This window comes from Pipistrellus hanaki (assembly GCF_964339955.1).
Source record: "Pipistrellus hanaki genome assembly, chromosome: 8".
NCBI classification, from domain to species: Eukaryota; Metazoa; Chordata; class Mammalia; order Chiroptera; family Vespertilionidae; genus Pipistrellus; species Pipistrellus hanaki.
Window position 1 is genome coordinate 8,690,648 of NC_140510.1, and position 278,803 is coordinate 8,969,450.

At 44.6% G+C, this 278,803-nt stretch overlaps 1 protein-coding gene and 2 pseudogenes across 15 annotated transcripts; 1 reads left to right on the forward strand and 2 right to left on the reverse strand.

Annotated features, from left to right (window-relative positions):
• The first annotated feature begins 21,454 nt into the window (after positions 1–21,454).
• On the forward strand, positions 21,455–243,403 carry CLASP1 (cytoplasmic linker associated protein 1). Of its 13 annotated transcripts, XM_084892205.1 has the most exons (41): positions 21,455–21,605; positions 56,537–57,015; positions 97,225–97,303; positions 98,616–98,719; positions 99,519–99,610; positions 101,587–101,662; positions 107,493–107,590; positions 116,712–116,779; positions 127,242–127,394; positions 129,726–129,799; positions 131,919–132,011; positions 132,938–133,083; positions 134,238–134,373; positions 135,647–135,717; positions 137,699–137,758; positions 139,509–139,586; positions 141,450–141,617; positions 142,171–142,220; positions 143,109–143,279; positions 145,019–145,066; positions 145,510–145,533; positions 155,137–155,244; positions 157,287–157,313; positions 159,219–159,386; positions 165,014–165,121; positions 173,758–173,861; positions 175,784–175,807; positions 177,224–177,468; positions 179,266–179,329; positions 186,922–187,085; positions 189,900–189,978; positions 190,977–191,120; positions 198,276–198,419; positions 199,446–199,552; positions 208,143–208,293; positions 213,963–214,209; positions 217,066–217,256; positions 218,777–218,905; positions 236,280–236,486; positions 237,639–237,755; positions 240,994–243,403. In XM_084892205.1, exons 2-41 carry the CDS (start codon positions 56,821–56,823, stop codon positions 241,078–241,080), a joined length of 4,599 nt encoding a protein of 1,532 aa, XP_084748331.1. In that variant the 5' UTR covers positions 21,455–21,605; positions 56,537–56,820; the 3' UTR covers positions 241,081–243,403. The 13 variants fall into 13 exon arrangements, 12 of the variants coding, with proteins under 12 accessions (XP_084748331.1, XP_084748327.1, XP_084748336.1 ...); XR_014795731.1 differs by lacking the exons at positions 145,019–145,066; positions 145,510–145,533 and having other exon boundaries at positions 240,994–241,991; positions 242,022–243,403; XM_084892201.1 differs by lacking the exons at positions 145,019–145,066; positions 145,510–145,533.
• LOC311626863 (c-Myc-binding protein-like) lies at positions 60,696–61,663 on the reverse strand (annotated as a pseudogene). The gene has a single exon. The product of its transcript is annotated as a c-Myc-binding protein-like (transcript).
• Positions 91,452–94,207, reverse strand: LOC311626867 (small ribosomal subunit protein uS5-like; annotated as a pseudogene). The gene is made up of 2 exons: positions 94,099–94,207; positions 91,452–92,512 (listed from the first exon to the last, which is right to left on the reverse strand). The product of its transcript is annotated as a small ribosomal subunit protein uS5-like (transcript).
• Positions 243,404–278,803: the final 35,400 nt, after the last annotated feature.

Here is a 278,803-nt window from a genome sequence, read left to right on the forward strand (position 1 = left end):
ATGTCCTTGACCAGAATCGAACCTGGGACCCTTCAGACCCCAGGCTGACACTTTATCCACTGAGCCAAACTAGTTTTGGCTGGAATTATTTTCTTATCTTCATTTTCAGAGCAAATGTCTTTTTACTTCATTAGCAAAAATTAGAAACCTCTGTTGGTTGCTGCTGTCATACTTAGCAACACTGACTGACCACAGAGGTTCTGTGGGTAGGTATCCAAGGCTTGTGTCTCTCTTGGGACACATGTGAGGTATCTGAAGGGCCTGCAGGTCTCCACAGAGCACAGTTCCTGGGTGTGGGATGCTGATATCCATTTCTAGGATTCCAACTTCATCACTCAGCTACTGCCCTAATGGCCCATCCCATAACCTCTTTTAGGATTTTGTGCCCTGTGGTACGCATCCACTTGGGTGGGATCCTGGAGAGATAGTTCAAATACAGCTAGCTTCATTGTGTTCATTTGGTAGGCATGGGCTCACTTTCCACAGTAACTTACTAGAGAGGTACAATAATTCAGATAGTATATTAAGGCACAGGGGTATAAGAATAACCTGGTAGAACCATTAGAGAATCCAAAATATTTTCAAAAGTTGCATTACCTGTGTTTGGGAAAAGGGTGGTATTTTTCTTTTTCTTTTTCTTTTTTAATTTTTAATTTTATTGATTTTTTACAGAGAGGAAGGGAGAGGGAGAGAGAGTTAGAAACATCGATGAGAGAGAAACATTGACCAGCTGCCTCTTGCACACCCCCTACCAAGGATGTGCCCTCAACCAATGTACATGCCCTTGACTGGAATCGAACCTGGGACCTTTCAGTCTGTAGACGGACGCTCTACCACTGAGCCAAACCATTTTCGGCAGGGTGGTATTTTTCAAGACAATGTCTCAGGAAAAAAAAAAAAAGAAATAGTTTCCTACCTGACACAATACACAAAAGTAAATTTTAAGTTTGTAAAAGGACGAAAGGTGATAACAAATTAGAGCGAGAAAGCATTTTGAGATCTTTTCCCTCAGCATATGTTGTCTGTTTGGTTTAAATGAACTCTTAGGAAAATTGTCTACAGGCTCAGATGTTCTCAAGGCATGGAGGTAAGAAGTCTGGCAGAGTCTCACTGAGCTAAAGTCAAAGTGTCCTTCATTCTGGAAGCTCCGGGGGATAATTTGTTTCCTGAATTCCATGGCCCTGTTCCTCCATATTAAAGCAAGTAATGTCATCTGTCTGGTTCTCTGGCCACAACCTTGACAGGTTGCTTGGGCCACTTAGATAAGCCAGGATAACACCCCCATCTCAGGGTCTTTAACTTTGGTCACATCTGTGACATCCATTCTGCCATGTAAGGCACCATATTCACAGGTTCTGGGGATTAGGATGTGGACATCTTTGTCTCCCCGAAAACGCGGGCTCTGTGCTTTCTGCTCTGTCTGTGGTTCTCTAACCCAGGTAAGTGGGCCTCCATATTAATGTACTTTCACACTTTATACCCCTGCTGTCACCGTCACACAGCTGCATTTGACATGTCATTCCTTGGCCAGGCACTCAGCTCAGTCCGCAGGGGGTCCTTAGTCACCCCTTCTCATCCTGGTCTTGCCCAAGAACTTCGTGTTCTGGTCGGATGAGTTTCCTTGCCACAGCCCTCAGTCTGCTGTTCTGTCCTGCACATTCCCTACTCCACGCCTTTGTCTGGGTTGTTCCTGCCAAACCAGAACACTCTTCCCTGATTTTGCACATCCTCCCTGAGAAGTCCTGTGAGCCTGACCTCTTTCCTCACATGCAGAGTTATCTTAATTATCTAGTGCTGTGCTGAACTTCATGTGACTGTATTTGATATTTCCACCTAGACCAGTCACCCTAATTTGCCTGTTAAAAAGCATAGTCCTGGCCAAAACCGGTTTGGCTCAGTGGTAGAGCCTCGGTCTGTAAACTGAAAGGTCCCAGGTTCGATTCTGGTCAAGGGCATGTGCCTTGGTTGTGGGCACATCCCCGGTAGGGGGTGTGCAAGAGGCAGCTGGTCGATGTGTCTCTCTCATTGATGTTTCTAGCTCTCTATCTCTCTCCCTTCCTCCTCTCTGTAAAATATCAATAAAAAAAAAAAAAAAAAAAAAGGCAGAGTCCTGATCTTGACCCTCAGAGAGATTAAGAGAAGAAAAAGGGGGGAAAAATCCCCCAAAACTAGAGGAAAATATAGGAGAATATTTATGACTTTGGAGTGGGGAAAGATTTTCTTTAAAAGAAGAAGCAATTAGTATAAATAAAAATAGGAAAGATTGATAAATATGATCATAAAGACACCACTGTAAAAAAGTGAAGAACCAAGTTCTAGCCTGGGAGAAGATAGATATTGGCTTCATATGACTAATGAAGAATTTAGATACTGACTATAGAGACATTTCTAAAATTAAAACAAAAAGACAAGTGGTCTCTCTGAAAAGTGGCCCAGGCAGAAAAAAGATCCAATGCTAGTGAAGAGAGAGATACTCAGCCCACTCAGAAATGTGAAAGACGCAAAGTAACACTATAAGAAAATACTACTTTACACACTTCAAATTAGAAAAACGTTAATACAAACCTCTTAACATACAAGCCCTAATCTGTTTGGCTCAGTGAATAGAGTATCAGCCTGCAAACTGAAGGGTCCCAGGTTCGATTCTGGTCAAGGGCATGTACCTGGTTGCGGGCACATTCCTAATAGGGAGTGTGCAGGAGACAGCTTAATCAATGTTTCTCTCTCATCGATGTTTCTAACTTTCTATCCATCTCCCTTCCTCTCTGTATAAAACCAATAATATATATTTTTAAAAATACACATACAGCCAAAACCAGTTTGGCTCAGCGGTAGAGCGTCGATCTGCGGACTGAAAGGTCCCAGGTTCGATTTCAATCAAGGGCATGTACATTGGTTGCGGGCACATCCTTGGTAGGGGGTGTGCAAGAGGCAGCTGGTCGATGTGTCTCTCTCATCGATGTTTCTAGCTCTTTATCCCTCTCCCTCCTCTCTGTAAGAAAAATCAATAAAATATATTCAAAATAAAATAGAATAAAATAAAACTCTCTTCCTCTATCACTAAAATAAATAAAATTAAAAAAAAAATAAAAAATAAAAAATACACATACAGTGTTAGTGTTGGACACTCTCATATTCTGCTGGTAATTTTTGATATTTTTGTCAAGTTGAAGATATGTAAATACTAATACCTCATAAATTTCACTAGAGAAACTTGCAAACATGCATTAGAAGTGGGTTTTATAAAACTGTTTATATAGCAAGGTTGAAAAAATAGCAAACAAAACTAAACAAAATCCCTAGGAAATCACTTGATGTCCATTAATTGGAGATTAAAAAATGTTAGCACATATCCAATGACTATATAGGATAGCTCCAGTTAATTTGAGTTAGTACTCTAATGACATAGAGTACTAACTCTAATAACATAGAGTACTAACTCAAATTAACTGGAGCTATCCTATATAGTCATTGGATAAGTCTCAAAAACAGTATTGAGAAAAAAAAAAGCCAGTTGCAGAAAGATACAATAAAACTTACATAAATATAATATATATATAATAAATATGTACACAACATATAGCACAAATACTATGTATACATTGCATATAATATTCTATATAATAAAAGCCTAGGTAGTATCAAGCCCTCCCATGATGTCATCACAAGATGGCTGTGTGCACAGTGGAGGCAGGGCCTGGTGGCTGCTTCGCGTGGTGAGGCTTGGGGGTCTCATGGCTCTGCATGGCATGGAGGAGGCCTGTCCCAGTGTCTCTGCTGCCTTGTGCAGAGGAGGCAGATCCAGGCAGAGGAAGTAGGTTGTGGCAGGGGAGGGGAGTTGTGAATGATCAGGCTGGCAGGGGAGGGTTAGGGGGCAATCAGGCTGTCAGGGGAGTGGTTAGGGGGCAATCAGCTGTCAGGGGAGTGGTTAGGGGGTAATCAGGCTTTCAGGCAGAAGCAGTTAGGGGCAATCAGGCAGGCAGTCAGGCAGGTGAGCGGTTAGGGGGCAGTGGTTCCAGATTGTGAGAGGTATGTCCAACTGCCAGTTTAGATCCAATCCCTAAACCGGCAGTCGGACATCCTCCAAGGGGTCCCAGATTGGAGAGGGTGCAGGCCAGGTTGAGGGAACCCCCCCATGCACAAATTTTGTGCACTGGGCCTCTAGTATACAATAAAACTTAAAGTATACTAATGATACTAAACATCACTTACAAATAAATTTATATATAGGAAAAACATAAGAGGTATGGAAATATAAGTACCAAATTCAGGAGGGAGGGTAGGATAGGGGATCAGGTGGAGCTGCACAAGAGTTCATCAGTTCTATGCTTTTTTGTATTTTGAGATACTTCATTAAAAGCAAGCCAACAAAACCAAAATAGCTCCAGTGTTGTGGGATAGCTCCCAATTCAGTTTTCTGTAAAGTCTTTTATTCAGGTCTAATTTCAGCCTCTGCTTCCAAAAACATTGCCTGCTCTCAACCTGGTGACACAATTGGTTTTTAACTTTCATCTCATGACTAGGCACTCCTTTGTCTGGGGGAGACAAATACTTGCTCCCAGTTAGCAAGCCTGTACAGGAATTTCTTCCCAATTTATAACCAGTGTTCTCTTTTCAAATTTTTCCAACCTGCTTGACTAATTTTCAGAGAAAGGGCATTCATGAGCTGGACAAAGGATAATTTTGGGGGTATGGGTTGTCAAATTTGTTAGCCAGCTTTAAGGCTACTGCAATGGCGTCAGGGTTGCCTGGTTCTAGACTGGGTGCCTCCCTCATGCACTGGGACCAGGCTGGGGTTTAAACCTGAAGACCAGGCATCTAACCTGTGACACTTCAGTGCATAGGCCAATGCTCTAATCACTCAGGCACACCAGCCAAGGCTAGAGGCTCTTTTAAAAAAACTCCTAGGCTCTGAAATGTCGCTTTTCTATGATTTACATCAAACTGGTTTGATAAATACTGATCACAAATCTCTGGACAACTTTTAGGGGTGCTATTATTTTTTTAAGTCCAAGTTGAAAATACAAAGAGTAAAATTTACTCCACCCGTCATGATGCTAAATGTCCTGCTGCTCACGTAGGTGCAGACTGACATTGTCTTTGTAATTTATACCAGCAGTGGCCTGGCAAGTCCCTTAAAGTGGTTGGTAGTCTCTTTGTAATAACTTTTCTCTTACTTGTCCCTAAGAGGAATCTAATTTATGTTCTGAGGTAGGGTACAAATACTTTTTGTTTAAATTGAGATATTGTATTATCAATGGACAGAGAGGGCCTACTAATAAGGAATAATTTACATTAATCTATTAAATTCAGTTGGAATCAGAACAGTCAGCTTCTAGTCAAACCTGGAAGTTTCTAGAGTTGGGAACTACCAGTTGTAGTCAGGAATTGCAGCTTGAAACCAGCTAAGGTCAGTTTAACTCAAACAAATGTGTCTGAATTCAAAAGAAAGGAAATGGGCAAGTAGAATTTGAACATTACCGTGTAAATAGCAGGAGGGTGTGTAATTCTAGATGTCTCAGAATGCAGTGCAGCGTATGAGACGATGCAGAGAAATGCGGTGTGGCCAAGTTCATGAGAGAAGACACAGCTATATAGCTAAATCATGCATGAGCAAAGGCAAGTTTGGGGAATTAACAAAATACATTTGAGGATATTCATTTAAAGGCTGTGAACAGATTAATATCATGCATGCTGTGACTCACTAAAAATTAGATGAAGCAATAAGGAGAGCTAGGAAGCATGGCGCTAGACGATCTGAAAAGAGCAAAAAGAATTTGAGTTACTGTGAACAGCCGAAGGCCAGAGAATTTCGTCCAGGAATAGGAAACGCTGAGTAAACATGACTACCTGGGAAATGAGACAAATACAAATCTTATCATTTTAAAATATGCTGATTTATTAATGTATCATTTAACTTGTAATCTGCAAGCTGGCAGAGTAACAGCCTCCACCTCCATTCCAGTACTACATGATATAATTAATGTGGCAAAAACAGAAGAGGAGAAATGCAAGAGTGCAATTCTGGAGCAGCAGAGATTCTCATGCATGACAATCAGGCAGTACCCTTAGATTTATGAGGTATTTGGAATTATTTTATCCTTAATATGGTGAACAAACAGACCAGATCTGTTACCTTTCCTAAGGCAACAAAGTAGGACAGTTTCATTTACAGATTCTAATCTAGCTAATACATTCCTTTTCGACTTTGCTCTATGATTTTGAAGTGTGTGTATGTGATAATGGCCAAATTATGCCAATTTTTGTAAATATTATCTGTGAAATTCTAAAAGACCTCGTTAAAATGAAAGATTTAGAGTTGCTCAAAAGTATTAAAATAAACAAACCCTGCTCAAAGCCGATTCTAAAACATTATTCTAGTTCTGAGAGTCTAAATATGTCATAAAGACTTCAATGTTGTTGTTTTTTTTTTAAATATATTTTATTGATTTTTTTACAGAGAGGAAGAGAGAGGGATGGAGAGTTAGAAACATTGATGAGAGAGAATCATAGATCAGCTGCCTCTTGCACAACCCGACTGGGGATATGCCTGCAACCAAGGTATATGCCCTTGACCAGAATTGAACCTGGGACCTTTCAGTCCGCAGGCTGACGCTCCATCCATTGAATCAAACTAGTTTCAGTAAGACTTCAATGTTTCATTTGGTTCTGCTCAAGAAACATTCCCTGCACTCCTCAGCTTTTGACCACCCCACCTGCGGAGTGTCCCCTTTTAGGTTCCATCATTATACTGTTAGTCTAGTAATTTCTGCTTTCCTTCCTACATGGGCTATCCTGTGTGTGAGAACTGTACCCTTTCAGCTATGCATACTCAGGAGCAGGCCATGCTCTGGCAAAGAAGAGGTTATTAGATAACATATAAACGAAAGCAAATTGCCCCTCACTTGGTTTTCAATGTTTCCAAATGGCTCTCTGCATTTGGCTGGGCTCATCGGTCCACTGGCACAAGAGTCCGTCTGAGAGTTGGCAGGGACCAATGTTGCCTGAGACCTCGCTGGTGGCAGCTCTAAAGGAGGTCTCAGAATGAACACTCTATGTCTGGTTACCTACTTGTTGGCCATTGCCCTTTGACTTTTCTAGGTGAGGACTGCTCTTCTAAAAGCCTGAACAGGTCCAGATTATGAGACACTGGGCAACAGGGAATGTTTAAAGGGATATTTGATCATTTGCTTTGCATCAGAGCTGTCCACAGAACCACGTGGCTCTATCATGCTTCTTATGGTAAGAGCACCGACTTTCACTCTGCCATGGTTACTGACAAGTGGATTTTGTAGCATCAATTTCACTAGTTGTGACAACACTGGCAACTAGAACTATCCTCTCCATTGAAGTGACCTTAATGCTTCTGACTAGACTAAGTGACGTCTCTGGGATTCATAGTGAGTTGACAGCCACGAGGCACCCTGAATCTATCAGTTCTCTGGGAACTGCCACTGTAGTGTTTAAAGAGGGCGACCCTGGCAGCATAACACCTGCCAGATGAGAAAACTCATGAGAAGTACGCCAGACACCTGCGTGGTCCTTCAGTGGGTGATACTCACCACGTCAGCCAAATATTGAGAGAAATTGCACTCCAGGGCGTGGTTACAAACATGATCGAGCAAACGACTTGCTAATCTGTTTCCATCACATATAAAAGACACACCCTGCTTTGCCCACACATTTCTGTGACACATTACTTCTCTAGAAGAGACTGCCTGTTCCCCAAGTAGTGCAAAGCCATATTCCATGTGGACTATCACACAGATGTGGATATATGAATGGCTGAATTAAATTTCTATAGGCACACTTCTTATTTTAATTCTTATAAGAGTTTATTTGATTGGTTTGGCTCAGTGGATGGAGCATCGGCCTGCATACTGAGGGGTCCCAGGTTCGATTCCTGTCAAGGGCATGTGCCTTGGTTGTGGGCACATTCCCAGTAGGGGGTGTGCAGGAGGCAGCTCATTGATGTTTCTAACTCTCTGTCCCTCTCCCTTCCTCTCTGTAAAAAAAAGAAAGAAAAGAGTTTATTTGAGCCAAACTACAAATATAAAGTATTTTGGCTAGCCTAGACTGGAAGATACTGTTTAATTGAATCACAGGGGGAAAAATCCTCTTACCCAGAGTTTAGTGATTTTTGTTTGTAAGGGCATCCCATCAAATCCTTTAAAAATGACTTTTAGGGATAAAAGGGAGAGATCAACCAAAGGACTTGTTTGCATACATATGAGCCTAACTAGTGATCAAGGACAATAGGGGGGTGGGGGCATGAGTGAGGAGGGATGGAAGATGGGATTGGGGGGGTGAGGACAAATATGTGATACCTTAATCAATAAAGAAATTTAAAAAAATTTTAAAAATGACTTTTAAAAATTATAAAAAATATGATTGTAGAATAAAGTAAAGAATAATGCATAAGTTTAAAAATAACCAATAATCTTACCATCCTGAGATGGTCATTTGCTCATATTTTGATCTAGCAAGTTTTCTATGCCCAAGCTGCACTTCTTTTTTTTAATATATTTTATTGATTTTTTACAGAGAGGTAGAGAGAAGGATAGAGAGTTAGAAACATCAATGAGAGAGAAACATTGATCAGCTGCCTCCTGCACATCCCCTACTGGGGATGTGCTCACAACCAAGGTACATGCACTTGACCAGGACCGAACCTGGAACCTTTCAGTCCACAGGCCGACACTCTATCCACTGAGCCAAACTGGTTTCGGCTGCACTTCTTTTTTTAATATATGTATTTTTTATTTTTACAGAGAGGAAGGGAGAGGCATAGAGAGAAACATCGATGAGAGAGAAATATCGATGAACTGCCTTCTGCACAACCCCCACTGGGGATCGAGCCTGCAACCATGATACTTGACTGGAATTGAACCCAGGACCCTTCAGTCCATGGGCCAATGCTCTATCCACTGAGCCAAATCAGTTAGGTTTAAGCTGCACTTCTTATAGGAACTGATACCTAGAGGCCAGGCACCTATCAATCAGTTGCTGAGGAAAATATAATCAGAAAGCAGAGAAAAACAGGAAGAGCTGATGATATTAATAAAAATTGTCATCTTCAAAGTTGTAAGGTTAATAAAAAAGGCGTAAAATCCTAAAGCTTGCCTGCCTTTAGAAACCATTAGTGCAATATTTTACTCTCTGGGGAGGAGAGTAATTCCCTGAGCGAGAATGTGACCAGCTGAGAGCAGGCACAGCCAAGAATTAGAATTTAGGAGTCAAGGCTTTTGGCATAATCTCCCTGTTCTCACAATGCTTTTAACTTATTGGATTTAATAATTGATAAACTTGGCTTTAGAATGAACATTATTATATGATATGAGAAGAATAATATAATGCCCGCAGATCCTTTTTAACCCATCCAAGTCACAGTTGGTAGTTTAGTCAGAGAATGTTTGAATATCAAGAAACCTTATAGATCCTATGTAGTTTATGCCCCCATTCTATAGATAACAAAACTGAGGCCCAAAAGGAAAGATGATTTGCTAAAGATGCTCAGCTAGTTTGTGGTAGAGTTGGGAGTAGATCTCTTGACTCTAAGGTTCTAAATATAGTGTAAAATAAAGTGTTCATTATCATCAAAAGAGAACTTCCAAAAGATGCCATAAACTCTGGATAAATGAGTGTCCACTAACCCTGCCTTCTACTGAACTATTCCAGTTTTAATGAGGAGCTTAGGCAATGGTCATCAATGACTGTCACCTTCACAGAAAGAGACTGTGGGAATTAGGTGGCTCTGATGGATGTAGTTTTGCCAAAAATGCAAATGTGAATCAGAATAAAGCATACAGTACTATCAAGTATTTATGGGGATAGAAAAACATGTTAGAGACTCAGGAATATAATCAAAAAAGTCTGCAATGTGGGGAACTTATAGGACAAATAACTTGTTTTTTTTTTAGCAAAAAAATTTCAAGAAAACATGAGATTTGGGGTGGGGGAATTTACATATTAAAAGATCCCTAAGGCCAAAACCGGTTAGGTTCAGTGGATAGAGCATCAGTCTGCGGACTGAAAGGTCACAGGTTCGATTCTGGTCAAGGGCATGTACCTTGGTTGTGGGCACATCCCCAGTAGGGGGTGTGCAGGAGGCAGCTGATTGATGTTTCTTTCTCATTGATGTTTCTAACTCTATCTCTATCCCTTCCTCTAAGAAAAAAAAATCAATAAAATATATATTTTTAAAAAATCCCTAAGAATAAGAAAAAAAAAAAAAGATAAAAAGAAAAAGAAAAAAAATCCCTAAGAGAAAAATAAATCAAATGCAATATGTTGGCATTATTTGGATTTTGATTTGAGCAACCTGTAAAAATAATTATGAGACAGATATAAAAGAATCACAACTGAATGCCAACAAATTAGATGAAATGGATAAATTTTTAGAAAGACACAAACTATTACAACTGACTCAAGAATAGAAAATCTGAAAAGACCTATAATAAGAGACTGAATAAAAGAGCAGAGCAAAATAAAACAAAATTACCCACAAAGAAAAGCCAAAGCCCAGATGGCTTCACTGATGAACTCTACAAAACATTTAAAAAAGAGTGATTGCCAATAATTCATAAACTTAAAAAAAAAAATAGAAGAGGAAGGAATACTTCCTAACTCATTCTGCGTGACCACTATAAGCCAGATACCAAAAAACAAAGATATCACAAGAAAATTAGGGACCAATATCCCTTGTGAGTACAGATGCAAAAGCCTTCAACAATACACTAAGAAATAAAAATTCAGCTACATATAAAAAGAATATAACAATATGAACAAGAGGAATTTATCCCAGGAATGCAAGGCTGGTTTGATATCTGAAAAATCAGTGCAATACACTATATAAATAGAATAAATGACAAAAACCACATGATCATAAAAATAACATGGCAAATGGATTTGACAAAATCCAAATCTCTTTAAGGATAGGGATACAATACTGAACTAGCAATAAAAGAGAACATCTTCAATCTAGTAAAGGCCATATGTGAAAAATCCACAGCTGACATCATACTGAACGGTGAAAGACGGAAGTTTCCCCCCTAAGACAACAAAGTCCTTTCTTGCACTCTAGTCAATATTGCTCTGGAGGATCTTCATGGGAAAATTAAACAATAAAAGAAAAGAAAAAAAAAATCCAGATTGTAAAGGAAGAAGCGAAAAGAAACCCTATTTGCAGATAACATGATTTTGCATTGAGAATATGTTAAGTAATCCACTAAAAACGAAACAATGAGATCAGTAAGGTTTCTGAATACAAGATTAATATGTAAAATTTAATTGTATTTCTACGCACTTACAATGGACATTATAAAAATGAAATTCAGAAAAACAATTCCATTTACAATAGCATCAAAAAGAAAATATATAGGAATAGATTTAACAAATGAAGTACAGAACTTATACTATTTAAACTACAAAACATTGTTGAAAGTAATTAAAGATGATCTAAATGAATAGAAAGACATTCCATGCTCATGAATCTGAAGTTAATACTGTTTTAAGATGGTAGTACCCCCAAACTGATCTGCAGATTCCATGCAGTACTTATCAAAATTACAATTGTCCCCTTTCCCCTCCCCAGAAATATACAAACTGATTGGAAAATTCATATGGAAATTCAAGGAACCCCAAACAAGAAATACTGTAAAACAAAGTTTAAGGACCACACTTCCTGATTTTAAAACCTAACTAAAAAGCTACAGTAATAAAAACAGCGTGGTACTGGTATAAAAATATACATATGTATCAGTGGAGTAGAATTTAGAGTCCACAAAAAACCCATACATTTATGTTCAGCTGATTTTGGACACAAGTGCCAAGACAATTTAATGGAGAAAGAATAGGTTTTTGAAAAAATATTGGTAGAACAACTTTATAGCTACATGGAAAAGAATGAAGTTGGGCCTTGGCTGGTGTGGCTCCATTGGTTGGTGTCATTCTGTGTACCAAAAGGTTGCCAGTTCTATTCCTGGTTAGGACACGTGCATGAGATAGCTGGGTGATGTTTTGCTCTTACAACGATGTTTCTTTGTCTCACTATCTTTCTCTAAAAGTCAATAAAAAATAAAAAATAAAAATCATGAAGTTGGACTTCTACCTCATACCATATATAAAATGGACTCAAAATGGGTCAAAGACCTACATGTAAGGGCTAAAAGTATTTAGTAAAAAAAAAAAAACCCACAGCATTACACAATGGCTTCTTAGCTAAGATCCCAAAAATGCAATAACAAACAGAAAAAAATAAATAAATTGAATGTTTTAAAGGGCATCATCAAAAATGTGTAAAGAGCCTGGCCAGTGTTGCTCAGTGATTGAGCATTGACCTACGAACCAGGATGTCAGGGTTTGATTCCTGGTCAGGGAACATGCCTAGGTTGTGGGCTCAATTCCCAGTAGGAGGCATGCAGGAGATAGATCATCAATGATCTCATCATTGATGTTTCTCTCTCTCTCCTCCCTTCCTTTCTGTAATCAATAAAAAATATATTAATAAGAAAAAAAGTGAAAAGATAACCCGCTTGATAGAAGCAAATATTTGCAAATTACATATATTCTAAGGGATTTAAATCCAGGTTCCTATATAATAAAAGTGTAGTATGCGAATTGTACCCTTGACCAGGAATTCATCTGGGCGTTAACTAGGGCAGGGCCAGCTGGGGGAAGGGAGTTCCTGGCCAGCAGCTACTAGGGACCCTACCAGTGCATGAATTTCGGGCACTGGGCCTCTAGTATATAAATAACTTTTATAATGTAATAATCAAAAAGACAACACAATTAAAAATGGACAATGGATTGGAATAGACATTTATCTGATGAGATAGACAAGATGCTCAATAGTACATGAAAAGATGCTTGACATCATTTGTCATCAGAGAAATGCAAAACTATTATAATCATCACCCCCCCGCCCCCATCTATTTATTATATCTGTGTTAACACCACACATCCAGTAGGATAAGTATAAAAAAGATAGACAGGGACAAGTGTTAGTGAGGATGTGAAGAAACTGGAACCCTCATACCCTGCTGTTGGGAAAGTGACATGACACACTAGGAAAACCAGTCTGGCCATTCCTGGAAAGATTAAATATATAGCTATTATATAATCTAGAAACCCCCCTCCTATGTACATATGCTCAAGAAAACTAAAAACACGTCAACACAAAATTCAGGAGTCACTATGGCCAACCCCCCATACTGTTACCTCAGCAACCACCAGCAAGCAACTCCGCCCTGGCTGGTGTTTCTGCAACAGCCACTCCCTACCTCTTTGCTCTGCTTGCCCTGGTGTGGCACTGGTCAGGTAAGAGCCTGGCACCAGTGTCTAAGTGTTCATAGTTTTTATTTTTTAAATTTTGATTGATTTCAGAGAGGAAGGGAAAGAGAGAAACATTGATGAGAATCATTGATCAGCTGCTACCTGCATGCTCTGAGGATCAAGCCCAAAACCTGGGCATATGTCCTGACTGGGAATTGAACCATGACCTCCTGGTTTATAGGTCAGCACTCAACCACTGAGCCACGCTGGACAGTCATGTCCATAGTCTTAGAATATTCATAGCAGCATTATTCACAATAGCCAGAAAGTGATTTGGAACAACCCAATATGTATCAATCAATGAATGTATAAACAAAATGTAGTATATATACATTTACCCTAATGGAATTTTGACAATAAAAAGAAAATATTGTAACATGCTATAATACAAATGAATCTTGAAAACATGCTAAGTGAAATAAGCCAGTCATATGGTATATGATCCCATTTATATAAATGTCCAGAAAAGGCAAGTCCACACATAAAAAAAGAGATTAGTGGTTTCCTATGGCTGGTGGGTTGGGAAAATGGGTAGTGACTACTAATGGGCACAGAACTTCTTTGCGGGGTGATGCAAATGTTCTAAAGTAGATTGTGGTGATTACTGCACAACTCTGAATGTACTAAAGACTATTGAACTGTGTACTTTACATGGGAAAAGTATATGTGTCAGTTATATCTCAGTAAATATGGTAGCAAAAATGTATGAGACACAGGAAAATTTAAAGATTGACAGGGTAGATGATACTAGAAATTAAGTTGTATACTTTAAATGAGCTAATTGTATGGTATTTGAATGATATCTCAGTAAATCTGGTAGCAAAAATAAACAACTAGGGACATCTAACATGATATGATAGATGATTATTTTTTAGAATTATTTTTAGGTGAGATAGTGGTATTGAGGTTATATTTATAAAAATTTTTTAACTTAAAAATACTTATTTATCGATGACATAATTAAAACATTACTTTCTTGACCTTGAAGTGTGTGGGAGCCCTGTCCAGATGTTCAAGACCAGCTGGAGTGTGGGAGCCCTAGTCAGAGTAAGTGGATGTTCAAGGCCAATTTGCCATATGCAGATGCAAAAGCAAGGACACAGCAATCTTACTGTATACACTGCGCAGGTGTACCTTTCTATAAGCCAAACACTGATGCCACTCTTTGGCAGGAAACCTCTTTGTCTGAGTTGGTATAAAGATGTGTTGCTGACCAGCAGGTCGCTGGACGGCTTTATGTGACAGCTTTATTAGCGGCTGCTATGTGGGCTCCTGAATGCTACAGCTGCTTTATGGAGCTACTTTGAAGAACTGTTTTGTCTGACGGCTAATTGTTAGCGATGGTTACTTGATCTACAATAAAGTTCCTCCTATAGACCTACGGCTTCTCACATCTTCTAATACCCGGTGTACAAGGACCAGTGCTCCCACAAAGCATCACCCCACTTTATTGCTCCCCTACTCTTAAAACTAAATTCCTCCTCCAAATTACCTATCTTCCCTCTCTCTAGTTCTGTTTCCACCATTCTTTTCAAAGCCACTCCCACCAGGCTTTCCTCCTCACCACTCCAATGTGATAGCCAAAGGGCAATTACAGCCTCTTGGAAACTGACTTGGTTGCTCTTCCTGATTTCCTTTCATGGCTGCCTCCTATTTCAGTGGCTGCTCTGTCTCCTTTGGTTTCATTACCATCTTAATCCCTGAAATGCTGGGGTGCCCCAAGGATCCTCAGATAACTTTTATGTTTCCCAGATTTATAGATTCAGCTTGCACCTTTATTCTTAATTCGATTCATATATCTACCTTCTTGATATTTCTGCGTTAATAGGCATTTCAAAATTGACATCTCCAAAATTAATCTATTCCCATTCTTTCCCATTTTAGTAAATGGCAACTCCGTTCTTCAAGTGGCTCAGGCCAAAATCTTGGCATCCAACTCTTTTTCTCACACCCTACATGAATTAATTAACCAATCAAACCTTGCATACCATTTTATTTGGATATATCCAGACATCTCACCCCTCCAATGCACTTTGCCCAAGCCACCTACTAGTTTCTCACTTGGACTATAGCAGCCTCCTGTCCCCACCCCTGATCCCCTACAATCTATTCTCAAATAAAAGCTAAAGTGATTCCTTTATTTTTATTGCTTTTAGAGAGGAAGAGGGAAACATCAATGAGAGAGAACAACTGATTGGCTGCCTCCTGCACGCCCCCTACTGGGAATCAAACCCTTGACAGGAATCGAACCTGGGACCCTTCAGTTCTCAGGCCTGTGCTCTATCCACTGAGCAAAATCAGCTAGGGCCTAAAGTGATTCTTTTATTTATTTTTATTTTTTTAAATATATTTTATTGATTTTTTTTTTTTTTCAGAGAGGAAGGAAGAGGGATAGAGAGAAACATCGATGAGAGAGAAATATCAATCAGCTGCCTCCTGCACACCCCTATTAGGGATGTGCCTGCAACCAAGGTACATGCCCTTGACCGGAATCAAACCTGGGACTTTCAGTCCACAGGCCAACGCTCTATCCACTGAGCCAAACAGGTTTCAGCGATTCTTTTATTTTTTTTTAAAGTGATTTCTTTAAAAGGCTTCCTATCACAATGCCATAGTCCCTATACAACTTGGCATCTTGTTACCTATGCCCTCATTTCCTCCTTTTCCTCTCTCATGCTCTGCTTCTGTCACCCTGGCCTCTTTTCGTTTTTAGAATGTAGAAGACACCCTCCTGCCCCAATAATTTGTGCACTTTTCAATGCTCTTCTCCCTACTAGAGAATATTTCTTGTTCCCTCGCTCCCTTTGCTAAGTTTTCTTCTCAGTGAGCCTCCCTCCCCTCTTGCAGCACCTTTATTCTTAATCTGATTCATATATCTACCTTCTTTTTTTTAAAAAAAAATATATATTTTATTTATTTTTTACAGAGAGGAAGAGAGATAGAGTTAGAAATATCGATGAAAGAGAGTCATTGATCAGCTGCCTCTTGCACACCCCCTACTGGGGATGCGCCCGCAACCAAGGTACATGCCCTTGACCTGAATCGAACCCGGGACCTCTCAGTCTGAAGGCCGACGCTCTATCCTCTGAGCCAAACCAGTTTTGGCTATATCTACCTTCTTGAGGAAACACAAATCTTTCCTCAGAGTTCTCCTTTAGTGCCTTAGTGCTTCATTTTCCCCACAATACTTACCCTATCCGATATATTTTATTATTTTTCTAATTCTTATAAGAACAGAGATTTTTTTCCTGCCTTGGTGTTTGGCACACAATCTTTTTTAGTGTATGAATGCTGTTCATAGTGCACAGTTTAAATAGCACTAGCTTCATGGGAGTTTTCATGTACTCCTGAGAAAGAGGAGACTGACTGAACAGAAACATTGTCCACTGGTACCTATCTTTGTAAGGGAGCCAAAGCACAGAGAGGGAACTCTAGACATTCAGCCTTCAGTGCAGTCTTGGTACCAGTCAGCCATATATTAGATAAATAATTTCCCTTTCTGGCCCTCAATTTCCTCACCTGCCAAAAGGAAATTATTGCTTTAAATAATCTCTCAGGATTTTTGAGAATGTAAAATTAAAGATGAAGTGTTAACTAGAAAGTGGAGTCTTTATTTTTTTAAATATATTTTTAAATTGATTTTTTACAGAGAAAAAGGGAGAGGCATAGAATTAGGAACATTGATGAGAGAGAAATACTGATCAGCTGCCTCCTGCGTACTCCCTACTGGGGATGTGCCCACAATCAAGGTACATGCACTTGACCAGGATCGGACCTGGGATCTTTCAGTCCACAGGCCAGTGCTCTATCCACTGAGCCAAACCAGTTACGGCCTGGTGTCTTTTTAAAAAAATACATTTTATTGAGAGGAAAAGAGAGGGATAGAGAATTAGAAACATGAATGAGAAACATTGATCAGCTGCCTCCTGCACACCTCCTACCGGGAATGTGCCACCAACCAAGGTATATGCACTTGACCAGGATCGGACCTGGGATCTTTCAGTCCACAGGCCGATGCTCTATCCACTGAGTCAAACTGGTTAGGGCAGAACATTCACTCTTTTTTTTTTTTTTTAATGTATTTTATTGATTTTTTACAGAGAGAAAGGGAGAGAGATAGAGAGCTAGAACCGTCAATGAAAGAAAAACAATGACCAGCTGCCTCTTGCACACCCCCTACCGGGGATGTGCCCGCAACCAACGTACATGCCCTTGACCGGAATAGAACCTGGGACCTTTCAGTCCGCAGACCATCGCTCTACCGCTGAGCCAAACAGGTTTCGGCATAGAACATTCACTCTTGACACGTGAATACTTTCTTTCAATATTCTTATCCAAACTAGCGACTAGTCAGTGGAGCTGGGCTCCCATGGGAGTTTTGTTTCATAATTACTTGTGGGCATGTGGTCGGTTAGCCTCCGCTCAGCCCATCTGTAACCCCATAACTCAATTTTCCTACCTACAAAGTGTGGTAAATAACAATTGGCTCATGTTTATCTTGATGTTTAATGATATATCAATAATTTATCTAAAATAGTAGTCACTGTATGGCATACCTTAAATCCTCCATAAATGCTTTATATAAAGGGAATATGTATTAAGCTCCCACTGTCAAAAGTCACTTTCTAAAACAGTTTTTTCACTTTGTTATTATCCCAAGTGAAGAACCTGAAACTGTATAGATTTCTCCCCTTGGTTTCAAAATTTTCTCCATCCTATTGAGAGCAAAGAGTTATGCGCTGCCATGTTCATAGTAGCATTATTCACAACCAGAGGTCCAATGCACGAAGATTCGTGCAAGAATGGGCTTTCCTGCCTAAACTGGGTTGGCTCAGTGGATAGAGCATCGGCCTGTGGACTGAAGGGTTCCGGGTTCAATTCTGGTTAAGGGCATGTACCTTGGTTGTGGGCACATCCCCAGTGGGGGGCGTGCAGGAAGCAGCTGTTTGATGTTTCTAACTCTCTGTCCCTCTCCCTTCCTCTCTGTAAAAAACCAATGAAATATATCAAAAGAAAAAGAAAAAAAAGAATGGGCCTTCCTTCCCCTGGCTGCCACCACCGCCTTCGCTCCGGCCTGGGGTCGCCTTTCCGCCTTCCTATGCTGCCCAGAGGCCTAGAGCTACTGGGGTGATGCAGAACGCCTGTGTCTCCCCCAACCCCCCGCTTATGCAAACTAACCTGCCATCTTTGTTGGGTTAATATCCATACTCATGATTGGCCAGTGGGCGGTGAGACAGTATGGTCAATTTGCACATTTCTTTTATTAGTGTAGACTAGAGGCCTGGTGCACAAAATTCGTGCACAAGGGATGGTGTCCCTCAGCCCAGCCTGCACCCACTCCAATCTGGGACCCTTCGAGGGATGTCCCACTGCCCATTTAGGGCAGTCCGACTTCCCTCTCACAATCCAGGACTGCTGGCTCCCAACTGCTTGCCTGCCTGCCTTCCTGATTGCGCCTAACCATTTCTGCCTGCCAGCCTGATCACCCCCTAACCACTGCCCTGACAGCCTGATTCATGTCTGTTCCCTGCCAGCCTGTTTGCCCCCAACTTCCCACCTCTGCCAGCCTGGTCACCCCTAACTGCCCTCCCCTATTGGCCATCTTGTGGTGACCATTTTATTCCACAGGGGGGCAGCTATCTTGATCTTGTGTTGGAGTGCTGGTCAATCTGCATATTACTCTTTTAATTGGTAAGATAGAGAGCTGGTGCTCTGGTGGGGAGCCAGCTGGTTTGCCCTGAAGGGTGTCCTGGATCAGGGTGGGGGTCCTGCTGGGGTGTGGGGTGGCCTGGGTGTGGGGTCTGTAGTGGTTTGCAGACTGGTCATGCCCCCTGGCAACCCAAGCTGACGCCCTGGTATATGGGGTTTATTTATCTTTTATAATTGAAACTTTGTAGCCTGTAGCAAAGCCTTCTGTTTGCTCAGTGGCAGCATCTATTTATTTATTTATTTTTTAAACTATATTTTATTGATTTTTTACAGAGAGGAAGAGAGGGATAGTTAGAAACATCGATGAGAGAGAATCATCGATCAGCTGCCTCTTGTACACCCCCTACTGGGGATGTGCCCGCAACCACGTTACATGCCCTTGACCAGAATCGAACCTGGGACCCTTCAGTCTGCAGGTTGACACGCTATCCATTGAGCCAAACCGGTTTCGGCGGCAGCATCTATTTCTATTGGGGTTTATTCACCTTCTATAATTGAAACTTTGTAGTCTGGAGTGGAGGCCTAGGCAGACCAGGGCAGGTGGAAAGCTTGGCTTCCTCCATCAACAGGGGAAACCCTAGCCTACTCTTTCCAGCTCTGTGGCTGCCGCCATTTTTCTTGGGATTTATCTTCTATAATTGAAACTTTGTACCCTTGAGTGGAGACCTGGGCTTGCCAGGGTGTATGGAAAGCTTCGTTTCCTCCATTGCCGGGGAAACCCAAAGCTCCCTCCTGCTCTCTGTGGCTGTAGCCATCTTGGTTGGTGCTAATTTGCATACCCACTCTGATTGGTTTGTGGGCCTGGCAGAGAGATGGTTAATTTACATATTAATCTTTTATTGGATAGGATAGCTAAAAGGTGCAAGTAACCCAAGTGTAAACAATGGAATATCATTCAATCTTAAGAAGTAAGGAAATTCTGACACATGCTACAACATGAGTGAACACTAAAGATGTTATGTTAGGTGAAATAAGCCAGTCACAGACACACAAAAAAATGTTCGTAGTATTCCACTTACATGAGGCACATGAGTAGTCAAATTTATAGAGAGAAAGTAGGATAGTGGTCGCCAGGAGCTGAGGGAAAGAGGACTAAGTACAGAATTCACTTTATAAGCAAGAGTTAAGGGGATGTTGTATAATATTGTGTCCTTTACTGTACACTTAAAAATGGCTAACAGTAAATTTTATGCTGTTTATTTACACTTTGAAAGATTTAAATCCCCCATTTCATTCATCAAACCTTACTTTCCACTTGTCACATGTGCATTTTGCCTTTCAGTCGGCTCTCTTCATTTACCCCCAGTATTAACACCCACTGCCTGGGCCTTTGCCGCATGGTTTCTTCTCTGGAATGCTTTCATCAACTCTCCATTTTCAAAAGGTTGCTTGTGCTTTCGCCCTAAAGGTGTTACCTCTTCTAGATTTCAGGAATCAAATTCCCCATGTCATCCCTATTTCTATGGACCGCTCTTCTGCACCACAGAGGGGCCTGCACTGGATTTTACTGGCTTAGCTGTCTCTTCAGCCCTACATTTACGCGGGAATATCGAGGCATTCCCCTGCAGTTCTCCCTCGCCCTCTCCCCAAAGCAGACACTTTCCCCAACACGGGGTGTGGCACACAGGAGCCACCAGTGAGCATCCCATGCGCTGGGCTCCGCGATGAGCTGGCGGTGGAGCTGGCGGTGGAGCTGGCGATTCCCACGAGGCGGTGTGTATCCACAAAAAGCTTACAAAGCCAAGCTACCGGCGAGCGCAGGTCCCGCGCGGCCAAGCCCTAAGTGCAGCCTCCCAACCCGCGGCCTTCCCGGCCTCCGCAGCACTTCCCCGGAGAACCACCGGCGGGACGGAGGGCGGGCAGGGCACCGTGGAGGACACACTCGAACCAAAGGTCTTCGAGGCTCCCCCACAACAGGCTCCGCTCCAACAAGGTCAAAGAACCGCTAAAAAGCTGTGCTTCCGGCGCCAGGGTCGCCGCCCACTCCGGAAAGGAAGGAGAGGGACGCGGTACGGAAAGCCGCAGGGCGCGATCTCCTCATCCCGCGATCCCCTCATCCCGCGGCGGGCGGGACGCGTCGCCCAGAGGTGGGAAGCCGGCTCCTGCAGGACTGGACGCCGCCGGAGGAGGCTCCTCCTTCCCGGGCCCCGCCCGCCACTCGGCCTGCTCTCTGCTGCGTTGCCGCCTGGCCGCTTAGACCAACCCTCCTAGTCTAGCGCCACCTGCACCCGGACCACACAACTTCTCAGAGAACCTTCACCCTACGGGTCCCCGTCAGGGTCAACCGAAGCGCTCCGAGGGGCGCAAGCTCGCGGCATTCCAGCTCCTCACGTCCGGCACGGCCAGGCCTGCGCCTGCGCGGGGCGCGACCATAGAGAGGCAGCCGCCGCTCTGGCCTCGGCTTAGTCTCTATGGTCCAGCTGGGCCGGTGGCGGTAAGGAGAAAAAGGGAGAGCGCGGCGCGCAGGCGCTCTCGGCACTTTTTTTTTTTTTTTTTTTTTTTTTTTAATCCCCGCACCAAGCACTTAACCTCATTAGGGTGGAGGAGAAGGCGGCGGCGATCTGGTAAGGCAAGCGGCCACTCGAGCGAATAAAACGGCTGCAAGTCTGCGGTGAGGGCGCGGAGACTGAGACCCCGGCCGCCCCAGGCCCCCGGCCTCCCGCGGCGGAGGCGCCGGGACGGGGCGGGGGCGATGTCCAGCCCCGTCATCGGCTCCCGGGCGCGCTCTGGGGGGATGGGGCGGCCCTAGGTGGGAGCCGGCGTGGAGCGGGATGGGAGGGTTGTTTTTCCAGCCGTGGATCGCCGGTCCCAGGCTGCTTTGCAGAGGCTGGGGGAGGGGGCCGGCTGTGAGGTCAGCTCGCTTTGTGTGCCCCTTTCTCTTCTGTCCCGGACCCCACCCCTGGCCAGCCCAGCCCGGCCGAGGGAGAAGCCGGCGAACCCCCTTTCGCGTTTGGAGAGACCCCGGAATCGCAAGGGGAGGGGGCGAGGGGGAGAAACCCCCGACAGCCTGCCGGCGAGTGATGGGTGTGGAGGGAGGGAAGGGTGCGGGAGGCGGCGGGTCCCGGCCCGGCCAGACAAAAGCTGAGCTGGCGGCGCGGCGGGGCGCGGGCGCGGGGCGCGGGCGGCGGGGTCCCCGCGGTCCCGGGCCGCAGGGCGCTCCCGGCCGGGAGAGCGGACCGGTGCGGAGCGGAGCCCGTGCGCCGCCTTTGCTCGCCTTTGTTGTGCTTTGGAATCGGCAGAGGCGCTGGCGATGAGAGTGTGATCCTGCACCTCAGCCGGGCCGGTACAATGGAGCTCATCGAATTTGGCTTTCCATGTTCTGAGCCGCTCCGTGGGGTCTGGGGTTTTCTAGCTTCTAACTTATTACGTAATGTTTTAAAAACAATTATGTTTGTTTTTAAAATTAAAAGAAAAGTTAGGCGGAGCCTTGAAAGCATGTTTTGTTGCGTCTGGACCAGTGTCTCCGTCTTGGGGTTCGGCTCGTTCATTCCATAGTGACCGACCGCGGGCCCTGTGGCCCCGTAAACGCGATACTTGGGAGGTAGATGTGGCAGCGAGAGCTGCGGCCTCGCCGGTCCTCGGGAAGGCAGCGATGCAGAAGCGTCAGGAGGGAGACATAGTTGCATGCTGCCATGTGCCTTACACCGAATGCGGGTGCCCCAGTCTGGTACAAATTCCGGCTTTAAAAGTTGCCTCTGTGACTGTTACACTGAGCACTTGCTATGAAGACTCCAGGGCAGTGGGCTCCTTTTGCTCATCCAGGGAGTGGGAGAAGAGCAACATTGATGCATGCAGACATGTAAATAACGAAAATAACACCACCATGTCCCAGTGTCACTCCATGTTATTTACCTTCTCTTTGCTAAGAAAGATTTAAGTTTTGGTGTGCTGTTTGCGTCTTCATCTTTGTAAACTTAGGTAACTTTTTCTTTTTAGCGATTGTCACTCAGACCTTCCTTTCTGTAATTCATAGTTTGTTAGCTAACCTATAGCACCGTTTTAGACTTTTAAAGTTTCACTTTTTATTGCGTTTTCAGCCATAGCTTTACATTTTCTTAACTAAGTCAGAAATCCTTTGAAGAGACCGTTGGTGGTGGAGGTGTCAAAAACTGGATCACCATATAATCTAAGTGGCAAATAAAGAAAAGGCCTTTTGCTAAACTGACATTTTAGTGTTAGAACCGAAAACCCAGATCTCCTCGTGTGTCAGGATTTTGGCCACAGACTCAACTCCGTGTGAAAGGGATAAGCATTTTTTTGTACTAATAGGAAGCAGAAATGTAAGACTTGGCGTGCGCCTCTGGGAGAACCTCGGGCAGTTCAGATGGTGGGAGCTTGCTTTTTATAGAGCAAGATTTCAGATCCTTAAAATAGTCTGACAGGGATGTTGAGAATGATTGGCCAGAAGAACATTAAGCTTATTGTTCAAATGTGTTATATTTTGTTTACTGGTTTTGGATTGAGATAATTTGCTTCAGTCTTTTGTTAATTCTATTTCTTTAAATGCTTCAGTCTCATGATTTATAAGTTGGGTGAGGTAGTTTATTGGATCAGACACTTAAATTTGTCTTTGAGACTCTATATAGTATTAACAGTCTTCTACTTAAAGTCATAGTTTTTAGATTATTCCATAATACCTTTTGTTTTGTAGTACTATTAGCAAATATTATAACTAAGGGATTATAAATATTACACTTAGGACTGAGTTACTAGAACTCAGTTTATTTTAATAAATGCATTATTAAATTGTCATATTGAATAGTGGAAAAAGTAGACAATAGCAAAAAATAACAAATGTTTAAAAACAATCATCTAAAAGATTTACTAGAAAATAAGAGAAGGATCATTAGTCTTTTTTATAGAGAGGAGGAGAGGGATAGAGAGCTAGAAACATCGATGAGAGAGAAACATTGACCAGCTGCCTCTTGCACACCCCCTACCGGGGATGTGCCCGCAACCAAGGTACATGCCCTTGACCGGAATCGAACCTGGGACCTTTCAGTCCGCAGACCGACGCTCTACCACTGAGCCAAACCGGTTTCGGCAGATCATTAGTCTTAAACAAAAAGCTATATTAGAAGAAATCATTGCCCAGCCAGTGTGGTTCAGTGGCTGAGTGTCGACTGGGTTTCTGGCTCCATTCCTAGTTGGGGTTGTGCAGGAGGCAGCTGATCAATGATTCTTTCTCATCATTGATGTTTCTCTCTCTCTCTCTCTCTCTCTCTCTCTCTCTCTCTCTCGCTCGCGCGCGCTCTCTCTCTCTCTCTCTCTCTCTCTCTCTCTCTCTGAAATCAATAAAACTTTTTTTTTTTTTTTTTTTTAAAGAAGAAATCATTGATGAAATAGTTTTTGGTTTTTAAACTGTAATTTAAGAAATTCATCTAATGTTTTTTTTACCCAGTGCAATCAGGATAAAAAATGTATGTGTGTGACTAAATGATCTCTAACGGACTGATCGTTTTAGCACCAGAATTTAGTGATTGTTTTACCACCCAGGGCTACTCTTCTTCTTCTTCTTCTTCTTCTTCTTCTTCTTCTTCTTCTTCCTTCTTCCTTCTTCCTTCTTCCTTCTTCCTTCTTCCTTCTTCCTTCTTCCTTCTTCCTCTTCTTCTTCTTCTTCTTCTTCTTCTTCTTTTTTATTTTTATCTTTGATAACTAAAAGTTTACTCCTTGCCACTCTGATACAAATTTGTGCTGTTCATTGTTTTTAAAAGGGCTCTATATTTTTACACCATGCTTAATTATTATTTCCCTGTTCATTCTCTCTTGGCATTGCATTGGTCAGAATATAAATCAAAAACTGATAAAAGATTCCAGGGTCCATGTAGTAATTTTTGGTCAATTTTATTATGAAATTGTCAAACCTCTCTAGTTGTAGTACTTCCGGTCAGCCAGCTTACTCGTGGTTCTGGATGATAGCTGTTTTGTATTTTAGTTGTAATTTTGATATGGCTGCGGGAGGCAGCAAGTACAGGCCACCATCTTGGTTCTCCTCTCCTTCATGCTCAGACATTACTGCCAAATGGATTGCTTTCCTCCCCACACTCTGTGGCAGTCCTCAGATCCGAGGGCAGTCCCAGTCTGCGTCTCCTCATGGTTCCCTAAAGACCTAGTTCAAATGGCGGCTTGTCTTTCTCTACATTTTGTTGACTTTCTTCCTATCTCCAGCCTGGAAGTCTCTACTCCTTGCTGTTTCCTATTGGATGTATTCATTACCTTTCTCCTGGGAAGGTCACTCTTGTGCATTTACTCTTGTCTAGATCCTTGAGGGCCTGCGAGTTTGTAGAACACTTTGTGGTATCCTCTGTTGTTTACTCTTGGGACTTGTGTAACTGTAGAATGTTTGGAAGAATAAATCAACATATCATAACTTAGAATAATAGAATTTGAGCCTTGAAAAAGTTCTTAGAGGGCAACCCCCCGGTGAATATCCTCCTTTCTGCTTACTGCAGTCTGATCTTCGGCATGTGCCTTCTCATTTCCTAGGACAGTCATCAGGCCTTTCCTAAATTTGTTGATGAATTCCTCTTTATTGCCTTTCTTTAGTGAGGCACCAGGTACCATGAGGGTACAGTTGAAGACATACATGGTCCTCACTCTTCAGGGGCTCACAGTTTAGGGGCTTACAGATGAAATGGTATGAATTGATGCTGGTTATACTGGAAGTGTGTAAATCCTTCCTGGTTTAATGACTTCAGCATGCTTTCTCTAGACAACTCTGGTTTTGTTACCGTTTCCCCGAAAATAAGACAGTGTCTTATGTTAATTTTTTCTCCCAAAGTTGCGCTAGGTCTTATTTTTGGAGGATGTCTTATTTTCGGGGAAACAAAGTAGTATCCTTTATATGTGGTTAAAATAAAACCGTTTGTGGCCGAAACCGTTTGGCTCAGTGGTAGAGCGTCGTTCTGCAGGCTGAAAGGTCCCGTGTTCGATTCCGGTCAAGGGCATGTACCTTGGTTGAGGGCACATCCCCGGTAGGGGGTGTGCAAGAGGCAACTGGTCGATGTTTCTCTCTCATCGACATTTCTAGCTCTCTATCTCTCTCCCTTCCTCTCTGTAAAAAGTCAATAAAATATATTAAAAAAAAAAAGTTTGATGTGACTTGAGCAGCATCTATAACTGTTGTCTTAGGTTAGGAAACTGTATCAACGATTTCCAACTTCATTGTGCATTTGGCTCTGCCACTATATTAGCTCGTGACATTATGCCATGAGCTAGTAAATCATCTCTGTTTTGTTAATGTTTATCTATAGAATGAGGATGAAAGGAGGACGGTAGTAATAGTTGTGCTTATTTACAGGGTTGTTGAAAGGATTAAATGAGATAATATATGTAGGGTGCTGAGAATAGTGGCTAGCATACAATGAATGGATTAATTAATATACAACACATAGAGTTAATATTAATAATAATGTAGTAGTAGTAGCAGTAATCAAGTCACCAGACTCAGTGGGGAGCTTGTTAAAAAATAAATGGCGGGGGGGGGAGGGGGGCAATGGTATATGTACAAAGACAATAATTTAATAATAAAAAAAAATAAACAGCCAGACCTTATTTATTTACTAGAGGCCCAATGCACAAAATTTGTGCAAGAGTAGGCCCTCACAGCCCCGCTGCCTTGGCGCTCACAGCCGCCCCCTTGCAGCCCCGGCTTTGTCTGGAAGGTCGTGACAGTCTTCAGCTGTTTGGCGGTTTAGTCAGTTTGCATAGTATGCTTTTTAAAAAAAAATATATTTTATTGGTTTTCCACAGAGAGGAAGAGAGAGGGATAGAGAGTTAGAAACATCTATGAGAGAGAATCATCAATCAGCTGCCTCCTGTACCCCCCTACTGTGGACGTGCCCGCAACCAAGGTACTTGCCCTTGACCGGAACCAAACCCGGGACCCTTCAGTCCGCAGGCCGAGGCTCCATCCACTGAATCAAACTGGCTTCGGCTGCATATTACGCTTTTATTATAGATTCCTGTCCACCTAGAGATTTGGTCAGAAAGTCTGAATGGAGCCTGGGCAGCCACAGTTTTAACACTCCCCAGGTGCTTCTTAAAATCCCCCAGATTTGAGAATCCTGCACTCTATATTAATGTTGTCAGTGATTGCATTGGCTTTTACAAGTTTAAAAACTTGCCAGGTAATAGTGAATAGGTTTTCCTAAAAGATTCAAACAGAGCAGATAAAGTGAAATACATGGCCCTAGGTCCCAGGCCCCTTGGGAAGCATTATACACATATTACCAGTTTGGAACTTATTCTTCTAAACACTGATGCCCTTTTCTGTAGCTACGTATATATGAATATCTTCCTAATAATGGACAGATTTGATGGTAAAAGGTTTTTTCAAATAACTTACATTCATGATGTTATTTGCTTCCTTACAAGTCCTGGGACGTAGGTAGGGGAGATATTCTGTCATTTTACAGATGAGAAACCAAGACCTGCCAGGTAAATCCCAGTACGTGATGGAGCCAGAGGAGAACTGGGCCTTCTGTTTCTCAGCTTAATGTTCTCCTGTGCAGTCTCTTTGCTACATAATTTTGTTGGCTTATATTAAAGTTATAGTTGATGAAGTCTTCTGATCTTTTGCCATGGCTCAGTGGTAGAGCATCAGTCTGCCAAACCAGATCTCTCTCCTATGTTTTAGTTTGTTTATACTTGCTTTTAAAAAAATCTCCATTCAAGGTTTAGTAGTTACACATATCTGTTAAGATTTATCTTATTGTGGAAAAAAAAATCTAGAACTGGGCTGGCACATTTTGGTGAGGTTATCTTAATTCAGGATAGCTGAGGACAATGAATGTACTTTCAACCTGCTTCTGTAACTGTTGTTCATTTAACTTGCCAAGCAGGGTCAGTATAATTTATTTATAGTCTTATTACAATAATACGGAAAGTGCAGAGACCAGAGGAAGAAAACCCACATGAAACCATTCTAACACAGCTATTATTTGTTAGTGTAGCACCCTTTGAGGCTGTCCACCTGTCCATACTTAGTAGAAAGTAATTTTAGGTGTTGCATGTTTCAGGAATAGTTTCTGTGTAATGACACAGTATGCATCATTTTAATGCTTAATAGTCTTGTCATATTTAAATTGATATGGCATATTTTGGTAAACTGGGATCCTTGATATGCAAGTATCTTTTATTTTTTTGTATTACATATACTACAACAGTGACTATTTTTTGAATATAGTTTGTTTCTTTTAGGATAAATTCAAAGTGAGATTATTGAGTGACTTTTATGCACATTGCCTGACTCAAAAGTTGTACCAGTTAAGAATTTTCCTAGCTATCTAAAGACATACCAGTTTCACAAAATTTTTACCAACTTCTGGTAATATAATTTAAGTATATTTTTTGTTACTGTGAAGAGTGTAGAATGTACGTCATTTTTATTTTTCATGTCTTATCATGTATTTATTTTTAAAAAGAATAAGCAATAATGACAGACTTTTAAAAAAATATATATATTATTGATTTTTTATAGAGGAAGGGAGAGAGAGAGAGAGATAGAAACGTCAATGAGAGAGTAATATCGACCAGCTGCCTCCTGCACACCCCCCACTGGGGATGTGCCCGCAACCAAGGCACATGCCCTTGACCGGAATCGAACCCGGGACCTTTCAGTCCGCAGACTGATGCTCTACCACTGAGCCAAACCGGTTTCGGCAATAATGACAGACTTTTATATGAACCCACTATATGCGGTTTTTATTGGATATTCTGTGCGGGTGTTCTCTCTGTCTTGCATTCCATTCCTGTCCAGCTAGGTAGGTATGGAGGAAATGCACCTTTTGCTTTGGGTGGCAGACTGTGTATTTGTCAGTATCAGAATGTAATCTAACGTTTTTGTGGCCTACCTTCAAGTGTTTCTTTAAACAATTATGCTCAAGGCCCTACCTGAAATACAGGGTGGTGCAAAAGTAGGTTTACAGTTGTGAGTACGTGAAACACTCTTTTTGTATTAATTATTAATCACTAGAGGCCTAGTGCATGAAATTTGTGTGTGTGTGTGGAGGTTCGGGAAGAGGGTGTCCCCTGAGGTCAACCTGCACCCTCTCCAATCTGGGACCCCTGGGAGGGGGGGTGTCTGACTGCAGATTGGGCCTAAACCAGCAGTCATACATCCCTCTCACAATCTGGGACCGCTGACTAATTGCTCACCTGCCTGCCTGCCTGATCACCCCTAACTGCCCTCCCACCAGCCTGGTCACCCCCATCTGCCACTTCCCACCCCACTGGCCTGGTCGCCCCAAATGCCCCCTACCCCCACTGACTTGGTTGCCCCCAACTGCCTCCCTGAGGGCCTGGTCGTCCCATGCAGCCTGTTGTTCAGTCATTTGGTCGTCCCTCACTAACCCCCCTGCCAGCTTGATGGTTCAGTGTTCAGTCATCCATCCAGTTGTTTTAGTCATGATGGCCCCTGGCTTTTTATATATTAGGATTGTATTATTTTCCATATGAACAACTATAAACTTACTTTACCCCTATCCTGTATTTAGTAATCAGAATGTCTGGTGGTGGAGGTGAGGCAAGCGCTTTTTTAAGTTTCCCAGGTGATTCTGAGGTCATTAGAACTTGAGTGCTGCCTCAGACCTACCTTCTAGCTAATTTTTGCTCAGGTTCTTCAGTGTCTTGTGAGTAGAGGCAGACTGTATGAAGGGTTGCTCAGACGCGCTAACAGAGGCCTGTTGTATAGGAATGAATGGCAGAGTGGTGCCCTTCCTAATGTGGAGTGGCTGGTTCATTCTAGGAACAATGAGCCAGTCTTCCCAAGAGTAGCTGAACTGTATGAAAACAGCTCCTTCTCTGAAGTCTTCTCCTGAGGCTGGTGGCTGCTGTTTTATTGAAGTTCTCACAAGTCCTCTGCTGTTTAGTGTTAGGGTGGCGCATAGACCTATTACAACAGCAATGGCCACCGTAGACTGAACACCCAGCATTTGCTAGGCACTAGCCTGAGTGTTATAGGTACATTTAAACACACACACCCACACACACACACACACCCACACACACACACGTATATATACACTGAGTGGCCAGGTTATTATGATCTCTGAATGCATAATAATCTGGCCACTCAGTGTACTTCTCTTGAGTACCTCATTTATTTGATATCGTGCATCTGGTCAGTTTTCCCCTTTGCACTGGCTGATAGAAAGCTCAGGGCAATAGGTGGTTGATCTCCAGCAAAAGTCTAGAATACTTTTGTTACCCATTTGAGATACAAATAAACTTGAGTGGTCAGGCGAGTGCGTGTGTGTGTGTGTGTGTGTGTGTGTGTGTGTGTGCAGAGAGAGAGAGAGAGAGAGAGAGAGAGAGAGAATGATTGATTTCAGAGAGGAAGGGAGAGGGAGAGAGATAGAAACATCAATGAGGAGAGACAGTTATTGATGAGCTGCCTCCTGCACACCCCCTACTGGAGACTGAGCTCAATCCAGGTATGTGCTTTGACCAGGAATTGAACTGTGACCTTCTGGTTCATAGGTCGATGCTCAACCACTGAGTTGCACCAGCTGGCCTATAGATAGCCTATCTAATAAAATAGCAATATGCAAATTAACCATCAGTCCACTATACCCACAAGGGATTGGGCTTAAAGCATCAGTCATACATCCCTCTCACAATCCGGAAATGCTGGCTCTAACTGCTCACCTGCCTGCCTGCCTGATCGCCCCTAACTGCCTCTGCCTGTTGGCCTGATTGCCCCACCAACCAATCAGGAACAAGTATGCAAATTAACCCAATCAAGATGGCTGCGGTCCCAAAAGAGCAGGAGGCTTGGGTTTCCCCAGCAATGGAGGAAGCCAAGCTTCTTCAGCCCTGGTCTGCCTTGGCCTCCGCTACAAAGTTTCAATTATGGACAGTAAATAAATCCCAACAAAAATGGCGGCAGCCACAGAGCTGGAGAGAGCAGGAGGCTTGAGTTGCCACAGTGATGGAGGAAGCCAAGCTTCTGCAACCCTGGCCTAACTTGGCCTCCACTCAAGGCTACAAACTTTCAAATACAGAAGATAAATGAATCCTGGATACCAAGGCCTCCTCTTGGGTTGCTGGAGAGCGGGGCCAGTCTGCAAACCACCACAGGCCCCTTGCCCAGGCCGGTCTGTGCCCCAAGGGAACCCCCACCCTGATCCAGGACACTCTTCAGGGGAAACCAGCTGGCCCCCACCCTAGTACCGGGTCTCTAGTATTTAGCTAATTCTTCTAGCAACATTTAAAGGCAGATACTATTTTATTTTTTAACTAGAGGTCTGGTGCACTGGTGGGGTCTCTTGGCCTGGCCTGCACCCTCACATAATCTGGGACCCCTTGGGGAATGTCAGACTGCGGGTATCGGCCCAATCCCCGCAGGCCAGGCTGAGGGACCCCACCGGTGCATGGGCCTCTAGTATGCATATAAAATCTTTGGTTAATCTCTTCCAGCCCTCCCCCCTCCTCCCTTCCCTCTGAGATTCGTCAATCTGTTCCATATTTCAATGCCTGTGCACTGAGCACCTGCTCCCTGGTGGTCAGCACGCAGCACTGGTCAAACAGTAGAACGGTCGCTTAGGCTTTTACATGTATAGATGAAGGGAAGCTGAGGCTTAGAGAAGTTATCACACAGCAGCACAGTAGCAGAATTTGGCACTCAGACTCTTCAGTTTCCTTTTCATTTATTTTTGTTCTTTCCCACATGAAAGATCATTGGGCTGCCTTGGGAGAAAATGCTCCCAATATTTGTTGGGAAGAACATGGAGATGAATGTTTCTCACTAGGGTTTCCATAAGCGGTAGATCAGGTACCTACAGGCACTTTTAGACTTAAGTCCCTGATTTGAAATCTGCCTTTGGGCAGTCCAGATCACTATATAAGCTTTTTTTTTTTCTTTCTTTTTTTTTTTTTTTTTTTTTTTTTTTTTTTAACACATTGGGCAACAGTAGTTTTATTGCTGGCTTTATCCAGTGGCCAGATAAGTTTCAATTGAACTAATACAAAAAACGTTTTACAAAGTATCATACTTTAAAAAGATAGCTTGTAAGAACATGTAATAAATAACTTCAAAATGCAGTGGGTATTTAATTTCAAGGCTTGCCTTTAACATTTATGTAAAACACTGTGTAATATGAAAACACTAGAATGCTCATGATCCGCCCACAATGTGTTAATTTAAGATTTTATTGTAAAATATAACAATGTGCAATCTAAGCCACATTTAAGTATATAATTCAGTAGAATTAAGTACATCACCACAGTCTAAATCTTTTTCATCACTTCAAACAGAAATGTAACTGTTAAGCAATAAATCCCCATTTCCTCCTTAAGCCACTGGTAACTTCTAATCTGCTTTCTGTCTCTGAATTTGCTGATTCTAGATATTTAATATAAGTGGGATTATATAATATTTGTCCTTTTGCCACTGGTTAATTCCACTTAGCATATTTTCAAGGTTCATTCATATTGTAGCATATTTTAGAATGTTATTTCTTTTTTAAAAAATATATTTTATTGACTTATTACAGAGAGGAAGGGAGAGAGATAGAGAGTTAGAAACATCGATGTGAGAGTCATCGATCAATTGCCTCTTGCACGCCCCCTACTGGGGATGTGCCCGCAACCAAGGTACATGCCCTTGTCCGGAATCGAACCTGGGACCCTTCCATCCGCAGGCAGATGTTCTATCCACTGAGCAAAACCGGTTTCGGCAGAATGTTATTTTTTAAAAAAAAATATTTTTATTGATTTCAGAGAGGAAGAGAGAGAGAGAGGGAGAGAAAGAAACATCAATGATGAGAGAATCATTTTTTTTATTTTTTTATTTTTTTAAATTTAATTTTATTTATTATTATTTTTTAAATCAATCTTTATTCATATTATTACAAAGGTTCCTCATTTCTTCCCCCCTCCACCAGGTTCCCACTCCACCCTCCGCCCCCTTCCACTCCCCCATTGTCCTCATCCATAGGTGCACAGTTTATGTTCAGTCTCTTCCTCCCTCCCTTTCCCCGATAGTAAATCCCTTTTCAGATAGTAAATCAGTTACTTAGCATTTTCTCATATCAATAATACCTCCACATGCCCAAAGATACACTTCACACAAAAGACATTTCCAAATAGGTCAACCAACCTCATCCAGGCCCTGCACAAGGCACTCACAGATCAACACCCCAGCGCTATACTAACTCAACATATCCAGATCTAAGCCTTCATTACTTGATTCAGCAGACCCTCAAGTTCCCGCAAAAGTTTCCAGCCATGTCTGAGAGGCAGCCGTGCGGCAGGGGCAGGCGAGGAGCAAGCTGTTTCGGGCCTGGCTGCTCTGGGCCTGGCCTCTGTTGCTCTGGTTCGTTCCACAACCAGCTGCTCCAGGTCTGGCCACTGCCGCTCCTGACCTGGTTGCTCTGGGCTTGGCTGCTGCTGCTCCGGGCCTGGCCACACCCAACCCGGCTGCTATGGGCCCGGCTGCTCCGGGCCCGGCCGCTCCGGGCCTGGCCGCTCCCAGCCTGGCAGCTGTTGCTCCGTGCCTGGCCGCACCCGACCCGGCTGCTCTGGGCCCGGCTGCTCCGGGCCTGGCCGCTCCCAGCCTGGCAGCTGCTGCTCCGAGAGAGAATCTTTGATTGGCTGCCTCCTGCATGCTCCACACTGGGGATCTAGCCTGCAAACTGAGCATGTTCCTGACCAGGGATTGAACCTGTGACCTCCTGGTTCATAGGTTGATGTTCAAGCACTGAGCCACATCATCTGGGCAGAATGTTATTCCTTTTTAATTGCTGAATAATATTCCATTGTATAGATATACTACATTTTGTTAATCTATTCATTGATGGGTATTGGATTATTTCCAATTTTTTACTATTATGAACAATGCTACGATGTACATTTGTTTACAGATTTGTATTTGAGTCTGTTTTCAATTCTTTTGGGTACATACCTAGGGGTAGACTACCTGGGTTGACTGGTAATTGTTTAGCTTTTGAGAAGCCACCAAACTTTTCCCCAGTGGCTATATCATTTTACACTCCCAGAAGCAACATGTAGTTTCAGTTTCTTTATATCCTTGCCAATACTTGTTACTTTCTTTCTTCCTTTTGTCTTTTTTTTAAAGATGTATAGCCAACCTAGTAAGTGTGAAGTAGTATCTCATTGTGGTTTTGATTTATATTTTCGTAATGACTAAGTAGTTGAGCATCTTTTCACGTATTATTGGTCATTTGTATATTCTATTTAAAAATATGTATTTTTATTGATTTCAGAGATGATGGGAGAGGGAGACATAGAAACATCAATGATGAGATAGAATAATCTATTGGGTGCCTCCTGTGTGTGCCCTGACCAGGAATTGAACCGTGACCTCTTGGTTCATAGGTTGATGCTCAACCATTGAGCAATACTGGCTGGGTCATTTGTATATTCTTATTTGTAGAACTCTCTATTCAAGTTCTTTGCCCATTTTTAAATTGGATAGTGTGTCTTTTTGTTGTTGAGTTTTACAAACTCTTAAATATTCTGTATATTAAACCCTTGTCAGATACATGGTTTTCAAATACTTTTTTCAGTTGCTCTGTAGGTTGTCTTTTCACTTTCCTGGTAATGTCATTTGAGAAACAAAAACTTTTAATTTTGATGAAGTCTAATTAATTAGTCTGTTTTTTGTTGCGTCCTCTTTTGGTATCATATCTAAGAATCTGTTGCTAAATCCAGGGTCATAAAGATTTATTCCTATGTTTTCTTAGAGTTTTATAGTTTTAGCTCTTATATTTAGGTTATGAATCCATTTTGAGTTAATTTTTGTATATGGTGTGAGGTTGGGATCCAACTTACCATGTTGATTTCAGTTGTTGCAACACCATTTGTTGAAGACTGATAGAACTTTTTACTTACTTGTTTTCTGTATCACTCACTGGCGTTTATATTTTGCTTTGAGTTTTTTTTTTACTTTACTGCTTATCCTTCTCAACCGAACACTTCCTCTGTCCTGTTGTCTTTCTTTAAAGGAGGATACATGGATATTTTTTTATGTGCCCTTGACGGGAATCGAACTGAGACCCTCTGGTCCTCAGTCTGATGCTCTATCCACTGAGCCAAACTGGCTAGGGCCAATTTTATTTAAAAAAACCAAAAAAACCCAACACATTATTTTGAGTTTGTGCAATTAATGTATATAATTTTTCTAAAATTAAAAATGATTAGGAATTCTCCTTTTGCCTAGAAATCCCAAAAGTTAACCATTGAAGAAGTATCTGACTTTCTGTCTGGATCTGTATTGTCAGATTTTCCTTCATCGCACTCTGGTGGTTAGTGGGGTCTCATGTGTCCTAAGTGATTGCCCTTGGGAGTCAGTCCGCTTGTAATCTCTGGTACGGATGTCAGTGCAGGGAGGCTCAGCTTGAAGCTTGGCCCTGGTATTTCACTTTCCAGTAGGTTTTACTCCTAAGTAGGCATTTCCCAGTATTTCGTCATATAAACACTTTTATTGTATGAAATACTGCTTATTCATCCATTGCTTTCTTTAGTAGATCATTATTATTAATGGTGAAAACAAAGAATTATTCTATTATTTTATTTTTTAGTTCCAAGCAACGTAACAACATCAGAGAGTCAGAACAAATCCAGTATTTCATTTAGAAAGACCTAGACAATATTATTAATCCTCACATTTGGGAAAATGACAGAAGGACCTGAGTTAAAAATCTTGAAAGACTATAAAATACTGATTATTAATCTTGTAAGGAAAATGTTCTGCTTATTGCTGACTGAATTTATCTATTGGTAGTAATTGGCATGCTAAGTAGATTTCCTGTGGCCTGTGACTATGTTTTAAAAGTGAACATGTTGGGAAAAGCTTTTCATTACTTAGAAATTTACAAAGGAACCCTTGTTTGGGCAAAGAGGAACAGTATTTATTTATTTATTTATTTATTTTTAAAATATATTTTATTGATTTTGTACAGAGAGGAAGGGAGAGAGATAGAGAGTTGGAAACATCGATGAGAGAGAGTCATCGATCAGCTGCCTCCTGTACACCCCCTACTGGGGATGTGCCCGCAACCAAGGTACATGCCCTCGGCCGGAATCGAACCCGGGACCTTTCAGTCCCCAAGCCGATGCTCTATCCATTGAGCCAAACCGGTTTCGGCAGGAACAGTATTTAGATAAATTGTGTAGTGATGATTTTTTGGAAACATGAAGGAATGACCAAGTTCTGGAAGGTAAGGAACATTTCCTAACCATTTGATTGTATACCTCTTGGGGCGGAATGTGGGGAGTGGATGGGAGGCAGAAAGGCTGCACGTAAAGTGTTAATGAGAAATGGACCAAAACACAGAGAGCCTTTAAGAAAACTATTGCTATTTACCTACTTATTAAAGGCCCGGTGCATGAAAATTGTGCATGGGTGGGGTCCTTAGGATACCACGTGGTTCCCCATCTTTCCCCTTCTCCTTCCTTTGGTGTGGTGCCACCACCATGGTAGGTGGGCAGACATCCCTCTTACAATACAGGACTGCTGGCTCCCAACTGCTCCCCTGCCTGCCTTCCTGATTGCCCCTAATCGCTTCTGCCTGCCAGCCTGATCACCCCTTAACCACTCCCCTGCAAGCCTGATTGATACCTGTTTGCTCCCCTGCCAGCCTGTTTGCCCCTAACTGCCCTCCCCTGCAAGTCAGGTCACCCCTAACTGCCCTCCCCTGCAGGCCTGGATTCCTCCCAAACTGCCCTTGCCTGCAGGCCCAGTTGCCCACAACTTTCCACCTCTGCTGGCCTAGTCACCCCTAACTGCCCTCTCCTGCAGACTTTATTGCCCCCAACTGCCCTCCCTTGTAGACCTGGTTCTTCCCTGCTGGCCACCTTGTGGCAACCATCTGTGTCCACGTGGGGGCAGCAATCTTGTGTGTTGGAGTGATGGTCAATTTGCATATTACTCTTTTAGTAGATAGGATAGAGGCCTTGTGCATGGGTGGGGGCCAGCTGGTTTGCTCTGAAGGATGTCCTGGATCAGGGTGGGGATTCTCCTGGGCTTGGGATGGCCTGGGTGTGGGGCCTGTTGTCATTCGCAGGCCGGCCACACCCTCCAGCAACCCAAGTGGAGGCCCTGATATAATTGAAACTTTGTAGCATTGAGCAGAGCCAAGCCTCCTGCTTGCTCAGTGGCCTCAGCCATTTTTGTTGGGATTTATTTATCTTCTATAATTGAAACTTTGTAGCCTTGAGTGGAGGTCTGGGCTGGCCAGGGTGTGTGGAAAGCTTGGCTTCCTCCATTACTGAGGAAACCCAAGCCTTCTGCTTGCTCTGTAGCTGTAGCTATCTTGGTTGTATTAATTTGCATATGCGCTCCTGATTGGCTGATGGGTGTGGCCTGTGGGTGTAGCGGAGGTATGGTCAATTTGCATATTACTCTTTTATTAGATAGGATATTGTTGTCATGTAAATAAGAGCTATTCTAAAGTATATCCTGGGAAGTCAGAAGAGGGTTGGGTTCCTAATCTGGGGGTGGGCGAGAGATCTACCCCTTTCTATTTTGTCCTGAAGGATATGAGGCCCTGAACAGGTACACATGGCCATCATTGTATGGCCATGCTGGAGGCTGTTTGCTTTATATGTTGGCTAGGCATTTAGCTTGTGACCATGGGACCAGGAGCCTGACTCTTGGCCCTATTAATGCCTCGGTCTAATTGTGTGAAATGGCCCAGACAAGAGCCAGGAAAGCACTGCTTTTGCTGAGAGAAGGCTGTTGGAAAGTGACAACTAGCAGAGGACTGTAGGTCTTGGTAAATCAGAAATCATTTTTTTTTTTTTTTTAAAGATATTTAGGGGCCTTGGCTGGGTGGCTTAGTTGGAGCGTCGTCCCATACAGGAAAAGGTTGCTTGTTTGCTTCCTGGTCAGGACAAATACTTAAGTTTCGGGTTTGGTCCCTATTCGGCGTGTGTAGGGAGGCAACTGACCAATTGATGTTTCTCACATTCTCTCTCCTTCCCTCTCTCTGGACATGTCCTCAGGTGAGGAATGAAAAATAAAAGGATACCTAGGAATTTTCTTATGTCCCTTTTTATTATGAGCAAGTTTGAGTCTCTTGTAGTTGTATAGGAGGATTCTTTTAATCTTGTTTAAACTACTTAGGACAAGAATTGTTGGTTAAATGCATTAATTTTTTTAAAGATGTAAAATATTATTTTTGACCAGATAATCATACACATGACTTAAAATTGAAGTTTTCCTCCTATCTACCACTACCAGGTTCTCTTTTCTGTAGACTCCAATGTTATTAATTACATGTATGAAAAAACGCATATATGTACACATACCTATTTTTCCTCCCCTGCCCTGTTTTTGTACAGGTGTTAGCCTATTACAGACTACCCTGCATTTTCCTTTTTTCCCTTTTCCCCCTAATGTATCTTGGAAATCATTTTATGTAAGCATTTAAAGGCTCCTCATTTTTTTTTTTTTTTTTTTTCAACGAACAATATGGCTGAATAATTTGGCAATGTATGGCGTAGCATAATTTACTTAGCCCCTGAATGAGGAACATTTAGTTCTTTGTAGTCTTCTGGGTTTATAAACAACGCTACAAAGAATAATTCTATGATAATTTATTTTGCCCATAAGTTGGAAGTTTGGTTTGGAAGTTATATGCCTTTAAAAATTTTGAGAGATATTGCTAAATTATTCACCCTAGTGTGTTTTTAAATTAAAAAAAAAAGAAAACAAACATATTTGTATTGATTTCAGAGAGGAAGGGGGAGGGAGAGAGAAATATAAATGATGAGAATCACCAATCGGCTGTCTCTTGCACGTCCCCTACTGGGGATGAAGCCTGAAACCAGAGCACGTGCCTGACTGGGAATTGAGTTGATGCTTAACCACTGAGCACACTGGCCAGGCTGAGGTAATCTCCTTTGTCATTGCTCAGCTGGTTTCTAAGCTGTTCTCTGCCAGGCCACTCGTACTGCATTGGCAGGGTTGGAAGCCAAACCTAGGAAGATGTGATTTGTCAGTGAGTAAATGAATCCCCGAAGCCTCCTGTCAGGTCTCTTTCCTCAGCAGGCGCGGGGCTCCCTCATTGAGGGCTCCGTGACTGCAGGCTTCCCCAGTCCGTCTGACTGTGTCCTCAGTATGACTCTTGCTGGGAGCAAGGATTGGAAGCCGGGAAAATGATTTGGAGGGTGAGAGACCAAAACACGTGTACTCATGTCATCACACACCTCAGGCAGGGTTGCCATAACAATTGTTTCACTCGTTGCAGTCTTTCCTTACTCCCCGCTTACTAAGGAGTCATCATATCCATGTCTAAGGTAGTCAGGACAGCGCCTTGAGCTCATGTGGGAATAGATTGTTCACTTGTCTTTCTCCCCAGTGAACAGGAGCTCATTGAAGGCCATGCCTGGCAGGTTGGCTGCCACATTCGCTATTCAGTGAACTTAGGAGCCAGTTCATTGACAAGAGCCTGTTCCATCATGTGTATCTTTTCACTTTTCTTTGATTTTGGAATAACTTTAGATTCACAAGAAGTTATAAAAATAGTACAGAGAGTTTCTGTTTACCTTCTCTCTGTTTCCCCAGTGCTTATGTGCTACCCTTTTCTCTCTTTCTTTTTCTGGTTTTAATCCATTCCTTGTGTTACTTGTGCTACTGCATGTATGGTTCGTCCTCTTCCTTTGTTCCTTATGGGACACTTGCTTAACATGTGGTGCTGGGCCAGGTCCTAGGTATCCTCTCTATTCAGGCTCTTATTTAGGAACAGTAAGTAAGGTGGACTATTCCTAAATTACGTATCCATATCCATGTCCAAAATACTTAGAGACCCATGCGCATTGTTGGTGAGAAGCTGCAGCTATGATTTGGTGGAAATAGCCATGGGTTTGGAGTTGGAAGCCCAGTTCAAATCCTGATTCTGCTTCCTACTTGCTATGTGATCCTGGAAGTCACCTTGCTTCTGGATCTGTTCCTCTTGTGTAAAATGGGCATCTACCTAATCTACGTAATAAAAGAGTAACATGCTAATTGACTATCTTCTCAATGCACACCAGCCAATCAGGAGTGAGTACACAAATTAACCCAACAAAGATGGTGGGTTAATTTGCATACACAGGTGCCAGGGGCAGTGTGGGACACAGGCGTTCTGCACCACCCCAGCTCGGGGCCTCTGGGCCTGGCGGGAAGGTGGAAAGGCGGCTCTGGCCAGAGCAAAGGCAGTGCTGGCAGCCAGGGGAAGGAAGGCCCTTCACGCATCCGGTTTCTAGTGATGATAATCATCTTGCAGAGGCTTTGGTGGGGGGAGGTAAAAGTATCATTTGTATAATCCTTTAGTGAATTGGAAATTGTTTCAAATGTTACATAGCTATGCTTATTTTATTTATTTTTGCTGAGCTTAGTTTAAATTGTTAAAATGAAAGCCAAATTTTAAACTATTGCTGCTTTACTTCTTTATAGCTTGACTTAGCTTGACTTTTACTCAGTAACCTAGAAAAACTCTCTGCTTTTATATCCTAAGCTTTACACCTTCTGCCTTCACATTAAATAACCAGTACTTAATAGGGTTTTCTTTTTGTCAACTGGTAGTAACCTAGCTCCCTTGGGAAATTTGGGATGGTCATGTCAGCTGTTCTGCTATCAAGTGACATATCAAATGTTCTCCTCTCTTCTTATTCACCTAATCTGGGGATTTCATGTGCTAGAAACCTCTTAGAAAATCTTAGAGGATCTTTTCAGCTTACCTTTTAAACAGGTGTCACTCTTAGAAACCCAATTCTTAAAATGGTGCTAGAAACTAACATTTTTATTTTTTAAAAAGAGTTGATTTTTATATATAAATGAAATAAGTAGCAGCATAAAAAGTGGGGGAAACATGAAAAATTAAAGATTTAGTCAATTGACTAATTTTTAAAAATGTGGTCTAAATGCAGACACATGCTTTTATTTTCTATTTTTTAAAGCTATATAAATATATTTTTATTGATTTTAGAGAGGAAGGGAAAGGGAGAAAGATAGAAAATCAGTGATGAGAGTAGAATACACATTGTTCTCAAGTGCATGTGGGACATTCCCTAGGACAGATCATATTTATGCCATAAAACAGGACTCACTACATTAAAACATTTAAATGGGAATTATACGAAGTATGTTCTCTGACCACAATGGAATGAAATTAGATATCAACAACAGTGGGAAATTTGGGAATCTCATAAATATGTGGGAATTAGACAGTTGTTAATGTAAAAAAATCATTGAAACTTATAAAGAATTTTTGAGTTTATTTGAGCTACACTGTCCACATATGCCAGGAAGCAGAACCTCAATGAATTGAGATAATGCTCTAGAGCACATGTGTCAAACACAAGGCCCGCGGGCCAAATCCAGCCCGCCAGGCCTTGCAATGTGGCTCGCACCGCGCTGTCATCACTGCACTCCGCTGTCAGTTTATGACATTGTCAGTTTATGACTGTTCAGTAAACCATTCAGCCCGCGATTTAGGCTGGATTTTAGATTTTGGCCCCTTCTCTGATTGAGTTCGACACCCCTACAGTCTAGAGAATGGAGGTTACATTTCTATATTTATACATTGCAATCAAAGGAAAGGGACGTAGGTGAGTTACAAGAAATCCATTGGTGATTAAGGAGGTGGGATAAATCAAAGCTGAGAAACTTCTTGGTATAGGGAAAAAAGTAAAAGGATGGACATATGCTTCTTTTACAGAGATGGATAAGGGTAGCTTTACATAATAAGTTGATAATTAACTTGATAACAATAACAATGAGGGAATGTCCTGGAGCCATTTGTTGTGCCCTGAGGGGTCTGGAAAAAAGGAAGTTACAAGTTACCCAGACATCTCACAGATATGTTATCTTAGAGGCTAACAGACAAGTGGGCTCAGGAAAGATCTAAGTTGATATTTGTAGGGAAAATACTGGCCTAGGACAGTGGTTAGCAAACTGCGGCTCGAGAGCCATGTGTGGCTCTTTGGTCTCTTGAGTGTGGCTCTTTTACAAAATACCACATGCGAGAGATTGAAGTTTTCAGCTCTCAAAAGAAATTCCAATCGTACTGTTGATATTTGGCTCTGTTGACTAATGAGTTTGCCAACCACTGGCCTAGGACATGACTACCCAGTATAACTGTTTGTAGTTATATATTTAATTTTCAGACCATCTTTTGTGGTGACTTTAGGTCTCTGAGTTTGCAAGACTGCCATGCAGGCCTCTCCTAAGCTTGACAGGTCAGCGTGTGGTCCCTTTCGTCCACACAATATACTAAGTCATCAGAAGAAATCACAAGGAAAATTAGAAAATATTCTGAGGTGATTAAAAAAACATACAATAACCAACATACCATGTCTTAAAAGTAGCACAACATTGTGAATGTACTTAATGCCAACAAATTGTACACTTAGAAGTGGTTAAAATAGTAAGTTAAAGTATGTTTTACCACAATTAAAAGAAATCTGCCGCCCTGACCGGTGTGGCTCAGTGGATAGAACATCGGCCTGCGGACTGAAAGGTCCCAGGTTCTATTCCCGTCAAGGGCATGTACCTAGGTTGCGGGCACATCCCCAATAGGTGTGCAGGAGGCAGCTGATCGATGTTTCTCTCTCATGCATGTCTCTAACTCTTTATCACTCTCCCTTCCTCTCTGTAAGAAATCAATAAAATATATTTTAAAAAAGAAAAAAGAAAGCTGCCACTCATTCAGTGTTCAACAATAAATCTTTATTGAGTACCTATTGTATTTCACGCAGAAAAAAATATGCCATAACTTTAGGGTAATTAGTAAAAGCATTCTATGGAAATTTATAGGAGTAAACACCTATATTAAAAAAAGAGAAAGGTCTTAAATCAGTAACCATTTTCAGAAACTAGTAAGAGCAGAACAACTAGAGCAAAGGAACAAATGCACACACAGGAGGACCTGCTTCCCAGTTTATCCTCGAGGCTGTCCTTACTGCTTCCTGAACCAAACAGATGAGGGGGTGTTCTGGACTGGAATGCACGGTGTTCCCCTGGGCCGCAGGGCTTTTCCTGGGCTCTTTTCCCGTTGCAATCCAAGAAGGAAACCACAGAAGGAAGGTGGTATAGTGAAAGTGGAAATTGATTGAAGATCAACTACGGACTCCCACGTGGGAAGGGGGAAGTGTCCCTTTCCCTGCAGTTTATAAAGGCTGCAGATCTTTTGTGCCTTAATATCCCCTGATTGGTACTGTTCCCCTTTGATTTGGTCAGTGTAGAAACCTCGAACTTCACGTGGGACTTCACTGGGACTTGGGACTTGGAGGCCCTCCTCCCTCATTGTTATCCTATTCCCTTGGGGGTTTCTTCCTCCTCCCCTTTATTCTGTAAATGTGTTCCTTTTGCTACTCCTTTTCCCTTATCTTATGGAAATATAACTGTTGCCTCTCCCAATTCCCTTGTTTTAGGAATATAACTCTGTCTCCTCAACTCTCTTGTCTTACAGAAATGTAACTTTTTGCAGCTCAGTAGCCAGTGCTTTTTCCATGGATCCCCTTAATTAAAAAAATTCCCTAAACCTGCCCATTTCACCCTTAAAAATTTCTATTTCAAAGAGATATCACAAGCAAATTACAGACCAGTATCTTTTATGAATTTAATTGCAAAAAGTTCTCAACAGAATACTAGCAAATTAAATCTAGCATCATATCATGTTTATACACTGATCAAGTAGCATTTAGCCCAGGAATGCAATTGTTAATGTATAAAACCCATTGAAACCTGTAAAGAAATTTTGTGAGTATATTTGAACCAAATTGTTGACATATGCTGGGAAGCACAACCTTAATGAATTGAGATAATGCTCCAGAGAATGGCGGGTTACATCTGTATTTATACATTGCAATTAAAGGAAAGGGACGTAGGTGAGTTACATAAATTTATTGGTGATAAACTAGAGAGGTTGGTAAAAGCAAAGCAGGGAAACTCCTGGCATTGGATGAAAAGTAAAATGATAGACTCATACTTAGGTGGGTGTAGGAACAATATCCTTGATAATGAAGGTATCTGTGGTGTCTGTCCTAGTGCTCAGAACTTTAGGTTGTGCCCTAAGGGATCCAGAAAAGGAAGTTAAAATTACCTGGAGGTCTCAAAGGGTATGTTATTGTAGTTGCAAAAAGACATATATAGGCTCAGTTAAAGTAAAGGTTGACCTTGTCAGTGAAGATATCCACCATAACTGCTTTTAGTTAAAGTTTAATTTTAAATCATCCTTTGTTGTGACTTTAGGTTTCTGAGTTTGCAAGACTGCCATGCAGGCCTCCCCTGAGCTTGTCAGATTAGCATGTAGCCCCTTTTGTCCACACAAGCTTGGTTTATTATCTGAAAATTCACGTAGTACAACATATTAATAGAACAAAGGAAACCATATCATCTTTTCAATAGCCGTAAGAAAAGCATTTGACAAAAATCCAAATATCATTGCCCTAGCTAGTTTGGCTCAGTGGATAGAGCGTCGGCTTGTAAACTGAAGGTTCTCAGGTTTGATTCTGTCTGGGTTGTAGGTTTGATTCTCCAGCCCCAGTCAGGATGCAGGCAGGAGGCAAGCAATCAAACTGTTTCTCTCATATCGATGTTTCTCTTTGTCTCTCCCTCTCTCTTCCACTCTCTAAAAATCAATGGAAAAATATCCTTGGGTAGTGATTAAACAACAACAAAATCCAATATTATATGATAAACATACTCAACTAGGAATAGAAGGAAAATTTATCAGTGTGATACAGGCCATTGTGAAAACCCACAACTCAAGTCATACTTAGTGATAAAAGAATGCATACATTCTTCCCAAGATCAGGAACAAGACAAGGATTTTCTTAAAAAATTTATTGGGGTGACATTAGTGAACATGATCATATAGGTTTCAGGTGTGGGTTTCTATGTTACAAGATCTGAATCTTGTGCCATGCATGTGCCCACCACCCAAAGTCAAATCTTTTGTCATTATAGATTACAAAGGGATTTTTTTTGTCACTTCTATTTACATTATACTGGAGGTTCTAACTAGGGCAATTAGGCAAGAAAAAGAAAAGGCATCCAGATTGGAAAAGTAGAATAAAACAGTCTATTTGCAGATGACATGATGTTGTATAGAGAATATCCTTAGGACTCACTGTAAAACTATTACAACTAATAAATGAACTTATAGCAAGGTTGCAGGGTATAAAATCATTATACAGAAGTTAATTGTATTCTTTTGACTTGCAGTGAAAATAAAACTAAGAAAACAGTTCCAATTATAATAGAATAAAAAAGAATGAAAAACTTGGAATACAATTAAGACATATAAAACTGTAAAGTATCATTGAAGTAAATTAAGATCTAAGTAAATGGAAAGGCCTATGCTTATGGATTGGATGATCTAATATTATTAAGGTTGCAGTACTTTCTAAATTGATCTACAGATTCAACATACTCCTTATTAAAATTTCAGTTGCGTGCGCCCCCCCCCCCCCCCCCCCCCCCGCCTCAAAACTGGTAACTGTCCTTAAGATTCATATGGAAATACAAGGGACCTGGAATAACCAAAACAATCTTGAGAAAGAGAAACAGATTTGGAGGACTTCCATAACTTACTACAAAGTTATAGTAATCAAAACTGGTACTAGCATACGGATAGACATATGTATCAGAGGAGTAGAATGGAAGTCCTGAAATAAACCTTTACATTTATAGTCAATTGATTATTAACAAGAGTGCAAAGACATTTCAATGGGGGAAGAATTTTTGACAATGGGACAAGTGGATGTCCATATGCAAAAGAATGAATTTTGGTATCCCTAACACTGTTGTAGGGCATCCTCCTTCCCTCTCTCTATTGCCCTTTATGCTTGTCTACTTTTTATTTATTGGGCAGGAGAAGGGGTGAGGGCATGGGCAGAAGAATTTCCCCTATCCTGGCCTAATTTGGAGGATGGTCATAGTTACCATGCTCTGTTCCCCTTCCCGTGTCTTGGCGGGGGGAGGGGAGTGGTGGTAGACTTACTAAAGAGAAAAACTGAGGGGAAAAGAATGCATTTAGATGCTTTACACACACACACACACACACACACACACACACACACACAAAATAAAAAAATAAAAATTAACTCAGAATTAATCTTAGACCTAAATGAAAGATCAATTTTCATTTATATTTTTGGGAGAATTTTGATAAGTATTTATTTGACCCAAATGACAACATGTTGGAGAGCAAGATCTCAAATACTTTTAGACCTAGAGGTGAGGTCTGATACTACAAAACTCTTAGGAAAAAAAACAGGTGTAAATCTTCATGACCTTAAATTTGGTAATAGTTAATTTTTCTTTTTTAAAAATTTTTATTGATTATGGTATCACATAATTGTCCTCATCCCCCCATTCCCATCCCAAACCCCTCCCCACATATGCCCCCACCCCCCTGTTGTCCATGGCCACTAGCTAGGCCCATATGCGTGCACACAAGTCCTTTGGTTGATCTCTTCCCTTTACCCCCACCCTCCCCTACTTTCTCTCTGAGGTTTGAGAGTCTGATCAGTGCTTCTCTTTCTCTGGGTCTGTTTTTGTTCATCAGTTTATGTTGTTCATTATTTCCTCTAGATGTGTGAGATCATGTGATCCAAGAAATACCCTTGTAAGAACTGAAACTGAGACAAGCCATAATGGTTATGCTGAACTTTTATTTTTTATTGTGGTAAAATAGGCAATGATTTCCTAGTTATGACATCTAAAACAGAAGCTAAAAAAAAAAATTAGACTTCATCAAAATGTCAACATCAAGAAAATGAAAGCACACTCCACAGAATGAGAGAATGTTTACAAATCATACACCTGATAAAGGACTTTTATTTAGAATATATAAAAACTTTTAATCAACAATAAAAAGACAACTGGCTTACAAAATAAGCAAAGGATTTGATTAGGTATTTCTCTAAAGACTAGAGGCCTGGTGAGTGCATGGTGGGGGCGGAGGGTGCCCCTCAGCCTGGCCCGCACTCTTTCCAATCTGGGATCCCTCGGAGGATGTCTGACTGCTGGTTTAGGCCCAATCCCTAACCGCTCCCCTGCTGGCCTGATCGCACCCAACTGCCTTCCCCTGCCGGTCTGTCTGGTCACCCCCAACTGCCTTCCTCTGCCGATCTGGTCACCCCCAACTGCCCTCCCCTGTAGGCCTGGTCACTCCCAACTACCCTCCTCTGCAGGCCTGGTTGCCCCCAACTGCCCTCCCCTGCAGGCCTAGTCCCCTCCAACTGCCTTCCCTGCTGGCCCGATAGCCCCCAACTGCTCTTCCCTGCAGACCTGGTTCCCCTCAACTACCCTCCCCTCTAGGCCTGGTTGCCCTCAACTGCCTTCTGCAGGCCTGGTCCCCTCCAACTGCCATCCCCTATTGACCTGGTCCCCCCCAACTGCCCTCCTCTGCTGGCCATCTTGTGGTGGCCATCTTGTGATGATGTCACGGAGGCCATCTATCTTGTGATGACATTGTGTGAGGTGTCGTGTGATACCACCTAGGCTTTTATTATATAGAATGTCCAAATGACCCAAAAGTTCATGAAATGAAGCTCAGTATTCTTAGTCATAGGAAAAGCAAGTCAAAACTACAGGTGATGCCACTTCACATCCACTAGGATGGTGATAATAAAAAAGATGACCCTGGCCTGGCTGGTGTGGTTCAGTGCAGTGGTTGAGCATCGACCTATGAACCAGGAGGTCATGGTTTGATTCCTGGTCAGGACACATGCCTGGGTTGTGGGCTTGCTCTCCAGAAGTGTGCCATGTAGGAGGAGGGTGATCAATGATTCCCACTCATTGATGTTTCTCTCTCCCTTCCTCTCTGAAATCAGTAAAATTATATTAAAGTCATTCCACCTTTGAAATAACATTTAAAAAAAAGTAAAGGTGACCCTGGCCTGTGGAGCTCAATTAGCTGGGTGTCATCCAGTGTGCCAAAACATTGCTGGTTGAATTCCCAGTCAGGGCACATGCCTGGGTTGTGGGCTTCCGCCCCAGTGGGTGGCTTGTAGGAGGCAGCTGATTAATGTTCCACTCTCACATTGATGTTTCTCTCTCCCCCCCCCCCCCCCTTTCTAAAGGTCAATACAAAATACTAAAAAAGAAAAAGGATGGATAGTAAGTGTTGCTGAAGATGAAAATTGGAACCCTCATATATTGCTCGTTGTAATATAAAAATGGTGTAGCTCTTTTAGAAAACAGTTTGGCAGGTTTTCAGAAAGTTAAACATGGAGTTACCATATCCCATGCTGTAGTTAACATTCCTATTTGTATATCAAAAAAAGTTGAAAACACATTTGTGTGAAATTTGTTCAGGAATGTTCATAGCAGCGTTTGTCATAATAGTAAAAAAGTGCAAGCAGTCCAAATATCTGTCAGCAGACAAATGTATGACCAATATGTGGTGGTCTCTCATTCAGTCATATATATGCCTTACCTTTTAACGTAATACGATGAACCCTCTTTTATAACTTTTTTGACATTTATGTTGGTTTCTTGCCATAACTTCACTATAGTTAATTATTGTTTGCACTGGGTGAGTGATGGGGGAAGTAATCTCTTACATAAAAGGTCCGTGGTCCTCACGCCGTAATGCTGTCATGGCCAAAGGAGCAGCAGCTCTCGCAGTGTGTGGGGCAGGGCGAGAGCTGCTAGTGGCGGAGGGCGGGGCAGCAAGCTACCAGTGGTGGAGAGTTACCAGCGGCGGCGGAGGGCCGGGCAGTCAGCTACTACCGTGTTTCCCCGAAAATAAGACATCCTCCGAAAATAAGACATCCTCCGAAAATAAGACCTAGCGCATGGAAGGATAAGACATCCCCTGAAAATAAGACCTAGCGCAACTTTGGGAGAAAACAATATAAGACACTGTCTTATTTTCGGGGAAACAGGGTAGCAGCGGAGAGCTAGGAGCAGCGATGGAGAGGGTGGCCAGCTGAGGCAAGTGGAAGTGATTTTAGGCCTTCCTTCCCCTGGCTGCCAGCACCCAGGACCTGGGGGCCTTCGCTCTGGCTGCTGCCTTCAGCCTTCTGGCTTTGCTCTGGCCCTGAGCCGCTTTCCACCTTCACGCGCTGCCCAGAGGCCTGGAGTGGCCAGGGCGGGGTGGAATGCCTGCGTGCCACCTGCCGACATCTTTATTGCATCAATTTGCATATTCTCTCATTATTGGCTGTGGGCACCGCCATCATTTTTGTTGCGAAGTGACGGTCAATTTGCATATCCTGTCTTTATTAGATAGGATATTTGACTATGAGGGAATGTTTATTATAGCTGGGGCCAATAATACAAGAAAGGGCTTAGCATGGAAGCAACTGGAGAGCATAGGCTGGGCTGCCTTAGCTCTCTGGAAAGTCAGAGAAAAGGGGGCTTGGCGACAGGTTCAGGGGATTAGCCCTTGATGAGGTGCTCCCCTGGTTCCAAGTCCCGTGGGTCCCTTAGAGTTTAGGGGATGCATGCCTGTGGGGGAAGAAGGGGGGAAAGGGAATGGCGGGCCTGCTCAGCAGAGGGAGCCACATGCTGGGCCCTTGTCTGGAGGCTTATATTTCTCTCTTGCAGGCTGGAATCTTAGGGGAGATCTCGGGGGTGGGTTTCAGCAGAATATTCATCTGCTTTCTAGGAGTGCTCCTTCAGGGTCGTGGCCTCACCGATTGGTCACTGTCAAGGCAGGGGGTTATTAATCACTGCGGTTGGTCCTGGTGTCACCCGTTTGGAATGGAAATACAGCTGAGGCCTAGATGTTATCTCTAGGGAGGTGAACTTCATCCTGTGAATTGCTCTGCCAGTTTGCTCAGCTCTCTGTCTCAGTTTCCCTATTTCACTGTCCTTGCTCACTGGCCTTGCTCATTTCTCCCTCAGAGACTTCCATCCTAAAATCTTTTAGGGATGATGAGGGAGAATGGTTTTGTCTTCAGTAACTGCTTCCTGCTGACAAGGGCTGTGGTCCCTGCCTGATCTAAGGGGGAGAAGGGAATGTGGTCAGAGACGGAGCAGAGAGGTTGTTAGCTGATTCTTTCAAAGTAGGATAGGTTGGAATGGGGAAAGTAATTTTGACCTTGACTTTTCCCTTTACTGCAGAATATTCTTGGGCTCACTTGAACAATTACAGATTTCATGATCTTTCCAAGGTAAATAATTGTATTCCTAAACAATTGTTTTCCTGATTCTTTAATTCAAAGACGACTGGGACATAGCACTGTTGACTTTTGCTGCTGGATGTTGATTGTTGGGTCTTGTGTCTATTTAGTCTTTCTGCTCTGTGCCTGATTGGTAATTTCCAGACTTTTTGAGAATAAGCAAAACTTTTTTTAGTCTCCAGCATCACAGAGCTCTACATAGTGGAATTCCTAGTATCCATTAATTGAGAAAAGTTATCAAACTAAAAATAAGAATTTAGAAATGCTTTTTACATTACCTTTGCATTGAAAAACTCATAATTGCATATGCATGCATTTGAAAATATGGATATAAATACTTAGTTCACCGGTAATGCTATGAGTGTGTATGGAATAATTCTCAGACATCCTTTTAATAACTCTATTCTTTCCCCCAGGGGTGGGGATCAGAGATATTAGGCCTGGGTGTCATCATTTTATAGGCAGTTTTTAAATTGGTAGAGGTGAATTTTGATCATTTTTCGAATGAGCAAAGTAAGAAGATAAGAGGCATTGGCCTGAGCCCATCAGAGCTCTGGAAAGGGAGGTGGGTGGTTAAAGTTGAGTTGGTGCAGTGAGATGTAGCAGGAAGATGTGATTATTAGTTTTTAGAGAAATGGCACATTTTCCAGAAGGAAGGGGTGGTAGGTAGGCTTTGGAATGCTGCTGAGAAGTGGAATTAGTAAGGAAGTACAGAGTTAGTAAGGATTTGCCAGCATGGTGGTTCTGATAACTGCTCCCGTGGAGCAGTGGCGTGGGAAGTCTGTCTGTGGGGCTGCGGGGTGAACAGGAAGTGTGTCGCTGTGTGTGTTGGTGTAGACAGCGGTTTAAGGAAGCTGCACTGTTAAGGGTGCCTTTGATGAAAGGCACCTGGACTGAAGAGAGGTTCTTTTCAAGGTGGGAGATTTAGAGGAAGTTTATAAATTGCTAGGAATGAGCCAGTGGAGGAGAGGTTGCTGATGTTGGGGAGCAGACAAGAGAAAGAGAAAACGAGAGTGCTTTCCTATTATCACAAGGAGAGAGAGGCTGGTAGTTGTCCTGATAGGGTAATCCTGATATAGAAGATCTAAGCCTTACAGGGGTCCTCAAACTTTTTAAAGTGGGGGCCAGATCACGGTCCCTCAGAGAGCTGGAGGGCCGGACTATATGAACTACTAATTCCTACTGTAACACCTCGGCTGCGCTCACTGCCCAAAAAACCTGGCGGGCCGGATCAGACTCCTCTGCGGGCCGCATGTGGCCCGCGGGCCGTAGTTTGAAGACCCCTGAATTCTAAGCTGTCTGGTATTGCCTAGTTTATAACCTCGTAGGAGGTTAGAATATCAAGAGAGAGCTGCAGAGTGGGATAGATTGGTGCTTGAGAAGATGGGGAAATCATTTTGAAGGGCAAGCAAATTTACTAGAGAACTAGTTGGAATGTTGGGTGGTATTGAAGGTCTTTTGAAGTTTGAGATGTGCATATGTGTGTTTGTGTTCCCATGGTTGGCTGTTTTTTGCAGGCACGAGAAGGCAGCTGGTTGTGCCCAGTTCGTCCAAGGTTTGGCTTTGCTGGGCAGCTATTAGAGTACAGAGAAAGTTGAGGTTAGTTTCAGGCTATTAACACATGTTTAATCCAGACTAACAGGAAAGTGAAGTTGGGAAGGAGTTTATGAATTGAAGAGGTTGGGGCCATGTGCTTAAACAAAAGAGCTGGAAGGATGGGCAGTTGTGGTTGGAAAGTGGGAACTGAGAGACAAGGAGATGCTGCTGATGGCTGAGAGCAGACCGTGAAACACGGAAGGTCTGAGGAGGTGAATAGGCGGGGGTGTTGTCATCCACTTGGATGTTGAAGCCACTAAGGGAAGTCAGAGGAGATAGGGAGGTGGGCGGCTGCATATGTACCTGGTGAGAGAGAGCCAGGGATGTATCTGCCTGGCGGCATCTTAGTCATTCCTGGCTGGATTCCTTCAGGCAGCATTTTATATTCCTTTCTCTGCATCTCACAGCACTTCCACACCCATCTGGTTTAGGTCTTGTCCCAGTACTATTTATTGCAACTGCTTGCATTTCGGTCTCTTTCCAGGCAACCACCTCCTTTGGGATCTTGACCAAGTCTTACATTCTGTGGCTTCCAGTAGTTAGCATACGGTATACATGACTTGGCACAGAGTAAATGTTTGTTCACTGAGTGAGAGTGTGAGCTTGAAAGTAATTGGGGCCCTGGGCGGGAGGAGAAGGAGAGGGAAAGAACAGAAGTAACAGGTAGGATAAGAACAGAGACTTATTGCTGGCAGGGAAAGGCAGTGTTTAGGCCCGATCCCACCGGGCAGTTGGACAGCCCTCTCACAATCCAGGACTGCTGGCTCCCAACTGCTCACTTGCCTGCCTTCCTGATTGCCCCTAACTGCTTTTGCCGGCCAGCCTGATCACCCCTAACCATTCCCATGCCAGCCTGATTGATGTCTAACTGCCCCCCTTGCCAGCCTGTTTTCCCCCAACTTCTCTCCTCTGCCAGTCTGGTCACTCCTAACTGCCCTCCCCTGCAGGGTTGATCACCTTCAACTGCCCTCCCTTGCAGGCCTGGTCCCTCTCAACTGCCCTCCCTTGCAGGCCTGGTGCCTCCCAACTGCCCTCCCTTGCTTGCCTGATCACCCACAACTGCCCTCCCTTGCAGGCCTGGTCCCTTCCAATTGCCCTCCCCTGCTGGCCATCTTGTGGTGGCCATCTTGTGTCCATATAGGGGCAGGTTCTTTGATCACATGGGGGCAACTATCTTGATCTTGTGTGTTGGAATGATGGTCAATCTGCTTATTACTCTTTTATTAGATAGGATAGAGGCCTGGTGCATGGATGGGAGCCAGTTTGTTTGCCCTGAAGGGTACCCCGGATCAAGGTGGGGGTTCCCTTGGGGCATGGGGCGGCCTGGGCAAGGGGCCTGTGGTGGTTTGCAGGCCAGCCACGCCCCCCAGCGACCCAAGCGGAGGCCTTGGTATCTGGGATATATTTACCTTCTACAATATAAACTTTGTAGCCTGGAGTGAAGCCAAGCCTCCTGCTTGCTCCGCAATGGGAGCTGTTTCTGTTTGGATTTGTTTATCTTTTATAATTGAAACTTTGTAGCCTTGGGTGGAGGCTTAGGCCGGCAAGGGCAGGCGGAAAGCTTGGCTTCTTCCGTTGCCAGGGAAATGCCTCCCTCCTGCTCTCTGTGGCTGCAGCCATCTTGGTTGGGGTTAATTTGCAAACTCGCTCTGATTGGCTTGTAGATGTGGCTTGTGGAGTGGAATGATGGTTAATTTGCCTATTACTCTTTTATTAGGTATGATTGTAAATGCTTAGAAATTATTTCCTGGGGTGGGGAGGTTCTGAGGGGAGAATGCATAGTTATTTGCTTATGTATCTAAAAATGTCTGTGAAAAGAAACAGAAAAGGGGTCATTATTTGCTCTTGGGCAGGGAAACTGGATGGCTGGGCAGCAGTGGGAAGGAGATTTTGTACTCTTGTACCCTGTGAATTCAGCACTTGTGTGACTGATACAAAAATCCAGATTAGTAAGAATAAGAGAGGATTGTCCCCCACCCCCCCTTTTTTTTTTAAATTAAGAAAAAGAAGAGGAAATAGGGGTCCCAGTCTGCATAATGCCTAGGACTTCCAGGGCTTTTATTCAGTGTGTGTGGTTTGTGGGAATTTGGGGCCAGTTGAGTGTGCTAGAAATCTAATGGAGAGTTTATATATATATATATTATAAGGCCCTCTTGGACTGGACTGAGCGGGATCATTTTTCTCCCTGGAATGGAGGCGTGGCTCTCTTGCCCTGTTCTTCCCAGGCAGGCACGAAGTCTGACCTCCTTTCTCTGAGTCAGCACAGAACTAGGCCAGACTTGTAGGCCAGGCTTGTAACAGCAAAGGTTTGAAGGTGGGGAGAGGAAACTCACTGGGCATGTGGCCTTGGAAAGTCACTTACCTTTGCTTCAGTTCCTTCATCTGTAAAATAGGGATCAATACGTACTTATAGAGATGGTATGTATACATTGTCCAGCATGGGAGCTGGCACCTGAGGTAGTCTTTAAAATGGTGTTATCATCATCATTGGTTAGTGCCGGTTGATCTTAGGCTCCTGGAAAGAGTAAAGGACATGGGATTCTTCCCACTGAGAATGACAGATAGATGTTGAGGGAAGGAAGGAGTGGCTCAGCTAGCTCTTGGTGTGCCTGGACTAGGTGGCTTTTCTGCTGGTCTCCTTAGAGTGGTTTGTGTAGCTGCAGTCCAATGAGTGGCTGCCTGGTCCCATCTGGCCTCGCTCAGGCCTGGCCGTGCTGCTGGAGGTGGGCTGGAGAACATGGCCTCTCACGTTTTGGACGCTAGAGCAGCTTTGGTAGTCTCGGCGGCATTCTGAGGGAGCTCCAGTGCTTGCTGTCAAACCTCTGCTCGCTTTGCAGTTGCTGATTTCCAACTGCCACAGCAAGTCTCAGACCAGTTCTAGAGTCACTGTGGGCGTGACAGACTACGCCTTGGAGGGGGAGGGGTAGCAAAGAATTTGTGGCCATTTCACAAGCCCAACTTTGTTTGATCTGCTTCTTGGGCTAATATTGGGCCTAGAGAGAAAAGGTTCTGTTGGTTTCTCCTGTTTCCTGTATCGCTGATACCTTCTTTCGTCCAACGTATGAGCTATTAAGGAACTGGAGACATTTTGTTTGAACTCAAAATTGGAAAGAAGGGTAATAGCTGCTTTTATGTATCTAAGATCCTTGTTGTGAGGGAGGGACTAGTTCCAGGGAGCGGAAATGACTGGAAAGCAGATGCCTCCTTTCTTTAAGGAAGGCTTGCCCTGTGAGGTGGTGAGTTTTATTCCCCGTCCCCAGCCCGCTGCGTTGTTAGAAGCAGTAAAGCAGGAGTCAGGCAAGCACACACCGGGGGCTTTGAGGGAGCATTTTCCTTACTGACTTACATGATTCCTGTTGGTATAAAAACATCTCTGATTCTCCTAACCAGTTTGGCTCAGTGGATAGAGCGTCTGCCTGCGGACTGAAAGGTCCCAGGTTCGATTCCTGTCAAGGGCATGTACCTTGGTTGCGGACACATCCCCAGTAGGGGGGTGTGCAGGAGGCAGCTCATTGATGTTTCTCGCTCATTGATGTTTCTAACTCTCTATCCCTCTTCCTTCCTCTCTGTAAAAAATCAATGAAATATATTTTTAAAGAACCTCTGATTCTGGAAAGACCATTGAGCTTCGTGTACTGAGAGGGGATGAGGCTGGGTGATGCTAGGGAAAGAATTACTGAGCGCAGAGTGGAAGAGCTGCCATGCACAGCCTTTGAACTTGGTGTAATAGTTCAGCTTTCCCTGCTGGAGCCCTGAGGGTCAGGCTGCAGGGTTGCTGTGCAGAAATCTCTCTTTAGCAGCATCAGGGGTGCTGCATTTGGAAGGTAGGCTTCCTCTGAGGTGAGAGTGAAAGGAGTTGATGTAGGAAGTGTGTACAATTGTTTCAGCAGCTGTAGAGTAAATGGTCAGCTTGTTCCCTTAATGAAAAGATTGTGGTACTTTTCCTGTATCATGTGTTTTGCCTTACCCAAACATGATTTTGAGGTCTCCTGCTTTTATAACAGTTCCAGGCCCATGTGGAGCGACTGTCTGCCAGTGGAGAGCTCCATGTCAATAACTGATCAGAATATGAGCCGATTTCCTTCTTTCCTTCCTTCCTTCCTTTGTTGTGGAGAGGATAAAGGCTACCGCTCAACTGCGGTAAAGCTGCTGAGCAAGAAGTTTGATGTCGGTACAGCGTTGACTTCCAGTGCTGTCAGACTGACCACTTCGGTCAATGTGTTTCTAGGAGCCCACCCCATATCCAGCCCTTGGTGTTTTAGAAAACTGAGAGGAAGGCAATAAGCTTCAGATACAGAATGGTGTTAAGTTTTCGGTGGGAAGCAAAATTTAACAATGAAATATGCCAGCTAAAGCAAAGAGTGCTTTGCTGACTGGTGCGTTTTTAGGCTGGAAAATTGTGACAGACCTCAACCCACCAACTGTGTAGCCCATTGGCTCTGCTTGGGCCTTCAGTGTTCTTCCTGATTACAGTAATCCTGGCCCTGGCCCTTGTGCTTGGTTGGTTGAGTGAATGGTCGCTAGTTAGATTCCTGATTGGGGCACAAGGAGTGTGCGGGAGGCAGCCTATCCATGTTTCGCTCTTAATGGATGTTATCTCTCCCTCTCCCGTTCTCTCTAAAAAGTCAATTAAAAATCTTAAAAAAATAATGATTATGTTATTCTGATATGGTTGCAGAGCATTTCTGATTCTCATTTCCACTTGTGATTATAAATGATTCTGCAGTATGAGCTGCTTTGTCTTTGATTCAGTGTTTTATAACGTGTGTGCTGATTATCTGTGCTGATTTGTTGTTTTCTTACTTTTCAGAATGGACTGCTGAATTATGAAGCATTTCAGACCCAGTACCAGAACTTCCCTCTGCCATTCACTCCTGTATCTTCTACTAGTTATTTAAATTGAACTTTTAATATCCTGCCAGCTGCTCTTCAGACACACATGGTGCATTGTTGCCATTCCCCGGATTGCATCTTTGAAACACAGGCTCTTAGTAACCTCCAGCGAACAAAGAGGCAACCTCCCGGGTGCATTGACTGGGAGGGTGTCACCCTGACTGCCCTCTAGCTTTTGCTGCATCTCGATTTTACTTCACCATGGAGCCTCGCATGGAGTCCTGCCTGGCACAGGTGCTGCAGAAGGATGTGGGGAAAAGACTGCAGGTTGGCCAAGAACTCATAGACTATTTCTCAGACAAACAGAAGTCCGCTGACCTTGAGCATGACCAGACCATGTTAGATAAACTTGTGGATGGACTCGCTACCTCTTGGGTGAACTCTAGCAATTACAAGGTAAGCTGTGCATTAGAAGGCACTCCAGGTGGCTGGGCCGCCTTCGTGGATCCGAATTGGTCCTTAGGAAAAATATCCTTTGTGAGCAATCAGCATGATTCCTTGGCTTCCAGTAAGACACCTGGTCAGGTTATGGCTCTTAGACATTTCATTCTAGAAGAAGTAGAGTTTCCTTTGATTTTGTTTGAGATAAGAAACTGTTATCTTTCATCACTTTGAGAGAAGGCCGAATGAACCATAAAGAGAAGGTCTTATGTTGGAAAGTTCACAAGCCTTAGGGTAGAAGTGAAGGTTGTGCCCTACCCCGGGTGGGTCATATCTTGCTGAGTGGCCCTTCCTGAATGAGGACTGACTTCCTGATTTTCTCGGGGACTGTTCCGTGTGATGGCCTGGAGCTTCTACTTGAGTTCTAAAACCCAGGCTTTCTGTCCCCTCGCCTGATGGAAGGGGCAGGGTCCTCTGACCAGCTGAGATGTGAAGGTTGACCATATATACCAAGGACAGAGTTTTCATGAATAAAAACTGGACTGGACTTGAAGTGCAGAAGAGGTGTCTCGCTCTCTCTGCCTCCCCCTTCCCTGAGGGTAAATGACTGCGGGTTGGCTTTTAGTTTGACAAGAGGGAGGCACGTTTGGTTCAAGGTTGTGTTGCCAGTGTGCTGTAGACATTGTGAAAGGGGCTTACAGAAACAGAATTTTTGTGCTTTTTTCATTGACCCAGTCTTCTGAGATTTATCTGCACTTGGAAACTAGTGCTTACAGTATTCCTTTGTTTACTTGAGTATGTTATACACTGTTTTCCAAATACATTAACCTTGGTCTTGTCTAAGAGTCAGCAGACTATACTTATGAAGGATGTTACATAGGAATCTAATATTTCACCTACAACTGGGTATAAAATTTATTTAAAAGCTGGGCTTAAATTCTACTTCATCTGTTTATTCACTTAGTTGGAGTTAACAGGTGCTCCTTACCGCGTGGCATTGGTGCTGGAAGGTAGGCGTGTCACAGAGTTGAGAGGTCAGACTCGAGTCATTACACTTAAAAAAAAAAAAAATATATATATATATATATATATATATATATATATATATATATATATATATTATTGATTTTTTTACAGAGAGGAAGAGAGAGGGATAGAGAATTAAAAACATTGATAAGAGAGAATCATCGATCAGCTGCCTCTTGCACAACCCCTACTGGGGATGTGCCCACAACCAAGGTACATGCCCTTGATCGGAATCGAACCCGGGACCTTTCAGTCTGCAGGCCGACGCTCTATCCATTGAGCCAAACCGGTTTCGGCGAGTCGTTACACTTTTGAGGGCTGTGCAGTCACCTTGTATATTGGAAGCACGGCCCCACCACTCTTTCTATGTATGAGGTAGGATGCTTCCGGTTGAGAGTAACCAAAAAACGGGCTCAGTTGACTTGGTTACTGTTAGTAGCTTAATTTCCTCTAAGAATTTAAGAAGTCCACAGTGATAGGGAAGAAGAGTGTCTGCTGTCTTCACCTGAGAGGAAATCTTTCTTGAAGCTCCCGGCCGACTTTACATCGCAGAGTGGCTTCGCGTGCCTCCCCCAGCCTCACTGGGCAATGGATGGTGTCCATGGTTGCTTTGACTGGCATGCTTAACCTGCTGTGTTAAGAAGGGGGCCAGCTTCTGCTGAATGAAGCACTGGCCGTGTGAAAGGGGGATATGTGGACAGTGTCAGACTCCTGGTAGGAAGGTTAGGCGGGGACCTAGGTACCTTGGTTAACTAAGTAACCTACAGTCTGCTACACTGCAGGAGCTTTCTTAACCTCTCCAAGCTTTAGTTTCCTCGTCCATGATGTTGGCATGATCGAGTAACTGTCAGTTCTAACTGAGAGTGTATGCCATAATCTTATCACATGCCTGCACGTAATAAACTCTCAGACATTAGTCATTGTTATCAAGACTTGGTTCCTGTCTTCAAGGAGCTCAGAGTCTAGGTGGGGTGAGCATTGGTAAATAAGCAGATGTCACAGTGGAGGGTGTGCAGGAATGGAGAAACCAGAATTTGGTGGAAGATAGAAGAAAGTAGTAGCGCTGCCAAGGGGAACCCAGGATTTTGAAGATGGACTAGTTTTTTCAGAATAGCACTTGCAAGCAGAGTTTTGTTTTGTTTTTTTATTCACCACGGAGCCTCACATGGAGTCCTGCCTGGCACAGGTGCTGCGAAGGATGTTGGCCGAGAACTCATAGACTGTTTCTTAGACAAACAAGGTGACACTTTCTGGGCTGTGGCAGCTCAAGGGAATGAGGGAAACTTATGCTGAGCAGCTTTCCTACTTAATTTTGACAACCTTTATTCAGCCAAACACTGCAGTCACCTGCACATTTAGTGGGCTTTGTGGCAACAAACATCTGAGTGGGGACGGGTGCTTTTTGTGAGTACAGCCCCGCAGCCCTTTCTTCAGTCTAAAATCCCCAAAGCGCGGGAGACTTAGTGTTTTTCACTTGTCATTTGACTTGAAGAGAACGCATGTGTGACTATTATAATCTTTATTTGCTTAGGATGTATTCCACTGCAAAAGTATTCATATGTTTGATTGTGGGTTGCTGTCCCAAATTCTGTTCAAAGGTGTGTGTGCATACTAGTGTGTGTGTGTGTGTGTGTGTGTGTGTGTGTGTGTACATATATATATATATAGAGAGAGAGAGAGAGCGCGCGCACGCGAGCTATATGCACTCTTTTAACTTGAAAAATTCTGATCTTTAGTATTTTGGATCCATCATTGTGGACCTGTATTAACATTGTGGAATAATAATAACAGCCCAGATGGTTATGGGACATTTACTATGTACCAGAAAGTGTGCTAAATATGTGTTCATTTTTAACTTATATTTACCATATGAGGTAGATATTGTTCTCCTCATTTTACAGCTGAGACTGATGCTCCATAAACCCATTACCGTGTTCACGGTGAAGAGCCAGTAGTAATGTTTTGGAGCTTGAACCCCCTCTCCCCCGTGTTCATGCAGCGGTAGTGAGCCCCACACTTACCCTGATGTGGCAGGTACTGCACTGAGGGCTGGGTGTCCAGAGGGGAAAGATTGGCCCGAGCTCTGCTCTGACTGGTATGGTCACTGCTTGGCACTTGCTCTGTCTCCGTGTAGTAAGTCTGCACTGTACCCCTGGGCACTATTGTCTCTAGGCCCATGCCATGCTGTCTTGTATTTGAAATTTGTAGGATTCCTATTGACCTAAGGCTTCCTTTGCCTCTACCCTAATTATCTTCCTGGTCTAATTGGGGGACCAATAAGGCAGATAGAGATCAGTGCAAATGTAGGATAAGAAATAATCACCGTTAAAGTGCCTCATATCTGAGAGGCCTTGATGGAGAGAATTAAATAAAGCCACAGGAATCAAGAAGCGGGAGTTGCACAGGTTCAGAGAAGCCTCTCTCCTGTTTCGTACCTCCCTTTCTGGGCGGCACATTCTCTGCACAGGCTGGAGAGTTAGTCTGTGCTGAGGCTGGAGCCGTGTTAGCCCTGCCCTGGGGCGAGTGGGCGGGAGGAGAAGGTGTCAGATGAAGGAGCTTCCCTCATTTCCCTTGCCTATCTCCCAGAAAGTATGGTTGGGTTCAGATTAGGTGACTTCTGATCTTTTTCTGGCAGCCTGCGTGGTGTTGCCACCAAGTGACGGATCCGTTCAGCAGCTGCCCGTCCTCTGCAGGTTTTTCCTGAGTGTTACCCTGTTGGTCGCACAGAGGCACGTTTTCTGGTATAATTTTAAAGACAGTTGCCTCTCCTGTAGGTGGGAAAGCTGTAGTGAGCAGTACTAACCAAAAGCAAACTACAACAAAAACCAAAACCGCAGGAGCAGTTACTTCAAGGAAATTTATGTGTATTGTCGAATAAAATGGTGTCCTTGATACATGTAGTTAATGGCACTTTTTCTACATGCATGTTTACGCATATGCAAGGACAGCAGAGTCTATTGGGAATATAATTGAGATTTGAGTATAATCAGTCTGATTCCTTTCCTGGCTCTGCCACTTATACTTTTTTTTATATTGAGTTTTTATTGGTGATTATAAGAGTATGTGTTTATAACAGTAAAAGTGTGATAGGTGAATTTAACACACGCATATATAAGTTCTATAGCATCTGTTCAGAAAAGGTTATATATGTCTATACAATACAAACTATTCAAGTCTTACAAAACATTTTTCAGAGTCTTCAACTGAGAATAGCCCTATTCAGCATGCTTCTCCTCCTGAGGTGGTTCATACTGAGCAAACTGCTTTCAGTTTTTTTCTTTCTTCTACAATAGCTTCATATTTCTCTTTCATTTCTGCCAATTCCAGACGAAGCAGCTCTATTTCTGGCTTTTCTGGGGTAGCAGCTCCCAAGTGATGCTTTAAAAAATCCAAAGCACCATTAGGTTTCTCTGGTTGTTCACATAAGGTACCAATACCCCGGCCAGCGTGTCCAGCACCCCTGACTTCCGCAGGCGCCTCCGGGGCTGCTCGCCCTTCCAGTGGCAGCTCTGTAATGGGCCACGGGGACAGCGGCTCTGGCATAGCCGGCGCCGGAGACCGTGGCTGCCGGGCTCTGACTGCCACGTAGACTTTGAGAGGTAATGCTCCTCCTCTGTGAAGGTGCGATGGTTCCCATTACCCGGCATTAGTGTGAGGAAGTGAGCCAGTGTGCGTAAGGCGCATGCAGCCTGTGGTCAGTACAAGGAAGATGGTGAAGCTGTAATGTAGTTATCGGGCCAACTGATTAGGAGATCTGTAGAAAACTAACCTTTGTTACATGTGGGGCCAAAGCTGCATGCCTTCCTGCGGCCCTGTCAGCCCGTGCCCTGGTCTTTGGTGATGATGTGAACTTCTCGGCTGCGCACTGTTGGTCAGTAGCCTGAATGGAGTGGCAGCGGGCCGCGCATTCTAAGGGTGCGTTTAAACCTTTGATTGAGGGAGGACCTGTGTGTTAGGAAGGTTACACTTTCTATTTTTAACACTTACTTACACTTTGCCTTGTTTCGGAAAGCTAAAATTTAAATAAGGATACATGTAATAAAATAAAAGATAAATGTCAAAGCAAAAAGAAAAAGAGACAGCTCGGGTGAGAACGTGGCACCAACAATGAGGCTGATGAATACATGGCAGCTAATGTTTTAACCACTAACATTTATGCACTCATTATGTGCCACGGACTGTTAGGTGCTTCAGATCATTGCTACGCTTAGTCATGCTGTAAGTACTATGTAGTAGCTCTGATTGTACCCATTCTGCAGCTCAGGAAACCGCCTGAGAGAAGACGAACCTTACCCGAGATTACATAACTAGAAAGTGTAAGAGGCAGGATTCTAATTGGATAGTCTGACATTAGAGCCCACATCTGAGTCAATATGCAATACTACTTTCTTCATAACATTGCAACAATATCCATAATTTATTTGTCAGAGCATAAAGAAAAGAGTGTAACAATACCCCACATTTAATAATGATTGCTTTAGGAGACCAGGTCTTGAATGAGAGATAAGCAATTCATTTTGTACTTCAATTAAAACAAATAAACAAATAAACAAACATATTTAAGATTAATGTATGTAAAACAGTTCTTTAACTGGTCCTAGTGGAATCATGACCATATCTATTTTTAAAATATCTATTTTTTTGAAAATATTAGACCTACAAGAAACTTTCAAAAAGCAGTGAAAAGAAGCACTATTTACAAAAGCCAAGAATTGGAAATAACCTAAGTATTCATCAGTGGATGAATGGATAAAGAAAATATATGAATATATTCAATGAAATATTATTTGGCCATAAAAAAGGATGAAATCATGCCATTTGTGACAACATGGATGGGCCTTGAAGGATTTATTCTAAGTGAAATAATTCAAGGGACAAATACTGTCTGATGTCCCTTACATGCGGACCCTAAAAAAATACCAAAACCCCTTCCATAAACTAAGCTCCTAGATGCAGAGAACAGATTGGTGGTTGTCTGGAGTGGGGTTGGGAGTGGGAAAAATGGATAAAGGGTGGTTCATCACGGGAATGTGTGCAGCATGGAGACTATAGTTAATAATACTGGGTTGTATACTTGAAAGTTGCTCAGGGTATATCTTGTAAATTCCCATTACAAGAAAACCTTGTCACTATGTATGGTGATGGATGTGAAGTAGACAGACTTCCTGGGGTGATCATTTTGCAATACAAACAAATGTTGAATCATTATGTTGTACACTTGAAACTGATATAATGATAAAAACAAGGACATTCACTTATATAATCTTAGTACAGTTACTTAAATCAGTATTAGGACTGATGGAGTACTAACATCTAGTCCATAAACCTTATTCACATTTCACCTATTCTACTAATGCCCGTTATAGAGAAAGGATAATAATTTCTTTCTGGTCCATGATCCAACACAAGATCATAGGTTGCATTTAGTTCTCATCTGTATGGTCTTCTTTAATCCAGAGTAGTTCATCACCTGCATTTCCTTGTCTGTCTTGACTTAATACTTCTGAAGAGGACAGGCCATTTATTTGGCATCGCCCTTCAGTTTGAGCTTGTTCGGTGTTTCTCATGGTTATTAAAGCCTCTGCATTTTTGGCAGGCATACTGCAGAGGTGATGTTCTGTCCTGAGTGTGTCCTTACAGTGCACCTCTTGTCTTACCTGGTACAAGAGGTGCTTGTCAGGTGGTTTCAAAAAATTGCTATTTTTTACTTTTATGATTAATAGGTATCTTGTGGGGAGATATTTTGAGACTATGTAAATATCCTGTTTGCCATCAAATTTTCACCTACTAGTTTTAGCATCCATTGATGATTCTTGCCTGACATAGCTATTACTGTGTTGGCTGATAAAGGGTGGTTTAATAATTTCACTATTTCTTCTTTACTTATGATTTGACTCCATATATTTTTGAGGTATGTCTCCTATGTCTGTTTGTATAGCAGGGGGTAAGTGTATATTTCATAGTTATTCCAAAGAGGAACTACTGTGCAGAAAGGATAAACTGTTTAAAACTAGTCTTACTTAGGTACACTTATATTCATAAAGGTTTTAAGACACCCTAGTAATTTATAAGCATACAATAAAATAATGTGATAAAGTTTGCATTGGGCTCTGGGCTTTCTACAGTAGAAATGGAGAATGGTCAGCTGTAAGGTTTTATAACAATGTGAAAGGAATATAGAAGTCAAATAACAGCAAAATGTCTTCCTGGAGTTACCAAGATACTCGACACTGCAGGAAGGGAAAAAGCAGAGCATGGAAAATGTGAGAGACAAGACAGTACTGTGTGTGGGATCCAAATTATTCAGCTGCGCTTTTCCTGTAGACAGAACTCACCAGCTGGAGCTTTAGACTAAGCGGGGCATTGTCAGATGGCATCCAGGTGGAAAAGAAAACCAAGAGCTTGTAGACCTCATTGAGCTATCTTTTAAACATTGGGTAAGAGGGAGAGCCCGTGACAAGGAGCACAGCAAAGAATCCAGAGAATTGGGTGAAAGTGGCTTGAAATATAGAGTGGGAGGTCAGCCTGGAGGAATAATCGGGTTACAACTGCTTTTTATGTGGAATTTTGGGTAGGGCAAAGATGGTTGTCCATTTTGGACCAAATTGAAGGGGTGACAGATGAGGAGGAAGTGCTTTGTGCCAGGTTTGATGAGGGCAGGGATTTCTGTGTTTAACCATCCTTAAAGGCTCTGTGGAAGAGATGGCCATTAGGACTTTTTGAATAAGGTAAGAGAGATGGCTCAGTGGTTCCATGAAGGAGCATGTTACAAGCCTCATTAATAGAGGTAATATCCTCTCTAATAAAAGAGAAACATGCAAATTGACCACTCTGCTACACCCAACAGCCAATCAGGAGCAAGTATGCAAGTTAACCCAACAAAGATGGCGGTAGCCACGGAGCTGGAGTGAGCAGGAGGCTTGGATTGCCCTGGGTGATGGAGGAAACCTAGCTTTCCGCCCTCCCTGGCCAATCCTGGCCTCTACTCAAGGCTACAAAGTTTTGGTTATAGAAGATAAATAAATCCTAGATACCTGCTTCCAGCTAGCCCTGGCCTCAGCTTAAGGAGGCGCTGGAAAAAAAGAAGAAAAAAAGGAGGGGCAGGGAGCTTGGGTCGCCAGGGGGTGTGGTCAGCCTGCAAACAGCCATCAGCCCTTCATCCAGGCTGGCCAGGCACCCCAGTGAAAACCCCGCCCTGAAGGGGCTGTGGCCAGCCTGCAAACAGCCATCAGCCCCTCACCTAGGCTGGCCACATCCCCATGAGTCAGTACAGTTTCAGTGTATTGTTTTCTTCTGTGAATGGTTAGCAATTTTTTTTATTCATACTTGGTTGCCAACATCTAGGTCAGTGATTTCAATCAATGTTCCATGGCACACTGGTGTGCCACAAGAATTTTTAAAACATGCAATATTTGACTATTAAAGGTTAGGGGCGCTGACCTCTTTTGCCTAAGATTGTCAAAGAAGGAGTGTCAGCAGCCAACACAACAATAGCTGCCTGGTGTGAATGAATAAAAATTATCCTTTTTCTTTTTGTTAGATTGGCAAGAAATATAGTATTTTTTGGTATGCCACAGAATTTTAGTAATTTGTTTAGTTGAAAATCGCTGATTTAGGCAATTCATAATTGTTGTGGTCATAAGCATCACTAGATTGAACATACATATCTTTCTGCCTCAGTGTCTGTGCTGAAAGTTCTGAAAGATTGAGTGGCTGAGTCGGAGGGGCATTTAGCATTTCTCTTGGCTTTTTTCCTTTCGGATGGGCAAAAGCTATCTCTGTTGCTAGCAGCAGCATTGAAAAGGCCTTCTTCTGCTCTTAACCTTTCAGATAAGACCAAATCTTAGGAGGATACAAAGTAAATAATTTTGTTTTTGGGATTGCTGAAAATATCTTTGCTTGTGGTGTATAAAATATTAGCAGAGGGATATATCAGCAGTTAGGAGGAGGAAGTCTTGATATTGCAATCAAGTTCACTTTGAGGTGGATTAAAGAAGTTGGGTCTTCCCATTTGTTGTTCTTTAATTCCATTAGCTTCTTTTTTTTTTTTTTTTTTTTTTAACACAGTAAAAATAATACTGATTTATCTCCCAAGAGAGTTGTGAGGAAAAACCCATTATAAGCTATTATTTTGGAATATTCCTTTCCTTTTCCCACGTGCTTTCACAGCTTCTATTAGCCTACATGTCAGCTCTTCTTAACTGGGCTGAGATGGGAGATGCTAAGTGAAGTAGACGGCAGTTTTGTTTGTGTTGGGCAGTGAGGGATAGGGTGTGATCTTAGTTGGTTCTTCACAAGATTCCAGCCTAACATAACAAATATTAATAAAAACACACAGCACCTCAGCTTTTTAAGAAAAATGATTATTAACCTTTTTGATCATGGTTAGGACTTTTATTGAACAAGAACTCAGTTCAGACGAGTTTGAACGGAAATGAGCAGATCACTGGCCAGGGTGGAGGTTGAGATTACAGTGAGGTGCTGGAGATGGGGGTGTGGCGGGGGAGAGAAAGGCTCTGCTTCTGTGTGGCCAGTGTCCATCGTCTTGGACGAAGGCTCCTGTTCAGTGTTGTACTCTGTCCGCCTGCTATGATCCACTGCTTACCACCAGAGGAAAGAACCTCCCCATTCCAGCTTGGAGTAAAACTCAAAAACTCTTAAAGAAATCCTCAAACCCTTCATCCACGCCTTATGGCAGGGAGATGTGCCAGTGCAAGAAAATGGTGTTCCCCCTCAGAAAACTTGTATTAAAGGGATGGAGTAAGGAGGATGTGTTTTCCTGAAAAAAAAAAAAAGAAAAAGGAAAAGAAAAAGAGGCGTGGCTGGGGCAAGTGGCCCCGGTGTGACCACTGGGGCATTCTGCCCGGTTGGATTGCTGAGTGGCTGCAGGCTCCAGTGGAGGTCAGGGGTTGGGGTCAGAGGCCTGGGTTTGCATGACAGCTCTTGTACTTCGCTTTGGGTGGACTTAAGCGCGCCACTGAACCTCTGCCTCCGTGGTCAGGAGCGGTGGACCGGAGAGTGGCCATGTCCACAGTGCGTGGCACAGGACTGTCTCTGTGTGCACCTCGTTTCACTGCTTTGTCTTCGGGTGACCCTGGATTACCTGGATTTTCACTTCTGTCCTCAAGTGAGAGCTTTTCTACCTTTCCCCAACCCCTTTCACTGAGAGCCCAGCCTTAGTGATTATACTAGGTTTTGGAGTCTTAGCATAAAATGCCAGTGCCTGTATGGGTATGATGCCATTCTCTGTATTTTACAAATCTGAAGTCTGAGTCATTTATGTGTTGAGGAACACAGAGTGTGGGCTGCTTTAGCACTTCAGGTGTGCACGTACCTTGCCTGGCCCGCGCTAAGCCATTCCTGGGTAAGGCAGTGGGGTTAAAACTAGTGAGCTTGAGCCTCTTATGTTTATTCATTGCTTATATTTTTCTGAGAGCCAGTTTGAGCCCTTTACTTTGGCTATAATTCCCAAGTGGAGTAGTTTTAAAATCAGGGGAGGAGCTATTAGTTAAAGAAATGAAGAATAGGACATGGTAGGGAGTTCCAGGCCCTATTTCCAGCCCTCCTCTGGATCTGGGCCACTTTCTTCTTTGTAGGAGCTGGATTCCCTGTTCTCTTCTTTTTCTAGATGTTTCTTAGGGCCAAACCTTTTCTATCCTAGGCTATGTTAGTCAGGATCAGCCTTTGGCTTCGTCATGCTGCTTTGAGGGAAGTAGCATGAGAAGTGGGTGAAAGCCAGTGCTTTGCACAAGAGGGATTGCTTGGGGTTAACTACACACTACAGCCCAGCCCGAGGGCCACCCTGAGCATTTCGGCTCCCAGGGCCCCAGAGCACAGGTGGATGGGTGTGATGTGCACAGTGCAAACATGCATTCAGGGTGGGCAAAAGTTAGTTATTCGCACGGTAAATAATGTAACGATTAAGAAATAATAATACAAAAATAAACTGTTTCGTGTCCTCAACACTGTAAACCTGTTTTTGCCCCACCATGTACATACTGGGAACGCTGGCAATAGGTGCACCTTTTACGATTGTTTTTAATACCATTAAGCATAGTTGGAGAAAACTATATGCATCACATATGGACCGATGTATGTAGGGAGTTATATGCTTTATCATTTATGCTTTAACTCTCTGTGTACATCAATCCATAAATGATTCAGACAACATTTTCAAAATGCAGAAAGAGTGGCATTATGCCCACACAAACACTGGCCTTTTGGTACTAGAATTCCAAGGAAAAAAAGTGTAGTATGGCGTATACCCACCTATTAAAAGATTACTTTTAAGAGAAGAGTGTCTTTATAAGGGAATTTTTTATTGTTGGGTTTTTCAAAATAATACAACTGACATTTAAAATTTTTTTTTTCTTTTCGAAGAATACTGGAGGGCATTCAGAAGTGGTTATCTGTGCGGGCGGTTTATTTGTCTTAGAAAGGCTCTTGCCTCCTGCCAGGGCTGTCGCTGCTGCTAATGGAGCGGGAAGAGTGAAGAGGGTGGGGGAGGCAGAAAGGAAGCCACCTGGAGCTCAGCAGCTTTTTTCTTTGCTCTGAAGAGAAACAGCCTGAAGCACCTTGCCTGGAGGGTTTATTTTTACAGACTGAAGTCTTGTTTCCTTTCTCAGGGGAAATGGATTTCTTTCTTTCTCTTATTTATTTATTTAATATATTTTATTGATTTTTTTACAGAGAGGAAGAGAGAGGGATAAAAAGTTAGAAACATCGATGAGAGAATCATCGATCAGCTGCCTCTTACACACCCCCTACTGGGGATGTGCCCGCAACCAAAGTACATGCCTTTGACCGGAATCGAACCCGGGATATTTCAGTCCGAGGGCCGGTTTCAGCTGGATCTGTTTCTTTTGCCATCTCCAAAGCTGGGTGGCAGGGATGCACCTCCGACCACGGCGAGCTGAAGTGCTCGGTGTCTGTGGAGCCCTGTTCTAGAATATTACCTTGGCGACTGCCTTCATCTCCTCTGCTGCCCCAGGGTTGTGTTTTGTAACTTGCCGGCAGGCGCTCCCAGGCTCCAGTGTAGTGTGGAGCTCATCTCAGTTCCTAGTTGACACCCTGCTTTCCCCTGGTTCTTCAGAGGTGGCATTGGCTCTGTGAATAGATGATTACAACGGAGAAGGTAAGAGCTTGAACTCTGGGACCAGACTGCTTGGGTTAAAACCGTGTTCCTTCCCTTATTCCTTCACCCAGCCGGGTGTGTAAACAGCCTGTTTGCCGGGCAGCCAGCCTCCTTTCAAGGACTTGGCTGTGTCTTTGCAGAGTGGGAGGTGGAAGCTTACTGGCCCAGGTCTCTCGCTGCTTAAAATGTCAATGAGTGTGGATTGTGGGGTGCATACTTTTCTTTCTAAACCATTTTGGAAACAAACAAGCAGTCTTCTCTGATGGGGCAGATCAGATCCACTGGGGCATTTAACCTCCCTCCGATAAAAAACACCGGTTAGTGTGTCCAGGCTGCAGGAATTGGTTTCCAGCCAGGCTGTAGTGAGGGAGAGGCTTCAGTGTGCACACGATTTGATGAGTTGAGCCAGTGAGCTGTGAGCACCGTACGAGGTTTTCAGTATTGGGAGAAATTGCACGCATTGAGCTTTATAAAGCTGAGCATAGTGAAGAACAAAAGTGAATACACATGAGCAAGGATTGGAAAGGATTTGAGTGGGAGCTACTCGCCTGGTGGACATGGTATGAAAAGAGAGGAGGATGTTGCTTGAGTGAAGTCAAAAGGAACTAGAAGTATTTTGCCAAAATGATTAAATGGTGTCAGAGATTGCAGAAAAGGAACTATCTGAATACCATCAAGGTATTTGATCTCCTGTGTCAGAAATTACAGTATGCTTCTATATGCACTACTTTTATTTTTAACTATTTAAAAGATATATTTTTATTGATTTCAGAGTGGAAGGGAGAAGGAGAGAGAGACAGAAGCATCAGTGATGAGAGAGAATCATTAATTGGCTGCCTCCTGCACACCGCTACTGGGGATTGAACCTGTAACCAGGGCATAAGCCCTGACTGGGAATTGGACCATGACCTCCTGATCCATAGGTGGATAATCAACCACTGAGCCACGCCAGCCGGGATGTGTACATTACTTTTAAATCTTATCCCACTTCCCCGAGGTAGCTCTGAGGCTCTTTAAGGCTAAGTAATGTTCTCCAGGGCACCTGGCATTGGATTGATTGGACGTGGATGGGAACCACCAGGCCTTTAGTTCTCTTGTCCAGTCAGACTCTGCTGATAGAGATAACTCGCTGCTCGGTAATCATTGTGTTTGGGGAGTATGGTAAAAAATAAAACAAGTCTTGGATTTCCCGCTGGGCTAATAGTGGTGGGTAGTGAGTTTTAAGTTTTCAGTGGAAAGAATAAAAACTTGAGCAGAGCCAAGGCCGGTTTGGCTCAGTGGATAGAGCATCGGTTTGGGGACTGAAAGGTCCCAGGTTCGATTCCGGTCAGGGGCATGTACCTTGGTTGCGGGCATATCCCCAGTAGGGGGTGTGCAAGAGGCAGCTGATCGATGACTCTCTCTCATCGATGTTTCTAACTCTCTATCTCTCTCCCTTCCTCTCTGTACAAAATCAATAAAAATATATTAATATTTTAAAAAAAAACTTGAGCAGAAGTTGGGAAGAAGAGTGGTGTAACAATGACGGAGAAGTGGCTTGATGTCTACAGGCGAAGAAGAAAAACCCCTGTAAGGATTTTAGGTGGACTAGCATTCTGACAACCAGATGAGCAATATTGATGACCTTAGAACCAAGTTTAGAAAGAAAACATTTATTTCAAAAAGAGAACAAAAGGTTCTTCTGGGAGGGGGAGAAATGATTGTAGGTGCAAAGATCTAAAGGAAATAGCTTGATTATAGTGGAGCAGCAGATAAGATAAAGTAAATCTATAATCTTATCTTTAAAATGAAAGATATACCAGGATCCAATTTATGTTATGTTTTGTTTTGATATTTGATTTAGACTCTGAAAGTTTTTGGTAGAAAAATTTGCTTTAACTTAATTTTAAAAATCACTATGCTCTTGGACTGAGAGAATTTGAAGTTTCTGCTTATATTTATTTGGCTGGGTCACTGATTGAAAATGGGTCTTAAAACCTTTGGTTCTGCTTTGCTTCCGGACCTGGGTCCTGGCCTTGTGCTGTTGGCATCAGCCTTTTTTTTTTTTTTAGTGGATTCTTGGCTCTGCAGTCACCTTTGTGAGATGCTGGTCTGCCTGAGAAGGGAGTCTAAAGTAGAAATTCAAGGTCAGCTATGCATGCTAGCCTTTGCCAACGTGACACACAGGCAAACAGAATGAGTCTGTGCTCCTCACATTCTTGTTCTTAGAGGTCAGGGGAAGGAGCTGACTGCAAGGTTAGGACAGGAGAGAATGATTTTTGACTTGTTGTGGCATGGCTTTTCATTTCTAAGTGCTTTAAAGAACTACAGTTTACTGTTCATTCTCAAGTCCTAATAATATGGATGATATTTTTTTCTCCGACAAAAATGTGGCTTTTGGCAGAGACTATGTATCACAATCGCTTAAAATAACCAAGTCCTTTAGAACCTGAATGAAAATGTGTGGCCTCTGTGCATGTGACGTGTTTATGAAAGAAATGTGTGTATGATGATTAAAAAATCACTTTAAATGAGAAATATTGATTCAATTTGGAAAATCTCAAAAGACCAGCATTAGGAGAATATAAAATATATGTAAGTGCCCTGGCTGGTGTGGCTTAGTTGGTTGGGTATCGTCCTGTGCACTGAAATCTTGCCTGTTCGATTCTGCTCAGGGCACACGTTGGGGGTGTGGCCTCAACCCGTGGTGTGTGTGTGTGATTGATGTGTTGCTCTCACATGGATGTTTCTGTCTCTCTCTTCTCCCCCTCCTCTCTATCTAAAATTCAATCTCTATATATAAAAGCCTAAGTGACTGTTATGACTGGACAGTGGATGACTAATCAGTAGCTGTAACACACACTGACCATTGGGGCAGACGCTCAACACAGGAGCTGCCCCCTGGTGGTCAGTGCGCTCCCACAGCCAACCTCCCGCAGCCCCTTCCCCTGGTCCCCAATCGGGACTGGGCGAGATGGCCCTGATCTCTGGCCAGGCCAAGGGACCCCACCTGTGCACGAATTTGTGCACTGGGCCTATAGTAAAATATAAAAATTTCTATGTAAGTATTTCTATATGTTTATCCAGAAGATAGTGTACTCTGCAGCAACTATAGTTTATAAAGAGTTTTCTGTGACACAGGGAAATGCCAGTGGAATAATGTCAAATGATAAACTGGTGTAAAATTTATATACAGCAAGATCTCAGCTACATATAAATGTGTAGGAAAAAGGATCTGAGGATAGATACGTAAAAATTTTAATGGTTTTAATCCATATTCTGAAATAATAGCTGAGAGGTTGTCTTCCTTTGTTCTTGTATTTCCCAAATTTCCCACAGTATACATATATTGGTTTTTAAACAAATTTAAAAATTTCCCTCTACAACTGCTCTGAGAAGATACAGGTCAGATAGAATAGAGGTGATGTATTATCTGTATGGTCTGCTACAGGAAGTAGAAGTTGGATTAATAGCATAAAGCAGCGCCTTTGGTAGGTGCACAGTTGCGTATCTGAGATTAAGGGGATCACCAGTAATTAGTGATTTACAGTGATTCCTTAATTTTTTTGTGGGAATTATGGCAACAAGTAACTTTACATTTTGAAAATATGGATGATACCCAAGCAATATTGCAATTAGGATCAAGCCTCCACTAGGCATATTCAGCTGCTTCAGCCCCACTTTCCCCCGCCATAAATTTTCAACTAGTTGCTCTAAAAAGATTCTTTTTTAAATACTCAGCTGAGGAATGAGGGTATTTTTCCCTTTGATATTTAGAGAGAGTGGAAAGGAGGGGAAGGGGACAGAGAAAATGAGGGGAGAGGAAGAGAGAGAAACATCTGTGTGAGAAAGACACATCGATTGGTTGCCTTCAGCACTCGCTCCAACCGGGGGCAGGGAATGAACCTGCAGCCCAGGGCTGTGCCCTTGACCAGGAATAGAACACAAGACCCGCTGGTGTGCAGGCGGACACTAATCACTGTGCCACACCAGCCAGGGTTAAAAATATTATAAAAATATTTGTAGAAAATCTGTTACTGCACTGTTTTGATAAAAACTGTTTTGATAAGTTTGCCAGCTAAATGAGCAAACATTGGTTTGAATTTAGCTTATCTTAATGACTTAATATACTTCATTTAAAATTTTTTCTTCCAGTGGTAATTGCTAGATTTTTATTTTGTTGCTGTCTGAGAAATTTGAGAGAGAAGATTGTGAAACGTGCCGCAGCCACGCTCAGAGTTGATTAACAGTGCAGTGGGCGTAATCCCGCTCTGGCTGTTTGATTTGGTCTCTGCTTTATGGAGAAGGAGGATCATTCCAAGAGGGAAGAGGCTTCTTTATCCTCACTAATGCGAGGAGTTGAAGCATGCTCTTTATGTATTTCAAACCTTTAGAATGGAGATCTCTTTTTCTTTAACTATTTCTCCCCCCCCCTCCCCTCCCCTCCCCTCTTTTCTTTTCTTCTGTCCCCTAACAATGTCAAGAGCTGACTTTGAATAGATCGCAGTGAGGGAATGGCTCCACTGTGTGAGAAACCCCCACCCAGAAGCCCGTTCCTTACAAAGGAAGGGGCAGCCCCCTTTCTGGCTGCACCCTGTTCCTGGGAAGAGGGGCTCTCGCACCCTCCCAGTCCCAGTGCCAGTTCTGCTGAGGCCGTTTGAGACCACCTGAGGCCACCAGAGGTTATTCAAGGTCACCTGAGGCCACCCAAGGCCACCTGAGGCCACCTGAGGCCAATGGAAGTGCCCCAGAATTGCCCTAACCTGCTTGAGTGGGATTCTGAGTAGAGACATTCTGTCATAATCCCATAGGTGGTAGCTGTGCCCCATGGTAGAATGGAGATCGATCTCTCTTTTAAAAAATTTTTACCTGAGGCCCTAGCTGGTTTGGCTCAGTGGATGGAGTGTTGGCCTGCAGACTGAAGGGTCCCAGGTTTGATTCCGGTCAAGGGCATGTACACGAACGTCTGTTGCAGGCTCCATCCTGGCCCTGGTCCAGCTGTGTGTGGAGGCAACCAATCCTTGTTCCTCGTATCAATGTTTCTCTCTCTCCCCCTTCCTTCTACTCTAAGAAAAAAATCAGTGCGAAAATATCCTCGGGCGAGGATTAACAAAACAAACAAAAATTTTTAGAGAGAGGAAGGGAAGGGAGGGAGGAGAGAGAGAGAGAGAGAGAGAGAGAGAGAGGGAGGGAGGGAGGGAGGGAGGGAGGGAGGGAGGGAGGGAGGGAGAGAGAGGGAAACATTCATTTGTTGCCAGGCCTAGAATGGAAGTCTTTTGACTTCACTAACAAAGCAGTCTTAGAAAGGATTGTAATTGCATTAGTGATTGTCTGGGGGGATAAATGGGAAGTTATTATGAAAAGACAATCTAAGGAAACTGATAATACCATATTTTCAAGAGATCTGTTTCAGTTTCAAAAGGAACATTATAGGGTTGTATTAATGAAGACTGGATTCTGTTTTAAACTTTAAAATAAAACATGTATTAGGTATCAATTAAATGAAGGAAGAGAAGGAAAGTATGTATGTTTTGGACTCAAAGGAGTGTTTTTAAATTTTATTGATTGATTTTAGAGAGAGAAAGAATGGGAGAGAAGAAGGAGAGAGAGAGAGAGAGAGAGAGAGAGAGAGAGAGAGAGAGAGAGAGAGAAACATCAATTTGTTGTTCTACTTATTTACGCATTCATTGGTTGAATATCATATATGTCCTGACTGGGGTTCAAACCCCAAACCGTGGTATATTGGGACAATACTAGCCAATTGAACTACCCAGCCAGGGCTGTTTTGCTTGCTTATTTATTTATTTATTTATTTATTTATTTATTTATTTATTTTAAAGAAGTGAGGGGTTTAATACGGCTTACAAATGTAGTAAAAAATAAAAAGAAGAGCTTTAACATGTTTTGAATGTCTAGTTATATACCAGATCTTGTGATAATTGCTTTCAATATTTTATGCCACTTAAGCACCATAAGAATTGAATTTTCAACCCCTTTTTAAATTTGGGAAACTAAAAATAAATGTTTACCACCCTCTCCCCCCCTAAAAAATTATTTCACTGAAAGTCTTTTTAAGAAATTCCCAACAGTTAGTAATGAAAGTAAATTGCTTAATATGTGACTACCAGAGGTGCCCACACGTTGGTGAGCATCTTTCTGAGCTTTTCCTTTGCATGTACCACATTAGAATACAGTATGTTTGCTTTGTTTTAATATAAAATGTTTTTGGAATTTTTAAAATATTAAAATATAGTCATTTCTTTTGCCTCGTGATACTTCTTTTTATGCATGTTATGATTTACCTACCTTTCTTCCAATAGATAGAGATTTAGATTATTTGTATATTGTGACCATTTTAAACAACATTGTGACAATTATCCATGCATAAGGGTTGTATCTTTTCCTCCCAACATTTTTCATGGACTTTTTCAAATATGCATAAAAGTAAAGAAAATAAAACAACGAGTCTCCACATACCCATCACCTACTTCAGTTATTATTAGCATCCTGCCATTCTTTTCATCTGTCCTCTCTGCTTTTCCCTCTGAAATATTTTAAAATATGTTCTACATGTCATATAATTTTATCTGTAAATATTCCATATGTATTATATGTCAAATAAATGAGGACTTTAAAAATAACCTCAATTGCACCCAACAAAATAACCATAAATTAAAATAATCTAATAATTGCTCTATGTTAAATTATCCTCAGTTGTTTCAAAAATATCTTTTTACAGTTGATTTTTTGTATCTGGATCCAGCTGATGTCCTATGTTACTCCTTTTTTTCATATAATTTATTTGTTGAAGAAATTGTATAATTTGTACTGTAGAATCTCCCTCATTCTGGATTTAACTGATTGCATTCTTGTGTCATTCAGCATGTTCTGTGTCTTTAAACTGGTAATTAGATCTGAGTCTTAGAGGCTTGATTAGCTTCAGCTTTCTTTTTGTAACTAACTCCTCTTAGGCTGGTGTGGTCCCGGCTGCATCACATCAGCAGGCCCATCTGGTCTGGTTGCCCTACTTTTGGGGAAGTGGGGTCAGGTATCATCTGCAGTCCCTTTGTCATGTTTCCCATCTAATGGTTTAGTAGCAATTGATGATTCTTGCTCAGATTTTTTCATTAGACAGCAGTAGGACTGTTTTCTAATTCTGTGATTTCCTTTCATTATTTCTTTCTTTCTTTCTTTTAAATATATTTTATTGATTTTGTACAGAGAGGAAGGGAGAGAGATAGAAAGCTAGAAACATCGATGAGAGAGAGTCATCGATCAGCTGCCTCTTAAACACCCCCTACTGGGGATGTGCCCGCGACCAAGGTACATGCCCTTGACCGGAATCGAACCCGGGTCCTTCAGTCCCCAAGCCGACGCTCTATCCATTGAGCCAAACCGGTTTGGGCTCCTTTCATTATTTCTTACCTGTGATTCTTCTGTAGAGAACTTTGTCTTATCAACTATTTGGTTCCTCTGAAATAGCTTCTATATAGGAAAGGCAGTTTGAGTGTTTTTTCTCTCCTTCGATTATCAGAACATGAGTTGGTGTCTGCCAGCCTCCAGAGATGACCAGAGAGAGCATGCTAGTATTAATATAACTGATGAATTTACACATACTTGTGTGTTCAGCCCATTACATTTGAGCATCTTCCAGTAGGAGCCCTCTTCAGTCATCAGAAGGGCACACAGCTGAAGGGGGCTTTCCCAGTAAAAGTAATTGGGGCACCTTAGAGAACGGCTGACTCCGGGTCTAGGCAGGAATCACCTAAAATGAGTCTGAGGCATCTTGTCAGACTTGGCAGCAAGGAGATGCTTTTATCTGGGTTCACAGTATATTCGGTTACCTGCTGGTGTGTGACCTCCCATAAAGTATGAGCTTCTGGGGGGGCAGGACTGTGCTGTTTTTGGGAGTCTCATAACCCGGATCTATCCCTGCTAGAGGTGCTGCATCCCACCCCCCCTCCAACATCAAACACAGAACAAAGCAGAGCACTGGCTGCGTGCTGCAGGAATGTAGGAAGGCTCCATTCCCTTCTGTAAAACCACCATAATATTGCCCCAGTGGTTTTCCAAGAGCTGTCAGCGACTTTCTGAGAGCTGACTCTTTGGAGTCCAGGCTTCCTGTGGCTTTCTTTCCTGTGTCCCGTAGCAAATACAAGTAAAGTAATAGTGGAATATGACTGTTCCTCTACCATTGATTTTATAGATAAGCATTTACAATAGGTTCAGATCATACATTGATTGAGTCATGCAGTTTGGTTAAGAAAATAGCCAGGTATAGGCCTGGCTGGTTTGGCTCAGTGGATAGAGTGGCGGCCCCGGGACTGAAGAGTTCCAGGTTCGATTCCTGTCAAGGGCATGTACCTCATTTGCAGGTTCGATCCCTGGCTCCAGTCGGGACTTGTGCAGGAGGCAACCAACTGATGTCTCACAAACCAATGTTATTTTCTCTCTGTCTCTCCCCTCCCTGCCACTCTCTCTAAAATTCAATGGAAAAATATCCTTGGGTGAGGATTAACAAAACAAGAGAAAAAAGGAAAGTAGGTATAGTGAGGCTCAATATGTCACGCTGTTCTTTCTGTCGCCTGTCCTTTTCTCTGGTAGGGGTAGCCAAAGTGTGTTTCAGAGCTGATTTTCTGTATTTTGTTAGCTGTCTATTTCTTTTAGAACAGAAACTTTCATTACTTACATTATGTTCTACAATCTTGATCTCTCATCGATCTTATTTCTTGGTCTTCAGACTAGAATTGACCCCAACTGTATAAACCTTCCAAGCTTTCCCTCGTAGCTGACTTTCTATTGTGATGATATAGTCAGTGTCTGGCTCTCTCTCTCTCTATACCTTTCTTCTTTTTAAATGCATTTTACCTGTTATCCTCTGCTTAATGCCTTGGCACACTTGTTGCTGCGTAAAATTTGTTGAAAAACTTGGGGAGGGTGAAAAAAAAGAAGTAATGAAAGATTACAGAATTAGAAAACTGTCCTATTGCTGTCTAATGAAAATATTCTCAATCTTTCCTGCTCATGGTATTCCATGAGATATTTTAATAGTCAAATGAGAATAATATCAGAGAAAACCAGAGTGCATATATCTGGCCATTGTAGAGATCCATCTGTCAGGGCCAGGGGTTTGCCTTGGCTTGTGTAATGCTTTCAGCAGCATCATTTTTCAGTTGTAGGAGGGGATTTGCACCCTCTGATATTGGGCAAGGTTTAACTTCCTAAAAGGAGGCCTCTCTGTAACGTTAATGTGAAAAAGAATTCAGACCTGTAAAGAATTTTTGTGAGTTTATTTGAGCCAAACTGCCGACATATGCGGGAAAGCAGAACCTCAACGAATTGAGATAATGCTCCGGAGAATGGCGGGTTACATCTGTGTTTATACATTGCAATCAAAGAAAAAGGATGTAGGTGAGTTACATGAAATCCATTGGTGATAGATTAAGGAGGTGGGATAACGTAAAGTGGGGAAACCTCTGGGATAGGGTAAAAAGGGAATGATGGACATATGCTTCTTTTACAGAGATGGATACAGGATAGTTTTACATAATTAACAGCTGATAATTAACTTGATAACAATAACAAAGCACCTAAACTGCTGCCTCGCACAACAATTTCAAAACAACAACTAAAAGAACGGACATCATTCAAAAACACAGAAAAGCTGGCTGAGTGGGAATTCTACAACTAGAAAGAAAGAGAAAAGCTCATGGATCAGAGGAGCTACAAAGCGCTGAGGTAGGGAGATGTGCGCAGAGAGGAAGGGCAACCGAGTACCTGGCTGGCGGGAGGGGAAAGGAAGCCCCCGACTGCACTGAACCCCAGTTCCAACTGCACTGAACCCCAGCCGAAACCCCATGGACCCAGGCTCATGCAGGTGGAGTCTGGACTGTAGAGAAAGGCACCCGGAGACTCAGAGACTCAGGGGAGTCGCAGCGGGCAGGGTCTAGACCAGTGTTTCCCAACCTTCTCTCATGATGAGAATCATCTGGTGGAGTTGTTAAAACACAGATTCCTGAATCCCAACTAAGAAGTGCTAAACTAGAATTTTTGGGAACATATAGGTAAAATTGTATACTTAACTAGTGCTCTAAGACAGATTTTATATACAGAGCACTAAGTTAAGTATGCAATTTTACCTATATGTTCCCAAAAATTCTAGTTTAGCACTTCTTAGTTGGGATTCAGGAATCTGTGTTTTAACAACTCCACCAGGTGATTCTCATCATGAGAGAAGGTTGGGAAACACTGGTCTAGAGCCTTGTGTGAGTGTGTAAGTGTGTGCAGAGAGGTCTGACTGTGGTGATTGCTGTAGGCTTTCCATAGTGGAAGGAGTTGGAAGCTCCTAACTGCACTGAATCCCAGTTCCAACTGCACTGAAACCAAGTTCCGTGTGAGCCCTTGGGGACCTTCACTCTTACAGGGAGAATCTGGACTGTCAGACGGAAACTCAGGGGATCCGTGGAAGGCAGAGGTCTGAGGCACATGCACAAGGCACTGACAAAAAGCCAAGACTGTCAGCTCAGCCCTGAGACTCTACCCCATTCAAGCTGAGCACAGAGGCTTTTGCAGTTTTGCAAGTCTGGTCATATAAGGCTGTCTCCAATACAGAAGGTATCCCGGTGTAGACACAGCTGATACTCACCTCCAATTGGCCTGGAGGTTAATTCCTCCCAGTGATACAAACAACAATCAAGACTAAAACAAGGCTGTCCACAAAGTCCACAAAGGGGAGCACCAAGAGTGTCTACCTCAGGTTACTGGGGAGGCTAGCCCACTGGGCCATATAGAACACCAAGCACACAAAGCCACCCTACCAACTCAGGGAAGCAGCGAAAATGGGGAGACAAGGAAACAGATCACAAACGAAAGAAATGGAAGAGAACAAACAACTGGATATAGAGTTTAAAACCACGGTTATAAGGTTTTTCAAGAATTTCTTAGAAAAGGCCGATAAATTTAATGAGACCCTCGAGGATATGAAAAAAGGACCAACTAGAAATTAAGCATACATTGACTGAAATAAAAAATATGCAGAGACCCAACAGCAGACTAGAGGAACGCAAGAATCAATTCAAAGATTTGGAATACAAAGAGGCAAAGGACACTCCTCCGGAAAAGCAAGAAGAGAAGAGAATCCAGAAAGTTGAAGATAGTGTAAGAAGCCTCTGGGACAGCTTCAAGCGTACCAACATCAGAATTATGGGGGTGCCAGAAGGAGAGAGAGAACAAGATACTGAAAAAATATTTGAAGAAATAACGACCGAAAACTTCCCCCACCTGGTGAAAGAAATAGATTTATAAGTCCAGGAAGCACACAGAACCCCAAACAAAAGGAATCCAAAGAGGACCACACCAACACACACCGTAATTAAAATGCCAAGAGAAAAGACAAAGAGGGAATCTTACAAGCAGCAAGAGAAAACAGTTAGTTACCTACAAGGGAGCACCCATACGATTGTCAGTTGATTTCTGATACATTTCTATGTTTTAACCTATAAGCAGCTGCAAAGCTCCCGTTTTTGTTAGGCTGTTCTGTGGCCAAAGTAAATTAGGGCTTCGTAGGTCAGAGCTGCCCATTGGTGTTTTGTTTTTAAAAGAATTAAACCATTTAAAAAACTGAGATAATTATAGGCTTTTGTAAGAAATAATGCAGAAAGACCCTTGTACAAATGCCCAGTTTCTCTGAAATAGTTATGTTTTATCAAACTGTGGTGTAATATAACCTTAACCAGGATATTAACAGATTCAAGCCAACACCCTTAACTCAGATTTATGCAGTTTTGTTTTTAAAAAAAATATATTTTATTGATATTTTACAGAGAGGAAGGGAGAGAGATAGAGAGCTAGAAACGTCAATGAGAGAGAAACATCGACCAGATGCCTCTTGCACACTTCTACCGGGGATGTGCCCGCAACCAATGTACATGCCCTGGACCGGAATCGAACCTGGGACCTTTCAGTCCGCAGACCAATGCTCTACCACTGAGCCAAACCGGTTTCTGCAGATTTATGCAGTTTTATTTATATTCATTTATGTGCCTCCGTTGGCTTTTTATCTGAAGTTTCCGAAGTCAGCATTTCTGTTTTGAGGTGACTGGGTAATAGGGATAAATATCACATTTAATATAAGAGAATTAATTTATAAATTAAGGAGAAATATGTATTTTCCCTTTGAATTCTAGTGACCATGATAATTTGGGGTCATATAGTGCAATAATTTTATTTAACAAATAAATGATTCAAAGTAGAGAATTGGCTCTGGCTGGTGTTTGCTCACCGGTTACCGTGTCGGGCAGTGCACCGGAGTCGAGGGTTCGGCTCCCGGTCAAGGGCAGGTGCTTGGGCTGTAGGTTCAGTCCCTGGCCCCAGGTGGGGCTTGTGTGGGAAGCAGCCGATCTGTGTGTCTGTTTCTTTCTTTCTGTCTTCAGTCTCTATCTTCCTTCCTCTCTCTCCCTTCCTCCCTTTTAGTCTCCCTTAAAATCAGTGGGAGAAATATCCTTGGGTAAGGTTTAACAAACAAGTAAGAAAATAGAGAACTAATTTATTAGCACATGCCCTCTAGGCCTGTCAGGAATGCTTTAAGAATGCCTTTAAATCTGCTTGAAGACTGATGAGCTTATCCCCTTGCCAGCCTTGTTTGCGTTCCTGAGGCCTTTGCTCAGGAAATCGTTTCCCTGAGTGCTGCCAGCTCCCGGTCGGGGGACCTGAACTGGATCCAGCGCTGGTTTTCCTCTCCCTTTTTTAATTGATTGGAAGATGGTGGATGGACCTCAGAAGATTGGTTCCTTTCCTCGCATGTTTCTGTTTGGGTTTTGAGAGGTGGCCAGGAACCATCTGTATACGTTGGGTTAATTTTTAACTCCCCCAACGTACACAATCCAATTGTCAATAAGTTTTAGTAGTTTTTTCCCTTAAATAAATCTTTTTGTACTCCCCCCCCCCCCCCCATATTTGTGAATATGTGCCTACTTGAAAGTAGCAGAAAAGCATAAAGAAAATGTTACTATTTTATCTGAAGTATCTTTACAAACGTTTCATCACAGCCTCTTCAGCATGGAATAAGCAGCAATTCAGCCCGTTGAAATAGTTTTCTGATAGGTCTCCTCTCTCCGGCAAGTAAACTTTCTAAAACGTGTGCTTGTTCTGTGCACCCTACAGGGGCGCCGGGTTCTGTGTGCCGCGGAAGAATGCTTGAACACTGAGTATGTTCAAAGCCCTGCAGTGTGTCTGTCTTTGCTTCTCTCCCACACCTCCCCCCATTCTGTCACCTCACTGATTGGTAACCCCACTCCTCCTTCCAACCCGTTCTCCTTCCTCTGAATGAATCACCTCTCGGCTTTTTCAAACTCCTGTACAAACGTGGAGTCTGGCTTAAATCCAGTGGCTTCTGGAAATAAAGCCCATGGTGACTTCCCCAGTGAGAGCACTTGTTCAGTGGCTGGTGTTCCCCTGTCACTGAGACCACACTTCACTGTTGCCAGACCCCGTGTGGCCTTATATTGTGGTCATTTGCATATTTCACCCATATTATCGATATTGTTACTGGCAAGGCCGCATTTTACCTCTCCGTCTCTGAACCCTTTGCACCCAGCATACAGTAACTGCTTATTACATCTAATTGTATTCAACTTTGTAGTATCTTCTACTTGCTTGTGTTTGAGATGTCTTTGTGTGTTATGTTTTTGTTTAATTTGCTTTGCCATGTGAAAACATCACTTTGACAACTTCCTCTCTTATAGTTGTGTCCTAATACAGTGTAGTTTTGTGAGAGGCACAGGTGTGGGACGAATGCATAGAGATGCTGTCTGTTAGGCAGGAGGGTCCTAATGGGACCTTCGCCTCCTGAGGGTGAGTGAGGAAGGGGAGGCAGTGGGAGGAGATACCTGGAGACCAGCCGGGAATCCTCCCGTTTCCTTCCTGTCAGTAAGTCTGGAACATCGGTGCTGGCTGGATGACCGTCCTTCCTAACCTTTGTTGGCAACTTAATAATTTGATTTCAGGTTGTAATTTGTTCCCAGAAAATTCCAAATAGAAAAATTATGAATGCCATATAGAATCTCATCGAAGGAAATCTAGAAATAGGAAGTGCATTTTGACCTTCTATAATAAATCCTGATACATGCGCATCCACCCCACTCTGAAGGGGGAGGCTGGGCTTGGTGATTGTGCTCACAGCTCTGTGGCGTGTGACTGGGCCCTGGCAGGCCGGGAGTCCAGTGTGTGCTCATGAGGAGTTCGTTAGATCTCGTTTGCAGCTGTTGGAACACGAACAGCCAGGACTGTCCCATGTTGCTCAGATGCTCAGCATGGGTAAGCGGCCACAGGCTGTTTTCCACTTAGAGAAGGAAAGCCTTTCCTAGCCAAGAGGAAGTTAAAGACATTTAGACCTTTGGATACCTTTCTTTCCTTTAAAACCATGAGATATTCAAATTTCTCTCCATTTTACAGATGAAGCATACAGGGCAATAATTTGCTAGTAACAGGCCCAGACCCAGAGTCTGCACTGCTAACTACTGTGCATATCGCCATGGCGACAGTATACAAACAGGAGTGGCCAAGGTGAGCCTCCAGCACACACAGCCTTCAGAGTCACCTTTGAAAATCATAACTTGGGTTCTGTCTCTTCCCAGCCTCGCCCTCTCCCAAGTCTTAGAATAAAACATAGACTTTGCCTTTTTGCAGCAATTTCCTACCAGTGTGCCGTTAAGAATGTTTAAAACGTGCAATACCTGACTATTTAGTCAGGGGCAGTGGCCTCTTTCCCCTTAGATTGTCAAATAAAAAAATGACAGCAGCCAACACAACAATAGCTGTCTGATGTGAAAGAATCACAATTATACCTATTTTATTTGTCTGATCAGCAAAATGTATTTTTTGATGGGCCGTAGATTTCAGTGATAAATGTGTTCTGTGAGATGAAGGAGGAGGAGAGTGCTGCCTGACTGTGAGGCGCCCAGGGCCTGTCCCTCGGCGCCCTTCCCTCTGCTGCTGCCTCACCCTGCTTCAGGCACTGGCCCTCTGTCCTAGAACTTGCTTTCTGATGATGGTCCACTTTCTCCCAGTTCTTTGTGCTGTGAGCACGAATCTTCCTCAGGTCGCAACGCAAATCTCACGCTTTTAAAAAATATATATATTTTATTGATTTTTTTTTACAGAGAGGAAGAGAGAGGGATAGAGAGTTAGAAACATCGATGAGAGAGAATCATCGATCAGCTGCCTCTTGCACGCCCCCTACTGGGGATGTGCCCGCAACCAAGTTACATGACCTTGACCGGAATCGAACCTGGGACCCCTCAGTCCGCAGGCCGACGCTCTATCCACTGAGCCAAACCGGTTCGGCCAAATCTCACGTTTTAAGAAGCCTTTCCTGGTCCCCCTAGCTGAGTAGTCTTCCCTCAGCCAGTTCCTGTCCCTAACATTCCCCCACTCCACCGTGCTTCCTGACGGCAGAGTCTTGTCCTGTTTAACCGCAGATTTCCATTGCTCAGAGCTTGGGACAGGGGACCACTCAGTACATTTCTGAGTAAGTGAACCTGAGGGGGGAACAGTTAAGCCTCTGGAAGGCCCATGGCTCTCCTAAGACCTAGCATTTAGAACCTTCGGACGTGAAGGATGTATGACCAGCTCTGGATAGCTAGAGGTTACCGTATCCACTCTCCCTCCAGACTGCCAAAGTAGAACTTGTGGAGTTTACCTCCTCTCGTGTCTCAGCAGCAAGTGAGGGTAGAGAGGATACTCAGGGGCCTGCAAAGTGTGGAAGGCTTCTCTGATTTTGCTAGTGAAAACCCATGGTCCTTGGGGCCAGTTCAGCACCAGTAGGAATCCCCAGGTTGGGGTGTGGTGAAGAAGGAAACTTTATTCATTGCAAACAGCTCAATAGTGAATACAGCACATCTGCGGAAAACGCACTGCTGTGAGGCAACTTTGGGGCCAGGGGGCTCTTTGCTGGTCTGTTCTGTGCCCTGCTGCTCTGCTGAGCTCTGTTCTGCGCCAGTCTGCTCTGACCCGTGCTGGTCGGCTTCACTTGGCTCTGGTGAGACATCGGTGGGGGAAACAAAGTTCTGAGTGTTCAGTGGGAAGGGAAAGTGTGCTGTCCCGCCCCTGGTCACTGATTGGTGTGTCTTCATGCAAATGAGGACTCCAAATCCTCACAGTTTGATTGGTCCAAAAGGCACTGTCCTGATTGGTCAGAATAGAGCTATTTTAGTTGGTCCAGGCTGCACAGCTCGATTGGATGGGGAAAGCCTCAGTTCTATTGGTTGAAATAGGATTCCAAGTACTCCTTTATAAGGGCTGGCTCAGGTGGCAGGAAGTTCAGTGTAGGCTTCGCCCTGAAGTGCATTTTGAGAGGATCCCCCTCTTAACATCCCACCCCCCCACCCCCAGCAAGGTAAAAATGGCTGTTAGTGTTAAATTTTAATTAAAAAAAATATATATATATATATTATTGATTTTTTTACAGAGAGAAAGAGAGAGGGATAGAGAGTTAGAAACATCGATGAGAGAGAGTCATCAATTAGCTGTCTCTTGCACACTCCCTACTGGGGATGTGCCTGCAACCAAGGTACATGCCCTTGACCGGAATCGAACCTGGGACCTTTCAGTATGCAGGTCAACGCTCTATCCACTGAGCCAAACCGGTTTTGGCTGAATTTTAAAATTTGAGCTCAGTGAGCCACCCTCTTATTATTATTAGGAGCCCTCTTATTATTATTTTTTCATTTTAATTTTTTTTCTAGGAGCCCTTTTTAGTAGGTATTTTCTTTCTCAAGATCCATTCTAGATTCTGAGAAAGAACTCTTGGACTTCTGCTCAGCACAGTGACTGTGTCATGATGACTCTGCGACACCCAGAAATGCTAAATTCTAGAGTATTCTCTGTAATAGACATGTTAGTGATTTCAGGAGACTTGCATGAACTAAATGGGATGTTTAGACATTTGGATATCTGGAAAGACGCAGTAGACTCCGCCTTTCTATTAGCTGTGGGCCTATTGATTGCTTAGTGCAGAGGAGCAGGGGGCAGTCTTTGCTAAAGCTGTGTTGTGGTTACTTAAAAAAGCTTGTCGTTTGTTCTTCTACCTAACCTATCTAGAATACAACACGTTTCTTATCTGCTATCAAGGCAGTGTGGTTTGCTGAGGGTCACTTGTTACCTGATGGGACTGTTCCAGTGGGAGGCCCTGCAGGCGGTGAAGGTCATTTGGTGCACTGGGCACAGCCGCCCCAGGGTTCCCTGAGGGAGCAGGTTGGGACTGCTGACCCTGCTGGGCAGAGATGGTACTCAACGGAATCCATTCCACTGGGCTTCCTGAGCCACCCCCCTCCTGAGCTCGTTCCTGTCAGCCTGAAGTCCTCTGGGTACCTCCCTCCTGTTCTCTGTTGCATTTTTTCCCCTCGTGGCATCCGGTGAAAATTTCACACTAAGGAAAGGAAGGCCTGCTCTGTATTGTTTCACTGGTGTAAGAGCCTGCGCGTCTGAGAAGTCCACCAGTGCACTGAGACCTCACCAGTTTACCCATCCCCACGAAGAAGACATAGAGACGTTGAAACTCAGCCAACAGAAACCACTGACGTTGGCAGTTTGTGTGCTGCTCTATTTCTCTTTCCTAGTACTCTTTATAGTCCAGATTTCTCTTAATTACAGGATGATGATAGCATAATTAGGTAATAACTATAGAGATGTATTTGCCCATTTCACAAAATTTTTGAGAAAATGTGTCAGTTATTGAGAAGAATAGAATCTTCCTGTGATTATAACAGGGTAGATGTGGCTTGTATGCAACAAACAGTGCTCATGTCCAGGCTTCCTTCTGTGGAAGAGACAAGCAAAGCTGCCTGGATGCGGTGGCCCAGGAGCTGGGTGTGCTGGTAAGAGATAGGCAGGATTGCGGCAAGTGGAGTGAACACTGTAGTGGAAATGGTGCCTCAGCAAAGTTGTGGCTGGAGAAGGCCACACTCGGTCAGCCTAGTGAAGCCATGGGGTGCTCTGCCTTCCCCCATTCACACAGAAACCCCAGGAAGGCAGAACTCTGGTTTACTCTGTACGGCAAGCACTTGGGAGAGGGCCTGATCGCAGTAGTACTCCACCCTTTGTTCAGTGAGAAGGGAGCTGGGTGTAATGAGAAGAGCTAGTGCTCTAGAACAGTTCTGTGCACCACGCCTGCGCTGGGCTCTTTCCAGCAGATTCCTTCATTTAGTCTCACAGCCACCTTGTTAGAGCGGAAGGGAAGTGGTGGAGTGGCAGCTGAAACGTGGCTACCTGTGTTCAGAACCAAACTCTTCACCTGACCTGTGCTTCCCAGAAAGATGGATTTGTGCTGGACCTTGGATGGTATGAATGCCATACTAAAGCAGTGAAGCTGTTTTTTTTTTTTTTTTTTATCAGGCTGTGAGGAAGCAGTGAAGATTTTGAGCAGACTCCTAGGTGTTCCAAATTCATGTTGGAAAGTTAAAAAAATACGTTGTGTAAGCTGATTTGGGTCAAATAGGAGTTACGTGGAATCTTGGTTCTCGAACTTAATTTGTTCCAGAAGGCTGTTCAAGAAGCGATTTGTTAAAAAACCGAATTGTTGCCGAAACCAGTTTGGCTCAGTGGATAGAGCGTCAGCCTGCGGACTGGAAGGTCCCAGGTTCGATTCCAGTCAAGGGCATGTATCTTGGTTGTGGGCACATCCCCCATGGTGGGTGTGCAAGAGGCGGCTGATCGAAGATTCTCTCTCATCGATGTTTCTAACTCTCTATCCCTCTCTCTTCCTCTCTGTAAAAAAATCAATAAAATATATGTATAAAAAAACTGAATTGTTTTTCCCATGTGAAATAATGCACATTTCCCGGCTGGTGTGGGTCAGTGGTTGAATGTCGACTTATGAACCAGGAGGTCATGGTTCTATTCTTAGTCAAGGCACATGTCCAGTTTCGGGCTTGATCCATGTAAGGTGTGCAGGAGGCAGCTGATCCATGATTCTCTCTCATTGCTGATGTTTCTGTCTTTCCCTCTGCCTTCCTCTCTGTTAGAAATAAGGTGAGCCCCCAAATTCAGGGGTCCTGGTAGAACACAAAACATACTTGGGATTCAGGCAGCAAGGTGAAGGTCTTTACTTCTACGTAGAAGCGGGAGCACACATGGTCTGGAAACACGTGCACATAGAGCAGGCAATCTGCTCTGGATTTATAATCCCTGATGCATGGGACCTGTCCCTTGCTCTTGATTGGAGCTCAGGCGCACAGTCTTTCAAGATTGGCTAATTCAAAGGGAGGGGCTTGCCTTTGCCATTTCAACATGGCAACCCCCGGGGAGCTGCAAACCATGCGGCCAACATGGCAGTTGCCAAGTCATGCAGTTTCAAAATGGTGGCTGTCTAAACTGTTCTTTGACAGAAAAAATGATTTGTTTATTGTAACACTCTTTGAAATCAATAAAAATATAGTTAAGAATAATGTAAATTGATTGATTTAATCCATTTGAAACTCCCAAAAGCAAAAAAAGAAAAAAAAAATTTGACAGCACAAATTCCTGAAATGTTAAGAGCCTAAGGTTTAGTGGTAAACTGACACATACTTGCTCATTCTCTCTTTTGAAAGGGTTGTCGGGTCAAGAACTGAAGTTTTGTTTGACAACTGTGAAGTTTTTTTGTTTGTTTTGTTTTTAACAACTTGGTTGAGAACTGCATTATTGGAGATGGGAGATGTTTGAGAACCAAGGATTGACTGTTCTAGGAAATAGTTCAATAAGGTTATTGTAGTGGACCATTGAAATGGTACGGGAGAGTTGGGTAATGATTTGAGAATTTTGCATTGGAACATAGATATCAAAATTAATAGTGGTGCCCTAGTCAGTTTGGCTGAGTGGATAGAGCTTCAGCTCATGGACTGAAGGGTCTTGGGTTCGCTTCTGATCAAGGGCACATACCTCAGTTGCAGGCCTGATCCCTGGTCAGGGCGCGTGTATGTCTCTCTCACATTGATGTTTCTCTCTCTGTTTCTCTCTCTAAAAATCAATGGAAAAATATTGTTTAAGACATGAGGTTGTACTTTGCACACAGTAAATTTGCAATAAAATAAATGTGTTTCATTTTTCTCTATAATACCTGCTATTTGATAGGAACTTGAATCTCCCTGACCTAAAGAAGTTTTATCTGTGGACATTGGAGAAATTGTGCTTCTAAAGGTGCCTCTTTAGTTCCCTGTCATGGTTCCACTGGAAAACAGAGTCTTTCAGGAAGAGGCCCAAATCATTTCCATTATAATGTTTGCCAGGTGTACCGGTTAATAACAGCGAATTTTGTAATCAAAGAAAACACAATAATTTCAAGAGAAAAAGTGCTTTATTCAAAGTAATGTTCACTGCTAGCTACACATTTCCCCATATTTCAGGTAATGTGTGGACACTGTCCCAATAGAACTTTTCTTGTTTTGAGGCAAACCATTCAGAGACCCAATTTTCCACTTCTTTGTATGTTTTGAAGTGCTGCTCGGAAGGTGCATGTGCCATTGATCTGAACAAGTGGTAAACTGAAATGCAAGGTCTGTTGAATACAGTGGGTGGGTTAATACTTCCCAGGCAAGATCTTTTAACGTGTCTTTAACTGGTTTTAAAGTGTGTGATGGTGCGTCATCATGAAGCCAAATTACTTTGCTGTGTCTTCTGGAACATTCTGGTCATTTCATGATCAAAGAGTGGTTCAAATTGATTATTTGTTGTTAGTAGCTCCTGCATTGAGAATCTGCCCCCTGGTGGTTAGTGTGCATCATTACTACCAGTTGGATGGTTGAACTGTTGGAAGGTTGCTTAGGCTTTTATATATATATATATATATATATATATATATATATATATATATATAGAGAGAGAGAGAGAGAGAGAGAGAGAGAGAGAGAGAGAGAGAGAGAGAGACTTGTTGCCCTGTGCATGAATCTGTGCACCAGTAGCTCTCTGCGGGGCCTGGGATTCTCCGTGCCCCCTGCCCAGAGGCTCTCCATGGCCTAGAGACCTATCCGTGGCCTCGTTGCAAGCATTCCGCCAGGCCGCTCACACTGCCTGCTCTCAGTGGCTGTTCCCCTTCCCACCCCCAGAACTGGGCGCCGCCATCTTGTGGCTATGGACGCTGTCATCTTTGTGACGGAGTGGCAGTTAATTTACATATTACCCTTTTATTAGATAGGATTGTGTTTGGGGGGAATTTTCACTTGCTGAGACCACTTGTGTGTGTCCCTCCACCCCCCTTCTTTAGGTTGTCTTAGAGTATAATCCTGTACTCCTATTCTGGCGTTGGATGGGCTAGCAGGAGTGAGGATTGGTACAGATGTGTGCTGGACTTCCTGTCCTCGGCTGGCATGCCTTTGGACTTCCATCTACACTTGGGAAGAGAACAAAGTGCTGTAGGAAGAAGGGGGCTCTGACGCCCTGGATGGGGATATGAATACAGGTGATGAGGCTGTTGCCGAGAGGGGAAACCGAGCACAGGATGGTCCTTCGATCATTCCTCTTCAGTGGTTTTGAGTTAGGGAGAAATTCTAATTACAGAAATCAAACCACTTTAGGGTCATAATATGAGGTTGTTCAGACCGAGGCTGGAGAGATTATGGGACATAATCTCAGCTAGAACAGAATGTGGATATAACTTGAGTGTTTTCAGAGGAATGGGTGAATGGAACATTATTAGACTTCCTCTTTGAGCAATGAATTCCTCATTTGAAGTAATTCCATCGTGAAGTTTTATTTTCATCCTTTGCTTTTATTTCCCCCAAATGTGTCCTGCCTACTTTAAAATTTGAAATTAGAATTAGATAGTATAGGAGGTAGTACTGGTTTTCCCAAAGAGTTGAGAATTTTTTCCCAGTTCCCAGGACCTTTTTGTTTTCCAAGAAGCTGGAAGTTAGAAGAATTTAGAGGAGAAAACTTTATTTTGATTTCTCTATCCTGCCTTTAGGCTTCTATGCTAGAATAAGTGGGACTTGTTTTCCATAAGTGAATTCATTAAGTGTGTAGGCATGTGAAATTTTTTATTTCTTGGCAAGGCTACTGTTAATTGTGTTTGAAAGCATGAATGAACTGGAATGGAAGAGGAGGGGCTCCACCCACAGTGAGATTTCCGCTCGCCTTCCTCCGCCCGTTGAAATTGTTGCTTTCCCACTTGGTAAAATCACATTACTTTCCCCTGCCCCCATTTTCCTTGTGACGTAAGCCCTTCTAACAAGTCAAATGATATTGGGCAACTTTATATATATATTGGTTTTAGAAAGGGAGAGGGAGATAGAAATATCAATGATGAGAGAATCATTGGTTGGCTGCCTCCTGCATGCCCCTCTATTGGGGACCAAGCCCACAATCTGGGCATGTGCCCTGACTAGGAACCGAACCATGACTTCCTCCTGGTTCATAGGTCAATGTTTAACCATTGGGCCACATTGGTCAGGCAGAGATTGTGCAACTTCTAATTAGTATTGTTTTACAGAATAGGTTGTCTATAAATTGTCTTTTTCCCATTTAACAATTATGGGGTGGCCAGAGCTGGAGCCTGGGTCCTCTGCACAGAATCTGATGTGGGTCTTTACAAGATGTCAGTGATTCCTGATGGGGAGACTTAATGGACACAGTCTCTTTCCGGAGATCTGGGGTGAGATAGGTCTTAGAAATGGCATCATAGGTGGCCTTGGTGAAGTTGCCCAGGGTGGCAATGCAGCCCCTGGCGGAGGTATAGCAGTTGTCAATACCAGGCATCATCAGCAACTTTGTAGGCACAGGGGCCGAGACAGTGCCAATAGCCCAGAGGGCAGAGATGAGGCGCACCAGCACAGATCCTCAGCAGCCAGTCACCTTGCAAGGAGCAGTGTGGGGCTTGCTGACCCTCTTTCCCAGGAGCCTGCCGCAGGGGGGCAATAGAGCTTGGCCAGCGTAATGGCTCCACGGATGGCAGTGGCTACTTCCTTTGAGCTCTTAACACCCAGACCAACAGGTCCATGTGCAACCAATGGCAACTAATGACGTGAACCGGGTCCTCTGGCCAGCACGCCTCAGGCACAATTTTTAAGACCTTATCCTTGAAGGATACCCCCAAGAAAAAGTCAGCGATCTGATTCCTTGACAGGCAAGGAGAATAGAGAGATTTCCTCTAGGGATTTGATCTTCATGTCCTTGACCAGGCAGCCCAGCTTGGTGACAGGGATCCACGCCTTGCCTCTGCGACCTTCACGGCCTCGGCCCCTGCCCCGACCCCGGCTGCGATCTGGGCCCTGATGCCACTGCCAAATCCTCCACGGAAGCTCCGACCTCCTGTTTCCGGGCCTCCCGCAGCACCGCGCTGTGCGCCATTTGGTGTTTTGTTGGAAAACTGAATTTGAGTTTTCCCATCAAACTTTCTTCTTGGTTCTAATTGAGATAATGAAAAGGTATAGATTTTTCTAACATTTCTCCATCACTAAAATGATGCCAATTTGCCATCAGTTCCTATTCCCACCCCCAGCTGTAGGCAGTCATTTCTTAAGTGGAGTCATTCAAGATGCAGTTTTTGTGTCAGATTTCCTTGACCTAGCATCATGTTTTCAACGTCAGTCTTAAATGTATCAGTAATTTGTTCCTCTTTCTTGTTGAATGGTATTTAATTGTATGGCTATGCAACATTTTGTTCATCTGTTCACCAGGTGGATTTATGGATTCATACCACTTTTTGGCTATTGCCAATACTGTCCACTTTTTGCCAGTGGGCAGATGATTCTTTAGGATAAGCATACACAAGAGTAATTTTTAAAAAATTAAATCCTCACCTAAAGCTATTTAATTGATTTGAGAAAGAGAGAGAGAGAGAAAGAGAGAGAGAGAGAGAGAGAGAGAGAGCGAGAGCGAGCGCGCGAGCGCATCAACCCATTGCTTCTTGTACACACCCCGGAACCCACAACCTGAGTAGGTGCCCTGACCAGGATTCAAACCTGACACCTTTGGGTGTGTTTATAGGATGACACTCCTTACTGAGCAACACTGGCCAGCCTGGAGTGAGTGATTTTGATTTTTCCGTTGTTATCATAAACTTAGTGTTTCAGTTTGCCCTTTTGTAAAACTAATGGTTTAATGAATATTATGTAAGTGACCTTACCCAGTTCTGTTTCCTTATCTGCAAAGTAGGATATTTATAGCTGTGGTATGTGGCTCTAGGTGTTGTTGTGAGGGTTAAATAAGATAAAAAGGGAATACAGCCGAAACCGGTTTGGCTCAGTGGATGGAGCATTGGCCTACGGACTGAAAGGTCCCCGGTTTGATTCCGGTCAAGGGCATGTACCTTGGTTGCGGGCACATCCCCAGTAGGGGGTGTGCAAGAGGCAGCTGATCGATGACACTCTCTCTCATTGATGTTTCTAACTCTCTATCCCTCTCTCTTCCTCTCTGTAAAAAATCAATAAAATATATTAAAAAAAAAAAAAAAAAGGGAATACAGCAAGATAACAGTTGCTTTTTGCCTTTGCCATCTCTGGGAAAGGGGCGGGGGTGAGAAAGGCTGCTTATGGAATCCCCCTGCTCTGGGCAGATGGATGTTTGGAGGGAACAAAGGCCCGGGCCCAGGGGGTTGGAGGCTGAGGAGCTCTGCTGCTGGCTGGTGGAAGGTCTGTTGGAGGACTCGGACCTGGGCCTTGGGGAAGGGGTGTAGGAGGCTCGGAGCCCACAGGGGCGAGCTGTACTGCTGGCTCCTGGGGCTGCAGTAAGAGGATGGACAGGTCAGCTGGAAGCATGCAGGCATGTTTGAAAGGCCTCGTGGGAAATCGGATCTTTGTTTAATCCCTTGGCCAGCTGTGGATGTTTTGGTGCCTGATCTCATGTTTATAAGCTCCATGGGAATGAGAGAGGTTTCAGAGTTTAAGGTCTTTGCTGTATTTAACCCACAATGTTCTTCCTTTGGGCTCCTCAGTTCTTTAAAATTAAATAAGCTGCCAGGGATTAAAATCTGGAGATGTGGCCACACTCGCCTTCATCCCCACACGGAGTCACGTGACCCGAGTTTTGAGAGGGTCCAGGTGCCCACGGTCCCCTGCTTCCTTCGACTGCTGGTCTCTTTGCTTGGGCTGCGGCCGCCATTGGTCCAGAGCAGTGCTGTCCACCGGGAGCTACGAGCCTCCTGTGGCTGAGTTCAGGTGGTGACATTAAGGACAGTTTAGTTCTGCGTCCACTCATGCTAGCCACGCTGCAGTTGCTCGGTAGCAGGTGGCTGCTGTGGGGACAGTGCAGCTTCTGCACACTGTCACTCTCAGCGCGATTGCGCTGGTCTAGACCTTACCCCGTGCTTTAAAGGAGGCCTGAACATTCTCTTAAAAACTTAAAACAGCTGAAACCTGTTTTGCTCAGTGGATAGAGCGTTGGCCTGCGGACTGAAGAGTCCCAGGTTCGATTCCAGTGAAGGGCATGTACCTTGGTTTCGGGCACATCCTCAGTAGGGGTTGGGCAGGAGGCAGCAGATTGAAGCTTCTCTCTAATTGATGTTTCTAGCTCTCTATCCATCTTCCTTCCTCTCTGTAAAAAATCAATAAAATATATATTAAAAAAAAACTTACTTTTTTCCAAATGCAATATTATACACACACACACACGCACACACACACACACACACACTTCAAAATATATTTTTATTGATTTCAGAGAGGAAGAGGAAGGGAGAGAGAGATAGAAACATCAGTGATGAGCTGAAACCAGTTTGGCTCAGTGGTAGAGCGTCCGTCTGTGGACTGAAAGGTCCCAGGTTCAATTCCGGTCAAGGGCATGTACCTGGGTTGCGGCCACGTCCCCAGTATGGGGTGTGCAAGAGGCAGCTGGTCGTCTCTCTCATCGACGTTTCTAGCTCTCTATCTCTCTCCCTTCCTCTCTGTGAAAAAAAAGAAAGAAGAAAAAAAAAGAAACATCAGTGATGAGAAAATCATTGATAGGCTGCCTTCTGCACACTGGGGATCGAGCCTGCAACCCTGGCATGTGCCCTGACCGGGAATCGAATCAGTGGCTTCATGGTTCATAGGTCGATGCTCAGTCATGAGCCACCCAGCCAGGCAACAATATTATATTAGTTTCAGGTGTACAACATAACATAGTAATTAGACACTTACATAATTTAGGAAGTGATTAGCCCAGTAAGTCTAGTGCCCACCTGACACTATACATAGTTATTACAGAATTATTGACTATATTTTCTTTTTAAAAAAATACATATTTTTATTGATTTCAGAGAGGAAGGGAGAGGGAGAGAGAGAGAGAAACATCCATGATGAGAGAGAATCACCGATCCTGCCTCCTGCACGCTCCACATGGGGGATCGAGCCTGCAACCCAGGCGTATGCCCCAAGCAGGAATCTAACCATCTCCTGTTCATGGATCGACAGTGACCCACTGAGCCACGCTGGTCAGGCTGACTGTATTTCCTGTGTTGTACTTTACATCCCCGTGGCAGTTTTATAAATGGCAATTTATTTCTTCTTCACCTTTATCCCTTCACCTTTTTCACTCATCCTCTCTACCTCTCTCTCATCTGGCAACCATCAGTTTGTTCTCTGTATATATGAGTTTGTTTCTGTTTTGTTTATTAGGTTTCACAAAATAAGTGAAATCATTTGTCTTTTTGACTTATTGCAGTTAGCATAATACGCTCTAGATTAGTGTTTCCCAAACTTCTGACATATGTGTGCCCCTTCTATAATTTTCGTAACGCTGAGTACCCCTCGAACTCATGAGAACGTAGAATTAGGCGCAGCTAAGCACGGTGCAGTGCATATCCCCACCAAACTCCGGTGCAACGTGTACCCCCACCAAACTCTTCCCGTACCCCTGGGGGGACGCATACCACACTTTGGGAAACACTGGTCTAATACATGATGTTGAAGTACAAAGGCATATTTGCATATTTTGAAGTGAACATGCAGCCTACAAACTGGGTTAAGTATAAGAAAGTACCAGTTTGGCTCAATGGATAGAGCGTCAGCCTGCAGACTGAAGGGTCCCATGTTCGATTCCTGTCAAGGGCATGTAACATGGTTGCGGATGTGCAAGAGGCAGCAGATCGATGATTCTCTCTCATCGAAGTTTCTAACTCTGTATCCCTCTCTCTTCCTCTCTGTAAAAAATCTAAATATATCAATATTAAAAAAAAAGAAAAAAGTAAAACATACTGAAATTTGAGATGCCAACTAAAATAGACTCAGAGAGAGCAGCCTCACAGATGGGGGGGGGGTGTTTTAAGGGATGGGGTGGTGGTGGAGGGGTCGAGCAAGAAAGAAAAATAAACAGGTGGGACATGTCACCTCAAAAACTTAATTGAAATGAGTCCCTTTGAAGTAAGTGAAGTGGGAGGTGCCTGGTTAGTGTGGCCAGCAGATGGCGCACGCGGCGGTGCTGCAGCAGGAGAGGTACTGAGTCGCAGTGTATCTTATGCGGGCCAGTTGTAAAGCGGGTTTGTAAGTTCCAAAAATTGCACCAAGGCAAGGCAGAGCCCGCCTGATGCGTATGTGTTGTTGAGGCGTTAGCAGTACTGCCCTCACTACACGTTCATTGGACAGTAGCGCAACCCCAAGAAAAGGATGGTTGCTAGGACGTATAGGTTGCGCCGCTAGCAGTGCTGGCCAATACCTGATAGGGTTGTGGTGACTGACATGCAAGTCCCGGCCTCGCCGCGTGTTAGTGCACGCGAGTTGACTACAACTCCCGAAGCAAACTACCAACTCCTTGTTTTCTGAGGCTTTTGCGGGAGCAAAGAGGCAGCTCGGTTTTACCCAGAAGGCCACGCGCCAGCCGAGGGACAATTTGCATGTGCGCCTCTCTGGGGCGGGGCCAGCAAGGGGCGGAGCTGCGTCCTATTCTCCCACTCTCGGCTCCCGGGACCTGTAGCCAGCCAGGCTGGAGCAGCTTTTTGATTCCTTTAAAGCGGAGCGGCTCTGTTTGTACAAGGGCAGCCCTCCTCTTGGTGACCAGTGTAATCCTGCCCATCGGCACGCGCTCTCGGGGCCCCGGGTCAGCGCTTGAGCCAGAAATGTGCGGGCGCCCTGGGAGCTGCGGGGCGAGGGCCCAGGCCTGGGGCCGGCTGCTCACGGCGTCTCGGTGTTTCCCATTCATTGCAGGTGGCTCTCCTGGGCATGGACATCCTATCCGCGCTAGTCACCCGGCTGCAGGATCGGTTCAAGGCTCAGATCGGCACAGGTGAGTTGTGGGCAAGTGTGGGCGGGTCCCCAGACGCTCCTCCCTCTGGCCTCCAGTCTCCCCCAATCCTGCAGTTAGCTGGGCCCAACCGCCCCGCCGGCGCCCTTGATCCCCTCCCACTCCTCAACCATCTCGGATAGCCTCAGCTTCCCACTTCCCTCCATTTGTGTGCTTCCAGCCTTGGTGTTCTAACACGAAGTGTGACTGCTAATTCTTTTATTTCTTGTACAAATTAACTGTCCTAATTTAGCGCTGGCCAGGCCCTGCTGGGCCTGACCCCCTCTGAGAGCAGTCCTTCCCTCCAGCATTCCTGCAGCTGCCAGCACCCTGTGCCTCCAGGTGGTGGGACTGCTGTCGCCAGCTCACTCTGCTGTGTCCCACAAGCGGGTACTAAATGGTCACTCTTACTTTGAAGGGAAAACAATATGTCAGTAAAATGAAATGAAAATAACCACAGGTTTTATAGATCTAGAGATAATTTCATCATCCCTAAATTCCTGACCTCTGCGGTTTTATGACAATGTGAGTACCAAGCAGATCTGTGTGTGCAAGATTTCTCACAGGTGCCTGTGTCTGTTAGTCTACATGTATCTGTTACTTTCTGTTAACTTTCCGGTTAGTGTGCTCCTGTGGATACGGTTGAGCTCTTTTCCCATTCAAATAAAACCCCCTTAACTTTAAGAAATTCAGCATTTTAGTAGTGTCTCATTTTCCTCCTAAATTAGCTGAGTTGGTCAGGAATATCTTTTGTAAAAGAAAGGCTCATCTTCATAGCCTCTTAGAAGAACCTGACCTCTGGGATGCAAGTGCCTGTGAGCACCGGCCAGTGGCCCGCACGGGCCCGTGGAGGGGGCTGCGAGGACAGATGTGCTCCTGCAGGGTAGGGATCAGCACGCAGGTGTCTTACGTAAAATTAACACGGAGACAAAGGGTAGATTGAGCCCCAAGTGTCTGCCCCTGCTCCCAGAGAAATGTGCTGGTGCCCTCCTCTCCTACCCGGATTTCCTTTTGAATCGTCTCTCTCCTGCTAGTGTCTTCCGTTGACATCTGTTTTAATATCTGACCAGCATTAAGATGTGGGGAGGTGGCTGGAGGAAGGTGTGAATAAGAAGACACACATACCCACACAAAAAGGATTCTGCTGATTCTCAGAGTAGTTCCCTTGGACTTGAGCAGGGAGAATAGTGGTTTTAGATGATGGAACTCATTTCGGCTAGGATTTGTCTTCCCAGTTAATTGAAATATCAACAGTTGGTGACACCTCCCCACCCCCAACAGGTATTCATTTGATCACTTGCATTTTGATTTCCAGTGCTGCCGAGTTTAATAGACAGACTGGGAGACGCTAAGGACTCCGTGCGGGAGCAAGACCAGACTCTGCTGCTAAAGATCATGGATCAAGCTGCTAACCCCCAGGTAGGACGCTCGGTGGCCCTTGGCGGGCCGGTGCTCCCTCACATCGGGGCTACTCCACACAGAAAGACGATTTATTTTAATCAGGTATTTCAGGTGGAAATTTTCATAGTTCCCCCACCCCATATTTGAAGAAATAGTAAATAGCAAAGCATGTATTTTGAATAAATTAGTGGACTTAACATGGGTTTTGAGTGCTTGGTTTAATCCATAAACTTGAGCCCATCTATTTAACTGGTTCTGTATTTCTTTGAAAAGAGCAGTTATGATGTCTGGGTGTTAGGAGGCCTGGCTGGTCTGTCTGCTAGTGAGCTGGGGCTGCTGGCACCGGACACAGACCTGCCTTCAGGGTCCAGCTGCGCATTGCTGGGGAAGGGGCATGTTATCAGAAAAGTTCTAGGGAAGGCGAGAACTAGACCGGCCTTCACAGATGAGCAGGTGGTGGGCTCTGGGGGTGGAGAGGCTGGTCCAGGCAGGAGAGCAGTGTGAATGCATCATCTTCGAAGCCACCTGACCTTTCTCGGCCTCCCTTTCCTCACTCATGAAATAGGGACAGGCATACCTCCTTTTGGGGTCGTTGGGAGAATGAAATACCATCATATGAAGAAATGTGTTTGGAAGAAATTTAACTTGATATACAAGTAGTCACCACTTTTCAGTGTGCTCGACTTCAGATGACTAAATGGGTGGTCGTGGCTGGAACCGATTGGCACCTGTTGAGAGTCCCTCTTTCCTGGGCCCCGTGTTAAACCAGAGGCGGAGGAGCCTCACCCCTTTCTCACCTGTCCTTTGCTGCCTGCAGTACGTGTGGGACCGGATGCTGGGAGGCTTCAAGCACAAGAACTTCCGGACTCGGGAGGGCACGTGTGTCTGCCTCATTGCCACCCTCAATGCGTAAGTCTGGTCGGGCCTGAGGGTTTTCTTGGTTGAGCTTTTTCATTAACGTTTTATTTTGAAAGAAGCTGTAGAGGAATGTATTGGGAATATAATGCAAACGCCCTCTCCCTCCTTCCCCCAGGGTTATCATCTTGCCTGTGCAATGACGACACAGGAAGTTAATATTGATATGGAGCTTATTCACATTCCTCCAGTCACACGCATGTGAGTGCAGTTCTGCACAGTTCTGTCACGTGTGTAGTTCCATGTGACTACCACCACTGTCAGGGTACAAACCTGTGCGTCACCCCAGGCTCCCTCACGTTGCCTCTTTGTAGTTAGTCCCTTACCGCTGGCAGCCACTAGTCTGTTCTCCACCTTATGGCTTTATTCCAAGAATGCCATGTAGATGGAGTCATACACAGTGTAACCCTTTGAGACTGGCTTTCATTCCACTTGAGGTTGAATATATGTTGCGTAAACAATAGTTCATTTCTTTTTATTGCTGAGTAGAATTCCATGGCATAGACTCTCAGGATTTGTTTAACCACTCAGCTGTTGAAGGACATTTGACTCATTCCCAGTTTTTGCTATTACAAAGAAAGCTGCTATGAACACTTCACAAAGTTTGTTTCAGCATCAGCTTTCGTTTCTCTTGGGTCAGTGCTCAAGAGTGCAATGGCTGAGCACTTGGTAAGTTTGTTTTTAGTTTTTTTAAATAACTTTCTCCCCTTTGCGCGACCGACATTGTCCCCAAAGGGCGCCCCACTCCCCAGAGTGCTGCAGTACCAGGCGGGTGCGAGGTGTGGAGGAGCGAGCTCCTAGGCCGTCTCTGCTCCAAAAACCCACAGAGGCCGTGTCCGGTGTTAAACTGAAGGCTGAGTGATCATTTTTAGTTTTAAAAGAAACTGCCAAACCGTTTTCCTGAGTTGTCTGTACCAGTTTACATTCCCACCAGCAGTGTGTAAATGAATCAATTCGTCACATCTCTGCTCGCATCGAATGTTATCACTATTTTAATTGTAGCCATTTTGATATGTGTGTGGTGATATCTCATGGTGTGAATTTGTATTTACTTAATGACTGGTGATGTGAGTATTTTTCATGTGCTTATTTGTAGGAAAGGCTTTTTTAAAATTGAAATTAAAATTACAAATCAGCTTTTCTGATTGTTACAGAAAATTTAAATAAAGAAGAAAAGGATGATTACCCATAATTCTAGCACCTTCACATAATCACTGTTAAATGTGGTGCATTTTATTCCAGCCTCTACAGTTAGATTATTCTTCAAAGCAAAATTGGGATTATGACATTTCTGTCACCATGTAAATTTCCCCCCGCCTAAGTTGTTAGCCTTTTAGTGCCATTCCATTTGGCCATATGTATTGGAAACGTTTAAACAGTGTTTCTAGCCATTGATGGTAATAGTTTCCTGTCTGAGAGTGTATGCTGAGGAGGCACCCAGAGCGCCGGAGATGGCCGTGTTCGCAGAGGATGTCTATGCCAGGGCGTGCGAGGTGGGCCCTGAGCACACGCTCTCCACAGCCGGCTGCTCGCATCCTCTGCAGCCACTCCTCATCCAGCTCTTCTCACCTGAGTGCCAGCTGTAGCATCAAGCTGGGCACAGTTCGGTGAGGTGTGCCGGCTGGGCAGAGAGGAACCATCACATGACAGAACAGTAATGTAGACACAGCCCTGTGAGAGGCGAGCGCTGGGAAAGGCTGGGGCTTGGCTTGGCCCAGCTTGGGGCCAGGCGGAGAGCCGAGTTCCAGGGCGAGGATACGGCCGTGAGAGGCACTCACGGTTCTGAACTCAGTGCCAAGGGGCGCCACACACCTTTATTTTGGATCCAGATGGGAAAGAGGGGGAGAAGACGGCAGATGAGAGCCTGGTGTGAGGGGCGGTGGGCCCGGGCACGAAGGGGACAGGTGAGTGCGGGCAGAGGCTTCTGTTGTTTCTTTCTCCCCAGTGATAAACACTCCTTTCCTTTTCAGCTCTGGAGCGCACACTTTGACACTAAACAAGATTGTGCCACATATATGTAATTTACTTGGCGATCCAAACAGCCAGGTGAGTGTTTTCCATGGGAATGGTCATTGGTTAGACAGCTAACATGCATGTTGGTGTTCTCTGTACGTGATGGGTGGGTGGGACTCTCTTCATCTTCATAGAACTCTGATTGTTGTGTGAGATAATGAGCCATAATGTTTATAAGATGCCACTGGTAAATGTGGCTGCTCTGCCCTCTTTCCCCGGGGGCTGAGCCCGGAAAGGATGTCCTCCAGCCCAGCCTCCAGGATCCCGTCACTCTGGCTCCTGCTCTACGGCCGGAAGGGGTGGGCCTCGGGGAGGATGTCCAACGCGGATTGGAGGCGAACACTGCCTGTGGGAGGAGATTGACCGGAAATGCGAGGGGACTTCTCCAGGCCTGGATCCATGGTTTGCTTTGGGTAGTGGCCATATTGGTGTGTACACCTGTGAAAACGCCTCGAACCCTGACAGCTGTAGCTATTTTATATACATTTTACCTAAATTAAAAAACAAAACAAAACATGAAAATGAGGCCCCAGACCTGAGCTGAAGGAGGGCGGGAGGGTAACCTGTGGCCGGTGCCGCCTCCCCAGGCTGGCAGGTCTGGGCTCCTGCAGGTCTCGCTGGGCCGCTCGTCCACAGCCGAGTCCTCTGGTCCGCATCCGCTCATGCAGGCTGCTAAGAAAACATTTCAGAATTGAAAATAGGAAAACAGGAACACAAACTTACCAAGGATATATTTGTACAATAAACAGGCCTTCATTTTATTTATATTTTAAAAAAATTTTTGTTTATTGATTTATTTGAGAGAGGGAGGAAAAGAAGAAAGAGAGGTTTGTCATTCCACTTATTTCTGCATTCACTGGTTGATTCTTTATGTGCCCTGACTGGGGAATCGAACCTGCAACCTTGGCATAGGGGGATGATGCTCTGACCAAGTGAACTCCCAGCTGGGGCCCAACAGGCCTTCGTTTACGATTGCAAAGCCCCTCCAGAGAGCCTACGCCACACTTGCCACACTTCCCCGCTTCCGCAGCTCCTGGGACCCTCCCGTTCATTGTCTTCCCCCTTCTTTCTTCTCAGCCCTGAACCCCAGTTGCATTTTCGCACCCTCTCGCCTGCTGCTCTTCCGCCTTTCTTTTCGGCCTGGTGTCTTGGCTCGCTGCCCCACTGTGTGGTCTCCCCGGCTGGCGCCTAATTCTCTCCACTCAGCTCTTACCCAGCCTCATTGAAAATAGTTAAAATCCAAATACAATTGTTAGATATTTTTATTTATGGAATCATACTGCATGTTTAGCATTAAGTTAAAAATTCTAAGTTATCAAATGAGTTTTTTGGCCCCCTTCCCTTTTTGTTTTCTGTGGAAAAGGCCTTCGCAGAGGCCGCACTTGGAGGGCCCTGCTGTGGTGCCCCCTGGTGGGGCAGAAAGCCACTGGCTCGTTGAACTTGTCCCTAATGCAGTGGCTTCCTCAGCCACGTGATGTGAATAGTCCCGCTGGGCCCTCGGGAGATGGACGTTTCTGGTAAACGAGGCTGTGCTCCCTGGGCAGCTGTTAGCGTCCGGCAGAGTCAGTGTTCCAGACTGAGTGCTCAGGGCCATGTGCTCACACCTGCCCCCGGGGGTTTGGGCTGCATGTACGAGTGCGCAAGCGCAGAAGCACACGCGGCGCGTCCCCAGCACCCCTGCCAGGAGACTTCCCAGCCGCTCCTCTGATCCTGTCCACATGGCCATGCCTCCTCCACCTGAGGCGCTTTCTTCCATTGGTTTTCTCAGAGTGAAAGTGGGGGAGAGACACAGAGGGAGACACCAATGTGAGAGGGACACATCGGTTGGTTGCCTCCCACACGCACTTGGACCAGACACCAGACATTGAGCCCACCACGTGCCCTTGACCGGAATGGACCCAAAGACCCCCTGGGCTTGGCCGACGCTCTAACCATTGAGCAACCGGCTAGGGCCTGCCTTTAACTTTTTCATTAGTCTTTCCTGCTAATCTCTGGCCCTTGAGGGTCAGGACTGTAACTCCTCCTCTTCCTTGTCCCAGGACTGCCTTCCAGGAGTGTGAGGGCTCAGGAGACACCCACAGCTGTGTGGGTGACTTGTCCTTCTCAGCTGTTGTCTCCGGCCAGAGGACAATAGTGTCTGGGCAGTGCTGCCTGCGCTCCGGGCCTCCAGCTCTCCGCCGGGGTTCCTGGCTCTGCAGGAGGCCGCTGACACTGGTGTGGACTCTGGATACCCCTCCCTTAGAGGCCGCGAGCTTGTTTGGGTGTTGGTCTGAGGGCAGAGTGACTCGCAGGGGGAAGCCCTCAGGAGCTCCTTGGAGTGGCCGCAGGTAGAAGTGGAGTGTTGCTTAGGATGCTTTTGGCTCCAAGTATCATTTCAACTCAACATGGCTGGAGCAGCGGGGAGAACGCATTGTCCTGCATATTGAGGAGGGGCTCTAGGTCTGTAGGTGAACAGTTATTTCCCAGAGACCGGCTCAGTCCTCGGGCTCTGTCCTTTGCAGCTGTCCCCAAGGCCACAGCCAGGCCCTGCCCAGGCCCCGCCCAGTGCCTGCACGCTCTGCCCGCCTGGTTGGCGGAAGCTTGGTGCTTCCTGTGTGCCTCCTGCGTTAGCTCTCCTGTACCGAAAGCTGCCAGCTGCACGGACACGCTGAGAGTGAGTGCCTCTCAGGTACTTCTGCCGCTGATGAGACAGGGCCAGTTTAGTTCCATCTGTGTTTCCTTCCCCAGCCAGTATTTTGAAGCAAATCTTAGCATTTCATTTAATTCTTTAAAAAAAATGTTTTTATTGATTTCATAGAGGAAAGAGAGGGGCAGAGAGATAGAACCATCAATAATAAGAGAGAATCATTGATTGGCCACCTCCTTCACACCCTTACTGGCATGTGCCCTGATCAGGAATTCAAACGTGACCTCCTGGTTTATAGGTTGATGCTCAACCACTGAGCCACACATGTCGTGCTCATTTAATTCTTAAATATGTAAGAGATAAGATTCTTTTCAAACATAACCTTAATACTGTATTCCCTCCTGTCCACCAGGAACGACTGGTTCTCATGTTACCACGTGCCCCGTCAGCGAACCCTTTCCCTCAGTGTCGGGTGTTTTTGGTGTGTCCTGCATTTCTCTTTGCAAGGGCGAAGACACAGCTCCTGAGTTCCCTGCAGCCCCTCACTCCTCAGGTTTCCTGTGGAGAACCCCATCCCTTCCCTGGGTTACACTGAGATTTTACCTCCTGAGCTGAGGGCAGTTTGACAGGGGCTCCGTCAAAGGCAGCGTGCTGATGTCACACACCATAGGAAGTCTGTTCTGGATAAGGACTTCAGTGCACATCTCTGAGTGTCTGAGGACTGTTGGTCTCAGCACGCCCTGCGGCCGGACCTGGACTGTGCCGCGAGCGGGAGCCTGTGCCCAAGGCTGCAGGCCCTGGCAGTGCGCTCGAGGCCCCGCGCAGTCAGCTTACTGCACCCTTCCTTTCTCTGGAGCTGAAGCCTCCCTTAAGCTGTAAGACTCACAGGGTTCTCTATTTTGACACCCTCAGTGGAAGGCAGTGTTCTAAGGGGAGAAGGATGTGGGCCTGCACTCAGGCGGCAGCCAGCCCCCACCCTGCCATCGCCTGCTGTGGGCCCAGCAGGTGGCTGGCCTCACCGCCCCAAACCCGGTCCACAGAGGCCTTGTGAGGATGGCTGCAGAGGCAAAGACCTCCGATTCCTAAAGCATTCAACTCAGGCCCGGCAGGTAGTGCTGAACATGTGGGGCTCTTGTCTTGTGCTGTCCCACTGGCCTGAAATGTTAGGGTTCCTTCTTGTGAGTTTGAGGTAGACAGAAATACACTTTTTTTCTGAACATTTGAAAGTGTCTTATAGACATATTAGTCCTCATGCTTTACTGTGCATCTCCTAACAACAGGACATTTTCTTATATAAGCACTAGTGACCTGGTACACGGATTTGTGCACATTGAAAGGAAATTAATTAGAAGAAATATTTTAATATCACTATTCGCCCTTTCTCTATAATAAAAGAGTCAACCAAATTCACGATCGATAGTGACACACGTGTGTTTGGTGCCAGCGAGAGCTTTGTATGTATGACACATGTACGAGTCAACTTAGCCTTTTATAGATACAGAATAAACTTGCTTAATTAGACCTGCTTTCTGATGTAGCTAAACTTTTTCCAGCCCAGTAAAGCACCCCAACGTCTCTTTAAGATAATTGTCAGCAACACAGCAGTAACTATCAACATGAATCAGATTATTATTGTAGATCACGCAGGGAGCACAAAGGGTGAAATATTTAACTGCAGCAGTGTTTGACTATATTCTGCGCAGAGAGAAAACCTGAAGTCGTTTTTCAAGGTCCACCATTTCTTCTTTTCAGTCGGGTCAACTTTCTAAGCTTTCCAAATCTCCATTTTCCTAATGAAAAGAAAATAGGATTCCACTGAGTCTCCTGTTTACCTACTCCTGTGACTATCAAAGGACTTCTGTGAGGATCAGATGAGATGAAGCATGGGAAAACGCTTCACAGACATTTAAAGTGTGAAATGTTTGCACCTGGTTATAAAGCAAGTTGTGTTCCTGGGCTGAAGAAACTGCAAGGAGGCTAGGCGCTGCCAGGAGAGGAAGCCGGTGTTGCTATGTGACGTTATTACCTGGCGCCCACAGTGGCTGTTTCCGGGCTGGGCTGGGCTGGGCTGGGCTGGGGTGTGGGCTGCATTTTGCGCCGTGGGTTCTCCGCAGTGTTGGCTGTGATGTGATGGGCTGTTGCTGCAGAGTGGTGTCAGGGCCTGTCTCGCTTGGGAGAAGCTGAGTGTTGCTTTGTGGGTGCCAGGTCTGTGGTGCCATTTCTCTGTGCACATTACGGCAACTCCTGTGTTGAGTGCCTACCCTTGGTGGTCAGTGCATGTTATAGCAACCTGTCAGACCCTTGGACACTTAGCACATTAGCCTTTTATATATATAGATAACTCATTTTCACATTCAAAAAATTTAACATTGATGTAATGGTAATGTGTGATAGTTCATACTTGAGTTTCCCTAGTTTCTCTTTTTTTAATTTCATTCTGTCCTTTAGCCTTATTTATTGCTGCCGCCTTCATTCATATTCGTGTTTGCCCTGGCTGCTTACTTGTTCTTCCCAAGGCTCACACCCTGCACTCTACTTCTAGGCCCTCGTGCAGGCTGCACCTCACTTGGCAGCTGCCTCATTGGTCCTTTCCTGGTAAAATGCACATCTAGGCACATTTTAGTGGTCCCTTCCTCTCCCAGAAAACATTCTTGGTGTCCTGTTCCCTCCCTAAACCCCCCGCTCTTTGTACTCCTATATAAAATGCTTTTTATGACAGCCTCTCCGGTGTTCAATGTAGAATATATGGAATTTTCCCCATTTCCTTTCTAGAACCATGAATGTTTTTCCCATTTTTAATTTATGAGCTTCTTGAGTACAGGGCTGTGCTGCCCATTTTCCTTACTCACTAAGTGTTTGACCCAAATCCAGGATACTTTACATGGTGTTTTATTGTCAGTGTAATTTATTTATTTGTATTATTTTCTAATTTGGAAAGATAACCTGAAATTTTTAGTTTTCTGACATCATCTTAAAGAATGAAAAAAAATAAGGGATATGGACTGGAATATGTATATAGGAATAGGACCTAACCTTTTTCTACTCTTTGGGATTGTACCTGCAGAGTCAAAACTGTTAACCATGGCTTCATCTGGTCAAATATCTAGAAAGGGTTGTACACACAGTTGCATTGGTAAAATGGCGATGAACTTGGGGTGGTGTGTAGCCTGCTGTGTCCCAGCAGGAAGTGCTGTGGGATGACACTGAGAGCTGTAAGATCTCTTCTTTTACATCTAGGTTCGAGATGCAGCAATAAACAGCTTAGTGGAAATTTACAGACACGTAGGAGAACGTGTGAGGGCAGACCTCAGTAAAAAAGGATTGCCACAGTCCCGGTGAGTTCAGACTTTTTTTTCCCCTTCTTCTGCTCTTCGCCTTACTACTTTTCAGTTAACATTTTGGTTTGCACTACTTCTTTTGTTGTGATAATTTTTTCATAGAATATATGTTTAGTGGATTGGCGATGGGAGATCTTGTCCTGATCGTCTGTCAGGGGTCCCTTCCCATCCCAATTCCTCAAAAGTCAGAAAGATTCTCTCACCAAGACAACTATCTAGCCAAGCCCCAGGCCGTCCTCTGATTTTAGAAGCATATTGAAAATGGATGGATTTTGAAAATTCACTGTTCTTTTGGTTCAGGTGGTTCTATATATTATATACACATAGCGCCTAGTTATAGTATGTGTTTAGAATATATTTGAGTGAGTGGAGCCTTTCTAAGAATGAGTTTGGTTTGGAAAGCATCTTTGAAATGGTAGTTTTCTGTTCATTTATGCCAGCCTCGCCACGAAGTAGCTGGGGGTCAGCGTCTTATCAGACCCAAGGCCACTTGAGTGCACAAGTGTCTCTGCTGTGTCCGAATCTAAAAGTTAATGGAGAACTGGATGTTCATAGTTTGAACCGGATTCAGAAATCTTGCACCAAATGAATTCCAACCCCCTGCTCTGCCCATTCCTTTAGGGAGAAAGTAATGTGAAAACCTGGGAGTTAGAGGTGGTCTGGACTCACAGAGCAGCTGGACAGAGCCTGTCCTCATGGCCACGGCAACAGCAGGGGCCCAGAGACATGCAGGAGCTCACACAGCCGAGGCAGAGCTGGGCCCGAAGCTGTTCTCTGCCCCGCCTTTTCCTTCCTCATCCTGTTTGACACGAGTTTACAGAGCACTTAGACATGGGATGGAATGTTGGATTATTTGAGTCTTGATGTCCCTTAATTGGATATGACAGTGAGCCCCTCACCCTAAGGTAGGGGTTCCAGGAGAGTGGAGTATATAGCTGAGTGGGTCTATATTCTTTCTTGCTGAGTCATATCGGACCCAGTATCGCTCTCACTATGGGCCCTGAGCTGTGCACAAGACCATGGGTTGGGCCTGTAACTACTCTTCATGTGTTTTACAAAGGTAATCCCTGAGAATAGAGTTTTCATGCCCATGGTTTTATTAACCTCAGCCTTCTGAATTTTGAATGAATGATGGTGAGAGCAAAAGTTAAAGACAAAACTATTGAACAATCTCTTGGGCAGCATTGGAGGGAGGGCACAGATGAACAGGCAGAGCAGGGGCTGGAAGGCAAGGGCTGTTTGATGATGTCATGATCATTGTTGGGAAAACAGCCTTAGGCAGTGAGACTCTTTCCTGCTCCAGTATGGTTCACCATGCTCTGCAGCTCACAGGGGCCGGGGCCCTGACCGGACTGGCAGTGTACACAGCGGGTCCCTGGGTGACGCTGGAAGGTGGCTGCGGTGAGATCTGGAGGTGGGCGCAGGAAGGAGCCGTCACAGGCTGGACGGCTGTCCGGAGATGCCTGCTCGCAGAGTTGGCCCTGGGCTCTCTGGAAACTTGTATTTGGGGAGGGTTCGCGGTGTCCCCAAAGAGTGAGATAAGAGTGGCTCAGTGTGCCCCGCGGCGCAGGCCTTTGCTGAGCCCTGCTTTTCTTCAGGAGTCTGACCCTTTGGGAAGTCCTGGGCGGAGGGTTCTGTGTGACTAGCCCCAGTACAGCCTCCAGCCCTGAGGCTGAGGAGCAGCCCGCCTTTCTCAGGCTGTCCCCACCCGTTGCTGGGAGATGAGCCATGTCCTGTGTGACTTCACTAGTGGCGGCTCTGGGCAGCTTGTGCCCGGTGCACCTGCTCCTCCCCCTCGCCCCTTTCCCATCGCTGGCTTTTCTCTGTGTGCTTTTACTATGGTTGTCCTGTAACAATCACAGCCGTGAGGATGACTATAGGGTGAGTTCTGTGATTGCATTAGCAAATGGTTCAATGTGGAAGGGGCCTAGGGGTCCCTCAGCACAGTGTGTTTTAGGGAAGGTCCCAGAGGCAGTGGAGGCCACAGCCCCAGGCCTGTGTCATGTGTGCTTCCTGCTAACCCTTAAAAAAAATTTTTTTTTGAGATAGACACGTCAATCAGTTGCCTCTCATACACGCCCCGACTAGGGATCAAACCTGTAATCTGGGTATGTGCCCGACCGGGAATCAAACCCACCACCTTCAGTGTTGGAGTGAGGCAACACTCCAACCAACTGAGCCACATCAGCCAGTGCCACATACTTTTAAAAAATATAAAAAGCTGCAGAAGTGCCGAAACCGGTTTGGCTCAGTGGATAGAGTGTCGGCCTGCAGACTGAAGGGTCCCAGGTTAGATTCTGGTCAAGGGCATGTACCTTGGTTGCGAGCACATCCCCAGTGGGGGGTGTACAGGAGGCAGCTGATCGATGATTCTCCCTCATAGATATTTCTAACTCTCTGTCCGTCTCTCTTCCTCTCTGTAAAAAAATCAATAAAATATATTTAATTAAAAAAAAAAAAAGCTACAGAAGAGCTGGGCTTCTGTAAATAGGAATGGGGGTTTCTGCTACCTTATGTTATCTAAAAATTTCCCCCAAATTCTGAACCAAATGGAGAAGATAGTCCTGTTGAAATGGACACACACGGTTGCAGCCGTTCTTGTAAATGTACAGTGCTCGGAGGACGAGGCTGGCGGTTCTTTAAAAACGTGCTCCAGTGAAAGAAGCTGAAACCAGGTTTCTTTGGATTTATTGCAAGACAGTTACCTAAGGCCTCCACTGTGAGTGTCAGAGGCTCTGGCTGCCCCTTCATTTTGTGGGGGACGTGTCCAGACGGAAGGAGACTTGGAAAGAATCCTGCTGTTGTTTGGAGAGTCAGCATCTGCTCTGTGCGGCTCAGATGGCTCACTTGAATACTTGACTATTCTAGACCTCTGTTACATCATTATAGATTTTTTTTGTTATTATGTGAGCAGAGCAGATTTTTTAGCTTAGCAGGATTCCATAGGGCTAATAAAGTATTGTAGAATTTGCTTAATGCTTCCTAAAACTTGGGTTTTGTCCTAGAATGAAAATGTTGACCACCTATGCGTTTGTTCATTGAGAACTACATTGGAGAAGGTGGTTAACTATAACTCTGAAAAATACGTAATGAAAGAATGCCTTCATCCTGTCAGCCGAATAATTTCAATAAGAGCAAACTCATTTGAGCAGCAGTCTTCTTTGTGCATTTCACAGTGGGGAGATGCCTTCACTTCGGAGGAGCTGGAATTATGTGTTTGGGTCACGTGTTAAAAGCTATTTTAGCCTTGCTGTCTGGTAGCTAAAATAAAACTGAGCTGCAAAATAAAGCAGAGATTTCCAACCAAGTCTTCATGTTAGGTCTCTCCCCAGCACGGGATGTCAGCATTGCTGAGCTGTGAACTTCAGTTAGGATAGTCAGTGGCCAATTTACATGGTTTAAAACATTATTTTCACAGTTCATGCACATGATATGTGCAGAAAGTAAGTACCCAGTTTGTAGCTATTTGTAACATGCCATATAGTTGTGTGGTGTTTGTGTGGCATGCTGGGCAACCCAAGTCTAAGTGGATCCCTGTCACTCCTGCGGCTTACTTTCCTAGACAGGCCACGGCATTCCCTGTCTGTCCTCATGTTGAATATGCCGACAATATTTGCATTCGATGTGGTAGTGAGCTGTGGGTAAAAGACTGCTGCTGTTTGTCTCTGGAGCCATCGTTTGGGAACCAATTGCCTGAAACAGCAGCTGCTTTAGACCTGAAGATATTTAATTTGCAGAGGGAGCCACCCATGCCACCAGATGCGTTGTGACATGTGGTACACTCTGCTGCGAACCTCAGTTTTGAAAGGCTCTCATAAAGTTTGTTTTGCTATTTCAATCTATTTAGAAATGTACGGACATTTACCAGACATTACTAGTTAATGATGGTATAGTTAAGGGAAAACGGAGACTTGCTTGCTGTAAATTTGCTTGCTAAAGCGTTTGTGCTGTGGAGAGGAGAAAAGCCGGGTGAGAGATGTGCTCTGCAGTATCTGCGCTCATTTCTGAGTTTTGGTGCTGCCGGTGACGTGTACCGAGAGCTGAGAAAGTGTGTAAGACAGCAGTTCTGTCCCCTCTGCCGTTTTCCTGCAGAGGCAAACGCTGTCGCCTGGTTTACGGCTGCTGTTGTACCTATCGCTCTGTGTCTAAATTCTGTGCATGTATTGCTAAAACTTTGTTTTTTCTCACATGAACTTTACTTTGCATCAGGGAGGGTACATTTCAGCTCTTTCTTTGTAACCTCTCTCATGTCTAGCTGCCATGGCCACACCCACCAAATACAGTCATGCTTTAATTTTGGTTAGAACATTTAGTTTATATTATAGTTAAGTATGCCATGACTATTTATATTTGGTGAACTCTGATTACTTTACCCCCCCATCCTTTTGTTTGTCCTGGGTTATTAATCATATTTCATGTGCAGAGTTGTCCACGTCGTATTCTGCAGGAGTGTGTGGATGTGCCTCGAGCCTGTACCTGGCTGCCGGCTGCCCCCTGCCTTCACCGCCTCATGCTCACTGTCCTCCTGGCAGCTCTGCCAGCACGCTCGGGCTTCACTTCTCCTTCTCTGCAGAGGCATCTGCTGTTTTTTGGGGGGGCGACCATGTCGTTTTTCTTCTTGGTTTTCTCTCTTATTTTAGTCATGCATATCCTCGATTCATTAGCTTTCTCAGAAAGGATGTGGAGGAGACTTTCTTTGAGTCTGAGAAGATCTTTATTCTATTTTCATATTGGTAGTTTGTCAGGGTTTAGAAATCTAGGTTGAAAGTCATTTTCATCCAGAATGTTAAAACTTATGTCCATGTATTCCAGCTTTTAGTGTTATTTCTACCGAGAAGTCCAAAGTCATTCTGATTCTTCAGTCTATCAAAGTAGATAACTTTGATTTTCTGTGTCTCTAGAGTTTGTCTGAAACTTCATGGAGTCTCGTAGGGACTATTTTCATTGTCTGGAATGCTGGGAGGGCCTTTCAACTTGGAACCTTGTGTTGTTGGATCTGGGCTAGTTACTTTAAAAATATATTTATATTTTTTTGTGTATATATATATATATATATATATATATATAGTAAATATAACAGTTAAATTATGACCACTTGGACTAATTTTCTGATTTCCCCCCTCATTTATAGCTGTAGAATTTTGCTGTTTTCTCTGAGATTTTCTCAAATTTATTTTCCAACCATTCTATTGGATTTTTTATTAATTTTTTTTTCTTTTTAAATTTATTTTCTAAGCTCTCTTTTTTGTTTACTGTGTTTCAATTTTATAGCATTCTATTTTCTTTATTTTTAAAGAAGAGCTTTCTTACAGAAATATTTCATATACTGTAATTTTCATAATTTACCATATACCTTTTAAAGTGAACAATTCAGTGGTTTCAGTATATTCACAAAATTGTATAGCCGTCACTACTGTCTAGTTTTAGAACATTCTCATCGGTCCAAAAAAGAAATCCCGTATCCATTAGCAGTCCCTCTCCATTCCTCTCCACTCCCTCCTCTTCCCTCCAACCCCTGGCAACAGCTAGTCCAATGTTTAATTCTATGGATTTGTCTTTTTGACATTTTAGGCAAATAAAATCACACAGAATAGTCTTTAGTTGACTGCCTTCTTCCACTTATCGTAATGCCTTCAAGGTTCAGTTATATTGTAGCGGAGTCATTTATTTTACTGCTGAAAAAAATGCCATGGAATGTTCTATATACCACTTTTTGTTTATCCATTCTTCTGTCGATGTACAATTTGAGTTGCTTCTGTCTTTTGACTATTGTGAATAATGCTGTTATGAAAACGGCTGTACAAATATCAGTTCTAGTTCCTGCTTTCAGTTCTTTTAGGTATATGCCCCAAAATGGACAGTTGCTGGATTATATGGTAATATGTTTAATTTTTTGAGGAGCCCCCATACTAATTTCCATAGCTGCCGCACATCCTAGCCAATAGTTATTATGTTCTGTTGTTTTGTTTTGACAATAGCCATCGAATGGCTATCTTATTGTGGTTTTGATCTTTATAGAATTTTTTATAGGACCTTTGTTGAAAATGCATTGACCATTAATGTAAGTATTATTTCTGTAATCTCAGTTTTGTTTCATTGATTGATATGCCTGTCCTTCTGCAAGTACCTCACTGTCTTGATTAATGTGGCTTTGTAGTAAAATTTGAAATCCAAGTTTGTTCTTCTTTTAAAGATTGTTTTAGCTGCTCTGGGTGTTTTGTGTGTCCTTATGAATTTAGCAATTTCTGCACAAAATGGCAGTTGGGATTTTGGTAGGAACCGAATCTGTAATGAGTTTGGGGACTAGTGCCATCATAATAATATTAAATCTTTCAATCCATGATCATGGAATGTCTTTTCATTTTTAAAGAGTCTTTAATTACTTTCAACACTTAGTAATTGTCAGTGGACAGGCCTTCCTCTTAAATATTCTATTTTTTTTTTAATAATAAATCTTTATTGTTCAGATTATTACAGGTGTTCCTCTTTCTCCCCTCTTCCCCTATAGCTCCCCTCCACCTGATTCCCACCTCCATCCCATGCCCTTACCCCACCCATGTCTTCATCCATAGGTGTAAGATTTTTGTCCAATCTCTTCCCTCACCCCTCAGACTCCCTTCCCCCTGAGAATTGTTAGTCCAATCCCTTTCTATGTCCCTGATTCTATTATATTCACCAGTCCATTTTGTTCTTCACATTTTTTATTCACTTGATTTTTAGATTCACTTGTTGGTAGGTATGTATTTTATGTCTTTTTCTTGTTAATAATTTTTACCTTTACTTTTTTTCTTCTTCTTCCTCTCCTTAAAGAACACCCTTCAGCATTTCATGTAATCCTGGTTTGGTGTTGATGAACTCCTTTAACTTTTTCTTGTCTGTGAAGCTCTTTATCTGACCTTCAATTCTGAATGATAGCTTTGCTGGGTAGAGTAATCTTGGTTGTAGGTGCTTGTTGTTCATCATTTTGAATATTTCTTGTCACTCCCTTCTGGCCTGCATAATTTCTGTTGAGAAATCAGCTGACAGTCGTATGGGTACTCCCTTGTAGTTAACTAGTTGTTTTTCTCTTGCTGCTTGTAAGATTTTCTCTTTGTCTTTTGCTCTTGGCATCTTAATTATGATGTGTCTTGATGTGTTCCTCTTTGGATTCCTCCTGTTTGGGGTCCTGTGAGCTTCCTGAACTTGTAGGTCTATTTCTTTCACCAGGTAGGGAAAGTTTTCTGTCATTATTTCTTCCATTAAGCTTTCAATATTCTGCTCGCTCTCTTCTTCTGGCATCCCAAAAATCCAAATGTTGGTACATTTTAAGCCGTCCCAGAGGCTCCTTACACTATCCTCACACTTTTGGATTCTTCTTTCTTTTTGCCTCTCTGGTTGGGTGATTTTTGCTTTCTTATATTCCAGATCTTTGATTTGATTCTTGGGGCATGTTGATCTCTAGTTGAGTTTCTGTATATTCTTTATTTCAGACTTTGTATGCTTAATTTCTGGCTGGTCCTTTTCCATTTTTTTGGTATTCTCATTAAGGTCCTTGAAGGTCTCACCAAACTTCTTGGAGGTCTCATCAAGTTTCTCAAAGGTTTTTAGAAGATTCTTGAGTAATCTTATAAATGTGATTTTGAACTGTGTGTCATCCAGTAGTTTACTCTCTTCCATCTCTCCCATTCGTGTCATGCTTCTGTGTTTCCTCATTTTGGCTGCCTCCCTGTATTGATGGAGTGGCTTAGTGTGGTCAGTGACCTATAGGGGTCAGTAGCTCAGCTTCCTCAATCACCTGAGGTGGTTGCTTTTGCTATATCCCTTTGTGGGCTTAGTGCAAAGTCTTGGTGTAATTAAGCCTTGATTGCTGTTGGTACACTGGGAGGAATTGACCTCCAGGCCAATTGTCTGTGAGGACCCGCTGTGTCTATAAAGGAAGAACTGCTGCACTGGAGACACACTTTGTTTCAGTGGGGCTTTGGTGCTCCCTTAGACCTTCTCCCTAATGTGTCACTTATGGGTGTGAGGGATTGAAACTGAGCACTAGAACTCTGGTTTCTGGGTCTCAATGAGGTTCCGGTCAGCTACCGTCTGAGGCCAGAAGCTACAGCGTGAACTTTAGTCCTGTCCTTGTTTGCCCCAGGTTGCAATTTTGCTAAACTCAACAGAGAGGGCCATTCATATGCAAAGTCCGATGCTTGTAGCTTGGATGTGTTGTGAGGGGCACAGTCTCAGGGCGACACTAGGCTGGGGCGTGGCCAACAGCAATGGCTGACGTCTCTCCGATGGCGTCCCTGCGTCTCCCCGCGTCTCCCCGTGTCTTGCACCACAGCACAGTAAACAATCTCAGCTCTGCAAGCAAGCCAGCCCCATTTTCTGACCCGATGGCAGACAGTCTAGCCTCTCCCCAGAAACTGGATTTCAGAGAGATCAGGCGCTTGTCTCTCTTCAGGTTGATCCACCAGCCTGGATCCACCGCCTCCGCGTCCACGCCCCCCTACCTCAGTTTTTCAGCGCTATGCCCTGGATTCTCCTCTTTCTCTTTCAGTCTAGATGTAGGGCTTCCTCTCAGCCAGATTTCATTTGGTTTTGGGGAGATAGACATTTGTTTTATAGTTTTTTTTTGGATTTGTGCCTGGCAGCTGTTTAGGAGTATTTACCTAATGCCGCCATCTTCATTCTCTGTCTACAGCATTTTTAAATTAAACATAAATCATAGAAAAGAAAAGCCTTTATAATGTTTAGAGCATTTTAAAATTTTTTATCCTAAGTAATTAGCAGTCTGTGCTTAGGTAGAAATATATGCTTTTCATAGTGCAAATTCATTTTGTATAGATTAATAAATTTAATATAATGTCTGAGAGCACGAGCTCTGGATTCTTAATCTCAGGGCTGGAATCTCCACCCCAGCTGTGTCACCTATGCTAGCTGTGGAGTTCTTGATTTCTTGGGTCTGTAAAATGGGGATGGTAATAATCCCATAGAAGGCTGTTACAAGGGTTAAAGAAGATCTGTCCGCTAGGGCCCTCAGTGTTTGTTGATGTTGTTATTATTATAGCCACTGCTTTGTTATTAGGTGGCTTTGTATTCTTGTTTTTTTCAGTGATGGTTAATAATTTATATTTTTTCATTCATACAGGTTGAATTTAATTTTTACAAAATTTGATGAAGTCCAAAAATCTGGAAACATGATACAATCTGCAAATGGTGAGTAGAAAAAGGAGTCATTCTGTTTTTGCTTTATCAGTTTTATGTCAGCAATGCTTATGCTATTTCTGAGCAGATGAATTTAATGTATTGTAAGAGTTGCTAGGTCTTAAGATTTAATTTCCATTTACTCACTTCCTGAGGCCAAAAACTATGGAGGTATCATTGACATTCTTTCATAACCTGCCTGAGTTCATCAGCTGATCCTGTTGGCTTTCCTTTTAAAAAAACACCTAGAATCCGAATGGTTCTCACTGTGGCAGCTACTTTTCTCTTAGTGAGAGTGTTCCTGGTAATTTACCTGAGCTCCTGTGCCTGACCAACATTCTTAGCTGTAGTCTGTCACAGCACCTACAGTTTATTTTCACACAGCAATCGGAGTAATCCTTTCAGAATGTAACTTAAGCAATGCTGATTCCCTGTCCCAAGACGTTTCCCGTCACATGGAGACGGCAGTTCAGTGCTCATCACGGCTGTCCCGGCCCTGCGTGGTGTGGTCTGATCACCGTTCTGACGGCATCTGGTTTTGTTCTTCCCCTAAGTTCTCTCGGCTGCCATTCCGTTGGCCTTGCTGATTTTGAACATTCTTAGCTTTTCTTGCTTTAGGGCCTCTGTGCTTATGAATCCTGCTCCAAACATTTGTTCCCTCTGTGTCATCATGGCTGTCTTCCGCCTTCATCCAGATTTTGGCTGTGGTATCACTGAATTACAAAGGCTATCTGGAATAGCACACCCAGTTTCTAAGGGAACTCTTTGTGCCTTCATCCTGCTTGACTTGCCTTCTTAGTGCAAATCACTGCAAAAACATTTTTATTGATGAGGGTAAGAACTGTGTTTTATTCCTTTCTTTATCCTTAATGCCTCACAAAGTCCCTGGCATGTTGTAGGTTGAATAAATAAAATAATAACTGAAACTTGAGTTCTGACCTATTGTCCATTATTTGTACTCAGTTTATTGTAGCTTGCACTGATATTTGAGGACATGGGGTAATTCTTGTGATTACAGACGGGAAAGAAAAGAAAAGAGTGAATTACTATATAAATAAAGTCATCAAAGGGACAATTGTTAACAAGAACTTTTTCATATTCTGGATACCTCATTGCATCATAGCTATTTCAGAATTGCTGGGGATCTTAAATCATAGCATAACTTTCAAATTTTGAATATCTTGAGGTTGTAAAGAAGTTTGAGTGATTTCCCCCAAAGTGATATACATGTAAAGATGCTTTTATTAATTCCTTTTATTTTTTTATTTTCTAATTCCCTTTATTTATTTTAAAAATAATTATTTATTTTCAGTCACAGGTGACATACTCTATTATATTAGTCTCAGGCATACACCCCAGCAACTAGATATTACATACTTAATACGTGGTCATCCTGATAAATCCTGCGCCCATCTGATACTATACAGTTATTTGACTATTATTGACAGTATTCCTTATGCTATACTTTACATCCCTGTGACAGTTCTGTAACAACCAATTTGTACTTCTTAATCCCTTAATCTTTTTCACCCATCCCACACCACCCTCCAATCTGGCAATAGTCAAAATGTTCTCTGTATCTGTGATTCTGTTTTTGTCCTGCTTGTTCGTTTATTTATTTATTTATTTATTTATTTATTTATTTATTTATTTAAATATATTTTATTGATTTTATACAGAGAGGAAGGGAGAGAGATGGAGAGTTAGAAACATCGATGAGAGAGTCATCGATCAGCTGCCTCTTGCACACCCCCTACCGGGGATATGCCCGCAACCAAGGTATATGCCCTTGACCGGAATCGAACCCGGGACCCTTCAGTCCCCAAGCCGACGCTTTATCCATTGAGCCAAACCAGTCTCGGCATGCTTGTTCGTTTATTTTTTAGATTTAATTGTTGATAGATACGTATTTATTACCATTCTACTGTTCATATTTTTTGTTTCTCTTCTTAAAGAAGACCCTTTAACATCCTATCTAATAAAGAGGTAATATGCAAATCGACTGTCACTCCAACACACAAGATGGCCACCCCCTTGTGGACACAAGATGGCCAGCAGGGGAGGGCAGTTTTGGACAATCAGGCCAGTGGGGGTGGGGGGGGGAGGAAGCTGGGAGGGACAAGGCCTGAAAGGGAGGGCAGTTGGGGGGCGATCAGGCCTGCAGGGGAGGCAGTTAGGGACAACCAGACCAGCAGGGGAGCAGTTAGGCGTCAGTCAAGCTGGCAAGGGAGTGGTTAGGGGGTGATCAGGCTGACAGGCAGAAGTGGATAGGGGCAATCAGGCAGGCAGGCAGGCAGGCATGCGAGCGGTTGGGAGCCAGCAGTCCTGGATTATGAGATTGATGTCCCATATTGGAGAGGATGCAGGCTGGGCTGAGGGGGATACTCCTTTAGTCTGTGAAGCTGTTTAGCTGTCCTTTGATTCTAAATAACTTTCCTGGGTAGAGTAATCTTGGATATAGGTCCTTGCTTTTCCTCATTTTGAATATTTCTTGCCAATCCCTTTTGGCCTGCAAAGCTTCTGTTGAGAAACCAGCTGACAATCTTATGGGTGCTCCCCTTGTAGGTAACGACTTTTCTCTTGCTGCTTTTAAACTTCTTTCTGACTTTAACCTTTTGCATTTTAATTATGATGTACCTTGATGTGGGTCTCTTTGGGTTACTCTTCTTTGGGATTCTGTGCTTTCTGGACTTGTATGTCTATTTCCTTCACCAAATTAGGCAAGGTTTCTGTCATTATTTTTTCATATATTTTCAATTTCTTGCTCTCTCTGTTCTCCTTCCGAAAACCTCATGATGTGAATGTTGGTACGCTTGAAGTTTTCCCAGAAGCTCCCTACCCTGTCCTCATTTTTTCGGATTATTTTTTATTATTGCTGTTCTGATTGAGTGTTTTTTGCTTCCTCATATTCCAAATCAGTTATTTGATTCTTGGCTTCATCTACTCTACTGTTGATTCTCTGTAAATTATTCTTCATTTCAGTTAGTGTAGCCTTTATTTTTTCCTAGTTCTTTTTCATGTCTTTGAAATTATCATTAAGATTCTTGAGCAACCTTAAAACCATTGTTTTGAACTCTGTATCCGGTAGTTTGTTTGCTTCCATTTAATTTATTACTCTTTCTGGAGATTTCTTCTGTTCTTTCATTTGTGGTGTGTTTCTTTGTCTCCACGTTTTGACTACTTCCTTGTTTATGTTTCTTTATATTAGGTAGAGCTGTTATGTCTTTTGGAATTGGTAGAGTGGCCTTTAAGAGAAACACCTGGGACTCCAACAGCCTCCATGTCACTCATCTATAATCTGGCTGGTTTTTACAGCCTGAAGTTACATGGACTTCTCTTCCCAGCTCTGGAACCCTGGGCTAGGGGTCTGGTGTTGGGCTGGGAACCCCTTGTTACTTATGGGAGGACTTGGCAGGGGAAATAGCCCTTCTGATTAAAAAACGTGCCACACGTCCCATTAATGAGTCTCTTTCGTCATTGATGTTTCTCTCATACTCTCTCCCTCTCCCTTGCTCTCTGAAATCAATAATTAATAATAATAATAATAATAATAATAATAATAATATTAATAATAGCCCTAGCCAGTTTGGCTCAGTAGATAGAGTGTCAGCCTGCAGACTGAAGGGTTCCAGGTTTGATTCTGATCTGGGGCACAATGCCTGGGTTGTGGGCTTGATCCCCAGTGTAGGGTGTGCAGGAGGCAGCCGTTCAGTAATTCTCTTTCATCATTGATGTTTCTCTCACTTCTCTCCCTTCCTCTCTGAAGTCAATAAAAATATATTTAACAAAACAAAGCAAAAAACATGCCACACGTGGGTTTCGGACTGGCCTGTTCCACGCCTCTGCCCCTCCTACCAGTCTTGATGTGCTTTCTTCTTAACCTTTCTAGTTGTAGGACTTCCACTCAAGTAGATTTCAGGCGGTTTTGAATGATGGTTTTCTGTATTTTAGTTGTAATTTTGATGTGTTGAGAGAGGCAGCGAGTACTGGCATTTTTTTTTTTTACCCACACTGCCATCTTGGTTGTCCAATAATGATGCTTTTTTGAATAGGTAATAAAAGCTCTGGATTTGAGCTAAGTTGAAAGAAACTATGTAATAGCAATACTCTTAGAGAAGAAATGAATTTCATTCTTGGTTGTATTTCTTGAAATATTCAAAATTGCTTTCTAAGAAATGTAATTGGTTATATAAAGTGTAAGAATTGTGACTAAATCAACAACTAAAAAACAGCTGAGTAGCAATTAGTCCTGTTGGTAATAGAATACTTCATATTCGAATGGTTCTTTTTTTTGTTGCTAGGTTACCCCTAAGGTCTTTCATCTTTGACTGCCAAGAATATACATTGTTTTTATAGATGTTTAAAAATACATTGTTTTATAGATGTTGTGTGGGTCCTCCCCCCCCCCCCCCCCCCCCCCAATCTCCAGATAATTAGCAAATTCTTTGAAGCAAAAATTACAGTTTTTCTTTCCTTGGGTTTTGAAAGCAAATTATTTTCTATTTAAGCTTTTGTTCTTTCAGTCATGCAGATATGTTTATGTTAATGGAAGTGCCAGTTATTAAAGACTGGTCAGTCTCCTTCAACTGCTGCCACTTAATAATCTTTAATTGGATTTGATTGAAGCAAGGCCCATAGACATTAATTTGGTTAACTATGTTCATGTTTTTGAGTTTATAATCAAAGCTAACATGTTTATGGGAAGGATGAAAATATTATACTGGTAAACTCATGAACATTTCTTCATTCAGACTGCCTGAAATCTGGCTGAATGGAAGTCCTATAACTAGAAAGCTAAAGAAAGATAAAATATTTATTTGCCAACAAAAATATAAACTAGATAAAAGATAATCAATTGGCCTTCGTACATGAATATATTTATTTTATTATTTTACTGCCAAATGCATCCTACCTAACGTTTTTTTCACTAAAAAATGTTATAATTTGAAAAATTTTTACATATCTTTCTAAGTTATTGGAAATGAGAAATATTTGTGCAAGTCTGATAACAAATAGACCAATGATTAATTGTTAGGTAAGATCTGAATTGTTGCCCAGTGTAGATATGACTGTCAACATAAGGAACATCCAAACCCATGAGAATTTTTATGATTTTATTTGAGCCAAACTGATGACAATTGCTGGGAAGCAAAATCTCAACAGAATGAGAAAATGCTCCAGAGAATGCATCTTATTTTACACATCACAATCAAAGAGAAAGACTCGAGGGGCTTATATGACATTCATTGGTGGTAGATTAGAGGGAAGGGAGAAAGTAGGGATTAGATAAAAAGTGAAATGAAGAGAGAGACTTCTTTTGTATTGAAAGGCGTGGGATAGTGAACAGTATAGCACATAGAGATGGTATTGGGGAACGAGGTAACAATGAGGGGTTCTGTGGTCTTGTGCTCTGGTGGGACACTGTGCTCTGAGGAGTCTGAGAAGGGATTTCTCAGGCATTCCAAAGGTATGTTATCTGAGATGCAGAAAGACAGTTGACGTTAAGGTAGAATGACCATTGTCAAGGAAGATAGGACTACTCACCATGACTTGCTTTTCATTAGGAAGTTTGAATTTCAGACCATCCCATATGGTTACTTTTGGTCTCTGAGTTTGTAAGGCTGTCAGGCAGGCTTCCCCTGAGCTTGTCATGTTTAATATGTGGCCCCTTTTCATCCACAAAAGCATTCCTTTAAAAGTGAATTTATTGCCTATTGTTTTATTAAAAAGCCAGGCATTCATTATTTTGCATAGTCTTTAAAATAGTGCTGATGCCCTAGCACTTTGGGTCAGTGGATAGAGCATTGGCCTGTGAACTGAAGGGTCCTGGGTTTGATTCCTGCTCAGGGCACATGCCCAGGCTTTGCGGGCTCGATCCCCAATAAGAGGTGTGCAGGAGGCAGCCAGTCGGTGGTTCTCTTTCATCGTTGATGTTTCTGTCTCTCTCTTCCCCCTTCCTCTCTGAAATGAATAAAAATATATTTAAAAGCAATGTTGATCTGGGCTTCCAGGCCCTGTACTTGTTTCTTGCACTCTGCATGTCACACGGTATGGAATTCTGGCCCCATGGTCATGGGTACAGGGATCATCTGTAGAAAGCGAACAAGCGTGCTGTGCTAGGAAGACCACCTGCCATAGCCGGGGAGGGATACCAGCTCAAGCTACAGTTCGCTTTCTCTTCTTATTTAAGGTATATGTTAGTCACGCTCTTCTCTGTTTTCGGGGGGGGGGGGGGGGTGGTGGGGGAAATCAGATAATTCGTTAAATTAAAAACAAACACTAGTTTTAAAGAAGGTTGACTTCCATGAGTAAAGTCATCACCTTCCACCCAACCTCTACACCCCCCTTTAAACAAAGCGCTGATACATATATATAGTCCAGGCTTTTATTTTGGAGTAGGGTGCAGTTGTCCTTGGGGCTAGATCACACTGAAGAAGCAGTGGGTGGGGCGTTTGCTGATGCCAGTGGCTGTGGGTAGATGCAGCTCTCAGAGCACTGCGTTTCTGTGGACCACGGTCCCTGACAAACATGGCTACTGGGAAAAGGTAGGCTCTGCCAGTACAGTCTGAGATTTTACTGTTTAGGAAATAAATAAAATGTGTAAATACTTAAGATTTTATTTGCTTTGATAACTAAATATTGTGGCTGAAACTTGGAAAAATAATTGCCATGAATATTTGCATTTAGGCAGGGAAAAGTGTGAAGCCTACAGATGCGTTCATGTTACCCTTTGAGGACTAGAGAGGAAGTAGGTACAGTAAAGCGAGCTTGCGGTGTTTTCCTCAGCCTCTGGATTCCCTGTACTTTTAATTTCTTTCTGCTCTTGTACTCATGCTATGTGGATTAGGATCATAAGTTACTTTACAATTGCAATCATTTGTCAGTAAGAACAAGCTGTCCGGAAAGGAGTCCAGCGGCTAGAAATGCCAAGGTTTCAGCGGCGGGTGGAGGAAGACACGGAATTGCAGCAGTGACAATTTTCCTTCCCTTTTAAAGATTTGCATTTTAAAAATGCAAAAGTGGAACCGAAAAACTACAAAAGCAGTATTGTTTTCTAAGAACCTTGTTGATTAGTCTTTAGTGCTCACAGGGAGGTTGCACCTATGCCTTGCCGTGCTGCAATGCTTTTAAAGAGCTCCCTGCGCACCGGGTTTGTGACGGAGGAGGCGGGTGGTGTGATGGGACAGCCTGCGCCGCTGTCTGCTTTCCCTTGGGATGCTTTTCCCGGCAGGCTGTGAGTTGTTGTCTCTGAAGGCTGTTTCCACTCCCTGCAACGGAAACAAGGTATAACAACAGAGACTCTGCCACTAAACAGGTACGACAGGGAGCAGATTGGCTGTGTGTGTGTTTTGTAGGGGATTGTGGAGGTGTGTGTATTTATCTCCTTAAACTAAATTTGGTTCAGTTTGCAGAAAATGGTCATACTGGACGATGAGCACTTTCTTGAATGCCTTTTGCTTGTCTTTGTTTTATGACCCTCACAGTCGCCCCTGTGGAGTGGGCAGGGCAGCTTTCACACGTGGGCACGGAGCTTCAGGTTTTCTCTGGTTGTGCTGGTGCTGGACAGAGAGGGCCCTGGGCCTTGTCGTCTGATCCTTTCAGCAAGCCCGAGGGCAAGCTCTGTGCTTCCTCTCGCTGCCGGGATGAAGCCTGGCTTTGTTTCTGACACTGTACCATTTTCAGTCGCTGCCTTAGGGAATAATTAAAAAAATGAAGGCATTCAAAGAGATGTTATTAAAACAGGCACTAGTACTGCATAACCAAGTTTTAGACACTTTGAAATGTGATTTTCCTAATCAGTTGTTTGCCAGTTGGTAGGGGCTCCCAGGGAGGAGATCTGGGAGAGGAAATTGTGTTATGGACCTGGTGGGTTTGTTTTCAGAGTCAGTTTGGTGCAGTGCTGCAGGCCGGTGAACAGGGGCCGTGTGTGTGTGTGTGTGTGTGTGTGTGTGTGTGTGTGTGTGCGGTCTCAGAAACCAAGGTTTTTGTTGTAGGCCATTTACTTCTGAGTTACATTTTTAAAATAGGATGGGGATGCGGGGGGAGAGAGATTGCTACAGGGTGACAAACTTTAATTTTACTAAATATTAACAAATAACAAAACAAAATCCCACCTATCTCTTGTTTTTTCATAGAACAAGGGCTATTAACGCCAATAAAAACAAGAAAGATGTAACTTACAATAAAAGGTAGTCCCTAAAGTGCACTGAATTTAACTCTGATTAATTTATAAGTTTTCCTTACAATTCTCAGTTTGGTGCAGACAAAAAATGTCACCAGTACTTTTAAGCAGCTTTTGTGATTAGAGGGTTGGTGTAAGTGGACAAGTGACTCTGGGGCAGTGTAGACTTTGGAACCCTCAGACTGAGGCTGCAGGAGCAGTGTGTGACTGCGCCGACAGCTTGCCTCTCAGCTTTGATTTTCTCCCACACAAGTTTGGGTAATAATTCCTGCAGCACTGTGAGGAGTGGATGAGGTAGTGCATGTAGCGAGCCTGGTAAGAACTGGCCTGTAGATACAGAACACAGCCCACTGTGGCACTTGGATGGTCTAATGGGAGGTGGAAAGTTGGGCTGGGTGTTTAACGTGATGCCATTGATGTTTTGTGTAGACATGGAAAGCTCTCTAAAGAAGAACAAAAGCAGAATCATGTGTGTAATAAGCCCAGATCTGGGTTTCCGACAGCAGCAGGACTTCATGGGGAAATGACAGATTTTAGGGTGGGAGCAGGGAACATACCAGTGAGCCTGTATGCCAGAAAGTAAGGACCTGCTCAAGACAAAACAGAAACAGTCATGGGGTGTCAAAGGGACCCAGGCCTCCACGGAAAGATTCCCGATGGTCAAAGCTGGAACAGGTTGAGCAATAAGACAGAGTCGTGTTAGGTTATTACCCAAAGTATAAGCTCAGTATTGCTGAGTCCGTGCCAGTAAGCAAGGGAGACAGGACAACTCTCCCGGGCGGAATCACTCCCGCTCAGCTTTGTAGCTGCTCCATCCAGAGGAGGAGAGCATCCCCCGCGCCGTTAGGGAGGTGCACTGGCTTCTTCCAGAGCCAGTGCGGCCAGCGGGACACACACACTACCTTAGGGGCCGAGGTCCATGTCAGGAACTAGTGCATGGCATGTCCTCTGGAAGCGATGCAATGCAAATGGCATTTTACCTTGTAGTCTTCCTTCCCCAAACTCATAAACTCTATCTCACCATGGTGGAAAAATCAGGAAGTATTTGCAGATTGAAGGAACCTGTGAACTATCCAACCGGTACTCCTGGAATCTGTCAGGGAAGTCTGAGAACTCACAATCTGGAGGAGCCCAGGAGGTGTGATGACCACGTGTCGCTTGGTATCCTCAGTGGGCCTGGAAGATAAAGGACAGTAGGAGGAAAGGAAGGAGCTCTGAATGAACTATGGATTTTAGTTAATAACGTACCAAAAGCACTCTGCTGATGTTAGATGTTAATGGCATGGAGATTGTGCGTGGGGTAGATGGGAACTCTGTACCGTCTTCACAACCGTCCTGTCACTCCAACACTATTCCAAAATAGAAAATTAAAAAAAAAAAAAATCTGGAAACTAGTGGAGTGGGAGAGAAGCCTTTTATTCTCATTTATTTTCTTCTGGTGATATTTGAGTTATTTAATTATGTTTATACATGTATTAATTTTGTTCTTTGAGAAAGGTTCTGTAGTGGGATTATATGCTTTTATTTTTTATGTGTTTTTTAATTGAAATTCTTTATGTTGAAAGTATTGCATATGTCTCCTTTTCCCCCCATTGACTTCTCTCCAGCCACTCCTGCCCTCCCAGCACCTGCCCTTACCCCACTTCTGTCTGTGTCCATTGCTTATGTTGCTCATATTCATAAATACAAGTCCTTTGGTTTATCTCTTATCCCTCACCCCCCTTCCCTCTGAGGTTTGATGGTCTGTTCAATGCTTTGTTTTTAAAAGTATATTTTTATTGATTTCGGAGAGGGAGAGAGAGATATAATAGAGACAAGTGATGAGAGAGAATCATCAATTAACTGCCTCCTGCATGCCCCACACTGGGGATTGAGCCCACAACCTGGGCATGTGTCCTGGGAATCCAGCCATGACCTCCTGGTGCATAGGTCGACGCTCAACCCCTGAGTCCTGCCGGCTGGGTATGCCAGCTGTTATTTAAAACTGCGTGACAGGACGGTCAGAAACATGCCCGAATGTTCCTAGGTGGTGGCCTTATGAGAGATTGCTTTCTTCTTTATGTGCTTTCTATTTTCCAAATGGGGCCGAGAGGGTTCCAGTATGTGCGAGTGAACTGGATGGTTGTGGCTGCATTCTGGACTTCCTGAGGCCTGCAAAGACCCTGGACAGGCCCCTCAGATTCCAAAAGAGGAGGCAAGCTGTGCACCTCTAAGACTAGCTGTTTGAAGTTCAGGTTAAAAAGTATTTAAAAAAAACAACTAAAACCAGTGATTTCTGTGCTTACTCTTCAGATAAAAATTTTGATGATGAAGATTCTGTGGATGGTAACAGACCCTCCTCTGCCAGTTCTACATCTTCCAAAGCTCCACCAACCTCACGGAGAAACGCTGGAATGGGGACCACCCGGCGGCTTGGCTCATCCACTCTTGGGTCTAAGTCTTCAGGTAATTCCAGGCCCTGGGGCGGTGTGCGGTCAGCCGGGCAAGCTTTTAAGCCAGAGGTGCTGGTACTTGCCTTCTGGGTCCTTCAGAAGTGAAGCAGTCTCACTCGCGGTATCTCTGCTGGCCATTCTTTAACATCCGTGCTGTCAGTGTGAAGAGTTGGAGGGACGGAATTTGAGATGCTGTAGGCGGAGAGTATAGCCGAATGAAGCCCAAACCAAGGTGAGCGTAGCTGAGAGAGGAAGAGCAAGAGGGCGCTCCCGTGGCATTGGTTGGTTACTGAATGGGCTCTCGCAGTGTCTGAAAGTGTCATTGGGGCCTTTTTGGCCAGTTTTTATTTATCAAGATAGACTATCTTCTGTCTTTAAAATGTATTTGTTTCTCCAGGTAGCATTGTTCCTTGTGAGACCAGTACGGATATTAAATTAAGTAAATAGTAGGGATTAGTTCCTTGAGGCTTGAAAATTGATTTACAAAGATTTCCTCCCTAAATACTGCCTTTCACCCCCAAGTTCGTACAGTTTGAGTCCTTATTATTTACTTTCATTTTGGTGTCACATTGTGAATTTATATGCAAATTTCCTACTTTTTTACTTACAAAATATGTGGCCACTGCTTTTAGAGCGTGCTCCTGTTAGCTTTGGACTTTTGAGCTTGCTGATGTGCTGAGTTAAAGCTGAGGCCGGGTTAGCATCCGCACGCCGCGTCCTGCTGGTCTTGCCCGCTCTCGGAACTGGCCCTGGAGTGCTGGAGTCCGGGCCTCTGCCAGCAGCTCTGACTGCATGGAGAGTGTGATTCGATAACGTTTTTTAGGGGAGTACATTTAAAAATTTTTATTTTTGTTATTGAGCTTAAATTCACATAGCATAAAATTAGCCATTTTAAAGATCATAATTCATTGGCATTTAGTATATTCACAGTATTGTGCACCCACCACTCTAGTTCCAAAACAGTGTCCTCACCCCAAAAGGAAACCTCACACTTTATACATTGCTCCCCATTCCTTCCTCCAGCCCCTGCCATCACCAATCTGCATTTTGTCCCTGAGAATTCACCTATGCTGGCTATTCTGAAGAAATGTGATCTTTGCTCTGGCTTCTTTCACTGAGCATGATTCTGAGATTCATCTACATCGTAGCGTGTATCAGTACTTCATTCCTCTTGTGGCCAAACAGCCTTCCTACTCCTTTTTCCTGGTCTATTCTTGAGTGGTGTCAATTCTACAAATAAGGTTTCAGAAATTTCTGCATGATCAGACCACTTCATTTCCTTCCCACCCTTCACCCAGACATTCCTTCCAAAAGTCTCAGCTGTGTAAACCAGCAGAGATACCAGCCCTGTCTTCCCCCTCGGCCCTGACCTCAGCTTTTCCCCGTTTGTGTAGGCATGGCCATGAATTTCCTTGTTGGCTCCTCCTTGTCAGGTCCCTCGTCCTCGTCCCTCTGTGGGCACGTGGCGCAGTGCCCATCACAGGGCGGCCTCAGGACTTGGGGTCCAGTCTTAGCACTAGAACCGGCACAGAACACCAGCTCCGTGCATGACTGGCACCTGTCCGTAGTTGGCCTGTAAATGCCGTGGAGAGGTTGTTCACTGGGGGTTGGCACGCATGTACTGCTGCCAGGAGGTGTCCATAAAGCCCTTTGCTGTGCGGGTTCCAGCAGAGCACTAAGCACCAGAAAGGTTTCTGGAAAGAAGCTCTAGAGAAGCACTCACAGTAATCAGTGTACATCATTAATTAGGGCCGCAAGGAACCTGCAGGCACCAGTTTTGAAATCTTTATTATGAAAACAACAGTTGTAAGAGGTCATAAGATTTTATGTGTGGAGTTCATAGTAGCAAAAAGAAAAACTTGCTCCTAAATGATAGCAATTAACAAAGCATCTTACAACAATTTTATAGGGGAAATTTATTACTGATGCATAAATGAAAAATTGGCAATTATCATGAGTTCAAAGGGAATGAAAATGTTTTAAGGCTAATATAAAGTTGAAACGAAACTGTTAAATGCATTAGAACCTATTTTAATTGGTTGCACATTGACCCATGAACCAGGTGGTCATAGTTTGATTCCCAGTCAGGGCATATGCCAGGTGCAGACTCAATCCTCAATAGAGTGTGTGCAGGAGGCAGCTGATTGATGATTCTCTCATCATTGATGATTCTATCTCTCCCTCTTCCTTCTCTAAAATCAATAAAAACCTATTTAAAAAAAAATAAGCATTGTGTAATCACTTTAAAGAAATGATTACAAATCTACCAAAATATAACTGTTATTGTATTTATTCAGATTCTTCCAATGAACATTTTTTACATTTTAAAATAAATTTTTTATAGCGCCAAAAGAAGGAGCTGGCGCTGTTGATGAAGAGGATTTCATTAAAGCTTTTGACGACGTACCTGCAGTGCAGGTGAGTGAGGATATTTGAGTTTGATTAAAAACGAGAAGAGGCTTACTCTTCAGATTTCACTTTTCAAATATGTGATAAGGGAAGTTGCTTAACTCAGTAAATAATTTTACATATCAAGACTACAGGAGATCTGAGATCTGTAAACCTCAGATTGCAGACTAGAAAATGTTGGAGCCTTAATAGCTAAAATGAGCAGAAGTCAAGGCCCAGGATGATCTTTCAGTAAGAACTAGAAAGAAGTTGCTGTTTTTAGTAACAAGCTTGTGGGTCAGGGCACATAAAAGTGGGGGGAGGGTAGTGACTAGATGACACAAAGGAACAAAGAAGCATGCTTATTTAGGGATTTTTCTTAGAAAAAATTTGTAAATTTGAAGGATTTTGGTGTCTGAGAAGCTATGAAGAATTCTATATAATAAAGAGGTAATATGCAAATTGACCATCATTCCAACACACAAGATGGCCATCCCCATATAGACACAAGATGCTGCCTCAAGCTGGCCATCAGGGGAGGGCAGTTGTTGGCGATCAGGCCTGCAGGGGAGGGCAGTTGGAGGGAACCAGGCCAGCAGGGGAGGGTAGTTAGGGGCAACCAGGTTGGCAAGGGAGGGCAGTTAGGGGTAATGGGCCAGCTGGGGAGGGAAGTTGGGGGCAACCAGGCCTTTAGGGGAGGACAGTTAGGGGTGACCAAGCCAGCAGGGGCAGGCAGTTAGGGGTAATTGGGCCAACAGTGGATCAGTTAGGTGTCGATCAGGTTGGCAGGGGAGTGGTTAGGGGGTGCAGGCTGGGCTGAGGGACACCCCCTCCTCTGTGCATGAATTTCGTGCACTGGGCCTCTAGTAGTTTAATAAAAGCTTATTTATGCCATCTTGATGCTTCACTTAAGTATCTAACAGATGAAGCAAAGGTATTGATAAAAGTTGGGATAAAGTCATGCATTTTAACTGCTTTGAATGTCTTAGTGTTTTTTATTAATGACTGGAGCTAGTAATACTTTTCTTAGCCTACATTGACTAGCCAATGCTCTGGATTACTATAGCATTTTATGTCTATACTAGAGGCCTGGTTCATGGATTCGTGCACTGGTGGGGCCTCTCAGTCTGGCCTGTGCCCTCTTATAATTCAGGACATCTCAGAGGATGTTTGACTGCCGGTTTTGGCCCGATCCCCACAGGCCAGGCTGGATCGGGCCCAAACAGGCAGTCTGACGTCCCCTGAAGGATGTAGTAGTGCGCACAGCTGCAGGCGGCTGCGGGGGAGCCCCAGCCTTAGCCTGGGCAGGTGCCATGCTGTGCCACTCCCACTCATCCTTGCTTCAGCACTGCTGCTCCGATAATGCTGCTGTGCCACTGCCACTTGGATAATGCTGCTCCGGAGGCAGGAGGGGCTGGTGCCACCACAGCTGCGCTCGCCAGCCATGAGCCTGGTATCTGGTGCCCATCGGTCAGCTGAGTGGTACTCCCACAGTGGGAGTGCACTGACCACAAGGGGGCAGCTCCTGTGTTGAGTGTCTGCCCCTCTGGTGGTCAGTACACGTCATAGCGACTGGTTGACCAGTTGTTTGGTCATTGGTTGCTTAGGCTTTCATATATGTAGATGAATTGCTTAACTGCTGTTTGGTTTCCATATGTGTGTAAATTAGATAACAGGCATCTTAGGCTAAGTTTTATCCTTAAGTTTTTGACCTTTTTAGCATGTCTCATTCCTGGTTGATGATCCTCCTACCTGTCTTATCAGATGTGGGAGTAAATGAAAAAGTAGATTTGAAAGTGATGCACGTGAAATAGGTGTAATGCGGTGTTATATATGAAGGACTTGTGCACCACTGACCATTCTCAGCAGGTCTTGTTCTTTTTAAATGGAAAGCCATCTGTTAAATTTACCATAAAACTGTATTTGAGGCTGGGTTACCCTTATCTGGGCACCAGATCTCGTGGGTACATACTCACAAGGGGGTGAAGCTCACTTTAGGACAAATCTGTCCACATGTTATCTCATAGGCTCTTCTGGAAAATGAAATGATTTATTTTACTAAATACTCTTGACTTCATGTAATTAATAAATAAATCTTTTCTATTTTTTACATTATCTTGTGCTTATTGTAAATTAATTTTGCTTACAGATTTATTCCAGCCGAGACCTCGAGGAATCCATAAACAAGATTAGGGAAATATTATCTGATGACAAGCATGATTGGGAGCAAAGAGTAAATGCAGTAAGCCAGTGATTTTATGTGATTACATTTTCACTAGATTCTAAACTCTTAATTATGAAATTGGGACATAGCTCTAATGATTTTAAGGAGTAAATATTTTAAGTAAAAATTACTGCATTAACATTTTACCTTTTAGTAAGTACCTCACCTCTATTTTTGAAGCATGCAAACTTACACCTTTATGTAGATCATATGTTTTTAACAAAGACCTAAATGTGGGAGGTCTGGTGATGCCCTCCACTCTCATTGTCTGATTGTTGGCCAGCGAAGCTGCGTTTTAGTGGCATTTAGTGTGATCCTCCCCGCCTTTCTTCACATTGCATGCTAGAAAGTCCTGCTCTGTCTGTTTTTAAAAGTAGATTATTGAAAGCAAGTAGCTGAACACTAAAGGGACGGTGTGTCTGATCTGAGGAAAGCTGTTTTTACAGTGGTTGGCTGGCAAAGAGAGGTGGTAAAAAAGTATTGTATTCTCTTTCAAATTCAGACCAGCTTTTAGTAATGATACAGGATACTAAAAGAGACTGTAGGATTGCTACTACCTTTGATTTATTAAATAAATGGCAGTTGGAGTGGGTGTGGGGAAGGTAAAGTTAGGGGGTAGAGCTTTTCACAAGCTAAAGTGCAGGTTTTGGTTATTTTATCATTAGGTTAGAAAGTATACAGTAAGATGTTTTCAATTTAAAATGCAATTTGTAGAATTGTATTTATCATAGATACTACATTTTAAAAATTATTTTTCTTATTTTTGAATTGTAGATTTGTTTAGTATATTAGCTAACACTTAATTGGCTGAATTCTTTTTGTAAAACTATTTCTATATCATTTAATTTTGACATTGATCTCTCATATTAGATGGCTTCTGTTTTTGCGTATGTTCTGTTTTAGGAACAGTTTTGTATATCTCCTAATTTTCTCTATCCCATTAGCTAAAAAAGATTAGATCTTTACTTTTGGCTGGTGCTGCTGAATATGATAACTTCTTTCAACATTTGAGACTTTTGGATGGAGCCTTTAAACTATCTGCTAAGGATCTGCGGTCTCAGGTAGTGCGGGAGGCTTGTATCACGTTGGGGTAAGGACTGCAAAGCTCCAGATTCTCACATCATAACTTCTGGGCGCAAGCTTCGGGGTGGTCACGGGTTCTGGCCCGTGGGTCTTTCTAATGTTACTCCCGACTGGTCTCCAAGACCCATTCCAGTTCCGGCTGCTGATACTTTTAAGATACTTCTTGCCCGGTTATGTAAAGCAGTGTTTTTCAACCTTTTTTGGGCAAAGGCACACTTGTTTCATGAAAAAAATCACGAGGCACACCACCATTAGAAAATGTTAAAAAATTTAACTCTGTGCCTACATTGACTATATATAAAGTAATTCTCTTGAATAGGAATCAAATAAACACAAAGAAAGTATTTTATAATTACTTTATTATGAAATATTAAGTAAACAAAATAGTGAAAAATTATAAAATTCTTGTCTTGTCTGCACCTACGGCACACCAGGCAACATAGTGTGCCGCGGAACAGCGGTTGAAAAACACTGATGTAAAGTATGACAGATTTTAAACTTTATTCTGTGATTTAGCGCTGAAGCAGTTGTTACTAATAATACAGAAAAATGAAATTTATAAACTTGTTTCTCAGCTTTTTCATTGATTTTGCTGACAGGATATAGCATGCTTATAAAAAAAATTTTATTGGTTCTAGAAGAGTATTATAGCTACAAAATAAAAATTAAAGACATAAAATGTCATTTAGTAAATGTTGATTCTACCTACACTGAATCTGGACCAATGGTTGGAGCGGGAACTTCTGTGTTAGGAAGGATGCCAGAACATCAGAGGAGCAGCGCCATACGATGGCATTGCGGCTGTTTAAAAGCTTTGGCTGCATTCAGATGTTGAAGCATGACTATGTTAAAAATAAAAAGGGTGAAAGAGAAAGAGTGAGGCAGCCCTTTCCTGTTTATAATTTATTAGTGTGTGATAAATTTGTCTTTTGCTATTTGAATTCTGATTTGTTGGAAATAATTTACTTATTTATTTTTAAAGGAACAGTGGGGCTACTGGCCGTTTGCCAAGTCTTCTACATGTACATTGGAAGGATTTGAGACCCTTGTCCTTTATTTCTAGATAACTTTAAATGAAGGCTTTAAAAATGTTAAGAGTTTTATACGCTTCACTGTTTGTAAGAAATATAACTACAGCCCAGTATTCATTTCTTATTTTAGGCATCTGTCATCAGTTCTGGGGAATAAGTTTGACCATGGAGCTGAAGCCATTATGCCAACTATCTTTAATTTAATTCCAAATAGTGCCAAAATTATGGCTACTTCTGGTGTTGTAGCTGTTAGGTTAATCATTCGGGTAAGTCTGTTTTGGGGCCATATATGAGTAAGCAACTGGTAAATATTGGCGGTTGATAAGCAGTAGTTAGAGGCATTTTTCATGAGAGTGATTACATATAGTTGAAATCATATCATATGGACAGTATTGACCTTTCCTCCACTTAATTATAGCACATGAGCCTTTCACATTCCATCACGTGAATTATGGATGTGGTGTAGTTACTGAGGTGTTGTCCATGGACTCATCAATGCTTGTAAATATTGGAGCCTCTCCATCTGCTTCGGAGTTTCTACTCTGTTATTTCCATCTCCAGATTATGCTCCCATTCTTTCCTTCCTGATCCCTAGTCATTCCACTCTAGGTATTTCTGTTTGTGATTCTGTATTCAACTGTAATTGTTATTTACTTAATCGTAGGTAGCAGACAAACAAAATATTCTCTTTAGTTCAGTTTTCTAAAAATTTATGTACATTTAAATAATTATTCAAGTAATTTATATACAAGTTTTCAATAAAATTCAGTTGTTCACAACGGCTTAAAACTAAGGTTCTCCATATCACCGCTGCCGACTCTCAGTTCCTTTTCCCAGAGGCTTGCTGTTAGCCAAAATCTACCCAGAATATTGTGATTATAGTGGGTTACTTACTTTGTATTACTTTTAGTTCTTACTATTTGCACTGCCTGCTTAATATTAAACTGAAAGCCATTATTGGATATTTCTATTAAAACAATATAAAAATGAATTGGTCTGCTGACCCCTTTTGAACTCACGCAGACCTTTGTTGCTCAAACAATTTTGATTTTATTCCAACTGGTTGTTTTAATTTTATTTTTTCTATTATTATTATTTTTAAAATATATTTTTATTGATTTTTTACAGAGAGGAAGGGAGAGAGAGAGAGAGCTAGAAACGTCGATGAGAGAGAAACATCGACCAGCTGCCTCCTGCACACCCACTACTGGGGATGTGCCCGCAACCACTGTACATGCCCTTGACCGGAATCGAACCCGGGACCTTTCAGTCCGCAGACCAACGCTCTACCACTGAGCCAAACTGGTTTCGGCTGGTTGTTTTAATTTTAGACTTACTTGCATATCATGTTGGTTTTAGTTCTGTGAATGTTATGGCCTTTGGCAATTTCCAATGATACTCTTTTATTCTTTTTAAACTTAGTGAAATTATAATCTGAATATATGTATATGTACTTTAGGTAGGTTAGTAAGGAACTGGTTGTCCTAGTTTTGTTTTTATATTTTCAAGTGTTCATCTGTTTTTTGTTCTTCTCCACAGCACACACATATCCCTAGGCTAATACCGGTGATAACAAGCAACTGTACCTCCAAGTCTGTTGCAGTTAGAAGGTAAAATTTTAAAGTTTATTTTTGCATTATTTAAAAACCAAAACAAATTCCAATAGGGAAAAATTTGGTTGAAATGTTTAATAGTATTTAAGATTGCTGAAATGAATAATATTATAGTGAAGAATTGTGGTCTAAATAGTCAGGAAAGTAAATTTGGATAACCTTATTTGTGCATGCATCATGCAAGAGAGAGAGAGAATGAGTGTGTGTGTGTAGGTATGTGAGTTAATTGGGGATCGGTTGGCGGGGGGAGGGGGGAATTCCTCTGTACATCTTTTCCTGAGATAATCTCTCTACCTGTATCATTGGTGTTCCCTATTCTTTGAAGGAAGACAGTAACTGTGTATGAAAAAAGTTAGTGTCAGTTATTTAATAGTAACAGGTAGGAGGAGTGTATGTTTGCATCTTCTGATGCAAATAACAGTTCTGGCCTCATCAATTTCTGAGCCACTCCCAGATTGCTGGTCTGTATTCAGTCAGAGCAAGTTCCATCAGAATCATGTGTCTTAGTGCTGGGAGGAATGGGGCCCACCTGGCGCCGCTCTGCCTTTAGAAAGGGCTGGAGGGCAGAGAGGGCATGTAACCTGTCCGTACATTCGCTCTGTAGAGCTGCTAAGACATGCATTGCACAACTTCCCTGCTTTTCAGAAGTTTATCGTTAGTTGGAGAGATTGAAAGCAGTAACACAAAGCAGTGTAAGAGTGAGTTACAGCATTCAGAGAGAGCAGTGATCAAAACCAGCAGGAAGCATGCTCAAGAAGCTTCATAGGAAGTGGAAAATAGAGCTGTCTTTCTGAATGATGAGTAGTTGAAGAGAGACAAGTTCTAACCTGATGTGTTTAATTAATACATTAATTAAATGTGATTAAATAATGCCAGCATTGGTAGATGTCTATGTTTGCTGTAGGTCTAAAAAGTTGAAAACAATATCTAATTACAGGTGTATTTTTAATTAATACTTAAGACAAGAATTAGTGCTAAAGATGGCTGCTTGCACTAAGGGAGAAATCCAGTGTGTTTCCTTGGAGAAAGTTTGCTTGGCAAACCCTCAAACTCCCATGTTGCCACCCTAGGAGTGAGTTGACTCTCTCGTGTGCTTTAGAGCCCCTCATGCTCCAGACACATGGCAGCCCTCTCTTGTCTGTCCAGCTGCCTGGGTTGTGTCTTGGTTACCGTTGTGTCTCTAGCACCGAGCAGAGGGCAAGGGTGTGATATAGACTTACGGAGCGGTTCATCGTATGGATTGGGAAGAGCCTGGGAAGGAAGGTTGGGTCATTCGAGAAAGATCACCTTTTGACTTGTTTCCTCGAATGGGTTCCTGAAACCTTTAAGATTTCTTCCTGCAAAGATGGCTGCCCTGGCCTTGCCATGCCCCCCAAAGGGGAGGAGCCAGGCGTGTTTCCGGGCACAGATCAGATAAGACTTGTCACAGAAGTGAAAAGGCTGACAGAGAAAGACTGCTGGAAGATTGAGGAGAGGAAAGTGGCTGAGTAGCTAGGAAAAAAAGGATTTTAAGCACTACCTAGAACCTTAACAGGAAAGTTTGTCAAACACTTCTTGTTTTTCAGGGTATTTTTTACTTTCTGTGTGTGCAAGGCATTCTGTGAAATTAATGCAAAGACCAGTTGCCTGATTCTGTACTGTACATTGTTCTTTTGAGCATGTTTGCATCCGGTGTCCACGCATTATTTGAGGTAGAAGTGAGAACAATGCGCTCTGGGGGTGAGGTTGCTGGTGGAACATTTGTATTCTGTCCCTACAGTTAGCTCTGGTTTTCCTTCTGACCACCATAGATGCTTAATTTAAAATTTTTCTTTGACTTTGTTAATTCTGATTCCATCTTTATGTCCCATGTTTTAAATCATACAAATCAGAAGTCACATCAATTATAAAAAGTAGTGTTGGGGCATTTAAGAAAAAAGCTTTTACTTTCATTAACATACAAATCACTAAGTTAATATTTTTTCTTTACAATTTTCAGACGCTGTTTTGAATTTTTAGATTTACTTTTACAAGAATGGCAGACACATTCACTGGAACGGTGAGCATCTGATTTGCTGTTTTTTGCTCTGAATTGAATCCTGAGATTTAATGACTCAGTGAGTGGTCCACTGTCAGAAATGGAGGAATCTAAGCATTTGTTCTCATGACAACATCTGTTATTTCTACTGCTCTGGGCACATCATAGCCTGGAGCGGATTCACTGAGTGAAGGGTTGGAGTGTCGGAGGTGTGGGCGGGGGTGCGGTGACAGCCACACAGCCGCCCGCCCTTCGCTGCCGGTCCTGCAGCTGGCCTCCCGGGGCTCAGGGGTGCTGAGCAGCCAGGGTGGATCAGAAAGGCAGCGATTTCTCTTTATTCAGATTGGTATCTGGTAAGTTTCACATCGTCGTAACGAAAACTGGGATTATGACAATTTTTGAAGAATAGAAGCCTGCCTCTGAATTTTTAGTCATTTTTTTGTTATTTCTGAGTTAAATTTGGAGAAATAAATGCTGATTTTTGTGCCACTCATTTTAATGATATGTCGTATAATTTGTGAAGACCTTCATAGCATATTAAACTTTTCATTAGAGTGGGATTTTAATAAATTGAGTACTCCTGGGAGGCCCGTGCATGCTGCAGTGTCGGAGCTGAGGCTCCCAGAGGCACATTTTCACCTGGATATACTACTGTGCGTCTAGAGCGGTGGTTCTCAGCCTTCCTAATGCCGCGGCCCTTTAATACAGCTCCTCATGTTGTGGTGGCCCCCAACCATAACATTATTTTCCTTGCTACTTCATAACTGTAATTTTCTACTGTTAATGAATTATAATGTAAATATCTGTGTTTTCCGATGGTCTTAGGCGACCCTGCTAGCGGTTTCAACGTGTGTGCAACTTAGCAGGGTTCACTAAGTATTGAATGAATGAAGGCGTGAGGGAAAGACTGTGAACGGGCTGGTAAAATTGCTAACTGGTCTTTGTTCTATGAAACTATTCATTCCAGCATTTCCCTTTTCTTAAAATTTTGTTAAATGTCAATGAGACAGTTTAATGATTTCTCTTACCTAGAGTAGAACATAACTGAAGAGAATACCTATTTATAAAATGGTTACATAATTTTATAAAATTGTTATGATACATAGTGGAAGTTGAAAAAACATTCTCTTTAAATACAGAAATGTGATATGGATAGCCTCTTTAGTATTATGATTATAATTGTCTCATTACAATTTCCATAGAAAATAGTTCTGACTATGGAAAAATGGATTTTGTTGCTTTGGTCCAAAAAAGATTGAGCTAAATAAGTATGGCCTGAAAAAAATCAGCTGTAACTTTAAAAAAAAAAAAAAAATCATGCCAGTGTATATGGCCTTGCCAGGGTTCCTGGGTGGGGGCAGGGCACTGGGACAGACCCGGGCCCAGGATGCTCTGATGCGGAAGCTGCATTGTGACTGGACTCGGCACAGAGGCTCCAGGTTCCATGTTCCCATTTAAAAAATATATATATATTTTATTGATTTTTTTTTTACAGAGAGGAAGGGAGAGAGAGAGAGAGCTAGAAATGTCGATGAGAGAGAAACATTGACCAGCTGCTTCTTGCACACCCCCCACCGGGGATGTGCCCGCAACCAATGTACATGCCCTTGACCGGAATCAAACCTGGGACCTTTCAGTCCGCAGACCGACGCTCTACCACTGTGCCAAACCGGCTTTGGCCATGTTCCCATTTTGAAGTTACGTCTCACATCTGTTTCCATCTGCGCAGCACGTATGTCAGTAATTGTTGCTTTCTGTTCTAAATGTCTAGGCACATATCAGTATTAGCCGAAACGATAAAGAAGGGAATACATGACGCTGACTCGGAAGCCAGGATAGAAGCCAGAAAGTAAGTGTGTGTTTGTATACCATCTGTTCGTGCATTCGGGTGTTCTCTGCTCCTTCGGTGAGCCTGTTAACGCCAGGCCAGAGTCCACAGTGACCTCTTTCCCTGTGATCACGTCACAGTGAGTGTCAGGTGGTGCGTTGGGGTGTGCCTCACTGTTGGCGGGAGTGGGGGTGGGGGTGAGGGTGGGGTGAGGGGGTGCACAGTGGCTCAGTATTGGCCCAGTGGCTGCTTGCTGCTGCCCTCAGGTTTGATGCAGTTCCACTCCATTCACACGGTTGTGGCCCCAGACAGTCAGCACTCCCTGGGAGTCATCTCCCCACTGTGACTGTGGCCGTGACCATCAGAAGTTTCGTGCTAACTCTCTTGGGGGCACAGGAGTGCGTGCGTGAGCACTGCCAGCTTTGTGCCGGTGGCGGTTTTTCTGTGCTTTTGTAGTTGATTGGCTCTTCTCCTTGACACAGGTTAAAACTTATTCTTGCCCTGCCGAAACCGGTTTGGCTCAATGGATAGAGCGTCAGCCTGTGGACTGAAAGGTCCCGGGTTTGATTCCGGTCAGGGGCATGTACCTTGGTTGTGGGCACATCCCCAGTGGTGGGTGTGCAAGAGGCAGCTGATCGATGATTCTCTAACTCTCTATCCTTCTCACTTCCTCTCTGTAAAAAAATCAATAAAATATATATTTTTAAAATGTTATTAAAAAGAAACTTATTCTTGCCCTCACTGATTTAGCTCAGTAGATAGAGAGTTGGCCTGCGGACTGAAAGGTCCTAGGTTCGATTCTGGTCAAGGGCACATATCCAGGTTTTGGGCTCGATCCCCAGGTGTGGAGCATGCAGGAGGCAGCCAATCAATGATTCTCTCTCATCATTGATGTTTCTCTCTCCCTTCCTCTCTGAAATCAATAAAAATATGTTAAAAAACAGCAACAACCCTATCTTTCTTACAAGCATGGCTCAGCTGCCCCGATACGTCCTGATCAGTTACCGCCCGCTCTTGTTCTCTCAGCTACATTCTGGTCCTCTGGTTGCTGAGGGTGTGGAGGGCCTCGCACTGACAGTGCAGGGCTCGCCACCATCTGGGTGGTTCCTGCCAAAGCGCAGTAATTAGTAGCTGGAGAAAACTATTAGGAGGGTATTTGCTAATGACCTACTTATGCTATTTTTATCCTGTATTCTTCCCCTTCCCCAGTTCGTTCCAGTTCTTTAGTTATCATGCAGGAATGATTTTTAAATAGTTCTGAACACATTTCCATTTTTTTGTACATATTATCTAGGGCAATTTTTAAATATTATATTTTAAATCAGTGAGTGTCAAATTACATTGATAAAAACCACCATTAGCCCTGGCAGTGTCATCAAATGGTTAGAGCATCAGCCCGTGTATCAAAGGGTTTCAGGTTCAATTCCTGGTCCAGGGCACGTACCTGGGTTGCAGATTCGATCCCTACCCCCAGTCTGGGTGCTTGTGGGAGGCACTGGGTCTCTCACATGCATGTTTCTCTCTCTCTCTCTCTTCATCTTCTCACGCTCCAAAAATCAATGACAAAAGAAATTCTCCAGTGAGGATTAACAAAACAATAAAAACACACAGCCATTTGTGACTCCCTCAGGTTTAGGTATAGTTCTCGATATTTTAGCTCCCTCTCCCTTAAGGCTCCCCAGTGTCCTTACACGTGAGCCTCTTTAATTTCCACATTGTAACGAGGCTGAGGCTCAGAGGAGTTCCTGCCCAGTGTCAGTCCCCTTTGTTCACGGCGTCTTCCGTGCACGGGCTCCGGGGGCAGGGAGGCAGGCTCTGGCCCTGGAAGGTGTCCTGTAGGCCCGGGTGCCGCCCTCCCAGTAACAGGAAGGTGTGCTTCCCCAGGTGTTACTGGGGGTTCCACAGCCACTTCAGCAGGGAGGCAGAGCACCTGTACCACACGCTGGAGTCCTCCTACCAGAAGGCCCTGCAGTCCCACCTAAAGAACTCGGACAGCATCGTGTCCTTGCCGCAGTCGGACCGCTCGTCTTCCAGCTCTCAGGAGAGTCTGAAGTAAGGGTGCATTCGTGTGAGATTTGTGTTTACAGTCTGCTGCTTGAAAACACCAATTCTAGCTGTGTTTTCACATGTACGAGCCTGCTACAAATCCCCCTCACTTCAGGGGCATCCTGGCACGAGGCGAGATGCCGCGGGAGTGGTAAGAAGTAGGTGGCCATGGTCGTTGCTATTAGTCGATCTTCGTTACATTTATGTGACGGTTCAGTGTAGAGTGGAGTGATGTAAGTGGATTATTCACCGCCTTCTGAGAGCACGGTGTGTCTGACCCAAGGCCAGGCTGCCCCTGAGCTAAGCGTCCTGCCACCTTTCCTCTGTTCCCGCGTCTGTCCCTAGGGGGGACCTGCTCTCTGTGTTTGCCACATAGTCCAGCTTTGAATGGCAAAGCTCTCTCAGACGGAGTTTATAAGGTTGTGGGCCAGCTTGTCTGAGAAATTCTGAAAACTCCGAAATCATTCTTCATTACATAATTTCCAGTTACTGATTGTACTTGTATTAATGCAGGTCAAGTGCATATTTGAAAATAAGCAGGTGTGTACTTTATTTCCAGTCGGCCGCTCTCTGCCAAAAGAAGTTCCACTGGAAGTAGCGCCTCTAGAGGTAAGCTGAGGGACCAGGCAGCGCGGGAGGCTGTGACTCACCTTGGTCAGGGCCACAGGGAAGCTGCCTCAGCCCCTGCCCTAGCCCCTGCCTTGGCCCAGGTCCCAGCCCCAGCCCCAGCTCCAGCCCCAGCCCCTGTCTCGGCCACAGCCCTGGCCCCAGCCCCTGCCTCAGCCCTGGCCCCAGCCCCAGCCCCTGCCTTGGCCCAGGTCCCAGCCCCAGCCCCGGACCCAGCCCAGCCCCTGTCTCGGCCACAGCCCTGGCCCCAGTTCCGGCCCCAGCTGGTTTGCAGTGTGCGCGCTGCTCTGTGCTCCGCCGTCCCCAGCAGAGCTCCCCTTCTCCAGGGCCCTGAGCTGAGGACGGCTCCTTCAGGCAGAAATGAGCTCTGCCCTTGCCTCACACGTGGTCCCCAGCATGTGTGCCTGCCACACCCCCAGCGGCTCCCCCTGTGTCACTGGGTCAGGAGCAAAGGCCGCGGTGCTCAGAGCGGCTGCAGTTCCGAGCCTGGGGCGGGCAGGAGCGGGCAGGGGCACTCCAAGGGGCAGGCCGCTCGGTAAGAGCACACTTTGCCACGTTGTGAAGAAACTGGCCAGATGTGAACAGTGTTGTTTCACTTCTCATACCAGAAATGTGGTCCATTTGAGGTGGTATTGTAGTCTGTGGTTACAAGAAGACAGATATGATAGTGTGTGGAGTTGTGGTTACTTTCTTTCCTCAGCGTGGACTGGGCTCGGTCCTCAGAGACCAGGAGAAAGTGTTGGTCAGTGCTGTGTTCCAACCTTTGCTAAAACTTGATACTTGCTGTAAATACAAGCAAAATTAGTTTAACAGTAGATGTGTACAGCTCTAGTGTGGTTCTTGCTAATGTTTCTTGCGTTACCACCACAGCTTCGACCGTCAGCACTAAATCTGTGTCGACGACTGGGTCCCTGCAGCGGTCCCGGAGCGACATCGACGTGAACGCGGCGGCCAGCGCCAAGTCCAAGGCCTCCTCGGCGTCCGGCGCCACGCCCTTCAGCTCCGCCGCGGCCTTGCCTCCGGGCTCGTACGCATCCTTAGGTAACAGTCCCCACCGCCTCCGTCTGCTCGGAGAGGAGTTTCCTCTGCGCAGGCTCACTTAGCTCTCTCCAGGAGCAGTCTGAGGAGCTGGCCGTCACAGGGCCCATGTGTGAAATGAGTGACTGACTGGCCCCTAGCGGGTTAACAGCTCCCTCTGCAAGAGTCCCCTTTCCTGGCGCATCCTGTGTTAGCGACGAGCAGGTACTGGTGCCACATGGTGTGTGGCACTGAGCCCGGCTGCCTTCAGCTCCACTCCGCAGGATGGCGCCCACGTGGCTCCCTCCATGGGCCACAGCTGGCTTCTCTCCCCGCCTGACTTTGGTGGGAGCAGAGCGGGCAGGGTCTCGTGAGGAATTCACCAAAGATAGTCCCTGTACTTAGATATGTTCTAGTTTAAAAATGTAATTGGGCCGAGTGGGGAAGGCTGGGGGGGAGGTGACAGCAGGAGGGGTCCTTTGAGGAGTGGGTGGCCTTGTTAGCCAGCATCGCCATCCTGTACGGAGGGTGCTGTCCTCCCGTCACTGTGGGAAGAGCAGCACTTACTCCTGTGACAGCCCAAAGGAGTACAAGAACCACAGTGCTCCACGGAGTGAGTGTCTGATGGAGTGGGACCCAACACCTGCTCTCCATAGGCTGATGGCTTGTTTAATTGTATTTTTGTGCAAGTGAAGTCATTTGGAGCCAAAATCTGGGGGCTGAGCTGATGAGTTTGATTTTGGATTTTTTTGGAAATGAATACAGTTTAAACTTTGTGAAACATGGAGACTGAATTATGTGGTTTACATATTAACTCCCAAATGAGCCCTAAAGATAATGTTCTAAAAACGCTGTGTATGTGGAAGCATAGTGAGAAGACACCGAGCAGAGATCCTGGGCCTGCCACTCACCCGCTTGGTAACCCGGAGCAGCCACGGAGTCCGAGTCTTCCTGGGCCCTAAGTTAGCTGCAGTCCCAGCACCCAGCTCAGATATGTGACAGGAAGTCCGATATGTGACAGGAAGTCATAGAAAAGAGAAAGAAGCTGCAGTGTGATAGGAACATCATTAGTTTGAAAGGCACATACGTTCTGGAACGTTTGTTAATCCGGTCTTGTCTTCTCTGCGGTGTGGACGGGTAGGTAGTGGATGGACAATATGTTAGATTGGGAAGAAACCCTCCAGAGCGCTCCTTCCCTGCCGTGTGACCGGACGCGGAAGCCTCTGACGCAGCGCTGACGTGCAGTCATGGCAGGAGGGGAGTCAGCTCCCTCTCCTTTCCTGCGGGCAGTGAAGTCACTTTGTCCCGTTAGTTCAGTGTTCAAAGTGCTTATCGGTGTTTCAAGTACATGCAATCCACACCTGAGCATTGGTTCATTGCTAGAAAATGCGAGCACAGACCCCTGAGAGTCCTCAGAAGCCTGTTTCCGCTCACATTGGATATTGTGACATGGACCAGTGACTTCCCTCGCTACTCGGAAAGCACCCTGGCCTTTTGGTCTGATGATGCAGGATGACCTTTCAGAAGCACTGATAAATTTTCAGTCCAGGGTTCCCTCTTCAAGTAATAAGTCTGGCGTATCCTCGTTCCTCCCCTTTTCCCGACCATCTCTAACATGCCTATGTTCAAAACGACAGGAAACAAAGCCACCCTGAAATGCAGCCCAGCCCTCCTACGGAGTTGCTGCGGTTACCGTTAGGCTGACACGTTACCTCTTTGCAGAGTGTAGCTTTAAAGCTGACGGTCCTTTTCCAAACTTCTAGAGTCCAGACACGTGAGGGACGAGGTGGAGTCCGTAGGCCTTGATTCAGGTACCACGCTGTACAGCTTGGCTGCTGGCGAGTAGTTGGGTAGGCATTGCTAGAGCTAGCTTCTCCGAGCTTCTCTCGCCTCTGCCCGTAGTTGACTCTGTAGTAGTTTAGTTTTTAGCCCCGTGTCCTCCCAACCCCTTCTGGTACCTGTTCCTTGGAAAAGGAACTCCTCGGAATGTGAGGTTTGGCTAAAAGAAAAACAACAATCACCATCAGCTGAGACCGCCCGGGGTACCCTTTTTTGTGTTTTTCAAAGGCAAAAAGCACATGATTCTAACTGACTTCCAATACGCCTCCGCTTCGCTGCCGAACTCGTTTCCCTTTAATTTTGTTTTAAGCTGTACTTTTGCTTTTTTAGTAGCTAATAACATTCTGCTTTTTAAGTTTTAAATGTTACTAACTGTTCCCTGTTACCCCTCCCCTTGTTTTTAATTTGCTTAAAGATGGTACTGCCACTAAAGCGGAGGGTAAGCCGTTTGTTTCTGTGACGGAGGTGTGTCTCCCTTCCACGGCCCTCTGTGCTCACGACTGTCTCCTGCCCCGGCACTGAGGTCCCTGCATGAGACTGCACGCTGCTCCCCCCCTCGTCATGTCCCCACCGGGTTTCCGCCTCCCTCCCCTGCGCCCGCTCCCTGTGTGGTGGTTCTCGTGAGTGAGCCCTGTGTGCAGTGCGGTCCGCCCTGGGCACCGGGGAGGAGCGGCGGACGTGGTGTGCTGTGTCCCCAGCTTCCGTCTCGGAGCTTGTGATTCCTGAAGCACTTCCTCACCTGTTTCCTTTTGTGTCCTTCTCGTACTTTGGTGCTTTTGTGGGCCTTTGGGATTTGCTCTCCTGTTTTGAAAATAAATTTGTGTCAATCATTCAGGTTAAAGACAGTTAAAGGTTTTTACCAGGTAATTTATAGAAATTGTTAAAAATGCATTTCTAGCTCCAGTGATGTTACACCATGCCATTTTTATTTGTATCACTGAGAGTACCCCGTCATTCATGTGTTTTCATTCGTCCACTCCCCGGGCATGAGCAAGTGCCTCCTGCGTGCTGTGTCCTCGCTACACAGGGACACAGCACGGCGACAGAGTGCATGTGTCCAGATCCACTTGGTTTGGTTCTGTGCTGTCTCCAGAAGGCCTCCCTGACTGCATCAGCCTTTGGATGTTAGACCTACCTAGTCGAGTGTGTGTAGGTCTTTGACTAGCACATGCTAGACAAGATCAACTTTTACAAAGTCTCTAGAGAATCATGATAATGATTCACACAGTTGAAATTTAGATGGTGGCTTAGACACACCAACTCTCAGGATAATGCTTTAACAATTAGGGGTGCTAGTTTACTTTCATATATTATTTAGAACTCTAAATGCTAACCTGCAAAGCACACTGGATTTATGTTAATATGTGTAATTCACAGTACTTTATACATATTAATTTCAGAGAGGAAGGGAAGAGAGATAGAAACATCAATGATGAGAGAGAATCATTGATTTCCTGCCTCCTGCATGCCCATATGGGATTGAGCCCACAAATCAGCCATGTATCCTGGCTGGGAATCGAACCCTTGTTACCTCCTGCTTCATAGGTTGATGCTTAACCACTGAGCTACGTGGCCCAGGCAGTTCACAGTACTTTTAATCCATATACTACTTCCTAAGATAATCATAGTCCGAAGATCAATGTTCTTCAAATTTCTCATAGACATTACCTAAAAGAATAAAGGTCCCGTCCTTCCCCTGAAAATTCTGATTAAGTTCGAAGCAGCAGGTGAATATGAATTTTCAACAAGCCCCCCCCCCCCCCACTGGTGATTTGTGGGGTTGGAGAAGTTTGAAATGAAAAGTTGCCAAAAATAAAAAATGGAAAAACACCTATATTATAATGAGAACCTCATTTGTGATAGGAGACTGGCACGGGTGCGATTTTCTGTTTTTAGCTGATAGGGGTAATTATTTATTTTCCTTTCCCATAGAAACCATCTTTAAGAGTTTTTCAGCCGAGGTGGAAGGAAAGTGTGGAGAGTGGAATACAGTAATGCCAATGAAATGGAAAGTGAAAGACACTGTGTGGGGAATTACATTTCTTTTCCAGAATAGCCTGATCGATATGCCTGTATCACACGGTTGAAATCAGTCTGTTGTTTTAGCCAGCACTTGGATTTCCCCCCTTTTTAATCAGCTTTCTTTTTACTAGTCAGAGCAAGTTCAGAAATTTGCCCGTTGATGATGACTGTGCTGACTGACAAGAAGTCTCTCTGGTCCTCTTTCCAGCGGGAAGTGGGAGAACATGAGGGCCCTGAATTGTACAGAGTTCAGAATTAGACGGAGAGTGCTCCTCAAGGGAGCCCCTGAGCTTGGTGTCCGTGCCCCAGGCTGTGCGGCTGCTGCAGAGCCCACAGCAGAGCCTGAGCCTGAGCCTGAGTGAGGAAGGAGGAATGGACGGGGCCCTGGGAGGCCTGTACGCTCAGGCAGGTCAAGGCTGTCATTTCTCTGTTTGTTGCAGCAGCATAGCTGGGCAGTGATGCTTAGAAAAGCTGCAGACAGTTATGAGAAAAGGCAGCAGTAAATATTACAAAGTGTCTTGTTATACGTTTCCATATCTGAAATTGTGGAATCATTATGGGCCTTTTAAAAATTTTATTCTAAAAAAAAATCTGTTTTTTTTTTTTACCAACTAGTTCCTGAGGTAAGAAGAGAAAGGTACTATCATTATTAGGAGACAAAGATGATTTTGAATCAGTACTTGGATGATCTGAATTTAAAATTCAGACAATACATTTAAATTTTGGCAACTTCATTAATTATAGTAATTGAGATATATATTCTTGGGAGGTTATTTATCATACACATTGAGTAGTCTTTCTAACATTTATGACTAATTAGAAAAACGTGTTTTTTTTAATTTTGGACAAAAGTTTATTTCTAGGATAGCCTTCAGTGTGTTGTGTTCAGTAATTTGGAGAATTTGGAAAAGGAAGCATTATGTAACCTATTATACTGCTTAGGAGAAAGTTTATGATAGAGGTTGAACTTATACGGCAAATAAATACACTCTCATCTAATTTTTTGTAGCTAGTATGCTTAGAAAATTTGTTTGTTTATATTTTTCCCTGAAGTAAGTAACTTCAAGTGAAGAGTTACCATGTTTGAATGACCTGTGTGGTAACTAATAATTACAGGTAACTTCAGAGAACAGACGATCACATGTTAAGTATAGTCAGAGGCCGGCGTACTATTGGCGACCTCAAGGTTACACAATAAAAACTATGGCACCTTGTCTGCTCTCCCGGGAGGAAGCTAGGACTTATTTTTACTGAGAACAAAGACATTTGGTATTATTGCACATGTGCCCGAGAAATCTGAAGTGTAAGTGGTTGGCTTTTTTTTTTTTACACAATACAAAAATATGTATGTCTGTATGTAGAAGTAAAAGAGTGTTACGAGTGTTTATCTTGAAAATATGTAAGGAAAGTTACTCTTTTTGGGAGAGCATTTGTAGGTAGCAAAATTTACAACTGATCAATTATCCAAATTTTTATTCTGTCAAAAATGCTACCTGTGAGTAGCGATAGGCTTATTGTGCCCCTGAGCAATGTGTGCCAAAATGTCCCCATATGATGACAGTTGAGATTTACCTAGGAACCTTTTAATTTTTATGCCCTCTAAATTGAGAATTGGCTCCAACTTGAAACATACAAAACAAAACAAACAAAACACCCCTACTGTATGACGCCAACTGGGGATTTTTAAAATTATCTGAAGCTAAATGGAATGTGGGAAAACCGTGCCTGCAAATTAAACCAGGTGCACGGGTTTAGTTTCCTGATTTGAGGGCCTTTGTAGAAGAATGGCAGTGTGAGTGGAAAACTTCCTCAGCAGCACTATTAAAAAGCCCCAGGCATGGGTGTCCTCTCTCTATGCCAGGGAAGTCAAAGCCTGCACTCCTCTTACAATCCTTTGTTTTCCTCTGGGTCTGCTCTTCTCTGGGTAGATGTGTTTGTCCATGTGCTTGTCCCTCCCTGCAGAATGCTTTTTGTTGTACAGTTGTCTAATATCTCTTATTTCTATTTCTCCTACTTATTGTGACTTTTTTTCTTTCATATCTACTTCTGTCTGTCATAATATGAATGAATGAATGAGTGTGAATGTGTCATTAACTAGTCAGAATACAGAACTGAAGACTATTTTTACTGTTTGCTGCATTTATTGAGTAGGCTTTGTTTTTCCTAAAGAGTGTTTTATACAGACTGTAAAATATACACAGGCACTTACAGTAATACTACCAACTTAATAAAATGAAAAAACAATTTCTAGAAAAGAAATAAATATCTGAGTGCAGCATAGTAGAGGCCCTTTAAACTCTGCCCCCCAAAAGGATTCTAAGGGTGCCCCGAGGGCTTAGTTACTAACTGGAGGCCCTAGGGGAGGCAGGAAATTAGAATGAGAATCAGAGTTGGCATGAACCAGCTTTGTCAGGGTGTGTAGAAGTGGACTGGGAAAAGCTTCATCGCTCTCTTGACTTGGTCCTAGGCAGAGGAGAGCGTACCTTCCCCTGACTAACCACGCTCTCTTGTCAGGCATATCGTCTCAGTCTGCCTTCCCTGTGGCGTCTGGGAAACCCCATGCTGATTAATAAAGTGGTCTGGGTTGGTAGCCCCCAAGGGTGCCTGACAAGAACAAACATTGAACTTTTACAGAGGAAGCCACTCTCAAATCCGGTTCCTTGGGATCCCCACAGATTTAAAAGGGTGGGGCACACGTAGGTTTACAGTTGTGAGTATGCAAAACAGTTTATTCTTGTATTAATGGTCATGTTATTTTTCCACTTGAACAGCTTTAGACTACTTTTGCCCCACTCTGTGCAAATAGGAGTTCATAGTTCAAAACTGTAACTGGACAACCAAGAGGTCCGGCTGTCTGTCACCACTTGAGCCAGTTCAGCAGAGACAGGGTTGAATCATATATGAGCATTTATTCCAATAATGCCGGCGATACGAGAGCAGCAGGTCACCCACAGAAATTTGCTCTGCCCCACCATAAGCTGGCTGCTTGTATTGGGTAAAAGGACCAGATTACCTGGGGAAGTAGGATTACAGGCATGGGGAAGTGGGAATGGAGTAATCATTACAGGTTAAAGCCCTGCGGGCTGTGGGGAGAGGGCAGGACTGGATTACAGGTGATAGGGGCAGGGCTTGTGAAGAGCAGGTGCCTCCAGGACTAGGTGCCACAAGGTTGTAAATTGTTTCTTAGTGATAGGGCAATTCTTGGGAGGATGACGGTCTGCATTCCCATGCGAGCTCCCATATCCCGGAGCGTGCAACTCTCAGTGAGTTAGGAGTGTGCTTTCTCTAAACAGAACAGAACCGCCATGGTTAACAGCGGGATTAATATTTCTTACTAGAGCCCCAGCGTGCAAAATCGTGCAAGACCCAGAGTCCCTCACGCCGTTGCCATGAGACCCATCAGTGCACCTCCTGGTGACTGGTTGTTGGGGCATTCCGGTGTTCTCGCCACTGGCCTTTTATAATATAATTAATTGTAGCTGGTCCCTGATATGTGCTATTTCTGCCTCTAACATTTATATCTATAATGAGTTAGAGGTAGCAGAAAGAAGCATATCCTTTAAATACCGGAAAGGCTCTTTTATATAATACAAAGTAGCTGTATTTAAATGTTTCAAAGAAATAAGTAACTTGCATTTTTAGCAGTCTGCAGAATTTTTTAGTGTGATTGGTCTGGCCAATTGAGAACACATCACTAATAAAGGCAGTAAGTCAGTAAGTCACGCATCTTGAAAGCAAAAGCAGGAATCTCAGTAGGGAAGGGCCACATCTGGCTGCACCTGAGGGACATGGAGGCCTGGGCATTTGCTGTGCTGAGTGATCAGGATGTGGAGGGCAAGAAGCAACCCAAACTCACCCAAGACTACACCATCATTGATAGACAAGAAGTTCACTCAAACTAGAGCAGATAAGAGGGGGTTTTTCCATTCTTAACCTTCATACTAGGGCAGAGGAGTCCCTTCAGAATTTACATCTGCCTCTGCAGTGTGAGAAACCCAAATAGATAGATCATTTTAAAGTAGCTGTGGATTGCTGGTGTCTATAGGACTAGCAAAAGCAAACATAGATCCTCATTGGAAGAATTTAGCTGCAGTCTGGATCTGACAGTGGCTGTGTAGCCTAGGTTTTATAAACACTGATGCCCTTATCACACTTAGGAGAAGGATCCTCTTATTCTCAGAAGATGCAGGCAAAGCATTAAAAAATTCAACAAACATTTCTTTTTTTCTTTTTTTTAAATATATTTTATTGATTTTTTATAGAGAGGAAGGGAGAGGGATAGAGAGTTAGAAACATCAATGAGAGAGAATCATCGATCAGCTGCCTCTTGCACACACCCTACCGGGGATGTGCCCGCAACCAATGTACATGCCCTTGACCGGAATCGAACCTGGGACCCTTCAGTCCACAGACCGACGCTCTATCCACTGAGCCAAACCGGTTTCGGCTCAATAAACGTTTTTGACAGCAATTCTTAGCAATTAGGAATAGAAGAGGGTTTTTTCAACCTGTTGAAATACCAAACTTTTTGTGAAGTTTCAGAATTATTATTTTTTTAAAATATGGCTAAAGGCAATAGAGCCTGTTTCCATGCTTTTTTTTAGTGTTGTAGCACATGTCCTGGACAGCATGGTGAAAGCAGAGAAACAAAAGGGCAGTGTTTGAAGCGAAAAACCTGAAGTCTTATTTGTAGATGACATCCTATTTATGTAACCATAGATAATCTACATGTAAATCAATAGAGTCAATAACGTTTTAACAAGGTTCCTGTTTAAGACCAAATTAAATATTAATTATGAACTTATTTGTCAATAAGTTTAAGTATAATAAATTTATGGTGCATAATATAAGGTACCTTTTAATAAGTATAAAAATTTAGTAAGATTTTTTTTGGAAAATATAAAACTTTATTGAAAGACATTGAAGAGAGTGAAATTCAGAAAATATTTGTGAGTGGGAAGATTTTTGTCATAAAGCTGCCCCCCCTTCTCCCCGCCAAAATGCCACATAATGCCAGTCAATATTTTTATAGGTGTTTTGGTTTTTTTTTCTCACGCAAGGGTATGTTTTTATTGATTTTAGAGAAAGAGACAGGGAGAGAAGCAGAAATATCAATTGGCTGCCTCCCGTATGCACTCTGACCCGGGGGTCAAACCCACAACCTTGCGGTGTATGGGATGATGCTCCAGCCAGCTGAGCCACCCGGCCAGGACAAGGTCTTCTCATTGTGTCTTCACATGCATAATGAGGAGAGCAAAGGGCCTTGGGGAAAGTGGGTTTATTTGCCCTTCCCATGAGCGAGATTTTTGTTAAAAGCTCATCACAGCGTGGTGATGTTGCATGTTATGGACACATGGGCTGTTGGGACAGAATGGACAGCTGAGGGACAGACGCAGCCGCGCATACTGTAAGTATTGTAGATGTTGGAAGTGGCTTTGTAGGTCAGGAAGAAAGGGGTTGAGTAAATTGAGTATGTAGGTGAGTCATATGGATCTCTCCTTTACCTTCTACAGAAAAATCGGTTCCATAAGTGACCTCACCAAAAAAATGTTGAGCAAAACATTAAGTTTTGGGAAAATGTATACCCTATGGTATAATTAAAACTATTTAAAACATAAAAAATAATGCCATCTAATTTTTCAGTTAGGCAACTGAGAAAATATTATTGAAAATATTATTGAAAGGATAAAGAAATACAAGAGAATGGTGAACACTGGATTTAGGATCCTATTACCAAATGTAGAGGAAGGTAGAGGATATAGGGACATAAGCAAAGAAGATTTTTGTTTTATAAGTTGAATGGGTATGGCTGTTTATTTAAAAAATATTTTTGTGGCAGGTATTTTACAATAAATTTAAAGTAAAAAATTAAATTCCGTCATTTTCATGTTGATATTGCCTTGGTGACTGCCTTGATTTAGCTCGGTGATTTCCATGGGAAAGTAAAAACTCCTCACTCATAGTCCAGCAAGGCAGGCAGGCAGTGGTATCCAAACTAATAGTGTGATCTTGGACAAATTAATTGTCCCCCATTTCTCTGTCCCCTCATCTGTAAACTGGATTCACTCTTAGAATGATATATGGTATAGCTCTTAATTTTACTATAAATTCTAGAATTTGTGTCTTTCCTTAAACTCCTATGAAGTCATTAATTCTAGTTTTAATTTTTTTAATGCAATGCTTTCTTTTATTGCTCCATACCTCTCTTTTTAAAAACTTTTTCAAGCCTTATGATTTGTTTTTCTGTGTACTTTTCTGCAGGTTTTCTCAGATGATGAAGTAGAACATATATTTTTATTGATTTCAGAGAGAAAGGGAGAGAGAAACATCAATGATGAGAGAGAATCATTGATCAGCTGCCTCCCACATGCCCCCTACTGAAGATCGAGCCCATAACTTGGCCATGTGCCCTGACTTAAAATCGAATTGTGACCTCCTGGTTCGTAGGTTTACACCCAACCACACTGGCTGCACAGGTTACTTATTTATTTATTTTTGTTAATCTTCACCCAAGGATATTTTCCCATTGATTTTTAGAGAGAGTTGGAGGGGGAGAGACAGAGAGAAACATCGATGTGAGATATACACATCAATTAGTTGTTTCCTGAACACGCCCCACAAGGGTGCGGGATTGATTCCACCACCCAGGCACACACCCCAGACGACAGTCCAACCCAGGACACTTTAGTCTGTGGGCCAATGCTCTATCCACTGAGCCAAATTGGGTAGGGCAGAAATTATTTTTAATAATACAAGAAGCCAATAGGGATCAAAATGGTTTGTGTTTTCCCTATCAGATTGCTATTCTGATTGAATTATGGAAGGAGAGGCATTTTGTATCCCTTGAAAACCATAAAATTCCTGAATTTTAAAAAGTTTAACCCCTAATCATACTAGTCTGATCATCAATGATTTTGCATATCTGAATTCGGTTTTATTTTAAGGTTTCATGGTTTAAAAATTAGAGTTAACAGATTGCTTTCCTTGGAGTGACAAATTCTTTTCATAAATGTACCTTAAAAAAAAAAATTTTTAAATTTGATTTCAGAGAGGAAGAGAGAGGGCGAGAGAGGAACATCAATGATGAGAGAGGATCATTGATTGGCTACCTCCCAAACCTGGCATATGCCATGACCTCCTAATTCCATGGTCAGCACTCAGCCATTGAGTCATGCCAGCTGAATTACAACATTATATTACTTTTAGGTCATTCTTTTTCTAGGTACTCCCAATATTTATTCTTTCTTAAACATTTTTAAATTACAGTTTACATGCAATATTATTTTGTATTACTTTCAGGTGCTAATTTTATTTTAATCATCTTTTGTAACCTAGAAATTTATGGGCACACATGCTTTAAAATAGAAGTTTAATGCTACATATCAAAACACATTTATTCCCCAGGGTGTTGTAGTTTTTGTAGATTGCTGAATATTTTACATTTGTTCCTTTTTTCTATTGTATTTTTCTTAAGACAACAGCTAATATTTTCTGACTCTGGACATTTGACAGATTTCTAGCCAATAAAAAAAAAACTTAACTGAAAATTTGATTTAAAAAATTCTTCAATAGATATCACCTTCTCACTTGAAAATATAATATGCTAAAGTAACTGAAACATAAGTACCTGATAGGTTCACGACTCATTCTCAGGAGTTCCTCACTTATTTTAAAAAATTGATTGGAGAGACATTCAGACATTGATTGTTGTTCCAATTATTTTTTTTGCATTCATTGGTTGTGCCTCGTATGTGCCCCAGCCAGGGATCAAACCCACAACCTTGGCATATCAAGACAACACTCTAACCAATTGAGCAACCCGGCCAGGGTCCCTTATGTATTTTCAGAATTTGTGTGTGCAGATCATAGGCTTGTGTGTGCTCGCAGGAAAGCATGTCCGGACCTGGGTGGGGAAGACCTGCTCCCCCGTCGGTGGCCCGGTCAGTGCCCCTGGTGCTGTGAGTTGTAGGCCGCACTGACTGAAAACCCATGGAAACACTGTTTTTGCTGCATCCTCCAGGTCGGATTCGTACGAGGAGGCAGAACTCCGGGAGTACCACCAACGTCGCCTCCATACCTGCCGATAGTCGAGGCCGCAGTCGCGCCAAAGTGGTTTCACAGTCTCAGCGTAAGAAATCTATTTTATGTTCTCTGTTAACGAGGTTTTATTCAACAGCCATTCTCACTGACTTCAGGGGGAAAACATCTCCGTGGCTCTAAGATACTGTGAGTAATTTGATGATTCTTTGGTAGGCTTACAAAATGGTAGTAATCACGGGGTACTTTTGTCTCCTGGCCAGGTGATTTAAAATTTTTTTATCATTCCTCATTAAACATTAAATGACTTTCTCTTCCTCTCCGCAAGTCTCTCCAGTTGAAACAACCCTGGACTGTGACCCACTGTTCCATTGGTAGGCAGTCCTGACACATCTAGGCGCAGGAGCTGGAGAGAGGCCGGGCAATGCGATCCTCTTTCCAGCGCTCATAAGTAAATCCGCTAAACGGTCCCCCTTAGCCTTCTGTTCTAACATCGTAACCTGCTCCTGTCTCCTGCCAGCGTGGGCTCTTGCTTGCACAGCTGCCTGCCTCCATGCTTGCTTCTCTGTCTGTTTAGTCACTTAGTCTGTTAGCCTGACACATGAGAGCAGCCGTAGAGGAATGAACGTATCTCTAGGATCCATCCCCGGTGTCTCACTGTGAGCCGCCTGCTCCCTCTGTGCTGTGTGTGGAGTGGAGCTGGCTGTCCGTCTCTGGGCCCGGGAGCTCCCTGCTCCCTGCACACAGCACTGCAGTCCTCCTCCTGTGCAGAGAGCACTGGCTCTGCGGCAGACCTAGGGTTTTCTCCTACTAGTTAGAATGCCTTCTCAGCTGCTTCGAATTTAGGCCCTTCTTCATGTCCCTGTGACACCTATAGTCCCTATGTTAAACCATCTTATGTCTTTTCTGGAAAGAAAGAAAAATGCAAGGTTAGTTGTATTGCTGCCTCTTTTCCTACTCAACACCACACCATACCACCCCACACCACACTACACCACCCCATACCACAGATTGTAAGGTGTGGCCCAGAAGCTTCTCGAGCCTCAAGGATAGTACCCCAGCTCTGTTACTCTGTTGGGCCCTAGTGTTGCCTGAGCCACAAGCAGATCTAGTACTCCAGTCATGGTCTCTTTTCTTTCAGTTCAATATGTTGAAATTGAGTTGAATAAAAATGTCTAACCCTTTAGCTGTGTAGCACTAGTTCCTTTAGAGAGCGAGGGCTGAACGGAATTGTACATTTCTTCCTTTATGTCTGGCGTGTATTGGCATTGACCTCGGCCTTTGCCGGGATCCCTGCCCTAGCTGGTCCTCTGCTCAGAGTGGAGAGGATGGAAGTCCCTCTGAGCGGGGTGGAGGGGGATGGCAGAGCCCTAGTTCAGCCTTACAAACACACTGCACGCTCCCTACCTTCGGGCTCCACTTTAAAAACTTCCGTTTTACTCCACCCACCGCAGGAGACAACAGCAACGAGTGATCAAGCCTGGGTCTTAAACTTAGGAATAGAAATGAAATATTTTTTAAAAATAATTTTGATAGGAAGAAAATGTGAGATACATACAAATATAGATATACTAGCATTCAGAGTCCTGGTTTAATAGTACGTAGATTTTATTAATATTAGATTTAGGGCTCTTAACAATTGGTATATTTTAACTATTTGAAGATTTAAATATTTGAGGCTTAAAATCTTAGAGGATTAATATTTACATGTTTGAGAATTTGGCATCAGGCACTCAGGTGCTCTTTTTAGCTTTTCAGTGCTTATTGAGCACTTCCGGAGGTGGGCCTGTTTTAGGTGGCAGTGATGCACACAGATCAGCCACTGCCCTCGGTTGCTAGGAGCCAGAGAGCAGGTGCACTCCCAGAAGGTGGTCACTGCCTTACTCCGCTTCCGTACGTCGGGCACTGTGCTGGCGTATTGTGGGTTTGTAAGCGTTCCATGAACAGACCAGAAATAAATGCTAAGTAGTGTGACATATAAAACCAACATGAGTACAAAATAGACCAGGAGGAATAAGAACTAGGAAAAGATAGTTTGTGAATAAGACCTGTGTTTGCATGCTGACCTCTGTATTGTGTTATTGTCTTTTAATCCACTTCTTGCCTGTTCTTTGGTCTGCTCTCATAATCAAGGATCCAGATCTGCTAATCCTGCTGGTGGTAAGCCATTTCTCTTCTTGTTTCTTTGTTGTTTTGTTCATTCTCTCTCACCCCATGTTTCTTGCACAATATTAATTTTTATATTATGAGCTTAATTAATCTTTCTGCATTTTTTCTGTATGTTAAAATCCAAAATTTGAAATATATTTTCTTTTTCCTTTACATAGCTTAATGGTTTATGTGTGTGCTCAAATTTTATGAGCAAATTTAACAGATCATGAGGTGGGTTCTTCATGATAATCTGTACTTGTGATTTTTGCAATGAATTTCACTTTAAATTATAGTTAAAACATTATATAGTACTATTTTTTGTGGGTATGCACCTTAATGATTCATTGAATGGTGTGTGTGTGTGTGTGTGTGTGTGTGTGTGTGTATGTATAATTTTCAGTTAAGTGTTATTTCAAAGGTTTCTACCTTTGGCTCATCCTTATTCTGGTAAATAATAACGTGCACTTTGTTTTAGAATTTTATTGCTTTTTGTACTTAAGCAGATGATCTAAGTAAATGACTGCCATTTGGGTGTATTGATAATTTTGACCCATAAGAAATGGTTATTTAGGTATCTAGACACTTAGCCATAATAAAAGTTACTTAGCATATCATTTGTTTTTATTTTATAATTTATTGCATACATATCAGAGAATGTGATCTATATGGTTGCTACTTTTGTAGGTTTTTGAGGCTTAGTATACAGATGGTTTTTGTAGTACATAAAAGGTGAAAATAATGTGCATTACGTTTGTTGAGTTACACGTGTGTCTATGGGAAGTGTGTTTATACAGTCTGTATAATTTTGACTACTCTGTCAGTTTCTGCAAGGTATGATTTTTTTTAAAGGTTATTAGTCTTTCTGAGTGGTATATTAATAACTAGGACTTTTTCAATTTCTTCCTGTATTTTTACTTTCATATTTTATATTTCAAAACTATATTATTTGGAGCATAAAGGTTCGTGATTATTATATCTTCATGGACAATTTGTTTATCAATAATATATCCTTTGTTCATTTTATTCTATTTTGTTGTTGTAGGTATGTTGTTGTTTGTTGTAAACAACATACATTTGACTTCTATTTTATTTTTTTTAATCCAATTCAAACATCTTTGGCTTTTAATAGGTGAATGTAATCTAGTCACATTTATTTTTAAATTTTTTAAAAATATATTTTTATTGATTTTAGAAAGTAAGAGAGAGGGAAAGAGAGACAAAAACATCAGTGATGAGAGAGAATTATCGATCGGCTGCCTTCTGCACACTCCCACTGGGGATCGAGCCTGCAACCCAGGCATGGAATTGAACCTGGGACCCTTTGCTCCACTCTATCCACTAAGCCAAACCGGCTGAGGCATAGCCACATTTATTATGATTACTTATATATTTGAGCTTAGTCCTACCATCTTATTTTGTGATTTTTATTTATCATGTTTCTATTTACTTCTTCCCCTTCAAATTGTTAAATTAATAGAGTTCTCTTGAATCCATTTTCTATCACTGATGTTTAAGAAATTTTTGTTAATATTTATACTTTTCCAGCAGTTATACTTAAAATAGCGACATGTCAACTCTCACAGAAAAAAAGAACAAAACACTAAATAAATGCCATCGAGATTATTTCTATAAATTTTCTGTGGAACAGGGAGGCTATTTGGACTCATCCTGCTTTTTGAATCAGAAGTTTTGCAGTTATTTTTGTAGCACTGCACCAGTAGCCTCCTATGTATATTCTTTTGTGATACTTTGATATTCTTTCATGCTCCTAATGTTTAAGAAAAATTGGTACTAACACCAACTACAGAGCTATTTTTATAGTTGATCCAAATTAATGTATAAACTGGCTTCTGAAATATTATAATTTATTCCCTGATTACAACCATTACTCAATTTTCTTTGCTTCATTTTTAGCTGGCAGCCGGTCAAGTTCTCCGGGGAAGTTGTTGGGAAGCGGTTATGGTGGCCTTGCCGGGGGGGCCTCCAGAGGCCCGCCGGTGACACCCTCTTCCGAAAAGCGGAGCAAGATCCCCAGAAGCCAGGGATGCAGCCGGGAAACAAGTCCGAACCGAATAGGATTAGGTAAGGATTCTCCCAGACCCTGGAGCACCATCTCCAACTTGTCAGAATTTTTATTATAATCCAATAAATGTTTCTGACATGGCAGATAGAGCTTTGTTTTTGAATTAAGGATGCCATTTTGCCCGTGCTAAAATGACATTTTGATTTGTGTTTTTATAGAGTATGGCATGTTCAGTTTTCAGTTCTAACGGGAAAGTGTGTGGGGCTTACCATTTAGATTGATGAGGAAGAATTGTGTCGTGGGTTTTCATGTTTCAGAGTCATTTTGCAAAATATTAGAATTGGGGGAGTGGGCAGGGTTTTCTACTGTACACGTAGAAGCAATGCTGCTTTTCACTTTGCTTTCACTGATTAGCACCAAGTAGCTATTAACCTAAATTTTCAAAAGCAATTTGTAGGGTCCACATTTATTTTGATTCTGATCTTCTCTTACCTAATTGGTGAAACTTACAGTAAAAAAATATATATACTTACTTTTGACATACTAGTATTTTTCAAACAAAAAATCCAGGACTAGATGGAAACGAAGTATGTAGTACTTGTTTTTGTGTTGTAGTATTAAGTTTCATTGTACAGAATTACTCTCAGCAGCTTGAAGACCTTTTACCTCTATTAAAATCCAATTGTACACTACTTTTTAATATAAAAAGTAGTAGTCTTTTGTAATATATTATGCAAAATGTGTGTTCAAACTCTGCCTTTTCCTGCTTTCTAAGGGTAAAAATCTATTAATGTGAAATCAGTGCTATATTTTTTAGTCTTACGGGCTTATGTTTCTCATTCATTTGTCTTCTTAACAACCTTTACTTGAATGTTTATTGTGATGTGCAATGTGCTTTGTTAGACTTCAGGAATGGAAGTAAATGAAATAGATTGAACTTCTGATTTCAAACAGCTTGCAGTCTTAGGGGTGAAAGTGTACAGAGTAGAATAAATACGATACTTGGCGCTCTGGGGTCCTTCGCTGGCTCCCCGTGTGGAAGGCCTCAGAATCCCAGTACCACGAGGTCTGGCTGAGTTCTCCTCAGTCACAGTTTTCCTTGAAAGCAAGAATTGTCCTAGAAAAGGAGTGTCTGCCCCATTTCTTCCTTAATTCCTGCTAGGAGAGGCTCTCAGAATAGGATCTGCTGTGGTGAAGTGTAAGGTGGGGAGATGAGGAGAAGGTGCTGGAGGGCAGAGGGGAGCATGTGCAGCAGCAGTCAGACAAGAGGGAGCAGAGTGCATCCTTAGTAACACAAGTAATTCTTTTGGTTGCAATAAAGGAAGTTGGTTAGGATGGGGTGGACAATGAGAGCAGAGGGACGCTTAGCATCCAGCTCATGAAAATCCTTGAAAATTACCGAGCTAAGAGTAGGCAGGGACAGATTCGGTAAGAAGTAGAATGCATAGGATTTGGTTTGACATTCCCAAAGCAGGTGAGAAGTGTTAAGCAAGCAGTGGTTAGTTAATTCCACATAATGTCAGCATAAAGTGGCATTACATAGCATGCTGTCTGAGCTGACAAGTTACTTGCATCCAGTAATAACAAGTTATGTGGATACAACTAGAGAAAATCACCATGGCTGGAATATCTACATTTCAGAGTTGATACTCAACATAAGTGTGTTTGGATCTGGTTTTGATTGTAAAATGCATTTAATTTTTCAAATCGGGGTGTGAGGATTAAGCTGTCTTTTTTTCCATAGTTAATTAAGTTCAAAGGATGTTTTGGAAATCCAGATTGGTCTTACTTGTAAAGTGGGGGTGGGGAAGAATTTACTTTATTTATTAAGGATGCCATTTTTGCCTTCTTGAAATTGGAAAATAAATCAACTTTAGTCACCTAACATAACTTTAGGACCTGATATTCATTAACTATGAAATCTGTGTTATGGATAGTTGAAAAGACCACATTTAATAAGCTTTTAAAAGAAGTACTATGAAACATCATCCATCAGTAAGAACTAAATAGGAGCCCACTTCCGAATAGTTTTTATTTAAAACATTATTTTGAAGCAAATTATTTCCTTGATACTCATTATGGGATTAGTTAGTTATATATGTCAAGCTTTGAGGTCATACATATAATTCTGAATAAAATAGATATTTCCTTTAAATGTCTGCACATTGGGAGAATAAGAACATACACACGGAAATAAAGATCCATAGATGAATAAAATGTACCTTTCCATTTCTCCCTGTGATCTCTGAGATTCCAGTTCATAGGACGTCAGGTAAATTAGCATTTTTTCAGTAATAGATTGTATATTTCTGTGATCATTTAGTATATACTGTATATATGCCTGTGTATCTAAGTATTTTGTTCATTGCATAGCAACTTTGAATATAAATATTCAAAATAAGAGGAATCATCTTTTAAGAATATTTTATACAATTCCCAGACTAATTAGTAATTTTAAGTATAGTCAAGCTAGGTTTAGAATTTGCATTGAGAATTGCTTTTAGTTATCTACAACTTATGTTTGGTTCAACTATACTATTTTTTTGCTTGAGATAATATTTCTTAAGAAAATATTCTTTTCTCATCTGTGATAAAAATGATACCAAGCTCTTTTTCATTAGCATTTACTTAAGCAAAATAGGATGCAATTCCAATAAAATAGCACAGAAAACAAATAAAACCGTGCTACCCTGTTTTTTCTTGGCAATTTATTCCTTTATAAGTTATTCAACCAAAAAAGAAGAATATACTGTTTGTGAATTTTTGTGAATTATTTCATTTTCGTCTTTTATTCTATTTTTTATTAATAATGAAGTCACATAAATAGCTGACATTCATAGCAATTCTATTTTGGAAGTTTGCTTTTTTTTTCTTCTTCTTCTGCTCATCTATTAAAAAGGCTAAAAGAAAGATGTGAGTTTTTGCAGTTTACATTCTGTGGGTATATGTTTAGAATACTTTTACATTTTCTGCTTTAAAATAGTTTGAAAGAATTAAAAATTAGTAATTAACTTCCAGCAGTTAAATTAGACCACTGTGTGCAAGAATAAAACATGACAATATCTAGGCTAGGGAGATAGTTTATGTCTTAATTTCTGGTACTTTTCATTATCCTCTTGCACTTCTTAAGTTCTGGTAGAATTCTTCCTTAAAAGGCAAAGGTCAGGATTACCCTTAAAACACTATAAAGGTGGAATAAAGGGTCTCTCAGAAATGAAAACCAATCAAATGGTTTCTTAAGGCTTTCCAGCAATTCATGGAAGCACAGGACTCCGTACGAACTACGTACGAACAGCGCTTTAGAAAGTTCACATAGCAAGTATGTTTATCATTTCTTCCCCCTCTGCCTTCTCCTCCCTGTTCTCACAGGGAATGTCCCCTCCGGGCACTCGGTACAGAGGCAGGTTGACTTGGTATGTTGTTTTTGGTTTTTACCACCTAATTAATTAGTCCTTGTAAAATGGTTTATTTACATACTTATTTTAAATCCTCCTAATAGATTGGTCTATGGAAGAGGTATTATAAATGTTTTAAATTATCCAACATTTAAACTGTTGATATCATCACTAGAGGTATTTTAATGAGGTTTGGAGCAACCAAATGAGAAGATCTTTACAAAATTGTAAATGAGTTCTTCCCTGTGTTACTTCTAGCCATATGTTAAAGGAGCCAGGCAACATGAATGGTGAATGAACGTTCTCTTGGTGAAGCACTAGGAGGCTAAACCTTATTAAGAATTATGCGTATTGTTTCAGGTCATATCTATCCCTTTTCACATTCTTGATTGTCTTCACACAGCAGGGAGAGCAGACTTCCCTTTGCTGTAGCATGTATGCTAATTTAAGGGAGGGAGTGAGAGCTGGGTAAAACTTCTGGAGTAATTGGGCGAGAACTAGAAGAAAACGCCGAGCTAAGCATGACATGTTAAAAACTATCGGACTGTTTTTACTACTTTGACTGAGTTTTGGAGCAGGCAGTGCAGCAGACAGATGTTCATGCTTGCCTTTCAGCGGGGAGCCAGAAGTGTTACCACGTGTGCCTCGCCTCACAGCACCGTGTCTTTAAATGCAGACTTTCTCCCTGGCCCTCCGGAGGGGACTGGCTGGGCCCGTGGTGAGCGAGGCACTGCGAGGTCCCTGCAGGAGTTGGATGTGGTGTTGATTCTTGGAGCACAGGAAGTGCTGCTTTGTAGGTTCTGTGCAACTTGTCATATGTTGGCGGGTCAGCAGATACTCCTAGTGTTTTTTTTAAGAGTTTAGCACCTGCTGCTTTTAGGAATTACTAGAGAATTCCAGATGCGGCTCTGTTTTGACTGTTGCTTAGGTTGCATTCCTGTGCTTGATCTTGCTTTGCTTGCCAGTGCAGACCTGAGCCATTGGACACCACCTCTCAGCAGCATTCAGGTCTAGTTGAGACCACAGCTGAGAAAGACCACGGCTGGAAGTTGGTTGCTTTTCCGCCTTTGTAGTCTTCTTTATCGGGGCTTCACAATTCTGGTTTATGAGATATTCTTGTTGTGGTTTGCCGTACAATAAACATACCTTTGCTCTAAAATAAGTAGGTTATGCTCATTTATGCACTGATTTGAAAACAGCCATGTTTTTACATCAGCGGATCAAGTTTATTTTTTCCAAAATTTCTAAAGAAGCTATTTCTACCCAGTCCGGAAGAATGGACCCTCTCAAGATGGAGACATTTGTCGTCCCCATCCGCTGTTACATTGGGGGCACACGCCTGCAGTATGCCAGAGTGTTTACATATATTCTTCCAGTACTATATTTCTGTTTTCTCAAAATAAAATGAAAAAATAAGGGCATAATTTTACAGCCAAGTTATATTAGAAACCTTAGGCTATTTATGTGATTGTGTTTTCAATGTTTTATAATGTGAGTATAATAAAATTATCTATAGACAATCATAAAGTAATTGGCCATTTTCAGGTCAGTGGAGGGATCTTGCAGTACGAAGATTGGGGTGATCAGCCTAGGCACTGTGACACGGTGTAAGGCTGGGTAAGTGAAGGTGCTGAGTAAGGGCCACAGCAGAGTTTGATGCCCACAGAAGAAGTGGGAATTAAAGTTGGAACCAGGAAAAAGGGACCGCGTCCCAGCACCTCCTCTCTGTGGGTCTCGATGGTGAGATGTGTTGGGACTGTCTGCACACTGGCCCCAGTGCACAGGCTCTCCAGCTGTCAGTCAGGTGACTTCTCTTTGTCAGGGAGGCCGGCTGGGAGAAGTGGCTCCTAATTAGTTAATTTCATGCATAGCAGTGACCAGGACCCTTATTGTGCTTTTCCATCTAAATTAAGAACCCAGGGCATACGGAAACGGCTTTACCCTCCAGGGAAGAAAAGTTTGCCAGAGCCATGAAAACAGATCACTTTTAATAGACTGAGCTTTTATTTTCTGAGGCCGGTTTGCTCTTTGGAAGCTTTCTTTCCATTTTCACACCGAGGTGTTCCTTTACCTTCACACCAAATGCATAGCTCTCTGCGCATCGAGCATAGTTAGCTTTTGTCCTGACCTCCTGCTGTTGGCACTGCCGGCAGGAGACGTAGCAGGGGCAGGTGCTCAGTCGTCAGGACAATGTCGTGATTACGTTACTAGAATGTGACTGACATTTGTGAGTTTTTCTGTCTTCATTAAACTTGTTCACCTTCTCTGAAACCCCTCATGCTGCACACTAGCACGGAGCAGCCGTATCCCTCGACCCAGCATGAGTCAGGGGTGCAGCCGCGATACCAGCCGTGAGAGCAGCCGGGATACAAGCCCTGCTCGGGGCTTCCCTCCACTGGGTGAGTACACGGAGGCGCTGGCTCTGGAGCGGCCCGTCCCTGCTCCGAACGCTGTCCCGTCACCGCGGGGGAATGGCCGCTTTCCCTCCTGCTGGCCCGGCACCCTTCTTCCTTCCCTCCTCCTTCGCCACCCTTCGTTGTCCCCCTCTGCATGCTTAAACTTGGGGCCTTTCCAGTTTTCCGGAATTAGAGGAAAAACATCATCACTTCGGTCTGTGCTGTTATTATGGCCACTTGAGCCGGGCAAGCTCATCCGTGTGCTCGTGTCTAACATAAGATGAAGCTTAGCCCAAGTTCATTGCTGCTTAAAAGTAGAGCTAATGCAGAGTTTATTCTTACTCACTGAATTTCTACAATTTGTGTTTAATTTTGCCAGTGAATGTGCTCAGTTTCAGGGCGATGACATTAATTTAAAAAGCAGCATGAATGAAGATGTTAGCCATGCTTTTGTTAACCGAGTCATTTCAAAGCTTTCATCCAAGCAATCTGAAAATAGCCTTTAGATAAATTGCTCGGGTATATAGCACAATGCTAAACTTTCTGTTTCTTGTTCATTAGATATTTCATTCTTCCTGGGCTCAAGCGGCGGTTTAATTTCTGTGACCTGATGCCTTCCCAGGACAAAAAACTTTACAGCATTTGGTCCTGAGGGGGTGGAGCCCCGTGCGCAGGCCGCCGCCCAGCGGGCTCTTCCCTCCCAGCCCGCCTCAGCTTCTTAGAGCCAGAATTGGTGTTTTAACCGTTTGTAGGCTTCAGGAAAAACAAGGGGGGAAGTGTATCTGTTAAAGGATATCTGATTTACCTTTTCCTTTTAGTTTTAATAGTTCTGCCTTTCTCTAATATGGACATAGAAATTCCTCTCTCATGTAGTGTAAATTATTAATCCCCAAAGTTGACTGTCAACAACACATAAAGGAAATGTGTGTGTTCTCAGTAACTGTGTCTCAGTCCTTTGTCAGTGAAGAGCGCGTTTTCCTTTTGATAAAGGAAATCCCTTATAACAAAGGGCCTGAGGCCCAGTGTCACATGGAACAGGGACGGCAGGGGTCTGTTACTTACTTTCGAAGTAACTGATCTTTTAAATATAAAAAATGTCAAAAGCATAAGGTCTTAGTAGTAGTTTTAGTGCCTAATGTTATACACTGCTTTCCAATACCCCCCTCCCCCCACTCAGTATCAATAAAAGTGTAGATATATTCCCCTGTGACCATTGTCCTTGTTGAAGTCTGAGGAAGAGGGTAGCAGATGCAGGAGCCCTGCTGATGGCCCTGGTGACCTGGTGAGGGGCCTGGGGAGGAATGCTGCCTGCGGTGAGCAGGGGGGGGGGGGTGAATGGGGGGGGGAGGAGGGGGGCGGTGAACGGGGGGAACGGTGAGGGGGGGAGGGGGACGGTGAGCAGGGGGGGCGGTGAGCGGGGGGCGGTGAGCAGGGGGGGAACGGTGAGCGGGGGAGGGAGGCGAGGGGGGGGTGAGGGGGGGCGGTGAGCAGGGGGGGGCGGTGAGCGGGGGGGGGCTGTGAGGGGGGGAGGTGGGGGGCGGTGAGCGGGGGGGCTGTGAGGGGGGGAGGTGGGGGGCGGTGAGCGGGGGAGGGCGGCGAGCGGGGGGGGGGGCGGTGAATAGAGGGGGGGCGGTGAGCGGGGGAGGGCGGCGAGCGGGGGGGCTGTGAGGGGGGGCTGTGAGGGGGGGAGGTGGGGGGCGGTGAGCGGGGGAGGGCGGCGAGCGGGGGGGGGGAGAGGTGAGGGGGGGGCGGTGAATAGAGGGGGGGCGGTGAGCGGGGGAGGGCGGCGAGCGGGGGGGGGGGAGAGATGAGGGGGAGCGGTGAGCAGAGGAGGGCGGTGAGCTGGGGGGGGTGCGGTAAGCGGGGGGGGGGGGGTGAATGCGGTAAGCGGGGGGGGGGGCGGTGAGGGGGGGGGCGGCAAGCGGGGGGGGGGCGGTGAGGGGGGGGGGCGGTTGCCTGGTGCGGCCAGCAGCCACAGCGACAGATCAGGTTTCCCAACCAGTCAAGGGCGGCAGTGGTGGTTTTTTCTGAGTGAACTGGTGATTTTTCCTTTTAAGTTAAGTATCTATTTCTATGCATCCTGCTTGCTATTTGACCTTCTAGAACAGCGGACCATGGTGGTCCACGAGTTCTGAAAGGTTGGCGACTGCTGCTCTAGAAAACCTGTTACATAAGCGAACAAGTCCGTCTGTTCATTGGCCACTTTGTCTCTTAGAGGCAATTCAGTCTGTATCCCATCCACATCCTGGCATTTTGTCCTTGTCCATGGAATCAGTCTGTGTAAGCGCCTCGTGGTCTGTGGACCAGGCAAGTTGTGCTGTGCTTTTGAGGTCCCATCCACCCCGAGGAGCTGAGGGAGCTGGTCCGTCCTCACTTCCTTTGGCAGAGGGACCTGCTCTGTCCGGTGACAGCGCAGGGCTGAGGGCATGCCGCTCCCCCGAGGCCGGCGATGGGGCCGCTGCCCCTCCCCATGGGCTCCGCTCGGCGTGTCTCAGCGGTGGTCAGGCCAGTACCATCTTTTCAGATAAATCTCTATACCATGCCCTCTGCTTCCCTCCATGGTTACATTTTACAAAACTTTAGTTACACAGGAGCAGCAGCGCTCACGTGTGCCTGGCACCATTCTGAGCGTAATCCCTGTGGTCCCTGGGATGGCTGTCACCCTCTGTCACGGATGGCAAAACAGGCTCCAAGGAGCACGGTCTCAGTCACACAGCTATGCCGTGGTCTGGGTTTGAATCCAGGCCTGATTTCAGAGCTTGGCTGTTACCATGCCGATTTGAAAGCAGCAGATGTCTTTCACTCGTTCTCTGGATTGTATTCAATGCTGTGGGTGAGGCCTCCGCAGGCTTAGGCAAAGGAAAGAGCCCAGCGAGGGCTCTGAATGGTGGCTTCCAGGCTTGGGGCTAGGACCTGGGGATGCACGAAGTCCCAGAAGGCTGCTGTCCCCGGGGCACCGCCTGCGCCTGCAGAGGATGGGAAGGGTTCTTTCTCTCGCCACGTAAACATTGTCCCCACCCCCTTTATAGAGAAGCGTTTGTGTGAGTGCCCCTTTGTGTCAACCCACATGGCCAGTTTTCACTTCCCAGAAGGTAATTATGTGACTATATATTGGCTTTAAGTTTGCATTTTTATAACAAGATTGTTTGGGCCATTTTAATGGCATGAGTATGTATTTATATGGTTATAATGACAAGATTTAAGTGAAATGAAGGGCTCTAGCACTTGTAAGTAAGGCTTTGACATAAATGGTTTCACCTCGGATTCCACTGTCCGGTATTTACTGAGACTGTGACAAAGGATTCGTTACATGACAGATCTATTATAAAAAATTTATTGAAATAGAACCAAAGGACACTTTATAAGAAACCTTTATATCATGTTTTCCTTAAATGCTCCTTTCAGTTTAAACTATCAAGTGATTCTGATCAACCTGTATAATGAAATGATTATTTTGCTTCAGTCTGAAAAAACATTTTGTCATCTTCCTTATTTGAGTAAAGGGACTATTTTATAATATCTGTTTTAGAGATTGCTGATTTATTTGTGTGCTTCTTAAAGAATTGGGGATTTTTAAATTTTCTTTTTATAAGACGATAAAAATGTGTCCTTATTGACAAGGTACGTAGCCTTTGCTGTTTAATACCACATATACCACAAATATGTGCATCTCTTCAAGTAATGTGGTCTTGAATGATGAACGGTACTGGAGATGTTTAGATATTTGATGACAGCGAATGTCAGCGTGCACAGAACACTGCCCTCCAGTGTGTGTGAAAAGGAGCGCTGCTCAGTGTTACTGTTAAACGGGGCTTCTGGGGTGCAGTCGCACGTATTGGATGGCACCCTGGTAAAAAAAATTCATGTCTGAATCAAATCTATATTTCATAATTAATTGTAAAAGTCGTTGTCTCCAAGGATGTAGTTTAGCATGCATTTCCTCCGATTGGTGACTTAATATGCTTATTATGAGTACTTGCTAATGAAACAATATTAATGTCTAAATTGGAATTCACTCCTCACTGTTAACCACTGTTTGTTCTGTGCCTGGCTTGTGTTTAGTGCTGTATATATGAGCTCTTAATTCTCTCAACTCCCAAGAGGTAGGTACCGCTAACAGCACCATTTTACAGGTGAAGAAACAGACACAGATGTTAAGTGCTTAACATCTTACACATCAAACCAGGACTTGCCCCCAGTTGCATTACAGAGCCAGTGCTCATACCGTGACACTGCAAATGCCTCTCCCGGAAGGCCATTTAAACTTAAAACTAAATTTCAATAATTAAAAACCAAATGCATTAATCAGGATACCCATGCAACAGAACAAACTTTGACTGGGGAGAATGGAAGTGCATTGTAATTTCATTGTTTGTGCTCAGATGACATTTTGAATTCTCTTTTGTTTTCGGTGCATGGTTACATGTGCATCACATACTGAGAGACATCTTGTGAGCTGAGTGAGTCCATCCCGCTGTTCGACTCAGACTCAGACGGTGCTGGTGACTCCTGATGTTCTTCATGTGCACATTTCATAATGGCTGATAGAGGCTTCATGGAGTAAAGACCCACCGGGGTCTGAATTCATTGATGCATAAGGAATGCCTTAAGAGGGCCTCCGAGTGCCTGTGTGTTTAAGAGCTGCCTGGGAGCCAGCAGCGTGGAATCCAGGGATTGGCCCTTGCTATCCATTCACATGTAGCACCATTTCTTTTCATGAGAAAGCGTGGCCCGTGGGGCAGTCGCTGCATTTCCTTTGGACTGTGGCATTCTGTCTGGTACCTCTGTGTTAACCCTGTGGGTGTCACCGTTCCTTTTACCCGCAGCCTCTCGCCGGCATTCCAGGTCCACTAGCGCTCTCTCCACTGCTGACTCTGTCGGGCAGTCAGGTGAACAAGTGCTAACTGCATGCCTCGGCTTCCCCATCTCATTTACATCCGTTTCCATCCGTGTTGGTTAGCACTTGGCATGTATGCACTTCATTCCCCCTCCCCCAATGTGCTTTACTTTTTTTAAGTTGTTGAATGTTTATGGTTCTGTTAATAGGCTGTAGATGCTTTATAGCTTGTTTGACCACATTATTTCTCCAGTGTTCATATTTATGTTAAAATGAAACAATGCAAAAAGTCGGGGGCACTTTTCACCCTCTTTTTGCTCTCTCCCCCAGGAAAGCAACCCAAGCCTTAGGTCTCAGAAGGGTCCCTGTGGGGAATGGAGTATAAATATTACCCAGGAGAGCCATCTCCCAATCTTTACTCCCAATAAAGTGATGATTGTTGTTAGTGTCAAGTTCTAATTTGGTTAGAAAATTAGAACTTTAGTTACCAAAGTATGTCATACCAAAGTAAGTCACACATAAAATTACAGGTATAAAAATAAATGAGTTGTCCTAACACTTTTATGGAAAAACAAGATCATGATTCAGATAACAATCAGGCCAGTGGTAGCTTCTGCAGCCTTTGATCCCCAATCTTTTTCCATCTCAGCCCCTCTTTCCAAAAATTCACTGGTTAGCCATTGGGGCAAACGTAAGCATATAATAATATATCAGTTTGCCAGATTTAACTGGTATAATTTTCATATGCTAGCAACCCTGACTACAGTATTGAGTAAGACTCAGTCTTATTAAGTCACAGGTGATAACCGTGACCAATTCACTGAGTTAGGTATTTTCTGTTCCTCCTCTAAATGAAGCCAAGTATGCATTTTTAAACTATGTGCTCAGAGTAGCACATTCCCCTGAAGGTGATGGGCCAGACTGAGGGAACAGCCGTCTGCCCATCACTGAGAAAAGAAGCGGCTTACTGGTACCAGAGCAGCGAGGATGCAGAGCAGAGTTTGCTCTGGCTGAAAGAAAAGGCTTACAGTTCTGCTTAGATCCAAACGTTTCCTCCTAAGATTTGGAATTCATAATCTCTGATACATTTAGAATGAGCTGTGGTCACTGTGTGACAAAGCTGTGTACATTTGGGAAGCAAGAATAATTAACTGCATTATTCTTATGGTTTTAATTTTGTGTCTGAAAAATCAGTATTATCCCTGGAGCAAGACTTGCTGGCATGAGATCCAATTTCTTACTTTATTTTATGTAGACTTTGTTTTAAGTTCATGCTGGTAATTTTTAAATGGCTTTTAACTGAATTACTTTCATTCTGTTATTCATAAATCCCTTACTATCTACCCTTTTTTAATGGGGGAAAAATGAACAAAGATCATTCATGAAACTGCAAATTAAATCTCAGATTTATACTCATTTCATATTTCAACTGGTAATTTATATCTATATACGTATGTAGATATAATTGTGTTGTGGTTTCTCTTTAGTTTACATGGCACATTAAGTTGCCTTAAATGACGACATTGAGTATGATCAGCAAGTACATTAAAAAAGGGGATAGTATAACATACAATTTTTGTTTCTTTATAAAAATTCATGACTGTATAACTTTTTTGATAAGCATTGTTTACATTTTTTTTCTTTCTGTGGCGATGGAAGATGTTTTGAAACTGACATTTTAAAAGCGTTAAATAACACTTCACTTTTAAAGTTCACCAGCTTTGTAGGTGATGTTTGTTATATATCTAAAATATTATTTGTAAGATTTTATATATCACTTCATAGGAAAGATCAATTTATTTAAAACAAATACTAGTTTTCCTTTTATTGTAGATACTTCATATGGCTAGTAACAGATTTTCCTTGTCCAGTATATGTTAATAAAAAGAAAGCATTTTTTATCTTAACATTTCTTCCAAAGTTTTTTTTTTTAATCTTAGCATTTTAAATAAGAAACTAGTATGATATACCTGTGAAGAATAATTTACATGGACCTTCTATTATAGTTTAAATCTCAATATTTCTTAAGGAAGGCTGGTCAACTGTGATGTAAAGGACTTTGAAAAGCTAGTTTTCATTGTCCATGATCATTAGCAAGCTTAGAATAGTTGTTTGAACTGTAAAATTTGTTTTAAATCTTTTGGATTCTATCCATTTTGTCCACAAAAATAAAGACTATTATTTAAAAATCCTTTGAGGGACTCAGGAAAAACCTACACAATATCATCTTTTATATATATATATATATATATATATATATATATATATATATATATATTTTTTTTTTTTTTTTTTTTTTTTTTTTTGATTTTTTACAGAGAGGAAGGGAGAGGGAGAGAGAGTTAGAAACGTCGATGAGAGAGAAACATCGACCAGCTGCCTCTTGAACACCCCCTACCGGGGATGTGCCCGTAACCAATGTACATGCTCTTGACGGAATCGAACCTGGGACCTTTCAGTCTGCAGACCGACGCTCTACCACTGAGCCAAACCGGTTTCGGCCACAATATCATCTTAATTATTAATATCTTGCAGTTAAAATGCTAGCTTTTATGGTGGTTATTAAAGAATTTTAATAAATATATTTAAATATCCTTTGATGATACAGGAATTATGATGAACATATGCCTAAAATTAATTTGAGTTTAATTAATAATAATTAAACAGCAGTGACATTGATGAAAATTTGCAGTGAGCAACTGAATACATTTGTTTTAAATTTTGACTATTGCACATTGCATTGAACTCATTTACCTGCTGCCTCGTAACCTTGAAGCGTCCTAATTGGTTTGACCAAACCTCAGGGCCTTTTGACTCTAGAGCAAGCATGTCAAACTCAAAGGCTAACATGGGCCAAATAAACAAGGTTTAAGTTTATGTGAGCCGCAAAGAAAAAAACTACACCACAAAGCTTCAGTTTTCATAGAAACAAAGATTTATTTCAGTAGAGACATGCTGAATACAAAGGGCTGAAATAAATGAGTAATTATTAACATAAAATAATAGACCATTTTAGTAAAAATTAATACTTTTTCTTGAATATTAACTTACCAGACACTGAATAACTACACAAATTAATAACGGTAACACAAATCTATTTATTTTGTTCTCTGAAAGTGAAATATTTCCTATTGTCCACACCAAACAAGTCAGTATAAGTCTAACGACGTGGCAATCAGCTTCTAAAATATTCGCTGCTGGTATTAGTGGAGAGAAATGGTGTGTCTGTGCGTAAGGCATGTAGGGTGCGTAAGGGAAATGAATGCAACACGATTATAGTAATCAGCCATTAGCAAATGTTGTAGTTCATTATTAATAATTATGTATAGCAGGATATTGTAAAAGTTAAATTACAAAATTTTTATTAAAATGTTGCTTACCATTATATTGGCTAGGCCGCAAAAATATTCTTTGTGGGCCACATGCGGCCCATAGGTCGCGAGTTTGACATGCTTGCTCTAGAGGGAATGCTAAACATTAAGAGATTCAACCCATAGCTCTGCTCCCTTCTAAAATAAGTTGCTCTCTCCTATATCTCCGCACCTTTCAAGAATAAAGTATCATTAAAGAACCATTTCAGTTGTCAGGCTGCTCTGTGGCATGATGGTACTAGGTGTGAACAGTCTACCCTCTGCCACTGGCAAGCAAGTGTAGTTGAAACTGCAAGTCCAATGTAGTTAAAATCGGCCGGGCATTTCTCAGTGCCTCTATTCTGTAGATGGAAAGAGGCAGGAATCCTTGCAAAAAAATTGAGAAAATGTGAATTAAAGTGACATACCTTTTGCTTTTGTCTTTTAAACAGACCGGTTCGGGCTTGGCCAGGCAGGAAGAATACCTGGTTCTGTGAATGCCATGCGTGTGCTAAGCACAAGTACAGATCTTGAAGCTGCTGTGGCTGACGCTTTGGTAAGTCACAGTGCGTGTCCGTCTCTTTGACTTACTCACCCAAATTATTCTCTGTCTTGACAGAAAAGTGCCTCCAAATCAGGTTACCGAACCATCCTTGACACTCTTTAAGTTTGGGTAAATTTATGTTCCTGGTTTTTTCTCAAACCTTTATCTCTGTACATAAGTGAGAGTTGGCCTTACAGAAATTACGAGCATCAAGTATCGAGGAAGTTGTGATGACATTGGGATTCTCTAATGTCATTGGGTGTCTTTTTTCTCCTTTTTTCAGCATCTTCTTTTTCCCATTCTGTTGCTTCTATTGCTTTACAAGCTTTGATGGCATAACCTAAAAAAATCATTATACTAGGTCAGAGTTTGTGGTTTGAAAAATCTGTGTTTATTCCATTACCTCACTAGTTGTTCCATATCATTTTGCTTTTTTGTTTGTTTGTTTTAAAAAATGAGTTTGTAAGTCATTATCTATGGAAACTTTCCCCAAATTTAAGATGAACCTTTGAGGCTATGAAACACGGGTGGAGTATTTTTTGCATCCTTATAATGTACTATCTTAAAAAGTATATAAAGTGCCGAGAGGCCTTACACTTATGATTATAGCAAAGGGGTCCTTTATAGAATTTGCTAGAGGTCAGATTGCATTCTAAGGTAGTTTCAGCGAGCAGGAGGCCAGCCTCGGGTATTTTGGTCTGTGCGCTCAGCGCTACACTGGGCACTCTTAGAGCTGTCTGACCCCTGGCTGTGCCTGTGCTGCTGGAAGATTCTTCTCCTCTAAGGAAGCATCTAAATCAGCCATGTTTTGGGTGGTGAAAACTTATGATCTGTGGCTACAAGTGATTCTGACTTTCTCTTTCCTCCCCCTCCCTCCTCTTCTCCTTCCTCTTTCCTCCCCCTCCTGCCCCTTCTCTCCCTCCCCCCCTCCCCCTCCTCTCCCTCTCCCCATTCTTCTCCCCTTCCTCTCCCTCTCCCCCCTCCTCCCTCCCCCCTCCCCCTCCCTCTCCCCCCCCCCTCTCTCCCCCCCCCCTCTCCCCCCCCCCTCTCGTTAATTCTTGCTCAGTCAGACTTTTTGACCAGCGCAGTGAGCAGGCGGTTTGCTGCTCTCAAAGCTTCCCTTTCAGCAGGGCTGCCTGGCCGCTCCGCCTGGAGCCTTCTCTGCAGCGGCCGGTCTGGCACCTGCAGGAGTGGAGGGCGATTGCTCTGACCGGGCCTTTCACTTAAGAGTCAGGAGCTGGAACAGCATTCTGTGACTCTGTTTTCCCTTTCAAGTTGCAACGTTTAGATTCTGTCTCTTTTATTCAGAGACCCTAGGGCCTAGGCAGTGGAGGTCAGAGGTTGGGAAATGATAGACGTGCCAAATCCTTAGTTAAGTGGGACTTCCAGTGAAGGGGCGGGGCCGCGGAGGGACTGCACCAAGTTCCCGGAGGCGGAGCAGGACTGCGAGTCTGCACCTGGGCTCTGTTTGGCCTGGGCTTTTCTCGGAGCTCTGGCTCCATTGACACCCACACTGCCCTCGTTACCTTCTGTTTGAGCTGCTTGGTTTCTCCCGTGGTCCTGCTTCAGAAGAGGAAGCGCAGAATGGCCCCCAGCTCTTGCCTCACAGGATAGAAGCCCGGGCAGACAGGACGGGCCACAGCGACAGACGCAGAATCCTGGCAGCTTTGCTTGATGTGGGAGAGCGTTAGCGGAGAATCACAGCACGCACTGGCACGTCTTGTGAGAAGTCCAGGAGGGTCAGGAAATGCCATGTGAAAGCATTCTTTATTACTCACTGATCTCACTTGATATAAATCGCTCGCTACTCTGTATTTTTGGTTTGCTAAGATATGTTTTGCTGTGCACTTTTGTTGCAAGAATGATCCCCACATATGCTTCTGACATAATTCTCTATGCTTTTTCCCCATCCTTCAATATTTTCCTGCCTACAGCTGTTAGGAGACTCCAGGAGCAAGGTACCAGTGCTTTAACTTTTGTTTTACAACTCCATTTTTTTCTGTTGCAAGTATATTTCCTTTAGGAGTTAGTGAGAGCGACAAAAACGATAGTGCAATATAGAAATTCTGGTCAGAATTGTGATATTGTTGAGTTGAGTGCCACTTTTATTGGGCAACTCTGTTTGTTTTAGTATTTATTTTAAATGTAAAACTGAGCCTTCTCCCAGTAGTGCTTCATTTTATCTTAAACCCCATTTTAACTACTCTTATGTCGATATTTTGTGAGTAGATATATTCAGTATTTTTCTTACTTGAGGGATCTAGTATCTGTATAGGTGAGGCGCCACACTTTTGAGAGTGAAAGGGGTTGTAATTATGCCGGGAGAGTAGGCCTAGGGCAGCACTGCCCTGAGCAGTTCGGGAGGCTCTAAAAGCCACCTTATTAGGAAACTACATCTGTACAGTTTAAGCAGATAACCGTTTTTCTCTTAAATTGTATTTCATAAATTTATCAATTTCACTTACCTGTTGCTATATTATTTATGGGTTTAATTTGTATTCAGGGTAAGAGAAATGCTAATCTACAGGAAGCCTGTTTGTGGTGTAAAACTTTGTCCTTAATAAAAGTGGCTCAGGAATCCCTGTCCATGGCTCACTCTGCCGCCGTCACTTCTGTTTGAGACTTTAAGGAAGTGAGAGTCTTCACACAAATTCACCCAGAGACCATGCTCAAGGTCTATTACTCTTGATTGGGAAGAGGCTGTGGGTGCACAGCTTGCATTGTGTCAGGTGGCTAAGCCAGGTTATTTAACATAAAATTCCATTTATTTATTTGTTATTATTTTATGTTTTTATTTCAGAGAGAGGAAGGGAGATGGAGAGAGATAGAAACATCAGTGATGAGTGAGAATCATTGATCAGCTGCCTCCTGCACTGGGGATCTAGCCTGTAAACTGGGCATGTGCCCTGACCGGGATCGGTCCTCCTGGTTCATAGGTCGATGCTCATCCTTAAGCCAATCCAGCCGGGCAGCGTGTAATTCCATGTAATCCTTAGAAGCCTGTGAGGGTAATTATTATCTCAAAGGTGGGGAAACCAGAGCAGAGAGGGCCAGAGGCTCTCTGAAGTCACACAGCCCGCCAGTGATGGCAACAGGATTATAACCCAAGACTGTCTTACTGAGAGTCCACACAGCACACTAGGGACCGCACTCTTTCTCTCTGCTCCAGGTGCTCTGCTTCCTACTTTCTGTCTCCCAGAAACTGCCTCCTGCTTTACTCCCTGAGCCGTAGACACAGGCAGGCGGTCACCGCATCTGTGTGCGCGTCTTCTGACAGGCAGCTCTTTGTTGGTGGCGGGTTTGTTTGGGATGACTCACGGTCATCTCATCTTTCCCCTTCTTTCTCCATCGCCCTCCTGTGTCGGCCCTGGCAGAAGAAGCCCGTGAGGCGGCGATATGAGCCCTATGGGATGTATTCTGACGACGATGCCAACAGCGACGCCTCGAGTGTTTGCTCTGAGCGCTCGTATGGCTCCAGGAACGGCGGCATTCCCCATTACCTGCGGCAGACCGAGGACGTGGCGGAAGTCCTCAACCACTGCGCCAGCTCCAACTGGTCCGAGCGGAAAGAAGGGCTCCTGGGCCTGCAGAACTTACTGAAGAGCCAGAGGACACTGAGGTGAGGCCGGGGCCGGTGCGGCCTGCTGTCCGCATCAGGTGTGTGGGTGCCTGCGTCTGTGGAGCCCCTGCAGAGTCCCAGCACCAAAGCTCCGAGGTGGCCAAGACCCAGTCTTTGCCTTCCAGAGACTGAAACATCTGGCACATTCTCTGTAGTTTATTAGATTTATTCTCTTATGGCCCACATTTGGCTGGTAGCTATTATTTGAGAAATCTTTGTGCGGTTGGCAATTTAGGTGAAAAACAAAACTGGAAACTGTCACTCATAGCTGATGGGGAAAGAAAATGCACAGCTGCTTTGGAAAAAGAAAAGAAAATAAAACTGCAGGTTGGTGTGGTTCATTAATTACACTTTAGGGTTGTGGGTAAGATGACAGCAGTCTCAGTCTAACAAATTTTTAATACACATGCATATATGTAGCTTATAAATACTAAAGTGATACAGAATCAATTTACTAAATTGGAATATTAATAACAATATTTGTAATATTTTTGCTTTTTTTTTATATTCCTGTATTTCATAAATTTTCTAACAAGAGCGGGTATTACACACATATAAAAATATGCGTCTTTATATCATATTTTATCAAATCTAAGGCACCATAGGCAAACCATTATTTTATAGCCCTTTAAGAAGAAATGCTGCTTATTAAACCTGATGTTAATATGTCATTGATTATAAGATGAATCTCATAATTACAGAGATGTTACAGTGTGAAAAAGTGAGCAACTTAGAATCCATGACATACAGTGTATTTTACCCTTAAGATAATTTTTTAAAGATAAGTTATGGCACCGGATACTTTCGTGGTCCTGGATGGGTTCTGCAAAGTTAAGTGAGCACTGACCCGAGAATTCCTACGCAGTGTGGCTCCCACGCCAGCCTGACTCTACCCTGCTGGCCTCCTTCCCCTGCTCCCCCCAAATTCTATTTTGTTCATGAAGATGTCCTGAGAGCTTCTCCTGTCATATGCCTTCTGAAAGTCAGGTAGCTTCTGACCTCTAGTGATCTGTCAAAAAAACAAAATGAGGATTGTTGGTTGTGATTGTTGCTTCAAGAATCTGGTTAATTCTGCAGGTCTCAGTTTCTTGCATCTTAGTGTTCACCAAGGAGGCATTGAGTAAGTCTCTAGAAACCTCTTGATAAGCTTTGGTCTCATCTAGATTGTGTCGTGTATGAAGGGGATCACTTGGGCATGATTTGGGGAAAACATGTCTCTTCTAATCAAGCCTTGAAGTAAAATAGGACTTAGTAGTATAGAGAAGGCTAAGAAAAGGCAGAGGCTCTAAAATGAAATGCGGTTGCTATGTCTTAGGCACAGTGTAGGAAGGAGGTGTCATCTCCTCATCCTCACACAGCCAGGTGCTCTTACCCGTGTGACTGACAGCGCGTGCTTTCTCTGGCAGAACCGAGATGAACACTCAGGTCTGTGTGCCCCCAGTACATGCTCTTCCAGGCTATCCCATCTCCTCCACCTGGCAGGTGGCAAACAGACCGGGAATGAAATGAACGGGATTGATCTCACGGCTCTGTCACTTCCATTCCTGTGAATTTAGGCACTCTGATATTTAGTTCTTTCATTTTAAAATAAAAACAAAACTATTACAGTTTTATATTCCTGTTTGATTTCATCATGAGTTAAATAATATAAAGTTTTTGTGTGAAAAAATGTTTTATGAAAATTATATAAAGCTTACATAGTTGACTGAAATGAAAGGATTTTTAAACCAAAGCTGTAATTAATTTTAGTGTTGACTTATTAAAGGGAATTTATTTCCGCTTTGTTATTTTTTTTAGTCGAGTAGAATTGAAAAGATTGTGTGAGATCTTCACACGAATGTTTGCTGACCCACATAGCAAGGTAAGTCTGGGAATCGGGCCTCGCTTACCTTCCCGCATGTCTGTGTGCGCTGTGTCATGTACTTGTGAAGATTGAGAGAGAATTCCCCGTAGTGAAGTTAAGACCTTACAGATTAGCCTTGGTTTGTGGCTCAGCCGGCGGGAGCATCGTCCTGCGCACCAAAGGTCACAGGTTTGACTCCAGGTCAGGGCACATACCCAGGTTGCGGGTTCTATCGCCAGTCCATCCGTGCTTCTCTTTCTCCCTTTCTTTCCCCCTCTCCCTCCCTTTTTTCCTCTCCCTCTCTCTTCCTTCCACTAAACATATCCTTGGGTGAGGATTAAAAAACACACAAAAAAGACCTCACAGGTTAACACTAATTTCAGCAATAGTGTTAACCTTTTAAAAATGGAATTCTTGGGAGCTTCAAATGTCTATGAAACTTAGTTATATATAAAGTGCATTTCAATATGAGTTATGGAGACAATCAATTGTCTTTCAGCAGATATTTTTGAGTGGCTCCTATTGGCCAACAGTGGGCTAGGTGCTAAAATGTTACATTGTATTATATAATATAGTGACTTTAAAAAAAAAAAAAGTTTCACTAGTGAAGAAAATAATCAAGTATATAATAATTTTTTGCATCCTAGGTAGAATATTTCGATATAAGACAAAGAGAGCAAAGTGGAAGCATTTATATACTAGACTTATTAGAGAACCAGGCTGAGTTATTAGGATTTGCCAGCCCTAGGAACTGGCTGAATGGTGGCCACTTAGCTGGTGTGTGCCCCCTCCCTTTCCTTCCGGGAGCCCAGGGGAGCACTGAGCCTGAGGCATCTGCCCAGGGAGCACTCCACAAGGAGGGACCAGCCCCTCAGGAGTGGGGCTGAGAGGGGCCCTTTATAAACGCTTATGTGGAGGCCGGGTTTCACATAATGGGCATTATTTCAGAGGAGGCCTGTAGAGGTGATTAGATGCTTTTAGAGAAAAACAAAAACAGATGATGCTATTGGGAAAGTTAAAGAGTGGATAAAGGACAGAAACTAAAGTATAGATATTGAGAAAACCTTAATCACCATAAGGAAATCGTAAATGCAGGACTTAACTATGTTATACTTCAGTTTTCCTAGTAAAACTGGTCTGTCCTAAGTTTTTCTGGAAGAATGAAGCCGTGATGGTCAGAAAGAAGCCTGTTTTCGTGTTGTCTCCTTTCCCGAGCCTTTCCTCATCGTAGGAATTGCCCTTAAGCTGTCACCTCTTTGTTCCATCATTCAGCATTCCTGAATGATGGCGCCCACTCGGGGCAAGGGGTCAGGAAGCAGCATGTGACCTCTGTCTTTGAGACGCTCACATGGTTTAAAGTCCCTGCTATGACCCTGACCCTCACAGCAAGGTTAACATTAACTATTAATAAGATCCCAGAATGGTTGAGTTTGAGGGCCACGTAGTATAATTATCAAGATTTCTTCTCTAAGATAACGTTAAAAACACTAAGATTCAAATCATAAGCATAAGATTTATGGGACTCATAGCATAAAAGATTAGATGGTTTGGGACATTGACGAAATTTCTGTTACCTGTCACCTCTAGATTGCTGATTCAGAAGCAGAATGTGAGGATAAAGAAGGAAATTTGTTTCCATCAGAAGGCTCTTGGACAGTGAGTTTGGAGGTCTCAGTCTAGTTACTGTTTGCTAGCTGCCTTTGAGCTAAGCTAGGAGCCCCACAGCTGGGCTCATTGACTTTCGTCTGAGCCCCCTCACACCCTGATGGTTAATAGTTGCTGCGCTGTTCGGTATATGACGTTTGGGTTGTCCCCGTAGAGCGATGCTCATAACCAAGGAGAGGGAGACAGGTGCCACTGACCTCTTTGAAATATCCAGGGATAGTCCACCCTGACTGTCTCACCTTAGACAGCAATAATGAGTACATAGCAGCACGATAATCATGTGAGGTTTTAAGCCATAACCTTTTATGAAGCTTTTTAAGGCTTTTGCAATATCTTTTTATAAAGATATTACTTGACAATACCTGAATTTTGGTATGCATTAAAATAGATGACTGGAATGAAAAAAATACACAAGTTTTTTCCCCCTCATCCTGTAACTACTTTTTTTTCTTTTTGTATAGGTGTCACATGGTAATCTTTATTAAAAAATTTTTTCAGTTATACTTAGCATACAACATTACATTAGTTTAACTTATATAACATAGTGATTGGGCATTTATGTAACTTACCAAGTGATCACCTGAGTAAGTCTAGTACCCACCCAATACCATAGTTATTACAGTATTATTGACTATACTAGAGGCCCGTGCACAAAATTTGTGCCAGGGGAGGGGATCCCCTCAGCCCGGTCTGCACCCTCTCCAATCTGGGACCCCTTGGGATTGGGCCTAAACCGGCAGTCGGACATCCCTCTCTCAATCTGAGACTGCTGGCTCCTAACCCCTTACCTGCCTGCCTGATTGCCCCTAACTGCCTCTTCCTGCAGGCCTGATGCCCCAACTGCTCCCTTGCCAGCCTGATTGCCCCTAACTGCCCTCCCCTGCCAGCCTGATCACCCCCTAACTGCCCTCCCCTGCTAGCCTGATTGCCCCTACCCACTTATGCCTTGGCCCCCGCCACCGTGGCTTTGTCTGGAAAGACGTCCAGAAAATGTCTGGTCTAATTAGCATATTACCCATTTATTAGTATAGATTCCTATGATGTACTTTAATCTCCATGACTGTTTTTATAGTTGTCAATTTGTACATTTTAATCCCTTCACCTTTTTCACCCATCTCCCTAATGCCCTCCCATCTGGCAACCCATTGATTTGTTCTCTGAATCTATGAGTTTGTTTCTGTTTTTTGTTTGTTGTTTGTTTTTTAGATTCCACATATAAGTGAAATCATATGGTATTTGTCTTTGACTTAGTTTATTCAGTGTAATACCCTCTAGAGCCATCCATGTTATACTACCTCTTCTATTGTCTGTTGATAGAGACTTACTTTGTCTCCATATCTTGGCTCTTATAAATAATGCTGCAATGAACCTGGGGATGCATATGTCTTTCCCAGTTCGTGTTTTGGATGAATACCCAGAAGCGGGTTTGCTGAGTCATATGGTAGTTCTGTTTTTAATTTTTTGAGGAATCTCCATGTGTTTTCCATGGCGGCTGTGCCAGTTTGCCATCCCGAGAACCGTACACAAGGGTTTCCTTTTCTCCCCGTCCTCATCAAAGCTTGTTGTTGATTTATTGATGATAGCCATTCTGACGTGTGAGGTGATATCTTATTGTGGTTTTAATTTGCATTTCTCTCATAGTTCATTTTTTGTTTATAAAAATGTAATCAATTTATAAATATTAATTTTGTATCCTGCTACTTGATTGAATTCATAGTTTTATGGTGAAATCTCTATGTATAGTATCATGTTATCTGAAAATAATTATTTTCCAATTTGGTTGCCTTATTTCTTTTCCTTGTCTGATTGTTGTGGCTAGGGCTTCCATTACTATGTTGAAGAAATCATATGGTATTTGTCTTTCTGTGATTAAAAGTAAACATCCTTGCCTTGTTCCTGATTTTTAAAAAAAAATGCTTTTAGCTTTTCATCATTGAGTTTGATGTTAGCTGTGGGTTTGTCATTTATGGCCTTTATTATATTGAAGTTTGTTCCCTCCCTTCCCACTTTACTAAGAGTTATTATAAATGGATGTTGCATTTTGTCAAATGCCTTTTCTGCATCTATTGATATGATTTTTATTATTCATTTTATTTAGTGTATCATGTTAATTGGTTGTGAGTATTGAACCAACCTTGCATTCTAGGAATAAATCCCACTTGATCTTTTGATTGTATTGATGAATTTGGTTTGCTTATATCTTGTTGAGAATGTTCATCAGGAAAATTGGCTTATAAAATTTTCTTTTTGTAGTGTTTTTATCTGGTTTTGTTAACATGGATATGCTAGCCTCATAAAGTGAGCTTGGGATCCTTCCATCCTTTTAAAAGTTTTTTAAATAATTTGGGAAGGATAGCTATTAATTCACCTGCAAAGCCATCTGGTGCAGGGCTTTGTTTGTTGGGTGCTAGGGCTGACCAGCAGACCCTGAGTGATGGATGATTACTCTGACACACATTTCTGTGAAAGAGAGGGCTAAGGGACTGCTTGGCTTGAGAAACCAAGCAGCCTCATTGGCCTGCCTCCTAAGGCTTTTATTGTAACAACAGCTTGACCTAAAATGAACTCTTCATTAGATATCATTATGATAAAAAAAATATGCTTGTTATGATTTCAGTCTTTTAAATTTTATTGATACTTGTTTTGTGGCCTAATACAATATTTCATCTGTACTGGGAAATCATCCTTTTGTGCACTTGAATAAAATGTGTAGTCTCTTGCTTTTGGGTGAAATGTCCTAAAAATATGTATTATTAGATAATCTGATGGATTGTGTATTTAAGTCAGTCCATTGATGTCAATGGGTGTTAAAAGTCCCCTGTTGATCACTCCCGTTAGTTCTATCAATATTTGCTTTACATACGTAGGTGCTCAGCACCTATGTTGGGTACGTAAATGTTAAAAAGTTATATCCTCCTATTGAATTGGTTTCTTTATCATTATGAAATGTGCTCTTTTTTTTTTGTCTCTTGTTCCAACTTTTAAACTTTGTCTTTAAACTTTGCCATTTTAATTATGATATCTTCATATGGGCCTCTTTTGGCTGATCTTGTTTTGGACTTTCTGCACTTTCTGGCCTTTTATAACTACCTTATTTTTGCCAGGTTAGTGGAGTTTTCAGTCATTATTTCTTCAAATAGATTTCCCATCTCTTGCTCTCTCTCTCTTCTCCTTTTGGCACCCTCATAATGTGAATGTTGATATGCTTGATATTGTCCAAGAGGTCCCTTCAACCAGCAGTCACCAACCTTTCATACCTCATGGACCACCAGTGGTCTGTGGAATACCGGTTGGCGACCAGTGCCTTCAACTATGCTATTTTATTTTATTTTATTTTATTTTATTTTATTTTATTTTATTTTATTGATATTTTACAGAGAGGAAGAGAGAGGGATAGAGAGTTAGAAATATCGATGAGAGAGAGTCATCGATCAGCTGTCTCTTGCACACCCCCCACTGGGGATGTGCCCGCAAACAAGGTACATGCCCCTGACCAGAATTGAACCTGGGACCCTTCAGTCCACAAGACAACACTCTATCCACTGAGCCAAACCGGTTTCGGCCCAACTATGCTTATTTATTTATTTTTTTGCTGTTCTAATGGGTTGTTTTCCACAACCTTTTCTTCCATGTTGCTGATTCAGTTCTCTGGTTTTTCTAATCTGCTGTTGATTCATGTAATGTACTTTTCATTTCAGTTATGGTATTCTTTATTTCTGACTGTTTTTTTTTTAATTTTTTTAATCTATTTTTTTTTATGTTTCCTATCTCTTTGTTGAAGTTCACACTGATATTATCTATTCTTTTTGTAAGTTCATGGAGCATCCTTATTAGCAGTGTTTTGAACTCAATCTGGTACATTGCTGGCCTTCATTTCATTTAATTATTTTTCTAGAGTTTTGTTCAGTTCTTTCATTTGGAACATGTTTCTTTGTCTCCTGATTTTGGCTGCCTCCCTCTGTGTGTTTGTATGTATTAGGTAGAGTTGTTCCATCTCCCAGTCTTGACAGAGTGGTCTTAAGTAGTAGGTGTCCTTTCAGGTCTTGTGGTGCAGACTTCCTGGTCACCTGAGCAGGATGCTCCCTTGTGTGGGTTTTGTGTATCATTTCCTCTTGCAGTTTAGCTTTGATAATTGTTGGCACATTAGTGTGTGAGATTGACCCTCAGGATCACTGGCTCTGAGGACTGGCCGTGACTACAGTGGACCAGCTGTTGTGCAGTGGTTGACCCCACAGAGCAGTATTTGCTTTAGCAGGATTCTGTTGCCCTCGGAGTCTTCTCTTTGTGTGTGTTGTTTATGGAGGTGTTTCAGTGGTGCTCTGATATGGTCTGAAACTGGCCACCAGGTGTGTTGGTTCTTGGGACTCTTAGAAATGCTCTGGTGCAGGCCCATGTCAACGTCTACCTATTAGGAGCTAAAAATTGACCTGTAGTTGGTAGCCTCCTGTGGTGGGGTTGGGGCTCCCTAGAAGAAATATGGAGAATGCTGAGACCAACTGCTGCTTGTTTGGTGTTTGTGGATGTTTGAGAGACCTTAGAAAATTCCACAGTGCATGCCCATTTTAGCTGCTTGTGTGGAATAGCTGCTGAAAGGGGTTTGGGCCAGGGTCATAACTTGGGTGGGGCAGTGTTTCAGGGGAGCATCAGAGTGCAGTGAAGAAGTTCAGACTTGGCACTTGACTGCATCTGCCACTTGGGTGGAGTGAGGACCAACAAAGGGACAGTGGCCCCACGTGTCAGGGGAGAGCTGTCCCACCTGCTGCTCTCACACTGCAGCTCCGAGTTAGTGAGTCCTGTGGCACCTTCATTCTAGCAGTCTCTGGACTTTCTCAGACAAGTGAGTGCTGGTTTTCACAGCCAGATGTAAGGGACTTACCTTCAGGCTCTGGTTCCCTGGGCTGGGGAACTCAGTGTAGAGCTGAGACCTCTCGCTTCTTCGGGGGTCCTACACGGCCTCCTTATTCCTCCCAATTCTTAACCTTCACTCAGGGATGTTGGACAAGGCTGTTCTGAGTCTCTACCCCTCTATCAGTCTCACTGGCTTCTTCCTTATATTCTTCATTATAGGACTTCTGATCAGCTAGTCTTCAGATGGTTTTCAATGATGGTTGCTTTATAATTTAGTTGTAGTTTTGATGTTGCCATGGAGGAGGCAAGCACAGTATCTACCTACTCCTTCTTCTTGATGGAAAGTCTTCCCATCATAGCATTTTTTTAATGATAGATAATGAAAAATAATAGCATAGAATTATGGTGGTTTAAATATTTTTTGAAGAAAGAAAAACACCACCCTGGCCAGAATGGCTCTGTGGTTAAAGCATCAGCCAGCAGACTGAAGGGTCACGAGTTCGATTCTGTTAAACAGCATGTTTTTGTAGGCTTGATCGCTGGCCCCAGTTGTGAAAAGCAACCAATTGATGCGTGTGTCTCACATGCCCCTCCCTTACACTCCCTCTAGGAATCAATGGAAAACATAGCCTTGGGTGAGGATTAACCAAAAAGAAAGAAAGAAAGATGACTCTAGATTAACCTAATGCTTAAAGATAAATAAATCAACAAACAAATGCTTTTCAGCAAAGTTATTTCTCTCTGTACTGAATTTTAAAGGCATATTGAGGGAGGAGAGTGTGTTATCAACTCTTAGCCATTTCAGGTCTTTGAGTAAACTGCATGGAAATTGTATTAATTCACTCTGGACTAACATGGCATTTTTTTGTTGCATGGCCTGGTTTGCGGTGGAATTCACATCAGAGAGTAAGTTCCAGTTCTTTTTCCCTAATTTTCTTTAATACATTTGTCTTCTGTGGTCTGATCAGTTGTTAACAGTGTTAAGCGAGCTTGTAAGAGACTGGGTCAAGCCAGTGTGGGCATTTTTAATGGTTTGGGGACTTTGGAGGGAATTCTGAATTAAATATGTGAAATGTTCTGTTTTTATTTGTGTCTAGGTTTTCAGTATGTTTTTGGAGACTCTTGTTGATTTTATAATAATTCATAAGGATGATTTGCAAGACTGGCTTTTTGTTCTTCTCACACAATTACTTAAGAAAATGGGGGCAGATCTACTTGGATCTGTACAAGCGAAAGTTCAGAAAGCTCTAGATGTCACAAGGTAAGTGTTTAGGAAGTAGACCATTTCCCCTGCTTTTGAGATGTAGTTGCATAGAACATTGTGTAAGTTTAAAGTGTACAGTGTGATGATTTTGTTTCATGTATATATTACCACATAATTTTTATCTTTTTGTTGTGGTGTTGGTGAGAACATCTCAGCTCTGTTGTCTTTAGGACCTTTCAGGTGTATAATACAGTATTGTTAACTATAATTACCACACTGTACGTTAGATCCCAGAACTTGCTCATGTTATAACTGTAAATTTGTACCCTTTGACCAACATCTCATTTCCTCCTCCTCCTAACCACTGACAACCACCATTCTACGCTCTGTGTCTATGGTTCAGCTTGTTCCCTTTTAGATTCCACATATAAGCCAGAATTAGGGAACATCCCTATACATCAGCTTAGCAATGGAGTTATAAAGCATTGACTACAAGGGCGAGGCTGAGCCAGGTGATATTACGTGAGTGAAGTAGGTAAGAGGGGAGGATTATGGATAATGTGGAGAAGTGTGGTCAGTGGGTGGCCGGGTTGGAACCTGGGCCCATGTGGATTAATGCAACACATTTAAGAATTTTCTTTTTAGAAAAAGAAAAGGGATGCAGGTTCAAAACTACAAAAATTACAGGACAGACGTGAAATTTAAATGAAATGCTACAAGAAAAATCTAAAGTGCATGGCATATACTAGATCTTGTGAAAGCCAAATAAAACTTTGTGAACCAGACTTGACCTATAGGTCACTTGCTAAATTTAAGGGAATTTATGGATGTCAAGATTCATTTCAGATTTTGGGGGATGGCTGGAATATTATGATTGCATTTCCATCCTTTGATGATTAAGAAAAACAATTATTCCCTTCTGTTAACTTTTCTGGATGTCTCTTTCCTTTAAGAATTCTGTTCTCATATTTGGTCTGTCTCTAAAGCATGTTTATCATTCCTTGTCTCAGCAGCTGAGATGTGTAGCTGCTTAAGGTTATCTGGGATCAGTGTGTCCAGGGGCTCACTGTTTGCTGAGAGCTCTTCCTCAGGTAATAGACCTGATTGCAAGCAAATCTGCCTCAGCTTCCTGTCCTTCGGCTGTGCCAACAACCGGGCACATTTCCTGGTTAAACATCAGTTTATGCTGCAGAAGAAAGGAGAGACATTTTGTGTGTCGTTTGTTGACCTTGTTTCTTTAATTTATAGCCATGTGCTATGCTAGAAAAGGGTGTGCTGTTGGGTCAAACTTACTTCTTATTAATAATTATAATGCTACCAATACTAGTACCTAGTATGTGCCATGCACTGTACATTTTTTTATATTCATGTAAATGTCACATCTATCCTGTGATTTTCATGATTTTGAACCTGAATTGCCCCCCCCCTATTTTTTTTTACTATACTTCTGTAGATTGAGAAAAATCTCTAAGAGAGCCAAGACAGCAATGCAATTGCTCAGCCTCAATTGTAATAGATGTTTGCATTGCAGAATCTTTCCATTATGCATCTTTACACTGAGATTAGTAATGGCAGCACTTTAAGAGGGGGAGAGCATTGACTTTCCTAGGCAAGAGCCTTCTGTGTCACTCAGTTAGACCAGAGGTGTGAGATGGCTAAAGGAAAGGGAGTGGTACCAGGTGAGAAAGAACAGGAGGGGCCTGCGGGGGCCCTGGTTTCTATATGGGCTCTGCAGTTGCATGTGGGGGTATTTTGCTGAGTGCTCCTCAGGCACTGTTCTCATGATTTTGCCAAATAGAGATTATAAGCAATCACCAGAGGAGGACAGTGCAGTTAGCTTAAGTGAGGTCAGCTTTAAGCTGCCTGATCAGGGAGTAAAACTAAGATTTGGAAATTGGCAGTATTTTCCGATAAGCAGTATTTAAAAAGATAGCTGGAGAAAAGATGAGCAGACCCCTAGAAGGCAAATACGAATCTCTTCCTTATAAGTTTACTAGAGACCCGGTGCACAAAATTCGTGTATGGGTGGGTGGGGGGTGTCCCCTCAGCCCAGCCTGCACCCTCTCCAATCCAGGACCCCTTGGGGGATGTCCGACTGCTGGTTTAGGCCTGATCCCAGTCAGACATCCCTCTCACAATCTGGGACCACTAGCCCCTAACTGACTCCCCTGGCAGCCTGATCACCCCTACCCGCCTCTGTCTGCCAGCCTGGTTGCCCCTTACTCCCCTCTCCTCCTGCTGACCTATTCACCACTCACTACTCCCCCCCCCATCCCTGCTGGCCTGGTCACCCCCAACTGCCACCCTCCCCGCCAGCCTGGCTGCCCCTAACTGTCCCTTCTGCCAGCTGGGTCACCCCCAACTGCCCCCCTGCCAGCTTGGTTGCTCCCAACTCCTTCCCTTCCCCCACTGGCCTGGTCACCCCCAACTTCCCGCCAGCCTAGTTGCCCCATGCAGCCTCTGTTCAGTCATTTGGTCATCCCTCACTAACCCCCTCTGCTGGCCTGGTTGCCCCACGCAGCCTGCTGTTCGGTCATCCATCAGATTGTTTTGGTCATGAAGGCCCCTGGCTTTTTATGTATTAGGATTGCTTAGTATGAATTTTTAAACTAGCATACTCAAAATAAGTTTAGTAACTGTTTTGAGATGTTTAACAAGATTGCCTTTTAAAAAAATATTTTCTGTAATGCATATTACTTTAGTATTTAATATAAAATGAAAAATGCTGTTTAAAAATGTGAACAAACTTGCATTTACATATGTTAATCTACAATAGTTTATTTTTTTGTTTTTATATGATTTTACATTATTTTTTGTTACAAATTTTTCTTAAAGGACAAGCACTTTTTTTTTTTTTTTTTTTTAACCCAGGGACTCCTTTCCATTTGATCAACAATTTAACATTTTGATGAGATTCATTGTGGATCAAACTCAAACTCCTAACCTCAAGGTTGGTAATTATTTGTCCTTACAATTCAGCCGCTAGACGTCGAATCAGTGTCCTTGTATTTGCTGGTTGCGCATACACCTGCTGAGAATGTTCCTGTCCACCTCTTTGTGTACTTGCTTTCATTTCTTTTGGTTAAGTACCCCGTAGAGAAATTGCTGATTTATTGGGTAGGCATATGTCTAACTTTATTTTAAATTGTTAAGATGGTTTTATTATATTCCTACCAGCAATTTTATGAGAATTGTAGTTCCACATCCTTGCCAACATTTGGGTGTTATTATATTATTACTCTGTCACAATATTTAAACTAGAAAATTCTAATTTGTTGAGATATATGTTTCATATTGGAACTTTTAAAAAATATTAGCATTCTAACATGATTAACTTGTTACATGTTGTTGTAAAATCATACCTGTAATAACAAGACTAAATTGGAGGCAAGATATGTATGTGTTCACTTGAGTTAAGTTATGTACATCACCTGTTCTTTATCATTGGGGTTTAGGATAGGCCCAATCAGTAGCAACCCTTTTCTCCTGGGGCCAGAGCCAGCTGCGACATGACTGGAGTAGTTAGGGCGGAGTGTCAGCCTGGTTACTGAACATGCTGCCTTGCAACACCCAGCCTAGGCTGTCTAAAAAGCAAAACTAGCTTCCGCCTTGTACTTAACATCCCGGCTCCTGGCAGAGCTGGAAATCCCTCCCGACAAGGGCTCCGCCCTCTGCATGTCCTGCAGGGAGGCGGGGAGCCGGCAGCGAGGCCGGGAGTGGGGCAGGCCTTCCCCGCGGCACACGCTCTGGAACTGAGGAGCATTAGGCTACATGCACTTCTGTGCCACACTCCCCTCAGTCACCCACGCTTCCTCACCTGATGGGTGCCGGCTCCATGTGGAACCACAAACCCCAGAAGGTGCTGTTGCCTCAGGAGGGTTTACTTTTCTCTGATGATCTACTCAAACTTATAAAGTGTACTTAATGTTTGTAATGATGGTCTTTCAGGTCAAAGTGGCAATCCTGAAGTACATTGAGTCTCTCGCCAGGCAGATGGATCCAACTGACTTTATAAACTCCAGTGAGACCAGGCTTGCTGTTTCTAGAATTATAACCTGGACAACAGAACCAAAGAGTTCCGACGTGAGAAAGGTACGTCTGAGGCGCTGCAGCGCAGCCTTTCTGACTGGCTGCCCTGCTGTCGGAGAAAGAGCCTTATCCTGAGACGGGCAGACACCCCCAGACTCGGGCAGACTCTGCACTCCTCTGGGAAAGCCTAGGCTTGTCTCTGCCCCTTCTCTCTCCAGCTCTCCCTTGTTCCAGTTTGTGAATGTTGAAAATCTGAAATCTTATATGAGGGGTTCATGGTTTTCTTAGGCTTCTATTTATCTTTTTATTGTGTAAGCAGTTTAGTGTCTCTTACAAGGAATTGGTTTCCCTTAAGTTAGTTTTATGTCATGTACTTTGAAGATAGACTTAGGTCTAAGGCTACCTGGCCATATGGGCCTAATAGGAAAGTGCGGTCGAAAGTTTGCTAAGATATAATGAATTCTTGAATTTAAAAAGTGCACAAACTTTCCTATCCTCTGTCACTTTTAGAACACACAGCTCGAACTTCACACATTTATTATCTCCTAGCTTTGCGGCTCAGAGTGTGTGTCCCCTGGGTCCTCTGCTTGAGTCCTTATCAGGTTGAAGTCAAGGTGTGGTCTGGGTCTGCCATCTCTTCTAGGCCACAGTCCTCTTCCAGCTCCCTGGCTCTTGGCCAGTCCAGTTCCTTCCAGATCCAGTGTAGGGCTGACGGGCCTGCTTTTTTTGCTGACTGTCAACAGGGGGTGTTCTCAGCTTGTAGAGGCTATTTGCCATCTCCTGTCACCTGATTGTCTCCACAACGTGGCAATAGGATTCTTTAAAGCCAGCAGGAGAGTTATTTGAAGAAATAATGTCCCAAATTTGATGAAAACAATCTACATAGCTAAGCAGCCCAGGAAACTCCAAGTGGGATTTAAAAAGAGCACTACACCTAGATACATCACAGTAAAACCATTGGAAGGTGAAGACAGAGAACCTTAAAGCAGCAGAGGGAAGCAGCTCAGCATCCCCCATGATCCTCAGTGTGACCCACAGCAGGTTCAGCTGCACCCGCAGAGTCCCTTCTGCTCTAAACAGCTCGGGCGATGTTCCGTCTTAGTCATGAGTGCCCTTCTCTGCAGGAGGGGACTGTGCAGGCTTGTGCAGCAGGAGCCAGAACCGTGAGCCTTTCAGTGTTTTGCCTACCAAGTAGATTGGCAGGAATCTTCCATAGTTATCTGGTTAAATGGGGAGCTTTTTAAACTAACTGCCAATCGTGATAAGGTTCAACTTAGCAGATGCCCCTTCACTTTCTGGGAGCCATCTGCAAAGGCTTCCGTTGTGCATGCGAAGCACCAGTGAGGAAGCGCTGCGACCCAACTCAGCTAGGTGTTCTCCGCCCCATCACTACGTGCCCACACATCAGGGCACTGCAGAGAAAGACTTCCCAAAGCCCCTTTATATGAATGCTCTGTTTTCACGTACCATCATTCTACATTATATTAATGCTAGAGGCCCGAGGCACAAAATCTGTGCAAGAGCGGGCCTTCCTTCCCCCGGCTGCCAGCACGGCCTCCCTCCGGCCCCAGGACCCGGGCTTCCCTCCAGCTGCCGGCAGGCACCCAGGACCCGGGCTTCCATCCAGCTGCCGGCAGGCACCCAGGACCCGGGCTTCCCTCGCAGCCCTGGCTTTGTCCAGAAGGACATCCGGTCTAATTAGCAAATTATGCTTTTATTATTATAGATTATTATAGATAGATACTGTTGTAGGTGATGCAGCTACCTTACCCAAAGCATTGGAGATGTATTTGAAAGACTGTCTACATGAATGTAGTAGCTAAATAAAAAATACTTAGAAATTGTGATTATTTATTACTCTGCTCTAAGATCTAAAATTGTCATTATTATTTTAAAGCTACAAAATATAAAACACGTTATTTTATTGTTGTTAATCCTCACTCAAGGATATTTTTATTTTTTTCATTGATTTTTTTTTTTAGAGAGAGAGCAAGGGAGGGAAGGGGAATAAGAGAGGAAGAAAGAAAAACAATGATGTGATAGAGAAATATTGATTGGCTGCCTCCTGCCCATACCCTAACTGGGGCTGGGGATCAGACCTGCAACCAAGGTACATATTGCCCTTGACCCAGAATTCAACCTGAGACCCTTCGGTGCACCTGACACTCTAACCACTGAGAAAACTGGCCTGGGTTAAAACAAGTTATTTTTATCTGGGTGATTTAATACACTAAAGACACTCTTGCCTGTTTCTTTTAAATAGATGTATGTTTTGCCTCTTTCAGTTGCAGAGTTATTAAAGGGTATATCAAGTGCTAGGGAAATCTTAGTGTCTTAAAAGCACTTTATGCCCTAACCGGTTTGGCTCAGTAGATAGAGCATTGGCTTGTGAACCAAAGGGTCCTAGGTTCGATTCAGGTTAAGGGTGTGTACTTTGGTTGCAGGCTTCTCCCCAGCCCAGGCTCTGGTCAAACCAATCAATGTGTTTCTCTCACATTGATGTTTCTCTCTTTCCCTCTCTCTTCCACTCTCTCTAAAATCAATGAAAAAATATCCTTGGGTGAAGATTTTTAAAATCCTATCTGATAAAAGTGTAATATGCAAATTGACTATACCTTGGCTACACCCATAAGCCACGCCCACCAGCCATTCGGGAGTGATTATGCAAATCAACCCAGCCAAAATGGCTTTGGCCATGGCGACAGCAGGAGGCTTGGGTTTCCCTGCAATAGAGGAAGCCAAATTTCCACACACCCTGGCGGCCCCAGGCCTCTACTCAAGGCTACAAAGTTTCAATTACAGAAGATAAATAAATCCCAACAAAAATGGTGGCAGCCACAGAGCTGGAGCGAGCAGGAGGTTTGAGTTGCCCCTGGTGATGGAGGAAACCAAGTTTCACAGCCCTGGTCTGTCTTGGCCTCAATCAAGGCTATAAAATTTCAATTATAGAAGATAAAGAAATCCCAACAAAAAATTGCTGGGGCCACAGAGCACCTCCCTTTGACTCCTGCCTGGGCCACTCTTCTTTCTGTAATCCTCATCTGAGGATTTTTTTCTATTGGTTTTAGAGAGTGTGGAAGTGGGGGAGAGAAACATCGCTGTAAGAGACGGGTCGATTGGTTGCCTCCTGCATGCGCCCTTCCTGGGGCAGGGATCCAACCTGCAACCCAGGTATGTGCCCTTGACCGGGAATCCAACCTGTGACCCTTCAGTGCGCAGGCCGACACTGCACCACGGAGCCACCAGGCCAGGGCTGCCTCTGTCACTCTTTAGAGATTGAGCAAGTAATTTAACCTCTGAATCCCTTTTACTTAATTGTAAAATGAGAACAATAACATTATTGGGAGGAAAGATACAGCTGAAGGTGCTTCCTTTGCTGTTGTAGCTCTTGCTACTGCTTGAGGCTTGTTTTGGTTTTGTTGTTGCTGATAGTGGAACAAATTGAGAACCAATTTTTTTTCTGGCACTAGGAAGATTTCTCTTCAGTTAAAGGAGTGTGGTAATGACAGTAGAGTTTTGAACAATATGTTTATATCTTAGGATTCAGAATCCCTTTGCTTATCATATGTGATTCTCGAACATCTAGCATCTACTTTGTCAGAAGAAATAACAGATTAGCCCCAGATGATGTGAGAAATGTGGGAAATGAAGATGGCAAAGAAAAGAGGCTGTTCCTGGAACAGGAAAAGCATATAAATAGCCTTCAAAGTTGAAATTTCAGAAATTGAAAAAGCGTTAAATTTCTAATTATAGATAGGCAGTGTGGCCTACTGAAAGCTAAGGATCTTACCATTGACTCCTATCTCGGCCGAACTGTGACTGCCCCTTTCCGGCCTCACTTTGACCTCTGGCTTCTGCTTCCACAAGAAGACTGCTCCTTCCAGGAAGGATCTTGGTTGTCAAGGGCCTAGCAAACCATCGATCCAGGGTTAAAACTGGGAGATACTACTGTTACTCTTCTTCTTAATCTCAGCGTAGGATCCTGTGTGGGTCGTGTTCTAAAAGGAGCCGCATGCTTTTCCAGCTCCGCTAACCGTGCTTTGTTTCAGCACTGCTGCTTCTCTGACGAACTCCCGCCTTTCATGTTGTAGTCCCCGCTGCAGCGTAGTCGCGTAGGTGAGGATTTCCCCACTAGGTCAGCGTCCACCTGCTCTGGGCGAGGAGAAGGAAACTTGGAAGAAACTTGTAAACAGGTAGATTTAAAACTGCACTTATTTGAAAAGATAGTTTGCTGTTTGCACTTTAGAATATTAATACTGATTACCCTTGTGGAGACACTGAGAGGATTTTGAAGAAACCTAAAATTAATATAATTCTATGTGAGTGTGTGTGAAGCTGCGTAAACGTTTGTGTTTTGCTATGTTTTTATGATTAACTCCCTGTCCAAAGAAATAGCCACATCCAGTGCAGACCTCTACCCTATTTTCATGGACCAGTAAAGGACGACTTCTAAGTATGAAATGCCTGAAGGTTTTCAAATACCTTCTCTTCGTGATTTTCTAAAGTAATTTTAATGACAGTCTGAAGGGAATAGTAATAGTTGCTTAATCAGCAAACTCCCCTTCCTCCCCAGTTTTCCGTTTCCCCTGAAGCGTTTGCCAGAGCTCCGTGACTCCCTGTCCAGAGGGTTATTTTCTGCTGTGAGATGCACAGCCGGTAACCTTGGGACTCTGACACAGTAGCAGTGACATTGGAAGAATCCTTCAACCTCACCCCCCGACCAAATTCTGTGTAGGGGCATGAATGGGAATCATTTCTTTTTACAGTTGTTATTTAATCTTTAAAATAAATAAATTGTCCTAGCGTCGTTCATTAGGAAAAGTCAGCGGCCCTCTGGAGGTTTTGTGTGGCTACTTAGTTCAAAGGTGGGACAAAACCTGCTCCTCTTGATTCCTTACTGAACGTGAGCTTTTTCCGGTGGTCTCTCCAACTCATCCCATATTGGGAATTATTTCTTTAGTGGGAGGATATTGATGGTAATGACAAATACAGCTGTTTTCTCTTGGATTCTAGTATTCTAGCTTCTCACTGACACAGAGGGTTGTAGATAAAATATCTTAGGACCATATACTTTGATTCCTTTTGAAACTTTGATTTAAAATATTTTTTAAATAATGTATTTAAATTTCACTTTTTATCCATTTCTGGAGCTTAAATCTCATTAGAAAAATATTGCATTTTGAAAATAGCTTTAACCCAAGGCATAACTTTTGAGAACTGTATAAAATCAAATTCACTTTATATTTTGGAAAATGTAAAAATGAATTGTATTTATTTATATGTGTAAATCACACACATATACCATCTGTCCATTGAGTTATGTTTTCAAAATTCCCTGTCTTTCTATTTTATTTCTTAAAGAAATTCAACTTTTGTATTATTGAGAGATAGCTCATTAGTGGGTCACAGTTAAATCTGCTGTACTTCCCCCCACATGACGGAAAAGTTACTAATGTTAAGTAGCCGTGAATCAACACAGTTTCTAGGCCATCATCTTGCAGCCTGCAGAGCCCTGGAAGATCCCACTCCTTTTGTAATTTACTTCATGCAAAACCTCAAGTAAGTGTGTGGCATTGGATATCATGTCACTCTGGGAAGCATATACTATTTCCATTTTATAATTTTCAAATGTCATTTTCAGTCAGCCAAAAAGTAATTGCCTAAACTTTCTTAATTGAATTTGGTCGGCATTGATTTCCTCCCCTGCTAAATTAAGTCCGCTTCTTCCTTTCTCTTTGAAGTGCAGTTTTTCTGCATGCACTTTTTCTAACATCTAATACAACGTGTTTTAAATGCACAGGTTCCTTTGCATGTTTTTTTGGAATTTGCTTTACACAAACATTGAAATCATGTTACTAGTATATTAAATGGGTGGTGGAATGGATTCCTCCAGGTAATGATTTATTAAGAATGATACACAGTAATGAAATAGAGAATTGTGTGTTTTAGTACAATTATAATACCTCTGTCATGAAAGCACCTGGCCTGTTGTGATTTAATTGGAATGGAAAGGTTACTAACGCCTGTGTTTGGAGGTCAAGAGAGAATTAAGATACTTTTGCCAAATGCTATGTGTAGTGAATCATTATAGATATGTTTGACATATTGAAAAGTAATTTTTGATTATTCTGTAAAGAACATCCTACTGATGTTTTAACATTCATAATTAATTTTTATGTTTGGTTAAACACATTTGGGTCTTTGGATTTTCTTTTCTTTCCCCAGACATAAATATCAATTTTGTCTTTACCAAAAATTAATTTCACATTGTAAAAGCATTGAAATACTTAGTGATGCTTGTTTCCAAAGAATTTCTCAGCAGATTTTTTGGGGTAATATTATATGTTATGGGGATATTACTGAGATCCTAAAAATTACAGTCTTTGGAAAAATAAAATTACGTTTTTGGTCAAAAGATTTTCATAATGTGCTTTCCTTTCTTTTGACTCTTAGCAATTTGTAAGAAATGCCAGTTAGTACTTAGTAAAATGTTCTTGGCGTAGTTTTTCTAAGTCAAACCTCTGTAACCAGTCCTTAGGCGTTGTGTTAAGCTCTGAGCGCCGGCTCCGCACCAGCAGGCGCTTGGCTGCCTCTGCCTCGGCTGATTGCTTCCCCCGCCTTGCCCTCTAGTGACTACAAGCAGGTCTGCAGCACGTTGTCCCATTAGTAAGCAAAGGCAGAACATTTTCTGAAAGGCTAAGTAATACATTTTTAATTTGTATCATGCGATTCGGCTTTGCTTCTCAAAGACTGTCTCTTCCCTGAATTCAGAGGTGTGAGAGTAGGAGTTTTTCAGATGCATTTAAGCTGGCTTTTCTAGTATTTCTCAGTCACCAGGAGTGGGGTTGAGGAAGGCGGACTCTCAAGGTAACCCGGGAGCTTGTTTAGAAGCGTGTTGTATGTATTCAGCACCTTCAGCCCTGGTGCTCCCGGCGCAGGGAAGCTTTCGGGATGTACTATGAATGAGCTACACAGGTCCGAGGCCAGGGCGTTAGATGCACCCAGGACTTACTATCCAGGTTGAAGTGAGACTATTTATAGTTGGTGATATAATTTTTTCCAGGTACATTTTATTTTTGTTTTTTATAGCAAAGATGTTCTTTTATTATTTATTTTATTCATACATAAATGTTTTCTTTTAAAAACAATTTTCATGAATATTTTGACCAAGATATGCTGTTGGACACTCCATCAGTTAATCCTGCCTTCTGTTCCTAGGCCGCACAGATTGTGCTAATATCGCTGTTTGAATTGAACACTCCTGAATTTACTATGCTACTTGGTGCCTTGCCCAAAACATTCCAGGATGGTGCCACCAAACTCCTGCATAACCACCTCAAGAATTCCAGTAACACCAGTGTGGTGAGTGCTTCGGCCACGTTGGTGTTGGTGCCTTTGTGGACTGGCCATGGCTCTGTGTGTCCCTCGTCTACAGCTTGCTCTAACAGCCAGCTTGCTTCCTCTCTTTTAATAGACTGGGTGTCTCAAGAGTGGGAGACCAGTTTTAATCCTGCCATATTCCCAATGAATGAATTAAGGAATCTGGCATCTAACTATGGCCATTTTCACTCTGCTCTGTTTGCTAAATGGTTAGAGTGTCAGCCTGCGGACCAAGGGGTTGGGGCTTCAATTCTGGGTCACAGGCTCAATCCCTGGCCCAATTGGGGCGCAGGCAGGAGGCAACCAATTGCTTGTCTCGCTTACATCTCCTCTCCTCCCCTCCCCCCTCTCCTCTCTCCGCCTCCTGCTCCCTCCCCTCCTTTCTCTCTAAAAAATAAAGTCAATGTAAAAAATATCCTTGGGTGAGGATATTTTAAAAAAAAGTAAATGTAGCCATTTCCTTTTTCTCTCTTTTTTTGAAAGATTTTTTTTTGATTTTTAGAGAGGGGAATGTAGGGAGTGAGGGATTGATAGAGAAAGAGAGACATTGATGTGAGAGCGAAACATTGATCGGCTGCCTCCTGCACATCTCCTACTGGGGACTGAGCCTGAACCCAGACATGTGCCCTGGCCGGGAATCACACCGCCCCCTTTCAGTGCACAGGATGATGTTCGACCAGCTAAGCCACACTGGCTGGGACAACATGGCCATTTCCTTAAGTTAGGTTATTCATCAGTTACCTGCTTTTTTATGCTGTAGAGATGTAAATGCTCTATTGTGTCTGTTACTCTAGCACAGCTGGCATCAGTTATTCAGTTTCAGGAATGCCTATATGAAAGTCATCCATTTTTTGTTTAATATGCACTTAAATTTGGCCCCAAGGATTCAGAAAAAGAATCTTCCTGATTGCACAAATTTTGCCCATGTGGGTGAAAAGGCCAAGGGAAAAGTGGGCCGTGTCCTGGATGTAGCCCTGGAGTAATGATGCTTATTCTGCTCCACCCCAGGGCTCCCCGAGCAACACAATTGGCCGGACTCCCTCCCGACACAACAGCAGCAGGACCAGCCCCCTGACCTCACCCACCAACTGTTCCCATGGCGGCCTGTCTCCAAGGTAATGAGATTCGACAGACGTGAAGACACTGAAGTGTAGCCTATTTTTATGTTTTTTACCAAGCTTAATGCCAAAAGTGTATGGGTGTCAGGAGATCATGGATCCCAGTCCTCAGCCAAATCTTAACTGAATAATCTTGGGCAACATCTACAGTGAAGTGTGTGATTTGTACTGAATGTTCTCTGAGATTCTTCTACTCTGAGCACTGTCCCTTAAGGTTTGGAAGCTAAGAAGTTACATTTAGCACTGCTACACATAGAAATTGTTAGAAACTCATCGCCAGGCTCTGAGGGGTGGGGGCACTGGAAGAGGGTGTTTGGTCATCTCCGCAAGCCCTTCAGAGCCCGCCCACACGGAGCTGAGTAGTTTTGCAGCCCAGTGCCCGCTCCAAGCACAGCTGCTGTCATTCTGGGCTTGTGTTTGCAGCAGAATGCTGCTCTGGGGGAGGGAGTAAGAACCCGAGAACTGGACTTGGAGCAGCATTTCAGACTCACTGAACGTTGGCCTTACGGAGTCCGATGCCATGACTGAGAGGAGAGGATGCTCTGCCTCAGGGCCTGTAGTGAACGCTGCTCCTCCGGCCAGGGGCGCAGCAGTCCGCAGGTGGCTCTGGGGACTGGCGTGTGCAGGAGGCCCCAGGGCCTCACTCAGAGCAGTGACTCTAGGCCGGGCTCTGGAGGTAAGAGCCGGAGCCTGGCCTGCCAGCGCCGCACATGCTTCTACAAGAAGTCTGGGATCACTGACAGCGAGCATTAAGGGGCTGTGTCTTAAGTGTTTCTGACATCAAGATCTTAAAATTATAAGAAAATAGTGCAAGTATGCCATTTTCCCTTTAAGGATTGCCTTTCTAGTAGGAAGAGAATCAAAACATAAGTGCCTTTAAATTTTTATTTTTTAATAATCAAGAGTCTCCCATACTCCTCTGTTCTTACCAGTGAATTTCTCTTCAGTTCCTCAGGTTATCGTATAAATATTTTGGGACATATCAAATTTGTATTTTTTTTAATTTTTTATTTTTTTTGGTGAAGCCAAGTGCTCTGTACACTTATAGTCACAGTACCCTCCTGTTCATATTGCCTTAGGTTATTCATCTCAAGGCCCTCCCAGCACCATAGTAGACTGAAGTCTGATGTTATGACTCCAAATCATGGCTGTTGTCATGAATCAGCAGCAAGCCATTCTACTTAGACATTGAGACCAGAAACTCATGAGAATGTGTCTGACTTTCACAGGTGTGGCTCAGGCTCGGTGGCCACTTGTTTTTAATGCTAACATCTCTGTATGTGTCACAGTGTGTGATTGTCCCGAGTGGCCCCGGGTCAGTGCTAACCGCTAAGGCACAGAGTTCTCTGGCTATAAAGTGTTGCTCTGGAAATGATACTTTGCACCATCAATGAGAAATCTGTTCTTTCATAATACACAGATCATACTTCTTATGTTTTAATTATTTCATTATCAGGGTGGCACACTCTCTGGGTAATAAGCAAAAGGTAAAACTCAAATTAAGTATTTTATTAATTGTGCTAATAGTCTAAATAAAAGATTGTTGGGAGCTGCTAGAGTAATTTGTTAGATCTAAGAATTGTCCAAGTATTAATCTCATAGATCCCTAAATTATTAAAAATTTTATTTTTTCCAGATAATCATTCATTCTTAATTGGCTTAACTTTAATGTTTACTGCTAGGGTTACAGGTTGGTAGAAGAAATGAAAGAGATTTATTTTGTATATTAAAACATCCAAGTGTGGCCTAAATAGTTTTTTGGTTAAAAAATTCTTCTTTAGGGAATTAGTTATATAGTTTTTTTCTTTTTTTTCTTTCTTACATATATTTTTATTGATTTCAGAGAGGAAGGGAGGAGGGGAGAGAGAGGGAAGCATCACTGATGAGGGAGAATCCTCATGCCCCGCCCTGGAGATCGAGTCTGAAACCCAGGCCTGTGCCCTGATCGTGCTCTCCTGGTTCACAGGGTAACACAACCCTGAGCCACGCCGGCTGGGTCTTCCCTTCTTTTTTTAAAAGCACGTGCCCTAGTCCGTGCTTAACTAGCCAGATGGGCTTAGCCAAGTTTGTGTCATTTGGAGAAATGATTTTCTCAACTAAAACCGCCCCAACCAGGAAAAACGGCCTCACAGCATCACCACTGGAAATATTCAAATAGGTGATGTGCTTTCTACCGGGAAAATTCTGAGAGGAAGGAACTCTCGTTCTCACTGGGAGAGTGGCCGGCCGCCCACTCCCGAGGGGACGGTCCGCACGGGCTCTGAAGGCCGCCCCTTGGCCTCACGCCCCCGTGACGGTGGCTTCCACGCTGAGGGAGAAGTCGGCATGGGTGTTTTCAATCTAATGTTGACTGTCAAAATGAATTATTATCTTTTTCTCCAAAAATTCTGCCCTTGAACATGGTGGCAATAAGGAAGTATTCTAAAAAGATGGGGGTGGAGGAGATCTAATTTGGTAGTTGTTTTTTTGATCACTAGTGAAATCGCTTTTATTAAGCTAACAGTATTAGATAAACCATAGCAAAGTGGCTGAACTTTTGTGGGACATTCGTCACTTGTTTCTGTGTGAGGGAGGAATGACTGCTGATTCCCGTCTAGTGACCAGACACTCCTGGGCATTTGGAGAGGAGAGTTCTGACCGCAGTTTCCACCACCAAACACCTGGGCCCAGTGTGCTTCATGGGGAATGCAAACAGTTGCAAGGACTTTAGAAATCCATTGCCTTGAAGATAAAGTGTGTGGCAGTCCTCACTCGGTGCTTGGCAGACTTGCTGTAGAGCCGAGGGCACTGCCGCGGTGACCTCTGCGCCCTGGCACTGCCAGGTCGCCTGGTGGGTTTCCATTCACCACCAGAGGGCCAACACTGTCCGCAGAATCACAGCGGGTCACCCGGAGCCCGGCCGGCGGAGGAGGGAGCAGAGCTCCCGCCTGAGAGGGTTGCCCTCCCCTGACCCAGTGTGTGAACAGAGACAGTTCTTAGGCCCTTCAGTGGCACAGGGACTCTCATCTCCACACTTCACTGGTCTCAGGAAATGGGCCATGGCTGTCCTCAGGTGGAGAGAGCTTTGTGCTCCTGCTCGCAGCACTGCGGGAGCTGCGTGGGCGGCGTGTGCAGGAGGCTGTCACCTCCCCGGCCTCCTGTCTCCTGTCCAGCCGGGCTGCCCAGGCCCTGCTTCTCTGGAATTGCAGCAGTTCTAAGAAGTCCCGGCTGGGCGCCTGGTGAGCCCAGACCACTCAGTGCCCGTGCGAGGGAAGAGGAGGACTTGTTCGCAGGTGACTGTAGCCTTTGCATTAGGTGGGAGCGGGGGGCGTGGATCCGGATGCCTCTCCCTGAGCTGGCTAGCTGAGAGTAGGCACCCTAGCCTTCCGGTGATGACGTTACTGTTTCGGGAGGAAATGGTCCGTGGCAGCCTCAGAATTCCCGTCTGATTAGGCCCCAGCCTCTGGCCAGAAGGGCACGTTCTCTGAGTCTTCCTGCTATAGTTCCTGGTCCCATTTGAATTAAGGCCTGTGGGTCCTTCTTTGGTTCTTTCTAAAACAATTGATTACATGATCTGAAATGGAAAACCCATGTATTTTTTTAAGTGCCTATAATGTCCTTCTCATGTAGGCATGTGCACGCACACTTTACTCAGAATCTCCTGTGAGTTAAAAATGTAAATGCATGACCGAGGGGGAAAGGATTGCAGTCTTATCAAGACCAAATTGTAACAAAACAAAAAAAAAAGTGTTCCTGGTCTCTGTGTGGTGAAGTATTAACTTGGCTCCAGTGAATTTTGATAGAATTTTGTCAAGGAAAGAGCAGACTCTAAGACACTTAGAATGTGGCTTCTCCTCCTCCCTTCCCCTTCGCCTGTTTTGTTCCTCTCTCTGACTTTCCTCTTCTGATCACTGCAGTTGGTCATGGGATTGGAGTGCCAATGGGCTATCGAAGCACCTCCCTCCCTTTCCTCAGCCCAACTCCATGCCCACCGCTCCCTCCCACAAGACTCTCAGGCGCTCTCACTCTCCCAGGTAACAAGCTACCTGTACACTCTGAGGTGTCACAATATTATTCCTCCCCACGGTTGTCTCAGTCTCTGAAGCCTCTCAGCGCCTCCAGGCGGCCCCGCTCTGGCTCAGGCCTGCAGGAGGAGAGCCTTGGTGAGAAGCGAGAGCAGGGGCGTGACCGCTGCCGGACCGCATGAGTGCGGTCCTCCCCTGTCACAAGGCCAGGGGGCCCTGTCGTCAGCATCTCCTGTGGCGAGCCTAGCCTGTGCGGTGCTCAGCCCAGGAGGTGCCCAGGCAGTGCGGGAAGTCAGGCAGGCACAGAGTTTCCTTAGCTTTCCTCTCAGGGCACAAGGCATTCCACCAAGAGCAAGCCGGGCCTGCTCTGCCCAAACGCCACCTCAGCTCTCAGGCCCGCTGGCCAGAGTGTGGATTGACAACCTGCAGAATGTCCCCTCAGCTGGTGACAGTCTCAGGACCCAGACCCAGAAAGGAAGCCGAGAAGGGAAGGGCATTTAGCTGCATCTCAGTGAAGGACCCCGGTCTCTTGCAGGAGGGCTGTTGGTACCCTCACCAGCCCCTGCCTCCGTGGACAGTGCCGCTGAGTCTGGGGGAGGGCAGGGGCCTGCTTCAGATGGTAAATCCATGTGAGGTTCCGAGGCCAAAGAACCCGTCCCTGAAGGCTGCGGGCCCCTGAAGGCTGCGGTCGGCAGGGCAGCGCCGCCCGGTGCGGTGCTTTGTCCGATGGGCTTGTGCCCTCCACTAGGGCGGCGAGCGTGAGCTCACTTCTGAGGCTGCAGAGAAGATAGCGAGGCTGTGCATGGCAGACAGCCGAGTATTTTAACGTCTTTCTTCTGAAACATGCAGTGTAAAGCCACTTGTGACGTGGAGCGGACCCTGCAGTTACTGTGGGTGGACACCGTTAGCCAGGGCACTCCGAGGGAGGTGTCCCTGCTGTCCTCAGCGTTAGTAAGGCTTGTTGCTACACTTTCTTTTTCTTTTCCTTTTTTAAAAATTAATCAGACCTCAAGTTATAAGACCAGTTTAATGTCTCCCGCTAAACTGTGCCCTAATGGGCACCAGGCTTCACCCAGCCAGTCTCCCAGCCAGTTGCCATGCCCTCCAATGATGCCTTGTTCCCAGAATCCTCTTCCGCTCGTGGCACAGTAATGCAGCTGATGTTTAACAAACGCCTGCATCTTATGCACCCAATGGGAGAGAGGTGACGAGCTTTCACATTTAAAAAACCTATTGCTCACATAAAACTAAGAGGAAATCTAAGTTTGTCTCTCTGCCCTATACCAAAACTCTATTTATTTCATAACAAGGAACAATTGTTCTTTTTCTATACCCTTCTCTCTTTTCCCTACAAAATAACAAAGAACATCTAAGGAGACAAATTTCTCGTCTCCAGTTTCTCTCTCCTTGGCGACCTGTCCTCGTGAGCCTCCCACCCAGGACCCGCCCCTTCGCAGCCCGGCCCAGAGCTCTGTCGGGCTCAGTGTTGGTGCGTGGCTGACCTGAGGTCGGTGACTGCTGGCCAGCGGAGCCACTCTTGCTGGTCTAAAGGCTCCTGAGCCAAACTTTCTGGGCTCTCGTCACAGGTTTACAGGGACCGGGGCCTGGCCTTGGTCTAAGGGTCATTCCCGAATGGTCTCCGAGCTGAGGGCGCCTTGCGGCTCCCTCAGCGTGTGGCTGGTTGGGGCCACAGTGTCCACAGCCCCTGCTGACGGCATTCACGGAGTTTCCTTTTCAGTTTCCTTTTTCTGTGTGACATGAGGGCTCAGAGGTGTTGATCTGAAAAAAGACAAATCAAGCCAAAGCATAAAATAGCCAAGAAAGTAGCCCTGTTTCCTGTTGGAGGGAAACAATGATCTCTCACCTGGAGCTCACAGTTTTCGCTTCGTACCAAGGAGCCGCCTCGAGACCTCCAGCTGGTGAGTCTGAAGGAGCGCTGGCCTCCTGCACGTGGGCTCCGCAGTGGGTCTGCCCGGCTTTAGTAACTGACAGGAGGAGGAGCATAGCCGGCAGAATCCTTTACTTCCTGTCCTAAAAAGAGGCTGCTATAATGCTAGAGTTATGTGAACTGAAATGAAATATTTTATGGTGGTTCAGTTGAAGAAAAATAAGATGAATTATGTGAAAGTTATCATCTGAAGCGACATATGGAAAATAATATTGTGACATCCCTTTAAAAGCTGAACATCATCATATTTCCTCCTGTCCTCCTCCTGGCCATCCCATCATTCTTCCTTTTCCTTATTTTTGGTGTGTGTGTGTGTGTGTGTGTGCATGGGCTGTGTTATTAGATTTTATTGTTTGATTCAAAGTATTTTAAGACATCTTTTTACATCTTATATACGTTTTTTTATTCAGTCTTCATATATTAAAAACAGTGTACTGGCCAGATGTATAAATGCTTTTGCTCATACAGAAGCTGGGATTGTGGTGGTGTGAGGTTATGGAGAGATAATGTTGGAAATTTAGAAGGACTGGAAATCTTGAATTCTGTTCGTTTTTATCCCACCTCCTGTCAGTGTACACATGGAATTTTAGCTGTAGGTTCAGGCTCATTCCTTTTTGTTTGACGCCAAAGGCAATCTTTGAGTTGATGTGCATGTTTGTGAACTAGCCAAGCACAGTTAGGGTGTGTATTTTCTTTCATCAGAAAAGAAAAGTGAGTTCTGTCTGGGCCAGTTCTGCAATTTTCGGCAGCTAGCTTCCATCTCGAAGAGTGAACTCGGCCTTAGCTGCAGCAGAACCTGACTAGCCTAGAAAATACCTGCATCATTGCACCCTCAGGCAGCCTGACGACTCCAAGTGAGAACTGTCCAAATCTCGTCTTGCTCGCCTGCCCAAGCCTTAAAAAAATAAAAATAGTCAGAGGAGGGGCTTAGGAAATGAATCTGTTTTTAAGTGATAGGGACTTACCTCTTGTGAGAATGTGCAGGGTGCAGTGTGCCATCCTTTGGAAGGGCTCCTGCCAGTGGGTGCTTAATTCATTATTTCTCTTAGAGCAGTGGTTGGCAAACTGCGGCTCGGAGAGCTGCGGTTTGCCGCTCGGTTGACTAATGAGTTTGCTGACCACGGGGATAGGGGCTTAATCACAAGGAACAACAACAGCCTGTAATTATTGGAATTGAGAGTCTAGGTTAGTGGCGACAAACTCATTAGTCAACAGAGCGGCAAACCTCGGCTGGAGAGCTACATGTGGCTCTTGAGCTGCAGTTTACCGACCACTGTCTTAGAGGAACAGAAAGATCGGCGTCCTTAGTAATGGTGAAAGCCTCCTTATGTACATATACAGCCAAGGACTCTTTAATGCCCCGGCAGTCCTCCACATTGCTCGGACTTCTTGCAGCCACATAGACCACGTGACTGATTTGTCCCGGGTGACATCTACACTAAGTTATAGTTTGGACTTGTCTTTGTTGAGTGTTCCTTCCCGTTTTGCTTTCTTTATATTCTTGTGTTTTTCCGTGCTTTTTAAATATATTCTTAGTGAGGGGCAGTTGATGGTTTTTGTTCTTGGGATTTTCAATTTCAGTGCACTTTTCAGACGCCTAAGGCCACTTGCTGATACGTTGTATTACACCAAAGGCTGGTTTGGATTTTTGCTTCATTTCATTTTAGTTATGCTAAAGTAAAAAAGGACATCAGTTGACAATCACTTTTCTTTAAGGGAAGGATATTTTTGTTTTGTTTTTAAGATGGTTTTAAACATGCATCTAGAAACTGACTCATCTTTTAAAATCAGTTCTTATTATAAAACTCCAAAATAAGCATCTGCAAAGATTTGCTATTCCCCAAAAGTTCCTGGGTTAGATGGCCGAGTTAGACTCTCAGGAGCCCAGTGATAAGGTGGAGCTGACTTCAAGTTATTGGGTTGGTATTTTAGTTTTAGTTTTGAAATACATTTTTATTGATTTCGGAGAGGGAGAGGGAGAGAGAAACATCAGTGATGAGAAAGAATCATTGATCGGCTGCCTCCTGCATGCCCCCTACTGGGGATCGACCACACGACCCAGGCATGTGCCCTGACTGGGAATTGAACCCTGATCTCCTGGTTCATAAGTCAGTGCTCAACCACTGAGCTACACCAGCTGGGCGGTAACACAGGATTTTATGTACAAGTTTCTGATACTGGTGTGCATAACCCAGCTTAGTGAAGTCATTTGCTTTGCTCCTCTGAAATCTGTTTGTAATCTAGCTTTACTTTGAAGTGCCCATTCCTCTTTTAAGTTTATACATTTGAGACCAGTAACAACCAGTCTACTTTCTTCCATGCTCAAGATATGCAGGTTATTTTCCACTTCATTACCTCGTGCATTCAGTCACCAGTCGTCACTCTTTGAGTTCTTGCATCCTTGTGGTTGGTTCTGATTGCGCGCGATGCAGAGTGTTAGGACCAGGCTTACCAGGGGAGGTGTGTACTGTCCGACAGTGGTGCTGTAACAAAAGGTGTCTTCTTTTCATTCCACCTGAATCACCGCAAGAAACAAAACTTACCTCACTCCGTAAATTATTACAAGAAATGTACTCACACATCTCAATTCTATGCATATGCCTCAATTTAAGAAAGAAAATATTTTGATCTTTAGCTTGCTGGACTATGATACAGAGAACCTGAACTCGGAAGAAATCTATAGTTCTTTGCGTGGAGTTACAGAAGCTATTGAAAAGTTTAGTTTTCGAAGCCAAGAGGATCTGAATGAGCCAATTAAACGAGATGGCAAGAAGGACTGTGATATCGTAAGTATCCCCGAACTAATAGAGAACTGTATATCGATTAAGTGATGATTAATGATTTTTCTGAACACTGACCACTGTCATTACATTGCTTCCTAGTTATTTTCAGCGTGTGATAGAAAGGGTTATTTCTAGAGGCCCGAGGCAATTTTGAGTCACCCTCGCTGTGTTTGTGAAAATTTTCAAATCCCTTTTTTCTCAGTTTGCTTTTGTGTGTGCTGGTCACATTTGTGTTCCTGTGATGTGATAAATTGTGAGCCTGCACCAGACACCAGCATGGCTGAGAGGGAGCTCTAATCTCTTGCGGAGGCAGGCACATAAGCAGGAGACTGTGGCACATGCGGTAGGTGGTCGGGCAGAGCACGAAGACCTACCAGGACCAGTGTTGGCGCCCAGGGAGGATCTGCAAGCGATGAAGCATGAGAGCCAAGTAGGAGGCTGCAGTCAGAGCAGGGGTGCGAAGGTGGAGAGCTGGGAGCGGTTTCCCGAGTGGAGGGAGGGAGCACGCTGAGTTTGGGGGAGTCTAAAGAAGTGGCTGCAGAGGTGGCTCGGGCAGGCTCATCCCAGGGGGGGTTCCACCGCGTTTTGACTTCGCTGGGGACACTGGAGAGTCCATGAAGGATTTTATCCCAGGACTCCCTCCCAGGAGTTTCCTATAACTCCATTCACCACACGCTCTGGGCCTCTGGCATGGTCACATGAAGTTTTAGGAAGATTGCTGTCACTCAGAATTATTCCAAAGCATTTGGGTTCAGTAGGGAAAAAGCCAAAATAGAAGAGTTACAGGTCTGACTAAGACTCATGTGTAGGTGCTGGTGCAATTCCATGAGAAAATTTCATAGCAGGAGGGAAAATGTGTATGAAACCCTTTAATACATGTGACTTCCAAGACCTGTGTGTTATCCAAGCAGGTATCCATTAGGCCTCTGGGGATGGCCTTCGGAAGTTCAGGCCATCGAGTTAGGCTGGAGACAGACTTGAGGGGCATTGATTGACTAGTTGCTCCCTGGGCACCAAAGAAAAGCAAATGAAATCAGCCAGGTAAAGGGTAAAGGCAAAATCCGAAGGAGCACCAACACTAAGGAAGAAAAGCTGGAGAGGATGGGAGGCCAGGAGCGTGTGGAGAATGGAGTTACGGGGAACTCTCGGGAGGAAGTTCCGGCCAAGGGTTCAAGCTGCATGTGCTCGGGATCCCATCAGGCAGACCCGGAAGGAAGGGCCCATTGGATTGTTAATTTACTATATACATTCAAATTCCGTGTTAACCCAGAACACATAAAACACATGCTCATTCACCAGTGTCTTGACATAGAGCCAAGACCTTCTCTTTGAGAAGGGGCTCACTGTTTACTTTTTTATTCTTCTTAAATTCTTCTTAAGTGAATTTACACTTAGTCACAGTCCACACTTTACAGGTTTCGTTCCTCCCAGGAGCCCATGGGACTTTGTGAGCATGGTTTGAGCAGGGTTGACAGTGGGAACAGGTTACAGTGAGTAGAAGAGTGAACCAATTGGAAAGAGAAGAGAGCGTTCAGGTGTTCCCCATGGGAGAGGCCTGACCTGTGTGAGTGCCAATGGGCCAGAGAGAGAAGGATGCTCCCTGCGCAGGGGAAGGCCCACTGGTGGCCGCGGGCCCCTGAGGACATGGAGGGATGCGATCTGGGCCCTGCCGAGGGGCTGGCCTTGGCCAGGAAGGAGGGGCAGGAAGACGGAGGGTTCCCCCCGACAGCTCCCACTCTGTGCCATCAGTGAGGCCTGGCACTGGGCTGCTGGGAGGGACTGGGAAAGGTTTCCAAGCAGCTGTGGGTCGGGTAGGGCTCTGCCTAGTGAGCAGGCGCCCTGCAGGAACAGGGGCCTCTGGGAGGAGGTGAGTGCCTGGGTATCACTCGTCCCCGCTGTAAATGTAACAGATAGAATCACCATCTCTAGAGATAAAGAACTTGAACGTATACTGTGCATTTTCTATTCCTTTATGTGTATTTATACATTGTGTTTCGGGGAGGGAGGTGTGCAGAGTATTTTTAAAATAAAGGGGACATCTGCCCTAGCTAGTTTGGCTCAGAGGATAGAGCATTGGCCTGTGGGCTGGAGGGTCCCAGGTTTGGTTCCGGTCAAGGGCACATGCCCGGGTTTCGGGCTCCATTCCCAGTGGGAGGAGTGCAAGAGGCAGCCAATCAATGATTCTCTCTCATCATTGATGCTTCTATCTCTCTCTCTCCCTTCCTCTCTGAAATCAATAAAAATATATTTAAAAAAATAAACTAAAATAGAAGTGGCATCAAAGTGTGCATCCTATTTCACTGAGGACACGAGTGCTGTCCCTCAGTGCTCCTCTCAGTGAGTGTGGTGGCTGGGTGCTCATCCACATGGAGGCGCCATAGTCCTGTCCACAGTGCCCTGTTTTTGGAACATTTAAGTGTTTTCAACTTTTTAAAGCATAAAAAGACTGTGCTGAGAGTTGGAAGGAGTGAGGCGTGGTAGTGGAAGTAGAGAGCTGGGCCAGGAGCCCCAGCATTGCCCAGGGCGGGAGGCTGGAGAGGAAGCGGCGCGGCCAGAGGAGAACCGAGCCGGTCTGCAGAGACAGGGCCGTCCCGCTGCAGGACGGGCCTCGGAGCATAGAAAGAGGCAGTGACAGCGAGGAGTGAGGTTCACCACTCAACCCCGTGGCCGCTGGTGACCAGGCTTTTAATTACGAAGCTGAGGTAGACCTGATACTGTGTTGAAGGTGGGATTGGGAGCCAGTCTGCCTCTTCGTAAGCTTGACCAGTGACCCTTCTGAGGAGGTAGCCGCTCACTTGTACAGCACTTACCGCCAGAAAGGCTAAGAGGGACATGTGGCGGCATGGCAGTCACCATCATTGTGGAACTTAGTGAAGTAACATTTAGCAAAAGGACTTCAATTTCATAGCCTTTAATGATCTAGCTTATAACAAGCTCAGCAAAAAGAAAAATGATAAGTTTTTACACAAAGTATTTTATTTTCATATTATTTATAATTGCCAAAAACTAAAAAATCAGTAGAAGGGGAATAGTTGAGTAAATCTTATTATAATTAAAGGCTAATATGCAAATCGACTGAACAGCAGAACAACTGGTCTCTATGACACACACTGACCACAGGGGACAGATGATAGACGCAGGAGCTGCCCCCTAGTGGTCAGTGCACTCCCACAGGGGGAGCACCACTCAGCCGGAAGCTGGGCTCATGGCTGGCGAGCGCAGCAGTGGTGGAAGGAGCCTCTCCTGTCCCTGAGGCAGCACTGAAGATCCCTCAGAGGGGTCCCAGACTGCGAGAGGGTGCAGGCTGGGCTGGGGGACCCCCCGCCCCCCGTAGTGCATGAATGTGTGCACCGGGCCTCTAGTTATGGTTATAGAAACTATTTATGTGGGACGTGCTTACTCTACGAGAAAAGCAAAGTACAGTGTGTCCCAAAAATGTATACATCCTTTAACAGTGGGTAGCTCAATTTTGAAAATGAAATTATTTTAATAAACACTTCCTTTATAATTAGTTATTAACAGTGTGTGTACATTTTTGGGACACCCTGTATATGGCAGTATGTGCACTGTGATTCTCATGCTATAAAACATGCATGTAGACAAGGACAGGGATAAAAAGCAAAGTTTAAAAAGTAAGATTTTTTTTGTTTTTAAATATGATTAGAATTAGGATAGTTGAGCTTTGTTTTTTGAGTGTCTTTGTTCTTTAAAACTCTCCCTTTCTGTCTCCATGAATGTGATGCTTGGTGCCTCACATAAGTGGGAGCACACAATATCTATTTGTCTGTGTCTGGCTTATCTCAGCACAGTATTTTCAAGTTGCATTGGTATTGCAACATGTGTCAGTATCACATTCCTTTTTTAGGGCTAGTCTTCCACTGCACACGCATCACATTTAAAAATCCATTTATCCCTTTATAAATGATTTTTCTTTATAAAAATGTTCTGTTTTTAGAAGAGAGTTACAAAGAGAAGAAAATTAAAATCATCCATGAATTATCTTCCCTGAGAGAAAACCCCTGTTAAATCATTTTGTTCATATCCATGCATGTATTTCACAATAATATCAGTAAGCAATCTTTTTTGGGATGGGTGTTTATCAAATACATTCCAGCAATTTCACTAGGTGTATGTCCACAAAAGTAGAAAGAAGGGACTTGAACACATATTTCTGAACCAGTGTTCATGGAAGCCAAAGGATGGAGAACCCAGTTTCTTTCTATCAACAGATAAATGGATTTTTCAGTGTGATGCGTGTGCAATGGGAGACTAGCCCTGAAAAAGGAATGTGATACTGACACATGTTGCAATACCAATGCAACTTGAAAATACTGTGCTGAGTGAGATTAGCCAGACACAGACAAATAGATATTGTGTGCTCCCACTTACGTGAGGCACCTAGCATCACACTCGTGGAGGCAGAAGGTAGAATAGAGGTTACCAGGCTAGGAGGGCGGGAGTTAGAACATGATGGATACAGTTTTGGTTAGGAAAGATGAAAAGGTTTTGCTCAAAATCTCACATGGTGGATAATGGTTACACAACACTGTGAATGGGTGTAATGTCGCTGAATTGTACACGTAGGGTGAAAATGATGTCTCCATATCATACCACAATTTAGGAAAAGCACGTGCATCAGCACAAGGGGTCCGGCTCTGAGGCCGTTTTCACTCGCCTTAGTCACACGTCTGGGTGCGGAGGAGACAGGGCCGCTGTTCCCCGTCAGCCCGAGCCCGCTCCTGTCCCAGGGCTGCCGGCAGAGGGGCTCAGAGAGGGAAGGACTCAGAGTGTGGCAGGGACAGAGGCCCAAGGGCTTCATTGTTGAAGACAAGACTCAGAATCTACTAGAAAAAAGATTTTTTTGAAAACAGTAAAAGACCTGTTCTTTTTGTTTAATCCTCACCGAAGATATTTTTCCATTGATTTTTAGAGAGTGGAAGACACAGGGAAAGACAGAAATATTGATGTGAGAGAAACATCAACCGGTTGCCTCCTGCACTCACCCTGACCAGGGCCTGGGCTGGGGAGGAGCCTGTTACCGAGGTACATGCCTTTGACCGAATCGAACCCAGGACCCTTCGGTCCACAGGCAGACACTCTATCCACTGAGCCAAACTGGCAAGGGCAAAGACCTGTTCTTTGACCCAGCATAACAGACTGAGTCAGAAACGTGCCAAGGAAGAGCGGCCTGTAGGGGACCATATGCAAACCCTGAGCCATGGTTTGGCTCCCCGCGTGTGGGCCATATGCCGCGTACCCCCTGGTGGCGGTAGTTGGGGCTCTGCCCTGGTGGCGGCTGCGGGGAGGAGCCTCTGGCTGCAGTGCTGTCCGGGTTTCTGAGGACGGGGTGAGGTGTGGCCTTCATGCTCAGGAGACGTTCCAGAATTTCATGTTATTAATCTCAAAAAATGTTTGCGTAAAGTGAACCCCACGTTCAAAGTAAAACCGATTTTACGTGTAATTTAATGATAGAATAGATGACAATATGAGCATATTCGGTCGCCTTTAAGGCAGTTTATGAAGTAGATATTACAAATTAAAATTCTAACAGCGGTTGTTTTGTTAGCGGCCAGATTTCAAGTGAGAAGCCCCTGGCTGTCCTGATGCTTCTGGAGATGTGAGGAACGTTTTGTAAGAGCCTGAGAAGGCTGACAAAGGTGTTCTGTGCGCAGGTGTCCCGGGACGGTGGGGTGGCGTCCCCGGCCACGGAGGGCCGCGGCGGCAGCGACGCGGTGGAGGGCGGCCGGACGGCGCTGGACAACAAGACGTCCCTGCTCAACACGCAGCCGCCGCGCGCCTTCCCGGGGCCGCGGGCCCGCGACTACAACCTGTACCCCTACGCCGACACCATCAACGCCTACGACAAGACCGCCCTCAAGGAGGCCGTGTTCGACGACGACATGGAGCAGCTCCGAGACGGTTGGTCTCCTTTGTGTGCTTGTCCCCGTCCAGAAGCTTCTCCAGGGGCTCCCCTCCTGCCTGAGCGCGCTGGGGTGGGGGTCTAGGGACATGGGCACACTGGTCAGGCTGGTCGGTCCTTGTTCAGCAGCTCCGTGCCTGCCGTGTGCTTGGGCGTGGAGAGCACACAGTGAACCGGAGGGCACACAGGCCCGCCCTCCAGAGGCCCCGGGCGACCTCAGGCTGCAGCTGTGATGGCTGCAGTGAGGGAGGCTCAGGGGCATCACTCGGACCCGGGGCCCCAGGAGCTTGAGGGAGGAGTTAGTGAGGTGGAGCGCGAAGGCTCAGCGTGTTGCCCGTGGAGCTGTGGGAATCGGGTATGAAGCACCACTGGGAGCACCCGTGCTTTACACACGGCACCCGGTGGGCACAGGGCTTTACACACGGCACCCGGTGGGCACAGCGCCTTTCACACGGCACCCGGTGGGCACAGCGCCTTACACACGGCACCCGGTGGGCACAGCGCCTTACACGCATTACACACGGCACCCAGTGGGCACAGCGCCTTACACACGGCACCCGGTGGGCACAGCGCTTTACACACGGTACCCGGTGGGCACAGCGCCTTACACATGGCACCCGGTGGGCACAGGGCTTTACACACGGCACCCGGTGGGCACAACGCTTTACACACGGCACCCGGTGGGCACAGCGCCTTACACACGGCACCCGGTGGGCACAGCACTTTACACACGGCACCCGGTGGGCACAGCGCTTTACACACGGCCCCAGTGGGGATTTGGCAGTTTCCGTTGTGCAGATTAAGGGGCTGGATTCAGAAAGGTTAAGTTACTTGCCAAGTGTAGCATGTTCACTATGGAATAGAGCTGGTCTGGCTTTTTCTGGCTCTGTTAAGACCGTGTCCTTTACTGAGTAACAAGTGAGTAAGTATATTTCAGTGTGATGGTATTTTATTTGGAACTTAATTTGTTTTCCACCTCATTGTCATGTTGACACATTTGGTTTATTTCAGCTTAGCAGTCATTTTATCTGTCTGCATGACAGAGGAGCCGCCTGAGCTACCGCAGACCCAACTTAGTAGTCAGTTTTTAAAAAACACACATATCTAAAAAAAAAATAAATAAATAAAGCATATATATTTATATATATATCCTTTTTATGGGCCTGGCAGGGCGGTGCTGATATGAAGTCCCGCCGGTGTGAAAGCAGGCGCCCAGCCGGTGAAAGCATAGTCCTGGCTGCTCAGAGTCGCTGCTGGTGCCACAGTGCGCACCCCAGCTCTGCTCCCTGGCGGAGGCGGGTCGGTCCGTGTTGTCGGACTTGCCCTTTCTGGAGCACTGCCTGTGGCCTTTCGTAGCTCATAGGCTGGGGCATCATTTCACTTACACCGTGGGTCTTGTTGAAGATGGAATAGAGATTAGGGTGTTGGTTGTTAATTATTCAGCAACAGGATAATAGAAGACTTGGAGAAAAAGGTGGGCAGAGCAAGGGGAAATAATAGAGTTCTTTCACATTTCATACTTTCTTCTGTTTGTTCCCCAATTTTGGAATCTAAAGGAATGTGCACGTGCAAATTAAGTAGGTCCTGCCCTAGCTGGTTTGGCTCAGTGGATAGAGTGTCAGCCTGAGGACTGAAGGGTCCTGGGTTCGATTCCACTCAAGGGCATATGCCTAGGTTGCAGTTCCAATCCCCAGTGGGGGGTGTGCAGGAGGCAGCTGATCAATCATTGATGTTTCTCTCTCTCCCTCTCCCTTCCTCTCTGAAATCAATAAAAATATATCTTTAAAAAAAGTAATTCCTGATGATTTGTCTGGCTCATTTCTTCACCCTTTCTATTTAAAGTGAATTCAGAGTGGCGGTCTCTTAAAAGAACATGCAGAGAAAGGATGTGCTCTTCTGCAATAAGGTCCAAGTCCTTGCCAGGCATTTCACTAAGAGGTGTTGGCGAGTTTTACTGTGGACCTTGGCTGGTGTTGGTCTCCTGTGCTAGTTCCTGACCGCCGGACATTCCGAGGGGGTGTTGATCGGATGGAGGAAAGCTCCGGTGGAGGGGATGCGAGGAAGGGTGTCCCATGGCAGGCGACTCAGGACTGCCACAGCGGAGATGGAGTTAGGAGGGGCTTTGTGGGAGCTTCTCCTTATCTTAACCGACGAAAGCAATAGTTTCTCCTCTTTGTCTGATTTGGAAGGGGGGAAAGATGGAAAGGCAGGATGGAGACATTGAGTATTGGTGCTCAATACCTATTCTCCCACCTCTGTTTATTTGGGTTTTTAAAATATATATTGATTGATTTCAGCCGGGACCGGTTTGGCTCAATGGATAGAGCATCGGCTTGGGGACTGAAGGGTCCCGGGTTTGATTCCGGTCAAGGGCATGTACCTTGGTTGCGGGCATATCCCAGGTGGTGGGTGTGCAGGAGGCAGCTGATCGATGACTCTCTCTCATCGATGTTTCTAACTCTCTGTCTCTCTCCCTTCCTCTCTGTATAAAATCAATAAAAAAATATTAAAATAAATAAATAAAATATATATTGATTGATTTCAGAAAGGAAGAGAGAGAGAAACATCAGGGACGCACACTGCCCGCTGGGAATCGAACCCACAACCCGGGGATGTGCCCTGACCAGGAGTCAAACTGTGACCTCCTGGCTCATAGGTCAACGCTCAACCACTGAGCCACACTAGCTGGGCCCACCTCTGTTGTGACAGTTGGTTTGGTGGAATGACCTGCTCGGGTGTAGAGTGAGGCTGGGCGCAGGTCAGATGGAGGGGGAGATGGGAAGAGACCGAGGGCAGAGGAGGCAGCACGTGCAGCCGGCGCCCCTCGTGCAGTAACGTCTGTGTTGTCTCACCAGTGCCCATTGACCATTCGGACTTGGTGGCGGACCTTCTGAAAGAGCTGTCCAACCACAACGAGCGCGTGGAGGAGCGGAAGGGCGCCCTGCTGGAGCTGCTCAAGGTCACCCGGGAGGACAGCCTGGGCGTCTGGGAGGAGCACTTCAAGACCATCCTGCTCCTGCTCCTGGAGACTCTTGGAGACAAAGATGTGAGGGCTGCTCGTCTGCTTTCCCTTCCGGGGGGCGGGGGCTGCTCTTGTGGGGAGGCTCAGCCCCCTTTGCTGCTGGGCTCACGGCTTACAGCACAGCCTGTCCGAACTGGCCTCGGCGCCCCAGGTAGCAAGCCCACCTCGTGTACCTGCACGTGTGTTTGTGATTGGCCATCTAGTCAACGCGGGGACTTGTTCCCGCATCAGGTCACTTTACACAGTTTCTTAGAACTCTGTTAGCTTAAAATATTGTTTGTAACAATGAGCTGTTTTTCCTTGTAAGTTTTATTTTTGTTTCATGTTTAATTGCAAAACAGAGAAGTTCCTTTTAAAGACCCTATGAAATGCTGCATTCCGGCACATTCTGTCTTGGTTCACCGGTGCTTGCCTCAGGGTCGCGCTGTTAGGAACCGGGGCTGTTAGCATCGTCTTTTGTTTTCTATTGTATTTTTGAAGTAAAGGCCCTCTTCACACTGTGCCGTCTGCATGTGACACACTAGGCATTCGCTGTACAATCCTAAAGGCGGGAAGAATCCAGTCCTGCCTTGCCCCGGGCAGCTGGCCCGCCCAGAGACAGGAGCACATGTAGGGATTGCCAAGCCGCATCCCTCCGCGCGGGGCTCCGTGTCCGCAGCAGAAACAGAATTCGCCTGAACGTGGGGAGAGTTCCCCGGGCAGGACCGGGCGGGAATCGGACCCAGCCCTGGTAAAGGTCATGCCCAGGGTCATGCCGGTGGTGACGGGAGTGGGAGCCCGGTGAGCAGCAGGCTGGAATGTCACGATGACTTGGATCCTTTCTGCTGCTGAGGATTAGTGGTTTGGTCTAGAACAGGGCCAAGTGAGGCTGGCAGAGTGGTGATGAAAGATCTGTATCAACTCTTCTTAAAACAAAGCGTTGGTTTCTGAAGCCCTTCTCCTGGGCTGGGCTTTGAGGTCAGGATAGAGTGATACCATGTGGAGGCAGCAGAAGGGGGGGTGAATTGCACAGGTGAGTGACAAAGAATCAGGATGTACTTTTTGGCTGTGTTTGGTGTAAACTCCACTCTCTGTTATTGAGATTAGGAGTCTGTTTGGAATGGCTTTCCTCCAGACACATGTCCTCAAGCACCTTGAGGCCAGTACAGTCCCCTCCCCGTGGCCTCATCACGCAGCAGGTAGGGAGAATGACAGGTCTCAGCTGCCCTTGAGAGCTCACAGTCTTACAGGCCCCACATCCCGTCCGGGCGGTTTATCTGTCCTCCGGTCTTTGACCAGGTGGTTTGCATCCCTGAGCCTCAGGAAGTCTCCCGCCCCCCAGAGCTCCATTGTCCGCATTTGGCTCATTGAGGAAACCTTCATCTGGTCCCCTTAGGTGCGGGCAGGGTGCTGGCTGTCCCAGAGCCCGGCAGGTCAGCAGTGTGACTGTGTCCAGGCTTTTGTGAGCACTCGGTGCCCCCGACCCTGCGGACGGGGACTCGGTGCCCCCGACCCTGTGGAGCGGGTACAGGCTGCTGACATCTTTCTTTCCTCCTGTTTCCCAGCATTCCATTCGAGCGCTGGCACTGAGAGTTTTAAGGGAGATTCTGAGAAATCAGCCAGCAAGATTCAAAAACTACGCCGAGCTGACGATCATGAAGACTCTGGAGGCCCACAAAGACTCCCACAAGGAGGTGAGCCGCCCGAGCCGGGAACGCGGAAACAAGTCCGGGCGCCGGGGGCTGTGGGAGAGAGGACTGTCAGACACTGCACGGCCTCCACATAGGAGCCCTCCCCTTGCGCGCAGGCCGAGCTGCTCCAAGGGGTGAGCCCGGGGCTGCGTGGTGGCTGTGGGCAGTGCCGTGCCAGGGCCGGTGCCACGTGGTGGCTTCCTGACTCCCTTTCCATGTGCACAGAGCTCAGCCTGATCCTGGGTTCCCACGTCCGTGGTTCCCATTGGTTTGGTCCTAAGGAAGGGACTTTGGTTTCCTCCTGGCGTTGGGCATCACGCCGGGTAATGCTGGAGAGCGAGATTAGCTCCGAAGATGTGGCATCCTAGGGCAAGTGCGACAATCCTCGCTCCAGACCCGGAGAGCTTACTTCCCCTCTGAGCCTGTTTCCTGTGTGTGAACAGATGGGCACCACCACGTTTCTCGTGGGAATTCAGTGAGACGACCAGTGACAGTTCCTGGCTGGTGCTTGGTGCCAGTGGATACTGCGCTGTGTGGGTCTCCCTGCCCTTCGTCCCCTGGCAGGCTCCTCTGTGGCTGTGCCACGCCTCGTCCACTAGCTCCTGGACGTTTGCCAGGCTGGCAGACAGCGCCTGCGGGTGCTGGCACCTCAGGTGTCTGCACTGCAGCTCATGTACTGCAGACGGGCCCGCAGTAAGTCCTCGTCCACTTGCTTACCGAGTTGTTCCAGCACTGGGTCACGTCCTTGGAGTATCTAAGGTCTACAGAGGGTGGAGCATCCTAAGTAAAAATGATTTCAATAACACCATTCCAGTGAAAGCCAGTGTGGAAAACAAACCAGATATTTAGAACTTAAGGAACCTTAATTCTGCAGACGATGGGTTTGACCCCCCCAGTGACAGAGATAACCACTTGCTCATTTCAGTCTCTTGGCTCACTTGTGACTTCATGAGCGTACTGTGGATTAAAGGAATTACAATTAGAGTAATCCTTATATCTACAAAAGGCACCAGACCCTAACTCATGGTTTTCCTCTGCTCAGCAGTTACAACCCAGACAGTGACCTATCTGACCTCCTTACATCCCCACCCTGATTGCAGGCTCAGCAAGGGTGGGGTCCGCCACTCACCATCCAATAGTCCTAGCAGGACAGCTACATGAGTGAGGCATGTGTGTGTTTGTTTGTTTCTGTGTTTTTTCCAGAAAAATGATTTTAAATATAATGTTACATGCAATATACATTAATATTTCAAGAAAAAAGATTTTAAATATAATATTACCAAAACTGTACTAACGTAGTATAATATCACAAAAGTTGTAGGAAATATTAAAAATCTCCAAATAACAGGATTACTTCTATTATATTCTAAAATACTATTTTTCCTGTTTTGCTCATCAGTTTATGTTGTTCATTATATTCCACAAATGAGTGAGATCATGTGATATTTATCTTTCTCCAACTGGCTTATTTCGCTTAGCATAATGCTCTTCAGTTCTATCCATGCTGTTGCAAATGGTAAGAATTCCTTCTTTTTTATTGCAGCGTACATAGTATTCCATTGTGTAGATGTACCACAGTTTTTTAATCTACTCATCTGCTGATGGGCACTTAGGCTGTTTCCAAATCTTAGCTATTGTAAATTGTGCTGCTATGAACATAGGGGTGCATATATCTTTTCTGATTGGTGTTTCTAGTTTCTTGGGATATATTCCTAGAAGTGGGATTACTGGGTCAAATGGGAGCTCCATTTTTAATTTTTTGAGGAAACTCCATACTATTCTCCACAGTGGCTGCACTAGTCTGCATTCCCACCAGCAGTGCACAAGGGTTCCTTTTTCTCCACATCCTCACCAGCACTTGTTATTTGTTGTTTTGTTGATGATAGCCATTCTGACAGGTTGAGATGGTACCGCATTGTTGTTTTGATTTGCATCTCTCGGATAATTAGTGACTTTGAACATGTTTTCATATGTTTCTTGGCCTATTGTAGGTCCTCTTTCAAAAAGTATCTATTGAGGTTCTTTGCCCATTTTGTTTATCTTCCTTTTGTTAAGTTGTATGAGTTCCCTGTAAACGTTGGAGATTAAAACCTTATCGGAAATAACATAGCAGTGGGCTTTCTTGTTTTGTTGATGGTTTCTTTTGCTGTGTTGAAGCTTTTTAATTTGATGTAGTCCCATTTGTTTATTTTCTCCTTAGTTTCCATTGTCTTAGGAGCTGCATTGATGACAATATTCCTAGGACATATGTCTGCTATTTTGCTGCCTATGGCTTCTAAGATTTTTATGGTTTCCCTTCTTATATTTAAGTCCTTTAGCCATTTTGAGTTTATTCTTGTGTATGGTGTAAGTTGGTGGTCTAGTTTCATTTTTGTGTGTGTTATCTGTACAATTTTCCCTACACCATTTATTGAAGAGACTGTCTTGACTCCATTATATGTGCTTATCTCCTTTTTCAAATATTGAGCGTAACGGCTTGGGTCAACTTCTGGATTCTCTGTTCTGTTCCATTAGTCTATATGTCTTTTCTTGTACCAGTACCAGTACCAGACAGTTTTGACAAGAGTGGCTTTGTAATTTAGTTTGCTAACTATAATAGTATTGTGATCCCTCCAACTTCGTTTTTCTTTCTCAGGATTGCATCTATGTTCATCAGACATATTGGCTTGTAATTCTCTTTCTTTGTAGTGTCTTTATTTGGTTTGGAATTAGGATAATGCCAGCCTCATAAAGAGTTTGGAAGTGTTTCTTCCTCTTGGATTTTCTGAAACAGTTTGAAGAGTATAGGTATTAGTTCTTCTTTGGATGTTTGGTACAACTCCCCGTGAAGCTCTCCAGACCTGGGCTTTTGTCTGGTGGGAGTTTTTTGATTACTGCTTCTATTTCATCAGTTGTTCTTGGCCTATTCAGGTTTTTTGATTCTTCCTGATTCAGTTTTGGGAGTTGTAAGTTTCTAGGAATTTGTCTGTTTCATCCGCATTGCCCAGCTTATTGAATATAGTTGTTCATAGTATGTTTTATAATCCTTTATTTCTATGGTGTCTATGGTTACTCCTCCACTTTCGTTTCTGATTTTATTTATTTGGCTCTTCCTTCTTGTTTTTTGATGAGTCTGGCTATTGGTTTATCAATTTAGTTTATACTTTCAAAGAACCAGCTCTTGGTTTTATTGAATTTTTTTGGGTATTGTTTTTTTAGTCTATGTTATTTATTTCTGCTCAAATCTTTATTACCGTATTTTTTGGACCATAAGACGCACTTTTTTTCCCCCAGAAGTGGGGGGGAAAAGTCCCTGCATCTTATGGTCCAAATATAGCCTACACATATACTGTAAAAAAAAAGTTTTTTTACTTGCCCGGCTCTAAAATGGTTCTAAATGCTGCAGTTTACTTTACAGGGTTGATTACATGTGTTTATGACTGTGATGTTGGGTTTTAATGCACATAAAATATTTTAGGACACTATTTGTTTTAGAATCTTTTTTTCTTCATTTCCCTTCTCTAAAAACTGGTGCGTCTTATGGTCCGGTGCGTCTTATGGTCCGAAAAATACGGTATTTCCTTCCTTCTGCTTACCCTGGGCTTTTCTTGTTGTTTCTAGTTCTTTAAGTTGTAGGGTTAAATAGTTTATTGCTGATAGTTCTTGTTTTTGAGATATACCTGTAGTGCTATGAATTTCCCTCTTGGAACTGCTTTTGCTGTGTCCCAGAGATTTGGAGTTGTGTATTCATTTTCATTTGTTTCCAGAATTTTTTCTTTTCTTTATCTCATTGATATTCCATTCATTGTTTAATAACATGTGTTTAAACACATGCCTCCATATGTTTGAATATTTTGGGGTGTTTTTACTGTAGTTGATTTCTAATTTCATTCACCATGATCTAAGAAAATGCTTGATATGATTTCAATGTTCTTGAACTTGTAGAGACTTTTTTGTGTCCTAACATGTTGTGTATCTTTGTGAATGACCCATGTGCACTTGAGAAGAAAGTATATTCTGTGTTGGGGTGAAATCTTCTATAATTGTCAATTAAATCCAGCTGATCTAGGGTGTCCTTTAGAGTCACTATTTCTTTGTTAATTTTTTTGTCTGGAAGACCTATCCAGTGAAGTCATTAGGTTGTTAAAGTCCCTTACTATGACTGTATTGTTGTCCACCTCTCCATTGAAGTCCTCTAGAAGATATTTTATATATTTAGGTGCTCCTATGTTGGGCGCATATATGTTTACCAGGGTTATATTTTCTTGTTGGACCAATCCCTTTAGTATTATGTAGTAACCTTTGTTATCTCTTGTGATGGCCTTCATTTTACTACTACATATTGCTGCTCCAGCTTTTTTTTTTTTCTTTTCCATTTGCATAGAAAATTTTTTTCCATCCCTTTACTCTTATCCTGTGTGAGTCTTTTGTTTTGAGGTGGGTCTCTTGTAGACAGCATATAGTTCGGGTCATGTTTTTGTATCCATTCTGCTACCCTGTGCCTTTTGATTAGAGCATTTAGTCCATTTACATTTAGGGTTATTATTGATAAGTACTTATTTATTGCCATTTTAATTCTGTATGCCTAGTTTCCTCTCTCCATTTCTTCTCATTATAGCAATTTCTTTAAGCATTTCTTGTAATTTCTTTAGCCTCTTTTTTTTCTTTTTTGTTGGTTGGTTGTTGTTTTTTTTTTTTGTTTGTTTGTTTGTTTGTCCAGGAAGCTCTTTATTTGACTGTCTATTTTCAGTGGTAGCCTTGCTGGATATAGTACCTTGGTCTCAAATTACATCCAGCAATATATTAATAATATATATTATTACCTTGAGTACTTAATGCCATTCCCTTCTGGGCTGTAGAGTTTTGATGAGAAACCAGGTGTCAGTATTATGGGAACTCCTTTGAAGGTAACAGTTTTGTTTTCTCTTGCTTCTTTTAAAATTCTCTCTTTGTCTTTAAGTTTTGGCATTTTAATTATGATGTGTCTGGGCGTGAGTTTGGGTTCTTGTGTGGGGTTCTCTGTTCTCTGTGTCTCCTGAACTTGTGTGACTTTTTCCTTTACCAGGTTAGGGAAATTTTCTGCCATTATTTCTTCAAACACCTTCTCTATGCCTTTCTCTCTTTCTGCCTCTTCTGGCACACCTGTGATTCTAATACTGTTATGTTTCATGTTGTCCCACAGCCCCCTTAATCTGTCCTCCTGTTTTCTAATTGTTTTTTTCTTTTTAGTTTTCTGATTGAGTGATAGTTTCAACTCTGCCTTCCAATTCACTGATTCAATTCTCAGCTTCCCCTAATCTGCTGTGTATTCTTTCCAATACTAGGTCTACCGGTTAATAATGGTGGATTTTGTAACGAAAGAAAACATGACAATTTCAAGAGAAACATAAAAAGTGTTTTATTCAAAGTAATGTCCATCGCTAGCTGCACATTTCCTCTATCTTTCAGGTAATTGGTGGATACCGTCCCAGTAGAACTTTTCTTGTTTGAGACAAACCATTCAGAGACCCAATTTTCCACTTCTTTGTACATTTTGAAGTGCTGCTCAGAAAGTGCGTGTGCCATCAATCAGAATAAGTTATAATCTGAAGGAGCAAGGTCTAGTGAATACAGTGGATGGGTTAATACTTCCCAGGCAAGATCTTTTAATGTGTCTTTAACTGGTTTTGAGGTGTATGATGGTGTGTTATCATGAATCAAAATTACTTTGCTGTGTCTTCTGATCCATTCTGGTCATTTCATGATCAAAGCGTGGTTCATATTGATTATTTGTTGTCAGTAGTGATCAGTATTAACGGTTTTACCTGGTTTTAGAAGCTCATAATACACCACACCTTCCTGATCCCACCATATGCAGAGCATTGTCTTCTTTTTGAAGTGATTTGGCCTTCCAGTCGATGTTGATGGTTGACCTGCATCAACCCATCATTTTGAGCATTTGTAATTCTCAAAATAAAATCCACTTTTCATTGCCAGTCATAATTCAATGCAAAAAAGACTTCCATTTTGTGACATTAAATCAGCATTTTACTGATGACTTCTCAGTTTTCTATAACTTTCATTCAATTGATGTGACACCCATTTTCCTTCCTTTAAAATCTTTCCCATGATTGTAAATGATCATAATTTGTTTTCTGAGCAATGTTTAATCTTTCTACAAGTTGTTTTTGAGTTTGACATGCATCTTCATCCAATAATGCTTGTAATTGTTGGTCTTTAAACTTTTTTGGTTGACCTGGACGTTCTTTGTCTTTCACATCAGAATCATCACTTTTAAAGTATTTAAGCCAGCATTCACAAGTATCTTAATATGGAGCATGTTCATCATAAGCTTCTCGAAGTATACAATAACTTTTTCTTCAAAATAAAGTAATGAGTTAAAACTTCCTGCAAATGCTTTTTTTGGCATGAAATTCAACATTTTTAAGAGTAAAAATGTCTATGATGTTAACACTTTTAGCAAATTTAATACATGAAGTTTTGAAGCTTGCTGTCAATACAACAAAATAGCATACATATTAAATCACATATATATCAACATATGTGTAATTCCATCTTTTGAAAAAAATCCACATTATCAACTGGTACTCCTAGTATGTTCGTTGTGTTATGTCACTCTTTATCTCAGACTGTTCTTTTTTCATAATTACTGTATCTTTTTTCATGCTGTTAAGCATCTTTACCACCATTACTCTGAACTCTATTTCAGATAAATTTCTTATCTCTTTTCATTTATCTCTTCTTCTGGAGAATTTTCTAGCTCTTTCATTTGGGGGTTATTTCTTTGTCTCCTCATTTTGGTTTTTTGTTTGGGTTTGTATGTATTAGATCAGGGATCCTCAAACTTTTTAAAGTGGGGGCCAGATCACGGTCCCTCAGAGAGCTGGAGGGCCGGACTATATGAACTACTAATTCCTACTGTAACACCTCGGCTGCGCTCACTGCCCAAAAAACCTGGCAGGCCGGATCAGACTCCTCTGCGGGCCGCATGTGGCCCGCGGGTCGTAGTTTGAAGACCCCTGTATTAGATAGATCCTCTACACCTCTCAGTCTCTAGTGCAGAATAGTGTTAAAGGCTGTTTCTGATTAATTAGATCAGGCAAAGACTCAAAGCCTCCAGAGATCACCTCTGCCTACAGACTAATAGGATTCCAATTTTAATTGCCCCCCAGGCAATTGTCCTTAGGTGTGGTGAGAGTTTTCAACAAAGTGGGGCAGTTGCTACTGCCTGGAGGCTAATTGTTACTTTTAATCTCTTAAGTGGTCTCAGGGCAAGGTGTTTTCCAATAGGATGTGTCAACTGTCTTCCCCCAGGCAAGGCAGATATCTATGTGGGAAAGATGTCTGCTGCTGTGTGAGGGAATAACTCAGCCCAGGAAACTTAGGGTGTCTTCCTTCTGAGCTCATCCCCCAAGTCCCTAGTCCTGGTATCTGTCTTCATAACTCCAATTCACTTCATCCTCCCTCTGCCAGAGCATAAGATGGGTGACTCCTCAGGGAGTTTTGTGCATTGTCATATATGCAGAAGAACACCAACTTAATTTTACTGTTTTGTTCATGTTTTCTCATTAAGAAGAAGCTATTTAGTTAAAACAAAACAAAACAAAACAAAACAAAAAAACAGGAAAAGAGGAAAAAAAGTCAGCACTAGTCAGTTGCCTCTTTTAACAGACACATCATCTGGTTTGTATCCTGGTTTTACCAGTAGTCACCATGCATTAGCTGACAAATTACGGCACCTCCTGTGACCCTCTTCCCTCACTGGGAATAATTTTGTTGACTATATTAGTTCATCTGGTCCTCAGATATAAAAAAAAAAAAAAAATCTTCACCCAAGGATATGTTTATTGATTTTAGAGAGAGAGGGAGGGAGAGAAACATTGATCAGTTGCTTCACATACACATCCCAACTAGGGATTGAACCTGCAATGGAGGCATGTGTCCTGACCAGAAATAGAAGCTGCAACTGTGTGGTGTATGGGACGATGCTCCAATCAACCGACCCGTCTGGCCAGGCTGGTCCTCACATTTTTCAAATGAGTTATTTAAGTAAAAAGTATTTTGTTCAAACATGAGTGATTATCATCATCACACAATCAAGCAAGATTTCGAAAGCCTAAGTTTGTGGTCAGCAAACCGCGGCTCGTAAGCCAAATGTGGCTCTTTGGCCCTTTGAGTGTGGCTCTTGCACAAAATACCACGGCCTGGGCGAGTCTATTTTGAAGAAGTGGCGTTAAAAGAAGTTTAAGTTTAAAAAATTTGGCTCTCATAAAAATTTCAATTGTTATACTGTTGATATTTGGTTCTGTTGACTAATGAGTTTGCCAACCACTGGCCTAAGTTATTGGTTTGCAAACACATGCATCACTGAAGATTAAAAATGGCAGCAGAGTAAGTGGATGCTGCACAGACATGCTCCCAGGAACAAACTGGAATTATAACTGAAATACCAAAAACCTTCCTGAACAATCAATGGAAGACTTGTAGGAGAGAACCCTGATACCTGAGGACCAAGAGTGGAGACTGCACAGAGGCTGGTAGATGGGGCTGAAGCGCTAAAGGGCTGGCAGGGCGCCCACAGAGAGCAGCTGAATTCTAGAGATGGGGAATAGGGTGGGGGATGCCACTGAGAACTTTGGGATCCAATCCCCAAGCTGGGCTCCCCAGAAGAGAGCATCAGAACTGAGGAGGGTACCCATATAACATCTGGTTGTGTAAAGGAGCAGGGTGATGTCTGCCAGATAGTAATAGCTGAAAATTCAGATACCCTCTTAAAGGGCCAATGCACAAAATTCCCTGTGAGCCATCTTGTGCTCTGGCAGAGGGAGGATGAAGTGAATTGGAGTTGTAAGGTGAACCTGAGCCATCTGCAGTATGTGGCCCTTGCTGGCTGCCCTTTTGAAAGAGGTCTGTCTTTAAAGTGGCGTCTTGACCTTCAACTCTGAGACTGACATGGGCCCTCCAAAGTACAAGTTACAAAATTAAGTAATCCATTTGCTGTTTACTATTTTCTTGAGAGATCATACTATTTTTCCCCAGCAAAATGAGAAAGTTATGAGAGAAGTTCTTAGGTATGAGGTCCTTCAAATTGCCTCAGGGACAAAGGCAGGAGTACCTACTGTTTAAAGTCAATTTAGGGCATTGAGTTACCGTAGAATTCCTATAGCCTAAGGGTGTCCCCCCCTGTGGCCGATGATCTGCTGGAAGGCGGTGGAGCAAATGCTGCTGGCAGGCCCGCCCACCCCTTGCTCTGCACTGGCAGCCCCCTGGTGCGCTGCCCTTGGCTCCCTGACAAAGTGTGGCCCTCGCTTTGCCAGAGGCTCCTAACTTGGGCACCTATATGTTAGGTTTTAGGTATGGTTTTTGTTTTTCTTTTCCTTTGAAATTCTTCTAGTCTTGCTCTTATTTTAACCAATCTGTCTCTGTACCTTGTTTTTGTTTTTTAGGGCAAAATAAAGTGTGTTGTGGCCATCGTGTTGACATATGATATTGCACATGGTGTTAGTTCAGTCGTACTTTCTTTTCTTTTTCTTTTTTTATTTTAATTTGTATTTTTCTTTTTTTTAAATTAAATTATTATCTGTGTCCATATCTTACCTTCCCCCCCTCCCATTCATACCTTCTCTCCCCAGAGTTTTGTGTCCATTGGTTGTACTTATATGCATGTATACAAGTTCTTCTGTTGATTTCTTATCTCCCCCAGATCTCCCTACCCTCCCTGCTGTACTTTGACAGTATGCTTGTTGCTTTACTGTCTCTCTATCTTTTGGTTCATCAGTTTATAATCTTCTTTATTATCCATAAATGAGTGAGGTCATGAGGTGTTTCTCTTTCATTGACTGGCTTATTTCACTCAGCATGATATTCTCCAATTCCATCCAGGTTGCTGCAAATGATGAGAATTCCTTCTTTTTATGGCAGCATAGTATTCCATTGTGTAGATGTACCATAGTTGTGTTTTTTTTGTTTTTGTTTTTGTGTTTTTTTTGTACCATAGTTTTTTGATCCAATCATCTGCTGACAGGCACCTAGGCTGTTTCCAGATTCTAGCTATTGTAGATTGTGCTGCTATGAACATAGGGGTGCATATATCCTTTCTGATTGGTGTTTCTAGTTTCTTGGGATATATTCCTAGGAGTGGGATTACTGGGTCAAATGGAAGTGCCATTTTCAGTTTTTTGAGGAAACTCCATACTGTTCTCCACAGTGGTTGCACCAGTCTGTATTCCCACCAGCAGTGCACGAGGGTTCCTTTTTCTCCACAACCTCGCCAACACTTGTAGTTTGTTGATTTGTTGATGTTGGCCATTCTGACAGGTGTGAGATGGTACCGCATTGTTGTTTTGATTTGCATCTCTCGGATAATTAGTGTTCAATCGTACTTTCTCATCATTGCAGACACTTATTCAAACACCATGTGGACATTTATTGGAAAGGATCTAAAGGTCTCTATCCCCAGTTACTACATTAGCCAGGAGGCAGAGCCTGCTTCCTGTCTAATCAGTACTTCTGAGTGTGCTATCCCGGGCTTCCCTCTCTTGAGGCGCTAGTTGGTTTGGGTTCCTAGACAGAACCTGGGTTTCAGTGGGTGATGAAGAGCACTAGGCCGAGGGGCTGGCACAGGGCACACCTGGCACCCATGTCCTCCCTTGCCCGCTGCGGTGGTGGCCACACCATGGTGTGCACTGGTATTCTGTCTGTGGGACTGTAACAGTGAAGGGCAACTTTATGAAATGCAATTACTAAAAATTGAAGTTATTATAAAAGCACTATGAATAAGGCACAGCTGATATAAGATGGTGTGTTTATCTTATGAGCCACGTTCTATTTTCTTGGGAGTCTTTTAAAAGAAGTTGTGCATGCAAACCTGACTTTCAAACATTGAAAACGTACCAGGCATGAAGTCTACCTCGGGCATCTGCATCCTGCGCTGACACACGTTCCACAGTAGCTGAGACATAGGGCTGTGATGCCAGTTTCAAGTTTTTATTTTAAAGCGCGGTGTTTGCCAGCTTGGGCATGTGTTCATGTTTCCTAGTTGAATAAGCAAATCTCTCTTATTCTACAAGCCCTTGTTTTTACCTTCTCAGTAAATAAACATGCTCTAGCGTCTCAGGGCCTCCTTAGTGGAGTTACTGTGGTTACAGTAGGGTTAGTTTTAGCAAACACTTTGAAAGGGCTAAGGCTTTTGACAGTGGTCTTTTAAAGGCTCAAGCCCATTTTCTGATTTGCAAGAAACTACTAACCCTTCTCATCTCATAGTTTGTCATCTGTTTGGGGGCGGGGGTAACTGAATCTCTCTTCCTTGATTAAGAGAGGATTTCATAAGAGAACTCATGCAATAAATGAGACTCCGGGGTCAGTGTGAGGTCTGAATCGAGGCAGGAAGCCTGGTTTTGGGTCTAGCCTCTGCACCTCCAGCTCCGCAGTTCGTTCCCAGCTCCTCCGTGCCCTCGTGACTCTGAGAAGGAGAGACAGTGACATGGAGATGGGCTTCCAAATGCCTGCTGCGCGCAGATTGCCCCTAGACTGCTGTCGGATAACCCGTCCTTCTCAGGAGGCTCGTTGCTTGGTAAATACGCTAATTACTAATCGTTTATGCACACTGAGTGTAAGGATGCTGTTGCTCCCAGTTCTTGCGTCTTGCAAGAGAAGAACCCACTCCGTTTCTTACAGACCATCTGTAATGGAGATGCTTGGTCATGAGTACGTTCTGATCACACCCGCCTGTGGGCAGAGGCAGCGTCACCATCCTTCACATCCTGGCGCGGGGCTCGGGGCGCCCAGCCCCAGGTGGTGCGGCGTGTGTGGGGAAGTTTGAGTCCTGCGTAATATAAAGCAGCCACTGTTAAAGTTCCAGGGGTTTGTTTTTAATTTTTAAGTAATTTCTAGTTAGTGTAATGCTTTATGACTTTAAGGAGAGACAGTGACCAATGTTACTTTAAAAATGACAGAGAACTTTCTGGGGAGCAGTGTTCTGCTTATGCTTCACGCAGCCTTGGCCAAACCCCACAGCAGAGAGCAGCGGTGCAGTGTCAGAGGCAGCGCAGTGAGTGATGCCGCTCCAAAGAGCAGCAATAATCGCTCTCCGGCCGCGTCTTCGACAGACCCTGTGCGGCACGGCCTCGGAGCCCTGTGACAGCAGCACGGTCTGTCAGTGGCTCTGAGGACAGTGCAGGGCGTGAACCTGGGAAACTACTTTATGCTTCTGGACCGTGGACCATGGTGTTTCTTCCCTGTTATTGGGGGGGGGGGGGGGCTAGAGGACTGCCTGTTCTCATCCAGCCTACAGCGGAGAGGACTGGCTGAGGAGGAGCACGCCTGCACCCTGGCAGATTATGAGCCTCCAGTTTTTCATGGGCCCGATCTTGCGATGTGGCCAGAAGCCCATTCCCTTTGTAGTTAATGCTTTCTAACAAAGACAAAACCAGAAACCTCTGTAGTCAGCCTCTGGGGGTAAGGCACAGTGAGTCTCCCACCCGAGAGCCCTCCCTCATTGGAAAGGACTCGTGTGCGGGGTCCAGGCCGTGTGGACGCTGCACCAAAATCACAGAATTTTTAGCAGAACCTGTCTTTTGCCAAAACATGGTTTGCCTAAAACGCTGTCAAACCTATTTTTAGAAGATCTTTCCAGCTTGTCCTGGGAGATGGCACCACCTTTTCCCCGGCTCCCAAGTGATTGCAGAGCTGAGCTGGGAGTGCCCACGGGGAAGAGCGCTTTGATTTGGGGCACCTGGTTGTTTGTTTGTTTATGTCTTTATTGAGCCAGTTATCCTGATGTGTCAGTGACAGGGCCGGATCAGACTCATTAAAACATGTAATTCAAATTTTGACAAATTCTTTGCTCCAAAAGAAACCTTATCTTTAAGCAAACATTCTCCAGTATTCTGAGTAATGATCTCATTTTTTAAAAAAGTTAGATAAGGAAATGATGCTTCTTCTAACTAGACACTATTATTTCACTAACTTTGAAAAGGAAGAATTCCTATGTTTCTAACCAGAATAGAAAAATGACCATTATTGGAATAATTGTGATAGCTTCAAGGTGGATTATGATCCAGAAGCCTCTTTAATCTGCCGTCTCCCAAGCATGTGCCCAACCCCCTTTCTAAGTCCTTGCCTCCTCCCGACACTCTGCCCTTCCTCCTGCTGCTGCCCATGTTTACTTTTGCTCTCCGTGGCTTACATCACTAATCTTTGCTTCTTATGTTACATAGAACTCAGGGCAAAACCTAAAGTTCACCCTGATTCAAGCAGCCTGCCAGGCCGGGGTTTGGCATGTACGGCGAAGCCAGGAGCACCACCTGCCTTGGCAGGAAGAGCTGTCCTGGGGAGGACCACAGCGCGGAGTGCCGCCACGCCCTCTGGAGGAGCAGCGTCTGCATTTTGCTTTCGGGAATTCTAGAAGCCTCCCTCCCTGTGTTAGGGGCATTGGATTAGCTGCTTCCTGCCGAGGGGTTTGGTGAAGGAAGGTCTCCTCTGGTTTGGGTGTGAGTTCCGTAGGTCTGAAGCCGTCAGTGTCCGCAGCAGCTCACTGCACCATGACAGGGAGCACAGAGAGCCTGGGGGGAGGGAACCGGCAGCAGTTCTCACGTGAACCTGGCTGCTGCCTCCTGCCTGTGCTCGGACACTCCTGGGAGGCGCCCAGGGGGGTTAGTTTGCTCCTGTCGTGGCTGTTAGGGCCACTGCTGAGCCTGAGTCTCAGTCTGTCCCTGCAACCTACGTCTTTCCACCCAGCTGCTTCCCATCTCCTGGTGGGGTCTTTTTATTAATTTCAGAGAGGATGGGAGAGGGAGAGAGAAACATCAGTGATGAGAGAATCATTGATGGGCTGCCTCCTGCACGCCCCCTACTGGGGATCGTGCCCGAAACTGGGCATGTGCCCTGCCTGGAATCGAACAAGGACCCTTCATTTCAGGCCAATGCTCTATCCAGAGCCACTGGCTAGGGCTCCTGTTGGGATCTTGAACATCTGTTTCTGTACATCACCGTTTCTAACTTGGGTATATCTATGAAATCATTCAGTGTTTTCTGATCCTTTTGTTTTTTCCAAGTTGAAGAGCTGAGACCCACCGCTTCCTCAGTTGGGAGAGCGCGGCTTTCTGGCCAGTGTGTCAGGGTGCTTGTGCACGTAACTGCTTCTGTGGGAGCGCTGGTTCAGAGAGCGGGCACGCTCAGCGTGGTGTGCAGGAGCTGAGGAGGAGGAGGAGGAAGAGCGTGATGGTCACGCACCACATGATGGAGCTCTCCCAGGACGTGCTGCCCTCTTAAACAGCATTGCAGGGGGCTGCTCGCCTGAACGGAAGTCTTTTCCGAAGAACAGATGAGTGTTGTCCTTTGCAGTGTGGGGCACTGGAGGGGTGCGCTCTGGTGCAGGGGCTCTCCTGAGGCTCACGTTGCTCATTGGTAGATACTTTGCCTCCTCCTCGATGGCGGGCGCTCCTTAGATGGAGCATGTGGGTGCAGACCAGCGAGGCATGCTGAGGGGTGACTGCCAGTTGTGAGTGCTTTACAATGACATGCACGAGGGGAAAGTTAGTTTGACAGACATTTTTAATGTCCCCAATGTACAGCGGACATGGCCTGTGCAGGGAGAGCACGGTGGCTGAGGTGTGTGCTGGCCCTCCCGGAACTGCTAGTCAGGTGGCAGAGACGCCGAGCGGATGTCTGTGTGCGCACAGAGCTTCCTGCAGTTCTGCTAAAGCGAGTGGGACCCAGGGGTGGCTAGGCCTAGCCAGGGGAAGGACAGGCATGATCCACATTCAGGGAAGATACGGTGACTAGAGGTGGGCACTGAGGTTTGGCCGGCCCGGCCTGTGCAGGGCGGGCCCTCAGCTCGGCATTCCCGGGGCACAGTGGGAAGTGCCGCTAGAAGGCCTCATTGGCCCGCAGTGCTGATTGAAGGGCTCGACATGGCCACAGGGTAGCGTGTCAGAGGGATTATTGGAGTGGGCATAGGCCAGCCGGAGGCATCCTCTGGACAGAGCTCTGTGCTCTGAGCCCCAGCTCCCGGCCGCCGCCGTGTCCCTTCAGCAGGGCCTGCTGGTAGCCTCCAGGTGTTTCCTAGGTGTGGTCACTCCTGTACCTCTCTTCATCCAGGGAACCGTAACAGTGGGGGTTTTTATTGATTGGAGAGCGAGAGAGCCATCGATGTGTTGTTCCACTTGTTGATGCATTCGCTGTTTGATTCTTGTATGTGCCTTGACTGGGGATCAAACCTGCACCCTTGGGCTATCAGAACGATGTTCTAAGCTGCCTGGCCAGGGTAGTCTGTATTTTTAAATCCTCCTTTTAGAGTTTTTAAAAATTGTGCCTTTCCTCACCAGAGGACCGAGCTGAAGTTTGTGTGTGGTACTGCTCTCTGAGATTGAGAATGTGCCATGCAAACCTGAACACCGCCTCCTTGAGGTGAAGGGGTAAAGTTCATGTGTGCATACCAGGGCCAAACAGCACTCTGCTCTCAGGGCATCTGTGTAGGAAAGGCTGCACTTGGCAGGAGATTGAATTGCCAAGAAAAGCTCACTGTGGGTTTCTTTTAAATACTCTCATTTCCATGTGTCCGTGAACGAATGTGGCGAGCCGTACATGTGACTCAGTCAGTACTTGCTGACAGGGCAGCCCACCCACTTGCATTGGGTGCACGGAAGCCCGGTCTGCGTGGCAGCTCAGCTCCCTGCCTGCTGTGCAGGAGCAGAGGCCGGCGGCGCTGGCTCTGTAGGGCCGGGAGCCCCTGAGCTGGAAGAATTCTGCCGAACACCGGAGAGTCCGACAGTCATTCTACTTCCCGTCCCTTCTGCCCAGTCCTGGCCAACTGCAAGAAGCTCCTCAGGTCACAGATTCCCACCACCGGCCCACCCGCTGCCGTGGCCTCGGCCGCCATTTCCTGGCCTTCGCATCCTCACGCTGCCCTCTGTATGGACCACCCCACCTGCCCGGCACCCTGAGGGCATGGGGCCACTGTCTGCACCTCTGGTCTGAGCTCAGCTAGCCCCTGACACACAGGACTGAATGGATGCACACACACAGCACAGCTGGAAGGCAGGGAGAAGGGTGATGAGAAAAAAACTGCTGGGGCTGTGAAAATCTTAAGAAGCGTATGAGCTTTTTAAGGGTAGAACATGACTCTTAAAATGACCTCTCCACTGTGCTTTGCAGCAAAGCCTGGCCTTTTACGTATGGAGGAAGCACAGGCAAATCTTGGGTGTTCTTCACACCTGTGTCCTCACATGCACACAGTTTTGCCCTTGAATCGTGCTAACCTGGGTTTCCATTTGGCTCTAAAGGATTCAAGCATAATCCCAGTGTGTGCCTCGGCAGGTGTGTGCCGTGTGTCCAGGAGCATGCTGACCAGGTGATGGGGGTGAGCGGTGAGCTTATTTAATGCCTGAAGGAGGCATGGTCCTCTCAGGGAAAGCCCAAGAGGTCCCCAACTAGAAGGAAATGTGACTGAGAATTCAGCTTCTTGAAACAGAACGAGTCCTCGGCAGACCGGAGAAGAGCGTGGTTCTGGCAGGGCGGGCGGCCCGAGGATAATGTGCTGGGTTTTCACTGTGTGTGAGGAAATGCGCACCTGTTTACGGTTTGCTGTCTTCACATATCACTTGTGTACGAACTCCTTTTTATCAGTGGTAGTTACTGACTGGCCAGGCATCTCCATCCCCCGTCACGTGATCTGTTTTTACGGGCCAGGAAGGAGGTTAGCATGTGTGAGCGGTCGGCTGGGGCTTGTCTCCTGCTCTCTGAGCCCAAGCCCCTGCTCGTTCTGTTGTCTGGCTTTTGCACATGGCTTCCCCTCTGACAGGGTGCCTGTGGCCCTTCTTGTGTCCCAGGCGGGGCCCCCGCAGAGGCCAGCTGCTCCTCTGCGGTGAGGTGAGCGTGGGACCGGACGAGCAGCTTCCCCAGAGGCTGCTCTGGACCTCCCTGCAGCTGAAACCCAAGTGCTGTGGCCACTCGGACTTCCTTCCATTCCTCTCGTTATTCCTGCTGTGGGCCCACAGGCATGGGGGTGTTCGTTCTCAGTCCGATCTCCTCGGGCACACTCGCCGATGTCCCTGTACCTCAGGATCTCCAAGTGCTCGGCACAGCTGCCGGCCCAGCCCACAGACTGCGGCCGCAGGTCTGGGGCCCCGGGAGGTGCCTCCTGACAAGGTCGAGGCGGCTGCTGCTGCTGCAGTGGGGGACGGAGCAGGCTGCACTCGGAGAACCACTTTTCCGAGGTTTTTGCCAAAATCCCGTCCCCGCCTTCCCAGCTCCTCCGTACCACCTGTAAATTACCCTTCGAACTTCCTGAGCAGTGTTGTCCCGAGGAAGTGACGGTGGCATTGGCGAAGCGTGTCGCCCGCCTCCGGAACGGGCAGCGCCGCTCCCGGCCGCGCTCACGCCGGGGCCTGTGTTTCAGGTGGTGAGATCCGCCGAGGAAGCAGCGTCCACGCTGGCCAGCTCCATCCACCCTGAGCAGTGCATCAAAGTGCTCTGCCCCATCATCCAGACGGCCGACTACCCCATCAACCTGGCTGCCATCAAGATGCAGACCAAGGTCGTCGAGAGGATCGCCAGGGAGTCCCTGCTGCAGCTGCTGGCGGACATCATCCCGGGCCTGCTGCAGGTGGGCTGGGCGCCGACCTGCGGGCGGGCGGCTGGGCGCGGGCCTGGCTCCCTTGCTCGCTTGAAGCAGGGCACGTAGGGAAAGTCGGGAGGTGACCTGTTGTTAGAAGTGGGAGGCTGTGTGGGGTGGCTGCCTCACGTGTTTCTCTCGGCTCCCAGTCTACCCTCCCCTGAGGGCAGCAGGAGGGTCCTGGCAGCCCGGAACTGGGCTTCGAGAATGAGCTCTGTTTACTGTAAACGTATTTGGATCATTTTTGTTGTTGTTCATTCCTTCAACAAACCCTATTGCGCACCTGTGGGCCCCAGCCCTGGGCAAGGTGGCCATGGAGTGGGGAGTCCGACAGCGGTCCTTGCTCTCACCTACCCAGCAAACGGGGGTTGAAACCCTCCTGAGCAGGAGGCGTTGAGTTAGACAGGCTCTGGGGGAAGATGGCCTCCACTGCTAGGCGTCCCCTCAGGGTGGGCAGCCTGCGTGGCGAGCGGAGGTGCGGGGCTGTGCTAAGCTACCCGGGGAGGTGCGAGCTGACCGCTGGGACCAGAGCAGCAGGAGGCAGGGGCCGGGGGCTCATCCGGGCGGCGCTGTCCTGTGGGGTCCTGATGAGAGCTCCCTGGGGCAGGTAGAGAAGTCAGCCTCCCGCGGTGCTGCTGTTGGCTGAGCACGGGGCCTGGGATTAAAGACACGCTGCTGGGCCTGGATGACACCAGGCAGCGGGCACAGCGGTGGGAGCCCGGGGTCTGGGGAACAGCAGGCAGTCCATCCGGGTGTGGGTGGAGTGGGATGAGGGACGGTAGGTTGAGGTACAGCTCTAGCGGGTGCTAACTGATGTCCCGGCACAAGGGTGAGCAGTTTTCCCACATGAAGCTTGTTTCACCGTCGGGAACAGTCCGCAAGAAGCACGTTACTGTGCCCTTCCCGTGTCCCGTCCCGTCCCCGTGCTCGGGGCCTGCTGAGGCCGTCCTGGCAGCGGCCGGGCGGGGCAGGTCGCCGCGGCAGCCCCCGGAGAGCTCTCGGGTCAGGTGCAGGCTGAGGTATGCCTGGTTGTTGACAAGTCCAAGGTTGAACTCTAAGGGCACTTGTGGAAATGTTGAAATACTGACGATGAAGCACTTCTTTGATCTCGTTTCCTTTTTGTGTTCCCCTCTGACTCTGCAGGGTTATGACAACACGGAAAGCAGTGTGCGGAAGGCCAGTGTGTTTTGCTTGGTGGCGATCTATTCCGTAATCGGAGAAGAGCTGAAACCTCACCTCGCACAGCTCACGGGGAGCAAGGTACGGATCCTGTTACAGGCCGAGGCCCGCCTGGGCTCTGCGGCGTGTCCGCACTCGCTGTCCGCGCTCCGTTCGGCCCGCAGCGCCCCCACTGTGTGTGTGGTAATTGGGCCCATTTCCCCGAAAGCGTTCTCCTAAGGTAGAGGTGACCACTGGGTAGGGTCGTCACGGTGAGCTGCAGCGGGGTCTGTCATAGGGAAGGGGGCTGTTTGGGAGCCAGCCTGTCTTCTCTCACAGAAACGCTGGGAGGTTTGCCTGCTGGGTGAGCCGCTTGCTGGGTGGGCACTGGTTCTCGGGCATCACAGGGCTGCTGGCCACACCCACGTGCTCGCCGAGCCCAGCGCCATTCGCTGCACTTGGTGGTGTTGGCTCACCTACTCTGACAGCCTCCCCTGGCTAAGGACAGTGCCCGCGTTTAACTTGCGAGAGCATACAGGGATTTAGCCCCAGAAGCCGGCATTGCCACGCCCTGTGCTGCCGCTCGTGATTCTTTAAGAGTAGTTTAGAATCGGGCAGAAAATAGGAAAAAGGACTATTGGCTGGAGTTCTTATGGTTTAAAAATAAGCTCAGATCTGCTGAGCCTGCTACGGGAGAGCAGGTAGAACGGAGGGGGAGGCGGTGCCTTGGTGATCTCCGAGGAGAAGTCCCGGCCTGCTCCGGACCCACTGGGGCGGGGCCTGGCAGCGGAGCCATACAGGAGCAGGAAGCCAGCGGGCCTGACCTTGCTCCTGAGACGAGGAGGAAGCAGCAGGTGACGCCCTGTGTGGTCCATTGGGCACACAGGAGTCCTGCTTTCTCAGAGCTCCCAGCAAAGCTGCCTCTGCCCGCCTTTCCAGAGCACGACCTGTGGGACCCTCAGCACAGTTGACACTTCAGGCCACTGTGTGTGTGTGTGTGTCTGTGTCTGTGTCTCCGGGAATTGGTGAAGTGGTGTATGTAGTAGGTGACCTGAGGGCACAGTGACGGACGCCCCGGTCACCTGAGCTCCGGACACGTTAGGTGCACCTCGGCGTGGTGTGCAGAGTCTTGTCGTAGTTGAGCCTTGATTGCTGTTAGCGTGGCTGGGAGGAATCACTCTCCAGGCCAGTTGGCTGTGGGGACCAGCTGCAGCTACAGCGGGAGCTGCTGTGCAGGAGACACCGTATGGAGCAGGACTCGCCTCAGTTTGGCTCTCGTGCTCACTGAGTCTGCCCCTGAGTGTGTCACTTGTGGATGTGCAGAGTTGTAATCTGCTGTGGTCAGAAGCTGTCCACTGGCTCTGGGCCTCCTGGGAGTGCAGAGTCAGCCACTGCCCAGGGGGACCGGCAGAAGCTAAGAGATCTGCAGGTAGCATAGAGTTGAATCATGTTCTTCTGTCCACTCTGCCAATCTCAGTCCTTTGATTGGCGAGTTTAATCCATTTATATTTACAGGAGCTACTGATACAGGAGGGGGGACTTCTAGCATTTTGGTATTGGTTTTATATATATCATAAAGCTCTCACTTCCCTCCTTTCCTGCAGTCCTTTCTTTTGTGTTTGTTTGCTTTCTGTACTGAAATATTTTAATTCCCGTTTCCTTCTGTGTCCACTCTCCAGCTGTTTTCGTTGTGCTTACCATGGGGACTGCATTTGACATTCTAAGGTTACAATAGTCCCATTTGAATTTACACCAGCTAATGAGCAAGCTTTCTGAGCCCTGGCTTTTTATGTGTAAAACGGGAGACCCAGGAAGGATTTTTATGAGGCTCAGATACGGTGATAAGTGGCATCGAAGTCCTTGTAGCCTGTTAAACATGGACACATCATTAACTCTTGTTGTCTTCCCTTGTACTTACAGTTGTATTCTAGACTTGACTGGGTGGATGCATTAGTGGTCTGAGTTGCAAAGAAGTATAACAGTAATTAATAACTCATTTTTAACTGGCCTTTCATAGAAATATCTTGTCTTCTGGATTTTTTTAAAAACTTGTTCATTCCACAGCATGTGTTAGGTACCTGCTTTCTTCACTAAGGCAGGTGGGAAAAGCACAGCTCACCCTGCCCGGAGCAGCGTGCACAGCGGGGTCAGGCTGGAGCGCGGGAACCTCCGCAGCAGCCCAGGAGTGAGCGGCGGTCAGTGACCGCCGTGCCACAGGCTCTGGTTCTAGGTGCTAGGCCATGGGAGCAGGAGGAAGGGGGCCAAACGGGGCTGGGCTGGGCAGGGCTGGGCAGGGTGGGGTGAGCTGCTTAGGAGGGAGGGAGGAGCAAACCGCAGGAAGGAACAGTGAGAGCAATCGGAGAGGGGCGTTCCGAGGACATGTTTACTGAACAAGGAGCTCCGAAGGCACCTGGGAGGTGTGACCGCTCTTCATTTTGCAGGGGGGAAGTTGAGGCTCAGGAAGTGTTTCTGTGGTCACATGACCAGTTGGTTCTGGAATTCTGCCGCATCTGTTGAGTCTCAGGCCAGGGTTCTCTGGGTCCTGGTTGGCCCTGGAGACGTCCTACTGAGCATTCAGATGGCGCTTTCATCGTAGCATGACGTTTTGTTAGCCATTTTAAGATTGAAAAGGTGGGGAATGAAAAACAAACGGGTGGGGAGTGTAAGTTAACGTGAGAAGACAGCGAGGCAGGCCCGGGTGGGGGCACAGAGACCTGTGAGCCGCGGCAGCTCCAGGACGCCCGCCACACTCTCTGCCGAGCGCCCGCAGCACCGTCTGTCTCCGCGTGCGTGTGGCCGGAGCACCGGCCGGGCGTCTCTGTATGTCCCACGCTGCGGTGGCGGAGAGGGGCCACGGATACAGTGTGCAGAGGAGAAAGGAAGACAGGACTGCATCCAGTGAGCAGCTGGGAGATACTGTAGGGCGGTGGCCTCGGCAGGGCCTGCGATGCCCAGGGCTGTGTGGCCTGGCCTCAGTTGGCTGAAGTGGGGTGCAGAGAAGGTGGGGGTGGAAGGAACAGCTGGGGTACAAATGACCTCAGTAGGACACCTCCAGGGCCTGGGCTCTGCCCTGCTTGCCGCCAGCGTGGAGGAGCGGCTGGCTGTGGGCGCCCTTGAGGTGGGGGTTCTGTCCTGCGTGTGCCTTTCCCAAGGGGCTTCTTAGTGGGAGCCCCCTGCCTTCTGTCCTCCGGGCCTGGCCTCCTCCTGCCTCCGGCCCTGGTGGCGTGGGAGGAGGCCGACACCCAGTTGGTGTCTGTATGACTTTCCCGGTGAAGGTGCGGGTACTGTGTTCCCATTTCCCGCCTGCTTGCCTCCTCTAACCCGGCCTCTCTCCCTGCAGATGAAGCTGCTGAACCTGTACATCAAGAGGGCGCAGACCACCAACAGCAACAGCAGCTCCTCCTCCGACGTGTCCACGCACAGCTAAGCCGCGGGGCCGCAGCCGCGGTGCCTCAGACCTTCCGCCCCGTCGGCCCCGCCCGGGACGAGGAGCGCAGATATTTATTACAATCAGTATTCGGTCCCTCGCAGCTTTTGTGTAGAATCTTACTGGCACTGAATGTAAAGGAGCAAGGCCTGTTTTGCGTCTTCACACACAGCTGAAGAAGCGAAAGAGCCTGCGTCTCCGCACCGAGCTGGCACCGGGGCCCGTGTGCGGCCGCCTCCAGCCACCACCCGACGGCAGCTGCAGTGGGCCCGGGGCGTGGCGGTCTGTTCTCTCCCATCTTAGCATCCTGTGGCCGTGGCCGTGGCCGTGGCCGTGACGCCAGGAAAGGGTTGTTACCTCTTTGAGTTGTATTGGAGACCTGCTGAGAATGTGAATCACTTGGCAAGAAGGAGGAAAACCGGGAGATGGCCTCTGGCAGACCCAGTTGCTTCTGAACCGGGCCAGGCAGCGGCCCTCACACCAGTGTGGCTCCGGTGGGGCGGCCTCTGTGCAGTGCGGCTGTCTTCAGGAGCCTCTCGGGCCCTGGGTCTGTCCCCCCCGCCCCCACCCCCACCCCCGTTCTCCTGCCCCCCAGCGCTTGCTTAAGCTGCTCAGTTCTCACTCAGCCTGGCGAGTGGCACCTGCACCATCTCAGTTTTCATTTCTCAGTTTAATTTGGAGTTAAGATCCAAGAAAAGTCTAGAGAGAATTACTATTTTTAATTTTATGGACTGAAGGACTTCCTTCATCTTCTGTTGAAATAGTCATTGTTTAAGGAAAAAGTAATTATGGTGAATGACAAATGGCTGGAAAACAGGCTTTGTAACATATTTTAGAGTGTTTCCTTTGGTAAGAAATTCCCAGAGTAACCACCCATTTTAAAAGTTTCTTGAGAGTCTGATTGCTTCAGAGTCATTATTGGCTTAAAATCTTGGTGAAAGAAGCTTTAAGTAAAATTCTTAAAGCGAATGGAAATTCTGAACGCGAGCATGAGGGTGTCTGTCGCTGGAGTTTCAAACCACAGTGCCCTTGGCGGAGGGAGCACCCTCCCCCTGCCTGCCTGCGGCGTGCCGAGCAGGCCGAGCCCGGCCGCCGAGCGAGCTGAGAGGTTCAGGTTCTCGCTCCCGCCCTCCTCCCCTCTGACCTCCAGCTTCAGCGTGGGAAGTCAGCCAAGACTGTGGCAGACAGAACGCATTTCATTCAGATTTTGTTTTAGATACTTTATTTGGAAATGGGCCCAGAGAATGAAGGTGCAGGAGCAGGGAAGCCAGGTGCCTTCGCTGCGTGTGCGTGCGTGTGAGTGTGCATGTGTGTGCTGGGTGTGTGTGCAGGGTCTCGCACTCTAGAGAGCGCCGTGGTTGGACGTTACTGGCTGATTTTGGCTCAGAACACAGCAGGGCCTGCTTCCATTGCTAGATGCTCCATGTTAATATTTCACTGAGGGGGTTGTCATGCTCTGCAAGGTCTCCATCGCTGCTGCTGTACAAGCGCGGCTCAGGCTGGGTTCCCTCCCTCCGACAGTGCGGCCCAGGCCCCACAGCGCCTGCCCAGGGAGGACCTGAGTGTGGCATGCTGCCCACGTGTTGCTCACGGCCTCGCCGAGCGTCACAGGCCCGTCTTCAACCCCAGTTTAGAGAGGTGCGGTCCCCCAGGCGTCCAGCCCCGTCCAGCAGCCGCCACGCCCAGACCCGCATGCACCGCCTGCAGCCCCGCTTCCCCGCAGGCCTGTCCCCGTGAGAAACAGAGCAAAGCCCCAGACGCGTCTGCCTCCCGTCCGCCTGACATCCGGGCGCCACAGCCCCTGGACACAGCGCCATCGTCAAGGTCAAAGCTGAGGCTGAGGCTGGCAAAGCTGCTCCTCAAGGACACTCCCCTCTGGGCCACGGCCACGGCCACGGCCTCTCTGGCCCAGCACTCGCTTTCAACACCCGCTGCAGCTGACGCAGCGGGTTTTGTCCCATCTCTCTCTCCAGCCGCCCTTTATTTATCAAGCATCACACACGGCAGAGAACGGCAGTCAGGACTCGAACCCGCAGGACTTGGCTGGCGGTGACGTTTGGACGTGGAAAGTGCCCTGCAAACACCGGCCACCAATGTCCGTCAGTGCTGTGTGCGCACGCATGTCCCGCGCCCCCAGGTTGGGTTTCTGGTTTTCGGTTTTATTTGGGGGGGCTTTTTCACGTTACATCCATATCTGTATTTATATCTTCTTCCTTTCACTCTCCAGTGTATCATGGCAAATGTACAGACTCTTTTGTTAATAATGTAGGATTTGCTAAAAAAGAAAAAATAAAAGAACCCTTTTGAGTTTGCCCTCGAATAAGTGACGCTTGATTCGGTGTCCTGCCTGGGGCCTCTCCTCGCCGGGCTCTGGGTGGCGCGGCCGCTGAAGACAGCGGGGCTCCGTCCTGGGCTCCTCCTCCCCCAGGAGCCGTCCCCTGCGGGCGCCGTGTGCTGGACGGCCAGGGAGACACCCGGGACTGCCGGAGCGGGGCTCCCCACCACCCTCCCCTGGCCGAGGGGGAGCACGGGGGTGCAGAGCCTCAGGGGCCAGGGGAGGGCTCGCAGGCTGCCCCCTGCAGGGCGTGGGCCTCAGAGGAGCGCCGGCCCCGGGCAGGAGGACACTTCTCTGGAGTTTTACTGAAACGTCTAATACAGTGTTTCAGGGCTCGTTTCAAGTGTCGCTACCATGGCTCCGAGCCTCCCACGTCCTACCCATCGGGCGTGACCATGGTGATCAGACTCCTGGATTCAAATCCCAGCTCCCCTTCTCCCTTGGGCAGCCACGTCAGTCCTGCCTCAGCCCTCCGCTCACAATAGCCAGGAACAGCCGCGGGTAGTGCACTGGGGTCGGTGGGTGGTGTGCGAGGCGCTGCCCGAGTGGAGTGGGTGAGGGCATACAGGTCGGGTCAGGGGGCTGCTCGGGGTCCATGGCCGCTCCAGGGAAATGGACGTCACTCCCCAGCTTTGCACTCAGTTGCGCGGTGGGCTCAGCCTGGCGTCGGCTGCCCGCTCCGCTCTCGGCCTGGGCTTCGCGGAGGCCACCTCAGAGGGTGTCCCCTCCCTGGCAGCGCCCCCAGCTCAGGGCCTGCCTCCTGGCTTCTCACTTCTCAAGCCCCAAGCAGGACCCTCCAGCCGTGTCACTCGCCTCCAGCCACGTTTCCTCCTGGCCCGGGTCTGCGGAGGGCCCGCCTCCAGCACGTGTGTCCGGTGAAGCCGCGTGCCGCTCGCCTCAGCGCACGGTGACGCCCAGCCCGGTGTGGAGTGCAGCCCGGTGGTCGTGGCCTTGGTCCCGGGGGCATCTTTGCCCGGGGGTCTCACCCTCCGGGCAGCCCACCTTCTCGTGATGCCGTGGCTGTGGCCTCGGTGAGCTGATGCCTGCAGCGGTGAGCCGATCGGAACGGTTCCATGCCTGTCGTCTGTCACTGTGTCTCTTCGGGAATCATCCTGTCTTCTCGGTGCTCAAATGCAAACCTGCCAGGCACTGTCATCGACGTCATTTCTGTCCCTTGCTGCTTTCTGCTGGGAAGGTGGGGCGCCATTATATTTTGTTTTATTTTTAAATATATTTTATTGACTTTTTTTTACAGAAAGGGATAGAGAGTTAGAAACAACGATGAAAGAGAATCATCGATCAGCTGCCTCTTGCACACCCCCTACTAGGGAAGTGCCCGCAACCAAGGTACATACCCTTGACTGGAATCGAACCCGGGACCTTTCAGTTTGCAAGCCGACGCTCTTATCCACTGAGCCAAACCGGTTTCGGCGAGCGCCGGTATATTTAAACGCCTTCCACGAGTTCCCACCCAACGGGAGAGGTCGCAGACCCGAAGCTGTCAGCATCGGATCGCTGATGGAGGCGGGACAGGCACCTGAGGAGCCCTCAGCCGTGAGGCTCACAGGGGGCTTCGCAGGGTGTGCACAGCTGAGAGGAGGAAGGAGGTGCGGCCGTGCCGTCTCCAGGCGAGGCCCAGGCCAGGGAGCACCAGCTGGTACCCGGAGCGGGGCGGAGCTCGGCCCTGCTCGCCAGCCGCTGTCTTCCGTGCTTCTCCAGCTCCCACCTTCCAACGTCTTTCCTGATGTTACAGCGGCCACGCCAGAGTCGGGGGGAGGGGGGTGTAAGGGGGACCTTGTGAGGCAGCAGCTGCCTCCCCTCAGCCCCCCGCCCAGTGCTGCTGATGCTGGAGGCTCAGGGCCTGGAAACGTGCATTTCCAACAAGTCGGGGGGGGGAGGGGGCGCATGTGCAGGTGCTGTCCGCCTGGGACCGGCCTCAGAACCATTGCGGGGTGTGCGTTTCCCTGGGCCCAGCAGGGGGGTCAGGCCCTGGGCCATCCTGAGAGGAGCGCTGCAGAGACCGCTGGGCTTCGGGAAGGTCGCCGGACCATCGCTGGCGTTGGGGGCGGCGGTGGTGACGGAGCATCTGGACTGGGACTGGGAGGGGAATGGGTGCCATTAGCGGAGGGCAAACGGGACCCACCTCCCTGGTACAAAGCTCCGCTTGGCCGCCTGTTTCCTCCAACACTGATTAACTCCCCTGCAGGGCTCCGGGCGAGGGTGGACAAAGGTCATGTGAATGAGCATCTAATCTTAGGTTATGTGTTTAAAACACATTAAAATGTCCCGCTCCAGTGCCCTCAGCCCCGGGCCTGCTGCCAGGCTGGAGCCCATGAGCCTGACTCCCTGGGCCAATTCCCGGCAGCTCGGAGAGGACCTGCCTCCCTGGGTGCCGGGGGGGAGGCCGGGGGGTGGGGGGGGAGAGAAGGGGGGGGCAGGAAGGCCCGCCGCCCACCGCTCCGGGCACTCCAGGGCGCCAGGTGCGGGCCCGGCAGGGGAAAGGCCTGCTGGGTTTGGGATGTCTGATCCAAGTCCGAGCCTTTAGGGCCCATCCGGCTTAAGGTGACTCAGTGCCGTCCTCTGGAGCCCCGAGGGGAACGAGCCCCGCTGGTGGAGAGAGGAGCGGTGTGCGGTGGGCAGAGCTCCTGACAGCTCGGGCCTCCACACTGTCCCTTTACAAGCCTCGCACTATCGAGGCGCCTGCCCCCATGGGTGACAGAGATGCTCAGTAAGGGTTTGGACAAACACACAAAAGAACGAATGCATCAGCTTCCAAACCCCGAATGACAGGACCCTCCGGGGTGACTCACCCAGTGGATGGTCTGTGACGTGACTGACGTGACTGGGTTACACAATGGGAGTCCCGGGCAGCAGGGGCTGGTTAGCAGCGATCTGTGCCATTGTAGGAGGACGGCTTGGTTTCTTTTATGACTGTCAGAGGCATTTACAAGAAATAACCTGAACTGCTGCCCTCTGTGGATGAAACAGGAGGCTGGGTTGGGCTCAGTGGCTCACAGGGTTTGTCTGCGCAGGGAATTCCCACGCTCACCTCCCATGACGATGCCCAGTCTGGGTGGTGGGCTCGGGGGTGTCTGGGTATTTTCGTGGCTCGTCACTGACACACACGTTACCCAGCAGGTCTTGGGACAGCACCCGCCCCATCAGCGCTGGCTGGTAAGGTGGCTGAGGTGGAGGGAACGTGTTTGTATCATCTGCTTTGCTTTACATTGTTTCAAAGCTTCAGGGCCTGTTGACAATGTCAAGGGCGGGCTTACTGCGTAAGGGAGGACTTTCTTTTTGCATTATCAAATATTTCATAATTTAGCAACAAAAACGTGTGCGGTCACTAAGTTACCAGGTGATTTAGATGAGTCTCCAGTCAATTCTTTGGTTATCATAGACACAGACCCCCACCCCCTAACTTTTAAACTTTTATAGGAAATGTGTGGAGTCCGGAGAGCACATCTGAGGACTTTCTTTCCAGGGAAGCGAGCTCATGCCGGTGTCCTGCGGGCCTGGGTGGAGGGGAGCCTCGGGCATAGCACACCGTCTGTCCTTCCGTCCATCCAAGTGGATGGGACACCTTCCTGCGCGGCCAGGAGGACGCGCCCTCGGGCCCCTGGCTGCTCCGGCTCAGTCCACGCCCCCCCACCCGGGGCTGCCCCCTAACTTCCAAATGGAGAAATGGTTCTGATGTTTGGATAGCATTGATCGGAGCCTGCTTGTTCCGCTGAATGTGGGGTTCCTTGCCTTCTCCCGAAGGAGGAAAGGTCCGAGAGGGAGGTGCCGGGACGGCCACGCTGCCCGCGGCAGGTGCCCAGGGCAGATGTTGGCAGAGGCAGGGCCGCCCCTCTCCCAGGCCTTCCACAGGCCCCGCCACTGCAGCCCAGCCCCGCCCCCCCCAGCCCATCCCCTCTTCCCCAGAGCCCAGCCCCTCCTCCCCCAGCCCAGCTCCCCGAGCCCAGCCTCTCCCCTCCCCTCCCCCAGCCCTCCGCTCAGCCAGCTTCTGCCGAGGGGACGGATGCACTGTGCAGGATGGGAACAGCTTTTGCTGAAGACACGCTCGGGGATGACATGGTTCTTGGGGGGCAGCTCAGGCAGAGGCTCTAGCCTGTCCCATGTCATGGCTACTACACAGCAGGCGAACACCCAGGCTGTCCCTTCCCTGGGAGACCTCCTTTTGGCTGCTGCTCCTGGTGACTGCCCCGGTCCCAGCTGTCCTGAAGGCTGCCGCTCCCCTGTCAGAGCCTGAGGGAAGCCTGCGTAAACCAACTGCAGTGGCTCCCTTGCGTGTAAGCAGAACCCCTAGCAGCGGAGACGAACTACTCAGAGCATCTCCCTGGGAGCCCTGGCCTTGCGGCTCGGCGGGTTGGTCCTCACCCAGGGCGGCCAAAGGCTGCCGCTCCATTCCTAAGCAAGCGCCCGGTGTGGACTCTACCCTGGTCTCCACCCTGGTCCGGGAGGCTCCGGGCAGAGAGGAAGGATCACACAGTATTAGCAAACCGAGTCTTGTAATATCTAATGATGAAGTAGTGTTTACTCTGGGCTTGGTTTGATGTCAAAAAATCAATTAATGAAATTCATCACATGAACAGAGTATAGAGGAAAAAACCCCGATCATCTTAGAAGATAAAGAAACTGCATTTGATAAAACTCAACATCCAGACACCCATTTGTGGTTGTAAACATACTTTTGAGAACTCAGAAGGAACCTTTCCTAATCTGATAACGGTTGCCTACAAAAACCTACAGCAAATGTCACACTTAATGAAGACACGCTGAAAGCTTCCCTCAGGTTTGAAACAAGGAAGGCTGTGCATTGCCGCTGCCCCTGCCGGTCACACGGACCCTGCAGAGCTCGGTGAGGAAGGGCGAGGAGAAGGAGAGGAAAGTCACAATGAAAACGTCATAATTTGTGTATGAAATTACTTTTTAATAGGAAATCTAAAAAAATTATAAATTATTGGAATTATTAATGAGGTCAGCAAAGTTTCTGGTAAAACTCAGTAAAAAGAAACTTGCTATATGTCACCATAAATAGAAATTAAATTTTAAATAGATGCTGCTTAAAACAATAAAATTTTCTAATACCTAGAGATAAATCTAACAAAAATATGGACAAGATTTCTCTGAAGAAAACTATACAAATATTCATGAGAGAAAATGAATACTAAATAGAGACATATGTTCATCGGAAGGTGTAGTTCTCCCCCAAGTAATCTATATATTTAATGCAATTCTAAAAAATATTCAAGTGTTTTTATGCATTTTGAAAAGCTAATTCTAAAGGGTATATGAAAATGCAAAGTGACAAAAATACTCAAGACACTAGAAGTCGAAGAAAAACAAAAACAAGGTAGAAGGATTTGTTACCAGAAATAAAGAATTTTTACAAAGCTCACTAGTTGTGATAGTGCGGTGTTCTGCAGTAATACACAAATAGACAGAGGGAACAAAGGAAGACTCGGAAACAGACCCAGACAATTGTGACTTTTGACTTATGGCAAAGATGGCACTGCACAGCAGTGGGGAAAGGAATTTCCAGTAAGAAGATTGGGTCACGCCCATATAAATATGGGGAGAAAAAAAGAGAAACTTGACCCCTATCTTATACCATGCACAGAAACTAATCCCAGGGAAATGGTTAGCTTAGACAAAAAAGGAGAAACAATATATCTTTGAGAAGACCTTCATGACCTCAAAGTGGGGAAGATTTAAATAGGACACAAAGGACAATAATTGTAAAGGAATGGATTGATGAGTTGACTCCTTCCAGTAATAACTTCTAGTCACCAAAAGACTCATTAAAAGAGTGAAAAGGCAAGCTAGGGAGTATGAAAAGATAGTTGCAATATATTTAACCAACAAAGGGCTGAAAATCAAAATATGTAAAAACAAACAAACAAACAACTCTTGTGAATCAACAAGAAAAAAACACTCTAGAAGCCCCGGGCAGTAGCCGGCAGTTTGCAGGGAAGTGGCAGGCAGGTGCTCAGCCCCCACAGTAACAGGGAAGGCACAGGGAGGCCAGGAACACTCCCGCTCTTGCCCACAGGGTGACTGAAGGGACAGGATGAGAACACTGAGGCTGGAGCAATGATGTTCTTGTGCCAAAAAAAAATTAAATGGAAGCACATTAAATGGCTGAGATTTTCCAAAACTGATCAGAAATGTTAACCCACAAATTCAAGAAGTATAAAATAAGTGAAAAGAGAACCATTCTTAGGTACATCATAATAAAACTACGGTGGGGGGCTGGATTTAATAAGTAGCCAGAGGGGGCGAAATTGCTTTCTAAGGAGCAACAAGAAAACTGAGAGCTGCCTTCTCACAGAAATATTGGAGGACAGGAAACAATGAAATGACACCATAAACCACTGAAAACAGTAACTGCCCTCCACCAATATCATACTTAGTGAATATATCCTTCAAAAATCAAGATGAGAAGATGGCAGGTAGGTAAACACCAGTACTCACCACCTTCCACAACTGTATCGAAATCACAACTGAAATACAAAACAACCATCATTCAGAATTGCCAGAAATCTGGCTGAATGGGAGTCCTACAACTAGAGAAGTAAAGAAGAAAGCACATTTAGATTAGTAGGAGGGGTGGGAGTATGGAACGGGCTGGCTCAACACCCATGTGTGGCATTATTTTATTAGGAGGGCAATCTCCAAAGCCGCCTGTGAGAAGCAGGGGTTCCAGGCCCACCAAACCCCAGCTCATGGTTCCAGAGCTGGAAGAGAAGTCCCTGTAACTTTGGACTGTAAAAACCAGTGGGGATTGTGGCTGAAGGACAAGGAGGCTGCAGGAGTCCCAGATGTTCCTCTTAAAGGGCCCATGCATGAGCTTACACAGTACCGCTTCCTCTGAGCTCCACCACCAGGTGGCAACTTTGGGAGAGTCCAGAGACATATAAGGAGGAATTGAACTGTCTGGCATCAGGGCATAAACTCAGGGGCAGCTTTCTCCCAGATAGGGATGATCCTAGGAGTCATTGTTCCTGTGCTAGGACCTCCCCCAATGCAGAGCTGCCTGCAGCCATATCTGAGTTTCCATCAGTGTGGCTCACACTGTTCCCTCTGTCCTGGTGATTCCCTGAGACCCTGCCCTACCCAAGCTGTTTACAGCAGCCTTTCCATATGAATGGCTTGTCCTGGCTCAGGCCTCAGACATTCCTAAAACCTCTCAAGCAGCAGCCTGATCAGCATGCCCCATACTTATCAATAAGAGGCCCAAGACCCACCCGGCACTAGCAGCAGCCTGCCTTGCTTCATAGCTTGGCCTCTCCTGGGCACTTCCTAGCCCAATACAAATAGAAACCATCTGCAGATCTCTCTGTAGCTCCTGCTGGGTCACCCTGGGCAGTGGCTGACTTTGCACCTCCCTGTACACCTTAGAGCCAATGCACCCATAATCTGGTATGACATCTTCAGACCATACCAGATTACAACTCTACACATCTACAAGCGACAAACCTAAGGGGCAGACTCAGTGAGCATGAAAGCCAAACTGAAGCAAGTCCTGCCCCCTAAGGGTGTCTCCTGCACAGCAACTCTTCCATTGTAGTCGCAGCTGGTCCTCATAGCCAATTGGCATGGAAGTCAAGTACTGCCAGGGACACTAACAGCAATCAAGGCTCAACTACAAGACGGTACACCCATCCCACACAGGGGCCCACTTAAAAGCTAGCATTTAGAATCAAAGGTCAGGTAAAGCACTTCCCAGACAAGAAAAAGCTAAAGGAGTTCATCACCACCAAACCAGTATTGCATGAAATGTTGAAGTGTCTTCTTTAATAAGAAGAAAAAGGAGATAGAAAGTATAAACAATAAAATGGCAATAAATACATATCTATACTAATAAAAGGATAATATGCTAATTAGACTGAGTCGACCAGACATCTTCTAGTTGTCCAGTCCTCCTTCTAGACAAAGACCAATGCATAAAAATTCCCTGTGGAACCACCCACTTTGTGCTCTGGCAGAGAGAGGGTGAAGTGGATTGGAGCTGTGAGGGCAGAAGCCAGGACTAGGGACTTGGGGGATAGAGCTCAGAAGGCAGACACCCCCAGTTTCCTGCCTGAGTCATTCCCTCATGCAGAGGACATCTTTCCCAAGACTTTTGCCTTGCCTGGGATGGGGGGGACAGTCGACACACCCTACTGGAAAACACCTTGCCCTGAGGCCACTTAAGAGATTAAAATTTACAGTTAGCCTCCAGGCAGAAGCAACCACCCCACTCTGTTGAAAAAACTCTTGTCGCACCTGAGGATGATTGCCTGGGGCCAATTAAAGTTGGAATCCTATTTGTCTATAGAGTCTACAGTGTAGACAGAGGCATCTCTGGAGGCTTTGAGTCTTTGCCTGATCCAATTAGTCAGAAACAGCCTTTAATACTCTCCTGCACTAGAGATTGAGAGGTGTAAGAGGATCTACCTAATACATAGTCACAAATCCGAACAGGAGAGACAAAGAAATAACTCCCTGATGAAAGAACTAGAGAATTCTCCAGAAGAAGAAATAAATGAAACAGAGATAAGAAATTTATCTGAGCTGAAACCGGTTTGGCTCAGTGGATAGAGCGTCAGCCTGTAGACTGAAAGGTTCCGGGTTCGATTCCAGTCAAGAGCATGTACCTTGGTTACGGGAACATCCCTAGTAGGGATGTGCAAGAGGCAGCTGATCGATGATTCTCTCTCATTGATGTTTTTAACTCTCTATCCCTCTCTCTTCCTCTCTGTAAAAAATCAATAAAATATATATATTTTTTTTTAAAAGGGAAGAAATGCATCTGAAACAGAGTTCAGAGTAATGATGTTAAAAATGCTCAACAGTATGAAAAAAGACATAGTAATTATGAAAAAGGAACAGTCTGAGATAAAGAACGAAATAACACAAATAAAGACACATTGGAAGAAATACACAGCAGATTAGGAGAAGTTGAGGAATGAATCAGTGAATTAGAAGACAGAGTTGAAAATATCACTCAATTAGAGAACCAAAAAGAAAAAATAATTAAAAAACAGGAGGACAACTTAAGGGAGCTGGGGGACAATGTGAAAAATAACAATATTAGAAATCATACTATGTTAGTACAATTTTGATAATATTATTAAACTTAAAATCCTTTTATCCTTGAAATATTAATGTTCATTGCATGTAGTATTATTATATGTAATATCATTTTTCTTAAATAATTGGTGTTTATTACATGTAACATTATCATATTTTAAATTGTTTTTCTTGAGATATTAATGTTTATTGCATGTAACATAAAAAATAAAAAAAATCAGCTCTGGAGAATCCAAGATGGCTGCTCGGGTAGGCAACTAGCCGCAGCAGCACACAACAATTTTAATAAAATACAACTAAAATATAAAATGGACATTACCCAGAACTACAGGAAAGTCGACTGACTGGAAATCCTACAACAAGAAGCAAGGAGAAAACCAGAAGGAAGCACGGAGGAGCTGTAAAAGCCTAAGGTATGGAGACACGCGGCGCGCGCAAAGAGGACGGAGCCGGAGAGGAGGGAGGCCGAGTGCCTGGCGGGCGTTCCCTAGCGGAAAGGAGATAAAACTCCGACTGTGCTGGGCCCCTGACTGCTCTGAACCCCAGTTCTGGGCCAGACCCCGGGGACTCAGGCTCAGCCATAGGGAGCTGGGCTGTAAGTCGGAACCCCGGGGTAGCGGAGAAAGGAGGTCCCGGAGGCGCGCACACTGACCCCAGAGAAGGGACGGTCCGCTGTGCCGCGGGATTGCCCTGACGGGAAGGAGACTGGGGCTCCAGACTGCTGTGAACGCCACCTCCAACTCCACTTCCAACTGAACTGAACCCCAATACCGGGCTCATTGTGGGAGAGCATAGATTGTTTGGCAGCAGGCGAAAATCGAGGGCACCTTTCTCTCAGAGGCGCCGGCAGCGAGCACTGAAGGACCCGCATAGGGCGGGGCTGACGGAAGCCAAAGCTGCAGGCTCCACCCTGAAACCCCGTCCCATCTCTAACTGCGAAATGCGGCAACAAAATAGATCACAAACGAAAGAAATGGAGGACAAAAAGCGTCTGGATATAGAGTTCAAATCTACGCTTATAAGGTTTTTCAAGAATTTCCTAGAAAAGATGGATAAGGCCTATGAGGATATGAAAAGAGATCAACTAGAATTAATAAGGAGTCAACAAGAAATGATAAGGGATCAACAAGAAATAAAGAATACATTGTCTGAAATAAAAAATATTCTACAGAGTCCTAAAAACAGAAGGGAAGATCGCAAGAATCAAGTCAAAGATTTGGAACATAAAGAGCCAGAAGACACTCCTCCACAGAAGCTAGAAGGCAAGAGAATCCAGAAAATTGAAGATAATGTAAGAAACCTCTGGGACAACTTCAAGCGAACCAACATCAGAATTATGGGGGTTCCAGAAGATGAGAGAGAGCAAGATATCGAAAACATACTGAAAGAAATAGTGACAGAAAACTTCCCCCACCTGGTGAAAGAATTTGACTTACAAGTCCAGGAAGCGCACAGAACTCCAAACAAAAGGAATCCAAAGAGGACCACACCGAGACACATCATTATTAAAATTCCAAGAGCAAAAGATAAAGAGAGAATATTAAAAGAAGCAAGAGCAAAGAAGGTAGTAACTTATAAAGGAGCACCTATATGATTGTCAGCTGACTTCTCAACAGAAACCATGCAGGCCAGAAGGGAATGGCAAGAAATATTCAAGATGATGAATAGCAAGAACCTACAGCCAAAAATAAGCTACCCAGCAAAGCTATCACTCAGAATCGAAGGCCAGATAAAGAGCTTCACTAATAAAAAAAAGCTAAAGGAGTTCATCACCACCAAACCAGAATTATATGAATTGCTGAAGGGGGTTCTTTCAGAAGAGATAGTAAACAAAGATAAAAATTATGAACAACAAATACGTAATTATCAACAAGTGAATCTAAAAACCAAGGAAATTAAAAAAATCTGATGAACAATATTAACTGTTGAATATAATAGAATCAGAGGTATGGAAGGGGAGTGAACTGACGATTCTTGGGGAAAAGGGGAGAAGGGGGCGTGGGAAGAGACTGAACATAAACTGTGCACCTATGGATGAGGACAATGGGGAGAGGGGAAAGGGCAGAGGGTGGGGTGGGAACCTGGTGGAGGAGAGCAATGGTGGGGGGGAGGGAAGAAACATTTGTAATAATATGAAAAATAAAAACTTATTGAAAATTAAAAAAAAAAAAAAAAATCAGCTCTGCCCACCTTTTCTCGGACTCCCAGTCTCCAGAACTGGGAGAAAATATGTCTTCTACGCCTCACAGTCGGTGCTATTCTTTGGGGCAAATTAAGCTGGAAAGCACTGGGATAGGTTCTCAGGCCCGGCCATCTGGGGCCAGAGAAGGAGGACAGGACCTGGTGGCAGAAGTTCCCTCCCCATCGATCCACGGCTTTCCCAGGGGAGCCAGCTGCCTTCGTTGCCAAGAAGGATAAAAAAGAACAAGGAAGCCACAACCGGTTTTGCTCAGTGGATAGAGCGTCGGCCTGCGGACTGAAAGGTCCCAGGTTCGATTCCGGTCAGGGGCATGTACATTGGTTGTGGGCACATCCCCAATAGGGGCTGTGCAAGAGGCGGCTGATCGATGTTTCTCTCTCTCATCGACGTTTCTAGCTCTCTATCTCTCTCCCTTCCTCTCTGTAAAAAAAAAATCAATAAAATATATTTAAAAAAAAAAAAAAAAGGAACAAGGCAGGAGTCCTGCCCACAGTTACAGTCTTACTGAGGAGAGAGTGGGCAGGTAATGAAACAATTGTTATGTTCGCACCAAAAGAAAATGAAAATCCACTTCCTCTAGGAAAACCCTCTTATTTTGAAAGGCTTGACCTCACTGCCGGCAAACAGTAGTTCCTTTTTTTTTTTTTTTTTTTTTTTTTTAAATAATGAAACTACCACCATGGTCACCAGTGAGAAGGGGTGTGAGTGGGTGTGTAATAGCACTCACATTTGGCTGTGGGAGTGTGACCTGGCACAGTCTTTCTGAAGGATGAGTCAGCTTTCTGAATGAAAAGTCCTGAAGGGCAAAGCCTTTTGATTTAGGAACTCTACTTCTAGGACAATCCCCCATTGAAACACAGGACGAGTGTACAAAGATCATGTACAAGAATGAATCAGTCTACATTATGACAAGCCTGGACAATAGGAGGCTACTGGAATTCGGGTTCTACATAAACATGCAGTGGCCTGGGGAATGCTTATGGCATATTAAATGACAAAAGCCATTTGCAAAAAAGTGCAAGTAATATGAACTCAATTTTATTTGTTCATATATGAAATAAACAGATTAAAATGCAATCATGCTTACTGTAATAGTTGTCTATTGCTGCATAACCAGTTACTGCAGATGAGCAGCTTAGAGCAACACAAATGTATTATTTAAGTTTCTGTGGTCGGGAATCCCACCTCAGTTTCTCCTAGTCCTCTGCTCAGGGTCAATAAGCTAAAAGCAAGATGCCAGCTGGGCTGCAGTCTTTCCAGAAGTGTCGGTCACCTTCCAAGCCCACATGCTAATTGGCAGTTTCTTGTGGTTGCAGGACTCACCTCCCTTCCTTCTGGCCCTCAGTGAAGGCTGCGCTCCTGCACCGGTCCCTGCCCAGGTCCTGCTCCACCACTGGGCCGTTTACTTCCTCACGGCCAACAGGAGAGCATACGCTGCATCTTTAACTCACTCTGACCTCTTGTGCCTCAGGTGTCCAGGCCCATTTCAAAGGGACTAGGATTAAGTTGTGTCCACTTACATGCAAGGATAGAAATACAGGGGCCATGTTGGATTCTGTCTACCTCTCTTTTTTTTTTTTTTTTTTTTTTTAAAGATTACAAGTGTTTTATTTTTTAATTTTTTAAAATATATTTTATTGATTTTGTACAGAGAGGAAGGGAGAGAGATAGAGAGTCAGAAACATTGATGAGAGAGAGTCATCGATCAGCTGCCTCTTGCACACCCCCTACTGGGGGTATGCCCGCAACCAAGGTACATGCCCTTGACCGGAATCGAACCTGGGACCTTTCAGTCCCCAAGCCAACGCTCTATCCATTGAGCCAAACCGGTCCTGGCTGTCTACCTCTCTTATACCAATGGTAGGACTGGAGGAATATAATTTTTACAATTAACCACCTTTCATCGAGGAATTGTTATTAGAATATTTTTTATTTTTTATTTTATTTTTTATTTTTTATATATTTTATTGATTTTTTACAGAGAGGAAGGGAGAGAGATAGAGAGCTAGAAACGTTGATGAGAGAGAAACATCGACCAGCTGCCTCTTGCACACCCCCTACCGGGGATGTGCCTGCAACCAAGGTACATGCCCTTGACCTGAATCGAACCCAGGACCTTTCAGTCCGCAGACCGACGCTCTACTGCTGAGCCAAACCGGTTTCGGCTGTTATTAGACTATTCGATCCCTTGTTCCTTAGAGCACTGTGGGGAGGGAGGAGCTCCAGCCCGGGAAGGGCTGTCCAATGTCTGTCAGCAGCGCCCCCAGTCTGGCTCCCAAGTCCCTGCATTGTCATCACCCTACCAATGTCTTTGGCTCCGTTTCCCAGTGACATTGTGAATGATCTGAGCGCTGGGCTATCCTGGGATAACCTTCCTCACTGGCTCCAAGGCAACCACATTCCTTGAACTCCGTTAATGAATGCTTGGGACTGTGGTTTTCTAATCTTATGTTAAGACCCAGCATCTGATAAAGATGTTACACATGGTAGGCATGCACTCTGTGCTTTATGTAGCATTTGCCTGTTCATTCAACCAATGGTTGTTCATTCATTCAACCATGTTGATTGAGTATCAGGCCCTGGACAGGTCCCCTTTGGTTGAGTAAATGGCCATATCTGAGTCCCACCCCACTTCTCTGGGACCCAACTAGTGCTAGAACTGGTCTCCTGCCCCCAGCAGTCTGGAGAAAAATGAGCCAAAGGGAAAAGAAGTGAAAGATGATTCCTCAGGGGGACACAGATAGGCACATGATCCAAAGAATGGGGACAGGATGTAAATGCAGGGTAGAGCCCATGCACAGAGGTCATGGAAGGGCAGGGAGGTGCAGGAGAGAAGTGGGAAGGGTCCTAGGCCACAGCCAAGCATATCTGGGGATGCAACTCATCATAAGAGGCCTTTGTGACAAATGAGCAGCTGGAGGGTATGAAGCAGGATGGTGAGCACCCCGGGGAAAGTACATAAGACTGAGGAAGCAACTTTAGCAAGTAAAGGCATCAGGGATGAAGAAGGCCATCTTATCTAATAAAATAATAATATGCAAATTAACCATCACTCTGCTACACCACAAGCCATATCCATCAGCCAATCAGAGCGAGTATGCAAATTAACCCCAATCAAGATAGCTGCAGCCCCAGAGAGCAGAAGAGAGGCCTGGGTTTCCCTGGAAATGGAGGAAGCCAAGCTTCCCACACACCTTGGGGGGCCCAGGCCACCACTCAAGAGTACAGTTTCAATTATAGATGGTAAATAAATTCCAACAGAAATGGCGGCAGCCACAGAGCTGGAAGAGCAGGAGGTGAGGGTTTCCCCAGGCGATGGAGGAAGCCAAGCTTCTGCAGCCCTGGCTGACTCAGGCCTTCACTCCAGGCTATAAATTTTCAATTATAGAAGATACATAAATTCCAACAGAAATGGCTGCCGCCATGGAGCAAGCAGGAGTCACTCTAGGCTACAAAATTTCAATTGTAGAAGATAAATAAATTCCGATACCAGGGCCTCCACTTGGGTCACCAGGGGGAATGGCCAGCCTGCAAACCACCACAGGACCCTTACCCAGGCCACCCCATGCTCCAAGAAACCCCCACCGTGATCTGGGACACCCTTCAGGGCAAACCAGCTGGCTCCCACTCATGCACCAGGCCTCTATCCTATCTAATAAAAGAGTAATATGCAGATTGACCATCACTCCACCAAGATGGCTGCCCCATATGGTCAAAGATCTTGCCCCCATGTGAACACAAGATGACCACCACAAGATGGCTAGCAGGGGAGGGCAGTTGGGAGGGACCAGGCCTACAAGAAAGGGCAGTTGGGAGCAATCAACCCTGCAGGGGAGGGCAGTTAGGGGTGACCAGGCTGGCAGAGGAGGGAAGTTTGGGGCAAACAGACTGGCAGGGGAGCAGTTAGGCATCATTCAGGCTGGCATAGGAGTGGTTAGAGGGTGATCAGGCTGGTAGGCAGAAGTGGTTAGGGGCAAACAGGAAGGCAGGCAGGTGAGCAGTTGGGAGCCAGAAGTCCTGGATTGTGAGAGGGATGTCTGATTGGAGAGGGTGCAGATTGGGCTGAGAGACACCCCACCCCCCTGCCGCATGAATTTTGTGCACCTGGCCTCTAGTTATGTAATAATGAAGGAGTAAGTTTTTCATGGAGATATAACTATGCTTAGTGAGTATGTGCTTCACAACAAAGGGTCAAAGGATGTGAGGCAAAACTGAATATATAACTCCACGATCATAGTTGGAGACTTCGGCATTCTATCCACAATGAACAGATCCATCAGGCAGAGAATCAGTTGGGATATTGTTGAACTCAGCAACACCATCCATCATCGGATGTAATTGATAGTTATAAACTACTTCAACTAATAACAGAAGAATACACATCCTTCTCCAGCTCACATGGAACATTCAACAAGATAGACCAGCCTGGCCGGTGTGGTTCAATGGTTGAGCATCAACCTATGAACCAGGAGGTCTTGGTTCAATTCCCAGTCAAGGTACATGCCAGGGTTGCAGGCTCGATCCCCAGTGTGGGACATGCAGGAGGCAACCTATTAATGGTTTCCTCTCATCATTGATATTTCATTGCTCTCTCCCTCTCCCTTCCTCTCTAAAATCAATAAAAATATTTTTTTTAAAAAGACAGACTACTGTCTGGGCCATATAATAAATCCTATATAATAAAGAAGTAATATGCAAATTGACCCTCACACCATAACACCGTCACAAGATGGCGCTGTGCACAGTGGAGGCGGGTTCCTGTTACCAGCCATAATGGGTGATCAGCAGAGACCTGAGGTTGCGTGGTGCCGGGCCAAGGCGGGGACCTGAGGCTGTGCCACCCACCAGCCTGGCAGGGCTTGATGGGGGACCTCAGGTTGTGCCCCCCACCTAGTGGGATTTGACAGGAAACCTCAGGTCATGCACCCCACCCAGGGGGCCTTGACTGGGGACCTCAGGCTGTGCCCCCCATCTGGCAAGGCTTGATGAGAGACCTCAGGCCACAACCCATGTCTCAGGCCAGGGGACCTGAGGCTGTGCCCCCACCTAGTGGAGCTTAATGGGGAACCTGCGGCTGCGGCCCCTGCTTGGTGGGGTTTGAAGGGGGTGGGGCCTGCCAGGTCTGGATATCACCCAATGTGGGGGGTGGGCAGCTGGGTCTGGGTCTCGCCTGATTTTGAGGTGCACTTGGGTGGGCAGAGACTTGACTCTGGGTCCCCTGGTGTGCCCTAGACTCTGACAGAAAGAAGATTTTCATATAGATTTTATTAATTTTCTTTTATATCTGACACTTCCATTATAGAGAAAGGGCAAATAGCAATATTAAAATATTTCCTCTAATTAATTCCCTTTTAATGTGCATGAATTTCATGCACCATGCCACTAGTTTAAAATAATAGAAACCATACAGTGTCTGTTCTCAGAGTACAAAGATATTAAAATAGAAATTTATAACAGAAAAATGAATGGAAAATATCAAAATATTTGGAGATTAAACAATACACTACTAAGTAACACAAGGGCCAAAGAATAAATCTCAAGAGAAGTTTTAAAATATTTTGAACTAAATAAAAATGAAAACACAGCTTATTAAAATTTGTGGGATGCCCCAAAAGCAATATTTAGAAATTTGTAGCATTGAATGTATATATTAGAGTAGAAGAAAGATCTAAAATAAAAAATATAAGTTTCCACCTTAGAAAAGTAGCAAAAGAATATCAAATTAAATCCAAAGAAAGGAGGAGAAAAGAAAGAATAAAAATTAGAGGAGAAACTAATGAAATTACAAACAGGAAATCAATAGAGAGAATCAATGAAACCAGAGCTGGTTCTTTGATAAGATCAATAAAACCAATAAGCATCTAGCCAGTTAAACCTCAGGGGAAAAGTGAGAGGACACAAATTACTAATATCAGAAATGAAAGAGGAGATGTGACTCTAAATGCTATGGATAGTAAGAGGATAATAAAGGAGCAGTATGAATAACTTTCTGCCCATAAATTTGATTATCTGAAATGGGTCAATTCTTTGAAAGACACATGTTGCCAAAACTCACACAAGAAATTAAATATTTGAATAGAATCGTCTCTATTAAAGAAATTAAATGAATAATTAATAACCTTCCAAAACAGAAAGCACCAGGCCAAGATGAATTCACTGGTGGATTCTACCAAATATATAAGGAAGAAATTATATCAATTCTCTACAGTCTTTTTCAGAGGATAAAAGCAGAGGGAATTCTAACTCATTCTACAAGACCAGCATTACTCTAAATACCAAAACCAGACAAGGATATTACAAGAAAGAAAACTATAAACCAATATATCTCATAAACATAAATGCAAAAATCCCCAACAATATGTTAGTGAATTGAATCCAATAATATATAAAAAGAATTATACACCATGAGGAAGTGGAATTTATTCCAAGTATGCAAGGCTGATTCAATGTTAAAAAAAACAAACCCAATTAATGTAATCCATCACATCAACAGGCTAAAAAAATCATATGGTCATATCAATAGGTACAGAAAAGCATTTAACAAAATCCAACACCCATTCATGATTAAAAACTCTCAGTAAATTAGGAATAGAGGAGCACTTCCTAAACTTGACAAAGAATTTCTGCAAAAAACCTGCAGCTAACCTCATATGTAACGTTCAGAAGCTGAAAGCTTTCCCTCTAAGGTCACAGACAGGGCAAGATGCCCACTCTCATCATTGCTTTTCAACAACATACTGGAGTTTCTTGCTAATGCAATAAGACAAGAAAAGGGAAATAAGCATATATTGATACATTGTGGGCCTGAGAAATACTCAATACTGAGTGATAGAACAGTCTCTGTGTTCAGTTAGTGCTTTGCATTTAAAGCTCATGTCATCCTTCAAAGCCTCAGTGAACCACCTAGTTTAATTATTGTCCCATTTTCTAGAAGAGCAAACTGAGGCACAGAAAGATGAAGTCACTTGTCCAAGAGCACATAACTAGTACATGACAGAGCCGGGACTGGAACCTAGGTCCTTCATCTCTAAAGCCTATGGGCTTAATCCCTTAATTGTTTTGTCCTCCCTTTGCCTGATCAAGCCCTGCTCATTCAGCCTATGGACCTTATCCTGCATGTCCTTGACCCTTTAGGACTCTATTTCCACCTCTCCACCCCCATGACCAAAGCCCTCACCTCTCATTTATCATTGTCAGTTTAGTCTCTTGGGCCCATGTTCCCCAGGAGAACACCTGGGTGTCTCCAGCACTTGGTCCAAGGCCCAGCACATAGTAGGTGCTCAGTGAACATGCTCTGTATCAGGAAAGCTGGATGGATGGAGATGGCACTCCATGAGGTTAAATAGTTCACCCATGGCTGCACAGCAAGGAAGGGGCTGCACTTGGTCTTAGTCTCAAGTCCTCAGAAAGCTGGTCCATGCTGGCCTCCGAGCCCTCTGCCTTTGGGTCCCTCATGGACATGTGTTGCAGCAGCCTCTCACTCCCCCATCCAGGCTGCCGCCTTTTGGGAAAGAGGGGATAGACACAGTGTCCTGGCCTCCGATGACAGGCATGCACTAGTGATCTGTTCATGCTCATACTGGGCAGGAACCCGTCTCCCTGTCACGGGCTCCGAGCATGGCCACGTGAGCTCACTTCGTCAATTTTTGTGTTGTGGAATAGCTTGTTAAACAAAGGATGGATCATCGGCTGCTTCTGCAGCTGCCCCCCAGCCTGCACTGCCCTCACCAGCACACTCTGAGAGCCAGGTTGCAATTTCTGGAAAATTCTATTGAGCCCCCTCCTGCTTCCTGGAGGTGAGACACCCTGTTCTCTAGGATGTCGCCCCCTCCCTTGTGCTTTTTGAACCTGGGTACCCACCTCGCCCCTCCTCGCCCATGTTGGTGTTTCTTCCACCCATTCCCTCAGGAGACCATGAGTTCCTCCCTGGTAGTGACTGGGTTTCTTCATCTCAGTTTTTATACAACCTGGCAAGCCCATATTGCCAACATGCACTCACTGAAGGATGAACCTCAATTTTGTTTGCTTGGCCATTGGCATGCCTCGCTGGAAAGCTGACTTAAAAATAGTTCAGGTGGCTTTTGATCTGGCCACCTGCACATAGTTTTACAGACGAAAGTTGGTGCACAGACAAGAATAAAGGCTTGGAGTGAGACCATGTGAATTCAAAGCCTGGCTCAGCTGCCGTGTGATTTGGGGTTGGCCAACCCGCCCCCTCCCCCTCCAGTCTCAGTGTCTTTATGAACTCTGGGAGTTAATCTCAACAAACAGAGATGTTGTAAGGGCTTAACAAAGCACAATGGAAGGCTCGGCACACGTTGGCCTTTCTCCTCACCTGGGAAGAGGATGGGACTTGTGGGCCCAGTCCTGAGGCATCTGTTGTCAAAAATAACTTCCTCTGGTGCCGCCATGGGGTCCAGCCCAGCTGGCGGCTGACTTGAGGGCAGTCAGGAATGAGATCTGCACATCTGGGCCTGGGACTTAGTTTGCTTCACCCTCCTGCGGGCCTGGCAGAGGATAAAGGCATGGGGTGATGGCTGCTGGGTGAAGGAGGGGTGCTGTCAGAAAAGAGAGTGGGTTTCATAGAGCCCTTGGGAAACAAATCTCAGCAGCCGGAGCGGGACACACACACACACACACACACACACACACACACACACACTCACCAGGTCCTTCACAGAAGGTTCACCAGGCCTCTGCGGGTGGTCCTCAGTTTTCTGGATAAAGCCATCCCCTGACCATCAGAAACCTGGGAGCCAGAGATGAATGGAAATGTTTATATGATGTACAAACCCTCTACCATTCTAAGGATGGTCTTCCTCAGGTGGAACGGGGGACTCCATCTGAGATTCAATCATGGGAAATAGTAGACATACTGGGGGTTTCTTTTATTCTTCCTCTGTTTGCATTCAAGCAAATTGTGTGCTCTTCTTGTCTGAGAATCAGGGGTAAAGGATACAGGTGGAGATAGAAGCCAATGCTTAAGCCAGAGATGACACAAGCTAGCACACTTTGCCATAGAATCTATGTGGTCAGCAAACTCATTAGTCAACAGAGCCAAATATCAACAGTACAACGATTGAAATTTCTTTTGAGAGCCAAATTTTTTAAACTTACACTTCTAACGCCACTTCTTCAAAATAGACTTGCCCAGGTCATGGTATTTTGTGGAAGAGCCACACTCAAGGGGCCAAAGATCCACATGTGGCTCGTGAGCCGTGGTTTGCCGACCACGGCCATAAATCAACCCTCTCTGTCCCCAGCAGATATGCACAACTGATCGCCGAGCTGGACTAGAATAGACTACCTAGTCACAGTTCAGGGAACTTTGTGATGATTGCCAGAATTGTAATAATTATGCCTTCTCCCTCCTCTTTCCCTCCCTCCCTCCTTCTCTTCTTCACTACCTCTTTCTGTCCTCTCTTGTTATTTATTCAGAGTAGAGACAATTCTTGGTATAAATATGGATTCATGGGCAGTTTGCGATTACTCTGATAGGTTGTACAGCCTATAATATCGTTTCAAGGCCTGAAGTGTGGATTCCTCCCTGACCACCTCCCTTCCACAGAGGTGTGGTGCCCGCCTCGGGACGCGCAGGCTGTGGAGAGCACACAGCTCATTGAGCGCCTGGGAGGCCACTGAGAAGCCCACTCCCCTGAGCCAGTGTGCAGATGCACAATGCTGTTTTACTTTTTTAATTTGCACAACTGAAATGTGAGTTGCTCAGCAGAGTGGGTGACCTGAGCCGGGGACTCAGTGATGAAATTGAATTGTCATCATCTCATTGTCATCTCTGCTTGCCTACCTCAAAGTACAGACTTGTCCTTCCTGACCTGGTCCCATTTGGACCTGTTTCCACCAGGCTCCTGGCCTCCGATTCTAGGTTATGGCTTTTCTGCTTCTCTTTGGACCTGGTATCTGCTTTGTTCTCCGAAGTTAGGGGCATGGTAGCATCAGAGAGCAGTGGGGCTGGGGCCTGCCCCCTAGTGGGCAGCTGGAGTCCCCAGGATGCAGCTCTGGCAGCCGTCAGTGGTCTCCCATAAGACCACCATCCTTGGCTACACCAGCTCCCTGCCCATGCCCACCTCACCTCTGCCTCCTAGGCTCCATCTCCTAAATGCCTGTGCTCTGCTGGCCACTGGTAGGCACCAGGTACGAGAGAGGCCCAAAGCTCCAGGCCTCTGGGAGGACACAGCATGGACATGCCTGTGGCATGGAGGTGCAGCCGAGTGCAAGGCCAGAGGACACCAGGGACAATGGGAGCCCAGGGAGCTCCATCCAGCCTTGAGGGGGGAGGGGAGGGAGGCAAGGACATAGGTTCCTCGGATGTACTGCGTAAACTGAATGTTGAAACATACGTAGGGCACTCTGGCAGAGGGAACAAACAGCATGTGCTAAGGCTGCCCAGCTGTGAGGGGAGAGAGTCTGGGGGAGGGAAATGCATGGAGAGAAGGGGTGTGAGCAGTAGAGAGAGGATTGATGAACTCCTCTCCTTCCCTCGCTTTTGACCCCCAAGGGGACACTCGGCCCTGAACCTCAGGTCTTATTCTCACTCTCACCCCAAAGGTTCTTTACCTGGTGGGTCCAACACATTGCTCCTGAGGATCTGAGCTCCTGGTGACCCTGCTTATGTCGCACTGCTTGGCCTTCCATTAGTGTTGCCATTGGACATACCACTCCGGGGCCAGGCCCTGGGGAACCACACGCAGCAGCAATGTCTCCTAAAAGTTAAGGCCAACCCCACAGCCAGCATTAAACGCCCTCCCCCTGGTTCGTGCAGTGGCATGTGGAGCTTCAAATGGCCAGGTGACAGTTTCAACTTCCAATTTAACTTAATTTAACTTAATTCTTCTAGAGGATACATTCATTTCTTGAGTAACCAACTCCACTTACGTAGTGGAGTCCCAAGGTGTAGGAATATAAAGACAGATGTCTGTGAGTGGCCATTAGGTGGAACATGAAGGAGGCGATCAGCCCTCGACCCCTGATCCCGTTTTTCAGCAGAGGAAGAAGCGGGACTGGCAATGGCCTCGGGACATGCACTGTCCTGTGCAGACAAGGTCAGTTTTGTGTGGTGTTGTGTTCATATGGCGCCGCTAAGTGAGTCTTGAACAAGACAAGCTGCTTTCGGGTGGTCAGATATGCGGTAAAACCCAGGAATGCCAGGCCTGTTATCAGCCCATTGTCTGACTTTGCTTTGTGATGTGAAATAAGCTTCTGGACCAATAGCATCCCATACGTTCATAGATGGTACTGCCAGCGGAAGCATAGCAGGTATGGAAGGACAGTCCATCTGCAGAATTCATGTCTATTCCAACGAGGAGAAGTCACTGCCATTTCCACCTGGAGGAAGCTAAATGCACCCGACCTCCATCCGGTGGCAGCTGCTACTCCGTGATCTGGCGCCATGTTGAGGCCACTTGGTAGTGACAGTTTTAGAGTGGTCCATTTCATGCTCTTGAGCCAATATGTAACCTGTGTCTCTGCCATTTTCCACTCTGTCAATGGGTAAGCATTGGTTAGGGAGAGTTCGATCATTAAAAACCTCTGCAATGGGTGTGTTGTAGGGAGCATTCACGTGAGACATCGTGGGCCCGTTCTACCTTTCTCTAACCAGCATGTTCTCAGTCTTTCAATCTTGTGACTTCCAACTTTCTGACGACTGAACTTGGCTACCACCCACAAATTAGGAGAGAGCCTCGCCTCACATCATCTCTCCCCCTCGAAGAGGATCACGTGATGACGCATGCCTGGAGTTCCATGTTTCTGCAGGGTTTCCTGTCTCCACTGTCCACAGCACTTTATCTTCAGCTGGTGGCAGCATACTGTTCAGAGCCCCCTGAGTAGCAGGCACCCATGCCTTCCTCCTCCGACAGTTGGTCTCAGAGTGGTTTGAGGGAGGAAGTTATAGGAGTAAGGCAGCTTGCTTGTGCCTCTGGGACTTGCATGAGCCTGATCCCAGCCATTTGATGGTGGGATAGTTAGATAAAACCAAGTTCATGTTGGGTGGCTCAGTTTCATGATCAAGGTCACATGGTGTCTCATAGATTTTCATTCTGAACCACAGTAAAACTATTTCTCAAGAGAATAGTTACTCGCAGAAGAGGGGATGACTTTACTCCAGACCCATTGGTTACAGGAGGTGCCCTTGGGTCCAAACTCTATCACCTGACTTCCATAAACCCGTTTTGACCACTGCCTCAGTTACAATTTTTTAAATTAAATCTTTATTGTTGAAAGTATTACACATGTCCTCTCCCCCCATTGACTCCTTTTAGCCCACCCCTGTCCTCTGCCCCAGGCCTTCATAAGCCTATTGTCTGTGTCTGTGGGTTATGCACATCTGCATACATGTTCTTTGGTTGATCTCTTTCCAACCACCAACCCTCCTCCACCTTCCCTCTGAGATTCCACAGTCTGTTCCATACTTCTATGGCTCTGGACCTATTTTGTTCATCAGTTTATTTTGTCATTAGTTTTCACATACGAGTGAGATCATGTGACACTTGTCTTTCTCTGACGGCCTTCTTTTGCTTAACATAACACTCTCTAGGTCCCTCCATACTGTCTCAAAGGGTAAGAGAGCCTTCTCCTCCTCCGCCTCCTCCTCCTCCTCCTCCTCCTTCTCCTCCTCCTCCTCCTTCTCTTCCTCCTATTAAAATACCAACAGCGTATTTCACAGATCTAAAACAAATACCCCCAAAATTTATATGGAACCAAAAAAGACCCTCTTCCTCCTCCTCCTTCTTACCACTGCATTGTATTCCATGGTGTAAATGTACACAGCTTTTTTATCCACTTATCTACTGATGGGCACTTGGGATGTTTTCAGATCTTAGGTATGGTAAATTGTGATACTATGAACATAGGGGTGCACACATTCTTTCTGATTAGTGTCTTGGGTTTCTTGGAATATATTCTTAGAAGTGGGATCAGTGGATCAAATGGGAGTTCAATACTTAATTTTTTGAGGAAACTCCAAACTGATTTTCAGAGTGGCTGCATTCCCACAGCAATGTACTAGGGTTCCCTTTTCTCTATATCCTTGCCAACACTTGTCATTTGTTGACTTGTTGATGATAGCCATTCTGAGAGGTGTGAGGTGATACCTCATTGTCGTTTTAGTTTTTTTATTTTATTTTATTTTTAAAAATATATTTTATTGATTTTGTACAGAGAGGAAGGGATAGAGATAGTTAGAAACATCGATGAGAGAGAGTTATTGATCAGCTGCCTCTTGCACACCCCCTACTGGGGATATGCCCGCAACCAAGGTACATGCCCTTGACCAGAATCGAACCCGGGTCCTTCAGTCTCCAAGCCAATGCTCTATCCATTGAGCCAAACCGGTTTTGGCCTCATTGTCGTTTTAATTTGCATCTCTCTGATCAGTGACTTTGAGCATTTTTTTTCATATGTCTCTTAGCCATCTGAATGTCCACTTTGGAGAAGTGTCTATTTAATTCCTTTGCCCATTTTAATTGGAATGTTTGTATTCCTTTTGTTAAGTTGCATGAGTTTCTAATATATTTTAGATATTAACCCTTTCTCAGATGTATCATTATTATTAAATACATTCTCCCATACAGTGGGTTCCCTTTTCATTTTGTTGATGGTTTTCTTTTATTTTTGATGTGGTCCTAATTTGTTTATTTTATCCTTCTTTTCCTTTGCCATAGGAGATGTACCTGTAGACATATTGCTATGACAAATGTCTAAGATTTTGCTGCCTATAGTTTCTTCTAGGATTTTTATGCTTTCATGACATAGCTTTAAGTCTTTTATCCATTTTGAGTTTATTCTTGCGTATGGTGTAAGTTGGTGGTCTAGTTTCATTTTTTCTTTTTCTTTCTTTCTTTCTTTCTTTTTTTTTTTGCATGTATCTGTCCAATTTTCCCAACACTGTTTACTAAAGAGACTGTCTTGACTCCATTGTATACTTTTGCCTCCTTTGTCAAATACTAATTGAGTGTAATGGCTTGGGTTGATTTCTGGAGTCTCTGTTCTGTTCCATTGATTTATATGCCTGTTCTTGTGCCAGTACCAGACTGTTTTAATTACTGTAGCTCTGTAGTATAACTTGAGCTGGTATGTGATTCCTCCAACTTTGTTCTTTCTGAAGATTGCTACAGCTATTTGGGGTCTTTTTTGGTTCCATATAAATTTTGGGGCTATTTGTTTTAGATCTGTGAAATACGCTGTTGGCATTTTAATAGGTAGTTCACTGAATCTGTAGATTACTTTGGGTAGTATGGACATTTTAATTATGCTAATCCTACCAATCTATGAACATGGCATATTCTTCCACTTGTTTATATCTTTATCTCTTTTTTAAACATCCTGTAGTTTTTAAGTACAAGTCTTTTTTTTTTTTTTTTTTAATATATTTTATTGATTTTGTACAGAGAAGAAGGGAGAGAGATAGAGAGTTAGAAACATCGATGAGAGAGAGTCATCGATCAGCTGCCTCTTGCACACCCCCTACTGGGGATATGCCCGCAACCAAGGTTCATGCCCTTGACCGGAATTGAACCCGGGACCCTTCAGTCCCCAAGCCGACGCTCTATCCATTGAGCCAAACCGGTCTCGGCTAAGTACAAGTCTTTTACCTCATTGGTTAAATTTATTCCCAAATATCTTGATTTTTTTTGTTGTAATGGTAAATGGGATTGTTTGTTTAGTTTCTCTTTTCATAAGGTCATTATTGGTATATAAAAATGCCATAGATTTCTGGGTGTTAATTTTATAACCTGCTACATTGCTGAATTCATTTCTTAAATCTAGAAGTTTTTTGGTGTAATCTTTAGGGTTTTCATCATGTCATCTGTGAATATGACAATTTTACTTTCTCCTTTACAATTTGAATGGCATTTATTTCTTCTTCTTCTTTGATCACTGTGGCTAGAACTTCCAGTATTATGTTGAATAAGAGTGTAAAATGTAAAAGCAGACATCCATGTCTTGTTCCTGTTTTTAGGGGAAATGGTTTTAGTTTTTGCCATTGAGTATGATGTTGGCTGTAGGGTTGTCATATATGGCCTTTATTATGCTCAGATACCATTCCCTATTCCCACTTTGCTGAGAGTTGTCAAAAATGGATGTTTCTTTTGTCGAATGCTTTTTCTTCATCTATTGATATGATCATGTGATTTTGTTGTCTTTCAATTTGTTTATGTGATATATCACATTTATTGATTTATAAATATTGTACCAGTCTTGCATCCCTGGAATAAATTCTACTTGGTCATGGTGTATGATTTTCGTAATATAGTGCTGGATCCGATTTGCTAACATTTTGTAGAGGATTTTAGCATCTATGTTCATCAGGAATATTGGCCTGTAATTCTCTTTCTTTGTATTGTCTCTGTCTGGTTTTACACTGGCCTCATAAAAAGAGCTTGGAATTTTTGGAATACAGGTGTTATTGAGGAGTACAGGTGTTAGTTTTTCTTTGAATGTTTGGTAAACCCCTCCTGTGAAGCCATCTGGACCAGGGCTTTCGTTTGTTGGGAATTTTTTTTTAATTACTACTTCTATTTCATCAGTTGTTATTGATCTATTCAGGTTTTATGATTTTTCCTGTTCAGTTCTGGGAGGTTGTATTTTTCTAGGAGTTTGTCCATTTCGTCCAGGTTGTCCAGCTTGTTGGTGTATAGTGTTTAATAACATGCTATTTAGCCTCCGTGTGTTTGAATGTTTTTGAGTGTTTTTATTGTAGTTGATTTCTAATTTCCTTCCATTATGGTCTGAGAGATGCTAGATATAATTTCAATGTTCTTGAACTTGTAGAGACTTGTTTTGTGTCCTAACATGTGGTCTTATCTTTGAGATGTGCACTTGAGAAAATGCATATTCTGCAGCTTTGGGGTGAAATGTTCCATAAATCAATTAAATCCATCTGATCTAGTGTGTTCTTTAGAGTCACTGTTTCCTTGTTAATTTTTAGTCTGGAAGATCTATCCAGTGAAGTCAGTGAGATGTTTAAGTCTCCTACTATGACTGTATTGTTCTTGATCCTTGATCTCTCCCTTAAAGTCCTCGAGAAGGGTGTTTTTTTTTTTTTTTTTTTTAATATATTTTATTGATTTTTTTTACAGAGAGGAAGAGAGAGGGATAGAAAGTTAGAAACATCGATGAGAGAGAGACATCGATCAGTTACCTCCTGCACACCCCCCACCAGGGATGTGCCCGCAACAAAGGTACATTCCCTTGACGGGAATCGAACCTGGAACCCTTCAGTCTAAAGGCCAATGTTCTATCCACTGAGCCAAACCGGTTTGGGTAAGAAGTTTGTTTTTTAAAAAAATATATTTTATTGATTTTTTACAGAGAGGAAGAGAGAATGACAGAGAGTTAGAAACATCGATGAGAGAGAAACATTATTCAGCTGCCTCCTGCACGCCCCCTACTGGGGATGTGCCCGCAACCAAGGTACATGCCCCAGACCAGAATCGAACCTGGGATCCTTCAGTCCGCAGGCCGATGCTCTATCCACTGAGCTGAACCAGCTTAGGCTAGAAAATTTTTAAAAATATATAATTAGGTGCTCCTGTATTGGGTGCATACATATTTACAGGGTTATATCCTCTTGTTGGATTGATCCCGTTAGTATTATGTAGTGACTTTTGTTGTCTCTTGTGTTGGCCTTCATTTTGAAGTCTATTTTGTTGGATATGAGTATTGCTACCCCAACTTTTCTTTCATTTCCATTTGCCTGGGAGATTTTTTCCATCCCTCACTCTCATCTTGTGTGAGTCTTTTGTTCTGAGGTAGGTCTCTTGTAAACAGAATATAATTGGGTCATATTTTTGTATTCATTCAGCTATACTGTTTTTTGGTTGGAGCACTTAATCCATGTACATTTAAGGTTATTATAATAGGTACTTACTTATTGCCATTTTAATTCTGTATGCCTAGGTTTCTGTCTATATTTATTTCTCCTCATTAGAGCAGTCCATTTAGCATTTCCTGCAGTGCTGGTTTGGTGGTGATAAACTCCTTTAACCTTTTTTTTTGGGTCTGGGAAGCTCTTTATTTCACCATCTATTCTGAGTGATAGTCTTGCAGGATATAGAAATCTTGGTGTCAGATCCTTGCTTTCCATTACCTTGAGTACTTCATGCCATTCCCTTCTGGCCTGTAGTGTTTCTGATGAGAAATCAGCTGAAAGACTTATGGGAATTCCTTTGTAGGTAACAGTTTGCTTTCTCTTACTGCCTTTAAGATTCTCTCTTTGTCTTTAATTTTTGACATTTGAATTATGATGTGTCTGGGCATGGACCTGTTTGGGTTCTTCTTGCTTGGGACTCTCTGTGCCTCCTGAACTTGTGTGACTTTTTCCTTCACCAGGTTAGGGAAGTTTTCTGCCATTATTTCTTCGAACACATTCTCTATCTCTTGCTTGCTCTCTTCCCCTTCTGGCACTCCATTATGTGAATATTATTATGTTTCATGTTGTCCCACAGCTCCTTAAGCTGTCTTCCTATTTTTTTAAATTGTTTTTTCTTTTTTGGTTCTCTGAGTGAGTGATTTTTCTACCAAGTCTTGTAATTCACTGATCCTATCCTCAGCTTCCCCTAATCTGCTGTGTATTGCAATGTGTTATTAGTGCTATGTCATTCTTTATTTGTGACTGATTGTTTTTGCATAGTTACTATATATTTTTTCATGTTGTTGAGCATCTTTACTATCATTGTTCTGAACTCTATGTCAGATCATTTTTTTAATCTCCATTTCATTTATCTCTTCTTCTAGAGAATTCTCTTGTTCTTTCATTAGGTGTTTTTCTCTCTCTCTCTCCCCATTTGGACTCCCTGTTGGGGTTACTATATATATATATAATTGATTTTTTACAGAGAGGAAGAGAGAGGGATAGACAGTTAGAAACATCAATGAGAGAGAAACATGGATCAGCTGCCTCCTGCACACCCCCCACTGGGGATGTGCCCACAACCACAGCACATGCCCTTGACTGGAATTGAACCTGGGATGCTTCAGTCTGCAGGCCGACGCTCTATCCTTTGAGCCAAACCTGTTTCGGCCCTGTTGGCGTTTCTGTCCATGTATTAGGTAGATCTGCTTTGACTTCCAATCTCTTGGACAGGACAATGTCAGATGCTGTCTCTGATTGTCCCTGAGTACTCTTTTTGGGGCCATAAGCAATCCACAGCCTGTAGCTCCCTCTGCAGGGGCTGGATGCTTTGGAAAGGACCAAAATGTATATCAGGGTCTGCTTTTCCTAGTCCCAGGCCTGAGGAGATCAGGCAAAAACTCAAAGCCTCCAAAGATCCCTTCTGCCTGCAGCCTGATTGTTATCAGCCTTGATTAGCCTCAGGCTTTTAACCACAGGGTGGGGCAAGAGTTCTTTGACAGGTTGTGGCAACTGCCTTTCTCCAAGGCCAAAAACAACTGGATATCAAATTCCTGTAAGGAGAAAGACGTCCTCTGCAGTGGGAGGGAGTGACTCAGTACGGGGAAATTGGGGCGGCTGCCCTTTAGCTCCAACCCCAGAGCCCCCAACCTTGGACTGTCCTCACACAGCTCCAGTCTACTCTATGTTTCCTCTACCAGAGCCCAAGATGAGTGGCTGCATACATAATTTTGTGCACTGGCCCTTTAAGAGGGTGCCTGCTTTTCCAGCAGTCTCTGGCGGGCAGACAGTAGCCCTGCTGCTTTTCACAGTCAGGTATTATGTGGGCGCCTTTCTCAGTTCTGGTGCTCTGAGCTGGGGGCCCAGCTTGTGGTTTAAACCACAGCGTTCTTAGTGGGAACTCCCCCCCCACCACCCCCACAGCTGAGATCTCTCTCCAGACCTTCAGCTGCAGTTGGAGCCTGTCCAGCCCTTTGGCGCCTCTGTTTTTCCTACCAGTCTGTGTGCAGTCTCTACTTTCCATCCTTGGTTATCACACACTCTCTCCAGCTAGTCTTCAGTTGATTTTTCAGGGTGATTTTTCCGTATTTTAGTTGTATTTCCAGTTCGGTCCTGGGAGAGTGTCAGTGTAGCTTCCACTTACTCCACCACTTTTTTTTTTTTAATCTCTTAGCAACATTTTTTATTTCTGGGAATTTTTACATGCTCAGAGACTATATTCTATGCACAATGACTCTGGTAAATGACCATGAGTACCATTAGGGAAGGCAGAGGGGTAATATGTGTGTGTGTGTGTGTGGGGGGGGGGAGCAGATGAGGGGGGCGGAGGGAGCCCCTAAGTCCATTCTTGAGTGTTCCAGTCCTTTCTGCCTCAGGGGACTCCCTCAGGTGTGGTAACTGTCGGTGAGGATGCTGTACTGTGCTCTCTCCGGTCACACCTCCATTCTCAGTACCTAGCACGTCTCTCCTCAGTTTTGTAGATTGTAGCAGCTCAGTGGGCTTCCCCACAGGTTTAGACCCAGTGACCTCTCCTCAGAGCTGTTGCCCAGTGGCTGCCCTGCTCCTGGAAGACATGCTATGTGGCCCCTGCCCCACAGGCCCCTCATCCCACTGGAAACTTAGACCCTTTTCATCACTCCCTTCACCACAGGCTTCTCAGGGACTCGCACAGGCTCACGGATGACTTTCACACCATCTGGGTGAAGAGGATTTGCTCTGGCCCTCTTAGGGAACCGAGTTGGGGGTGAGTACAGGGTCATATAGCTGACTCCCTCCCACACTCTGTCCCTAAGCACTTTGATCTCTTTTTGTAACTTTTGCTGAGGAATCTCGACATCCTGACTATGTTAACCTAGGCCAATTCTACAAACTCACACTCAACCAGCCGGCTGCTACATTGCATCCAGAGGGCTCACAAAGATTTCCTAGGCACCTCTGCATGCCAGGCGCTCTTCCGTGTGCTAGGAATTCAGCAGGGAACAGAATGAAGAAGCGTTCTCCCTTATGAGAGAGTTGGGGAGAGAGCTTAGGGACTAGTAAAAAAGTAGGATGCATACATGTCAAATAGCAGTAAGGGCTCTGGAGAAAATGAATGAGGGAAGGGGCATAGGAGATGCTGGTTGGGGGTGGGGGTGGGGATTGGTGACTGTGAACTAGGTGGTCAGGGAAGGCCTGTTGGCAGTTGGCATTTCATTAGAGACTGTGAGGAGCGATGGGTGAGGAATGTGGACACTGAGGAATAGCATCCTCGCAAAGGCAGAGCCTTGGGGCAGGAGCGCAGCTGAAGCACTTGAGAAACAGTGGGAAGAGGAGTCCCGGGCGGAGCGAGCTGGGGGAGGATGGAGACCGCACAGGGCAGCATGGGGACAGAGTCTGTAGGGTCGTGTAGGTCATGTAAATGACTCTGTCTCTCACTCTGAGATGGAAGTTGTGGCAGAGGCTGCTGGCTGCTTGCCATTTGCTTTTCCTCTTGGACACCCAGGGCTGGACTACATTTTCACGTGTTCCTTGCCATGCTGTGTGGCCGTGTGAGGGGATTGTTGTCAGTTGAAGTGGCGAAAGTGACTTTGCCAATGAACATCTCCCATGTCCTCCATGTTCCCTCATTCCCCACCTGCTGGCTGACTGTTGACTCCCGGGGGTCCCTGTGAGCACATGTGAGGGTGGTGAGGCCCCATCTCCATGCTGTGTGTGTGAGGAGTAAACTTCCGCTGTGTGAGGCCACTGAAAGCTCCGGCTGTTTGTTAAACCGTCCGGCCAACCCTCACCACCACAGAGGTCATTGCAGGCTTTGAGTGGAGGAATGGAATGAGCTGACCCATGTTTCCAAAGGCTGCTGGGATGGTGAGGCAGACATGCAGGGAGGCCAGTGTGAACAGGAGCCCAGAGGGAGGCTGTGCTCAAATGTGTAGAAATTGTAACCCTGTGTTTCTGGTGGGGATTCTGGTAAAATGGTGTAGCTCGTATGCAAAATAGTATGGCAGTTCCTCAAAAACGTAAAAAACAGAATTACCATAACACAGCAGTCCTACTTATGGGTTTATTCCAAAAGCAAGATCTTGAAGAGATTTGTACACCTATGTTTATAGCAGCACTATTTATAATAGCCAAAAGGTAGAAGCAATCCAAAGTTCATTGGTGGTGAATGGATGAGCAAAACATGGCATATACACAAATATTATTATTCAGCCTTTAACAGAAGGAAATTCTGGCACAGGCTACACTTTGGGGGCATTATGCTGAATGAAATAAAAAAGACAAATACTATATGATTTCACTTACATGTGATACCTAGAGTAGTCAAACTCAGACAAAAAGGAGAATGGTGGTTGCCAGGGGATGAGAAGGAGGAGGAAATGGGGAGTTGTTTAATGGGTTAGAGAGTTTCATTTTTCAGTTAAATACATATCCTATATAATAAAGAGGGAATATGCTAATTGACCATCACACCCTCACAAAGATGGTGGCACCCACAGCCAATAAGGAGGAAATATGCTAATTGACTGCCATGCCCTCAAAGATGGTGGCACCCACAGCTACAAGATGGTGGTGTCCAGTCCCCTCAGCTCTGCACACCTGCCTCCAGAGTCCCCCAGTCCTCTTGGCCCCCCAGCTGCCCAGGGCCAGCCCAAGGTGCAGGCAAGCCTCGGATGGTGGCTGCCCAGCCTCCCAGGGCCACCTGAGACTCAGGTAACCAGGGTCGGCTGAGGCTTGCGCTGCCAGCAGTGGCAGCAGCAGAGGTGTGATGGGGACATCTGCAGCAGAGGTGTGATGGGGGCATTGCCTTCCCCTAATTGCTGGATCACTTCCTGCCCCTGAGGGCTACCGGACTATGAGAGGGGGCAGGACTGGCTGAGGGAATTTTCATGCACTGGGCCTCTAGTCTATCAATAATTACTTTAAAGCAAATGGATAAAATACTCCCATCAAAAGATATACAGCAACTGAATGGATAACAAAAACAAGACCCTTACATATGCTGTCTACAAGAGATTCACTTCAGATCAAAAGACACACAGCTTGAGAGTAAAGGGATGGAAAAAGATATTTCATGAAAATGAAACAAAACAAAAATCTAGAGTAGCAATACTTATACCAAACAAAATAGACTTTAAAACAAAGGCTACAACAAAAGACAAAGATGGACCCAGCAGCTCCACTTCTGGTTATTTATCTGAAGAAACTCAAAATACTATATTGAAAAGACATCCATCCATATGTTCATTGCAGCATTATTTACAACGGCCAAGATACAGAAGCAACTCAAGTGTCCATCAATAAATAAAGAAGTGGTGCATATATGACTTGGCCGTAAAAAATAATGAGATCTTACCATCTAAAACAACATAAATGTACCTAGAGGGTATTATGCTAAGTGAATAAGTCAGGCAGAGGAAGACAAATGCCCAATGACTTTTCTTATACATGGAACCTTAAAAAACCTCACAAAATAAACAAGCAGAACAGAAGCCAGAGGTCAGAGTTTTTGCAGGGATGGCTGAAACTGATGAAGTGATTAAGTACAAATTGGTAGTTACAGAATAGTCATGGGAATGTAAAGTACAGCACAAAAAATAGTCATTAATATCGTAATAACTATATATAGTGTCAGATGGGTACTAGATTTACTGGGATGATCACTTTATAAGTTATATAAATATCTAATTTTGGGGTTATAAACTTGAAATTAATATAATACGTATGTCAACTCTAATTTAAAAATTAAAATTTTAATTAAAAAGAGAAAATTAATAGTTATTGAATTATAAATATGAGTTTTCCCAAAGACAGACATTATTCACTCACCAACTTTATTGAGGAATAATTGACAAATATACTTGTACATATTTATAGGGCAGAATGTGATGATATGGTATGTATTCCATACACATTGTGGAATGGTTAACAAGATCAAGATAATTAATACACTCATTACCTTACCTAGTTAAGGACATTAATTACTATTCAATGACAAATCTTGTTAATAACAAAATAAATCTTGTTAATACAAAACAAAATTTGGTTTATTACCTGGTCAGGTAATTCCAAAATTTACCTGAAAATAAAGCAAAGCAATAAACTGAGGGTCTAGTCTGTCAAATATTTCCTGCAGTAACATTATCTACAGAAGCATTTTCCCATTGTTTTTAAAATATATTTTTATTTATTTCAGAGAGTAAAGGAGAGGGAGAGAGAGAAATATCAATGATGAGAGAGAATCATTGATCGGCTGCCCCCTGCACACCCCCTACTGGGGATTGAGTTTGCAACCCTTGAGTTTGCATGTGCCCTTGACCAGTATTGAACTGGGGCCCTTCAGTTCATAGGCTGAAGCTCTATCCACTGAGCCAAACTGGCCAGGTCTACTTTGCCATTTTGTACTCAGCAACTCCTTCTGCAGCTGACTGGAGCTCAGGCATAATGAGACTAAGGGACTCCAAATGAAAGAATGTTCTCCATTGCCTGTGGGGTTATCAGCGGACAGCAGGAGACCTACGGTTCCATACTGGTTGCTTTATCATATTCCAAATATGCATTTTAGGATGTAATTTTGTTTTGATGCTGCTTCTCTTGAATATGTAAATATTACAATTAACAGTAATAAATGAAACTCTAGCTTTGAGAAGTTGATCCACATTACCTCATCTGAGGGATAGTATTTGTGGAACATATTGAGGTCAGTTCACCTTGAGGAATTTCCTGATAAGTTTCTTACATCTCATTGGCCAGAACTTAGTCATGTATTATTCTTCCCTTTGAGGGATCCTGAGAAATGTAGTTCCTTTGAGCTGGGCACAAACTGCTAAGCCTCAACTACATCAGGTTTTTTTTTTTTTTTGTTGTTGTTGTTGTTTTAACAAAGAAGGAAGGAAATGATAGCTTAGATAAGTAATTCTAGCTAGTTGGAGCAGAAAGGAATTTATCTCCCGCAGAATTGTTAGAAGGGCTGAAGAAGCAAGTCTAGGAAATACTCCCAGAAACGGCACTGCTTAATTGGTCGGCTTAACCTCAGAAACACTTTTTCTGAAGCCATACACGTCAACAAAACAAATGACTTCTGCTCGGTCTGTTTCTTCATTTTACTTCCATATTAGAGCCTTCAGTGAGTGTGTCTTATTGGTGGAAATGAGGCCACAGGTTGGCAAGGGAGACTGGGAAATGTAGTTTTAAAAGCTCAGCCTTAAGAAGATGAAAATTGCCCAGTCAGAATGGCTCAGTTGGTTGACCTCCATGCACCAGG

What these genes read in the sequence shown, in the direction of transcription:
- CLASP1 (XM_084892205.1), top strand. Translation starts at nt 56,821, where the DNA reads ATGGAGCCTCGCATGGAGTCCTGCCTGGCACAGGTGCTGCAGAAGGAT. An exon ending in AAAGGATTGCCACAGTCCCG is followed by an intron (nt 107,591 to 116,711) that starts GTGAGTTCAGAC and finishes TCATTCATACAG; the next exon opens with GTTGAATTTAATTTTTACAA. An exon ending in CATGATACAATCTGCAAATG is followed by an intron (nt 116,780 to 127,241) that starts GTGAGTAGAAAA and finishes CTTACTCTTCAG; the next exon opens with ATAAAAATTTTGATGATGAA.